A 288,358-nucleotide genomic window follows, 5' to 3' on the forward strand; every position below is an offset into this window, starting at 1 on the left:
TAAAATTGAGGGTTCAAGATCTACCTGTGGTAGGGAAATCCACCACCAGCTTCCCACAGAAAACCACTGCCACCCTTGGAAGGTAGGAAGGATAAAAGAGGCCCTGAAGATAGGGAGGTTGGGGGGCTTCTCCAGTGGCACAATGAATGAGGTACCTGCCCCAGCTGCAAAACATGTGGTGCCATTTACATATTTGGTTAGTCTATAAAGTGCTGCCAGACCCTTTGCTGTTTTTAAAGTTCATCCTGTACAGACTAACTCAGCTACCACCTGACAACTAAAGTTTGTTATTATTACAGATGTTTTTGGGGAATAGTGCAAGCCTCTGTCACTACCCTTAGTTCTATGGGGACACTGGAGTCCCCCAGTGCCTGATTAGGCTAATTTTTAAATTACAGCAGTACTCATTTGACTAACACTGCATGGGAGCTATCAAAAGCAGTGGTGTTTATTGCTGCCTCACACACTTGGTCCACCATTAAACATTAGGAAAATCTCCAAGGTAACATAAGGCTGTTCCAATAATTGTGTCTAGCTGCAAAGAAACGTAACTCCCTGCAAATAGTTTTTAAAATACCTGAAATATACCACAGAAACGCTATAGTTACCTATCAGATTGGAAGCTGCCACCTTGGTCCTTTGATGAAACACCAGCTAGAAAGAAGGATGGAATTAAGAGCTTGCCTTGCACCAGAATTTGTTGGATTAATGCTCCACATTGGCATGGTGGTTTGCCTTTCATCTTTCCAATTGCTAGGAGCACAGCTGCAAGTGCATGAAGCAGTCTGATCGGAGTAAAACAAGCTGCATTTGCTTGATTCATTTCTAATCTAGGTTCCCTCTTAGCTCATATTTTCTAACTGATCATCTCCAGGATCTCTTGGAGGACAGGTCCATCAATGGCTATTAGCCAAGGTAGACAGGGATGCAAGCCTATGCTCTGGCTGGCCCTAACGCTTGACTGCCAGCAGCAATAAGTGGATGACAGGGGATGGATCACACCACAATTAATATTCTATTAATTTCCTCTGAAGCACTTGGCATTGGCCACTGCCAGAAGACAGGATACTGGGCTAGATGGACCATTGGTCTGACCCAATTGACTGTTCCTATGCATTTAGGATTAGAATGCATAGTTACCTAAAAATAAAAAGTAAATATCTTTTTCCTTTATCTTTGTCCACTTAGTCATTTAAAATCTAGCTCTCTGCAGTTAATACACTTATTTTTATATTTTATTTTTACAAGTGAGCTTGTCTAAAGCGCTTGGAGAATCTGCTCAGAATACAAAAGCTAGTACATGGCCACTATCCTTTGACAAAGTGTCAAACTAATGAGTTTGCATTGTTCAAGAGAAGGCTCATTTCTGAAGTGGAAGGCTGGGGGGATTTGCTGGTGCCTCGTCAGCTGCTGGAAGCTGCACCATGTGTTGCTCTGAGTTTTCCATGCTGAGAAATGTCAAAGCAGCACCTCATCTGTTCCCCTCCCCCGGCAGCAGCAGTCTGCCCACTGCTGTGTTCCTAGTGCAGGGCAGAGCAGGAGCATTCCAATGATTTGCTCTTTGTTTGATCCCCAAAGGGAGCTGCTCACTCAGCTGTCAGATACTTCCTGGAGCTTTGAAGTGGGGCGGGGGGGTGGGGGGGAGAAAGGTGCATGCCTGCGGGGCAGCACAGATCACAAAACACTGAGCACAGCCATCAGAGTAGGCATTGTGGGACACTGACAGAAGCCACTTATATTGACAAAACAGACAGCAGAGTCCACACTGGCTCTTTGTTGACAATAAACGGTGGGGAAAATAAAAAGCCTCTAGTAGGCGTAGAAGTGTTTTGATGCCGAAACTGGGTGTTTTCCCCAACAAAAGTCACATTGCAGGGTGTGTGCTTTGATTTTTGTCGCCAAAAGGCAAGATTTGGCAACAAAACCTTGTCATGTAGACAAAGCCTGAGGCTATGTCTACACTACAAGTTTGTGTGGCAGAGAGTATGCTAATAATGGACTCATTAGCATGAGTTGTGATGTCATTAGCATATTTTCTACCGATGCTTTTTGCACAAGGGATTTTTGCACAAAAAGAAGCAGTGTAGCTGCTTCCACTTTGCGCAACCCCCCCTTTTGCGTAACATCCGTATGCCTCTCAAAAGGGTTTTTTGAGCAAAACGCAAGCAGCTACACTGCTTCTTTTTGCGCCAAAAATAAGCGAATGACATCACGACTCATGCTAATGAGTCTGTCATTAGCATACTGTCTATGTCTTAGTGTAGACAAAGCCAGAGTCTAGAGTTGATATTTCCAAAATGGAGGACTGACTGACTCCCACAGCTTGGATACCAAAGGAGGGGTAAAGGAAACACACTTTCTTGGTGCTTTGTCATTCATCTGTGAATCATTGAAACAGGTAGCCTCTGGCCACCTCCCTCCAGGAGTTGCAGGCTACAGCCTCACCCCTGGAGACATGCGAACTTAGGTGGCTCTGAGCCCAGGGGGGATAACCAGCAAAGAAAATCAAATCAAAGAGTGATCATTTGTGTAATAAAAAGGAAAAGCTGGGGGGAAGTCAGCATCTGAAGACTGTCTAGGTTCCAAGCAGGGAATGGATCAATGCAAAGACTTGTTAATAATTTCACACCAGTAATTTGAGACTTCAGACAGAGACGAGTTAAAATCAGCGGCACAGAAAACAACAGCGTGGAGTGATTTTTTTTTTTTAATACAAAGTCAAGCAAGAAGGTGAGTGTGTCACTCTCCCAAAGCCGGATGCATCTTTACTCTCCTGCAGGCCAGCCAAGAGGGGCGGGGGAAAGCAAGGTCAAAAACAAACCGAGATTGTTCCTTTTACATTAAAACAAACATCCAAACAGGGGCAGCTAAATACACATTCAGGCATTGAACGGATCCCTGGGGATCCCTGCATTTTGGCAGTGCTACATAAGCAAAAATATTCATGAGCTATTCAGCAGCGAGGGCAGGAATGAAGCGAGCGCTTGTGCTTTTTTTCATTGCATCAGGTTCTTAAGCTTACACATACTTTGCATACTAGGGCAGGCTAATGTTTTGGTTTTAGAAAGGTCCTAAAGCTACTACAATAGCACCAGAAGTCACCCAGGGCGCAAACCGCCTCCCATTGAAGTCAGTGGTGGACCATCCCACGGAGGACAACAGGAGGAGGTGCAGACCTGATATTTGTATACAAATAGAAAACAGATCACGTATCATACAGGCATAACCCATTAAAGGGCTTCAGAGGGCAACGCCAACATAGCTGCCACGTGTGGATAGGGAGCTTAGTTCCTCTGACCCTCAATTGGGTTTACACACCAGCAGGACTGTTCTGAGGGAGAGCAGGGCAATTCCCCCAGTGCTCCAGGCACGGGTTCCAAGGCAACTCCTGCTCCTGCAGGCCCCTTGACTGCCCCCCTTTTCCAAGCCCCTCTCCCAAGCAACATGGCCCAAGGGATTATGGGGGCCTGGCACAGCGGCAACAGGGGTCGCCCTCCCCCACTCACCACGGCCCAACAGCCTGCTCCGCCCCCTTCTCTGTGGCAGTGGCAATCGGAGCACCCGGCTGCTGGAATGCTCTGCATCCTGCAGCCACAGGAAAGCCACGCACAGCAGGCCCAGAGGGTGGCAGGCTGCTGGGTCACTCCAGATCCTGCTGCCCGGGTGGTGAGTGCGAAGGGGCACCCTGCATCAGGCCCGCATATTGCCCTGCGTCCGTCCTGTCCACTGTTTGACTTGAATAATAACTGGCCTGCTCTTCTCTTCCCTCTCCACCTGCTGTGGCCGCCTGCCTGCTTTCCTTCTGCCCAGCATCCACTGCGAACGAGATGCATCAGCTCCAAAGTAAACACAGCAGTCTTCTGATTCTGCCTGCTGTTCCTTGTAAGGAAGACCAAAAGGCTTGCAGCATCCCATAAGGAAGAGTTCTCCTGGCTAACCCTCTCCCAGCTTTGTACAACGTAAGAGCTTCCTTCACTCAAAACTTCTGTACCCCTGCTGTTCCTAAGTGGGGAATTTCAGAATGGATCAGTGCCCTCGGCCATCTGAAATAGACTGCCAAGGCCCAGGCACATACCTCTTGCACGTCTTATTACTGACGTCAGATGACAAGGAAAAGCAGCAGGTCAGGCCCCCAGGAGAACAACTCCAGAACAGCTTTCTAGGAGGCAGTGCAATTGCTTGAACTGGTCCCCAGGCAGCACAGATTTGTGATTTTCTTGTCTGCCTCTGTAAGGCAGATATTTCCTGTTGTCTCAAAGGTTTGTGTCCTACCAGAGATGAACTGCTGTTTTGACGAAGCAGCTAATGAACATGAGACTGGGTTATTAGACAAGTGCAAACGTGGGCCAGTATCTGGGATACTGGGAATCAGGACTCGCGTGTTCCATTCATGGCTAGACCAGTGAAGTGTTGGGTGATCTCTCGAAAGTGTTTCATCTTCTACGAACCCCACACAGTTCCCTCCTATAAACCAGTACAGCACCTGGCCACGGTGATGCCGCGATTCACATAAGTTCTCAGAGCGCTTTGAGATCCTTGGCTGAAGGGAGAAAGCCAAAGAATAACAGATTGGGACACCCAGTGCTTCAGTCCAGAGATGGTCCAAATGTCTTTGATCCAGAGTTTCTGTCTCTTCTACCATAATGATACCTGCTCTGTACAAGCTGAGGAACCTTCATTTCAGAGCAGAACATTACACGGGGATTTAAAAGACAGTGGCACGAGGAATTCAGAAATCTAACTGGCAGAAGTTTAGTGGCTTCCCAGGTGGTGTGCCCTGCAGTTTAGATGTGCACCAATTGCTCTGAATAAAGTCCAAGGGGCCAACTGCACTCTCTTCATTTCCCATTACCCTGTCAGACACAACTACATGTCAAACTCCCACTCCTCGTCACACCTACAGACGTAAGCAGGGGTTTTACTAGGGCCCAGTCCCCCTCTAATGAAAAAGGGATCAGTGTCAAGGAGGAGTAAAATTCTACTGAGATTAGTCAGATGTGAACAGAGACAAGGAGATTTTCCTTCCTGTACAATGCTATTCACGGAAGCCAAGAACTTTGCCTGTGGTTAGGTTTAATCTCCTGGGCCTGGGGATTTTGTTCCCTATCTCTTTGGCACACATTTGGTTTAGCCGTTTCACCAGCCAATGTTGCTGTCATTTGTTTATTTCTTCAGGCACCAGATTCAGAAGTGTGAGGCTGGAGCCAGCACAGATGTGGAAATGCAGCTGTCCCTAACGCAGGCTGCTTTGTGCACCCTCCCCAGCCAGTGGCCAGTGCCTAGTAGCGAGCTGCAGAAGGAAGAGGTCAAGGATACATACGCAGTTTTAAACAAGCCAAGTCCCCATCAAGGACGGTCAGTGTCCCAGCGAAACCCAGCGTGAGAGAAACAAGCATTCCGCAGTCCCAAGACGGAAGCAGGTAACCTCTCTGGTAGGGGAGTAAGTGGAAGGGAAAGTGCACATAGCTAGGGCTGGCAGAGACCTCAGGAGGTCACTGAGTCTAACTCCCTGCCCAAAGCAGGACCAGCCCCAACTCAATCATCCCAGCCAGGGCTTTGTCAAGCTGGGACTTAGAAACCTCTAGGGATGGAGACTCCACCCCCCTCCCTAGGGAACCCATCCCAGTGCTTCCCCACCCTCCTAGGGAAATAGTATTTTCTAATATCCAACCTAGACCCGCCCCCGCCCCACATTAGGGATGTGAAGGACTAGTCCATTATCTGATGAGCAAATGCTTATGGGAGAGTCAACAGGATAGCTGACTAGTCGCTCCCCCCTCTGCTACCTCTATCGGATAGAGGCAGCAAGTGGGGGGGGAGGGGAAGAAGAGGTGGGTACTTCAAAGCAGCAGTGCCGCAAGGAGCCCAGGATCAGCTGGGGACTCGGTGCAACGCTGCCGCTTTGAATGCTGCGGGGAGCATCAGGCTCCTTGCGGCATTTCGAAGCGGCAGCACCGCTTGGAGCCTGGGGTCACCTGGGAACTCCCCAGCTGACCCTGGGCTCCCCGCAACATTTCAAAGCGGCAGCACCACACGGAGTCCAGGGTCAGCGGGGGAGTCCTCAACTGACCCCGGGCTTCGTCGCTTTCGCCCTAGGGCTGTTGCTACACTTTGTTGCAAAAATGCATCAACTATTCGATTAGTCAATTACCGGATACTTAACATCCTTACTCCACATACCCACGAAGGCTCCCTTCTCTGAATAGATGGCACCCATACTATGAATCACCGATCTCCATGCATGAGACAGGTGGACCCTTCCAGGCAATGACCGAGGCAGAGAAGGGAAAGATTGCTCTGTCCCTGCCCTTAATGTCCACATGTTGGGGATGTGGAAGTAGAGGGCTCATGCTCCAGGCCATTCACGGGCATCACCTTTGCTGGAGAGCAGTGGTTTTCAACCTATGGGCCATGGGTCCATCACAGACTATGTCTAAGATTTCCAAAGGGGTACACACCTCCATTCAAAACATTTTAGGGGGCCTGGAAATGAAAAAAAGGTTGGAAACCACTGCTGTAGAGGTAGGTGTACGCAGACTATTTACAGAATGAAACTATTTTTGGACGCTTGTAATTCAACTATCTTAGGGGGTCCTTCCCATTCCAAACCAGGCAGTCAAGTTAGGGATCAGAAAGGCATTTCTGTGCCCGTCTTTAAATACCCTAAAAACGTTCCTTTCGGATGTGATGATGCCATGAATGTCTCCAAAAGAGGGAAAACAGCCGTGACAATGAAATACAGCCAGAGGGGGATTGACTTAAAATGAAGGTCAAAAGTCCATCATCGCTCATTACAATTAATTGTATAGAATCAAGAAATGGGGTGGGATTTCCAGAGCTGACACACAAATGGATTTTGCATTAGGCTCAGGATCTTCCATTCTCAAGGGACAGAGTCACTGCACTATAAGGACAGCACGACAGACCATTCTGTTGCCTTATATCCATGTAAAAAGTCTTTCCCTTCATCCACATCATCTGTGCAGCTCTGAATCCACATGCTACTGCTCCACTCAAACACAGACAGCTTTCACAAGTACAGACTACTGGCTCTTGTCCAGCACAGACGTTGGTTTCCTTCACTGCTATATAATTAGGATTAAGAAAGGAGGAAGTTTTTAGCACACCCTGAGTTTTTGCTTGCACGTCAATAGATATTCAGTACAGAGGGTGCCTTGCAAACCGCTGTACGTTCTCATCTGCAGCAGCCAGACTACTTGCAAGGTTTGTTGCATTTGTGTGAACTAGCGAACCAATGGGCCAGTTTCTAAGACAACTTTAGTAACCTCATGCATTCTGCAATCTGCCCTCTAGCACCACGAGCACTGAATTTCTGAAATTCAGCAAATGTTGGGTATAGGGATTAACCAGATAGCAGACTCCCTTAGCTAGATCTATATGCATCATATGTTCCATCCTTTCCACCTTCAAGTTAAAACTGCGTTTGCTCTATTTCCCTGCTCACCCCAACACCCCTATACAACTTCCAACCTTACCACACTTGGATCATCTCACAATTACACAGTTGTGGGATGCTAAAACCAAATATTAAACAGATCAACTGAGCAGCCCTGTGACATAACCATGCATGCTCACTTGACAACAAATGCCAGACTCTCATCTGGCACATTGGTGCACTGTGCATATTTAACATTTCCCTCCACAACTCCCAAAGCTTTTATTCTTTTCGTGTGCGCTCAAATATAAAAAAAGTCAGGCTAGTTTGGTGAACCATTCATGAGCCACGCGAACCACAACGTCAGAGCCAGATGGGACAAAACCTCACACTGCTGAAGTCTCAACGCCCTGTGCCGAGCCTTTGCCAGAGAGACTACCTGAGATATTGTCAGAATCTAGCAGCTCAACAATACTGTACGGAGAACAGTCTTCTAGGCCCAGCTTGCTACACAACCAGCCACAGAACCCTTTCTCCATATCTCTCACGGCATGCCACCAGCTGCTGAAGGACCACGTGATCTGGGTAACTGCCGTATACAAGCCTAGGAAGAAAGCCATGACCATGATTATGATTGGGTAGAAGATAATCAGCAAGGGACAAAAGGTGATCTTGTGCCAGAAGGTCCTCTCTTCATTGTACACCAAGAAGATGTTGTACCAAGTGATGGTCCCGTAGTAAAAGGAAACCACAAAGGACATGACAAAGATGACAGGAAGGCAGATGATGCTCCAGAGCAGGACGTGCGGGCCCCTGTCCAATCCAATATCACAAGTCTTTTTCCCTTCCGTTGTCTCCTCTTTTGGAGGCTCCTTTGACTTTGCTAGCTCCTGCAGCTCTTTGTCTGTTAGCGTAACATGGATGTCCACCATCTGACCCTTCTTCTTCCCCCTGGTGATAGTTCCGGTTAAAGTAACATATCGGCTGTCTAAGGGCATGCTCCAGACACCTTCAAAGGGAGATAAAGGTCATCAACATTCAACCTATTTGTTTTAAAGCATGTTTCATGCACATTGTAAAGACTTAGAATTAAGACAATACAGTTAGAGTTAAAATAATAGTAATAACTTTAAAAAGGCAGGGTATGAGAAGTGAAGGATGCAGGCAGGAGATCACAGAGGGAAAAACGGTGCAGATCTACATGGATGCTGGCTGAGGAGTGGAGAAGGCTCACGTGGGAGGTGGTGCAAAAGGAAAGATGAGAGGCAGCTGCTATAGGAAGAAAGGGGAGATGATAGGGGAAAGAGGCAGGGGGCCAGATTGAGAGGAGATTCTAAAATGGTGCAACTTACTCGGTCTTCTGACTCCTTGAACATTTGTGTTACACCAACTACCATATGTGCTGGGGGCCAAATTCAGAGGTGGGGGAGGGAAAGTTTAACTTGGCATAATCTTCATAACATGGGATACAATGTACAGTAGCAAGAAAAGCAACTAATATAAGATTGTGAGTTAAAGCAGGCTCTGTACTTACTCCTTCTAAGTTACACCAACTCAGAGCCCCTTACACATTAGTTACAGGGGTCCCAATCCTACTCCCTTACACATCAACAGGTGTGTTGTAAGCAAAACTCGTGAAGTCATTCTGCCGCTCTACTCTGCACTAGTTAGGCCTCAGCTGGAGTACTGTGTCCAGTTCTGGGCGCCACATTTCAAGAAAGATGTGGAGAAATTGGAAAGGGTACAGAGAAGAGCGACAAGAATGATTAAAGGTTTAGAGAACATGACCTATGAAGCCAGGCTTCATGAACTGGGCTTGTTTAGTTTGGAAAAAAGAAGATTAAGGGGGGACATGATAGCGGTTTTCAAATATCTAAAAGGGTGTCACAAGGAGGACGGAGAAAATTTGTTCCTCTTGGTTTCTGAGGACAGGACAAGGAGTAATGGGCTTAAAGTGCAGCAGGGGAGGTTTAGATTGGACATTAGGAAAAAATTCCTAACTGTCAGGGTGGTCAAATATTGGAATAAATTGCCAAGGGAGGTGGTGGAATCTCCCTCCCTGGAGATATTTAAGAACAGGTTAGATAGACATCTGTCAGGGATGGTGTAGACGGAGCTTGATCCTGCCTTGAGGGCGGGGGGCTGGACTCGATGACCTCTCGAGGTCCCTTCCAGTCCTATGATTCTATGATTCTATGAATTTGGCCCCAGGTCTGTTACTTTGGCTGCAACAAGTCCACAGAGAGTTTTTCAAACAAGTCCGGGCAGCCCAAAGCAGCTCATGAAGTGAACAGGAAGCCAGCAGAGAAGAAGAAGGGTAGTGGGTTCAGAAGGGACAGACGGCTCCCACTTATGAAAAGGCAGATGGGAGCCATCTGTCCATGCTGAAGCAATGGGATTGCAACATATCTCTGCATCAGGCTCCAAATTATGTTAAAAAAAAATAAAAGAGAGGGGAACCAACAGGAAGCATATTCCAACAAATAAGTAACTGGCTGAAAAAATAACTCCTGGTTGCCTTTTATCTGGGATCTCAACACACTTTCAAACATGAATGTCTTGCAGCCTCACAAACTCCTCTTCGGTATTGGAGACAGGGGAAACTGAGGAACAGAAGTTGAAGTGAGTTGCCCAAAGTCATACCAAAAGTCAGTAGTGAAGCTGGAAAGATGACCCTAAACGTCTCCTCTTGTGCTCCCAAACCACCCATCCTGATTCAATTTAAAACCAAACACACAAACCTAGATTTGTAAATTGAAAATGCTGAATTTTCAAAAAAGCAAAGCTAGGGAAGGCCAAACAATAACTCACAGCATCTAGCCTCATGAACGTTACTTGAACCCTCAAGTCCCAGGAAAGGTCAGAGCAAGGGAGAGGCAGCCCCAAGGGAGAAGAGGAGGAGGAGAGACCTCCAGAAGCTTTACCCCCAAACTTAAAATAATAAAAAAAAAAATACAGGTAAGAGCTGAAGTCCCTTTTCCCCCCACTGATCAATGTATTTTACTGGTCAGTGGTTCAATGGTAGTGAAATCCGGGTGCCAGCTGCAGTTTCTGGTGATACGTACCATCTGCCATGGAATTTCCCAGGAACTTGGAGCCTTCTTGTGACCTTCTCTCCCCACCTTCCTCATCCGCCTGCTGCTCCTCCACCTTATTTTCATTCTCTGACCGATAAACTATAATCGACTCTGGACGGGACTCCTTCTTTTTCTTTTTCCTTCTGTCCATAGTGGCTTCTCCATCAAAGGCCACTACCGTAGCCACGGCTCTCCGCAGGGAGCCTTGGCGAGGGCTGTGTGTTCCACCCTTTGTTTCTTTCTGTGTGGCTTCCTCCATCCCACTGCTACTCTGACGCATCTCGTCAGGCATCTCTGAGAAGGTGTTAAAAGATCTACTCGCTCCTGCACCTCTGAGCTATTCAGCAGGCAATGATTAGCAGGGATGCTCTGGCTTGTGAAAGTATCCTAGTCACTGCATCCAACATACATCCTCCATTTCCAACCTGAAATGAGAGAGAGAGAGAGAGAGAGAGAGCAAATAAGCAACCAACAGAGCATCACCTTTAAACCCACGTATAAGAGGTTTCCTGCAGATTTTTCAAGAGGCTCTTCGAACTCACTTAGGGAATGTCTACACAGCAGGACTAAACTCGAAATAAGCTACACAACTTGAGCTATGCTAATCGCGTAGCTTAAGTCAAAATAGCTCATTTTGACTTTTGGAGCGGTCTACAAAGCAGTTATTTTGAGATAGACCACTCTTCCCCCGACTTCCCTTACTCCTCAGACAATAAGAGGGTTCCAGGAGTCGGAGTAAGAAGCCCGTTATTGCGAATTTATGTCAAAATAACAGACTTGCTGTGTAGACACACACTACGTTATTCCAAAATAACACAGCTGTGTAGACATAGCTTTACTATGTTAAGCAAAATTGGTTTAAGTGAAGTTTAAACTGACATGAATCTATATTTATTGACTTTAAATTGATTTAGTTACACCAGTGGTCCCCAACGCGGTGCCTGTGGGTGCCATAGCGCCCGCCAGGGCATTTATTTGCGCCCGCGGAATGATCTGGGCCAGCCCCGCCCCTGGGCACGTGGCACATAGAATCATAGAATACTAGGATTGGAAGGGACCTCGAGAGGTCATCGAGTCCAGTCCCCTGCCCTCATGGCAGGACCAAATACTGTCTAGACCATCCCTGACAGACATTTATCTAACCTGCTCTTAAATATCTCCAGAGATGGGGATTCCACAACCTCCCTGGGCAATTTATTTCAGTGTTTGACTACCCTGACAGTTAGGAACTTTTTCCTAATGTCCAACCTAAACCTCCCTTGCTGCAGTTGAAGCCCATTGCTTCTTGTTCTATCGTCAGAGGCCAAGATGAACAAGTTTTCTCCCTCCTCCTTATGACACCCTTTTAGATACCTGAAAACTGCTATCATGTCCCCTCAATCTTCTCTTTTCTAAACTAAACAAACCCAATTCTTTCAGCCTTCCTTCATAGGTCATGTTCTCCAGACATACATGCGCAGCGCCAGCCCCAGGCACATGGGTGGCCTCTGCCCCAGGCGCACGGCACATGCACGGCGCCAGCCCTGGGCGCACGACACATGCTCGGCGCCGGACCCGGCCACCCAGCAGCCCCGAAAGATTGGGGACCACTGAGTTACACCGATACCAGTATTAAAACACATGCTGGGCTGAAATATAAAGGAAACAAAAGGTTTGGAGTGGGTGTTTAGTAGGAATACAGTAAATAAGCAGGGTTTGTTGGGAGATTTTAAGGTTCCTTTAGAATGCCAGCAAAAACAAACAGCAGCACTGGTGGTGAAACTAAAATGTGAAACTGACAATAAACATGTTATAATATAAATACATATGGCCCCCTCAAGGATTGAGCTCACAAGCCCAAGTTTAGCAGGCCAATACTCAAACCACAGAGCTATCCCTCCCCTCAATGGAGCCACATTAAATTAGCTAATTTAGGATCTAGTCTGGAAAACTGCAGCAGTGACAATATGGTGCAAATTTCTTTAATCTAAGATGTAGATTTATTGTGAAAAACCAGCTTAATGCAAATAGTAAATAAAAGATGTGATACGTGGTGAAAAGTTAATCTGATTTCTAAAATCCCTCCAATTTGATAATTTGCATTTCTGGTAGTAACGAATGTAGGATTTTTTTAAAATTGTGAGTTATGTTGATGGGGGAAAGGGGAAATCAACATGTCATGAAAAAAAAGTATAGTGAAGTATTTTGGTTGCGTAGAAAAGGTTTTACTACCAATCCACATCAGAAACTCAGGGTCCAATTCTTTACTCAAGCAAAGCCACTACTTATACTATAAAATGCCACTGACTTTGACAGGGGTTTTGCCTGAGTAAAGGACACAGGAACAGGCCCTCAGCATGTGAGCAGTGTGGACTAGGGATACAAAAAATTGTTTACAAATGTAGCCATGTAACCGCTACAAACCCTAGCAGGTACATGGATACACGTGCTGTGGCTTTGCAGTATAAAACTTAAATAAGCTTTATACTGCAGAGCCCACATCAAAGCTTTCCCGCGAGTGGGGCCACCAGCCCGGCAACCCTGCTCCGGGGAGGCTTCGCTGTGGGCTGTGCAGCTAGCTCTCCCCCCACCCCCAGCCCTGCTCTTGGGGAGCCAGTGTGTAACCTGTAGGGGGGGATCCCACCATGGACAGGGGCTGCTCTGGCCACCCAGCCAGAGCAGCGCCCCAGCCTATGATGGGCCCTATGGGGCTGGATCAGCCCCCTGCCCAGATTGGGTGGGGAGCTGCTCCAGCCTCTACCAGTGTCTGATTGGTTAACCATTTACATCCCTAGTGTGGCCTGAATCCTTATGGATGCTCCATTCATACATCCTGCCTCCATAAGGCGCATGTGATTTGCAGACTAGACTGAGGCTAGGAAATGAAGAGACGGATTGAGAGCTAGCGCTGGCACAGACACTGAAGTGGAGCAATACACATCTAGTTTGAACACTGAAAGGATTAGAAGATCTTGCCTGAGAAATTAAAATCCCACCAAATGGATGAAGCAGACCATGAACAGGGAATTAAAGACATTGTCATAATTTACAGTCCTTTAAGTGTGGAGACATAGTTTTGCTCAAACAAATGCTGGAAAAAAGGTGAACATTTTTAGATTCAGCTGTGTGGTCTAAAATGCCCCTCCCATAAATACAAGGCACAAGTTTGGGGGATTTGGGTTGGGATGATAGGGGTTTTTTTCGTTTTGGTTATTTTCTGATTGGTAATACATGAACGAAAGGGTTTTTTATGCTTCTCGCTCACAGAGCCACAAGAGTGATTAAAGAATTGGAAAATGTGTATTCTACTGATAGATTGGGCTCCTGAGGTCTATTTAGCTTATCACATGGAAGAATTAAAGGTGATTTGATCCTACACAGGGAACAGAAATTTGATAGTGTGCTCTGCAATCTAGCCAAATTATAATAAAATGGACACATTCAGATTAGGAATAAGATGCACATTTTTACCAGGGCAACTAACTACTGGAAAAACTTACCAAAATTACCTACAGTCTGCATCACAGGAAAATTTTAAATCAAGATTGGAGGTTCTTCTAAAAGTCTTGCTCTAGACCAAACAGGAATTAGTTCAGGAAGTCCTAGGCTATACAAGAGATCAGATCAGCTGATCACAGGCATCTATTCTGACCTACACACACACACACACACACACACACACACACACACACACAGAGATCACCCTTCACCACAAATCAGCTGTCTCCCCACCATACATCTGGCCGGTGTTTTGCCAACCCTCGGGCATGCTCAGCCTGCCAGGGAAGCAATGACACCCTCTCTCGCTTCCAGAAAAGTAACACTTTAGGAGGAAAATGCCCAGAGTACAGCACAGTGCTACCCTCCAGTTCAGCGGTCAACTCAGATGCGGTGGCACTTCATGGCCATGGGTGAAACTAACGAGTTGGAGCCCAAGCCTGTTACTCTTCGCTGGGAATGCGTGTGGGGGGGGGGGAGGAGGGGGACATTTCTCAATGCTAGCAACCGCCAGTTTCTACCCATTTGAAAAAGGATCCGTACAACGCAGACACGAGCAGAGCGCACCGGAGGGTGGATCTCATTCCTTTTAAAAGCTGCACAGAGCAGACGCAGCCCTCACGCTTCTGCAAAGCTGGCACCTGGTGCCGGATGCTTTGGCAGTCCTGCTTTGAGAAAAAGAGGTCATTTCCCCTGGGCGGACCCCCACCAGACACCTACTGAGAACACCACTCCTCAGACATCTCAAACTGCGGGTGGAACACGGTAATTTCCATGCACGTGTCGCCATCAGTGTAGATTGCATGGGAGCACAAGAGCAGGCATGAACAGAATAATCCACAGCAGGTGGTAAGGAAGAGGACTGTGGGCAGGCTTCCAAGCTAGCTTGCTGCAGGTTAGAAGCCAAGCAATTTGTTATTAATCTCCGTGTGAACACAGATGGAAGAACCCCAGGGAGGCTCTGCGGTAAACACACACTGGGCACAGATTTTCGGAAGCACAGAGCCCTCTGTTCCTAGGCAGGCAGCACTATGGAGCATGACAGCATTAGACTGTCCCACAAAACACGAGTCCCAAGCTCCTGCCCCATTTAAGTCAGTGGAAAGGCTTGATCCTCCTTCCATGGAAAGGGATTATTCTGCTCAAGGGAACCGAGTTCAAGAAAAGGCCTCTCAGAAAGCTAAGAAAACCCCATTCCTGATGCCTGTATCTCATTCATCCTGAGCAGGGGCCTGCGTGGCGAAGGTGCCTCTTAACAAGGCAGACGAGACGATTAGGCAGCTAGTGAAGAGATGGAGGTTTCTTCATAGAGGGCCTGCATAGGAAATCTTGCACTGGCAGGATAATGCTAACGTCCGTCATACAGGGGGATCTATGTGACGCTGCAGTGGTCACTCACGCCTTCCGACGTGCCCAGAGGCTATGGTGAGGAACACAGAGAAAATGTGAGGCAGGATGTTGTCAAGAAATGAATGACAAGGACCCCTTCAACCAAGACGTCGCCACCTGAGGGGCTTCCTGGACGCTGAATTTGGAAGAGGGGGGAGACTGTTTCATTCTGAACTTGTGCCCGCAACGTTACGTGATGACTGGAGAAGCACGTTAGCTGCCCCAGTACACAGTGTGAAGAACACCAGGAGCTGGGAGTCCAACGCTACTGGTGAAGAACACAGAGCACACCATCTTCACTCAGAGCCAGACCATGCTAGAGAGGACCCTGGAGGATGCCACCCGCTGCCAGCACATGGAAAACAAATGGAAACAGAACCAGGGCAAGGCCTCTGAGGTGACAGACAAGTGGGACCCCCAGCAACCGCTTCCTCTCCAGGTGAGGCTGCTTCACCTGATTTGCTCAATGGACGTTCATCCATGAGATCTAGTCAACTGTCCCCTGCTGTGTCAGAGCCAGCAACGCCAGGTGCAGCCTGCTCCCTAGGAGAGTGTGTGTGTGTGGGGGGGGGGTCTGCATGTAATCATTCACGGCAACCAATAAGCCCTGGCTTATCGATTAACTGTGTAAACAGTTATCCTGTTATATCCCTGCTTGAGAGCGAGGGGCTATGAGGTTCAAACACAAGCATTGATCGTTGGAGCCCGTGGTGCATGGTTTCCCAGTAATGAGCAAGTGTTGGGAGAATGGAGAATTGGTCAGTGCTACGCTTGGCCGATGCAGAAACTTATGGTGTCAGATGCCATCAGGTGGTCAGGGGACATCTACCTAGGACACATCACTGGACATCGGCAATACAAGGAGGGATGAGCTGGAGTGCCGATGACAAGTGCATTCAGGAAAGCAACTCAAATACTTTCCCAATGGACTGTATTTTCTAATGGACAACCTACCTGAAATTCTCAATTACGGAGGGTCAGCTTTACTCACTGATATGTCTGCTTCCACAACCAACTCTCTGTAACTTTTCATGAATAATATACCCTAATAATTGGATGCTAATAACTAACCTATACTGTTAAATGTATTCACCTACATTTGGGTTCTTGCTGATTATGTACTATGTGTATCCTATGACTTTTAAAACAAACATATTTGTGGATAATCTAAGCACTATACCCAGACACACAGACACTCTTTTCTCAACCTGTGTATTATGTACATTTCAACATTAGCTTTAATCACATTTTTAATTCTGTATCATAAATGGCAGTCTCCTAAGGAAGACCAACAAGTGCAGCTCTCCACTCGACCACAGAACTGGTCCCTGCAGTATGTAATTCAGGCAAGTACTCACATAACACTGATCTGATTTTTTAAAGCATTTAAACTACAGCATTTCTAACATTAGATTAAGAACTACTATAAATCTCATTACAAAGTAAGTCATTTTTTCTTGAGGGGAGAGTGAAAGTATTTGCTACTCTTCACTGTGATAAAACTGATATGCAAGTGGTGTAGATTTTACTCAATGGCTTGTGGCTTTGTAGTACAGCAGGCACTTTGGAAGCCAAAGACCTAGTTTGCTAACACAGATGAGTGTTTCTCCCTGGGATTAATTAGAGATATGTCCACTGTAGGCTATTTGGGATATGTAGAGCAGCTACCGACAATTAATGGGGCTCTATATGGCCTCAAGATCATAGCAATACGGCAGATAATTAAAGAACATCATAGCGTGTCAGCCACAGTGATCCATACTTTGCCTCAAGTGTGCTCTTTAATACACGGTTTTAGAACTTCAACATGCAGGCAGCATGGTCAGATGGTTACAGCATAGACTAGGAATTGGAATACCAGAGTTCTATCCTGAGCTTGTTTGTCTCTGACTAGCTGAATGATAACGGCATAATTGCAAATACAGTAATTCCTCATTTAAGACTACAGATATGTTTCAGAAAATGATGGTGTTAAGTGAAAACGTGCTATGTGGGGTCAATTTTCCCATTGAAAATAATGGAAAAGGTGGGGGTTGCGTTTCAAGCGGTGGTGTCTTTTAGGACTGGGACATAAGGTTGGGGGAAAAAGGGGACTGGGTTACAGCAGGGAAGGACTGGGTTACAGCAGGCTCTGGGGAAGGGGAGGGGAGGGGAGGGGGATTCAGTTCCGAGTATGCCCCTGTGACAGGTCTGCTGGGACCCACACTGAGTCTGGCGAGGGGGAGTGAGCAAGGAACGGCGCGGCGAGCAGCAAACCCTCCGCTGCTTTGCAGGGAGGCGGGGGAAGCCACACGCAGCCACCGGCAACGGGCCAGCTGGGGAAATCGTGTTATTCCGGGGACGGTCGTGTAATTCAGAAAACGTTCCCTAAAAAAAAAAAAATCATGCTATCGCGAAAACGTATTAAGCGGGCACGTGTTAAATGAGGAATTATTGTACTGTGCCTCCATTTCCCCCTATGTAAAGTGGGAATATATACACTCATTCACATTATAGTTTATAATTTTCAGAGGAAAGGTGCTATACAATAAGTGCTTTTGCCATTAAAGTGTTAATTTTCACCACAGATACCAGGAAAATAATCATTATTCCTATTTACAGATAGGGAAACTGAGGCACAGCGCTATTAGGTGGCTTATTTGTTTAATTAGTACAGATGATTGAGAATTATTATTACTGGCTACAACTACCTCCTCTATTAAGTAACTTCTCACAGGGAAAATATGCAAGAATAATTATTAATATTTTCAGTCTTTGTGCTTCTCATAGCTAGAGAAAACAATTTTTGCACATTATTCAATACACAGGATCTACCAGGTAAACAATCACTGGTTAAAGTTAACAAAAAAAATAAAATAATAATAATAATACAAAAAATAACAATAATAATCAGTCCCAGATGGGGAAAGATCTGTCCAATGCTTATTTTTTGTCAGGCAAACAGCATAATTCTGAATGCTCCCTGCAGCAACTGAATGACTGACACTGGACTTGTTGCAGAAACTATTTAAAAACGCTAGAGCTCTGCCTTGGGCTGTTGCTACACTTCAAAGGCAGAAGCACCCTTATTGACTAATCCTGCGTTTCTCATACTGTGGGTCCCAACCCCCCAGGGGGTCGTGAGCAACTTGGGGGGGAAGGGGGTGTCGCAGCTGAATTCAGTTTTTCTCTTGCAAAAATTTGTGTGTCTCCAGCATCTCAACTGGCATCCATTGACACTGATCACGTGATTACCAATAGTTGGGCTTGGCTTCTATTGCAAATGTTCGCGTGTCTCAGATCATAGAACATAGAATCATAGAACCATAGAGCTGGAAGAGACCTCAGAAGGTCACCAAGTCCAGCCCCCTGCTCTAGGCAGGACCAATCTCAACTAAATCAACCCAGCCAGGGTTTTGTCAAGCCAAGACTTAAACACCTCTAGGGATGGAGACTCCACTACTTCCCTAGGTAACCCATTCCAGTGCTTCACCACCCTCCTACTGAAATAGTTTTTCCTAAGATCCAACCTGGATCTCTCCCACCACAACTTGAGACCATTGCTCCTTGTCCTGCCATCTGTCACTACTGAGAACAGCCTCTCTCCATCCTCTTTGGAACCTCCCTTCAGGAAGTTGAAGGCTGCTATCAAATCCCCCCTCACTCTTCTCTTCTGCAGACTAAACAGACCCAACTCCCTCAGCCTCTCCTCATAAGTCATATGCTCCAGCCTCCTAATCATTTTGGTTGCCCACCGCTGGACCCTCTCCAATGCGTCCACATCCTTTTTGTAGTGGGGGGCCCAGAACTGGACACAATACTCCAGATGTGGCCTCACCAAAGCTGAATAAAGGGGAATAATGACATCTCTGGATTTGCTGGCAATGCTCCTCTTAATGCAACCTAATATGCCATTAGCCTTCTTGGCTACAAGGGCACACTGTTGACTCATATCCAGCTTCTCATCCACTGTAACCCCCAGGTCCTTTTCTGCAGAACTACTACTTAACTGGTTGGTCCCCAGCTTGTAACTATGCTTGGGATTCTTCTGTCCCAAGTGCAGGACTCTGCATTTGTCCTTGTTGAACCTCATCAGATTTCTTGTGGCCCAATCCTCCAATTTGTCTAAGTCACTCTGGACGCTATCTCTGCCCTCCAGTGTATCCACCTCTCCCCCTAGCTTAGTGTCATCCGCAAACTTGCTGAGGGTGCAATCCATCCCCTCATCCAGGTCATTAATAAAGATATTAAACAAAACCGGTGCTAGAACCGAACCTTGGGGCACTCCACTAGAAACCGACCGCCATCCTGACACCGAGCCATTGATCACTACCCGCTGGGCCCGGCCTTCTAGCCATCTTTCTATCCATCTCACCGTCCATTTATCCAATTCACATTCCCTTAACTTGCTGGCAAGAATATTGTGGGAGACTGTATCAAAAGCCTTGCTAAAATCAAGGTATATCACATCCACTGACTTTCCCACGTCCACAGAGCCAGTTACCTCATCATAGAAGCTAATCAGGTTGGTCAGGCACGACTTGTTCTTTACCCACCATAGGCTGTCCACCTTCATCCCATCTTGTGTCACTTAGCGCATTAGTCCGGGAGCCCACCTTGTCCGTGAATACAGAGGCAAAGAAAGCATTGAGTACTTCAGCTTTCCCCACAGCATCTGTCACTAGGTTACATCTTCATCCAGTAGTGGCCGCACACCCTCTCCGATCACCTTCTTCTTGTTACATGAATTCATTTAGCATTTTAGGGGGTCGCGGTATCACAAAGTTTGAGAACCCCTGGACGAATCGAATAGTTGATGCAAATTGCATGGACTATTCGATTAGCCAATTGATGGAAATTCCATCCACTACTCGATTAGCCAATTAAACGCTGCTTAACATCCCTAGTTGCCAATTTTCTATGCACAAAACCAAACACCCCGGGCCTGCCTCTATGCCCCACTTATTCGCAGCGACCCTACCTCCACTTGCTCAATCCCCTCCCCACCCCCGCCTCTGTAGCTTGCTCTCTCTCCCACCCTCACTCACTTTCACTGTGCTGGGGTTGAGGTATGGGGGGTGGAGGAGGGGCTTCGGCTGGGGAGACAAGCTCTGGGGTGGGGCTGAGGTGTTTGGGAAGCAGGAGCATGGGCAGTCAGTGAAGGTAGGGCTGGGGGAGGCAAGGTATTTGCTTGGAGAAAGCTATAGATTGATAAGTGCATGGGATGTGTATGAATGATCCCATATGTAAGGAGTTATAAGATAAATGGAGATAAAATATCCTTTTAAAGACACAACATAAATGCCCTGATTTTTCTGGTGAGCAATTTATATCTGATGGTGAAGGCTTTGCAAAATTCTCAAGAATTATTCAAAAAGAGAAGGTCATTTAAGGATAAAGCTTCAAGAAAATACAATTTCAGAGCAATGCATTTTATTTTATGGTTAGTAAGGTTTAAAAACAAAACAAAGCCGAGGTTTGGCAGGATTTCTCTTCTAAAAACCTTTCTTTGTTTTAAGAGGGAATATACATGCATGTAAAGATAATTCCTTTTATTATTTTATTATTATTTTATTTTATTTTATGAATAACCTATTTCCTCTTCAAAGGGAGTGGGCAGGAATCCATGGGTTTCAAAGGGGGAGGAATGTGCTAAGAATAGATCAGACAGCAAGGGTGGGGAAAAATAAAAGGGGAAGGCTGGGCAGATTTGCCCTACTTCCTGAGACAACTGCAGTCTCATCTGCGGATGGAACCTGTTTGTTGCCAACCAGAAAACGTGCACAGCTGATCAAGTCTCTTTATTCCATTCAATAAAGCAAGTAACTATCCCCAGCTCCCTCAATAAAGCACATCTGAGTGACCTGGACTAGACCACAATTTTGGAAAAGATAGCAAATGCCATTAGTAGTCAGTATTTCTTTACCTCTTGTAACCTGTCACTAATGCATGGAAAGAAATCCCATTTATTTCAGAGGCAGAAAGAGACTACTTCTCCAGTCCTTTGCACAGCCCTGCCCAGTGCCCAGGAGAATAGGGCTGTTTCCTGAGCCCCCTTCTATTTGTTGCTGTGCAGAGCTGGTCAGGTTTTGCTGTATTCAAAGTGGGAGACCCATTTGTTTTTGAGAACAGGCTAAAAATGCCTTTCCTTCAGCCTAAAATTTGCTCAGCCACTTAGGTACATGGAATTCATGCATAGGGTTGCCACGTGTCCAGGATTGACCCAGCTAGTCCGGTATTTGCACCTTCTGTCCGGTAAAGAAATTGAGAAAATACTGGACAGCTAATGACTTTTTTCCCCCCTCAACAAACATTTTTCCTGGGGTGGGTTTGTTTTTGGGTTTTTTTTTGGCTCAACAAAAATTTCCCTGGCGCTTTTTTTTGGAGTGTGGTATTTTAGGAGAAACCATCTGGCAACCCTATTCATGCAATGGGGGAACTTTTCTCCAACCTGCCTGCCTGCAAGGTACGGTCACAGGCACATATGCCTGGGAGGCGAAGTCCCTCTCCACCACGCATGCAAGAATGCCCCCTTCTCCGAGGTGCCTGCATGGAAGGAAGGAATCTTACATCTCGGCAAGGTGAAACGTCTCGGTGCATGCCCGGTGCCCTCCCGCAGGACTGCGAGGCTCCAGACTTCACCCGCATATAACTAAGCCATTACCCGCTCGGGTCTGTACGTTTAACCCGGTAAAACAATTCATTGGGAACAAGGTGGGACGTGCGCCCTTGCTGGGAAGAGATCGCCCACTGCAGCTGGAGTTTGTAGGTGTGGTGCCTCGCCCCCTCCTCCCCTGCATTTAAAAGCACAGCACCATTGACAACGGGGGCGGGGGGGGGGAGTCTTGTGCAGCTGCCTCCCCCCTACTCTCATCTACCTGGGAATTTCCAAGGTGCCGGGGGGAGTAGTCAGCCCCCCTTACATTAAGCCAAATGCAGCTAAATCACCTGACATTAGATCAAACTTACCTGCTGCCCTTCTCAGTTAGGTCTGCGTGGGGTAGGACGCTTGTGTCTCCAGCTGGTCTGCAAAGGGAACGAGGGTGGAGTCTGCAGAGAGCGGTACATGTCCCTGACCCTACAATGGAGGCGAGGGGGGCTGCAATGCGGTGGGGGGCGATGCTCCTGCCCCCAGCTGCTCTGCAAAGGGAGGGGGTCAGCTGCTGTGCAATGGGGCGGGGGGGCGAAGCTCCTGCCCCAGCTGCTCTGCAAAGGGGGGGGGGGGAAGCTGCTCTGCAATGGGGCGATGCTCCTGCTCTGCAAAGGAGGGGCAGCTGCTCTGCAATGGGGGGGGGGGCGATGCTCCTGCCCCAGCTGCTCTGCAATGGGGCGGGGGGGGGCGATGCTCCTGCCCCAGCTGCTCTGCAATGGGGCGGGGGGGGGGGCGATGCTCCTGCCCCAGCTGCTCTGCAATGGGGCGGGGGGGGGCGATGCTCCTGCCCCAGCTGCTCTGCAATGGGGCGGGGGGGGGGCGATGCTCCTGCCCCAGCTGCTCTGCAATGGGGAGGGGGGGGCGATGCTCCTGCCCCAGCTGCTCTGCAATGGGGCGGGGGGGGCGATGCTCCTGCCCCAGCTGCTCTGCAATGGGGCGGGGGGGCGATGCTCCTGCCCCAGCTGCTCTGCAATGGGGCGGGGGGGGGGGCGATGCTCCTGCCCCAGCTGCTCTGCAATGGGGCGGGGGGGGGCGATGCTCCTGCCCCAGCTGCTCTGCAATGGGGCGGGGGGGGCGATGCTCCTGCCCCAGCTGCTCTGCAATGGGGCGGGGGGGGCGATGCTCCTGCCTCCCCAGTGTCCGGGGCGGGCGCTGGCCGCTGCTCTCTCCGCCGCCCCCAGCCCCTGGCGCTGTCTGAGGCCGGGGGCGGGGCGCGGCGGGGTCACGTGGGAGGCCGGGGCCCCAGGGTGCGGCGATGGCGGCTCCGGGCGGCGGCGGCTGCTGCAGGGTCCTGGCCGCCGGGCTCTTCCGCAACCGCGTGGCCATCGTGACCGGCGGCGGCACCGGCATCGGCAAGGCCATCAGCGCCGACCTGCTGGGCCTAGGTGGGCAGGGGCCGCTGGGCGGGGGGCTCAGGGCAGGGGGCAGCCGTTGGGGGGAGCCGTTGGACGGACGGAAGGGAGGGTGAGGGAGCCGTTGGGAGGGAGAGACGAGGGGAGGGAGGGGGCCGTTGGGAGGGAGAGGTGAGGGGAGGGAGGGGGGAGCCGTTGGGAGGGAGGGGGCCGTTGGAGGGAGCCGTTGGGAGGGAGAGGTGAGGGGAGGGAGGGGGCAGCCGTTGGGGGGGGAGCCGTTGGACGGAAGGGAGGGGGAGAGGGAGCTGTTGGGGGTGAGGGAGCTGTTGGGAGAGAGGGGAGGGAGGGGGTAGTCGTTGGACGGGGGTGGGGCTAGGGAGCCGTTGGATGGGGGGGATCAGGGGAGGGGGCAGCCGTTGGACGGACGGAAGGGAGGGGAGGGGGCGAGGGAGCCGTTGGAAGAGAGGGGTGTGGGGAGGGAGGGGGCAGCCGTTGGACGGGGTGTAAGGGGAGCAGAAAGGAGATGTGGGGGGAAGCACTCAGCTGAGGAGGTGGGGCAGAAGGGATAGAGTGTCACGCTAAATAGTTGGTGCACAAGATGGACCTGGGGGAGAAAGGAGTGGGGACCTTTGGGGCGGGTGTGCAAAGAAGGCACCCAGGCCCGTTCTGTCAGAGATGCTTTATAAGAAAATCTTCAGCGTCTCATCACCCTCTAATTTAGGTTCATAATGCAAAGATGGGGGAAACTGAGGCACAGAACATGACTAAGTAACTTGCCTAAGATTCCATGGCAAACTTGTGTCAGAAGTAGGGACTGAAACCAGATCACCTGACTTTCCACTGGGTACTGGGAGTGTGCCAGTGGGAGGTTAGCGATGTACTTAATCACCTCTTGTGCTTCACTTATCCTTCCAGGCCTCTCCTCAAAATACTCACCTGGATTATCCTATAATAAGCTCTGAGCCTTAGGTGATGCAGCAGAAGACAAACACATTTGTCCTGACATTTGGATGTGTTTGAATAAAGTTGCACCAATTTAACAATCTCTTACTTTGTAACTGGCACAAGCACTTCTTGATTCTGCGCCCCCTCTCCCCAGTCCATCGCTTTAAAAAGTCAGCAGCACGGGGGACAGGCAGCTCCAGGGAGTGTATATGCACAGGGAGATGATTTGAAAGCCACCCTGTGGCTTTGTAGGAGGTGACAGCATGGGGTGAGGGAAGGTAGGTGGGAGCATGGAGTCAGCTCCCCATGTGTGCTGGCTTCCCCCACACTGCCTCTGTGGGAGGCATCAAGGCGGGGGCCGGTGGCTCCACAGCAGCTGGCACACATGGGGAGCTAGCCTAGAAGCCAGCTCCCTGAGCATATTGGCTCCTGTCCCCCCTCCCCCGGACTGCATCTGATAGCAAGGCAGCAAGCCCGGGAAGTGCATGTAGTAGATAGGACTAACCCATAAGACCAGGTTTATCAGTTAATCATGTAATTGACTACACGTTGACATCCCTGCTCTAAACCCGGAGAAAAAGCATGCCTCGTAAATAAATGGTCATGTCAAAGTGTCTTAATGTTACAATAAGCATTTTGTTGGCACAGGTCGAGGACCCCTGCTTGGAACGTTTTATTTGTCCCTGATATGTTTGTAGTAATCCATGGTTAAGCCCTTTTGCAACGTTTCCACAGTATTTCAAAGCTGATATTATGGAACGTACGTTAGAGATCTAGGATTTGGCCCTGAAATGCTTATTAGTGGGTGTAGTCCCTATTATTGTGAATATATTCACAGATATCAGTACGTACAGTCTTGGTAGTTAGCATACTGCCTGATAGTATAGAATTTGTAGAATGAAGCCTCTAATACTTTTCATCAGCTGAAATCTTGGTATAGCAACTTTTCCAGTGTTGTTGATTTCTGGTCTATGTAGTTGGCAACATATGTGCTCTTAATCAGGACATGAGCCCAAGGTTTTGTATAGGTCCAGGCTGAAATCTAATACACCTTGTGTGATGGGTTGGATCACAGAGATCCTCTTGTGACAAGGAATGTCAATGTGTAGATAACTACATGGTTAACCAATAAGCCTGGTCATATCAGTTAATCCTGTCGACTACATGCATTCGCATTCTCCACCTCCAGCTGCCTCTGTATTTCCCCTCTTCTCTCCCCTCCTGCTGCCTCTGATAGAGAGGCAGTAGGGTGAGGGGGGCAGGCAGAAGTCCGTACATGCTAGTGAGTGATGAGTAACACAGATGTTGAACCAGCTCAGGTCTGGGAGGGATCAGTTATAGGATCTTGACAGCACCCAAAAGCAGAGCCCTCAAAAGGAACCAAACTTCCTAATAAATCCATCTTTTATAAAATAAGTTATGCACAGTAAGCTCTTTAATATGTTCACCCTGTTTATCAATGAGAGATGTACAGCTGTGCTCCCCCACATCCCAGGTAACAATTTATTTGCACTAGGTTTATTATTAAACAAAAACGTTTTTATTAAGGCAGTAAGGTGTCCCTAGCCTTTGTTTGTCAGAAGCTGGAAATGGGCAATAAGGGATGGATGACTTGATATTTACCTTTTCTGTTCGTTCTCTCTGGGGCACCTGGCATTGGCTACTGTCAGAAGACAGGCTACTGGGCTAGATGGACCTTTGGTCTAACCCAGTATGGCCGTTCTTATGTTCAGTATAAAAAGAAGGATTTAAGTACTTTGAATATGTTAGTTTTCATAAAATACCATGTGATATTTATATATACGGTTATACAAAGAATTAGTATTTTTGTTAGCTTTTGTTCATTGGCTCATCTTTCTTTAATACTACTTGTTGAATTAGCATTACCTGTTAATTGGTTATCAGAAGTGCCGCTTCTGGTGGGACAAGACTTTGAACTCTACTGTTCTAAGCTGTCCTCAAAATTCATGAATAACTTGACTCTTTTGGTCAGGTTATTGTGAAAATGCTAGGAATTCCTGTGTTAACAGGCAGGACATTTAACTCTGGTAGCATAAGACAAAACATCAGCTCACCAAAATACTCATTTCTAGGGGCATGCCGCTGGTGTATTTCCCTTGGCGTTAAGGTCAGGAAATAATGAGAAGTCAAATTCACCCCTGGTGAACCTCCACAGAAATCAGTGGAGTTTTACCAGGGATGAATTTGGTCTAGTATGTGTACTTCATAAAGCAAAGTGGCCCTGAACACTAGCAGGTATGTGAATTTAATTTGCTTGTAGCAGTCTATATCCTAGGGAACAAGTGGCCACACATAGCAAAATAACACTCTAGTTGGCATTAACTGAGCTCCCCCATATTGAGCTTATAAATGGTCCATGAAGACTGAGCTCCTTTCTCTTCCCACTCTCTTCAGCCCTGAGTGTTAAAGAACCCTGGATCAGCATATAGAAATTTTGCGCTGCTGCTCTCCACAATGTGTATGTAAAGAAGTTTGGTCTCCAGGGCCATCACCCAGCAACTCTTCTGAGTATTAAATTCATGTATTTCTGAACTCCAGTTAATTATCTTGTGTATGGTCCAAGAATTTTAAATGTCTTTGAACATTTGTTAACAGTTCTGAGATAATATTATTGTAATAAATGGGGATGCTGTGCTGTTTCACCAGTTTACAGGCTGCCCTAATAACTTCCCTCTGGCCCCATCTGCCAAAGCAACTTGCAGCCAAATTTTGAATCACTTTGGGACCCTGCAAATAAACCTGACTCTGATTGTAGAGCCTCCTTACTTCCAGAATTTAAATGAGGGAAATCAATGAGAATCCACAGAAATAGGAAAGTAACACTGAGTGCTGATCTCCAACTTCTAGGCAGCTGGTAACGACCTACCAGTCTTACCAAAAATCTCTGACTGTACTAAATTTCTAATACACTAATCCTATTTGACCAGTTTTTGTCTAAAGGTTCTTTTGTTTTAACAGGTTGCAATGTAGTTATTGCCTCTCGTAAACTTGACAGATTACAAGATGCTGCAAAAGAGTTGGCTGTTAACATCTCTTCCACAGATCCAATCAAAGTGACCCCCATACAGTGCAATATCCGCATAGAAAAGGAGGTAATTGAGACTGATTACTCTTGGGTGTCTTAAATGTTAAAGATGTGATGATGCTATTAAAGTTGTCTCAGTCCTCAAAGGCTTTTCTATGATCTTATTCAGAAAAAAGAGTGCCATAGATCAGGTAAATGCATAGTAGAATTTTTTGATCTACGGTTACAAAAATGTAGATGCAGGAAAAGACAGAAAGGACTGAAATGAACCGTTTCCTAGAGCTTGCCTGTCACTGAAGGAAATGGCTGCATTGGGTATGCCCACCTGATCTTTAATGGGTTGGTTCAGTTTAGTGCTCTAGAAAAGTGTGCATAGGAGGATGAGGAGAGGAGGACTATAAAATCTGCAATAGCCCCAGTAAAAATATCTTTGACACTTTAGATTTTATTGTTATTTTAACCCTATCTCGGTACTTAAATATCTAGCCCCACTTACCAGATTCCCATTGGAATTTCTTATCAGCTGCTCTCCTTGACTTGCCAACATCTGATGGGACATTGACTACTCCCCTCTGGTCAGGGTATAATAGGGCATTTTGAGGCTGGGTAAGCCTTTGTTCAAATCTAATGTAGACTCTACATATCAAGCCTCAGAAACCAAACAATATATGGATCTTTCAGAAGTCTTGTACAGGGTCATTCTGCTGATCCTGTGGTTACTGTTGGGTAGTGTTGTGGTAAATGTGGGATCAAAGAGGCATGGAGCTAGTGCAGTGGTTTCCAACTGCCAGGCCGTGGACTGCTAGCTGCTGGGCCATGGCACACTGCCAGGCCACACCCATGCCTTGATGATTGGCTCGGCAGGTCTCTGGAGCAAGGTCCAGTCTTCCCAGAAACCCCTTTTCTCCTCTCCCTGGGATTGTCTCTTCCTGAACCCAGCGCTGCATTGGCTTCTCTGCAAGACGCTGCCTTGATCCAGGGGATACTGCCCAAGCCCAGGAGCGGGAGGGCCCCCAGGAGCGGGAGGGCCCCCAGGAGCAGGGGCTACAGCATGGCGGGGTTGCTCACTAGGACCAAGCAGCAGCAGGCAGCGGCTCTGGGAGCCAAAACTGGGCTTGGCCCCCGCAACAGGAAGCAACTTGCAGCGGCTGCTCATGGTGACTCTGAGGCCAGGCTCCGGGCCGGATCCCTGAGTCCTGGCAGGAGCTGCTGCTGGGCCCCCAGAGCTTGGGCTGCAGCTGGGAGGGGGAATCTCCAGCAGGACCAGTCCCACTGCTCCCCAGCAGTCTCTTCCAGGGCAGCTCCCCAATCCTGGCCATCCATTTACCCCTCTGGGAGTGATGCCTGCAGGGGGTGGGTTTGGCCCTGGACAGCACCCAGCAGAGCTGGCTGTGATCCCTGCCCGAGGCCCAGGGAAGCTGCCGCCAGCTCCCAGCTTGTGTGGGGCAGGAGGGAGCCAGCCCTGGGGTGGAGTCAGGAGGCGGCTGAAGAATGGTGGGAGCAGAAAGGAGGATGAGGGGGAAAAGGGATGTGTGAGGCAGGGGCAGGAGGTGCTGAAGGGAGGTTGGCGGGGATTCAGGGGGACTGATGGGAACAGGGGTGCAATGAAGGGAAACTCGGGGGATGCAGGGAGGGGAGTCTGGGAGCAAGAACAGCTTGGCTGGGGCAGGGATTGTACAAAAGGAGACGGGTAAGTTACAATGGCAGCTCCCCCATCCCATGGGACAGAAAGGGGGAAGGGCAGAGGTGACTGGTGATCGCAGTTGAGGTCACCAGCTCCTCTGTCCCTGACATTTCATTTGCTAAACAGAGTGCCTCCCATGACCCCTGCCGCTGTGGGTGCCCCTCTTTGCGCCCCTCCGTCTTCAGGAACTAGTCACCCCTGAGGGAGGGGCTGCCTCACCCAGCAGCCAGAGGGGAATTCTTTCTGTGAATTTTTTTAGTGTTGTAGATATCTGCAAACTCTGATCCCTTATGACATGTATTGTTTGTGTATAGATGTGATGTAAAAGAACATGTGACCTTTTAACATTAATTACCATAATGAATGTGCAAATATTCAAATAAAATGTTACCGGTCCACCAAACGTTTGTGAATGGGTTTGCTGGTCCATGGTATAAAAAGGTTGGGAACCACTGCGCTACTGTACCCAGCCCTGGACTGGGGATTGGAATGCCTCCTCTTGCTCTGCAGCAGTCTGTCTGGACAGCACCTCAATGCTGTTCCTATATAGGCCAAAGCAATTTCATCTTTCTTTGCTGGCTGGAGATCCACTGATACAGAGCTTGGAGTACTGTGCAGCTGTGACAAGAGATTCACTTCCATTCTTAAGCAGGAAAATGTTTGTAATTTGCATGGTCTTCTGTGTGACCAAAAATTTACTGAAAATCCTAAATGCTTCTCATGGCTTCAGGTCTTCATGCTTGTCAATAATGAGGCTCAGTCTGAAAGTGATAGGCACAGACTTGATTAACTAATTGGCTGAATCCTGGATTGCCAACTTCTTTGGAATTCAGATGTGATTGAAGATTTGGGATGATATAAAGCCTGCTCAGCTGCCGAGGAGTGGGAGTCAGGTAATCTGATTCTCGTCTGGCTGGTCCCCCCGGGGTTCTGCCACGCCTCCCACAGGCGTTGAAACCCCCTCCAATCCCGGCCGAGTATCGCGGGATAGGCCAGCCGAGGGACCAGGGCCACCTGGCACCAGGTCTCCCCAATTGCGTTGGTTAGGGCTACCCACGCCCTGGGATACTCCCAGACATCCCCATGGACACATTGCATCCGTACTGGGTGTCCCCTCGGGCTCTCGGGGTCCACAAGGTCGACACGGATGAGGGTTTGGCTGCTCCCTGTGTCAACCATGGCGTCTACGCTGGCTGCGCCGATGTGTACTCGGACCGTCAGCCTTTGACTCTCCTTGGGCCCCCAACGGCTCACCATCTGCACCTGCCCATAGGAACAATCCATATATGGGCAGTCTCGCCAGAAGTGTCCCTCCTGCCCGCACTCAAAGCAGAGGTTTTTCTTGGGCTTGGTCCTCGGTGTCCACGGGGCCTCCTTTTCTGTTTCACCCCCCGGCTGGTGGGTTCCTTACAAGCAGGTTGGGCCCACACTGGGGCTAGTCTCCGCTTTTCCTCTCCCCCCGGGATGGGGCTGCATCCCAGCCAGGGCGCTTCTTGTCACTCCGTGTCCCTGGGCCCGGCCGTGCAGGACGGGAGGGCTGCGTCCACGGCCGCCCTGGTTCGTCGATCCCTTCGGTGGCCAGGAAGTCTTCCATGAGTCCGACAGCCTCGTCAAGGGAGCCTGTGCGGTGTCGTCGGACCCACCGTTGCCCCTCCGGCAGGAGGACATGGGTGAACTGCTCCAGGTACACCAGCTCTGCCACTTGCAGGCCAGTCTTTGCCTCTGGGTCTAGCCAGCGGCTCCCCGCCTCCCTGATTCTCTGCGCCACGGCCCAGGGCTGTGCTCCGTTGCAGTAACGAACTTCCCGGAACTTCTGTCGGTGGGTCTCGGGTGACGCCTAGCTGGTCCAGGATAGCCTCCTTGACCCGGTGGTAATGAAGGGTGTCCTTCCTGGACAGGCCACGGTAGGCTAGCTGGGCCGGGTCCATGTGAAAGGGTGCCAAAATCGTAGCCCACTGGTCCTCCAACCACCGGGCCGTGGCAGCCACCCGTTCAAATGTCCAATCAGTTCTGAAGCTATAGTGGCTACTGCTATAGCTAACTAGCTACACTCAACTGGCCAAATAGCCACATGTGGCTAGTGACTAGCATGTTGGACACCACTGGTCTAGTACAATGATCAATTTTTTTTAAAACTTCTGCATACTATACAAAATGCTTTTCTGACCTTGAAGGAGCAGCCACATTGCCAGGTCAGTATTCAATTTAGGTCTTACCCAAAATACCACACTGCCTGCCTATCCTTTCATCTCTAAAACTAAAGGTTTATTGTAAAGAAAAACAAGGAGAGAGTTGTTAAATGATGAAGCCCTCTGATACATACAGAGAGAGAAAATCCATTCTTAGAAATATTGGTGAGTTTGGTGGCTCAAAAGTTCTTCTGGAACATATCCACAGCTTTAACCCTTCTTTAACCTTTTCACTCAGTTCAGCTGCTTCCACTGTTACCTTGTGACTCATTTTTTGCCGAAGCTCACTCACTAGGCTTTTGCCATTTTGATGCTGGACTATCAGGAGTGCCGGACTATTGGATGCCGGATTATTGGAGTTTTACTGTAGTTGTCTTTCATATGCATATAGCTTTTATATTTCCTGTGTCCCAACCCAAGCTTCAGCGCACATGGAAGAGATGTAGAGTTCTTTGACTATAGGCATGTGCCTGCATGGCTTGCTGACATGTCAGGTATAGTCCCTGGCTTTTTCAATGGGTATATTGTACAACTGATGAACCTTGATGGGCTGTCAAGTAGTTTAGGCAGTGCTGGGTGTGGCACACAAACAGCACAAGTTTGGAAATATAAATATGCATATCTGTAATTCAGAATACAAAGGTGATTTAAACAAACAAGATTATCATACTTGGCAACTTTTATAACATTTTTGCAGGCACCTCACAACGCATATCTGATCAGATTCCTTGCAGTTTATAATATAGGTATAAACAATATCAGAAAATATCCTACATATTCCACAAGGACACACAAGAATTTTATCTCAGATGTAAATCCTGTTTAGAGAAACTGGAGTGGAGATTCTTAAGTAGAGGAGCCCTAAGAAGAATAAAACTGCTTTCAGAATTGCCAAAAGATCTCTTATTTTGCTGTTCTAAATCTCCAAAGAGCACACAGCATTCACTCTGTCTTGTCTGTCCTAGTTGGCAACTGCATAATGCAAAGCCTTTGAAGATGCATCTCTCTACATGTACCACTTGTATTTGGGCTGCCAGAGCTCTCTTCAGCCTGCAAGTCATTTGCTGCAGGAGCCAGGTTATGATAGACGTCAGGGAATAACTTAATGAATGCACGTTTTGATGTTTCTTTTAATCTGTGTACTTGGGAGCCTTCTTGCTTTCCAGCTCAGATGTCTTCACCAAGTATGCAGGAAATAATCCTTGCTGATGAAGAGCTTTCATAAACTGTCACCCGTCAAGTTCCTTTTTTTTTTTTTTTTATTAATGCTGCTGCTTCATTGTCTTGTTTCTAGTTGTTTTACATACTATGTTTTGTAAAGACATAGCAAATCTATTTTAAGTCCCTGGCTAACTAGCATCTGCCAGCCAGCCAAATAGCCACCTCTGGCTAGTGGCTAACGTGTTAGACACCATAGTGTTAAGACTTCTGGGAAAAGGAATTCTGGAATATGTTTGTGTAAAGAACACTTGGGGTGTCCCTGTTCTATTTTCATGGATCAAGGGCTGTTTCATTTGAAATAGCAAATTGGGTTCTAATGACTAGGGATGTGAAGAGGTAACTGGTTACCCTGGAGCAGTCCTCTCCCACTGCCATTTCTGGCCTGCTCCCTGCCTTAGAAGATGGATAATTCACTTTGTATCTTGACTTTTGCTTCCAAAGAGGAAGTTTCAATTAGCTGGGCTATTTTTGAAAATCTATTTCAAATTCAGGATCAATACAGAACTCTTTCCTTATTTTCACCCTTATGAGCTGTAATTGGTTCTGCTAATAAATCTTTCTCTTACTGCATTGGCTGTGGTTATTGTAACCAGAAGAAATCCTCCGGTGATATAAAAATGCTTTCATTTGGTAAATTATTTAAAGGACAGCTGTAGTCTGAAAGTATGGAAGCTGCAGAGCTGGACTGGAGATAAACAGCAAAGGCTGGCACATGGCAAACACAGCTCTTATTTATATATTTTATTTTTCTGACAAAATGGTGAGACAGCAGACACTAGAGTGACCTGTTTTGGGTAAAAATCCCCAAAAGTCCCACAGGGGAGAGTTTATTTAAAAACATTCACCTAGGAAAAGAAATGTTAGCAAAGCCGTGTAGCTCTCAATGATTTTCACTGGCTTCTGTAGAGGGGACTGGGAACACACAGGGCTTCAAGCAATCAGTGCAAAACCAGATCCTTTTTTCTCTCTGCATTTCCAGCATGTCTGCTGAGGGGATAAAACAGAATCTTAGACTAATGGCAAGTGTACACTATTGCTGAAGTTGATGTAACTTACGTTTTTGGGAGGTCTGAAGAAGACCTCGCTCCCCTGAGCAACGCAAGTTACAGCAGCCTAAATCAGAGGCAGATTTACAATGAAACATATAGTGCCCTGGCATGGGGCTTCCCAACAACATGGGGGCCCCCAGGGCTGGGCAGTTCAGCACCAGTCCCTCTGCAGAGGCTCATCTGCAGGCTACAGCCTCAGAAGGGACGGGAGGAGGTGGTGAGTCGCACGACCATGGGCTGGAAGGCTTCCGAGGAGCTGGGGAAGGGAGGGTGGCGGCCAGCCATGGCTGCCCACTGCAGGGGAGGAGGGTGGCCGGGGGATGGCAAGCTCACGTGCTGAACAACCTGCATGTGAAAAAGCCACACTTTGAAGTGGGAAAGAGCTGTTTCTCTCTGGAAGCTGGCTGTGTAGCTGCACTGCCCCCTCCTCTTGAGTCCTCCAGCCTCTGTAATGTTGCGCTGCACCTAGTGAGTAGCTGCTTCCCACAAGCAGAGTTGAGCTGTGATGCTTGTTCTCTATGCCATATGTAATTAACCTGTGGAACTCCTTGCTGCAGGATATCACTGAAGCCAAAAGCTGAGCAATATCCAAAAATGGATTTGGATGTGGATAAGGAGAACAATCCACAATTACATCAAACAGGGCAGGAAAAGTGAATGTTCTTTTTCTTGGCTGGGTCTCCAGGGGGCCCCAAAAATGGAGCTGAACATAGGGCCCCACTAACTCTAAATCCGCCACTGACCTAAATGCTGTTCACACTGGCGCTATGTCAGTGGGAGATACTCTTCTGCCAACATAGCTTCAGCCTTTTTCAAAGGTGGAGTAATTATGTAGACAAGAGAGCTCTCCTGTCAGCATAAAGTATCTTCACCAGACATGCTACAGTGGTGCAGCTACATCAATGCAACTGCACCACTGAAGTGCTTCTAGGTACACCTAATGTGAAAAATTGCGCTTTTTTTTTTTTTTTTTTTTTTAAATTTGGATGTTCACTTCTGGGGATAGGAGAACAAACTAGGAACAAAATGTCCAACCTGCCACGTCCTATAAGGCACAAATGCAAACTCAATTTAAGAGAAGTAGGCATCCTTGATGGTATTGCCCTGGTGGCTTCTATTTTCTAACGGATGCCTGGCGAGCAAGTTTCTGCATGTCAGCCTCACACCCATCATGCAGGCTCTCTCTCTTACACTCACAAATATTGTGCAAAATAAAAAAAGTGCAGCTCTCATCTTACGCAAGTTTTCTGTCCATAGTTTCCAACCCTACCCTTATTTGCACCACCTTTCTTTGAAACTGCCACGTGCACACTCCACTCAGCATCTACTGCGATGATAATTAAGCAGATTCTTCCCAATTTTTGAATGATTGTGAAGCCGAGGGTAAGTTGGGTCTCCCAGGACAACTGGATCTCTCTAGGGATGTGACTAGTCAGTCTGATAAGCAAATGCTTATCGGATAGTTGACTCAACTAGTCACTTCCCCCCCCAGCCTTGCTCCCTCTGTCAAAGAGAGGCAGCAAGGTGGGGAAGTAAGAGCTGGTGGGGGAGACTGGCTTTGCCAGTTCCCCCCAGCACTGTCTCTGTTGGGGGCAGGGGAGGCAGAGGCACAACAGGAAACAGTGCGAGCAGGGACTGCTTTAGTCCCCACGCATGCGGATTCCCACTGTAGGCGTGTCTGCTTTTGAAATGTATAAGAGCCCTGTGGGGCTCTTGTATATTTCAGAAGCAGAAGTGCCGCAGGCAGCATGGGGAGAATAGGGACTCAAGCAGTCCCCACTTGCTCCGTGCTCTCTGCGGCACCCTCCCCTTGCTGTCTCTGAGAGGCTGCAAGCGGGGAACAGGGGCTGGGGCTGGGGGAAGCTGGCTTAAAAGCCAGTTCCCCAAGCAATGTCTCTGGGTACCACCTGCCCTCCCTCCCGCACTGCCTTTATCAGAGGTAGCAGGGTAGGACAGTGGGTGCTGCTGCAAAGCTGGGGTTGTTGCTGCCAGGCAATCCCTGATCATGGTGTCTAGGGCTGGCTGCAGGCAGGGGCTCAGGCAGCAGCCCCTGCCCATGGCCAGCCCTGGCTGCCGCAAACGGGCTGGTGCAGGAGCAGTTTTGGTTCACAATGACCAAGGAATCTCAGGGGAAGAAGTGTCATAGGATTTTTTAATTACTTTGAGTTTACATGTCTGACTTTTACATTTTATTTAAAACAACCCATAACCTCCATCTGCACAGTTTCCCCTGTATTTCAGTACTGACCTGTCCAGCACCAGGATTATTCTTAGGACAGCTCCCATCCAGATAATGACTCAGGCTAGTCTTCATTGTCTGAAGCTGTCAAACTGAGCTCTCAGCCTGAGTATAGTTACAAGACTTGCCTGAATGAACTTGTGGAAGGCTGGTTAATGCATTGGCACGTTCTTTTTGTGGATGGGGTGTGCATGCTACTGAAATAGGATAGACAGGCTACCCAATTAACCTACACATTTTTTTAAATTGCTTTTATTAGGTGGAAGCATTGGTGAAATCCACATTGGATTTGCATGGCAGGATCGATTTCCTGGTGAACAATGGAGGAGGCCAGTTCCCTAGTCCTGCTGAAGCCATCAGTTCAAAGGGCTGGAATGCTGTCATTGAAACTAATCTTACTGGGACCTTTTACTGCTGCAAGGCAGGTGAGGACCAGATGTGGTAAGAAATACTAGGAGGCCAATAACTTTAAATGGCCGCCTGTTGTCCCCCCACTCCCTTCTCTGCATACAGATGGAGATATATATAAAATGTCTTATGAAAAGGGTGGAAGGGTGGTCTTGTAGCTAAAGCCATATCTGAGGGGACGTCTACACAGCAGCGTTATTCCGAAATAACATAGTCTGCATCTATACTACAAGCAGTTATTTTGACATAATGTCAAAATAACATTGAGCTGGTGGACTTTTTACTCCAACTCCTGTAATCCTTGTTGTATGAGGAATAAGGGAATTTGGAGAAAGAGTGTTCTTCCTTGGACTTCCTGCTGTTCAGATAGTGCCAAAAGCTGAAATAAGCTATTTTGACTTAAGCTACGCAATTGACGTGGCTCTAGTTGCATAGCTTATTTCAGCTTCAGCCCTGTTATGTAGACATGCTCGGAGAGAGTTAATTTCTGGTTTTGTCATAGATCTGTGTAGACTTAGGCAGGCCACTTAACTTCTCTAATCTTGCTTTCCCTTTTTGTAAAATAGATGTAATAGTTATTTCACAGCAGGGATGTGAGGCTAAATTTACATTTTGTGCACTGTGATCCTTGGATAGAAAAGTGCAAGTTATTCGTTATGAATGCAGAGTAGTTTAGTAGGAATCAAGATCCTAGTCCTTCTATCAGAAGTTCTCAAAGCTCTTTGCAAACACGAATGAATTGCTTTACATAGCATACCTATTATTCCCATTTTCAGAAAGTGGGGACTGTGGTTTAGGTAGGCAAGGTGATTTGTGCCAAGGCCAATAGGAAGTCTGTGCCAGAGCTGGGACTAGACCCAGGAGTCTTGGCTCCCAGCTGCATGTGCTAATCATTAGGAAAAATCATTTTAAAAGATGAAGATGTTGAGTAGGTTATTTTCCTCCCCTCATACAGTGTACAATGCTTGGATGCGGGAGCATGGAGGAGCCATTGTCAACATTATAGCGGACATGTGGAAAGGGTTTCCTGGCATGTCGTAAGATTATTTACATTCCCTATCCTTGACCTACAAGTATTAACCACTTTCAGCTGAGCAAGCCCAGCAGGGCCTCCTTTTTGAAGAGGGGATATTTTTACAGAAAATATTTATGCACTGGGCAGCAACAGGGCTTGGAAGAGTGGTTATTGCTGTGCCTTGACACACTGTTTCCACATGTCTTTCTGTATGTATTTGCTATATGTACAGGGATCTATCTTGGGTTTGTAGGCAGCTGCAGCAGTATATTGAATCTGAGCACCACACCAGCTGGAACATGTGAAATTGGGTTTGTTTGCACTGTGCCACAATATAGGCTGCAGGAGTGTGAATTGTGAGCCCACTAAGTGTTCCATGCAAACTGCCCTGTGTGGATGCTGTTGGTATGAATTGGTAGTTTTGTTCACTAGAGGACTGCATTGCTGTGACTAGGTACGGTAGAACCTTGTTAATCCAACCATTGATTTATCCTGGTCTCCGTATTAACAAGAACCAATATGCCTGTCCAGAAGTAGGCCATCTGTCTTATGGCCGCTAGATGGCATTGCAGCCTCACACTTTCCCATTGTCATCTGAATTTTTGTCGATCTCTGATCTGGCCCAGATTCCAATTAAATTGAATTAATGGTGTTCTGCTGTGCCTGTTAGTTCAGGCCAACAGCTTCTACTTGGGGCCCTTAGTGTGCAACACTTTGGTGCACTCTGCAGTTCATACCCCATAGTTTGCACTGCAGCACAATGTAGACATAACCTGTAAGTGCAGCCTCTGTTTACAGTTGTGATGTGTGAGCTCTGTGTACGCAACTTCTGCAGTGCTCCTGCTCTTACTCTGCAGTGTGCTCCTGTCTAGTGCTGTGGAATTGCTTGTTTAGGTGTCCTCTAGTTGTGAAATGATGTTGGGTCATGGGGGTTTGGCTGGGAAGGAGTGTATCACGGGTCCCTGTGTGTCCAGTATGGCCATCCCCATAGGCCCAGTGTGGGGTTCATATGCCCCATCACACAATCATCAGGGCTCCCTGCTGGATTAGGCAGTCTCAGTAAGAGGGATTCAGACGGCCCAGCAAACAGTCCGTGCCTCCCAAGCTTCCTGGGAATTGGGAACTTTAATCTTCTTGTCAGGGCAGAGTAAACTTTCACTCTGCAGCTCCTAGGCAGGACAGAGCAAAGCAATTAGTTTAGGCCCCTAAGTCTCCTGACTGGGGCAGGCAATAACTGTGAAGGGTCTCTGACCCTCTGGGCAGGGCAGAATAAACAAGGCCAAGCAGTCAGTTAGTTTATGATTTTAGCCATGCCTAGTGGCAAGTGCAAGGAGGGAGAGGAGGGAAACCAGGGCCCACCTCACTCCACCAGGTTCAATCCAGGGCCCTATGAAGTTGGGAAATTCTCAGTTCAAGTTTCAGGTATCAGCTTCTGATGTATTCCCTGGGTCACTTCTTACTGCAAGGCTCATGTTGGGTACCTCCTCAGCTGGCAGAAGCTTGCTTGACATCCCAATCAGTCTTTATGTTGGCTGATCATCCACAGCGTAGCCTGAGTCCACAGTTCCCACTGGTGTGTCTGCAGGAGCCTGCAGCACATATCCTTCCTCTTGCTAAGCCATCCCAGACAAAGATGGGCTACATCCTTTTCTCTCTCTTTTCCACCTGGAACATGTGCAGTGGTAAGGGGGCATGGCCTCCCGGTCCCACAGTGATTGGTTCGGTCCCAGTGGCTCAGTGCAGGTTTGGTACACCCCATCACAGAGTGCTCCTAGCGTATTCCTAGCGTATTCTCCTTAGTCTTGAAGGTCCTATAGGCTCACTCCGCCTCTCCCAGTCCTCGTCCTGTGGATATATTTTGGAGTGACTTTCTCATGTACAGCATCAAGGTTTTATTTTCTGTAAAGGAGTAAACAGGACCATCACCAGACATTTTACTGCCTCTAATACAGAATAAGGTTGATGGGTTCAGGCTGACTCCTTTGTGTAATCAGTGTCTTGCCTTTCTGTTGAGCAGTTCGTGTGTATATACTTTTGGCAGTTTTTCTTCTCTTTGCCAGCAACAGGTGCCAAGTCTCTGCAGCAAACTCCAGCAAAGGCAGCTTCTTGTCATAGACAAACCACCATAAAACCCTTACTGGACTTTCATTTTCATTTGCTAAGAGCTGGAAGCTGGCTGGTTCTACTCAGTGTAAAGATAACTTAGAAATACACAAGGTGGTGCTAGCACATTAGTTTGGAGTCTTCTGCTCTGGCATGAGCAATGTGTGAGTGCTCACTGAAACCAACACCACATCTGGGAAGTAAACCCAGAACTGGAGAGCCTGAACCCTATCTAATTTACTGTAACAACAAGATGGAAAGAGGTTTCATCAGGTCACTGGAAGGGGCACTGTCTAGTGTTTTTAATCATGTTTTGTGCTTCTATATATTCATGTGATTATTGGCAAATTAACTTCTGAGTTTCAGTTGCACTTGATGTACATGTCCAGCTGTGTAATTGTTTTCTGCACGGGGTTCTTTCATATTATCTCTCACATCCATCTTACAACCTGTAGGCTTTCAGCAAAGCTGCCTCTTGACTCTTTGCTGATCTTTAGGAGAACAAGCTTCTTGGAGTCAGCTCAGTAAGCTGCAAAATGCAACTTTCTGACTGGCCCAGCTATAAAGTTTGTAGTTTGTTATGTACATTTTTTCAATGGGGTGGTGAGAGAGTGCAGTGTTTTTTGTTGAAATTGATTCTTTCTTTCTTTCTCTGTGATAGACATACTGGAGCAGCAAGAGCTGGAGTAGATAACCTAACCAAGAGTTTAGCCATAGAGTGGGCCCACAGTGGAGTGAGAATCAACTCTGTTGCCCCTGTAAGTAACAACATACAATTTAATCAGATTTATCAACAGTATATTCCCAGGTTTCAAATTTCTCTCAGCCAACAGGGTGAAGGGTAAAAATGCAGAATTCATTGGCATTGTATGGCTAAATCCCTGTGTCTGCTTTGAAATTGTCAGCTTCGTTTAGCTGCACCACTTAAAAGTGTTCAGAGCCCACTGGGTCCCTGCACTGACAGGAACGTGGGGTCAGTAAAATCATTTCTACTTACGTGTTTATATTAGCACTTCCTCTACTTTCCTTCCTTGGTGGAAAGACACTTGAAGGGTGTTGGGAGAGAAGAAAACGTCTGTCAAAGCACATTATGAAATTGTACACAATGCTCGGTATTTTGGTGGTGAGTATGTGAATGTGTGATTCAGGAGGTGTACTGTATAGAAGGGAAGTTATGTGGCGATGGAGTAGGGCAGGCCTGGGCAAAACACCCTCTGCAGGCAGGATCTGACCTGCTAAGCAACGGGATCTGGCCTGTGGACGCAGCAGAGAGCCTCAGGCAGACTCCCATTTGCCCTGCCACTGCATGCCACTCAGAAAAGTGGTTTCTGGTCCCTTTGTGTTCCACAAACTTATCAGGGAGAAGGAAGAGTGGTACTTCATGGCTGCTTCCACCCCCAGCACAATCCCATTGGCCTGTTTCTGGCCAATAGGAGTTGCCCCTCAGGCTTCTATTCACAGAGCACATGGCTCTGCAGCCTGTGCAGGGGTGGGGTAGGCTCCTGCCTGAGAAATATGCTGGGTTGCTGGCTGAGAGTCTCACTGATAAGTCTCCCAGCCAGAGTCTGTCTCTGGCACCCCAGCCACTCCATCCCTCCTCTCCTACCCTGCTACCCCAAATAACCCAAGCCCTCTGCTCCCCTCCTCAGGCCATACCCCCTCCCAGACCCTGCACCCCAATCCCATGCCAAAACTACCTCCTTCACCAAAATTCCCTTCCAGATCTTACATTCCCTCCTGCACCCGAATCCCTTACCTAAGCTCCCGTCTGCATTGAACCTCCACCCCAGACCCCACACCTCCTCCATTAATGTCATGGAAGAGTGCGGCCCTCAACCACTTTCCAAAATGTGCCCCCCCCCATCAAAAATTTTTGCTCATTCTGGTTTAGGGACTGAGAGTTGAGAAATAGGTTCTGTCCTCAGCTCTAACACAGAATCTCTGTAAAATGTCCAACAGGCTCTTAATCTCTGTTGCCATAATTTCCCCGTATGTAAAATGGGGTTATTTTTGGGGAGTGGGAATGGATGTTTGGAGAGTGCAGAAGAAGTCACTATAGAAGAATCTGTTAGATGTTCATTATTTGTATCAATGAAACACATGTAGACAGAAATCCAATGTACAGGCTAGTTAAAACATGCTTACTAGATCATTGAGGAACTAATTATATATTGAATAATTGGTTTACATAACGTTATGGAACAATTGTCTATTGCTAATGTGTACTGTGAATTAAGAGACATGTCAGTCCTAGTTTTGTATGTTGATATTGTGTCAGTTCTAGATGTTGTAGGTTTCACCCTAAACCTCAGTCTATTTCTGCAGATTTGATTTATTTTTGGTGAGAGATGAGGGAAGAGCAGAATTTTCTCTAGTACTTTCTTTCCCATTGCCCATTCTGACCTCTGTAAGGAGAATGCAACATGGATTCTGAAACAGGCCTGTAAGGAGATCCTCCTTCTGCCTGTATGAGATGGCATGAATCAAGTTCAGCTTCCTCTTCAGAGACCAGCTGTATTGTTGTTTTGGGGATGGGCTGTTTCATTGGATGTACATAGTGCAGTTCTATTCAGGTGGTAAAAGCTGCCTTCTGGCTCCTGGGAAGCTTAATTTATCACATTTGCCAGGAGACGTATTGAGCAACTGTTAAATGTTGAAATTTTTGCCTAGTTTTTTAGGCTTATTAAATCTTGGGGAAATAAATTAACGTAGTTTGGATGTAATGAGACATAGTGTGTATGTCTGGCTTGTTTAAAAAGACTTAATAATGATCCATTTAATCATATCAATTACACATTATTGTATATGCCAAGCAGCATCTCGGATAAGTAAACATATTTTAATTCACACAGTATTTGTGTTTATATACATCATGTAGCCAGTACACATTGCTATAATTGTCAGATGTATCAAATTATGTATTAACGTTATAGGACAGTTATGTACTGACTAGCTTTAATGGTTTGATTACTGTGTAAATTACTGTGTAAATTATGGAAATCCACATTGTAGTCAGGAGAAATGCAAATGTTCCTGTATGGGCACACCACTTTTGTGGTAATTTGAGCCCTAAAAACCTTTCACTGTAGGATCTGGGCAGGGGCATCCAGGAAACATGTACAAGAGAAGCACAGTGTGTTCCTAAAGGAAATTACTTGCTTGTATTTAAACACTATTCCCCAAAATCTCCAAAATCTCTGGTCCAAATTAGGGATGTAGACAGTTATCCAGTTAACTGGGTTGGGGCCGCAGCAGCCCCGCTGGCAGCCCCAGGCAGGAGCAGGGGGAATCCTGGCCTGGCCATGCATAGCAGTAGTTCTGGTCCCAACCACACTGGCAGCCCCACGCACTGGGCAAGGACAGGTGGACTCCCAGCCCAAGTCCTGCGCCCCAGGCCTGGGCAGCCCCCTCCAGCGGGATCACAGTTAACTGGTTAAACATTTAGGTATGTTAGCTGTTGGTTAATTGACTAATTGAATAGTTGATGGAATTTCTATCGACAAGTCGATATGGGGGGGAGGGGCGCTCCTGTTGCGGCTCTGCACTTTAATGTAGTAAGAGCCTGCTGGGCTCCTACTCAGCACCAGCTCCTGGTCCCCCCACAGCCTTTGATACAGCGGAGGGGGGAAGCGAGTAGTCGAGTGGTCACGCAACTAGTCGCTTATATCTCTAGTTAACTATTTAACCGCTATTTTTCAGCCCTAGTCCATGTTTCTCTAAGTCTTCTATCACCTTAGTAGTCACAGTATGGATTAATGACCTGGAAAATTTCAGTTGGAATTCAGAATATTGCTTCTCTTTGAAAGCCCAGCAGCCTTGTAACATGAAGATTATTACACAGCTGGTGATGTGACTGTGTTCCAGTAGCTGTTGCTTTCATCTTCCCTCCCCCATCCCTTCTATCTGCTATGGCCTTCTTCCTCTAGAGTGGAAAGTCCTCAGAATAGGGACAGGTCTCTTTCTGTACAGAACCTAACACACAGGGCCCAGGATCTGGCTGGGATGCTGGAGGGTACCATGATACAGATAGCACAGTCAGTCTAGTGGTCTGTAAGAGAAGAAACCTTTGGCCATTCTATTGGGTTATTTTGCTTTCCTTCAGTGAAAGCAAATCTTAATATTTGTAATTAAAAAAAATTCTTTTGGTCTGAGATTTTATATCTGGTGTTTGGAGATGTTGAGCTGCGACTCAGGAAATAAAGTTTTCAGAATCCAACTTATGCAGCAGTACTTTAATTTTGCTGTGCTTTTTTTTTTCTCAATACAGGGAGTAATATTTTCAGAAACTGCTGTTGCACACTATAAAGGTATTGGTGAAGAGATGTTTAAAGGCTTCATTAAAAAAATTCCTGCTAAGAGACTAGCAGTTCCTGAGGAGGTAATGCATTTCAGAACATGTTCACTGATTCTAACTCCTGTACCTCTACCCTAACACCATTATAGTATATGGACGACAATAAATGGTTAATATTGAAGTGCATTTTAGAAAATGGACAACTTGGAGGAAGTTACAATAGTGTGCAAAAAATTGCTTGAAGACCAAAAAAGAACCACCCTCTTCTCCAAAGATACCCTGGGAATTTAAAAATATAAGCACTTGTTTCTGCTAAAAGAAGTTCTCAACTTAGTTACAAAGGAAGCTGACTAAATGAGAAAAGAATTGGAAGTATTGAATGGTAATGTCAGAAAGCAAAAGCGTAAGGGATTAAGCCATCTTCTAGTCAAATGTCTGATCAGTAAGAACACTCTTTCCTTTGACAATAAAGCCTCTTTACATCTTTTTCTGGTCTTGGTATGCGGAATACAAAGTTACGGTTTGCTGCTCAACTTAAAAGATTTGTTGTATTAAGCTACATTACTTAAGTGGCAGCCATGGCTGGGGTTGGGAACTTAAAGTTGTTGATGATCCATGTCTCCATGCATCTGCGCGAAATCAGTATGCCTCAAGAGTTTGAATGAGTAAATTGCATTTTTCTTCATTGTTAGGTCTCCCCTATAGTCTGTTTCTTGCTGTCTCCTGCTGCGTCCTTTATAACTGGGGAAACTGTGAAGGTGGATGCAGGTCAAAGCTTATATTCCTGCAGTTGGGAAATACCAGGTAAAAATGGGTTGATGGGATAGTGTCTTCCAGTGACGCAACTTGGGAAGGGTGGTGATGGGTGAGGGAGGATGTAAGAACACAGGGCTTGTTTTGCAGTTGAACTAATTGTTTTTGGTTTTTGATATCACTTCTCCCAGATCATAACAGGTGGCCTTCAGCACCAGAAGGAGACAATACCAAGGCACTCAGAAAAATTATTTCTGGCAAGACTGCATCAAAGCTATGAAGAAATAAGACTCTACCTCATCGCCAATGGAAATGTGGTCAAAATCTTGCTCTAAATCAAGTGAATAAAAAGCCAGGAGAGGAAGATACTCTCCATGGACATTAGTGTAGGCAATGTCAAAGTGATTGAAAGAGAAATATCCGTAGCTTCTAATGAGTAGCAAATGTGCGCTGAAGTCCTTTTTCTGGATGTGTTTGGAAAGAAGCGAGTTGGAATCTATGGGGAATGTTAGTTTCTGCACAGAAATAGCATTCTGGGCTGTCTCAGTAACCTTTCAGTCATCTTCTGGGTATATAGCACTTCCGCAACTCAGCTCATAGCTTGAGCTGTCCAAGAATAATTATAACAGCTAATTGAAGTGCACACGCAGCTGAACTGCACTGTTGGAATGAGGCAGTTCTATCTGGAACAATCACAGCATGATAATACAATCAATACTTCTGTATCTTTCAAAATCAATAAAACATACAAAGTTGAGACATCGAGTGTGTTGGTTGCATATCTAATTCAACAAAACCGCATCACAGAACAGCACTGGTTAATACTATTGATTTATGCTTCACAGCTTCATTTGTAAGTCCTATCTGTGATACTTTCTTGGCATGCCTGGACTGCAAGACACCTTGTTATCCCTCTTCCTGCATGAATCTATCTAGCTCTTTTTTGAACCCTGTGAAAGTCCTCGTCTATACCACATCCTCTGGCAAGGAGTTCCACAGGTTGACAGTGCGCTGAGTGAAGAAAAACTTCCATTTGTTCGCTTTAAACCTGCTGCCTATTCATTTCATTGGGTGACCCCTAGTTCTTATATTGTGGGAATAAGTAAATAACTTTTCCTTACTCACTTTTTCCACAAGTCATGATTTTATAGACCTCTATCATATCCCCCTTTAGTCTTCTCTATTCTAAGCTGAAAAGTCCCAGTCTTTTTAATCTCTCTTCACCTGGGACCTGTTCCAAAGCCCTCATAGTTTTTCTTGCCCTTTTCTGAACTTTTTCCAATGCCCATATATCTTTTTTGAGATGAGCCGACCACATCTGTACACAGAATTCAAGGTACCATGGTTATATATAGAGGCATTAAGATATTTTCTCTTATTCTCTATCCCTTTTTTAATGATTCCTAACATTCTGTTTGCTTTTTTGACTGCCTCTGCACACTCAGTGGATGTTTTCAGAGAACTATCCATAATGACTCCAAGATCTCTCTTGAGTAGCTGTAGCTAAATTAGTCCCCTCATATTGTATATGACATCTGTGACCTCCCTGCCCTGTGCCTCACCTTCTGGCACTGCAGACCGGCAGTGGTCACTGAAGGAGCAGGTGAGCCCTCTCATGCACCTGGCACCAAGTACAGTACCAACCCCCCCACTTTGTGGCACCAAATGCAACACCAGCACCCAAAGCTATCTTGGGACCTCTGGCAGCATCTAAATCCTCCTTCGGAGAGTCAGAAGATCAAGAGGACTCTCTCCCAAGAACCTCCACATCCTTGTCCCAGATAAGGCAGTAGCTGTCACCTCCACTATTCCACTCACTTCTGTGGACAGGAAGGGTCATCAGGACCACCTTAGGTGTGTGCCACAACCTCCATCTGCATGTGGAGGAAATTGTCAAGGGTGAGGGTGGGGTATACAACCCAGTGTGTCCCTCGAGAATAGCTTTACTGCTGATAAAGGCCATTCAGAACACTATATAGGTGCTATGGCAACCCCAGTGTCCATACCGCCTGTGGCCAAGAGCTTCGAGGGGAGATATTTTGTGCCACACGAGGCACCTTTTTACACACTTGCAGTGGGGAACACTTGTGGCTGACTTGGTGAACCAAAACAAGAGGCAGGGTTAGCCAGGGCCTGTGCCCATATCATGGAACACCAAGAAGCTACACCTGTTCAGCTGTAAGGTATACTCCACTGGTGGCCTACAATTGTATGTGGCCAATCAGCAGGCAGTATTGAGCCGCTTCTCTTTACTCCTGGTGGGCCCTTGCCGAGTTCCTGACGACTCCCACCAAGAATTTTTCAGCCCTGGTTGAGGAGGGCAAACTTGTCTCCAGGACGCCCCTTAAGGCAGCCCCCGATTCTGTGGACTCGGTGGCTCGCACAATGGCAACCACTATTAATATGAGGTGCAGCTCATGGTTGTAGGTCTCAGGCATTCCCCTGGAGGTCCAGACCATAATTCAGGACCTGCTTTTTGACTGGTCAGAACTGTTTGTGGAGAATACGGACTCCCCGTTTATGCAGTCTGAAGGATTCTAGGACTCCACACCCCCACACTCCAGAGGAAGCCCTTTAAGCCCCAACGCCCCTAACTGATTTTACTCCAGGCAACCCAGATATCATTCCTCTAGGCGGAGAGACAGAGATAACAGGAAGGTACCAGCCTTCCTCCTCAGGCCAGGCCCAAGGCCGGTGGGCCTCTAAACAACCCCTCGGATTGAAGTCCAACTTTTTAAAGTATGCCAGGAACCAGCTAACAGGAGAGTTTGGAGAGGGAGTTCTCCAGGTAAAAGAGGAGTAAAAACGGGACCCTTGTGGTAAGTGGCTGTCTGGAGTGTGTGTTTGTGTGTGGGGGAGTTATTTGCAGTGTGCTGAGCTTGTGTTTGTCTGTTTGGTTTGTTTGTTTGCTTTGTTTGTTTGAAGGAGCTTCTAAAAGGTTTGAAATCTAGAAGCCTCTGTTAATTGGCTGAGCCTCAGTCGGGGGAGGGGCTACCAGAGCTATATAAGCCTGTGACTCAGCGACCAGGCAGAGCACGACCAGGAACAGCTAACAGGAGAGTTTGGAGAGGGGGAGTTTAGAGGGCACTAGTGACTTCTGACCTTCTTTAAAACATAACTCTTAAAACAATCTATACTGCAGAGGTTTAAAAAGAATCCCAGTTTATACTTAAACTTATTCATTAGAAAAATGGAGACAGAAGCCCAGCAGCAGAGTGGGGGCTATCCTGTTTATTGCGTCGAGTGTAACGTATGATTACCTGCCCTGTGGGCGGGTGGCGTATGTGTGCACCTGTTGCAAAGAGCTCCTGACCCTCAGAGACCGAGTTCGGGCTTTGGAGGCCAGGGTGGCTGAACTGGAGGAGCTAAGGGAAGTAGAGAGCTATGTTGATGAGACTTTCCGGGACACTGTAGTACTGTCCCACCTCCAGTCTGAGAGCCCCAGTGCTCTTAAGGAGGATGAGAGTCTCAAGGGAACAGAGCATTCAATGGGAGCAGAGGGAAACCATCCCGTAGTTGGGACCCTCCTCCCAGAGGATGTTGCGGTATCCTCTCACACTGAGGATACCTCTGAGGGGGAGGGAACGCCAGTTAGGAAGAGGCAGGTGCTAGTAGTGGGTGATTCGATCGTTAGAAACATAGATAGTTGGGTTTGTGATGACCGGGAGAACCGTCTGGTCACTTGCCTGCCTGGTGCAAAGGTTGCGGATCTCTCGAGGCATCTAGACAGACTTATGTGTAGTGCTGGGGAGGAGCCAGTGGTCGTGGTACATGTAGGTACCAATGACATAGGAAAGGGTAGGAGAGATGTCCTGGAGGCCAAATTTAGGCTGCTAGGAAAGAGACGAATCCAGGACCTCTATGGTGGCATTCTCGGAAATGCTTCCAGTTCCACGCGCAGGGCCAGGTAGACAGGCAGAGCTTCAGAGTCTCAATGCGTGGATGAGACGATGGTGTAGGGAGGAGGGGATTAGATTTATTAGGAACTGGAGACACTTTTGGGAGAGGGGGAGCCAGTACAGGAAGGATGGGCTCCACCTAAACCAGGGTGGAACCAGACTGCTGGCACTAAACATTAAAAAGGCCGTAGAGCAGTTTTTAAACTAAGAGATGGGGGAAAGCCGATTGGTGTGGAGATGCACGTAAATCGGAGGAAGACTTCTCTTAGAGGAGAATCCATTGATAGAGATTCTCTAGGCTGTAGTCAGAAAGAGAGGAGGGGAGAGGGCAAACCATGGGCCAGAGCAGACAAACAACCGCATACAAAGGAATCCAATGCATCAGGGAAGGGCAGACAAATAACCAGTGGCAAATTTTTAAAGTGCTTGTACACAAATGCTAGGAGTCTGACTAATAAGATGGGTGAACTAGAGTACCTCGTATTAAATGAGGAGATTGACATAATAGGCATCACTGAAACCTGGTGGAATGAGGAAAATCTGTGGGACACAATCATACCAGGATATAAAATATATAGAAAGGATAGAGCAGGCCGGGTGGGTGGCGGAGTGGCACTGTATGTGAAAGATAATGTAGAATCAAATGAAATAAAAATAGTAAGTGAATCAACATGTTCAATAGAATCACTATGGATAGTAATTCCATGCTCCAATAATAAGAAATTAGCAGTAGGGATATATTACCGACCACCTGACCAGGACAGTGATACTGACATTGAAATGCTGAGGGAGATTAGAGAGGCTACCAAAATAAAGAACTCTATAATAATGGGGGATTTTAATTACCCCCATATTGACTAGATACATGTCACCCCAGGAAGAGAAGCTGAGATAAAATTTCTCAATGGCTTAAATGACTGCTTCTTCGAGCAGCTGGTACAGGAACCCACAAGGGGAGAGGCAATTCTCGATTTAGTCCTGAGTGGAGTGCAGGATCAGGTCCAGGATATAACCATTACCGGACCGCTTGGGAATAGTGACCATAATATAATAACATTCAACATTCCTGTGGTGGGAAGAACACCTCAGCAGTCCAGCACCCTGGCATTTAATTTCAAAAAGGGGAATTACACAAAAATGAGGAGGTTAGTTAAACAGAAATTAAAAGGCACAGTGACTGGAGCCAAATCCCTGAAAGCTGCATGGAAACTTTTTAAAGGCACCATAATAGAGGCCCAACTTAAATGTATACCCCAAATTAAAAAAACATAGCAAGAGACCTAAAAAAGAGTCACCGTGGCTTAACCACCATGTAAAAGAAGCAGTGAGGGACAAAAAGGTATCTCTTAAGAAGTGGAAGTCCAATCCAAGTGAGATAAATAGAAAGGAACATAAACACTGTCAAATCAAGTGTAAAAATGTAATAAGAAAAGCAAAAAAAGATTTTGAGGAACAGCTAGCCAAAAACTCAAAAAGAAATAACAAAATGTTTTTTAAGTACATTAGAAGCAGGAAGCCTGCTAAAAAACCTGTGGGTCCCCTAGATGATCGAGCTATAAAAGGAGCAATCATGGACGATAAAGCCATTGCGGAGAAACTAAATGATTTCTTTGCTTCAGTCTTTACGGCTGAGGACGTTGGGGAGATTCCCGAATCTGCACCGTCCTTTGTGGGTGATGAATCTGAGGAACTGTCCCGGATTGAAGTGTCATTAGAGGAGGTTTTGGAACAAATAGAAAAACTTAATGTTAACAAATCTCCGGGACCGGATGGCATTCATCCAAGGGTTCTAAAAGAACTCAAATGGGAAATTGCTGAGCTATTATCTGTGGTTTGTAACCTATCCTTTAAATCGGCTTCCGTACCTAATGACTGGAAGGTAGCCAACATGACACCAATATTTAAAAAGGGCTCTAGAGGCGATCCTGGCAATTACAGACCGGTAAGTCTAACTTCAGTACCGGGCAAATTAGTCGAAACAATAGTAAAGAATACAATTGTGAAGCATGTAGAAGAACATAATTTGTTGGACAAAAGTCAACATGGTTTCTGTAAAGGGAAATCCTGTCTTACTAATCTATTAGAGTTCTTTGAATGGGTTAACAAGCATGCGGATAAGGGGGATCCAGTAGATATAGTATACTTGGATTTTCAGAAAGCCTTTGACGTAGCTCTCAGACGTTTTCTCCGTTTTCAATTGGGGGATGAACGCTATCAATAGAACGTTCTTCCCTTCGGTCTGGCATGTGCTCCCAGAGTTTTCACCAAAACATTGGCAGTGGTTGCAGCCCATCTGCACAGATTGGAATTACAATTTCCCCCTATTTAGACGATTGCCTCATCAGGGACATGACGTATACGGAAACATTCCATATGGTTCGAACAGTGTCCAACACATTTGCTGCTCTGGGCCTTATAAATGTGAAGAAGTCATCACTAGTTCCATCCCAGAACCTCGTCTTTATAGGTGCACAACTCGATTCTACCACGGCACGAGTGTATTCACCAAAGGAACATTTTACGGTAATCAAAGATCTGGTGCACACTGTGGTACACACTCCGACAATTCCCACACGCGTCTGTCTACAGTTGATGGGGCATATGGCTGCTGCCACCGTCGTAGTGCACAGTGCAAGGTTACGTTTTCGTTGCCTCCAACACTGGCTGGCCACCATTTACGTGCCAGCAAAGCACAGTGTTCACAGACCAATAGTGGTGTCACAGTATGTACGGGAGTCCCTACAGTGGTGCGTCAACCCGGCCAATCTTCTTGGGGGCGTTCCATTTAATTAACCACAACCTACAAAACAGATAACAACAGATGCCTCCCTAATGGGTTGGGTAGCTCACATGGACAGTCTCATGGTCCAGGGATGATAGTCGACACAGGAAATGCTAATGCATATCAATGTCCTCGAGTTGAGAGCGGTGTGCCATGCTTGCAAGCATTTTCGGTCGCAGATTCAGAATACAACTACCAGGATTCTGATGGACAATGTGGCAACCATGTTTTACCTCAACAGACAAGGAGGTGCCCAGTCTCATTCTCGTTGTGCGGAGAGCATTCGCTTATGGAATTGGTGTATCCGCAACAGCACCATTTTAACAGCTTTGTATCTTCCAAGTGTCGACAACTTAATAGCGGACTCTCTCAGCAGGCGTTCCCCCACGACCACAAGTGGGGGAGGTTCGCACGGACGTACTGACTCATATTTTTGCCCAATGGGTGTTTCCGGCAATAGATTTATTCGCAACAGAACACAATACGAAATGTCCCGCCTATTGTTCAAGAGCCAGAATAGGACGTCCCTCTCTGGGGGATGCCTTTCCCCCAGTAGTCTTGATTTCCAAGGTTCTCGAAAAAATCAATACAGACAGAGCCCGGGTGATCCTTCTAGCCCCGGCATGGGCTCGTCAGCCTTGGTTTTCAACTCTCCACCATATGTCAGTGAGAGTACCGTATCTTCTGCCTTCTCTTCCAAATCTGTTGACCCAAAACAACGGATCGCTCAGTCATCCGAGACCCGAAGTTCTGCACCGCACGGCATGGATGTTTGTTGGTTTACCGACTCCGAGCAGTCCTGTTCTCAGTGAGTCAGGGAAGTGTTAATACATAGTAGGAAACAATCTACCCGATCAGCTTAAACAGCTAAGTGGTCCAGAATCCAAGCATGGTGCACGGATAATGATGTAGATCCCCATAGCACAACTCTACCCTGTATATTACAATACCTCTTACAACTGCATGATAGCGGTCTATCAGTTGCATCTCTACGAGTACATCTGGCAGCAATTAATGCATTCCATCGTAGGGATGAGGATGTCTCCTTGTTTGCTCACCCTATTACAAAAAGGTTTTTGAAAGGGCTTTCTAACCTTCATCCTCCACGAAGACCTCCTCCACCTCTATGGAACTTGGAACTAGTCCTAGAAACTTTGACTCGTCCTCCCTTTGAGCCCTTGTCTAGAGTACCGTTATGCTTACTTACTGTCAAGCTTCTCTTCCTCCTAGCCCTCAAATCTGCCTGCAGTGAGTGAGTGAGAGAGCAGCTTTTATGGCCTCACCTCCATATACAATTTTTTCCAAGGATTCGGTGACATTGAGGACCCATCTGGCGTTAATTCCAAAGGTTTCTTCTGAATTCCATATAAATGAGCCGGTGGTTTTACCATGTTTCTTCCCTAAACCCCATACCTCAACACAAGCAACGGTGCTACACACGTTGGACATGAGGAGATCCTTAGTGTTTTACATTGATAGAGCGTGGGATTTTAGAAAGACAGACCACTTGATAGGATCATTAGCACAACGTTCGAAGGGACAACCTCTAACTTCTCAGCGCATCTCCAGGCTGATAGTTTCATGTATATCCATGTGTCGCTTGCTACGAGGGAAGCCTCTTCCTTCTCTTCCGAGGGCTCATTCGAATAGAGCAGTTGCTATGACCACAGCTTTTCTGAGCGGAGTGTCTTTTTTCGTGACATTTGCAGAGCAGCAACATGGTCTTCTAATGTGACTTTTATGAAGCACTATGCTATAGGCAGTCAATTTGCTTCAGACTCTTCTGTGGCTACAGCAGTACTTAATCGTGCTGGTAGTCTTGATTCCGGAGTGCTCTAACTCTATTCTAGGAACTGCTCTGGAGTCACCTAGAGTGGAGCACCCACGGGGCCACTTGAAGAAGAAGTAGTAGTTATTCACCCTGTGAAGGAACGATTGTTCTTCGAGATGTGCCCTGTGGGTGCTCCATGACCCGCCCTTCCTCCTCGCTCCGGAATTCTTTGTTTCTTTCAGATGAGCGGGTGAGAGGAACTGACGGTTGCTGGCTCGCGCGCGGCTGATCAAAGGCACAAACACCTCGCTGGGGAAGCACGCATGCGTGAGCCGGCAGAGCACGGCTATGAGAAATCTCCAAGCCGTGGTGCCGGGATGGGACCCGACACCTAGAGTGGAGTACCCATGGGGCACATCTCGAAGAACAATCGGTACTTCACTGGGTGAGTAACTTCTTCTTCAGGTGGTCTCGCTAGCCACCAAGATTGGTCACTGCCCTTGACTTTAAGGATGCAAATTTCCATGCACCTTTTTTTTTAAAGGTGCTGGAACTAGAGTTGCCAGATGATTTGTTGAGCAAAAAAAAAAAGCACCAGGGAGTAACGAGGAAGACCTGGGGGTCAGCCAAAATGCGGTCGCAGCCCCTTTAAGTGCTGCATGTCCCAAGCGGGCTTCAGTTGGGCGCCAAGCTGGGCAAAGCAGAAAAATGTCTACTTCTTAATTGGAAAATACCAGCAGGGGGCTGTGCCAGGGGAAAGTGGTGTGGTGTGTGTGCTCCCAGGCCCAGCTGGGGCTGTGCCAAAAAAAGGTGAGGGTACACTGTACTGGTGAGTACCACCACAAAAAAAGCACTGCTTCCACATATCCATTGTCCCAGGTCACTGGTGGCTTCTTTGTTTTGTGGTCAAGCCTCCATTATAGGTTAACTGTGCTCCCATTCAGCCTCTCAATGGTTCCCCAGGTGTTCACAGAATATATGGCGGTCGTGGCAGCCTTCCTCCAGAAGTGCTGGGTTCAGGTTTTTCTGTACAGAACACCTGGCTCATCAAGGATGTATCCTAAGAGCAGGTTCTGACTCACATCGCTAGGGTAAAAGCCATTTTCAGCAACGTAGGCCTACAGAACAACCCCAAGTCCATCCTGGTCCCAACACAGAAGATAGTTTATAGGGACCCTGCTGGACTCCACAATGACAACAGCCTGCCTGCCGAGAGCCACTTCCAGGCCTTGTTGGACCTCATCCGCACTCTCCTGCAGTTCCCAACAACCAGCGCATGGACCACTATGTGGCTCCTAGGGCATAAGATGGTCTGCACATACGTAGCAAAATGCCAAGCTATGCCTGTGCCCCCTGCCGTCCTGGCTGGCAGGGGTTTATGGGCCCAGATGAGACTCCATAGACAGGCTGATCACCCTTCTAACCACTCTCCTCAATCCCTGCACTGGTGGTTACAAGTAACTTACAGCCAGAGGTGGTCCAGGCAGAAATGCCTTTTCACAAGTCTTGACCCACAGTTTCCCTCATCACTGATGCATTGGAAATGGAATGGAGAGTGCGTCTAGACACCCTCAGGAGTCAAAGCCCGTGGTCCCAATCTGAATATCAACACTGGGGAGCTATGAACATCTTGTCTTGCTTATCAGACATTTCATATCTAGCTCTAGGGTCAGTAAATCTCGGTTCTGATGGACACTACAGCAATGTTTTATAGTTAGGGTAATGCTCATTTCTCTCCCTGTTCCAAGAAGCCCTTCTCTATGGGACTTCTGCATATCTCATCACATCCACCTGCAGGCAGCATACCTACTGAGGGTGCAGAACAGCTTAGTGGACTGGCATGTGCTTGTTGAGCACCCATTAATAGTCACTGAGGGTATGTCTACACTACAGAGTTAGTTCGAACTAACTTAGTTCGAATTAGTTAGTTCGAATTAGCTTAGTTCGAATTAACGCGTCTAGAACTAAAAACTAGTTCGAATTAGTGTTTTGCTAATTCGAACTAGCATGTCCACATTGAGTGGACCCTGAACAGGGCTTAAGGATGGCTGGAAGCAGTGCCGGCAGGGCATCAGAGGAGGACTTAGAGCGTGGAGATGCTGTCTCAGGCTAGCCGAGGGCTGCGCTTAAAGGGACCCGACCCCCACCCCGGACAGACAGTTCTCAGGGGTGCCCCGCTTGAAAACCAGTCCTGGCTTGGAGTGCCCACACTGGTCACATCACAGCACTCGGCCATCAGCCCGGCTGCACTTGCCGCAGGCTGTCATCTGGGGAGAGAGGGCAATTGGGGGGCTGCAGGAGAGCTTCCACCCCCAGAAGCCCGCAGAGCCAGCCCAGTCCTCCCCATCGGGGGCTCGTACCCCATTCCTCCCTCACCTCCTTCCACTTACCCTTCCCTAGCCCCCCTTCCTGATGTACAAAATAAAGATAACGTTTCTTCCAACATTGACTCTGTCTTTATTGAACAAAACTGGGGGAGACTGGAAAAAGGAGGTGGGAGAGGGGAAGAGAAAGGCTGGGAGAGGGGAGGGCAAGTAACATGATCAGGGGTTGGGAACAGGTCCCAGATGAAGAGAGGCTACAGAGATTGGGACTGTTCAGCTTAGAAAAGAGGAGATGGAGCGGGGACAGGATAGAGGTCTCTAAAAGCAGGGGTTGGGTGGAGAGGGTGCATTCAGAAAAGTTCTTCATGAGTTCCCATAAAGAAGGACTAGAGGACACCAAAGGAAAGGAATGGGTAGCAGGCTTCACACTAGTAACAGAAAGTTGTTCTTGACAAAGCAAAGAGTTAACCTGTGGAACTCCTTGCTGCAGGAGGCTGTGAAGGCTACAACTAGAACAGAGTTGAAAGGGAAGTGAGATCAAGTCATGGAGGTTGGGTCCATGGAGTAGTCTTAGCCAGGGGGTAGGAGTGGTGTCCCTGCCCAAAGCTTGTGGAAGGCTGGAGAGGGATGGCATGAGACAAATGGCTTGGTCACTGTCTTCGGTCCATCCCCTCCAGGGTCCCTAGGGTTGGCCGCTGTTGGCAGACAGGCTACTGGGCTAGATGGACCTTTGGTCTGACCCAGTACGGCCATTGTAAGCTCAGGGCTCAGGGTTGGGAGTCTCAGTGGACCCCCTTGATTTTCATGCCAACCTGCTCCTGGGTGGCCAGGCTGGCAGCTCTCCTGCCCTAGACGGCCACTTTCCTGTGCCTAGTGCGGAGATCGTGGACGAGGTCCACGATGTCTGCACTAGCCCAGGAAGGTGCCCGCCTCTTGCGGTCCCGGGCAAGTTCCCGGGAGCCGCCAGCCTGGTCCCGGGAAGAGGGGATGGGCTGGGGGACATCGGGTGGGTGGCTCTGTGCCGTGCCAGGTGCAGGGTCTGCTGGTTGGGTGCTGGCAGGCTTGCACCTGGCACGGGCACCGTAGCCAGCCCATGCCCCTTTAAGGGGTCCGGGGCCAGGACGGGGGCAATAGAGTTTCCCTGATGTTGGCCAGAGTGGCCACCAGGGAAACCTGGGGAGGGCTAGCCTCCCACTAGTTCGAATTAAGGGGCTACACAGCCCTTAATTCGAACTAGTAAGTTCGAACTAGGCTTAATCCTCGTAAAATGAGGTTTTCCTAGTTCGAACTAAGCGCTCTGCTAGTTCGATTTAAATTCGAACTAGCAGAGGGCTAGTGTAGCGCCTATGAATGTTAGTTCGACTAACTCCTCGTCGCTTTAGTTCGAACTAACGTTCGTTAGTTCGAACTAACATTGTAGTGTAGACATACCCTAAGAGTGGATATCACCCTGCCCATCTTCCACAGGTGGGGTCATCCTCACATAGGCCTCTTCATAATAACAAGGAGCAACAAGAAATGCCACCTGTTTTGCTCCTTCCAAAATGACAGCCAAGTGTCCATAGCAGTTTTATTTGATTTCTCCTGTTTAAGCCACCTCCTCTACACCTTCTGTCCTTCTGTCTCATACACAGGGTCCTTCTAAAAGTCCATCAGAACAAGGCATCCCTCCTCCTAGTAGCTCCAGTGTGGCCCAGGCAGCACTGGTTCATCTATCGGTGGACAGGTGTCTGACCCTGCCCCCAGTCCCGGATCTCATCACCCAGGATCATGGCTGCCTACAACACCCCAACCTGGGGAGAAAAATGTCTCAAAGGACAACAGTTACGAGAGATAGGTAACCGTTTTATTGTATGACATAAGCTTTATTTAGAGACCTTCTTGATGGCCTGCACTGGATTTGGAGGACCCCTGCTGGAGGTATCACAGCCCTGTAACACCCTGTCCCAGAATAGAGTAGCCGAGAAGTCCTCTAAGCGGCCTAGAGTGGCTGCATAAAAGCCACTTGGAGGGATCGATGGAGTAACCAGTCAATGGCAAGAAGGGCCATATAAAAGGCAGGCAACAGAGCAGAGAGCTCGGTTCCTGCCTGGAGCTTGAAGAGGGAGAACCACGTGCCTCAACGAACAGCAGGCTTGTGAGCGGGTCAGTGCAGGCAGACTGAGGCCATGTGGGGATGGCAGTGAGGCGGGGGAGGGGAAGGAGCTCAGAATGAGGCTTGACTAGGTGAGGACATTGAGATGGGCCCAGTTGATCTGGTTGCAGATTGAGGTCAGGGAGGACTACTGAAAGGCCACCAGCTGTGGGTATTGAGGTGGGCCCTGGTGGGGTTGCTGAAGAAGGCAGGGTCCTGGGAAGAAGCATTAGAGCTACAGCTCCATAACAGCGCTGGGAAAAGAATCCAAGACTGTCTACCCCAGAAGCGGGGCCAGTGAATGCGGATAAGCCAGAGGGCAGAGTTGCTGAAGACCTGCTCAAAAGAACTGTGGTTGCAGGCACTATCAGCCAGGGAATGGGCGCTTGTGAGAGGCTGGTGCCAACCCCACTACACCTCCCGTTATATTCTTTGGCTATGTCTACACTGCAGGCTTTTGCCAGCAGAGAATATGCTAATGAAGTGCTCATTAGCATTTGTCGTGCTGTCATTTGCATATCTCTGCTGATGCTTTTTGCGCAAGAGGTTTTTGCGCAAAAACAAACAGTGTACATGGGTCCATTTTGCACAAAAAACCCTTTTGTGCAAGATCCTGTAGATCTTTTTTGAGGCATAAGGGATCTTGCACAAAAGGTTTTTTTTTTGCACAAAACGGACCCACCTACACTGCTTGTTTTTGTGCAAAAACCTCTTGCGCAAAAAGCATCAGCAGAGATATGCAAATGACAGCACAACAAATGCTAATGAGCACTTCATTAGCATATTCTCTGCTGGCAAAAGCCTTCAGTGTAGACATAGCTTTTATGTGTTAGGTGCAGTGAGCTTGTCAGGCTAGCAAGGACTTGCTGTTGCAGAACAACATCTCAGAGGGGCAGTCGTGTTAGTCTGTAACTTTAAAAACAATGAGTAGTCCTGTGGCATTTTAGAGACTAACAAAAATATAATATATAAAATCATGAACTTTAGTGGGTAAAACCCACTTCAGGAACAGTAAGTCCTTTGCCAGTTGGCACCCATGAGCCTCTTTGTCACGCTCTCCTTAGAAGTTTAAAGTGCCATTGAAGACTTGCGGAATATGAATGATTTCTGTATTGTCCAGTTCTAAAGGAACTTGACATAGAATAAATTAATTATAAACTTTCCCCAAGCTTTGAAACCGAATAGTAGAAAACTTCTCTAGGCACAGTGGCTTAGCATACAGAGTCTGGGCGCACTAACCAATGTGTACTACAGGGTTGGTTAAAGAGAATTGCACCTCTAAAACTGAATCTCCTTTCTTTTTGCTTTAATCCTTAATCTTGTGGTAAATTTGGGGCATGCAATGCAGTATGTAATTATATTTAAAGCTATTTTATAAACTCATTGTTTCCTGTTCTTACTGGCAGTGACCAGAGCTCAGGACTGTCTTCACCTGCAAGAACATGTAACTTCAAGCATATAAGAAACTGTTCTGTCACGTAAGTGCTTGGGGTGTCTTCAGGTGTAGCAGGAGGAAACTCTGATGCTTGACTCACTCTCTTAGCTCATTAAAGATCAACTGAAAGGCCTTAAAATGTCACTTCCTGCATATTCATAATTCCAGAGGTGTCTCAGATGTGATAAACTCATGTGGGTTATAATGCCACAAAAATACATGTTTTTGTGTGATTAGTAAAGTGGAGAACTTTCATCTAAAATGTCATGATTTTTAGTACATATCTACTGCACTGACATGGTATGTATGTGCTGATGACACTCGGTTTAAAACAAATGTCCTCAGATAGGCCTCTGTTACCATTAAGCATAATGGCCAAAACTAAAACAAGTGATGGACTTTTCTGTTTGGTTTGACAGCAGAAATCTGCAACTGGAGGCAAGTAGGTAGCGCGAAATGGAAGCAAAAAGATCTTCATTAATGTTTAATCTTGGATTCAGTGTAAGACTTGGTTGCCTGTCTCCACAGTGCTTGATTTTTGGTTCTGGTGATAAAATATAACAACTTACTGAGTTCCTTTAATGTAATAAAAACGTTAATATTGGTTCTGAGTAGGAGGAGGGATTTGAGTATATAAAGCCAAGAATCTTTTGTATTAGATTTAATCTTGTACTGATATCTGTTTTTCTGAATTAAGTCATCACTCACTCACTAGCATTAAGGAAGAACCCGTAAAGAGATGAAATCAGCTCCTTCAAACCTGCCAGTGTGGGCATGTCCTTCCTACAGTAAGTATTGGATAAGATAAACAACAGGAGAACATTTCTGGAAGAAGATCTGGTCATTGGCTGACTAAAACCCAGTGATGTGATCAGTTGCATTTGCTTAAGTGCAAATACTTAGTTTGCCAAGATAACCATATTTCTACATGTTTCACTTGTTCCTTTGTAAGAAACTAAACACGGGATCCCTGTGGAGAGTTCATGTAACTTTTCCAAATATGTCTGCCTTCTAAACTTCTAGGATCTGCAAAAGATGCTGACTGGAAATGAACTGATGCTTGTTTTAGGAACCTGAAACACTTGCCTGTAGTATACGGTATAGAGCACTCTACAGAGAGAGTCAAGCATAAACTAAAAAAAAAAAAAGTAACTAAATTATCCTCTTTATTCATAAGTATGTGCCGACTTATTTTTTGTACTGTACCATAGTATGAATCTGCATATAGAAGAGAGGGTTATTATATGTGATTATGGTGAAATGCAACATTAACATCACTTAAAATGCATCCTCAAATAGAGAGGGAGAATGTTATTGATTCCCCCTGCAATTTTGTGCTTGAAAAATAGTGCTAGGTCTTATACCTGGTATATGCTGAAGCTTGAAACGTTATCAATACGCATGCACATACATGCTTCACATATCAGTACTGAAACTTCTTTTCCTGTAGTGTTTAGCCAAGTGGCCCAACTGTATTTGGTTTGGAGCCTCTTCCCCTGAGGAGAAAGACTCTTCACCCCTAAGTGTTTTGGTCATTTCTCTCTCTTTCCCAATGGACTAGAAGAATGTAATTTTATTTGGGGGTCTTGAAACGCAGAAGTGGGATGCTGAAGCAGCTAGCTGGCTGTATTGCCAGCTGTTGTGGAAACCGAGGTAAAAATGTCTCTGCAGATCTGCTGCTATGCCATTCTGGTGACAGTCGCTCTTGGCCAAAGGGCACTGTGAGGGAAAATCTGTCCTGTGTGCAGCTTGCTTAACTCTTCTTGAGCTATTGAATCATTTCCCAACAAGGAAGGTGAAGGCAGCCACAGAAAAGGGTAGAGGGGGAGTTTTACTGAGGTTTAAATGGCCACACAGCAGCAGCTGCTTAGGAATGTTGCTTGCACCATAGAATTTTAATGAGTAAATAGCAATGCCATCAGAATAAACATTACCTCTGGCATTCTGCTGTAAAAATGATCTCCCATTTCTTTACTATTAAACTCTATTCCACCTTCTGACACAAGTAAAACATCCATTTATTTGGTTAGTTCCCTTTCACAAATCTAAAACTGCTTCTTTCCTGGTATTCCTTCTCATTGTGCAAGAATATGCAGGAGTGCTTTACCCAATCCCAAACTAATGTGGTTCCATGAATGGCTATCTTCAGTCATACTCCACTTACATTGTAGACACAGTTACCTTTTCCACCAGCCTGAATTATCAATATTTTGCAAACTCCTTTAGACAATAAGGAAGAAAAAGTTGTAAAATCGTCATCCTTTAAAGGTTAATGATTATCATTGTGGTTGCTGCAGGGAGGATGCTCTGGCTTTTAATGCAAGTCAGCAGTAAGGTTAAGTGTCTGCTACTGTATATGTAATTTTTAATGAGTATTATGTGGCAATAGCTGCCAGTGACCAACTTTTATAGCTGTGTTTAGTGTTTGAATGGACGGGTAGGACATCCTGTGTAATCTCAAAGGAAGCAGAGCATAGCGTGTGCCATAATGGAATAATTTCATCCATGTTGAACGAGCACCCGTTCTTGCACTATCTCAGGTAGTGGGGCCAGCTTGCTGCAGGCAGACATTAAGGAAAATAATCTTGTTAAAAAATCAGCGTTGCTAGTGTTCCGGATTGCTGAGCATGACTGGGTCTCTGGCTGAAGATAGATGAGCTGCCCCGTAAACTTAGATTATGGGGCTTGAGCAGACAAACCTGTCGATTGGGATGCCTCTCTCTGATCTGATTTACAATGTTATTTTTCCATCGACCTAGCTCTAGAAGTCCCTTTCAAGGTCCCACATGAGTGGTATTTCCCATCACTGTATTTCCTTCCCAAGTATTACGGTCTAAACCAGCAGGGATCCCTCCTCCTCCCTCGCCCCCCGGCTTTTTGCTCTACTCCTCTGCTTAAGTGGTATATACTGTAGGGTCTCTTGTTCCTGTGCCTCCAAGGTCTTGTGCTTCTGGCCTGTTGCAATTAGAGGTGCAGTTTATTTTTTCATGGCTAGACTATTGAAACAGGTTCACTAACTTTCTACTGTCTTGAGTGCTTCTGGTTCTGTTTTGACAATTAAAAATACAGTTCCCAGAGCCCTTGTATTGCATGATCTTCAATGCATACAAGTGGTAATGATTACCTCATTAATAAATAGCAAGTACCACATAATTTGTATCCTTCTTTGCTGCCTTGAAGCTTTGATCTCTCTCTCTCTCAAAAAAAAAAAAGGGAGGGAGGGAAATCTCTTGTTCTTTCATTGTTATACTTATCTCCATCTCATCTCCCTCCTTTCTTGGTTTTGCTTGTTCACACGTTTGGTGTAAGATTAATAGCGCAACACTTGCAAAAATATTTTGCATTATTTTTGCATGCTTCCCAACTGGAGACACCTTTAAAGTGGCCTGCCTTTCACAGGATGGATGTTATGCACTTTTGGAAGTTGAGGCCTCTTTAATGTGTCTCAATTTGGATGGCCAAAATCACTAGTCACTTGCTGAAATTGTTGGTCCAATTTATTTTTTTAAGGAACAATCATGCTCCTAATTTTCTAATGTAACTCTCTCATCCCTCCCATTGCAATGTAAAGATCTCAATATTGCCCCTCCCCCACCCCAGTTCCCACATAGTTCACGTGTGAAACGTACTTTTTTTGATTAAACAAGTGCCTATTGGGCAAAATACGATGTGCAGGCTGGATCCAGCCTGAAGAGGCAGTGGGTAGCCCCACACAGGCTCCCCTGCTTGCACTGCAGCCCCCCATGCTGCTCAGAAGCGTGGCTGCAGGATTCTTTCTTTTTATGAGTCCAGAACTGAGGGAAGATTCAGATGCACAATCCCACTGGATAGAAACTGGCCAATGGAAGCTGCCTAATTGAATTATAGGCAACCACGAAGCACAACCCTCCTGCTCAGTTACTCACTCAAACACATGGCCGAGCAGGCAGAAATGTTTTAAGCTCTGCAGGCAGACAGGAAGGCTGGTTTGGCTCCTGGCTGGTAAGTCTCCTGGCCAGAACCTGTCTCTGGCAACCCAAGCCCTCCCTTCCCCAACCCTCTGCTCCCCCATACCTGCCTTGTTACTCCACATGCACTTATACCCTCTGCCAGATCTGGCACCCCAATCTCCTGCCTGAATCCCCTCCTACCCTAGGTCACATCCCAAAACCCTGCACCCCAGGTCCGTGCTCTAGATCACAACCGCCTCCTTCACCCAATCTCCCTCCTGCACCCCAGTCTCTTACCCCAAGTTCCCTTCTGTACCCAACCTCCATCCCAGACCCCACACCTCCTCCTTTAATACCATGGAAGAGTGTGGCCCTCAACCATGTTCCAAAATCTGAGTGCACCCTCAGTTTTCTCTTTTCAAGATTAAACATGCCCTGTTTTTTAGACTTTCCTCATAGGTCAGATTGCTTAAACCTTTTATTATTTTTGCTGCTCTTCTCTGAACTATCAGAAAGAGGCATCAAGTGGGGAGGGGTGCTTCAAAGTGGCAGCATCGCGTGGTGCATAGGGCCAAACCCTGGGTTCCACATGGTGCTGCTGCTCTGAAACTTCGCGTGGCCCTGGGCCTTTCTACCTGTTTGTCAACCACTTTATATTAATTTTCTCTAGAGACTACATTTCCCTCCTTAATGAGTGTCATATGGGACTATGTCAGTAGTAGGGTTGCCAGGTGTCCGGTATTGGCCCAGTCACGTGACTTTTGTCTGGTTAAAAAAACCCACCAGAAAATACCGGACATGTAAAATGTCCAGTATTTTTCATTTTTCTCAGATGGAAGGCTGCTTGGGACATTCTTCCCCTGCTGCATCTGGTGGGGTAAGGAGGAGTGTGGGGATTTAAAGGTGCCATCACTCTTTTGTGTGTGTGTGTGTGTGTGTGTGTGTGTGTGTGTGTGTGTGCGCGAGTGCGCGTGCGGTTTTTATTTTTGCTCAACCAGTTTTTTTCCCACCATGTTCGGTATTCTTTGTGAAACTATCTGGAAACCCTAGTCAGTAGTCTTACTAAAACCAAAATTCATCCTCTCTATAGTCGCCCCCCTCCTCGCAGTCCACAAGCCAGTAACCCTGTCAGAGAAGGAAAGTAGGTGGGTTTAGCACCGATTGTTCTTGTCAAAATCATGTTGGCTATTTCTAGTTGCTATATTATCTTCTAGTTGCTAACAAGTTGTTTGATAATAACAGTCCCACCTAATCCAGGGATTCTGACATAGAGACACTCAGTTCACTGAGGCATGGGTGGAGTCTTGCTCCCCTTCTCTGCTCCACCCTCCATAAGGCAGGAACTTGGTGTCTGTGATTGGGCCAGATGTAAGGGGGGAGAGGTCTGAGCTCTCTCCCATCTTGCTGGAGTTCCTATAATATGGTAGAAGTATCCCAGCATCCCTCACTATCCCACCTTGCAGCTATTCTTTCCCCTTCAGTGAAATTGCTTTCTAAAGACTTTAAAACTGACAAATGGCCGTGGGCTGGAAGAGGAATAAAAGGAGGATGTTGGATGTGTTTTCAAAGTACTGCAGGAAGCTGTGGCTCATTGATCTGCTAGCAGCCAAGAAACACTGTGCTAGACTGTGCAGAAGCATCACACCAAGTCAGCATTTCTCTTGGCTCTTCTCCTGTCACTTAGTGCGAAAGGTCACCTTGCTTACTGACTAGTTAAGAGTGCTGGGGGAGATTTGATCAATGAAAGTCATCATCTCAGCATGCTAGGAACATGCCTACCGACACATTGCCAGCTGGTGCAGGACTCTTGTGCATCCTCTCCATTGTCGGCTCTGTAGTTTCTCAGAGTCCTGATAAAATAGTGTTAAATCGGGCTGTTGTTCGTCAGTGTGATTCACAGCCTCATGATGCTCATTTGGATGCTAATCAGTTGTGAGCTTATTTGGCACTTCCCGCCTCCCCAACAGACATTTGTATTAACTAATTCAATTTCACTACATCATTTGTATTTGAGCGATCTCAAAGCACATAAAAACAGGCTGCTTCTTATCCTTAGACATGCAAGTTCCCCATATGTGAGGAACCCCCCTGAAAGACTATTTGCCAGGTGTAAGGATTTGAAGGGTTTTGCCCTAATAAAGGAGCTTGTCTATATGGGAAAATTTACCAGCAACCTAATGATGCTGTTATTGTTATACAGGTATAACTTCCCCCAAAACACTCTTATTTTGGAAAAACAACAAGGAGTCCTGTGGCACCTTTGAGATTAAGGGTACGTCTACACTAGCACCCTAGTTTGAACTAGGGAGGCTAATGAGGGTGACCGAAATTGCTAATGAAGCGCACCTAGGATTTAAATATTCCGCGCTTAATTAACATATTCCTGGCCAGTCGCCATTTTGGACCTGACTAGCCCGAAGTAACTGCCCGCGTCTATACGCAGCAGAGAAGCGGGATTCCAAGATAAACCCCTTAGTTCGAGTTAACTGTTACTCCTTGTGGAATAAGGTTTAACTGTTAATTCGAACTAAGGAGTTTATCTCGGAATCCCACTTCTCTGCTGCATATAGACGTGGGCAGCTATTTCAGGCTAGTCAGTTTCCAAAATGGCGACCGGCTGGGAATATGCTAAACAAGCGTGGGATATTTAAATCCCGTGCTTCATTAGCAATTTCGGTCGCCCTCATTAGCCTTCCTAGTTCGAACTAGGGAGCTAGTGTAGACGTACCCTAACAGATTAATTAGGGCATAAGCTTTCATGGGTAAAACCCACTTCAACAGATGAAGTGGTTTTATCTATGAAATATTATAAGAACGACCATACTGGGTCAGACTGACAGTCCATCCAGCCCAAACAGTATCCGACAGTGGCCAATACCAAAGGGAGGGGACACAACAGATAATCCACACGTGATCCCTCCCCTGTCACTCACCTCCAGAGAAACAGAGGCCAGGGTCACAATTCCTACCCATCCTGGCTAATAGCCATTGATGGACCTAACCTCTATGAACCTATCTAGCTCTTTTTTGAACTCTGTGAAAGTCCTAGCCTTCACCACATCCTCTGGCAAGGAGTTCCACAGGTTGACTGCACTGAGTGAAGAAAAACTTCCTTCTGTTTGTTTTAAACTTACTGCCTATTAATTTCATTTGGTGACGTCTAGTTCTTATATTGTGAGAGTAAGTAAATAACATTTCCTTATTCACTTTTTCCACACCAGTCATTATTGTATAGACTTCTATCATATCCCCTCTTAGTCTCCTCTTTTCAAAGATGAGTCTTTTTAATCTCTCTTGAAACCCATTCCAAACCCCTCATAATATGTGTTGCCCTTTTCTGAACCTTTTCCAACGCCAATATATCTTTTTTAAGATGAGGCAACCACATCTAGATGCAGTATTCAAGATGTGGGCGTACCATGGTTTTATATAGAGGCATTAAGATATTTTCTGTCTTACTCTTTATCCCTTTTTTAATCACTCCTAACATTCTATTTGCTTTTTTGACTGCCACTGCACACTGAGTGGATGTTTTCAGAGAAATATCCACAAGAACTCCAAGATCTTTCTCTTGATAGTTATAGCTAAATTAGTGCCCATCATATTGTACATATAGTTGGGATTATTTTTTCCAACATGCATTACTTTATATTTATCAATATTAAATTTCATTTGCCATTTTTGTTGCTCAATCACTTAGTTTGGTGAGATTGTTTTGAAACGCTAATAAATTATGCCCTAATAAATTTGTTAGTCTCAAAGGTGCCATAGATGCCTCATTTTTGCCGATACAGACTAACATGACTCTCCCTCTGAGTCTTCTTTTGGAATAAGAGTACTTACATGAGCAATTATACGGGTAAATTTCCCCATGAAGATGATTCTTTGACTTCCAGCACCCTTGGCAGGTAAACAAGATCAGCTGCTACTGACATGTAGCTTCCTCTGGGCTTGAGATGAGCTTATTTTAATGCACACCACCACATATTGGTAGCAATGCGAACTTAATGGTAGAGGCGTGGAGGGGAAGTGAGGCTTTTTTTAGATGAGGTGACCACATCTGTACGCAGTATTCAAGATGTGAGCGTACCATGGTTTTATATAGAGGCATTAAGATATTCCCGTAGATTTTGGAAACTTGGTAGCAGCTTAGTTTAAATGGGGGCACCTCTGGTTTATCCATAATATATTAAGTGCAATTAAAATTAAATTTTATGTACAGATTGATTGAAGGCAAATGTTGGAAATATATTTACCACAAACTAGATCTTTAGTTATACTCTTCCCAATAAAATCCAACAAGACACCCAGCACAATAAAAAATCTACAGTACCAAATGAGACTAAAGATCACAATATAAACAACTGATCAAAATGTAAAATTTAAAATTGCATAGAGTTAAGCTATGTGGATTAATTTCTACCAGCAGGCTATGTATATCATGTGTGAACAGTAATATTTGTAGGAGTTTAACAGCAATTATGCTAATTTCACTTATATACATTGGCAGAAGATGCTACAGTTTCTGAATATTTTTTAATTTGGTATATGTGTTTCTTCCAAAAAGACTTAATGGCATAATAATAATAATAATAAAAACCCACAACATTTTGATCATTCAAACCTGTAACTTTGTTAGGAATGTTTGTATTAACTTGTCATATCAGTCAATCTAATAACTGATTTCTGGCTGCCAAACAACCTCTCCCTCTCTAACTTCTCCAAGCTCATCATAGAATCATAGAATAATAGGACTGGAAGGGACCTCGAGAGGTCATCGAGTCCAGCCCCCCGCCCTCAAGGCAGGACCAAGCTCCGTCAGGCAGGACCAAGCTCCGTCGTCATCAGAAGCAAGCACCATACAGACCATAATACACCAACTCAAAGCAACACCAGGTCCTGCCAGAAGAACAGATGCAAAACCTACAGACATACCTGCACTATTGATAGATTCCCCCTCCCCACAATACGTCTTTCATTATCCATGGTTTCTACACATGCCTCCTAATATGTGGCAAACCTTACCCAGTGCACTAAATGCTCCAATAGCAACTGTGTGGGTGAAACCAGACAATTTCTACACTCTTGTCTGAACTCACACAGGAAATTGATAAGGCCAAACACCCTATCTCCTATGTAGAATAGTAATAGAGATGTAGCCGTGTTAGTCTAGTCTAGCTGAAACAAAAAACAGGACTATGTAGCACTTTAAAGACTAACAAGATGGTTTATTAGGTGATGAGCTTTCGTGGGCCACAAAAGCTCATAATCTAATAAACCATCTTGTTAGTCTTTAAAGTGCTACATAGTCCTGTTTTTTGTTTCACCTATCTCCTATGGACGCTCTTCACACAGTGATCACTCTGACTGTATCTGACTGCGGATGTTAATTACTATTTAAGAAGTTAACTGGATAAATGCTATGTTGAAGTGGTTAACCCTGGAGCAGCCCCCATCATGCTGTAGGCAGGGAACTGCTCCAGCCCCGCTGGGCAGGGTCTGCTGCACCATGACACAGTTGGGGGCTGCTCTAGTCCAGCTGGGGCCACCGTGTCATGCTGTGGGTGGGGGGGCTTCATCAGCCGGGCGGAGCCCACTGCACCACACCATGGGTGGAGGCTGCTCCCTGGCCCACTGTGCAGCAGGTGGAGGCTGCTCTGGCCGGGCCAAGCCTCAAGTTAACCAGTTACCTGGTAATATGCTGGTAAGGCACTCTGCTTATCAGCTGGGCAGCTTCTGAGCAGCTGCAGAAGTGCACAGCTTACAGGGAGCACTGGCCCTACCCACTAGGCCAGACAATCATTCTTAATTAAAGTGGATCAACTTCAATTGGAACGACTGAGGGAGACCCATATTCGAATAGTCCAACGCCTAGTTGTTAGACTGACAGATGGAATATCCCTGTTCAAATCCCTTCTTCCTTTCCCTAGGAGGGGGAGGGGGGGGGGGGACTGAAGAGGGGGTCTCCCACATCCAGAGTGAGTTTCCTATCCACTAGGCTAAAGATTATAAGGGAGGTCCTACTCTTCCCTTTCCTTCCCCATCATTTTGTTTCAGGCCCGGAACACAATTGATGTGGCCAAATGTCTTTCTTCTGGATCACTGGCAGTGCTAGGCATCTCTCCACTGCTGGACTTTGGCCCCTAATTCTGAGAAAAGGGCAGGGTTAAGCACATCCCTCTGTGGTCAATGTCTCATCTTGGATAGCTTAAGCAACTCCCTGGGTAGTTTGCTATCTTTGTGGTTCACAGTCTAAGGCAGTGGTTCTCAACCAGGGGGACATGTGCCCTGGGGTATACCCCACGGTCTTCCAGCGGGTATATCAATGCATCTAGATATCTAGTTTTAGAACAGGCTAATAAAAAGCAGTAGCAAAGTTAGTACAAACTAAAATGTCAGAGATAATGATTTGTTTATACTGTTCTGTATACTATACCCTGAAATGTAAGTCCAATATTTATATTCCAGTTGATTTATTTTATAATTATTTGGTCAAAATGACAAAGTAAGCTATTTTTCTGTAGTAGTGTGCTATGACTCTTTTGTATTTTTATGTCTAATTTTGTAAGTTTTTAAGTGAAGTAAAACTTGCGGGGGAGGGGAGATACACAAGACAAATCAGCATCTGTGTGCTTTTCCGCCTTTAAGGATCTTGGCCTCTTTAGTTAATTTGGCTTCCTCTTTGAGCCTAACTGCAGAATCATCCAGCTAATGACAATAATTATCTGGCTCCAGATCTCTGCAGAAGGTTAAGTTCAGTATTACTCTAAAACTTCCCTTTTGTCATGGGCGGGGGACATCAGAGGCAGAGGAAAGAAATACATTCCTAAGGGCAATACTCTGCCCCCAGCTGCCCCACTCTCCTGCTTCAGCGCATGCTCCAGGGCCAGGGAGGTTGAGGCTGCCTGCTCTCTCCCTGCTCCAGGGCCCGGAAAGCAGGGGCAGCATATGGCCTGCCCTCCCTGTGCTCCCAGATGGCAGGGCCATACACTGCCTGCTGGGGGTAAGGGGCTGAGTGCCTGCCCCTACAGTGGGGAGCTTGGTACACATGGGGGGCCTAAAGCAGAAGGGGCATGGCCTTTGGCAGAAGGGGTGGGGCTGGTGGTTTGCCTCCCCTAGCCATAGGTTCTCCTATGCCTTCTGCCACGGTCTGACAAATTAATCTCCTTTTCAAAAATCAATAGTGAAGTGAGAAGGATATGGAGATATTGTACACAAACACCAAAATAATTTTGCAATAACCATCTGAAGCCCTGTAATCTCAACAACACATTTTGAGGAACCCCGGCTAAGAGATTGAAAACTTCCCCTATTTATTTCCCATGCAGTTGTCACAATCCTATCTCTTGAGACAGCACCATTTGATGACACAAAGAGTCCAGAAACAGCTCCCAGTTACATGAATTGATTGTTATTGACCTTAGATTGCCTGAAACTGAATTTGCCTCTTGGTTATCACAGTAGGTGAACGGTTGACCTCTTAACTCACTGAACGCTACTCTGGCCAAAATACTTTTTTTTCTGTGGTTTGAGAGAAGAGGCTGAGGTGTGTGTAATAGACTGACAAGTGTTGGCATTACTACACAAATACATAGCTTCAAGCCTGAATCACCTTCCTTTTTGTCTACTGTACTAGCTGATAGAACGGTGACAATGGTAATGATGTTTTTGTGAGCTACACAGAAAATGTTGGCAGGCTGTCAGTGTAGAAAAATCTGAGTGCTCTGTCTTGTATTGGGGGACATCTGCACTTACTCATTTTTATTGTTTGTACTACTGTAATACCTGGGAGGTCCAGGCATGGATCAGAGTCCTATCGTGCTAGACTATCCCTGTTGCAAAGCGCTTACACTGTAAGTCATCAGATGCATACAAACAGAGCGGGAATACAAGGAAACAATGAGACAGTACTGGCCAATATGTGATGAGCAACAGTCTCACGACTTGATGGTGAAAAATGTCTCCCTTTACAAGGCTCCCTCTGTAAACCTCTTTGCTACATCATGCTTAGGCCTGGCAAATTTTACTTTTTATTTTAAAGTTTGACAGATATCAATGTTTATTTTAAGGATTTCTTTTTCATTTTTTTATATATACATTTTCATATTGTATGAAATTATGGGCTTTACACATTTTCTAATTTGTATAGCATTAGATTTTCACAGCGGGGGATGGGAGGTGTCAGATAATTTAATGATCAGTCATTGAGCATCAAAAAATTAAAGCATTGTAAACTGCTAAAACACAAATAGTTAACTTCATTTCAAAATATATATTGTAAACAGGCATATATGTCGTTACTTGTAATTTGCCAGTCAATTTGGAACAAGTCTTATCTGAAAGCCTAAATCCCACCCCCCCTCCTTTTGATGTGTACTGATAAAAATCCACCCCTTCAATGCACAATTATAACGCACCCTTCAGCCAGTGGCACAGAAGGGAGCAGGTAGCACAGTGCCTTGCCAGCAAACAGTGACCACACACATGGGCTGTGTCTACAGCTGCTTTTCCGGAAAAACTTGCCAGCTGTCTACACTGGCTGCTTGAATTTCCGGAAAAGCACTGACAATCTAATGTAAAATCATCAGTGCTTTTCTGGAAAAACTATGCTGCTCCTGTTTGGGCAAAAGTCTTTTTCCGGAAAACTGTTCCGGAAAAGGGCCAGTGTAGACAGCACAGTCGTGTTTTCTGCAAAAAAGCCCCGATCGTGAAAATGACGATCGGGGCTTTTTTGCGGAAAAGCGCATCTAGATTGGCCAATCTAGACGCGCTTTTCCGAAAATGCTTTTAATGGAAAACTTTTCCGTTAAAAGCATTTCCGTAAAATCATGCCAGTGTAGACGTAGCCATGGAGAAACAAGAGGGGCGCAAACTCTTGCTCCTATCTGCTCCCCCTAATCTGCCCCACAGGGCGGTGCGGTGTCTCTGTCATTTGAGGGAACACCTCTGCACCCCCCAAAACCAGATATCAACTTTCCTGGCAGCACCCTTGCCTTGCTGTGTGTCAGAGCCCCTATACAGCCAGCAGAGATTCCCCTATGGGCTATGGCTTGGGGGCAGGGCCATGTGGCTTGGCAGCAAGGAGCTGAGGCCAATGGTGGCCCAGGGGGAGCTGGTGGGAACCCAGCCCCCCGTCAGCCCTTCTATCAGCTCCCTTCCCCGTCTGCAGCAACTCCCTCGAGGGTCGCAGGCATGTCAGAGACAGACTAACTGCGCATGCGCACGCGTACAGCGACATGGTGCGCGGGCAGCTTCTTGCCACTAGCCTACACGCACAAGCGATGTGAGCGGGCCCGCCGCGCCGCTCTTCACGCGCATGCGCCAGATCAACGGGCGACCTTTTCTAAGTACGCATGCGCCAGCGAGGGGCTGCTTTGCCTCCCGTCTAGCGTCGGTTGGGCTGGCGCTCTGTGCGTGCCCGCTGGGGTTCTGGCGTCATGACGTTTCCCTCCAGCTCGCCCCGCCCCGTCTTACGTCACGAGTTTCTGCGTGGAGGAGGCGGAGCTTTCAGCAGGGACGGCGACGGCGGTTACCCCCCCCCCTTTTTGCCCTCGGTCCGCGTGAGGGTGGCGGGCGCCCCCTCCCCCTCCCCCTCGGCAGCTCGCTCCCCTTCGGCGCCCCCTCCCCTCCCCGTTCCGGGCCGTGCCCCGCCCCCTTCTCCTCAGGCCTCGTCTCCCGCCGACAGGCCCGCAGCGCCGGGGGGCCGGGGCAGGGTCCTCCCCCCTGCGCCCGGAAACCTGGCTGCGCCCCCCGAGCCGGCTCCCCGCCCGCATCCCCCGGGCCCGCGCCGCGGCAGGGAGCTGTGGGGGGCGCTCACGGGGCTCGGGCACCGGCGGCTTCCTCCTCCGCGCTCGGGGCTCGGCTGGGACCCAGGTAGGTGCGTGGGGGCGGCGAGGGGGGCGGAGGTCGGGAGGGCCAGCCTGGGGGGCGGGCTTCCCTCAGCCTGTGGGGGAGGGGATATTGAATGTGGGGGGAAGGGGGAGCCTGAGCTGTGGGGGTGGGGGAGGGGATATTGAATGTGGGGGAGCCTGAGCTGTGGGGGTGGGGGAGGGGATATTGAATGTGGGGGAGCCTGAGCTGTGGGGGTGGGGGAGGGGATATTGAATGTGGGGGGAAGGGGGAGCCTGAGCTGTTGGGGTGAGGGCAGAGCCTGAACTGCTGAGATGAGGGGAAGGGGGGGGCGGGACCCGGGGAAGCCACTTGCCCGGGGAGAGGGGGGACGGAAGTACCTTGAGTGTGTGGGGGAGAGCCTGAACTACCGAGGTGTGAGACAGGGAAGGGTCATGAGCTGCCGTGTGTGTGTGTGTGTGTGTGTGGAGGTGGGGGGGGAGCTGCTGAGTGGCAGTGGTGGGCTTGTGGGGACACAGCACTGAGAAGTCCAGGTGGGTGGGGAAGACAATGAGGACTAGAGTCTGGAGACCTCAGGTGGGGGGGTGGCATGTTAGTGTCAGGCGTCTGGGGGGGGGGGGGCATCTTCATGAGCTGAGCTCTTTACAGCAAAGCGCTCTTTCCCTGAATGCACTGAAAGTGACCAGAATCTTGTGGGTTGCTATTCACAAAGAGTAAACAGGAATACCTAAGGCCAAGTAATAAAGTTGTTTAAATGAACTTGCACAAGACAGTAGTTGTTTGTGGCTTTTGTGGATGTTAATTGAAGATAATATACATAAATATTTCTAACTGTACAGCCTTGATGACATAGATGTTTTATATATTTAAAAAAGTGTAATGTCACTTAGGCTTTTGATAGTATTCTCGTCATTGGAACACTTACAGTCTTCTTCCTGTAAAGTGTTCTATGATGGTGGCAGTACTGTGAGATGGTTATGTGGGTTGGATATCACCAGGTATTTTTGTCAGAAAAGAGAACATGAGGTTTTTTTTCCCCCTCTCAGTTGTGAAATGCATTGCAGTACGTGTAAGGTATTTCCAGGATTTCTGCTTTTTCTTGGCAAACAAATTTTTAAAGGTTTGCCATAAAACTGATGGCTTTAGAGATCAAAGCATGAAAGATGCTAAGCAATTATGGGTATTGTATTGTGAAAGCTTTTTTTATTTTTGGTGGCCCATGCTGAAGGGAATAAGAGACGTCTGTCTTGCATTTTTGAAAGAAGGGGGAGCTTATGGTATACACAAATAGCCCTAAATTGTGAAATTCTTTTTAAAACAATGCAGTATTTTTCTGAGTATAAGAGGTCTTCAGAAATTTGCTGCTTCTTATGTGGCAAAGTTTTAGTATTTGCAAGATGAATGTCTACATACTACTTCTTATGTGGCAAAGTTTTAGTATTTGCAAGATGAATGTCTACATTATCTTATCAAGGAGCATTTGTTGGGGGGAGGGAGCAGAAAATTCTGGGGTTCATTTATTTACTAGATGATTTATCCATCATTGCTCAGGTCCTTAACCCAGATGAGTTTTGCTTTTCTTCATTTAAATCATTGTTCTGGGGGAGGGGTTGGGGATGAGGGGTTCAGGATGCAGAGTGCCATGGGGAAAGAGGGGAACCCCAGCCCTCTCTCATTGCAGCAGCTTGGGGCCAGGTGAGAAGCACCTGTTCAAGGCTGCTGCAGGGAGCACAGCCAGAGAAGGGTTACATGTCCTCCACCTGGGGGGCAAGACAGATACAGACAGACAATCTCTCTGAAATATATACCTGTAGTACAAGATAGCTGTCCCTTTCTCCATTTTTGCTGGCCCAGTGGGGTATAGCTGTCCCCATCTCCATCTCTGTCCTCTTGCTAACCCCCTGTGGTCATTTCACAGTATAAGTGTCCCTCCTACTGGATCCCCCTCTTTCCATTTTATGAGATACAATCAAATTCCAGGCACATCCTATTGCTGTAAGTTATGATAAGAGAAAGCTGCATACCAAATGTGGTGGTCCTAGTTGTTACTGTTTAGGAGGAGTTCTTGAAAAGACAGACTCACAGATGGATGGACAGCTGCACATTTCTAAAATACATTTTAAGATTTTATTAGTGGAGGGCAGAGAAAATGAAGAAGTATTAGGAAAGACCCTGGACACTATGTTGCAGTGTTGAAATTTATAGAATTTTTCTTCATGAGACTAAAATATCTCCTTCATAAACTGCAACATACTAAGACAAATGGGAAATTGGTATTTGCTTTGATATACACTGTTTCTTACAGGAGTTCTGTTCTTTTTTCCTTTCTCTCCCTCCATTCTGCATTGACATACACATTCATGTTAATTGTTAGTGTCGCTAAATATTAGAGTAAAAGGGCAATCTATGTTTTCATAAAGCAGAATGACAAGCTGGTGTTTTACAAATTGACTTGTATTTGGAGAAAATATACATATCCCGTTAGTCTTGTGAAAATCTTTGTGTCATTGATTTACATTAATTGAGGGCTATTGTAAAGAAAAGGTAATTTAAAAAAAAATAGGGTTAATCTTGGCTTGTTTGAGGGATTTCTAAATGGAAGTGTGAAAGGAAACTTGTTTTATGGATAACTAGAGTGTTAAGTACCTAGAAATTTTGAACAGTGCATAGTATATAGGGAGGTGACATCCATAGGGGCAAGGATGATGTTATGAGGGAGTTAGTTAAGGATGTTAAGTAGTGAGTAAATGGCTATTTGTGTACTCAGTATAATTCCTATCGGGTACACGATTAATCGATAAGGGTCCGTTGCAGCTCTGCAGTTTAAATGTAGTCGGAGCCGGGTGTGCAGGCAGCTTGGCTCCTACTACGTTTAAACTGCAGAGCCGCAGCGGGGGTAGATCCGGGACCCGGTGCAAACTGGGACTGGACCACTGCGACTCTGCCTTTTAAATGTAGAAAGAGCCAGACTGCTCTTACTACATTTAAAAGGCAGGGGTGTTGCAGCACGGTGGCACCTCTGCCTCCCCTGCCCCTCCCCCTTGCATCATGGAGACAGTGCTGGGAGGAATCAGCTTCTAAGCTGGCTCCTCCTAGCACCAGCTCCTGCTTCCCTACCCCCTCTCCGCCCCCCCCCTCCCCTCCGCCTCTTGATGTGGAGGCAGGGGGAATGCAAGTAGTTGACTCAGCTAGGCTTATCAGGTAATCAACTAATTGACTACTCTTTTATGTTCCTATTATTCGTTATGGAGTTTGTGGATTAAGTCATTTGTGTCTTGGTGGATGCTGGATCTTTCTCTGAGTGATTTGAGGGCGGTTTCTAAGGCTGTCTATACTATGCAGCTTTTACTAACAAGGCTATGTTGATATAGTCCCATTGCTAAAAGTTGGGCAGTGTAGTCACTGTTCGTTAGCCCTTTTGATGACGAAAGACTTCTACCCCCATGAGTGGCATTTGCTTTGTCAGCAGGCTGTTTGCACCAGCACTTTTTTCAGCAAAACTTTTCTCTCTGTTTTTTTTGGAGGGAGGAAGATGGGGTTGTGTGGAGAAGGTTTAGACCTCTGAACAACAAACGTTTTGTCACTCAATAGCCTGTGTAGACATAGCCTAAAAGTCCTGATATTCCTTCAGAGTGTGCCACGGTCAGATATGATGGGTCTGCCTGGGTTCCTTAGTTTGTGTACCTTAGGAATCTTGTAAAAGATCTCTGGAGCTGGTTTGTGGTAGATGAGCTTGTAGATTTTGTTTGGGAAAGAATTTGATAATATCCTTAATTTCCTGGGTAAATTATGGTATGAAGTCACCTTTAATTCTTTGTAGTGGGTGGTGTTGGAGAGTTGTCATTGACTTAATTGTTCTAGTCGTCATAATTGTGGACATTGGTGGCATCTGCTTTTGTCTGCTGGCTAGATCATTCTCTGGCGGTAAGCTTTCAGGGACTGTGTAGCTGTCCTTTTGAAGGTGGGGAGATTGTGGTAGCTGTGATGTTTAAGGGTTTCAGTCAATCAGTGTAATGATCAAGAGTGTGGTTACATCTGTGGTGTCCTGTCGGATGATTCTTTTGTGTTATGATGGTCTGTGGGGTCATGAACTGAGTGGAGTGTCATCATTGTTGAGAGAATTTTTTGAGGTGTATGTAGTGGGAAAATTCTTTGTTCTCCACATGTTTGCATGGTATTAGATTCTGTAGTGGGGCAGAAGTTCAGTCCCTTGGAGTACAGATAATTCATAACTTTGCTGGACACAAATTTATGGACAGCATCTGAGCCATAACAAGGCATTTCAGAGCACAAGGCATATTTGTGCGTGCTCTGCCATTTTTTGTGTTCTATAGTTTTATGCCCTGGGTGGTTGCCATGCTCATCCTACTCTGGTTATGACCCTGTGCTTTCACATGTTTCTCCCTCCAGGCTGCCAGCTCTTGCTATATTTAAAATGCAGATCCGCAGCACTCCTGGCTCTGTAGGACCTACCCCTGCTGCGCCCTTGCAATGTAAATGTAGTAGGAGCCGGGCTGCCTGCACGCCCAGCTCCTACTACATTTAAACTGCAGAACCTTATCAACTACACAATTAGTCAAGTACCTGTCTCTTAACATCCTTAAACTGGAGATTTAAAAAGTGGGGCAGGCGATCAAGGAGCATGGATCCATTTGACTGAATTATTGTTCTTTACACAGTTACTCAGTTTTTAACAGATTAACAAGCACGGATGACCCTCTATAGCTGCTCTTTTTATAGGTGTTCTGGGAGCATACTTTTCTCGAATGGATATCCTTATGAACAGTTTTCCAAGTGGCGTGTATGTTCTCTAACAAACAAGCAGACAGGTTCAAGACCAAAAAATGACATGGAGAGATTAGAATGGTGTATGGGGAATTATTGGTGCTAACAAGTATGAAACTAGCGCTTCAAATAGTGTTCCCTTGCAGCCCAATTTTTGCTGCTACCCACAGAGTTCTATACAGCATCAGCAACAGTAGTCAGAATCTCCCAAGTTTCATTGTGCTTGGGAAAGTTATGAGCAGCAGCTGAAGCAATGGAGCTTTTTGTAAACCCAGCATGGCACCACTACATCATATCTATATTTAGAACACTCTTCCCAACTGTAAAAGCTAGAAACATTTTAAAATTAAACAGCAGACAGGAAGAAACCATGCGTACTCACCTATTGAATTAAAGCAAATTTATTTTAATCCTGCATCTTTTATAATGCCTTTATATTACTTCATGTAATTGGGCTGCAGGGAATGGGAGGTTAGCGATCCAAAAAGAGACTGTAGGACGGCAAGTGTTCGTGGGAGGATCTCTCAAAAAATAGTCTAAAATGTGGATATGTTTGAAAAAATTGTAGATGTTACCTACTACCACCTGTAGTAGGCAAATAATATTTTCCCTGGACCTTTGGAAGGTGATTAAGAAATGAACCACTTGGTGTATATATATCCCAATACTAATGCTATTACTTGTACTTAAATAGGACTTATCATTAGATGTCATCAGCCTTGACAGAAGTTTCAAGCATTATTCCCCTTTTACAGATGGAATACCAGAGGCAGAATTTCAGAACAAAACTTGAATGAGTGGTCAGTGATTTTTGAATGCCTGACTAGGATCACTTTATGCCTGATTTCCAGAAGTTCTGCACTGAACACCAGCAGCTTCTAAAAGTAGCAATTATGAGTGATCAATATTCCTGAAAATTCATGTTTGTGGATATCAAAAAACCTGGGGGACACCAAATCAGTGGCCACTTAGATTAAAATTGAATACTCAGAAGTAGGGATGTTAAAATGCATGTGTTACATAAGGTTAAAAGAACGGGTCCATCTAGCCCAGTATCCTGTCTGCCGACAGTGGCCAATACCAGATGTCCCAGAGGAAGGGAACACAACAGGTAATCCTCACATGATCCTTTCCAGACAAATGTATTCAGGTAAACGTGGAACTGCTGACAATTTCAGCATTTACATGCAGGGGTTGGGAAGGCTTCTTGTGAGCACCAGCTCCCACCTGTCACCCCCCCACCCACGCTGCTGCCTCTGATACAGTGCAGGGGGACAGGCAACTTTGCAACTCTGGCTCCTGCCTTTATTAGAGGCAGCAGCACAGAGTGCAGGTGTATGTGTAACTCTGCATGATAACCGATAAGCCCAGCCTTATCCGTTAACCGTGTACATGGTTACACTTTCACATCCCTAATCAGAAGGTCATGAGAAAATAATGGGCGAGCTAGGCAAGGCGCTTCAGCTATTCCTATCCCTATGGTCAAGCCCTATGCTGCTCCCAGTCAGAAGTCCTATGACTTTGGCCGCTGAGGGTGGAGGAAGGCCCAGCTGCCCGAGAGCAGTCTCCAGCTTGTGTTCCTGTGAAGGACTTCCCACAGCTGCCTGGACTGTCTTAATTTGGCCTAGGCTGCTGGACCCTTGCATGCTGTTGTCACTACTCTCCAGTAGGGATGTTAAATGGCTTTAATCAACTAATCGATTAGTTGATGCAGTTTTCATCGACTAGTCGATTAGCTAATAAGGGGGGAAAACTGCAGAGCCGCAGTGGGGTTAGCTCCTACCTCCTGGAGCTAACCTGTCTGCAGATCTGCCTTTTAATACATTTACAAGGCTGAAGCACAGCATAGTGACTGGGAATCAGCTGTGCTGGCTGCATCCGACTTCTTCTCTTCTTCCCCTCCCCCCTCGCTGCGCTTGTGCTTTTAAATGTATTAAGAGCCTGGTCCCCCATGGAGATGTTGCTCGGAGGAACTGGCTTTTAAGCCAGCTCCCCTCAGCACTGGCTCCTGGCCCCGTCCCCCCTGCTTCTCTCTGATAGAGGCAGCAGGGTTGGGATGGAAGAAGCTTAGCCAGCATCCCCCTGCCCGGGTGGCTTTACTGACTGCAAGCAGTTGAAAGGTGGTGCAGAGCTAAGGAGCAGCCTCAGCCTGCATACCAGTGGATGCAGCAGGAGAAGGAAATGGGAGAGCATTGTGTGGCCACCCACACCATGGCATCAGCCAATTTACCAGCTGCTCTGCTCTGCTCTACCCAGCTCTGGCTTTTAGCTGCCAGTCTGGCTTTGGACAGGGCTGTGAGTGGCACTTTAAAGATTAACAAATTTATTAGGGTATTAGAACATAAGCTGTCTTGAAGCACTTCACACTTCCACAGACTTAGCAATATATAACCCACTAACAACTGCTGCCCAGCTGCTTTCCCCAAATAATTCCTTTCCTCCCTATGAGGCTAATGGGTAACTTCACCTTGAATGGTCCCTTGAAATATGTTAACTACTTATGCTAAACAGTCTGTGCCACTTGGCATTTAGCAGTGACACTCTGAGTCACTGTCTACTCAGCAGAGAGAATCCGTGGCTTGTCTGTGCCAGCTAACTGGCTAGGATTGGGAGCTGCAGCCATAGGTTTTTTTCCCTGTGTAGACTTATCTGACTTAGTTTCCAGGACCTGGAGAAGTGCTCTGTATAAGCTCAAAAGCTTGTTTCTCTCGCCAACTGAAGTTGGTCCAACAAAGATACTATGCTAGAGCCTCACTTACGAATACCTTAGGAATAAACTCTTAACAAAATGCTGAGGTGGTTGTTTCAAAAATTTAGAAGTGACCATTGACAGCTTTCAGATTTTTCTGTATAGAAGAATGCTACTTTTAGCCATCGGTAATTTAAATGAAACAAGCACTGAAACAAATTCATGACCTTGTCAAATCTCTATTTTATAAACTTTCTGTTAATTTTTTAGTTTACATTTGACAAAGTGTTTGTATTATATTTGCTTTTTTTTTGGTCTTCGCTGCTGCTTGATTGTGTACTTCTGGTTCCAAATGAGGTGTGTGGCTGACTATTCGGTTCATAATTCTAGTGCTCATAACTCTGAGAGTATCTGCTGTATCTCACCCATCTTTTTTCTCTTAATATTCTGGGACTGACTTGGCTACAACAACACTGCATATGTGTAAAAGTGCACATTTCGGTAACAACTGAGGTTTGAGTGAACTGTATAATATAGCAAAAATGCTAGTTTCCTTTGAGACATTAATGCTCTTGTGGAATTAAAAATTAACTTAAACACACACTGAATTTATATATACACAATTTAATATATTTGTACAAGTATGTAAGTATGAGTAGTTATTAAAGTAAAATTCACAGCAAATACATTTAAAAATTGACTTAGAATTATATCTCAGCTTCTTTCATGTGGTCTCTAAGAAAGTAATTCAGAGTCCAGAGCTTTGAATCTTTGAAAATGGTTATAGGTAGATACAGAAGCATGCATTGTTTTATTGTAAATATAAAGTTTGTGCTTTAGCGGGCTAGAATATCAATCGCTGTAAACTTCCTTCACTCATGTTGCCATTGCTATTCTTGAGTTTTCCTGCTGTCAACTTTTCCTTGGCTACTGTGTTCATAAATAATTGGCTCAGATCAGATGTGGTATGATATGTATGCCCGGAGAAATCCTCTTGAGGAAGATTCCATGTATTTGGTTGTTTAAGTGGTATTAACCATCATTTTCTGTGTTTCATTGTCTTATATAAATTTGACTGTTGGCAGACTTTTTAAAATTATAGGATTATGTTTACAAATTAAATGTAACAGTGTATTTTGATGGGGCTTGTTTTGACATACTGTGTCTGTGAGCTATTGAATATCTGCTGCATTCAAAATGGTAATATTTGTGATATCACATTTCAGTGCAGTATCATGAAGATTCTTGTTTGTAAAGATTATTGAGCTAGATGGACCGTTGATCTGACCCAATATGGCCATTCTTATTTGCTTAAATTGAAAGTATAATGCTGCTAAATCTACTATATATTTTGAGAGAGTTTGTTTGTATGTGAGCAAGTGAGAGAGTCTGTCTGTTCAAGAACTCCTCCTAAACGGTAAGAGGTAGGACCATCAAATTTGGTCTCTTATCATAACTTAAAGCAAGGTATGGGTTTGGTGTGTTAAGACAATGGGATATGCCTAGAATGCAGGATTGTTTGCTTTTCATAAAATGGAAAGGGAGGGGTTTGCTAGTAGGGGCAGTTATACTGTGTAATGACCAGGGGAGGGGGAGAACAAGGGGCCTGCTGGCTTAACTACTCCAGCCCCCACAAGTAGAAGTAGCACTATTGATGCTGGTGCTTATATTAGTGTAATTTATGTCACACGGGGGTGATTTATTCACAGTGCTAAGTAGCATCAGGTATGCCAACATAAGTTGTAGTGTAGTCTTTATGAGGTGACTTGAGTTTCTTTCCAGCCTTATATTTCTGATTCTAAATTCAGCTTATGAATAGAGACCACGTTGCAGATGTTTCAGGAGTCTGTGGTGGAATTTTCAAAAGCATTCAGTGTAGGCCTAATTCTGCTGCCTTTGAAATCAGCAGTAAAACTTCCATTGGCTTGAGGGCATGAATCAGGACAACATTGAATGCTTTAGAAAATTCCATTACTTGGTCAATTGTCTATTGCTGTTCTCACTAAAATGACCCCCATAACCTAGGGCAAGAGTGGCAACCTTTGGCTCACAAGAGCCAAATATGGCTCACTAGGGAGCCAGATATGACTCTTCTGGAGTCCCAACTCAGCCCCTACAGCAAAGAGCCTGCACTGGTGCTACAGCCTTGTGCTTGCCTGCAAAACTACACCACCAGTGCTGGCTTCCTGTGGGGGGCGGGGGAGAGAGCCCCGAGCCTCCCCGCTAGATCCGGTGTGCAGGGAACAAAGTGGCTCTGTGCCTGGTGAATGGGAGCGGTAGGAGGCCATGTTTCATGTGGTGCGAAAAGCAAGTGCGCTCCCCCCTCCCTCCAACTTTCATGCTCTCTCCTGCCCCCTTGCCAGACAGCCTGCCCCCCAGCCTGCTTCTGCTCCTTCCCCCCAGCCAGACAGGCCTGCTCCTGTCCCCTACTGCCACCCAACCTTGCACCCTCACCTTCCCTCTTGCCCCCATCCCTATCCCATTCATTGGCAGCCCTGTCCTGCATACTTACCCCCTCATATTTAGCCCCATCCCAGAGGCTGCGGGGGTGGGGGCACAAAATCTACTAACCCTAGAACCTCAGAGTAAATCTGACCTGAAGTCTTGAACCTCAGTCCTCTTGGCCCTCCCCTACTGTGGAGCTGGAGTTTCAGTGGAGTGAGGTGTTTTAGTTGGTGGCCACATCAGTGAGTGTTAGGGGTTTTTAGAGGGATTTTTGTTCTTTTCACTTGTGTGGTTTCCAGACTACTTTTTCTGTGGATCAGTGTCCCCCAACCCAAAAAAGGTTCCCCACTCTTGCCATAAATAAAGAAAATGCTGAAACCTTTGGTGTTGGACATAATATTTTACTTTATTTAAAAATGAAGCCTGGCCAACAACCCCCCAGTTGGGGCCCAGCCCCCATCTGGCCACAGCCTCATAACACTCCTGCACCCCCCCCACCACCAGCCTTGAGCTGTCTATCATACACCTGAACCTCTGCCTTGTGCCGCTCATACACTCACATCCCCAGTCCCTTGCCACAACACACATGCATCTCCCACCCCAACCCCCTGTCCTAAGCTCATCTTACTCTCACATTCCCAGACTTCCTGCACCCCCACATCCCCAGTCTCCTGTCATAAGATTGACAGAAGACAGCCTGAATGTGTGCATGCAGCTGGATTTGACCACTTATGATGTAAACTTCAAAGAAATGTGCAGAAAGATGCAGCAGCAGAAGTCCCATTAAATAAAGTATGTGAGTACAATGTTTCATTTATGGTTTTATTAATCATTGTCAATTATCAATAATATTAACTTGTATATTTTCAGTCATGCAAATGGGCATTCTTATATGGCTCTTTGTTGACCACTTGTTCTGAATTTTGATGAAGTTTGGCTCTTTGGTTTGAAGAGGTTGCCAACCCCTAGCCTCGGGCACAGTATTTCAACTTTTTTGGTATCTGGAATTAGCTTGCTGCCTTCCTAAACTGTGTAAAGGAGATCTAGGCATTGGTGCTGGTCCACGGACCAATTGTTGAGAAACACTGGCCTTACGGGACCAAATGAAGGATTGTGAGCCCAGAAGACTTGAATTGTGTTCTCACTTTTCCAACTAATACTTAATACTTTTTGCTTATTTTGAACTTGCTTTTGTGAGGTCTCATGCCATCCCTAAAATAAAAAGCTATTGGAATATTTACTTTTTATTGCCCAAGAACCCTCCCCTGGATCTCCTTGTGCATCTTGATTTTTGAAGTCTGCTTCCAGTTTGTAAGTTGTGTCTGGTAGGGATGTGAATGTGCATCTGAGTACATGGTTAACCGATGAGCCTGAGCTCATCCATTAACCCTCACAGTGATATGCAGGGGGGGCCTCCACTGCCTCTGGAGGCAGGATCCAGCACTTGGGGAGTGTGATACAGAGGCAGCAGCATGGGGGATGGGGAGCATGCAGGAACCAGTACATACAGGGAGCCAGTTTTCAAGCTGACTCCCTGCACATACCCGTTCCTGCTGAGCCAACTGCCCCCCTATCAGAGGCAGCAATGGGGCGGGGGGGGGGGGGGGGGAGAGGAGGAGAGGAGACAGGTGGGAGCTAGTAGGGGAACTGAAAGATCGTGGTTTAAATGGCTTGGAGCCTGGAACAGAATCTAGATCTTTGGCTTGCAATAGTATGTTTTCACTGTGCAGTTAACTTGGGCTCTTCATAGTGTTGCTTCTAACCTCCATCCTGTCTACACACACAACTTTCTCCCGAGTTTGGTGCTTTAAGCAATTCTCTTATCTTCTGCAGCACCCTTCTAGCTTTAAGCCAACTAGGACAATATTTATCATTAATTTAACTAGTGTCAAGTAGTGCAGTGATTACAAGGCTGGTGTAATATTCTAATCTCTGGTCCTCCTAATCTCTCTTTTCAGTTCCTATATTAGGGTATGTTTCTTAAGTAATTGGGAGGACTGTGCCTTGGGTGAGTGGGTTCAGGAGGAGGCATCTAGCCAGAAGATTCTGGATTTTGAAAACTATTTTGCAATTATCTTCCAACAGCAGTACAAGTAAAAAAATGCAAAACACACATGAGTTAGCTCTGGAGTCAGAAAATAAAGCTTGTGTGCACACCCTTAGGTCATCTCTTGCACATGTTTTAGAAGTCTCTTATTGTATGTTCACTTTGTCAACTATTGTGTACAAAAATAGGTGTACTTGCCAAGAGGTTAAGTTTAGTTCCTGATGTGAGGTGTGTGTGAAATCACTTTATGCATGCTAATGTCCAGTTACATAGGGATCTGTTTCTGTCCTTGCCACTGCCTTGCCTCTGGCAGACATTTTTTGCTGTTCTTGGGTTTTTTGTCTGTCTTGTCACTTGTTTCTTTCCCAGCATCCTCTTCTTATTTTGCATCTCTGTGGAGTATGCACAGCAGAAAAGAACACAAAGGAAATGCTCTCCTGCTAAGCACTGTAAAATAGTTAGACAGCAGTAATGGTTTGAATAATGACATTCAAACCTGTTTCAAATTACTAGTGCTTATGAAGGGACCACTACTTTGTAGGAGCACAGGTGCAATAGGTGTTGGATTCCTTCACTTGGATGAGTTAACAAATTGATGATGATGTGGGAGAACACAGTTCTTACTATTTTTCAGCTCTTTACAAGCACATCCTATTCTGAGGACTTCTCAGCTTAAGTCTGGTCTACACTAGAAAAGGTTTGCTGGTATAGCTGTACTGACAAACCCTCCTAATATTTATGCAAGTTTTCTTGGGGAGTTAGGGGAAGGGGAACGTGCTTTTGCTGGTATAGCTTATAATAGTCCCCCAAACAAGGTATACTGGCAAAACACTTCTTTGGCTATACTTGTGCCTAAAATAGGGCTTTTGCCATTATAAAAACATAAAAATCATACTTCTAATTGACATTAAAAGTTTCTGTATAGACCTGGCCTTAGTGGAAAGGATAAGAAGTCAGACAGTTGTCCTGATAGGGCAGATTGAGGGCAGTACTGGTAGAAAATGGTATTAAAAACAAAACTAATATCAACAGTGGTCATTAAGAAAAGCATGGGGAGGGGGAGGTGACATCTTTACATACAAATCAGCGGTGGGCAAGCTAGGTTACTGAGTGAGCTAGATGCGTGGCCGTCTGTCCTTCACTTCAGTTGGCTACAAGATTGTCATCAAAATGTTATCCTGAGATAGGGTAGTTTTGTTAACTGCACTTGCGTACCTAGAATTTGCAGGGTGTGCCAATTGAATTGTAGCAGCGTTTGGATGCAGAGGGCACGCATGGCTCTCGCAGTCGATGTTACGTGCAGTCAGCACACACCACACTTCATGTGTCCTTGCTTTACATGTATATCACTTTAGTAATACTGGTAGGGAAAAAACGATGTGGACAGAAATCAATGGAATATGTACATGGGTACTGGCCTTTTGGGCAATGCTTAGAACCCCAATGAGCTGCAGATTGCCCACCATTGATATAAATGAGTTAACTCAATGGAGATGGTGATTAAACCAAAACTATTGAACAGGCTGCTGGTGTAGAAAGAAATGTTTACATGAGAAAACCATATAAATCAGGTGCCTCAAACTCGCAGCCTGGAGCAGTTCCGCAACCTGAGCAGTTCCACAATCTGGCCCTTGAATCGCTGCTGGCATGTGGATGGGAGGACTCTGCACACTCCTCCTGTGACCACAGGATTGGGCTGGTGGTGGTGCAGAGCTAGCAGCTGGAAGCTGCTATAGTACCACTGTGCTGCTGGGGGCCCCCTGATGTGGGATTTAAATTGTCTGGGGGTGGCAGGCAAGGCAGAGGAAACACAAAGGGGAGTGCACGTAGGGGCCAGGGGGGAGTGGCACAGAGACCCCACCTTGCCCTAAAGCCCTGCCAGAGAGGGTTGCCTGCTGGCCCACTAAGAGGATTTGAGGACTGACAGTGACCCTAGGGTAAACTGAGTTTGAGACCCCCAGATCTAAATGCGGATAGTTTTCAGTATTATGGAGGCATGAAAAAGAGAGCCAGAATTTCACCTTGGAGTGGAGATTTTACATTACAGCAAAGCAGCTGGAGACTGGCGAATACTTGATAATGAATATAAAATTAGAACATCTGACTCTGCTGACAGCCACAGTAATAAAGGAAATTAAAATGTTGAAATCCCTCCTGAAACTCCTTCAGGGATCTAAAGAAAGCAACAGATGTATTTTATTAAAGAGTATTGGGGAAATTCTACCCTACACATTTTTGAAAAGCAAGTTCTGATTCCTTGACTGTGGTTGATTTTTTTTTTTAAATCTTTCTTTATTGTGCAATTTGACAGATTAATGTCAGTGTCACAGTTACGGAGAAGCTAGCATCATACTTACAAATGTATTAGAATTGAGTTTTATCAGGAGTATTAATATTTTATTTTTTGAGAAAAATCTAATTGAAATGGGAAAAATCAAAACATAGAACATGAACAAAAGTTCCTGGTGGTTTGATGAAAAATGAATTGACACAAGAAAAATAAGAATTTAAAAATCATCCTTTTATGCATTTTTCCCCCACTGGAGTGGCTACTTTTTTTGTACTATTTCTACAAGAAACCTAAAATACTCTGGGACCCTGTCCTTTGGTCATGTTATTCCTCGTACTAACTTCTAGAATCACCTTTTGTGTTGCAAGTATATGACAATGATGTATTTTATAAATTTTTAGTCAGAATAGCACGCTGCTTTTAGGAATGTTAAAGCAAAAGACTTCCAAATACATAGAAAGTGTGACAGTCATATATGTTGATTTGTTGATAGAACTTGACCTGCTGCTCACAAACAGGGAGGAATTAGTGGGGACAGTAGATGTGGGTGGCAACCTGGGAAGCAGTAATCATGAGATGGTCAATTTCAGGACCCTGAGGAAAGGAAGAAAGGAGAGCAGCAAAATAAAGACCTGGACTTCAGAAAAGCAGACTTGGACACCCTCCGGGAACTGATGGGCGGATCCCCTGGGATGCTAACGTGAAGGGGGTAGGAGTCCAGGAGAGCTGGCACTATTTTAAAGAAGTCTTATTGAAGGCACTAAGGATGTTGAGTATCAGGTAATTGACTAATCGAATAGTTGATGCATTTTTGCATTGTCTATTCGATTTGTTGATAGGGCACCTCCACCTTTGAGGTGTAGCAACAGCCCTGCTACACTTCAAAGGTGAAAGTGCTGAAGCCTGGGGTCAGCTGGGGACTCCCCCGCTGGCCCTGGGCTTCGTGTGGTGCTGCTACAGTGGCATTTCAAAGTGTCAGTGCTGCATAGAGCATGGGAGCTGACCCTGGGCTCCGTGTGACGCTGCTGCTTTGAAGTACCCCCCCTTCCCCTTCTCCCCCCCCCCCACTACCTCTGTCTGATAGTCAGTGGGGGAGGGGAGAGTGATTAGTCAACTAGTCCTTCACATCCCTTGAAGGCATAGGAACAAACCATCCTGATGCGCAGTAAAAGAAGCAAATATGGTAGGCGACCAGCTTGGCTTAAAGTGAAATCCTTGGTGAGCTTAAACACAAAAAGGAAGCTTGCAAGAAGTGGTAACTTGGACAGATGAGTAGGGAGGAGTATAAATATATTGCTCACGCATGAAGGGGTGTAATCAGGAAGGCCAAAGCGCAATTGGAATTGCAGCTAGCAAGGCATGTGAAGGGAAACAAGAAAGGCTTCTACAGGCATGTTAGCCGTAAGAGGGTGATCCAGGAAGGTGTGGGGTCCTTACTGGATGAGGGAGGTAACCTAATGACATGATGTGGGAAAAGCTGAAGTACTCAATGCTTTTTTGGCCTCTGTCTTCAGACAAGGTCAGCTTGCAGACTACTGCAGTAGGTAACATGGTATGGGAAGGAGGTGGGCAGCCCTCGATGGAGAAAGAACAGGTTAAGAACTATTTAGAAAAGCTAGACGTACACAAATCTAAGGGGCTGGATTTAATGCATCCAAGGGAGCTGAGTTGGCAGATGTCATTGCTGAGCCATTGGCTGTTACCTTTGAAAACTTGTGGAGATTGGGGGAGGTCCCAGATGACTGGAAAAAGGTAAATGTGTAGTGCCCAACTTAAAAATAGGGAAGAAGGACAATCCAGGGAACTACAGACAAGTCAGCCTCCTAGAAAAAAATCATGGAGGGGATCCTCAAGGAATCCATTTTGAAGCACTTGGAAGAAAGGAAAGTGATCAGGAGTAATCAGCATGGATTCACCAAGGGCCAGTCGTGCCTGACCAACCTGATTGCCTTCTGTGATGAGGTAACTGACTCTGTGGACATGGGGAACTCGGTGGATATATACCTTGATGTTAGCAAAACTTTCGATAGTCTCCCATGGTATTCTTGCTAGCAAGTTAAGGAAGTATGGATTGGATAAATGGACTGTAGGGTAGATAGAAAGTTGGCTAGATTATCGGGCTCAATGGGTATTAATCAATGGCTTGATGTCTGGTTGGCAGTGATTTCAAGTGAAGTGCCCCAAGGGTTGATTCTAGGGCCGGCTTTGTTCAACATCTTTATTGATGACCTGGATGAAGGGATAGATTGCATCCTCATAAAGTTTGTGGATGACACTAAGTTAGGGGGAGAGGTAGATATGTTGGAGGGTAGGAATAGGGTCCACAGTGACCTAGGGAAATTGGAGGATTGGGTCAAAAGAAATCTGATGAGGTTCAACAAGGATAAGTGCAGAGTCCTGCACTTGGGATGGAAGAATCTCAAGCACTGTTACAGGCTGGAGACCAACTGGCGAAGCAGCAGTTCATCAGAAAAGGACCTTGGGATGACAGTGGATGAGAAGCTGGATACGAGTCAACAGTGTGCCCTTGAAGCCAAGTAAGCTACTGGTATATTAGGGTGCATTAGGAACAGCATTGCCTGCAGATCTTGAGAAGTGATTATTCCCCTTTATTTGGCACTGGTGAGGCCAGAGCTGGAGTATTGCATCCAATTCTTGGCCCCCCCATTACAGAAAGGATGTGGACAAGTTGGAGAGGGTCTAGCAGAGGGCTACGAAGATGATTAGGGGCTGGAGCACATGACCTATGAGGAGAGGCTGAGGGATTTAGGCTTGTTTAGACCAGAGACGAGTGAGGGGGGATTTGATAGCAGCCTTCAACTTCCTGAAGGGAGGTTTGAAAGTGGATGGAGACAGGATATTTTCAGTAGTGACAGATAGCAAGAACAAGGAGCAATGGTCTCAAGTTACAGTGGGGGAAGTCTAGGCTGGATATTAGGAAAAAACAGTGCTTTTTGTGTGATGGTACTGCCCGGTACGCAGTACTGGCACCTCCAGTCAGAGCTCAACAACCTTTCCCCCTGGAGTACTGGCACCTTTGCTTTTTTTTTTTTTTTTGGTTTAAAAAAAAAAAAAAAGCTGGGGAAAACTATTTCACTAGGCGAGTGGTGAAGTACTGGAATGGGTTACCTAGGGCGGTGGTAGAATCTCCATCCCTAGAGATTTTTAAATCCTGGCTTGACAAAGTCCTGGCTAGGATGATTTGGCTGGGGTTGGTCCTGCTTTGGGCAGGGGGTTGGATTCTGGCTTCCTGAGGTCTCTTCCAGCCCTATGATTCTAACTGATTATAAAAGCAAATATGGGTACTCAAGATTTTGCACAGTAATTTAAATTTGGTGTATATTGCTTTCAGGTATGTGTTGGAAAGCCTTATGGAGCATTGGAGTGTTGGTGCCGTTTTTGTAGGCAACGTGAAGGTGGAAAGAATTGCACAAGTCTTTCCCCATAACTTGTATTAATGTTTTTAAGAGGTTGGATGAGCTATCTGAGTGTATTTTATTTGCTAATGCATAAATACTACATTTTTTTAAAAAGCAGTATTGAATACTGAAGTGATTGGTAAGGGTGTAGAATGTTTTTAGCTTTGTTCCTGGTCAAAATCTAGCCCAGTTTGTTGTGTGGTAGTTGTGGATGTTTGCTGGTCTCCACATAATGAATTAGTGGTTTTGGCCCACTTCCTCATGGGCTGATGTCCACTTTAGAAACCATTTCCTCATTTGGCGTCCTTGTTGATAGTTTCTTGAAAGGTTCCAGTTTTAATTCTGTGGACTACCATATCTCCTGTATGAAAATCCCCCTCACCTCAGAGTTAAGGCTGCTTTATTCACAGCTATGGCCTGTGTTTTAACTAGCAATAGAGAGACAAGGGTGTTTTACTTAAAACAAAAAAAGGGGGGGGGGAGGGAAACCTGTTTGTAAAATGATAAAAGGGTAGGACGGCTTGCAGAGAGAGGGAGGGCACTTAAAATTACTTTAAAATATAAACATTTCAAGTTGACAGTCCCTCCTAAATTAGTTTTAAAAATGTTTTTGGTGTTGAATGTTTATGAAGCAGAACATTGTTCACCTTGTAAATGTTAAAGGAAAGTTTGTGTATAAATTTTTGGTGCTTCTCTTTCCATGCAGAAACTAAGAAGTATTTTGTCCCATGTTTGTTGCTAGTGCCCTAAGCACTTCCTATTTCCACATTCAAAGGAAGCCGCAACTACCCTGTTAGGTGCATGAAATGTGAGCTATTTATTTGATTGAGAGTGCATACTACAAGAGAGAGAAGATAATTTTCTAATAGAATCTGTTGAATTTCTGCATATAATGTGAAAGAAAAACTTATTGCATGACTGTCACCTGCAGTACATGGCTCTGGTATTTTTATTCTATCTTCTACTACTAGTGGTAGTGCAGATACTTTTGGACCAGTAAACTCTTGTAAGTATCTCTTCTGGATGATTCCATATACAGTAAACGTCCGATAATCCAGCACCTTTAGGACCCAGGGGGTGCCGGATTATCAGATATGCAGGACTATCAGAAGGGGGGGGGTCTGGAGTGGGGTGGGAGGGGATGCCATCCCAGACCCCTCATAGCCCCCCCCTTACGATAGTCCGGCTCTGCCTCAGGCGTCCCTGATTCAGCCTCTGCTGGTCAGTTTCAGCAGCAGCTGAATGGGGGATGCCTGCAATAGAGCAGCTGGGGTACTGCCCGGTTGGTCCCGTAGCGCTGCCCCTTGGGGCTGCGGGACCAACCCGGCAGCACCCCAGCTGCTCTTGGGGATGCCTGGGGCAGAGCAGCTGGAGTGCTGCTGGGTTGGTCCCGCAGCGCCAAAGGACGGCGCTGCGGGACCAACCCGGCAGGACCCCAGCTGCTCTGCCCCAGGGGTCCCCAAGTCAGCTGCTGCTGAAACAGATCAGCAGCTGGTTCCAGGAAGCCCCGGGCAGAGCAGCTCTGCCCCAGGCTTCCTGGAATCAGCCGCTGATCTGTTTCAGCAGCGGCTGAATCGGGGATCCCTGAGGCAGAGCAGCTGGGGTCCTGCCAGGTTGGTCCCACAGCGCCGAGGGGTGGCACTACGAGACCAACCCGCAGCACCCGAGCTGCTCTGCCCCAGGCATCCAGATTCAGCCTGCTGGTGAAACTGACGCTGCTGGTCAGTTTCAGCAGCAGCTGAATCCAGATGCCTGGGGCAAAGCAGCTGGGGTGCTGCCGGGTTGGTCCCGTAGCGCCGCCTCTCAGCGCTGTGGGACCAACCTGGCAGGACCCCAGCTGCTCTTCCCCAGGCGTCCCCAAGAGCAGCTGGAGTGCTGCCGGGTTGGTCCCACAGCCCCGAGGGGCAGCGCTACGAGACCAACCCGGCAGCACCCCAGCTGCTCTGCTCCCGGCTTCCCCGATTCAGCTGCTGGTCAGTTTCAGCAGCAGCTGAATGGGGGAAGCCTGTCCGGCTGCCCCAGCACTTCTGGGTTCCTGATGGTGCCAGACCATCAGGAGTCCTGGAGCATTGGATGCCGGACTAATGGAGTTTTACTGTAGTTTAATATTAGCAGAAGTCACTATATCTCTAGTACTGACTTTAATACTGAGAGCTGTTAGATTGGCACTGGCAATAATATCTGAACTAGCTCCCACTCTCCCCGCCCTCTAGCACTCATGCCCTGCCTCTACAGGTCTGTCACCTACAGTGTCTTCTGCCTGTAGCTCTCCTCACTTAGTTCAATCTCCAGTACTTTCTCAGCTCAGTCTTTTAGCTGATAACGACAAGATGAATGCATCACCGATAGGGTCACGCTCACACTATTACAGAGTCCGACCTCATCAAAACCCCTGGTACCCACACTGGGCTTATACCCCCCTCCCCTCCTTACCCACCTCAGTGGGCGACTTGGAAACATTGGGACCCATATAGAAACCAGTCCTCAACCCACTCTACACCAGCAAAAAGATGCTTGCCTCCAACCTGGTCCCTTCCTCCAACAGAAGATTCTGAGGAGGAGGACGGACAAATAGCTGACAGAGACCCAGATTCTCATGCATTCGGCATGTTTCCAACAGATAATTCTTCGTCGCTGCTGGATGATGCAGTCATACCATCAGACTCATGCCCAAGGGGCCATCTTAAACAATTTCGATAGCTATTTAAAAGAGTGTCAGCAAGCCAACAGGTCCCTCTCCAAGAAGTGCAGGAAAAAGAGCACCCTTGTTAAAGAATTTACACCCCATGTAGCAGGGGAAATTACCTTGCCCATAGATAAGGCAATTAGGAGACACCATATGAACTATGGAAAACACCTGCATCTATCCAGCCCATCAGCAAAACGGTGGACAGGAAATAACTTTGTTCACCCAAAAGACATGGAATTTTTGTACGTACACCCCCCAGCTGAATTCCTTGGTTGTGGAATCGACCCAGTAGAGATCCAGACTACCACAGTAAAGGACAGGTAGTCAAGACAAAGGCCACAAGAAGTTACTTCTCTTCAGCAGAAAGATCTACACTTGCTCCACACTGCAACTGAGAATTGCAAATTACTCTGCTCTTTTGGCAAACCATGATTTTGATAACTATTCAGAATTGGGGGATCTCATTGAACACCTCCCTGCGTTGAAATAACCTATCCTCAAGGCGATAGTCCACGAGGGCCACACAAGTGCCCGCACCACCCTACAAACAGCATTGGATGTTGCTGATACTACAGCTAGAGCGACAGCCACAGCAGTGGTAATGCTCAGGACGTCCTGCTTACAGGCCTCAGGTGTTCCCTGTGAATTTCAGTCCGAAGTGGAAGACCTTCCATTTGACAAACAAATTATTTACAGCTAAGATAGACGAGGTGCTGCACAGTAGCAGAGATTCAAGAACCACGCTCTGTATACCCCACCTTACTGGGGTAAGCGATATACCCCGTAAAACCGCAGTGATTATGAAGAGTATAATTGGCCACCAGAGACCTTATGAAGATACCCAACCAAGACAGCATGCACAGACGTCACCCCTCTACCAAACAAGCCCCAAAGCAGCAGATTTGAGGTTGTGGCTGAGAGTCTGCATAACCTCCCTCACGATTCAATGCCAATGCAGCACTGCCATCTTTTTACCCACCATTTGCGTCCCTTCTTAACACAATGGGAGTCCATAACATCAGACCGCTGGATGCTGGAAGTAATTTGTGCAGGATACGCTACCCCCTTTACCTCTATCCCTCCCCCCATCCCTCTTCAGGGACCCTTCTCATGAGGCCCTGCTGAAACAGGAGATCGATTGCCTCCTGATGGTCAGCTCCATGGAGCGGGTACCCGAAGAAGTTCACAGAACAGGATTCTATTAAAATTATTTGGTCAAAGAGAGACTGATCTTTGACCTCCGCAGCCTGAACAAATTTCTCAGAAAGCACTGATTCAAAATGGTCACGCTAACCATAGTCATTCTGGCATTGGATCAAGGGGACTAGTTTGCAGCCCTCGACCTACAAGATGCTTGCTTTCATGTTGCTGTTCATCCAGCACACAGGAATTACCAGTGCTTCACTCTGGGACCAGACCACTATCAGTACAAGGTCCTATCTTTCGGCCTTTCATTCTCTCCCCCCCCAACAACACCACATCATCATTTTCCCATACTTCTACTGTCTGATAAAAGGGGGGGGGGGCCATGGGAGGATACCACCTCCATGATAAACAAGACTGGAGCCCTCCTCAATCGTCTTGGCCTTCTTATCAGCCAACAAAAATCGATGGTGCAGCCATTCCAGGACGTAGAGTTTATTGGTGCCTACCTCGACTCAGTCTGAGCCCAAGCATATTTACCTCAACAGTGATTCATAGTTATACAAGATCTCATAAGCATGATATCCATGACCTCTTCCACCACAATACTCACCTGGCTCTGGTTGATGGATCACATGGCTGCAACTACTTACGTGGCCCATCATGCCCATTTGCATTTCTGCTCATTTCAGCTCTGGATAGCATCCTGTACATCCCAATCCGCTGCTCTTGACACGAGAGTTACTATACTCGCAGACGTTCTCGTATCTCTGGTGGACGTCAGCGGACAGTCTTCTGGCAAGGGTTCCGTTCTATCAAACTGAGCCCACAGTGCAAGTTACAGTGGTGGCATCTCTCCTGGGCTGGGGTGCCCATGTGCACGACCAAGTGATCCAAGGCAAATGGTCCCCACGCAAGACATCATTGCACATCAGTCTGCTGGAGCTGAAGGTAGTAAGAAAAGCATGCGCACATTTTGCGCCCAGAATTGCCAGTTGCACAGTTCGGCTCCTCATGGACAACATCTCCGTAGTGTTTTACATAAACCGACAAGGCGGCGCTTGCTCCCGCTCCCTATGTGCAGAGGCCATCCACTTATGGAATTGGTGCATCCGCAACCAGGTTATTCATAGCAGGTTACTCATAGCATCATACCTACCTGGGGCCAGCAACACCACTGTGGACTACTTGAGCCGCAACTTTTCCGCAGACCACGAATGGGAGCTACATTGGGAAGTCACAAACTCAGTATTCTACCAGTGGGAGTGGCCATCTGTAGACTTCTTCGCTTCTCCCCAGAATACCAAATCCCCCCCAATTTTGCTCCTGAGCGGGACTTGGGATCCACTCCTTGTGGGATGCATTTCTGATCCAATGGATGGCTCTTCTGCACTATGCCTTTCTCTCTATATTTCTTATTCCCAGAGTTCTACACAAGATCTGCACAGATGGGGCTTGCATCATCCTGATAGCTTCGTCGTGGTTGTGCCAGATCTGGCACTCATACCTGCACAAACTATTGGTTCAGCCTCCCTACCCATTGCCACGCTGACACAACCTTTTCTTCCAGAACCGCAGGATAATGCTGCATACCCAGCCACATACTCTTCATCTCCAAGCGTGATTTCTCTCTGGTTCATGGAACTAGAGGCCCAGTGTTCTCAACAAGTGAAGGACATTCTTCTTCACAGCAGGAGACCTTCCACACGAAAGACTTACCTGCAAAAATGGACACGTTTCTCTTAGTGGTGTCAGAGGTCTGAGAGAGATCGTTGGACGTCCCCACTAAATGTCACCCTGCACTACATACTAGAACTTAAAACATCAGGACTTTCACTCTCTTCAAGAGTTCACCTTTCCGCAATAACAGCTTTCCACACCCCTGTGAAGTCTCCATATTTGCTCATCCCGTCACAAAAACATTCCTTAAGTGCCTTCACAACATATACCTGCCTCATAGGACTCCCACCCCCCCTTATGGGACTTGAACCTTGTTTTGGATTGTTTGACCAGGCCCCCTCTTCAAACCTTTGGCCACTATTGCACTTCCTTTCCTCTTTATGAGGATCTGTTTTCTACTAGCCGTTACCTCAGTGAGGAGAGTTGGTGAACTTGGGGCCTTTATGGCGGAGCCCCCCTACGCTGCTTTTACGAAGGACAGAGTCACACTGAGACCTCATCTGGCATTCCTACTGTAAGTCTGTAAAGCATTCCATGTGAATGAGCCTATTGTGTTACCTACCTTTTTCTAAAGCCCCACGCCTCACCATGGGACATGAGTCTACACTCTTGATATCTGATGAGCATTGGCCTTCTTGGATAGAACATGAGACTTTCGGTAATCTCAGTGACTTTTTATTTCCATTACTGAGCACTCAAGAAGTACACTTATTTCTTCCCAACGGATCTCAAAGTGAATATTGACATGCATAGTTAAGTGTCATATTCTGGCCAACAGGCCCTTTCAACATCCACCACGAGCACATTCTACTTGGGTTACAGTGGCCTCCACGTCCTTCTTGAACGAGACATTTATAGAGCTGCCACATGATTATCAGACCACACTTTCGTTAAACATTATGCCATATTTCCACAACATGCATCTGATTCAGTGGTGGCTACTGCAGTTTTTTCTACCACTGCCAAACAATGACTCTGACTCCCTTCATCCAGGTCGAATACTGCTCTGTACTTTCAACAGTGGAGCACGCACGGGGAAATCACTTGAAGAAAAGGGAGTTACTCACTTCATGCAGTAATGACTGTTCTTTGAGAAGTATGTCTCCGTGGATGCTCCACCACCCTCCCTTCCTTCCCTCTGCTCGGAGTCTTATTTGGGTATAGACGAACTGAAAGGGAGGGGTCAGGGCGTGCAAGTAGCACACTCGGGTGGGAGTGTTGCAAGATGTCTCCTGCATATGCATAGCCCAACAGGGGAGACAGCATTGCAAGGCTCCAATCTGAGGTTCTGGGCGTCCCGTCACCAACAGTGGAGCACCCATGGGGACACACGAAGAACAGTCGTTCCTGCATAACATGAGTAACTCCCTTTTACATGCACTTACTTCAAGGAGTATGGCTTATTATAAACTGTTAGGATGTTTGTTTTTAAGAAGGCATTAGCTATGGCTTCTTGAAGAAATAAAATTAATACATTGAAACTTCCGTAATACAAATACGGAGTTTTCATTGTATTATGTTTATCAAGCCACAGAAAAAGGTTGACTTTTCAGCTGTGAGTTTGAATTGGAATTAGCAATAATGCCACCCAGTGAAAGTTTCAGCAGCAGATCTCCCAAAATCATGAGAAGTTAATGGTAGCTAAATTTAGATTGTCTTTTAACAACAAAAACAGAGTAGCAATGCCAGAAAACAAACACAGCAGAATAACAATAAAGGGCAAAAAAACCAAAACATCCTTTTAATAGAGGAGCATGAATCTTAGCATAGTAATCAAGCAAGATTTTAGTGAAAATAGATAAATACATTAAATATTTATAAGAACGGCCATATAGGGGCAGACCATAGGTCCATCTAGCCCAGTATCTTGTCTTCCGTCAGTGGCCAATTCCAGGTGTTCCAGAAAGAATTAACAGAACAGGTCATCATCAAGTGATCGATTTCCTGTTGCCAGCCTCTGGCAAAGAAAGGCTAGAGACACCATCCTGGCTGTTGGCCATTGATGGACCTATCCTCCATGAACTTACCTAGTTCTTTTTTGAACCTTGTGACAGTCTTGGCTTTCACAACATCCTCTGGCAAGGAGTTCCACAGGATGACTGCGTTGTGTGAAAAAATACTTCCTTGGTTTTAAATCTGCTGCCTGTTTTTTTGAAGGCCCTATAATATGAGATCAGCATGTTGCTGACTGTCGTTCAAATGCAGCAGAGATTAAGAAAGCAGTAATCCAAACTAAGAAAATCAAGTATGTTTCACATCTTCAGAAAATAGGAAGCATGTCTGTTTTGTAGACAGTGGTGGACACAGACAGATAGATCATCCCATACTTAGATATGCAATAAGAATTCTTTTCTGTAGAGTGTTCTGAAATCTGATGGTATTTAATAAGAAATATAGTGACGTTGCCTGTAAACCTGGCCAAGAGCAATGTTGGAGCTAGACTGAATTTGTAATTTTATCAAGTACAAATAATGTGAAGAGTATATGAAAACATTTTCACCTCTGCTCCAAATGTTTGAGTTCAAATGTTGTAAATCTCGAACACGTATATAATGTGAAAACAAAATAACTCCAAACCAGTGATATATGAATTTGGTGTGTTAAAAAGGCCAGTTTTACAAAGCTGAGAACTGCCGTCATTAGCCAGATCAGCTGAGAGAGTGCTTAATCAGAAAGCTGTGACTGTTTAAGAATACATTACTAGAAACTCAAAAAAGCCAGTCAAGAGAAAACTGTTTGTTTAAAAAAAAATAGTTATGGGGAAATGAAGGCAGATATAGATATATCTGAGTATAAGAGAAGAGGAAGTAGATAGTAATGAATATAATTAAGAAGCTAGGAATCAGACCACTGTTAAGCAAAGCTTCAGTAGACTGTCAGAAGGCTAATGTTGTTTGACCAATCCCAGTCAAGAGAATGGGCAGGGTATGGGACTTAATAAAGAATTAAGGGAAAGTAATACAGTTTATGCATATCAATGTAGACTTTTGGAAAATAGATCCTGTCTAACTTGTAATGTCACCAGAAATAAGACACAGGTTGAACTTCTCTAGTCCAGCATGCTGAGGATCTGACTAGTGCCAAATGAGAGAATTTACCAAACCACAGGAGGTCAGTATTGTCCAGCATTATTACCAACACTTCCACTGCTTACAGGGCTGTTAGAAAACATTTAGGAATAAAATAAAGCTAAATAAGGCACAGAACATTGAGACCCAGGATTGGTGGCTGTAAACACAGTTTATGGGACTGTAGGAAACTTGGCCACACCCATGATAAGTAGACTTCCTGCTAACTGAAATCATGCTGGACCATGGATCTTGCCAGGTTGGAGTGTGCCGGCCTAGAGAATTTCCACTCTGGTGTGATTGATAAAGGTAATAGTGTTAGTGTACTAGAAGACATTTGAGTTAGTATTGAATAACTTTGATTTAAAAAAACAACAACCTGGTATGATATACAATTAACATGACATGACACACATTAAATGGATTAAACGCTGGTTTATAGATGGTCCTAAAAACCAAACTGTAAATGGGAAAATCATCAAATGGGTATTTCCAGTGGCATCCCACCTGGATCAGTTTTGGCCTTATGTTGTTTAATATTTGTATTACTGACCTAGAAGAAAACATAAAATAATAATTGATAAAGTTTATAGAGCACACAAATTAGGGAAGTGGTAAATAACTAAGAGTTATAGATGCAGTGTGATCTGGTAGGCTGGTTGCAGGCAAGGAATATGCATTTTTAGGGCTCGCCGAACCGCGGTGAGCTCTGCTTGCCAGCCGCACTGTCTGGCGATCTGCGCATGCCACGGGTGAGTAGATTGTATTATTTGTCGAGCCCTGTGCATTTTAATATTGTCAAATGCAACTCTGTATAGATGTAGAAGCAATAAATGTAGGCCAAACTTAATAAGTGACTATTCTGGGCATGAGTCATCCTGGAAAAAAAAACAAAGTTGGGCATCATAAGGAGTGAGCAACTGAACATGAGTTCCCAGTTTGGAGCTGGTGATAGCAAAAGAGTTAATGTGATCTTTGGATGCATACACAGGGGAGTCTTCTGTAGGAGTAGAGAGGTTATTTTACCTCTAGATGTGTCGCTGCTTTGACTGCTGCTGGAATACTGTGTCCTGCTCTGTTGTTGTTAATTCAAGAGGGATGTGGATAAACTGGAGACGGCTCAGAAGAGCCATGACAATGATTAAAGAATTAGAAAATATGCCCTAGAATGATAGACTCAAGGAGCTCTATTTTCTTAACAAAGAGGAGGTTAAGGGATCACTTCCTAGAATCATTGAACTGGGAGGAACCTTGAGAGGTTGTCAGATCCAGTCCCTTTGATAATTAGCAACAAATTTAAAATCCTATTTAATATTTGGCAGAGAAGTATAACATGATCCAATGGCTGGAAGTTGAAACCAGACAAATTCAGACTGGAAATAAAGCCTACATTTTTAACAGTGAGCGTAATTAACCATTAGAACAGCTTACAAAGTATTATGATGGATTCTCTATGATTGACGATTTTTAAATTAAGGTTGAATATTAGTAGAAATACTCTAGGAATTATTTCAGGGATGTTCTATGACCTGTTATACCAGTCATCCTAGCTGATCGCAATGGCCCCTTGTGATCTTGGAATGTGTCAGTCTATCCAACTACTGTTTTGGTGGCTACTTTATATTCTAGGAAAAGAAGCTGGCCTAGTGTGTGTTAGTGTCATTCAGTTTATCAGTGATGAATGAAGAAAATGAACACACAATTGAGTACCTCCAGCAACTGAAATTGAGGAAGTTCTTATATAAACTATACAGAATAGTGATAGAAATGTAGCCGTGTTAGTCTGGGGTAGTTGAAGCAAAATGCAGGACAATGTAGCACTTTAAAGACTAACAAGATGGTTTATTAGATGATGAGCTTTCGTGGGCCAGACCCACTTCCTCAGATCAAATAGTGGAAGAAAGTAGTCACAACCATATATACCAAAGGATACAATTAAAAAAATGAACAAATATGAAAAGGACAAATCACATTGTAGAACAGAAGGGGAATGCGGGGGGGTGGGAAGGGGGAGGAAGGAAGGTAAGTGTCTGTGAATTGCTGATATTAAAGGTAGGGAGAGTGGGATGTTTGTGAGTTAATGGTATTACAGGTGATAATTGGGGAAACTGTCTTGGTAATGGGTGAGAAAGTTCAAAGTCTTGTTAAGTCCGTGTTGGCAAGTGTCGAATTTTAACATGAATGACAGTTCAGAGGATTCCCTTTCAAGTGCAGATGTAAAAGGTCTTTGTAGCAGAATGCAGGTGGCTAAGTCATTTAGAGAGTGTCCTTTCTGGTTAAAGTGGCAAGAAACTGTTTTCTCTTTGTGATCTTGTCTGATATCTGTTTTGTGGGCATTAATCCTTTGGCGAAGTGTCTGAGATGTTTGTCCAATGTACATAGCAGACGGACACTTTCGGCACATGATAGCATAGATTATATTTCTGGATGCGCAGGAATATGTGTTCTTGATCTTATAACTCACTTGGTTAGGTCCAATAATGGTATCAGCAGAATGAATATGTGGACAAAGCTGGCAACGGGGTTTGTTGCAAGGGAAGGTACCAGGGTTGGTATTAGTGTGGTATGTCCTGTGGTGGTTGGTAAGAATCATCTTGAGGTTAGGTGGTTGTCTATAGGAGACTATGGGTCTGTCTCCCAGAGCCTCTTTGAGTATGGTATCCTGTTCCAATATAGGCTGTAGTTTATTGATAATGTGTTGGACAGGTTTAAGTTGGGGGTTGTAGGTGATGACAAGTGGTGTTCTATTGTTGGTTTTCTTGGGTCTGTCTTGAAGTAGATGGTTTCTAGGTATTCGTCTGGCTCTTTCAATTTGCTTTTTTATTTCTCTGGGTGGGTAGTTGAGATTTATAAATGCTTGGTAGAGATCCTGAAGCTTCTGGTCTCTGTCAGTGGGGTTAGAGCAGATGCGGTTGTAACGAAGGGCTTGGCTATAGACGATGGATCGTGTGGTGTGTTCTGGATGGGAGCTGGATGCATGTAGGTAACTGTATGAGTCGGTGGGTTTTCTGTAGAGAGTGGTGTCTAATTTTCCATTGTTGATTTGTACGGTGGTGTCCAGGAAGTGGATCTCTCGTGTAGAATGGTCCAGGCTGAGGTTGATGGTGGGGTGTAGGTTGTTGAAATCTCTGTGGAATATCTCCAGTGTTTCTTGGCCATGTGTCCAGATCATAAAGATGTCATCGATGTACCGTAGGTAGAGGAGGGGTGAAAGGGGACGGGAGTTGAGGAAACGTTGTTCTAGGTCAGCCATAAAGATGTTAGCATACTGTGGGGCCATGCGTGTACCCATGGCTGTGCCGCTGATCTGGAGGTATAAGTTGTTCTCAAACTGGAAATAATTGTGGGTGAGAACAAAGTTACCATAGGTCTGCTATCAGGTTGGCAGTAGTGTCCTCTGGGATAGTGTTTCTAATTGCTTGTAATCCGTCTTCATGTGGGATGTTGGTATATAGAGCTTCTACATCCATGGTGGCAAGGATGGTATTATAAACTATACAGGCACTCTAGCACTCTTAAAAGGAGAGAGTGGGGAAAAAAAGAAACTCAAGGAAATTATGTATAGATAGTCTCATTTGTGAGAATGTATTTTCACTACAAGATTAACTTCAGTGTTGTCCCTAACGTAAGGCCTTTCAACTCTCACACTTTTTACATTTCTGTGTGGTAGTACATTTAATTTGACTTGGCTGGCACAGGCTTGTTGGATGGTATAGGCTAAAGCTTGAGTTAGTACAGTTCACCAGCAGCTACAACAAGCATTTTACAGTGTGGACACAACCTTACTCTGCTTTAGTAGCTCTTGTGTTCAACTGCCCTCCCACCATCTTCCCAGAGTGCCCAGAAAGGAAAGATTTTCCCACAGTTCATTGGAAAAGAATTCATACAGTGGGGTTCAGTTCAAAGAAACTCACAAGCAAGTGTGGACATAGTTCAAGTGTTATTTTGTAGTGTGGCTGTTTTCACTTGAGCAAAACTATCTTGACAGTATATAACTAGTTAATGCTGCAGTGAAGGCATAGCCTAATGGTGGTTCTACAGAGGAAGGAGTTCTGTTTAAGTAGAAGGCTTTTCATATAACACAATCTGGAGTATTTTAGCATTATATCAGCACTGTGCTTAGTAAGGCCTTTGACTTCAGTCAGGCGCAGGAAAAGAAAACAGTTAAATTTCTTTTACGCCACTCTGGCCTCAGTCTTTCTCCAAATCTTAGTTATCCACCTTTAGCTTCTCCACTGTTGCTAGAGTTGACTTAGCTTAAGTCGAGTCTTGGTGGCATCCACACTGCGGAAGTCTGATGGGAACAAATGCTCCCATTGGCTTCCGTTACTCCTTGCTAAAGGAGCACTCAAAGATGATAAAGTCATTGCAGACAACCTAAATGAATTCTTTGCTTTAGTCCTCGTGGCTGAGGATATTGGGGAGATTCCTAAACCTGAGCCATTCTTTTTAGGTGACAAATCTGAGGAATTGTCCCAGATTGAGGTGTCATTAGAGGAGGTTTTGAAACAAATTGATAAACTTAACAGTAACAAATAACCAGGACCAGATGGCATTCACCCAAGAGTTCTGAAAACTCAAATGTGAAATTGCTGAACGATTAACTGTGGTTTGTAACCTCTCCTTTAAATCGGCTTCTGTACCTAATGACTGGAAGATGGCTAACGTGACGCCAATATTTAAAAAGGGCTCTAGAGGTGATCCTGGCAATTACAGACCGATAAGTCTAAGGTCAGTACTGGGCGAATTAGTTGAAACTATAGTAAAGAATAAAATTGTCAGAGATAAATGAACGTAATTTGTTGAGGGAAAGTTAACATGGTTCTAGGCTGTTAGTAGATGTAGGACATCATTGTGTGTTCAAGCTTTTTATCACCCCCATAAAACTTTAAAAAACTTTAAAAACTATAAACTTAAAAAAAAAACCTGAGGTTTTGATAACGCTAGTTCTAGGTGTGGCCTTACGATGATCATGTCTTAATTTTGTCCTGGTATTGGGCCTGCTGTCTAAACCTGAACAGAACTATTCATTGTTTCAATTTGATACACTCTTGTTAAAAGCTCACTGGCAATTAAAAACCACTTTAAATTTTTGTTAACTTGGGAGTGCATGGAATATTTTAACATGCCAACTTCTGTAGTTTTACTCTAACAACTTCTTTCTTTATAAAAATGTATTTTTCCAATTTTGGTATAGAAAAATCTAGCCAAATTAACAAGGGAAACTAATTCCACAGGGGAAATAGTGAAACAAAGAACCAACAAATGCACAATTAAACTGAAAGTAAAGGTGTTTTCACTAATCTTTGCTACAGTAATCATAGGCCTCCTTGGGAGGATGGGAGAACGGTAACTGTCCAGACACAAATGTATATTTAAGTCCCCTCTTTGATTTAATTTCTTGTACCTTCATAATGGGTTGGAGTGTGATAAAATACAAAAGTGTGTTCAAAGACTCATCTGAGTCTGTAGTTCAGTAGTTCAGATTAAACTTTGAATATATTTCCCCTTTCTTTAGCATAACTTTTTAAAATGACTGTGAGCATGCTCTGCTGTTGAAGCATCCACAAATGCTACTACACTTGCATTCAGAGACAGTTTAACACTATCTGCTGTAATTGCTGAGGATCTTAATACAAACAAACTGATCAATTTTGAGTGCAGTTGTTATATGTACAATTTATTTGCCATACAGTAATTTGTTCATATAAATATTTTCTATTCCTGGAAATTCAAACAAGACTCTGTTGTAATGATGTTGATTACATGAAGTTGGCCCAGGAAATTCTGGTACCCTGCCTTCATGAGACATTCCGTTTAGCCTCCAATAGCATTGCCAGTGAATCCAGATGTTGTTGTCTTGAACAGTGGGAACATCTAGCACCCAAACTTGGCCTCTCTACTTCTCACACTCTGGATGTTGTCAATCATAGAAAGAGCTTGTGCTAGAAGTATCCAAAACATTTTCACACAAATTAGAAATGATGTTACAAAGTTCATGTATCTGGGCTACTTAAAGTTGTTACAAAGATCAGAGCTTTTTATCAGTTCTATAAGGTGCACCTGGCAGCTCTGTCAGCACACCATCCTCCTGTTCAGTATCCCATCCTGTGGTGCAGGGGCGGGGAACCTTCAGCCCATAGGCTTGATGTGGCTCCGCAGCAGTGTTCCCTGCTGAGCACTTGGGTGGCGGCCCAGGAGAGATTCCAGTGGTGCCCAGCTGATCAGCAGAGCACCCCCAGCCTCCCACAGTTGGCAGTATGTGTTTCTATTGGTGGTGCACTTTTGTAGATGCTTCGGTGCACAACAAAATGTATTCTGTATATGGACAGAAAAAAATAGAGGGAACATTGCTTGTCAGGGTTAATCGCTGGTGGGCTGCCAGACTATTTGTTTACCTAAGCATCTGAAGGCATGGCCACTCATGTTGGCGAACTGTTCCTTGCATTATCTTTCGGACTTCTTAGTTGCAGTCACCAGCCACTAGGATTGGGGCACTCGTGGCAGCCTCCCTCTTCGTACAAAAACAAGGTTATACTTAGGCTGTATTCAAAATTTCTACCCAAGGCAGTTTTTGACTCCCACTTCAATCAATTCATTTCCCTGTGTTATTCCCCATGCCAACCAACGGCAGTCTAGACACCACTATTAAGATATACACAAGGGCCTCTCTCTTTACCTTGGTAGAATTAAGTCATTCAGTGTTTGATCTATATTGTTTGTTCTCTCCATAAGGGCAACAAATGCCAAGCTATATACTCTGTGTATGTGGGTCTCAGGTTATATTATCTAATTTGGCCAGGTCAAATAAGGGCTTATTTCACTTGAGCTCAGACAGTTTTTTCAAAATTGTTCCTATCTCCAGGGGCGGCCGCCCCAGGCCCCGCGCTTCAGAAAGCCCCGCGCATGCGCCGTGGCAAAGGGGGGACCCCGCGGAATTATGCTGCCCAGGGCCCCGCAAAACGGTCATCTGCCCCTGCCTATCTCAGAAATATATATAGAAACTACTTGAGGATCAATCTGTGTTTTCTCAAAACACCATTGGTTAAGATCTAGGTTGGGGTATCTAGACTAAATGTCTCCTTTGGCAAAGCTGTTTTACAGGCTTACTGCTTGCATGTCATAAAGAGTGATATAGGCATGGAGGAACATTCAAAGAAGAAAAGTTACTTTACAGTAACTCTGGTTCTTTAAGATGTTTTCCATATATATTACAATGTATCCTCTATGCCCACTTCCACAGTCTTACATCATCTGGATTCTGTATTGGTGAAGAAACTGTGGAGTTGGTTCCCTCCTCTATTCGCTTTATGCACATGTGCATGGCATAGCATTGAAGTCAGTGGGAGAGGCAACATTATGTACCTAGTCCAGGTGTGGGCAAATACTGGCCCATGGACCAGATCCAGTTCGCCAGTGTTAGCTCCTGGCGGGCCCCTACTGTTGTATTTTCCTGCACAGCTGCAGTTATAGGCAATCACAGTTCTTGTTGGCCACAGATTAGGGATGTAAAATCCCGTTAATCAATTAAGCAATTAAGTGTTATTTTTAATTATTATAATTATAATAGGGGCAGGCGAGCTGAAGTGGCCAGGCCTGCCCTGGGTGGGAGCTGCTTTGTCTGGGCTAGAATGCCCCCTGCCTGCATCTGGCAGGTGACTGCTATAGCCCCCACGAGTTAACTGTAACCAGTAAGGGTGGTGTTAACCACTTAACCATTAACATCCCTACCATAGGTCGCTGTTCCTGTCCAATGGGAGCTGCAGGAAGTGGTGTCCTGGTCCACACCACTTCCTGCTGCTCCCATTGTCCAGAAACAGTGATCTGCAATATTACCCTGCATGGTTGCGGTCTGGTGAACTGCTGCCATGTTATTGCTCATTCCTGACCTAGTCTCTGTCAGAAGTTGGGAATTGATGATAGGGATCACTTGATCTGTTCTGATCATTCCGTCTGGGGCACCTGACATTAGCCACTGTCTGAAGACAGGCTACTGGGCGAGGTGGATCTTTGGTATGACCTAGTATGGCTGTTTTTATTTGTTGAAGAGTGTATATGCTTGCCAGTTGTATTGCATTATTGAAGTCTGTTGTTACTTTAGTTGTATTACTGTAGCGCAGGGGTCAGCAACCTTTCCAAAGTGGCATGCCAAGATTTAAGCATCCTGCCCTAGGCCGTGCTGCTCTCCTGGGAGGGGGGAATGGGCTCTCTCCAACATGCACCCCATAGACCACCTGGCCCAGTGCAAACTTTTCAGTGGACCACCAGTTGCTCATGGAAACTCACCATTAATTACATAATTACCCCGGAGCCATTTTGCTAGTGCTGCAGCTAGGGAGAATGGTTTAATTTAAAATATTAAACAGACTAAGCTTTTTAACTTTCTTATGTTACTTTATCAAACTTCATTTTAAATAAAGTAAAATATTAGTTTATATCCAACACAAAAGATTTCAGAATAGTCTTCATTTATGGCAGGAGTAAGGAACCACTTTTGTTTGGGGGCCACTGATACACAGAAAAATCAGTTGGGGACTACACAAGTGAGAAGCAAAAAAACCTCAAACCTCCCTTCTCTCCCCGCTCCCCACTCCCATGCTCACTGATGTGGCCCCCAAATGGGACACCTCACTCTTCTGATGCTCCAGCCCCACAGGACATGGGAAAGGGACAGGGAGGACTTAGGTTCAGGGCTTCCCATAGGCTAGATTTACTTTTCTGGGGTTCAAGGGTTAGTGGGTTTTGTAGAACACCTTAAGCTCTGGGGTGGGGACAAAAATGAGGGGTTCAGTGTGTGGGACAGGGATGGGTGTGCAGGGTCTGGATAGGAGATGGGATATACGAGGGGGTGAGGGTGCAAAGTCTGGTTGGGAGGTAGTATGCAAGAGTAGGCTGGGAGTAGGCTGTCTGGCCAGGGGACAGTGGCGGCCACTCTGTCTGGCCTGGATGGGGTTGGGAGGTGCATTTGGACATGAGGGGTGGGAAGGCACTTGCTTTTGTGCTGCGTTTTACGCTTGGTGCTGCAGTGGCAGCAAGTATGGCCACAGTGCAGGGTCACCCGGTTCCCACAGCAGCCACTAGCACAGGGGCAGCTGAGTAGGGGCCACCAAGCGCCTCTCCCGGTCCCCCAGGGCTGCTAGCCATGGAGGCAGGCACAGTGCCTTCTCATGCAGGCTGAGTGCCAGGCTCTTGGCCAGCTCCCACAGCTCCTCTGGCTTCAGGCGGGCCTGCCAGGCGATGGTGCTGTGGGCCTCAGCCACGTGGACAGCACGGGCCAGTGTGCCCCCCCAGTGCAGACAGAGGCCCTGCTTGGGCTGTGGCAGCTCAGCCAGCTGTGAGCCATTCGGCTTTGCCACCCACTCTGCTCGCTGGCAGCTCCAAGATGCGGCGGTCCCCCTTCACAGCGGTGGCATGGCCGGACCGGGGGCCCTGTGCAACAGATGCAGTCCTGCAGAGGAGAGAAGGGCCATGCAGTGTGTGGTGGTGGAGCAGGAGGTAGCAGGAACTCACTGGCAGCAGTGTGCACCGCAGCTGGTTTGGGGGCGCCTCCAAACGCACAGCCATTGTGCTCACAGCCTAACCCTGCTACCAGGGAAAGGGGAGGGTGCTGGCAGTAGGTTAGGCTGCGTGTGCCACTCAAAATCAGTTTAGGTGCTGCTTTGTGGCACTCCTGCTGGGACTTGCTGTCCCCTGCTGTAGCACCGAAGAATGGGATCCTGTTGTGCTTGTGATATACAAACAGAGATAAAAAAGGTAGTCCTTGCCTATATTGCGTGAAATGGTACTCACATTTGCAAAGCAGTGAGAAAGGTGTGCTGTTCTGATTTTTCTCATGATCTTAGGGTGGTTTAAGAAACAGTCATAATTATACCTTTAAACTGAAGCTACATACTTTGCCTGAACTTTTTAAGGATTGTTTACATTATTTTTATCCTATCTTGGTTTACTCTGACTTGTCTTTCGGACTGAAAAGTAACGTGTGTGTGTGTGTGTGTGTGTGTGTGTGTGTGTGTGTGTGTGTGTGTGTGTGTGTGTGTGTGTGTGTGTGTGTGTGTGTGTGTGTGTGTAAAGGGGGGAGGAAACTTTTTCAACTCTTGAAAGTTAAGGTAGTCCTATATATTTTTAGGATTTCCTCTTCACATATAACAAGGCTTACAGTTTGGCTCTGAGTTCTAGTGCTATCATGCTTCATTTGTCTGAGTGCTTCGGACTAGACGTGTTTATATTAAGTGATTATTTACATTTTTCCTTATAAATTGTGAGTCTTTATAATCTTTAAAAGAAACTGGAGAAATAAAATATATTTTATTATAAATGAGACTTTAAATGTGTGTGAATAGTCACCTGATAGGTGTGCAAATTAGTATATTGTATGTGCTAAGAAATTTGTTCTGAAAATATTGTATTTGTGAATTGGAGTCCAAATTAAAGTGAACTATAAATATGAATTTTCTGACTTTTTTTGTCTCAAGTCTCGATTATAATACTGTGTGGAGGAGCACAATCCTTTTGTGGGAAGAGATCCAGGAAGATCAAAGTTGAGCTTCTGTGTGTAAAATATTTTTCAAATTCTTCCAGCAGAATAATTCTGTTTTGGAGGAACTTCGAGGAGATAAGTTGTTGAACCTTCTGCCAAATCGTGGCATTTGTTATAAATTCACTCCATTTAATGCCTAGTATTTTCGTAAGGCATTTGCTGTCATTGACATTTATACAGCTTTCTATACCTCTTATGCAGTGGTCCTCAAAATGCGGGGCATGCCCCCCTTTGGGGCCATGAAGTAACATTCATGGGTGTATAGCAGAGCCTGGGCCAGTTCCCCCCCCCCTCCGGGGGTGGGGGAGGGAGTGCCACCCAGCTCAGCTCTGCTTCCATGCTTAGCTCCCAGCTGTGTCTCAACTTCCTGCCTTGACCCCTGAGTGCAACTTGTCTCCTAGCATTTGGCTTGCTCCCATACCCAGCTGTGGCCCTAGCCTCAGCCCCCTTACTATTTGTCGCTCCCACACCGTTCCAAGTCATGGTCTTGCTCCCAGCTGGGATTGCAGACAGGAGTAATGGGGGTACAACATGAAAAGTTTGGGGATCACTGCTCTAGTAGATTTTCAGCTTTCACATCCATATGTTGATGTGCTAGTAGCAACTGAAATGAAGATTAATAATTTGGTCCTTAAATTGTAGTTGTTGAGGTTACATTAGATTAAAACTTAATTCCATAGTTTCAGACGTGGTTTAAAACCCTCAAGAAATCTAGGCGTCAGTAAAAATAGTTATACTGCACATATAGATTTCTTTATATTTTTAAACCTTTACTCTTAATCTTTTCACTACTTATGTGTGTTAATTGTTTTTCTCTTCAGAAAATAAAAGAATGCTAATGGGAATGCCATTTCCCTGAAGTTCAGGTTTTCAGGCTGGCTGCCATGATGGGTAAGTTACCTATAACTGGAATCCAATTAAACTGTTACTTTGGCTTAATTCTGAGTGAAAAGAATAAGGCCACCTTTGTAATTAAACTGTATTGTTATGAAAGTGCATGTCATGGTTTTGATAGTTAAACTTGAATTGAGGTTTTCACTTAAAGCAGGGATTCAAACAGTTTGTATATGAAAAAAAATCTCAATTTCCCCAGAAATTACAGCCCCTATCTTTTTGGATATAGAAAAGTTTCAATTTCTTTAAATTTAAATATATGGAAACGTGCTGTTAGATTACATAGCAGTCACTCTGCAATGAAATCAAAGGGGAGGGGAATCTTTCTTTAAAAATCATTTAAATCTAATCTGGGACGACAGACACTCAAATGCTTTAATCATAAACATATTTGTTCGCTATTTTCACTACAATGTGAAGTTAAGACTGGATGCGAAAACTATGCATTTCTGAACCTTAAAACATTTGGATTTTTTTTGTTACATTTAATGTGCATTTTTAGGTCTTATGTTGCTTAGCTTTTGAAATGATTACACCATCTCCGTTTTAATATAAAATACCGATACATACTCTCAATCGTAACTCTCTCGTATTACTTATCTGGGAATTATAAGAAGTTATTTTTCTGCAAATTTTTGTCCTAATTTGATTCTTTAAAAATATTAATATACTATGATTGTTTAAGAATATAGTTCTTCTCCTGTTTCTGAACACACTGAAATTTATAAGTACAGGAATTTTGTCAGATCATGTGTCTGATGTTTAATGGAGTTAAGTGTTCTCAAGCTAAAACTCATATTTCTTATTTGTATCATATAACGTGTCTTCATTTTTAGTAGGGCCCTTATGAAATTCACAATCCATTTTGATCAGTTTCATGGCCAAAGGAGTTTAAAATTGTTCAGTTTAATGTTTTCAGATATTTTACATCTGGAAATTTCACTGTATTGTAACCATGAGCTTCCTGACCTAAACGGGTGCTGGAGGACGGGGGGGGGAGGGGGTGTCACAAAACTGATGTTAGTGTGTTTGCAGAATTGCCACCCTCAGTTCTACATTTCCTGAAGAGCTGGTCTCTGAAGGCAACAGCCACAGAATTTCCTGCAGCTGGGGGAGAATGCTGGAGGTGGAAGTTTGTATGATATCCCCTGTGGTAGTGCCCCTGCCATTCACCTGACTCCAGCTGTTAGTCTGTCAGGCTGGGGAGGGATGGAATCACTTTTCTGAAAGTGGCCATGCAGAGGGACAGATCAGACTAACCTTCACCACTGGGCACTCCCCTCCTGCCCCCAGCTGCAGAGTGCGCCAAGGATGCACAACTTTCAGAGTCCAGATCTGAAGGTTGCAGCCAGAAAGTTTTCTGCAGCTCGGGGGATTTCCAAAGGTGGAGGGGAGAGTCTGATCTCCTCCATGCTGCTGGAAGCCTTCATAGCTAGTCTCTCAGGGTATGTCTACACTGCCACCCTAGTTCGAACTAGGGTGGCTAATGTAGGCATTCAAAGTTGCAAATGAAGCCCGGGATTTAAATATCCCGGGCTTCATTTGCATCTTGCTGGGCGCCGCCATTTTTAAATCCCCCTTAGTGCAGACTCCGTGCCTGCGGCTACACGCGGCACGGAGTAGGTAGTTCGAATTAGAGAGCCTAATTCAAACTACCTACTCCGTTCAGCGTGTAGCCGCGGGCACAAACTACCGTTACTCCTCGTGGAACGAGGTGTACCAGTATTTTGAATTAGAGAGCCTAATTCGAACTAACTACTCCGTGCCGCGTGTAGCCGCGGGCACGGAGTCCGCACTAAGGGGAATTTAAAAATGCTGGTGCCCGGCAAGATGCAAATGAAGCCCGGGATATTTAAATCCCGGGCTTCGTTTTCAACTTCGAATGCTTACATTAGCCACCCTAGTTCGAACTAGGGTGGCAGTGTAGACATACCCTCATGCCCCAGGAACTGCAGTGCTTTCCTCCTCATAGAGTAGTCCTCCAGTCCAGTCACATTATATTTCTACTCACTTCTGGGGTATTGCAAGCCTTTTAGGTTAAACTGCCCAGTGTGTGCCAATCCTCCAGTGGCTTGTAGGGAACCTGGGCCCACTCTGTACACTGTTTTCCAGTCCAGGGATCCTCAACCCAGCAGCTCTGGGGTTTTACTCTTCCAACCTTTACTGCTCCTTCCCTAGACTGCTTTGTACTCTGCCCATTGAAGCTTCTTGCTCTTCCCCTTTGTATCAGGGAGTACATGTGAAGTTTTCCCCTTTGGTCACCTACCAATGTCCTTTCCGTGTAGACCTGCGCAGCTCTCTCTCTCGCTCCCCCCAAGTTGGACTTCATATGCAGTTAGGCCCTAAAACTCCTTATGTTTGCTCCGGGTGCAGCCTAAAGTTAAATGGACTAATTTTCCCTTTTAGGCTTTGTGTGGCATAGATACCACATAATGTCTGGTATTCTTCTTTGAGTAGTGTCCCCAAGGGCGCTCTGCTTTAGGATCATGTGCACATCCATGCGCTTTTGATGGGAGATTTTTCAAGAACAGTATCTGATTGACTTGTGCTAGCACCTTAGCCATCTTTGTGCTCCTTACTAAGGACACATAGGGATGCACAGGTAAGCTGCCCTCCATTTCTTTTTGACTCCCTTCAGTGTGGTGCAGAATGTTGACCATGCTGACTTTATTCAAACCATGTCTAATATAGTTTTAGTTTGATAGTTTATTCCCCTTCTCTTCATTTTCCCTGATTGAGGGTTGATTCTGAGCTTTTGCTTTGGAGTAGATGACATGATCCCCCAAGCTGTAAACGGAGTCTCTACAACCAGCAAGCTGTCCCATTCAGTGTCTGCCATTCTTGGTTCCTGTGATATATTAGGGAGAATCCCCCCACATCTGCAAGTGTAAAATATGTTCCTCTGTCAAAAGCAGATCTTGGAAAAACATGGAAATGAAATTAAAATTATTGATGAGGGAGTAAGTCCTAGGACTAGCTTCTGACCAAGGCTTTGAGAACCCCTTGGCACACAGGCACACATGAGTACTTTTCATACCTTATTCACTTCAGGATCCTAGTCAGCAAGAGCTTTGAAGGCTCCAGGCACTGCTACTCTGTCCACTCATCCTCTTGGAGACAGAAAGGTTCAGGGGAGGCAGCACCTATATTGATGTCTGCAGTACAGAGAGCCTCTAAATCTGTGTAAGAAAAGTAGATGTACTAGATGTCTTGATTGTCACTGAGAAGAAGGCTCTGGAGATCTGAGGTCCCAGGTGGAATTCATGAAAGCACTGAGTGGCTCTAGTACTCTGACGACATCTAAAATATCCTTTGAGACATACTATGGAATGGGACTCTGTATTGAGGACTTCTTCAACTATATTTGGCCATACCCAATGTAGAAATTTTGTCAGAGGTCTACACCATTAGACCCATCTGTATCCCTGGTACCTATACCATCAATTCATTCCTCTTCATTGATACTGCCCGAGTCTATCTCTGGATGACCTCCTATCAAGTATTTGACATCCATAGTGTTCAGACACTCAACATGAGTTCCTGTCTTGCTATTAAAACCATTCTCCTTGAGATCTTATTAAACTGGCTCCTATGTGTCCATCCTGCTGTTCCCTCTGTGTCCTCTTGTGAGTTAGAATCCTTGTTACTTGCTGGTACTGGACAGCTCTCCACACAGATTCTCTTGATTGCTTACGCCAATTTTTTTCGTGGAGACCACCTTGTTTACAGACTCCAGCCATCCAGCATGAACTGTTATCACCAACCCTTGATTATGTTGAGAATGATATTCAGATTTCAGTAGCACATTCTCCTGTTTATCCTCCGAGATGTCATTTTCCTACCCACTCTCAGATGATCAAGCACAGAAAATGTTGGCCCATGTGCATCTGATGTGATCAATGGTGGATGCCGCCTCCTATCTTCGCTGTATTCACACAGTAGCCTTGTTGGGACTCCTGAGTCCATTCTCCCCAGTATTTCATAAGGGCCCAGAATCATTATCATAGGGTACATAGGCAGGCAGATTTTGTCCTCTACTTCCACTGTCTCAACTAGAACCACTGGCAGAGACGTTTAAGGAGCATGGAATGAAGGCTGACAGGGAGGTGACTTCTCACACAATTGTATTGTCATCCCGGTGAAGCTGTAATGCCTCCACCATCTTCCATGGTAGATGACGTGCAGTAGTTTGGGAGCTAACTAAACACATCACTGATGTGCATCAAATCTCTTGATCTAGGTCCATGTTTTTCATCATAAACTCCATCATAAATCATAGTGAAGAGAAAAAGTACATCAGTTGGCTTGCTCGAGAGTATTGCAGTAAGATGCTGATCTGCTCTTAATTTTTCCCTTGGTAGAAAAATGTTATTGGCATTATACCATTGTTACAAATGCAGATTTTCACTGTTAGCTCCAAGTAAAACTTTTGACCTGCTTATTTTGACAGTGTCCCTTCAATGGTTGTATCCAGGGAAAACTATGGAAATGGGCATATAGAAATACAGAATTAAAATAACTCTCAATGTTTTTTCTCTAATATGTTGGTCTTTTGTAACAAATGGAGTGTTCCGGAGAGATTGCTTGGTCTTCCCCTTCGTCCTCTGCAGCCTCCCTCGATTCCTTTCTTTATAAAGAGAAATGTTGTGGGAAGCCTGGTAGTTGAATTGTTTGGAGTGATGCAAATACTTTTACACTAATAGTATTTTTGTATTATCCATTGCTCATTACTAACAAAATGAGGTGGAGGAGCTTCTTTGAAAAGTGAGTGAATTAATTTTTTTCATTTTAAATGCAATTTTGAATGCTCCTAATTCTAGGAGTGAAAAGCTCATCTACATGTAGCTTTTTTAGTGTAAAGACTGCAGATGTTTTATATTTAGTTCAAATATATCAAATCATCACCCTCATCCCACACAAACTCATGGATAGCTCATTACTGCTATTAGCTAATGATAGGTAAATTTTTAACATGTTTAGTTGTGTGCTGAGTCTGCCAGCATTTACAATTGTAGTGTTACTGCAATAATATGGGACTTTTATACTGCAAGGCTTGCCATATAGTATTGTATCAAAGACAGGCTATGGTATTTTTGGAATTTGCCAGTGTCTGCCCCTTTCCCCCCCATCTCTGTCTCGTCTGTCTATATAATTTTATCTATCATCTATCTATCAATCAGGGTTTCCCAACCTCTGGATTGGGACCCAAATATGGGTCGCCATTACACTTCAAAAGGGTCACCAGGTGTCTCCCAGGTGGCTCTTAAGAACCATTCACACATTTTTTGAATTTCCCTGCGTCACCAAGTCTTCCTGACTTGTCAGAATGGGTCCCCATCTGGAAAAGGTTGGGAACCGCTGATAGATATATGTATAAAAAAATAAATAAATGACAGAGTGACATTAGCACGTCACACTGTGCCACAGCCCCTTCCCCCTTAGCTGCTCGGTGTCCTCCCTCCCTCTCTTTCCGGTGCTCTGGGCCAAGCTGCATGGCCTCCCCTGCCCTAGTGCGGGGGGTGGGGAGACAGGAGCCACGTGGCCTTCCTCCCCTCCCTTGTGCTTGGGTATATGGGTGGGAGCTGCACAGCCTCTCCCCTCCCTAGTGTTCAAGAAGGGGGTGCCGGAGCGGCGCATCCTTCCCCCTCCCTGGTGCTTGGGGTGTGTGTGTGAGCTCTGTGGCCTCCCCCCTCCTCCATGCTCTGGGGGGCAGGAGTGAGGGGGAGCAGGAGCCACGTAACTTCCTTCCTCCCTGATGCTCCAGGAAGAGAGCCTGGAGCCACGTGGCCTACCCCCTCAGGTGCTCTGAGGGGACAGAGCCACACGGCCTTCCCCCCCATACCCAGTCCTCCAGGGGGGCAGGAACTGTGCAGTCTCCCCCTTCCCCAGTGCTCTGGGGAGGCGGGAGGGAGCTTGGTGAGCACAGCAAGCAGAGGGTGCAGCCCTCGAGTTACCTTTAAATAAATACTATATTTGAATTTCCCATAAATTGATTTCTATTTTTGAGGTCAGTAATAATAAAGATGATTTATCTAGACCTCTGTGACTCTCAAAAAGGTGTCTCTTCCACCAACAGAAATTGATCTAATACCAGATATTGCCATATCTACCTTGTCTAAGTTTTAGGCATTCATGGCTAAAGGTCTTTGGATGATTAAAAAAGATCTGCATTATTTTACCATTTATATTAAACAGTTGTTTATACATGATGCAAGTTTGTATTGAATTCTTTTCAACCTTTTTTAGCGTTCAACATAAGCCACAGCTTCCCGAGAAAGGAAGGCTGACAGTGAAATGTTGTGTTGCTGTAAATCTCAGTGAAAGTTATTTTCAAAAAGATGTTAGCTATGTCAACATAGATTGACTGTTATCCACAGCTATTCTTTTCCTTGTGTTGGGTGGCGATGGCATAAATGAATAGTATCCGTTGCAAATCCTGTAGTTGTGGTTTTACCATTCATATTTGTGGATGACATTTGACTTAGCTCTGAAACCTCTTCAAGTGAGAACATGTTATTTTAACTTGCTTCCTCCTTCTGCAAAATTAACATTATAACAAAATTGCATTTCACAAGAATGCTTGCTAAGGGTCATAAAACTGAATCTTTGAACCTGGCATTCATTTATGCATAGAACCAATGCATCTATTAATATTTAACTTTGATAATCTAATAGAATTCTTCTACAGGGCTGACTACAGTGAACAATATTATATTAAAACATTGGAAACTCAGCTGATCCTTGTTTTGAAGGACTGATGGGGTCATTAATATAGTTGTTTGACTTTGTATTGTCCTCAAAGGAGGGTTATTCACATATAAAACATGAATTTCCAAGAACAACCAAGTTTCAATATATGCAACTGTTCTCTGCCTTCTAGCAATCACCTGGGCTTTCTTTCCTGTCCAAATAGCTTTAGTCATATGGAATATAAAGTCATGAAGCAGTTCTCCAGATTCTCGTGGGAGCTCCTCACCACCTATTTCTATGAATTTTGCTGTAGAATTTGTCCTGAAGTTAGCTAATTAGTTCAATATGGAGAAAATCCAGAGTGGAATTCTTCATTATGTCACTGTTTTAATATTTTTTTGCGTGTGTAGTGGGATATTATTTTCCTTTACACTTCCAAGTGTACATTTATCCTTGCACACTGCTGGAGTAAGCCAAAGGCGTGTGGTTGCCCCATTGCCAGCCAGACTAGCTTCTAACTGTCCCTTCGCTCAAACATATTAAGGTTCCCCCATTTGTCTTTGAACTCTCATTTGCCCCCCCCCCTTTGCCTAAGAATGATGCAGTGCTCAAAAAGAGAATGTAGTATAAAAAGCTACTTCAAGTGCAATCAGCAAGTGTTCAGTAGCAAAGGTCTCTTCTAATTAGAGTTCCAGTGTGTTGCTTGTTTGGTATGCTGGAGTGCTTCTGGTTTAGGTTAGGTAAGAATGATACCCAGAGTAAAGTCTTAACTTTGGTCTTTCTGTGCTTCAAACAATTACTACCCTAAGAGTGCATCTTTTCAAATTGAGGATCTCATTTTTTTTCCTCACATTTTTCAAAGTGTTTCACATGGAACAGCCTCTGAAACCTTTTGCCTAGTTATACAGTCTGCAATTGGGTCAAGGTGAATTGAATTGTCAGTCCTAATTTGTTAGAAAGCTGCTTTTAATTTTTTTCAAAAATTTAAAGTAAGGAATTTTTAACAATAAAAGTTCATTTCCTTAAGTCCTGCTTATGATGATACTTCCTGGAAACAAATTAAATGAAGAATGTTTCTGTAATTGCAAAATGCTAGCTACCAGATCATTTATTTTTTATTAAGTTTATTGTGGTGTATATGTGCATCCTTTTTTTAAAGAGATGAGCAAACATTTACTTTTCTAGTCAATTTTTCAATGCAACTTTCAAGTTAAATAATGATTTGAACTTCTAAATGTCCTTTTTTGTTGTCCCCCCATCCCAAACAGATGAGCAGCAAGCTTTGAATTCAATCATGCAGGATTTGGCTGTTCTTCATAAGGCTAGTCGTCCTGCATTGCCAGTGCAAGAAACAGGAAAACCAAAATCATCATCACCAAAAAAACAGGTAAGTTTTTTCAGCATTTTTGTATAAATGCAGTGAACCATGTATATCATACTGTGATTTCTATAATATTTTCAATTGCAAGACCAAAGGCAGTGTTAAATGAGTGATTCTAATCTAGGGTTGCCAAATACTTTCACAAAAAATCCCGAACATGGGGAGGGAGGGAGGGAGAGGGAAATTGGTTGAGCAAAACAAACAAAAAAAGGGAGCCCAAACTTGTTGAGCAAAAAATAAAAAAAAATTCTCTGCGCCTTTAAATTCCCGCGCTTCCCTGCCAAACATGGCAGGGGAAGAATTTCCCCGCTGGCCTTCTGTCGAAGAAAAACAGAAAATAACGGACATTTTACGTGTCAGGTATTTGTCTGGGTTTTTTACCGGACAGAAGACTTAATTACCGGACTGTCTAGGTGAAAACCGGATACCTGGCGACCCTATTCTAATTCCCAGTGGATGCTGCATATTTTTTAAATTACTTGCAAAAATGAATGTTAAAGGACACATTCTGAACACATGAACACTGTGTCTGGTAAAGTTAAAGCATCACCTTTTGACCCCCTAATTGAATTTTTGAAGACTGTTATAGTAATTGTCACAATCACACTTTGTTTGGATCTCAGTCTTTTTTTCCCTGACTTTTTTAGGATTTTTATTTCAAAAGTTTGCTACCATCCTTTCTTTTAATTGTTTCCCCAGACCATATTTATTCTCACACATCTGAATTGCACTATCCAGTTATTGAGTGTCATTTTAAAGGATGTCTCCAGTGGGGGAAATATATAGGGAAGATACGAAATTTTGTTCCTTCTGTTTTACTTCAGAAATACTGGGTCTTATGAACTCTATTTTGTCCAGAGGCACTCTGGGCACCTGGAGAGCTAATGGAGATTGTGAACAATTGGATGTGAGGAAGGATTTTAGTCAGAATATTCTAATTTTATATTTATTTTGGAAAAAATCAGGTCTTCTGCAAGCTTCATAAAAAAGCAAAAGATTCTTCATCTTTGTACAGCAGGTCACTTTCTCTGCACATGTATTATGGCAAGTGAATACTATTGCCAGGATAATAATCCCATAGAATTAAATGGGTGTTTATTGGATTAGGCCCTGAACTGGTAGTCTGTCAAGACATTTGAATTTTTGCTTTTGTCTGTGTATTAATCTGTTTTATCTTCGGTATTTGGAAGAAGAGGGATTTGAAAGCCTAGATATTTCACTTGTAACAAATAAGAAATTGCCATTGGAATTCTCTGTTTATGAGCATAAATTTAATGTAGTTGGTATCACTGAAATCTGATGGGTTGGTTCATGCAATTAGAATGTTAAAATCAATGTTAATACTAATTTAGGAAGGATTGAATGGGCAAAAAGGGAGGAGGAGTTTTACTCTGTCATAAATGGCATTATCTGTTTCTGAGTCATTGATAACTTGGAAGAAAATGACCTTGAATGCTTATGGATCAATGTCCTAACGAATAAAGCACAAGACGGGATGCTAGCTGTTTTTTGCAACAGACCTCTGTCACACTAGGGAACAGGATGACAACCTCCTCATGTACCTACTTACAATGTGTAGGGAAAAGAGCTGTGTGATCGTGTGAAACTTCTGAGTGACTTGTGCTGGAGTTCTCATGCTGCTAGTATTAAAATAGCCTTGAAATTCCTAAACATTATAAATGACAATTTCCTACCTCAGTGTTTCACCCAATATGGGGGGTAATTCTTTATTATACCTTGTTCTAACAGATGAAGAGGAACTGATTACAAAATTAAAAATTAATCGGTAGCTTAGGTACAACTGATCATGACTTGATTTCATGACTTGGTATATAATATGCAAGCAGAATAAAGTCCAAAAGTGTACTTGATGCTTTAACAGGGCCAATTTCACTAAGCTGAAAACAATTATGAGCCAAATTACCTAGGAGGAAGAATTTAATCAGAAAAAATGTGAGTGATGATTGGGAATCACTTAACACCTACCTTGAGAGACATAATGAAGGAAGAAGGCTGTACTGATTAAAAATGTGGCCTGGTTTGGAAGGGAATTGAAAACAACAGTAAAGTGTGTGTGTTGTATTAAAGATGAAAAGTTTTTACAATAGGAATAGAAAGAATCTTGACAGTAGTATTGGTCCATTAGTTGATGGAAATGGTAAAACTATCAATAATAATGCAGAAAAATCAGATGTTTTCAATAAATATTTGTTCCATATTTGGGGAAAAACATATGCTTTGGTCTCATCATGTGGTAATAACAGTCTTTCCATTCCACTAATATCTCTGTTAAAGTTGACCATTTTCAAATCTGCATACCCAAATAACTGGCATGTAAGAATTTTAAAAGAGCTGTCTCAGGAGCTCACAGGACCATTAATGGTGATTTTCAGGAACATAAAAATGGCCATACTGGGTCAGACCAAAGATCCATTGAGCCTAGTATTCTGTCTTCTGACAGTGGCCAATGCCAGATGCTCCATAGGGAGTGAAAAGAAACAGATAATTATCAAGAGATCCATCTCTTGTCATCCATTTCTAGCCCCGGACAAACAGAGGCTAGGAACACCATTCCTACCCATTCTGGCTAATAAGTATTAATGGACCTAACTTCCATGAATTTATCTAGTTCTTTTCGAACCCTGGTAAAGTCCTAGTCTTCACAACATCCTCTGGCAAGGAGTTCCATAGGTTGATTGTGTGTTGCGTTAAGAAAAATGTTTTTGTTTGTTTTTAAATATGCTACCTATTAATTACATTTGGTGACCTCTAGTTCTTATGTTATGAGAACAAGTAAATAACTTGTTCACTTTCTCCATACCCATCATGATTTTATAGACCTCTATCATATCCTGCCTTAGTCTCCTCTTTTCTAAGATGAAAAGTTCCAGACTTTTTAATCTCCATATGGGACCCGTTCCAAACCCCTCATCATTTTTTGTTGCCTTTTCTGAATCTTTTCCAATGACAGTATATTTTTTTGAGATGAGGCGACCACATCTGTAAGCACTAGTCAAGACGTGGGCGTGCCATAGATTTATATAGGGGTAATAAGATTTTTTTTGTCTTATTCTCTATCCCTTTTTTAATGATTCCCAATATTGTTTGCTTTTTGGACTGCTGCTGCACACTGAGTGGATGTTTTTAGAGAACTATCCACAATGACTCCAAGATCTCTCTTTTGTGATTATAGCTATATTAGTCCCCATCATTTTATATGTGTAGATGGGATTATTTTTTCCAATGTGCATTACAGTAGACTTCCAATAATCCGGAACCTATGGGACCTAGGTGGTGCCGGATTATCAAATATGCCAGACTATCAGGAGGTACTATAAGATGGTTATGTATATACTGCATACATTATATATTGTATATAAAGTGTTCTTAACCCTTTTTATTGTACATACTATATACAGTATACTGTCATGTTTTAGTTTTGTTAAGCCTTTTTTACCCTTTTTGCTCAGTTCAGCTGCTGCCCCTGTTACCTTGTGACTCATTTTTTGCCGAAGCTCATTCACTAGGCTCTTGCCATTTTGATGCCGGACTATCAGGAGTGCCGGACTATTGGATGCCGGACTATTGGAGTTTTACTGTCCTTTGTATATATCAACATTAACATTCATTGGCCATTTTGTTGCCCAGTCAGCTAGTTTTGTGAGATCCTTTTGAAGCTCTTCACAGTCTGCTTTGGTCTTAGTTATCTTGAGCAGTTTAGTATCATCTGCAAATTTTGCCACTTCACTGTTTATACCTTTCTCCAGATCATTTATAAATAGAATTGGTCCCAGTACAGACCCTTGTGGGACACCATTTGTTATCTCTTTCCATTCTGAAAACTGACCATTTATAAGACTTGAAGAGCTTAAGAAGTTCCAGAAAAGTAAAAGAGCGCTAGTTTTGTGCCAGTTTTTAAGAAGGGTAAATGGGATGACCCAGGTAAATTATAGGTCTGTCAGACTGACCTTGATCCTGGGCAAGATAATGGAGTGGCTGGTATGGGACTCAATAAACAATTATTGAAGATTAATATAATTAATGCAAATCACATGCATTTAGGGAAAATAGGTCCTGTTAAACGAGTTATCTTATTTAAAAAGGCATCAGTTGATATGACCCTGTTGGAATTCTTTTTCAAGTTCTGCTACCCACAGTACAAAAAGGATGCTGAAAAATTGGAGAACGTTCAGAAGAGCAAGGAGAATTCTCTAATCCTTTAATCAGACACTTTGTAGTGATACTCAGGGAGCTCACTCTCTTTAGCTTAGCAAAGGGAAGGTTAAGCAGTGACTTGATTAGTCTGTATCTCTTCATGGGAAACAAATATTTAATAATGGGTTCTTCAGATTAGCAGTGAAAGATATAAAGTGATCCAACAACTGGAAGTTGAAGGTAGAATAAGACTGAAAATGGGGTATAAATTTGTGATGAGTAATTAACTATTGGAACAATTTACCAAAGGTTGTGATTCTCCTCCACTGGCAATTTTTAAATCTATTGATTGGTTTTGGAAATAGTTCTGCAAGTTCTGACCTGTGGTATACATTGGTCTTTTCTGCCCTTGGAATCTATAAATATTAATAAGGGTTTGACATTTTATAGCTTTCATGTGTTCAGTTTGAGTGGTAAAGTGGTGATATTCTAAAGTGTAGAATTTTGCATTACCATTGTAGGCAATAATATTTTTTCATATATAATATAAAAAACCACCACCAAGACCCTGCTTTGTGACAATTTACATGTTCCCATTTTTACAAACAACAGTGATGAAGAGCTCTGTCTGCTCTGGACTCTGTTTGAAAAAGTACTTTCTGCATATGTGGGTAAAATACTGACTTGAGCATACTTGTCCTCAAAAATTGGTAGTACGGCTAGTAAATATAATAAAAATGAATTATTGGCTAGACATCATCAGAATGTTCAGTCTCACGTATGTTAGACTGTTTTCAGTAGGGAGCTGCAAGAAAGAGCTTCTTTTCTGCACAATTTGGAAAATGACCAACCTCTCCTTTACTCTTTGAGCACCTTATAAGGTGCACAAGCACTGTGACTGGGGAATAAAGAAATTTCTCACTGTTTAGACAGGAGAACAAGAGCCTCTGTGTGCCTGTAGGAGGTTCAAAGAGCTTCTAAATTATTCACCTCTGAAGGTGAAAGCTCTGGATAGTGAGTTAGTGCAATAAAGGAAATGCTTATGCAACCAGAAGTTTAGGGAGACTATTTTTTGTATCCTTTCATCTGTAACACTAAGTAATTTAGTTATGAGTCTGAATGTACAGTACTCCAAAAGAGTAGAATAACACATTTTGAAACACTGAACTGTGTAATTTCATGGGCTACTTGAGTTGGATTCCAGACATTGTCAAGAAAACTTTTTTGTTGTTTATCAATTTCATATTTAATTGGATATCACTAAAGAATTATATGACACTGTCTGTATTTAGTGTGTTTTTCTCTCTCAAGTTTAGTTTACTTCAAAATCATCCTTTGGATCCTCATGGATTTTTCTGCATTATTATTGATAGTTTTACCATTTCCATCAACTAATGGACCAATACTACTGTCAAGATTCTTTCTATTACTATTGTAAAAACTTTTCATCTTTAATACAACACACACACTTTACTGTTTTCAATTCCCTTCCAAACCAGGCCACATTTTTAATCAGTACAGCCTTCTTCCTTCATTATGTCTCTCAAGGTAGGACATGTCATATGATCCCCTAGCAGAAGAAATAGTCTTCCACTTCCATGTGGTGTTTTTCTGCTAGAACGTTCAGTAACCTAGAAACCTTATGGGCCCGCTGAAGATTAAACAAAATGTCTGAGAATGTTAAGTACATTTTTATGGTTTTCTGAATAAGGATTTGTCACCAGCACCAGCTAATAATTTATAATGGTTTCTAGTATGACTTTTTTATATATATAATTTTTTTCGTTACAGAATGATATCAGAGTCAAATTTGAAAACAGAGGTGAAAAAAGGTAAGGCAGGAAAAGGTAAACTATTGCTGTTAGTGTTTGGGTTTTATTGCTATTTCTCTTAGTGTCCCAAAGAAACCATTAAAAGTACTGGCTGTTCTTTGAGTGATTGCTCCTGTCCATTCCAGATGTGTGCATGCACAGTCACCAGAAGGTTTGTCCTCTAGCAGTATCAGCTGGTTGGCTGTGGAACCTCCTGGATTGGCATCCCATTGTGGGATGTATATAAAACATTGCCAAATCTCTTCCCGCTCAGTTCCTTCTTACCACCAGTGACTATGGTTGGAGCTTTCAACTTCTCTTGCTTGGGGCATTTTTCCTATCTCTTAGCTTTTTTTAGTGTAAATCATTGTAAATAGAACTGTAGTATTAGTTCTAGTTAGTGTTATCTTTAGATAGAGGGGAGTAATCCAGTCCTCTACGCTCTTGGGGCCAGGACATGCCTTGGTCTCAGGGTAGAGATGTAAAAAGGGTTAAAATGTACTAACCATGTAACTGATTACCATTCTATTGGTTACGCTGTTAACTAGGCTTCTGCTGTTAGTACCTCAGATTAACAGTACTGGCATCAGGAACTGATAAGCATCAGCTTATTGGTTATCTGGTTAAACTTTTACACCCCTATCCCAGGGTTTCAAACTTTGTGCTTTTTGTCAGAACCCTATGCCTCCGGGATTCCTCTTGCCTTAAGTGTTTGGGCGAAGGACATGAAACAGACAAGTGCAAGTTTTGTAGGGGTTTTGGTTTCAGAACCAAAAAAGAAAGGGACTTCAGACTAAAACTCTTCCTGGTGGAGTCAACCCTACAGCCACAGTCTGTGCAGCTGGCACCAGCACTGAAATCACCTTTGATACACAGTGCTCCTTCAGTGCAGGATGTCACAGCACAGAATGGAATGGTCTTCCAAGACCCTTCACCGCCAGTGCTCTCCGGGATCAAGATCTGCAGGGACATCTTTGCAGCACTGTTCACAATCTCTGGTGCTGCATCATAAGAAGCAGCCAGCATAAGGGAGGTCATTCACTGAGGCCAAAGGAGTGCGTCCTATGCCAGGACACTCTGTGGTGCCTAGTGGTGCCTATGGACCAACCGGCACCCTTGAGTCCAACACCACCAGAGGAGCTGTCGAATCTGGTGCCTCTGGATTCCCTCAACATGTGGTAGGTCTGGACATGTCATCCACCACTGAGACTTTTGAAGTGGCATGGGACCTCTTAGAAATGATGGCCTAGCACTCCCCATCTCCAAAAGTGACCGGTAGACCTGCCTCGACCGGCACTGCAGTGCCATTCCAGAGCAAACCTGCCATGGTTGGCAACAGTCCACATTGCCTCAGCATCCTTCTCTTCAGAACTGCTGCTCTTCCCAGGACCGTTCCCTTCAGTACCATTCCCCTGTGCCATTTGAGACCAGTTCCCCCTTGGTCATCAAGGTCGGGCTCGGTCTTGGACTTGAATCGGGACACCTGTGTTTCCAGGAGGAGCCATCGTCATTCCACACACTTATGCCGGGATAGGTCAGTGATGCCTTGGCCCCAATGGCAGGCACCACCAGAGTAGTCCTCCTCAGATACCCAGCATGTACCATCAAGTCCAAAGCCCCAGTTCCTGGTCCGTGTTGGTGAGCTCAGATAGGAGGGGTCCCCCTTCATCATCTGTTGCCAGGCCACCTCCATCCCATCATGGCAGCAAGTCCACGGGGCAACCCTGCACCGAGATCGGTGTTCAGCTGGGCTCCAGCACAGAGACCGGCATGCAGCAGGGTACCGCTACCACACCACAACATGGCTCCGTGATAAGCACGCTGCCTGGCACTGCACTTGCAGCTCAACTGGGGCATTGTGTTCAGAGCACCACAAACTACTGCCCAGGAGGACTCTGAACCGATTAGAGCATCTACTTCCTCTTCTCCTGATGAGGCTGAGGCAGAGTCATCTACCTTGTTACCACCAATGGATAATAGAGCTTATGGGGATCTGTTTGGGAAGGTGGCTCATAATTTAGATCTGCAAGCAGAGGAGGTTGTTGAAGATCTTGTCCTGCTTAGGGGACATCCTGCCCCAGAGGATTCCTCTAAGGTGGCTTTGCTGTTCATCAGGACAACATATATTATAGCAAAATCTCTATGGCAACCCCTTGCCTCCATTCCTTTCACTGCAAGGGGCGTGGAGAGGAAATACTTTGTTCCCTCTAAAGTAGTGATTCTTAGACTTTTGGGCCCGTGGACCACCTGGCTCAATGCAAAGCTTTCCACGGATCACCAGTTGCTAATGGAAACTCACGCTTAACCACATAATTATGCCCAAGCCATTTTGCTAGTGCTGCAGCTAGGGAGAATGGTTTCATTTAAGTTGTTACACAGGTTGTGTTTTTAACTTTCTCATGTTTGTTTATCAAACTTCAGTTTAAACAAAGTAAAATATTAATTTGTCCAACACAAAAGGTTTCAATGTTTTCTTTATGGCAGGGGCAGGGAACCTTTTTTGGGTTGGGGGCCACTGATCCGCCAAAATATCATTTGGGGACTACACAAGTGAGAAGCAAAAACACTCCTCCAAAAACCCCCAATCAGTACACCTCATTCCTCTGGTGCTCCAGCCCCACGGGGAGAGGGGAAGGGACAGGGAGGATTGAAATTCAGGGCTTCCCATAGGCCAAATTTCCTTTTCTGGGGTTCCAGAGTTAATGGATTTTGTGGACTTCCTTAAGCTCTGGTGTGGGGACATAAATGGAGAGATTCAGTGTGCGAGTGGGATAGGGATGGGGGTGCAGGATCTGGGCAGGAGATGGGATGCAGGATGCAAAGTCTGGGTAAGAGAGAAGGTGCAGAAGCAGGCTGGGAGTAGGGTGTCTGGCAAGGGGGGAGGGAGCAAGAACAATGGTGGATGCAGAAGCAGGGTGGGGGTAGTTGTCTGGACGGTGGGAGGGTACAGAGCAGGGTTGGGTAATAATTTTTGATGGGGGGGGGGCACTCCAAGAATTTGGTAAGTGATGGAGAGTTGCACTCTTCCATTATTAATGGAGGAGGTGGGGGGTCTGGGATGGAGGTTGGGTGCAGAAGGGAACTTGGGTAAGGGATTGGGGTGTGGGATCTGGGACGGAGCTTGGGTGAATGAGCGTATCGTGCCCTGGGGCAAGAGTGGAATCAGGAAGGGGTCTGGGGACTGGGAGAGGAGTGTGACCTGGGGTAGGGGTGCAGGAGTTTGGGTTGTGACTTGGGGCAGGCAAGTGGGATGCGGAGTCTGGGAGGAGTATGGGCGCAGAAGAGGATTCTGGCCCCGGAGAGGGGTGTAGGAGGAGGGAGTACAGGGCCTGGGAGGGGATTAGGACCTGTGGTAGGAGTGCAGTATAGGGTGCAGGGTCTGGGAGGAGGTTGTAACCTGGGGCAGGAGTGCAGAAGCGGGGTTCAGGGATTTGGGCTGTAACCAGGAACAGTGGATTGGGTGCAAAGCCTGGGAGGGTGTTCTGACGTGAGGTGGGGCATACAAGGAGATGCGGTGTCTGGGAAGATATATGGGATCTGGAGCAGAGGTGCAGCCTGACTCCCAGCCAGCAGCCCAGCAGGTTCCTTAGCTGGGGCCAGCTGAGGCTCTTGCAGGCTGGATCGGCCCGCAGATTATCTTTTGCCCAGCCCTGCTGTAGGAACAAGCTGGGAGTGAGGGGAAAGCTCTTAATTATGCTACTGTCCTGAGATCTGGGCTTTCTTGGCACTCCCTCTCCTCCCCGTGGGGAAAGCCCTTAATTATGCTGCTGTCCATCTGAGCTTTCTTCAAACTCTCTGCCTCCCTCCCTCCATGCGGGGGAAGCCCTTGACTACCTGCAGTTCCCTCAGGTGAGCTGGGCAGGAGGGAGGTGAGAAATGCAGCATGGCTCTGGTCTCTGTCTCTTTTGAGCCGGTGTGGCTGGGTCGGGGCTTGGTGGACATGAGGCTAGAGTGCCAGCACACTCCCTGCTGCAGGGGAATGTGGGGGAGGGAGGAGAGATTAGTTTGAGCTGCAGGCCACCTGGGAGGTGGCCAGGGACCGCACTTCGAAAACCACTGCACTACATTATTCGGTTGCATGCCAGAGATTATGCTGTTTTCGGAAGACCAGTGCTTCTGTTGGCAACTCAGTAATCTCCAACCGCTCTACCAGATAATTGCTCGGGAGTCACCTGCTTGGAATGGGCATGAGCAATCACTCAAAGAAAAAATGGTTATCTACCTTTTGTAACTTGTTCTTCGAGAGGTGTGGGTCATGTCCATTCCAAGACCCAGCTGTCTTCCTTCTGTTTGAGTTTTCTGGCAAGAAGAAAATGAGTGGGGTGGTCTATATACAGCACTATCCCCGCACCACTCCAGGGGGCTCCACAGCTGGCCAAGCAGGTACTGCTAGAGGGCAAACCTTGTAACGACTGTGCATGTGGTGCACGCGCACACACCCCAGCTGGAATGGGCATGAGCAACACATCTCGAACAACTGTTATGAAAGGTAGGTAACCATTTTATAGAAATTGTACATATGTGTCTTAAGAGAAGTAGAATATTCAGCACAAACAGACAAAATAAAGAGAATTGCATCATTTAAACAAGTAATTGAAAGCTGTTAAATATAGACCCCAAACTCTACTTAAAACTAATTAGCAAATGACTTGCCAAATCAGATTTGCATACGTGGTCAGGAATTATTGAATTAATGTATTCATAGTATGTGAAATGAGAGTGCAAAAACTGAATTGGGCCACCAGAGCTAATTTATCTGTACAAAGAATTTATAGTAATTACTGAGGCTACAAGATTTACTTGCCAACTGTGCTGCGGTTTGATGCTGTGTATGGAAGTCATTAGTAGCAATGATATTTAAAAGGAGACCTGACTGATTTAAATGTTAAGAAAAAAAATTGGTCATGAAGTCAGAGGAATAACTGACCCAGAATAGTTGTGCCACCATTGCTAGAAATGTGTAGGGAAACTCTAAATATATACTTCCAGAGAAATGAGCAATTCATGTATTTCTGCAGGCGGCCAGACTAATCTGGAGGCTTCTTCCAGCCCCAAATTTAAGGTCATATAATTGTCAGTGTGAAAAATGGGATTTAGAATTTTTTTCATTGCATAATTAACTTTATACCCTTTCCATTAGCCAAGGAGTTGTCAAATGTGATTCTTGTATGCAAATTTCAAAGAATGGACCTGATTATTTAAATGCTCTCATATGAACAACTTTATTCAGATGAGTGAAATCAGTGGGACGTATGCCAATATAAATAAGTGTTTGCAGGATCAAGCCGTACATTAGCATGACAAGGAAACACTTTGCTGTTTCTGTACTGACTGTGGTTTTGTGGGAAAATCCTAATGAGCAATTCTGCTATAGAAAAGTCTTTTGGGATTTGTAACTGGGCAATTCTGCTTGGTTTCTACTGAAATTTCAGTTCAAATGTAGCTTCATATTGGAGGCAGTGAGATATTCAAAAGCTTAAAGTATAATTCAAGTGAAGATGTATGACTCAGTCTCCCCTTTGTGGAGGTTTCCCACTCTCCTTCACTTCCATGCCTCCTTCATGCATCTCCTTTTCTTGGAACTCTGTTCCTGAAATGGCTTGCCATGCCTTATTTCTCTTCTCCAGGTATTTCCTGCCAATATGCTTCCTTCCATTAACCTTAGACCTGCCTAGAGAGAGGTGGTCACACCTTAAACTGTTGAACATGGCCTAAAAGGAAAAAACCCTCTAATTATGGTCACGTTTGTTGTGTAAATAGTGAACTCTTTAGAGTAAGGGCCTTAATCTTCATATTCATGGGCATGCAGCACTAAGGATACACAGTACCAATAACCTATACTATTATAAAAGGAGAGGTGTCCGTCACACCGTCTGTCACACAACATTTGAGAATTCTCAGGAAAGGTACGATATTGAAGGCTGTGGTGATGGCTGCCGTCCCCCCTCCCCCTCCTCCCGCCTCCACCAAATCGGGACATGAGGATGTGGCGGCACAGGGGGCAGGCCCAGTGGGTAGGGGGGACGTGTGGGAAGACCCAGCTCAGGGGGCCGAAGGAGGGATGGGTGGAGCGTGGTAGGCAGGGGCTTACCACCAGCCCAATACTTGCAGCATCTCCCACTACTCTGTCTCCGGGCCCAATATGCCACTCGGAGAAGTCATTGTGCCGCAGCAGTAGCTGCTCAATGGACCACATGGTATGGTCCCCCGCCACACTCTGTTGCCCACTGCTGCCTCCGCCCTGGTGTGCAGGAGCAACGTGGGACCCTGGCCCATGAGCCGCCCACCCCAGCAGGCACAGATCTGTATGATACCAGTGCTGTCACTAGCTCCCTGCTGCACCTTCTGGCCCCTTGTTGGGGAGATGCCCCTGGGTCACCCCGTCCAGCAGGTGGGGACAGCGGGAGCAGCAGATGCGATGGGGAGGGGAAGCGCCTTGTGGGCCATCGACCTGCTGCTGCCCTGGCATGATGACTTCTCCAAGCGGCACATTGGGCCCAGGGACAAAGAAGCAGGAGATGCTGTGAGCAGTGGGGCTGGTGCTAAGTCCCTGCCTGCTGTACTCCACGTGTCCCTCCCTTGGCTCCCTGAGCCGGTGCCCCCAGGCCCTCTCCCGCACTTGCCCCCCATGCTGCCTGCTCGTCCTCCCCACCTTGCTGCTGCATCCTCCTGTCTCTGCCACCCTTCCCCACTGCACTGCAGCCATGAGGCAGGGCTCGGCTAGTGATGAGGATAAAGAGGACTCCCTTTTTAATAACAACAAATGTGACAGTTCTCTTTTTTTTTTTTAAAGTTACATTGAAGTCTGTGCTATGGATCACCAGACATTACTGGCCTGGAAAATCTTATCAGTACAAGTTCTTCTTTTCTAATCAGAATGCTAGTGTGGCCACCTTTTAAAATGGTTGGAAAAATAGAAGTACTCTTGGGGGAGCCGGCCTGCAAGGGGAGCCAGTTTAAAAGCCAGCTCACCTTGCGGACCAGCTGCCTGCTGCTGCCTCTGATAGAGGTAGCAGTGCAAGGTGGCAGCAGAGACTGCTCAGTGGGGAGCTTGGATCCCCGCAGCACCGGCTCCTGCTCCCCTTTCCCCTTTGCTGCCTCTGATACAGAGGCAGCAAGAGGAGGGAATGCAAGTAGTCAACAAGATTAACCTATAAGCTTCAGCTTATTGGTTAATCATTTAGTCGACTACTTGCTGACATCCCTACTTTTAGTGGCCTTTAACAGACTTCACTGTCTGATGTCTGAAATTGCAATGGAAATGAATTAGCACATCATTAATGGAAGAGTGTTTTATGTAATGCAAAAGACATCTGTATAGCCACCTTTAAAATATAGGACTGTTTATACCAGCTAGAAGTAATTTGGTGCTGAATGCCCAGCTGGAGAGAGAAGGTGGGTGAGGTAACTGTTTTTTTTTATATTGGACCCACTTCTGTTGGTGAAAGCTTGCCTGCAAACAGGTGAAACTGGATAGACCAAATCCAATATGCAGGTTGAATTCTGATGTTCTTTGAGAACATGCACCTCCAAATTACATGGATAGTGTAGCACAGTGGACACAAGGTTATGCTTCCACATTGTTGTAAAATAGGATGTTGAAAGGAGGAGTCATAAGCTATTCACGAGTTCCTAAGATAATGAAGATAGTGTTCTAAACAGATGGCCAAAGCCTTCTAGTGTACAAAGTTCCAAGCTTACTGAATGCACAATTAAGGTGATAAAGGAAAGAGTGACTTTCCTTAATCTAGCTTTCTGTCCTCCTTTCTCCCAAGAAAACAATGTTCTTACTGGTATATCATATTTAATAATATATAATAATCTGAACACAGATAAAAGGGGCCATTAACCATTGATAATTTTCCAGTATAATAATAATAATAAAATTCAAGTGGAATTTCTTATCGGGATTTATGGTTCATATTTGCCTCAATAACTTAGAATAGAGATGAAGCAAAAGTCCGTTAGATGGCCTTTCTGTTGAAATAATTTAATTGCCTGCATATGAGAGATACTTGTATGTAATGGAAGCTCTGAGAGTGACACACATTTAGGATATTTTAATTTTGGTGGCATTCAGATAATGGAAGTCTTTAATGTGAGTTTATAACCCACATTTTAGAAAATGTTATGTTAATGTTGATGGTCTCATACCTTCCAAAAAGGAGGTGAGTAGGTGACATTTTCAAGCTGCACTCCTGATTTTAGGAAATGTTGGTTGCCTGAAACGGAGGTGCAGCTTGAACCTCTCTAGACTAGCACCCTCTGGTCCTGATTGGTGCCAAAGCAGAGAATTTGCCAAACCCTGGGAAGTCAATATTGTCTGTTAATATTACCAGTATTTCCACTGCTTACTGGCTCTGAGAAGACATTTGGGGGTAAATTAGAGTTAAATAACAGCACAGACCACAGAGAGCTAGGGATAGTAGCTGTAAACAAACTATGGGACTGCAGGAAACTTGGTCATACCCATGATAAGTAGACATCCAGCTAGATCATGCCTGACCACAGATGTTGCTGTACCAGAGAGTGCTGAAGTAGAGAGTATGCTCATCAGCCCATTACTAGTCTATATCCTATTTTTCTTAGGGCAGGTCTACACTACAAATTTACATTGGTGCAGCTGCAGCACATCTGGTGAAGACACTCTAAGCCAGAGGTGGGGAAGCTCTTTTGGTTCAAGAGCTGTTGACCCATAGAAAAATCAGTCGGGGGCTGCACACAAGCAAGAAGCAAACAAAAAAACAAACCCCTCACTGATGTGGTACCCGACTGAGTACGAGACACACACTCCCCATATTCCCCTCACACACCGGAGCCTAGGGGGGCCTAGGTTAGTAGATTGTGTGTGCTCCAGCCCTGCAGGAGAAAGTGAGGGGCTGGAGTACCAGCGCAGGCTCCCCAATGTTGGGGTTGGAGCCCTGATCCTCGGGGGCTAGATCCAGGCAAGCTGGGGGCCGCAAGTTCCCCATCCCTGCTCTAAGCCAACAGGCTAGAGCTCTCTCATTGGCTTACTTCCACCTATGCAAGGGAGAAGCTCTCCTGCCATCATAGCACCATCTACCCAGTAGCTGGAGGGGTTACAGTTGGTGTAACTATTTCGCTGAGGGTGTGGATTTTTCATGCCCCTGAGTGATGCAGTGATACTGAAATAATTATGTAGTGCAGATCACGCTTCAATAATGACTGCCTCTTCTGTTCTGTTTAGTTCTGTTAAACAGAAGTTATTGAAATTTATAAGAAACCTCCACTGGAATACTTGAAGCAGAATTTTGAAATATTTAAGGCTGTGTGTGTGCTCACCAGAGTGGAGCAATATGCATGTTACTAAAGCACAGATAGCAGGGCCTAATTTTATGCTTATTAACTGGGAGTTCCTTTAATTTTTACTGCAGAATATGCTTTTTAAAATTTATTCTGCATATTAATGTTCTAAAAGGCAGCAGAAGTTTTGTAAGCCTTCTTTCTTTTTCTGTAATAAGATTACTCATAGGTAATTCATTAATAAGCAGTAATCCTTTCAAATTAGCGAAAATTCTCTAAAAATTATTTTTTGTGTTGCAGGATTCTACAATTTCCCAGGCCTCTCAAACTAGAAGATCTTGCTTCTAAAGCTAAAGTGGCTTTTGGACAGCCTATGGACTTGCATTACAGCAATAATGAGGTAATATTCTGCCTTCCTAAATCTTCAGTTTCTCATATTTTAATGAATTAATGGTTTTGACAGCTGACTATTTTTAAGATTGAAATCCAATGTATTTTCATAATGACTGAAGGTCATCTGGTGTTAGGCTCCACACGGTGTTTCAAAGTGGCAGCGCCATGTGGAGCCCAGGGTCAGCTTGGGACTCAGAGTCCCCAGCTGACCCTAGGCTCCATGCAGTGCTGCTGCTTTGAAACTCCACAGGCACCAGCAGGGGACTGCCTGAGTCCCCCGCTGGCCCTGTGCTCTCTGCAGCGTTTTCGCCTTTGAAGTGTAGCCTTTGAAGTGGCTGTTGCTACACTTCAAAGATGGAGGTGCCCTTATCGACTAATTCGATTAGCCAGTTAATTTAAATTTAACACCCCTAGTACAGAGATGCACATAGTACCAGCAGCTGGCCCCCTGGAGTAACATGTGGGGCCATGGCAGGTGGGGAGCCTGCCCAAGGGTTGTTGGCGGCCAGAGTATTGTGGCAAGCTTGACTCTAGTTTCATTAGAATAGGTACTTGTACACAGGGTAAATCTATTGATGTAGAACAGTTTCTTTATATAAATATAAGATATTTTCATTCCAATTTGATTAACATCTAGTTATGGCTTTAAAATGTCAGTTTATTATTTTAGTGGATTTTAGTTGGCAATTTGTGATTCTGGCCTAGGCAAATTAATTTAGTTCATGTTTTTCTAGTGCAGTTTGTATTTATCCCATCTAGGAATGTTCGTGTCTGGAACTATTCCTTGAATACTGTAATTTACTTAATAAATAAGTCATTGGGGATGTATATAATCAACATTGCTATGTGAAAATTGTTATGAACCCTGATGCTATATGTTACTACCAACCCTACTCTTTTTGTGTTCCTTGTTAAGTTGACTATTTTCCTATCTCCCTGTAGTTGGTGATTCCATTAACCACACAGGATGATTTGGACAAAGCTGTTGAACTGCTAGATCGTAGTGTTCACATGAAGAGCCTCAAGATATTGCTTGTAATACATGGAAATACACAGGTATTAGTATATTAATGGCTAGATTAAAGAGTTAAAAAGGATACTGCCTAATTAAATTGCACTTCCATCTGAAATATAACGGTTATTGTAATGCCTAAGGTTACTCAGATTAGAATGTTTTTCTGTTTGTTCAGTTTATTTACTTTATGCATGTAACATTATTTTACATTTGGTCAACTTCACTCTGTTCTCCTAGAGAGTTAAATTGTTCTCCTTACCATCTGTATGTGTGTATGAGTTTGTACAACAGCAAAAGATGCATTTATTAATATAGTAAAATATGATGTAATATTGCCAACATTGGCATGTAATTTCAGGGGCTGGTGCAGATCTTGAAACTGCTATTGTACCTATTTTTAGATTAACAATTTCAAGTTGTTTCTTTAAATAAAAATAAATGTTCAAATGCATCTGTCACAACAAGTGTTAACAATGAAAATACATTGAACTTCCATAATCTATTTTTCCATGATCCGGGGATATCTGTGGTTCAGACCCTGGCAGGGGAGCAGGAAGTGGCTCTGCACAGCTGCTGCTCCCCATATCCCCTAGCTGGGAGAATGGCTGTGTAGCAAAGTGCTGCTCTGGAGGACCACCCAGACCCCACCCCCTCACCCACAGGACACTCCTATACCCTCCTTTCCTTCCCGACCCCATGCTTTGATCCCCCATGCCTTTCATTATGGCGAACACCCAGAGTCTGGAAAATTCTATAATCTGGCCTACACTGTTTCCCATGGTTGCCAGATTAAAGAGGTTCAAGTATAGTAGGTTTTTGTCATTTCACTGCAAACAGAATAGGATTTGGTCATTTAAGTTGTTACATTATAAATAATAATAATTTCATATAGTGACTCTTTCGAGTTGAAATCCAAACATGAGCTAAAAAATAATGTATTTTTTTCACAAATTGAAAATTGCAAGTTTGAAAAAAATCCTAATTTGTAACAAAAAACATAATTTACTACTTCAATATAATTTTAAAACCTGGTTGTAGAAATGTTTGAATAAACTGGTGTAATGATATAGACCATATAGACTTTTAAGCAAAACGGATATATAGCATAGAAATGTTTCTTTTAACATAAAAAGCTTTTGGAAATCTGTAGTGTATTTTTATTTATTGCTTTCCTTTCAGAACTACAGAATTAATAGTTTTAATTTTTTCCCCCATATTTAGGCTCCTGCTCTGAGTAACATGGAACCCCTGCCATCACTAGAAGATTTGGATAATACAGTGTTTGGAGTGGCAGAGAGGAAAAACAGGCTGTCTGTAATAGGTAAAGCAATTAATATTCCTGTGCCTTTAAGTGTATGAGCTTTCCTTTTAAATTGTCTGCACTTATATGAGAGAAGATCTCTATTAATTCTGACTGATGTGTTGATGCCCTGTTACTTTTACTGAGATTTATTCATGCTGGTGAGTTAGGTGATGTTAATGAATTTTAGTTGTAAAAATAAAAGAAATGTTAAATAAAAGTAAATATATTTTTAATTTGCCTAAATGTTTATTGTCAAAAACAACAAACTGCTTTTTTTTTTAAAAAAAAGGTTCTAATACTCGTGATAGAAGTTCACCTCCCCCAGGATACATTCCAGATGAGCTGCACCAGGTGGTACGAAATGGATCATTCACTAGTATCAATAGTGAAGGCGAGTTCATTCCAGAAAGCATGGATCAAGTAAATATATTTTCTTGTTTCCACTTGATTAAATGCCACTATGAACATGGTGGCTGACTGATCTACCAATTTACCACCTTGTCAGTTAATGTGTGTATAATGGTTTAACAAAGTAGAGTACTGTAAATGTAGTAAGTATTACCACCTTCTTCTGGCAGGTACATGGGGGCGTGGCATTCTGTCCCTCTGATCTATTTGTTTCATTCTGGTGGATTAGCTCAGTATTAGAATCTACAAGAATTCCTGGTCTCTGAATATCAGTATCCTGTCTGGGTAGCTTAGAGGATTGAAAATGGAATATGTAGTGCTTTTCGCATCTGGGTCATTATTTATCCATATTACAGTGGTGCCTCATTGCCCCTTTTGAGATCAGGGCCTGGTGAGAGAAGCTCTGTATTCACAATTAGTAACAGTCAATATTTACCATAAAGAATTTGAAATCTAAGTAGATGAGAGAGAGTGGAAGAGAAAACAGAGGGTTAGTGTTAGTGGCTTGTCGGTTGCATAGCAAGTCACTGTATCAACTGAGAATAGAAGTTATGTCTCCTTATCCACTGGACAGCACTGCCTACTATTCTTCTGATCAGATCCAGCCCAGTTCTGTAGATAATAAAAATACATTATTCCTCTTGTTGGCAGTGAGGCCAAAGATTGCATGTATGTAGACTCCAAAATGTAAAAAATGTATAGCATGTATGAGTCATCAGTAGTATTTTAAATCTAGGACCTTCAGCTAAATAGCATATGTCTAGGGCTGGCTTTAGGAAGTGCGGGGTCCAATTCGAACGGTTTAGACGAGACCCCGGCAGCCAGGTTTTTTTGTTGAGCCCCATAAAAACCAAACCACCACACACACAGTTTCGACGGGGCCCCGGCAGCCAGGATTTTTTTTTTTTGTTGAGCAAATAAAACAAAACCCCACACACCGAAGAGTCACAGCCCCGTTAAATCCAGGGAAGCCGCCACACTCCTCTTCTGGGGCCACCGCCCTCTCCTGCAGCGCACGTGGCACGTCCCAGAGCTGTGGGAAGGGAGCAGCCAGCACGGGAACAGATTCGGGGGAATTGGCCTAGAGCCAGCTCTGCATATGTCCATAGCATTGATTCTATAGGAATAATTTGCAGTAGTAGATTGTTATCCTCTCTGGACCAGCCATTCAAAAGGGCAAGTTACCTGGATTGTCAAAGACACAGTAAGAGACATTTTTGACCCCATGTCCATCTCCTTCCAAGATTTTAAGTTCTCTTTTCAAAGCTGTTTCTTTAAATAAAAAAAAGGATATTTTTAAAACATTGCCATAGCTAGCTATCCTGTAATAGCCAAATTATTTTTGCTCGTATTTTGAAAAAATTTCAGCCTGAGAGAGATCAAGCAATTCTGTGAATCTAATGTAGGTGCTGCAATTACTCCTTTTTGTGTGTGTACTACATACATTTCCTTTAACATAATTTCTGTAATGTACTATTTTCTACACCGGGGTGGGCAAAAGGGCCTTCATAGGCCAGATCCGGCCCACCAAGCAAGTTGATCTGGCCTGCGGAGGCCCTGCCAGTTAAGGTCTGGAGGCGGTGGGAAGTGTGCAAAGTCTCTTCCCGCCCTGCCCCAGCCTTTAGAAGCAATCATGCTCCTGGCAGGGAGGGAGGAGACTGTGTGTGCTCTCTCTGTCTCTAATCCCTGATTAGAGTGCGCACAAAGTCTTCGTCCTCCCTGTGAGGGGTGCGGTGCTTCTAAGCATCTCATGTCTTGCAGGACGGGCAGGGTGGGAGGATACTTCGTGCACTCCCCTCACCCCCAGGCCTCAGGGGCAGAGGAGTGCGTGAAGTCTCCTCCTGCCCTACAGGTGGCTCAGCAGTTAAAATCAACCACCAGCTGCTGCTCAGCTCCTTCACATGCTCCCTCTCCCCACGCCCTGATTGACCTGGGGACAGCAGAGGGGAGTATGCAAAGTCTCTCCCCACTGCCAGGGGCCTAGATGTCTAGAGGGGACTGCCAGCTGTTCAGAACAGCTGGTGGTTGTCTCTGGGAGGAGAGGGGGCAAAGACTTTGTGTGCTGTCCCACCCCCTGACAAATCAGGGTCTGTGGGTGGGGAAGCATGAAAGTGTCCTGGCCCCGCCCTTTCCACCTGAGGCCCCACCCCTTCTGGGGTGGCCTGGGGCCACTTCAAAAATTTCTGAAGTGACCCCTGGTCAAAAATTATTTCCCACCCCTGTTCTACGCTGCGTCAAGTAAATAAATAAATACAAACAATATATTCATATTAGGTGGGAGAAGGGACCAGAATATTTTTCAGCAAGCAGGACTTCATGCAGTAGGGCTTCAGCTGGATCAGTTATAGCTGCTGGTTTTTATGATTAATATGTTGGGAATTTGCGCTATAAAATGTGAACTATCAATCATAAAAAAGATCTTTTTTTTTTTTTGGTCCGACTCTTGTTACTTATTAGATGCTGGATCCATTGTCCTTGAGCAGTCCTGAAAACTCTGGCTCAGGAAGCTGTCCCTCACTTGACAGTCCTTTAGATGGGTAAGAGCAACTTAAATTCAGCACTTCTTTCTACTAGATTGCTTGAAAGTACCATCCACAAAATATAGTAACCCAACTGTCAGAAACAATTTCTAGGTGTGCTTTTTTTCAGACATATTCATGAGCATGCGCGCACATGCACACGCGCGCACACACACACATCCCCGCCCAGTATTACTTAAGAGGATTTAATTGCTTACTAATGCACAGAAGAGAAGAGTACCATATCAGCCTGTTATTTTTGAAGAGGCGTAACATTTCTGTTTTGAAGATGCATCAGTTTCTGTTGTGGCTTTTTCTGTTGCACACAGAGATTTACTGTAAGTCTGGCCATTGTCTTTGTAAATTGAGTGTGTTCTACGGTTATGAGCAGCTCCATTACACATATATATTAGATATTGGCATAATCTGCAAGAAAATTCCATTCCACTAATGAGCTACCCAGTACTATGCTTAAAACCACTGTTATAAATCAGAACAAACAGTCAAGCATACATGGAAAGGTGAGTGATAGTTGTATAGTGTCATTGCAGAGAAAGATCCTTCAAGAGATAAGATTATGTTGTTGGTACATATCTTACTGAGTATTTTAGGTTCACTTACGTGCCTAAATATTGTAAATAAAACAAAATTTGAATATTTCCCAGATGAAGTGATGTTTTCATTTCCTGATTTTTAAAAAAATGAATATTTTCTGTTCAGAGAGAAATCATTGTATAGGACAGGGGTGGGCAAAAGGGCCTCCGTGGGCTGGATCCGGCTCATGGAGGCCCTGCCGCTTCCTCACCCTTAGGCCAATTATGGCCAGGGAGCAGGGGGAAGTGAACCAAGTTTCCTCCACCCTGCAAAGAGTGAGCGCCACACGCTCCTGGCAGGGTGGGAGGAGACTTTGCGTGCTCCCCCTCCCCCAGACCAATCAGGACCTTGGGGCGAGGGGAAGTGCATGAAGTTTTCTCTGCCCTGTCCCTGCCCTGCAAAGAGCGCGTAGTGCTTAGAAGTGCTGTGCATTCTTGGCAGGGTGAGAGGAGACTTTGTGCACTCTCCTGCCCTCAGACCTGATTGGCCTGGGTTAGGGTTAAGAATTGAGAGTTAGTGAGTGAAACAGTCGATCATTGTAATGGTTTAGTTTTATATTTACTTAGGTTTTGTCATTTTGTGCCACTCAAGGAACTGGGAGGTTAGGAGGTAATAAATACTTAATTAAAATTATTAGTACACATTTATGAAACACAAATCCACCAACCTGAAATGGATGGTGGTTCCCATGTTGAACCGGTCAGACTGGCAGAACAGTCAGTCATAATTAGGTGAATTTGTGTATGTGTCCTTTCCTGATTTGAGGGGGACATCATTGTGGATGGATTTATCTACCATTTGTGCTGCAAAATCCATCTTCTCTGGCATTTAAAGTGGTTGGAGATGCATATGTAGAGGGGCTGGAAACTGAAAGATGATCTGGTAGGGTCTCATGGTATGGTTGGGGAGAAGGCATTTTCTTTTGTGGGAAAGTATACATTGATCTATTGGAAATTAGAAGTTTGTCTCAAAACTTTAATTATACATTTTAAAAAATGTCACATTTAAATATTGGTTGATGGTTAAAATTATGGGTAGATATCAGATAAGTCAAATAAATAAAAAAATTTCAATCTTGCACATGGTGCAAAATTCCTGCATTATCCTCAGAAATTAAACATATTCATGCTTTCACTTTATGGTGTCTTATAATGTAATTTGATTGCTATAAAATTTTGTGATCATGCCAGTGATTAACTGTTGATGATTGGAAACCTTATGGAGTTATAAATATCCATTCACAAATCTTGCTCGCTTTTTGCTCCACTCTCACAGAAGCCAGAAGTTGCAGAAGGCTAAACTTCCATGTCCAAAGCACCTTAAGAACTTCCTCCCCTTATTTGTTCTTACCGTCAAAACAGCAGCAACACTTCTGTGTTGAAAAAGTGTAAAAAGTTAGGGGAAAGTAATCAGTTCCCACCTTGTTTTGTTCTTATGGAACAAATGACTGAGAATGGCAAGAACAGGGGTTTCTAGTCTAGCACAACTTCTCAGGTGTTTGTACTGCCGGGGAAAAACTCTCTTTCCAAAGGAAATCCATGCTAGATAGTCAGAACTAGACTAGAGTCTCATGAGCAAAATTTTGGCACAGCAACAGGTATGTCAATCACTCTGAAATCTAGCTTGACATCAGTGGCATATTGAATATGGTCATCTTGGAGTTTAAGCTGTATCTGATCTTCCCTTCAACTGCAAACTTTAAGCAGTTAGATTCTACAAGCTAATAGCCTCAGAGTTAAAGCATTTATCTCTTCATGTCAATTTTTTTTGAAAAAACATGAAATTATCATCTAATTGTCATCAAAGTATCATAATACATTTTTTTGGAAACTTTTGAGATTCGAACTTTCCAGAAACTTGGGGCAAAAGTTTGCTTACTGGATGAATTCTTAGCTATGTTAATTCAATTAGGGTACATCTAGACTGCAAGCTTCTTTCGAAAGAAACTTTTTCGAAAGAGCTCTTTCGAAAAAGCTTCTTTCAAAAGAGAGCATCCATACCTTAAAACCGGATTGAAAAAGCGATCTTCTTTTCGAAAGAGAGCGTCCAGATTGCATGGACGCTCTTTCGAAAGAAAGCCCTGATTGCTATTCACAGGGCACCTGTGCTTTTTTCGATTGACTCTTCTTTCGAAAAATGTCCTTGTTCTGCATCCACACACACCTTTTTTCGAAAGAGCTCTTTTGAAAAAAGCGTTCTTCCTCATGATTTGAGGTTTACCAATCTCGAAAAAACCCCTGCATTCTTTCGATTTAATTTAGAAAGAATGCAATTTCAGTGTAGTCGCAGGTGAAGTTTTTTTAAAAAAGGGCAGTTTTTTCAAAAAACCCAATGTAGTCTAGACATACCCTTAGAGAGAGAAATTAGTGGCAGGAACGATTAGTTGTTCTTGGTTGTTTAAGAAGTTGTTTCAAGAATCTTCAGACTTCCCAGGAAAACTTAAATCTCCATTCCTCAAAAGTTTACCTTCATAAGATTTTGTTTTCTGATTAAAGTGTACAGGCAGTCCCCGGGTTACGTACAAGATAGGGACTGTAGGTTTGTTCTTAAGTTGAATTTGTATGTAAGTCGGAACTGGTACACATTGTAGGGGAAACTCTAGCCAAACATTTCTCCAGAGCTCAGTTTTATTCTCCCACACCTCACTTCCCTCAGTCCTTTATTCTCAAGCTGAGGTGTCTGCTGAGACAAGCCGCTCCGTGTCTCCCTGGTCTGCTGGGGAGGGGCGCTAGCTTCGCGTCTCCCTAGTCTGCTGGGGGGAAGCAGCTAGTGCGGGGTTGCCTCACCCCGTTTGTAAGTAGGGATCCGATGTAAGTCGGATCCATGTAACCCGGGGACTGCCTGTATTCCTTTTCCTTAGAAGAAAATAACTTTCTACTGTGAAATATTCTGTACTTCTATAGCAACTTTTCAGCTAAGTGCTCTTGCAAATATTAATTAATTTAATCTGATAAATAGCTTTTTAGTTAAGTAACAGTTATTCCCATTTTACAGATAAGAAAACTTTTGTATGATAGAGAGATGGCATCAATGTTTGACACAGCCACTTTGTAGCTGATGTGTAAAATGTTATGCATTCAGTTTTAGGTATTTAGGGGTTTTATCTTTTTTAATGATTGCCTCATTTTTTATTATTTTTCTAAGAAAATCTTGTAATCTTGATTGGTAGACTGAAAGTGTATCCTATGAAAATATTTCTTGCTTAGAATTTTTTTTGACTTTCCAGAACCAATCCAGAGACAGTCTTGCTATCTTTATTTAGTCTGCCTCTTTTACTTTGTTTGAGGACTCCTAACGGAGGTTTAGGCTTGTGTCTCCCTTTCTGCTTTTGTCTGAAAAAGGAAGGTGCTGGAGTGGTATGGTTAAGGTCGTGCTCTACTGCAATTGGTAGTTCTTGTCTGACTGGAATCCCATCCATTCCTGTTTAGTGGCTGGGAGTTGTGTATAAAGACAAATTTCTAGTTTAAAGTTTTTTATTAATCACTTGAGCTTCACAGAAGGAAAAAGGAAATCTGATGTTTACAAGACAGATTTGCTTTGGCAAAAATTCTTGATAAATTAATATCTCGCTGATGTTTTTATTTTGTTTCACCATGAAGGTGCAAGGCATGAGCTCCTGCATGGCTTCACTGGCACCTGCTTTGCATGTCTCAGAATAGACTGTACTAACGAGAAACGTCATTTCGTTACTCCCTATCCCAAGCAAGATCCATCCATTGTGATGAATATCTACAAGCTTTGATATTTCAAAGTTGAGTCCCATACATGCCTACAAGTGCCGCAGACTGGGGTAGTACATACTTTGTGGTGTCATTTAACAGTTATAAAACTGGAAGACTTCTTAACTGCTTGCCTGACCACTCTGACTCTCCAGTAACAGAGTATCTAAAATGTCCATTTACACTTGCAGAGACAGCTACCCCAAATCTCGGATGCCAAGAGCACAGAGCTATCCTGATAACCACCAGGAGTTTTCAGGTAAGTAAAACTAGTGGACCCATTTAGTCTTATTAGATACTTCCAGCTCTAAGTAACATGTCTCATAATCTACCAGCCATGGGCCACACAAGCATTCGCCTCTAGTCCTCATAGATCCTTCAGTTTAGTGGTTTGCACACTGCAACCCTTCAAGTGTGTCTCTTCAACTTTCGTCCCCTGCTCTGTTGGACCAGTGATCCCCAACCATTTGAGGTTGCCGGGCGCCAGGGGGTGGGGAAACTTGCACGCTCGGGGCCGGCGCTCCCCTCCCCCCAAGCGCCGCGTGCCCGGGGCCAGGACAGCGGCCGCGGGAACCGTGTTGGGGACCACTGTGTTGGACACTTGATAGTCACAACATTGCAGCATCCAAAGATTCAAAACGCCTCAACTTATAGATTTCATCTCACATCATTGCTTTGCTTAACATACAGCTCCTAGACTTGTTTATAGTGAAAGCAAGTATAAGTTTATTCAGCAAAGCAGAAAATTTACTATGAGCAAGGGGAAGTATAGAAAACAAAGAATTACATATAAAATAAAATCATAGCACACACTGTAGAGCCGTGGTCACCAACCAATAGATTGCAATCAATACTGCCAGTTGATCATGAGGCAGTGTTCCCAGCCTCCCCTTGCTCCCCTCCACCCCCAACAATGAGCCCACGCTGGTGCTACAACCTCCTGCCTCCCCCAAAAATAGAGCTAGCTCTGGCTTCGTGCGGCGTGGTGGGGAAGTCCCGCAGTTCTCTGCCAGATCTGGTGTGGAGTCTCGGGACTCCTCCCCCTCTCCCATGCGCACACCGCAGGAAGGAAGGAAGGTAGGTAGCACGGGGAAGGAAGGAAGGGAAGACAAGACAGCGCGCACTCCTTTCCTGCCCACAACAGCATATGCACTTCCTTGGCTTCCCTTCCTTCCCTGTGCTCCAGGAAGGTGGTGGGGGCGGGGGGATGTTTAAGATGGCGGTGCAGGATCCGCTGTTTTTTTTTTTTTTAAGGAGCCGCACATGTGCTTCTTCCAGCACTGCCCACAGATCCTGTCCCAGAGATCCTTGCCCCTGGAGACCTCCAGGTACTGGCTGAGGTGCCCCTGGCCAGGTCTCCACCAGCACCCTGCTCCTGCTCCTTCCTGGCCAGACACCTATTCCCAGCTTGCTCTTATACCCTACCTTCATCTCGATTCTGCACCCCCCATCTCTGTCCCACCCACTGGATCCCTCTTTTATGCCTTCACCTCCGAGTGTAGAGGGGCCCACAAAATCCACTAACCTTGGAACGCCAGAGTTAATCTGGCCTAGGCCTTAAAACTCAGTCCTACCTCCTCTCCCCCCACATGGGGCTGCAGTGCCAGGGAAGTGAGGTGTTTCAGTTGGGGGCACATCAGTGAGGCTTGGGGGGATTTTAGAGGAGTTGCTTTTTTGCATCTCCTTGTGTGGTCCCCGATTGATTTTTCTATGGGTCAGTGGCTCCTGACCCAAAACAGGTTCCCCGCCTCTCCCATAAATAAAGACAATGCTTAAACATTTTGTATTGGACATAATATTTTATTTAAAAATGAAGCCTGGTCAATAAGCTCCCAATTGGGGCCAAGCCCACATCTGGCTGCAGCATCATAACACTCCTATGCACCCCCCACAGATCCTAACCCTGAGCCTATCATACACCTGAACCCTCTGCCCTGATCCTCTCACATCCCCAAAAACCTGCACCCCCACAACCCCAGTCTTCTGCCCCAACGCTCCTGCACTATCCACACACTGCAAACCTGTGCCCTGAGTCCATCATACACCAACCCCCCCTGCCATGCACCCCCTCATACATCCAAACCAAACTCCTGCACCCATACCTCCACAAGCCTGTGGTTTGCTCAGCAACCCAGCCCTCCACTTGACCCCAACACTCTCCAGCCTGGAGCCCCTCCTTGAGCCAGCATCCTCTTCTCCTCCACCTTCTGCACCCAATTCTCTCCTAGAGCTTGCACCTCCCATCCCTTCCCACGTCCAAATCCCTCACTCCCACCCCAGAGCCTGCACCTCCTGTATCAACCCAATGAGAGTGAGTAAGGGCTGGGGACAGCAAATGATGGAGAGGGTGGAGCCTCAAGTAAGGGGGGTGGGATCTAGAGGAAGGGATGGGATAGATCATGGCTTGCTCTGATATTTAAAAAGTGATCTTGGGTGTAAAAAGATTGGAGACCACTGCTGTAGAGCCTAGATTTAATTAAGATACTCATGTCTTGAAGCACCCAGAGTCTTTGAAATGCTTTACCACTAGGCTGGCTATGGTCCTCAGTTCAGGAAAGAAGCATGCTGTTTAGTTTGTTTCCCAGATAAAGTATTCACTGTGTCCCTTTGGACTCCCAAGGTGGACTGGACCAATCCTTCGTCTTTATTCATAACCAGACTGCCCCGTGGCTGTTTGTTCCTGCCTGTCAATTTCTTCTCTTGTAGATTTTTCTGTCTCTTAACTGGCACTTGGCTCATGATGTGAATGGGCACACACCTCAGACATAAAATATACAAATAGCCAAATGGGGAGACAATGTCTGTTACCTTCTGCCTTGTTAAAAGGTTAGCGGGTAAGCCTATGCTTTCCAGTTAACTGGCCCTTTCCAGTGAACTCTGGCAATGGCCAGTTGTGCTGGGCCAGGCCAGAGCAGGATCCCGCTCTGGAACCCCAGAGCTGCAATGGGTCTGGATGTTAGGACCTCCCTCAAAATGGTTATTAACTGATTGAGCACTCTCATTTCACCAGTTGTCCGTTTTAACGTCCTTAGCCTGAAAGGAACATTTACTAGGTGTGTCACCTGATCACCCGCCTTAATTCCAAAACCTTAAAAACATAATTTTCAGCATAGCTATATAACTCCTTCAGTATTATCCAACTGGTACAGACATTTTACAATTGTTATAAATACCAGTATCTACTGGCTCTCCATAGAGATCTTACATACTTCTCTGGTGAGCTATTCTGTGCATACTCAAGGTAAAACCCTCCACAACCATCTGCCATTGACACCAAGGGATTCCATGGTCACAGGATAAGGACATAATTTTTGCCTCTCATTCAAAAGCAAGAATCATAGAATACTAGGACTGGAAGGGACCTCGAGAGGTCATAGAGTCCAGTCCCCTGCCCTCATGGCAGGACTAAATACTGTCTAGACCCGTGGTCACCAATCAGTAGATCGTGAGCTACCGGTAGATCTCAGGGGCTCTAAGAGTAGCTCTTGAGCCCTCTCTGAACTGCGCACCTGCGCAGTACATTTACATTAGATTTCCTCATTTGAGGAGCAGCTACTCACTGAATAACAACACAGGTGTGTAGCTGCGAGGAATGGTGGGAGCTGGGAGGTTGGGAGGGCTGAAACACCCCAGCCAGCTGACTGTGGCTTTCACAGCTGGAGCTAGGCACAGCCTCTCTGGGCTGAGCGCAGGGCAGCCGGGCTGGAGGGAAGAGAAGCAGCTGCCCGGCCAGCTGGCCACGGCACTCAGCCAGGGTGCACCATACTCCACGTGGGCTGGCGCAGAGGAGAAGATGCCTGGCCAGCTGGCTGTGGTGTTCAGCCCAGAGGAGGCTGAACCGCGCTCCAGCTGATTGGGCGGCTTCCCCTCTGTGCCTGCCCACGGGGAACTTGGTGGCACCCTGGCTGAGCGCCATGGCCAGCTGGCCGGGCAGCCGCTTCTCTTCGCTCCAGCCCGGCTGCCCTGTGCTCAGTCCGGAGGGAGCGCGGTCGGAGGCTTCCCTCCGTGGCTGCTGTAGGGAACTCCCTGCCCCCAACCTTGTTCCCTCACCTCTGCCCCAAACTTGTCCCCTGCCCTCCTGGCTCCCTGTTCCCTCTCCCTTGCCCCCCCGGCCCCGCAGCAGAAACCTGCTCACCCCCCCCCCCCCCCCGCAGAAACTTGTCCCCTGTTTAACATAGTATTCTATTTAAAAATGAAGCCTGGCCAACAAACCCCCAATTGGGGCCAAGCCCCCATCTGGCCACAACCACTCCTGCACTCCCCCTTCCCCAGACCCTAGATCTGAGCCTATCAAACACTGGAACCTCATGCTCTCAGCCCCTCACATACCCCAACCCAAATTCCTGCACCCTCACATCTGCAAGCCTGTGGCTTGTTTAGTATCCCAACAGTGCCCAGCCTGGAGCCCCCTCCCTGAGCCAGTGTCCCCTTCTCCACCTGCATCCAGATTTCCTCCCAGAGCTTGCACCTCTCACCCCTTCCCACACCCAAATCCCTCATTCCCACCCCAGAGCCTACACATCCTGTCTCAACACAGCAAGGGTCCAGCTAGACTGCAGGAGTTTTTCAGGATTCTGGAGATATCCCAGAAAAACTCTTCTGCATCCAGGGTTCTTCCGCTTTTTTAGTGGAAGAGCAAACAGGCTCTTTTGGTCACCCCTATATTCCTCTTTCCACAAGGAATAAGGTGGCTTCCAAAAGAAGGGTTTTTTTTCCTGACATTTGGTCCAGTGTAGACAGGCCAAATGTTGGAAAAACCTCTTCCTACAGAAGAATAAAAAAAAAATAAAATAAGCAGCAGTATAAGGATTGGGGATGGATAGCAAGTGATGGAGAGGAGGAGAATAGAGAGGGCGGGGCTTCAAGGAAGGGGCGGGGCTTCAAGGAAGGGTCGGGGTGGTAGATCTTGGCTTGGTCTGCCATTTAAAAATTGATCTTGGGTGTAAAAAGGTTGGAGACCACTGGTCTAGACCATCCCTGATAGACATTTATCTAACCTACTCTTAAATATCTCCACAGATGGAGATTCCACAACCTCCCTGGGCAATTTATTCCAGGGTTTGACCACCCTGACAGTTAGGAACTTTTTCCTAAGGTCCAACCTAAACCTCCCTTGCTGCAGTTTAAGCCCATTGCTTCTAGTTCTATCCCCAGAGGCCAAGATGAACAAGTTTTCTCCCTCCTCCTTATGACACCCTTTTAGATATCTGAAAACTGCTATCATTGTCCCCCCTCAATCTTCTCTTTTCCAAACTAAACAAACCCAATTCCTTCAGCCTTCCCTCATAGGTCATGTTCTCTAGACCTTTAATCATTCTTGTTGCTCTTCTCTGGACCCTCTCCAGTTTCTCCACATCTTTCTTGAAATGCGGTGCCCAGAACTGAACACAATGCTCCAACTGAGGCCTAACCAGTGCAGAGTAGAGCGGAAAGAGATGCACCTTTGTCCAGTGCACAGAGGCTAGGAGTCGGAGCTAGACCACAGTTCATAGAACATTTGTGTAACCTTGAATTTAACCTCTCTGAGCCCTTATTTCTGTATTTTTACCTCATGTCCCATGCATCATTCAATGTATGGAATAGATGTTCAATTAATTAATATTACTATTTTGTTCCCCCTTGTTCAGCATATGGTCCTAGACCTTACTTCATGCACACTGTTCAAACCCTTCTGTGAAGACAGATTATTAATTTTGTCATGGGCTTTTCATTGACGTCATCACAGAGGTGTCCACCTGCTTCACAAACATCTTTACAAAATGACTGTGAAATGACAAGATAGTATTTTCCCCATTTTACATATGGGGAACTGAAGCACAGATTAAGCTCAAAAGTGTTAACTAATTGTGGGTGCCTAATTTGAGATGCCTAGAACTGATTTTTCAGAGTAGTTAGTATTATGCATTAGTTTTTATATTGAAGCACAACTCCAGTTGACTTCAGTTACAGTAGTGAGTGCTCAGAACTTCTGCAAATCAGACTCTGCAGTCTCAAGTCAGACACCTGGAAAATGAGGTGCACATCATCAGTGGCCACCTGCGAAAAGCTTGATTTGAATGATTTGCTTGGCGTCGGACACACTCTGTGACAAAACCAATGATAGAATCCAGTTTTCTGAGGCTGCATTCATCTGCCTTAACCACGGGATCTTCCTTTCTCTTCCTGCAATTTCCTGTCTCAGTCACTATACAGGCCTTCCAGCTTCTTCAACAAAAGAGGCAATAGTCCTACAGCCTGCTTCGTTACAAATCCCTGATTCGTACCCAGTGCAGGTTCGTGTACTGAAGAAAGCAGGAGTCCTTAGGGAGGGGGGGAAACAGTATACGATTGTTTAAAGACTTTTATATTTCGTACACATAAGGTGGCACAGGCAATCTTAATTCTGACTTTCTAGTTTTTGTGTGCTTGACTCTGCAACCTGAATTTTCGTAGGTTTAAAAAAAATCTCTTATGTTTACACTCACACTCACACTCAGGGTATGTCTACACTGCCACTGTAGTTCGAAGTAGGGTGGCTAATGTAGGCATTCGAACTTGCAAATGAAGCCCGGGATTTAAATATCCCAGGCTTCATTTGCATGTTCCCGGGCACTGCCATTTTTAAATGCCCCGTAGTTCGAACTATCTGCCTGCGGTTACACGCGGCACGGACTAGGTAGTTCGAATTAAAGCTCCTAATTCGAACTACTGTTAAACCACCTTGCAGGAAGAATACCTCCTTGCAGATAGTTCGAACTATGGGGCATTTTAAAATGGTGGCGCCCGGGAACATGCAAATGAAGCCCAGGATATTTAAATCCCGGGCTTTGTTTGCAAGTTCGAATTCCTACATTAGCCACCCTAGTTCGGACTAGGGTGGCAGTGTAGACGTACTCTCACTGTTCTCTTTCTGCCTGTCTCTCTGATTCCATTAACTGGCATCATATAGAACCTTTAGATCCATCACATCTTTGCCCCTTGGGCTAACAGAGTGAATGATAACAGTATTGGGTTGTCAACCTCTGTATGGACCAGCACTAAAGGGAGATAAGACACAAACTGTGCCAGTGGGGTTCACAGGTAATTGCTGACAGCAAAAATGATAAGACTGGAATCTTGGGCTCTAGGCTCTCGCAAAGGTGTCCTTTTATTGGACCCACTCCCTCTAATCTTGGCCTCTTCTGCCCCATTCCCTGCAACCTGTCCTAGTGCTGACTCTTTCCCACCCCAGTCAGCTTTCTCAGTCAACTCCAGTTCCTCCCTTCCTGTCTCAGCTCCTTCTCTCCAGTCTTTTAGCACAGACTGCCCCCATAATTGTCCTTTCCTGGCTGCTCAGCTAATCTGTATTTTTTTTCTCCTGCCTCACCACTGGCTCCCAGTCTCCCACACTGGGCTCCTTATTCAATGTCAGCCTTCCATCCCTACCCCCACTTCCTCCTTCATCCCGTGTCCCATTCTTTCCAGATCCTCATCCAGTCTCAGTGTTCCCTAATCAGCTTCCAGCTCTTCTTTCCACCCCTCTCCTGTGTCTCTCACTAACACTAAATTCCAGCTCCCAATTCCCAGATCAGCCATGCCATCACTGGTTCATTCACCTGCACGTCTACCAACATAATATACGCCATCATGTGCCAGCAATGCCCCTCTGCTGTATACATCGGCCAAACTGGACAGTCCCTACGTAAAAGAAAAAACAGACACGAATCAGATATTAGGAATGGCAATGTACAAAAACCTGTAGGAGAACACTTCAGTCTCCCTAGACACACAGCAGCAGATTTAAAGATAGCCATTCTGCAGCAAAAAAACTTCAAGACCAGACTTCAAAGAGAAACTGCTGAGCTACAGTTCATCTGCAGATTTGACACCATCAGTTTAGGATTAAAGAAAGACTGTGAATGGCTAGTCAACTACAAAAACAGTTTTTCCTTTCTTGGTGTTCACACCTCCAGATCCGCTGCTAGAAGTGGGCCTCACCCTCCCTGTCTGAATTAACCTCGTTATTTCTAGCCTTATTCTGGCTTGCATATTTATACCTGCCTTTGGAAATTTCCACTACATGCATCTGACAAAGTGGGTCTTTGCCCACGAAAGCTTATGCTCCAACACTTCAGTTAGTCTATTAGGTGCCACAGGACTCCTTGTCACTTTTGCAGATCCAGACTAACACGGCTACCCCTCTGATATCTGTGGAGATAGGATACAGACTGAGAGGGGGCACCTTGACATCAGCGAACCTCTTCTCCCTGCCCTGCACAGAAAACAGGAGGCTCCCCAGAGGGAGGGGCAGCTCCAATACAAAGGACAGAAGGTGCACAGCAGTAGGGGGAGAGACAGCTGAAGTGCTGGCACTTGATAATAGCCTGTTGGCCAAACCAGTCAGGATCACCTGTCAGAGGCTCCAAGATCTACCAGTAGATCCCAATTGACTGGTTGGTGACCACAGTTTTAGAGCACTTCAAATAAAGTCACCAGAATTTCTTAACATAGTTAAAGAATTATTTCCCCAGCTTCATTCTCAGAAACAAGTAAACCATTTTTGGCAGAAATTTTCCAGACAAACTGAGCCTGAGGCGGACACCTAGCATAGGAAATATCAGCCCAAGTGTTAGTTTGGCAGGGTGTAAGAAACTGAAAACCAGGATCTTAGAATTGGAAGTGTTGGACAGCCTTAATAGGGGGTGCAACCAGCCCTGCTTGTGATGGGGACCATGCTTATGCTAGTGAACTTTAGGGTAGTAGAAGGCAGACAGCTGGATAGACCAGTGGCAAATAGGAAATTTTAGTCATAGACACTGGGATAAACCCATAAGCAATCAGATATGCACAGTGTTGCCATATACATGAAGTCTGTAGATACCTTATAAATACTTTTACGGAAAGAGCCGTGAATCTTTTTTTCCATTTAACATAAGCAGGAGATTGCTTTTGACATTGCATGTAGAAAATTCCCATATAGCATTATTTACTAAGGTTCTCATATAAAAAGGTTACTTGTTGATTGAAGGAAAAATCTATTAAGAGAAATAATTTTCTTTTGTACTGGTATTGTGATTTTGTCCCTGCTTAGAAACAGATAGCAGTCTGTTTGAGTGGATGCTTTACTGTTTTATCATTTATAGGGACTACCACAATCTGATTAGTAGGCTGAAAGTTAAATCACTGATCTTTAGAATGTAATACAGCAGGGTCAGAGCAGCAGGAGAGTGATAGATGAGAGATCTACAAGTCCCAGGATTATCAGAGCCTTATTCCTTGTGAACTGAGGAGAGGTTACTCCCAGTTAATTAGAGGACCAAGAGAAGCTCTGCCCAAAGTGGGGTGGGGCTTCAGGGCAAGAAGTCTGAGAAGCTGAGGGGGAAGAGTGGGAGCTAGCCTAGAGGGAAAGAATTACAGCTTCAAGAGCTTAGCTACTGTCCATAGGGCCTTTAGGCTGGAACCTGGAGTAGAGAGAGGGCCTGGATCTCTTTCCTGCTCTCCTTCCCTCCCCCATCAGGACACTAGTGGGGTTGTTGAAGAGGTGGCACCTTAACTCATCACATGAAGAAGCACAGGACCCACCATGATAGTGTTGGCCATTTGCCACAATATGCACAGCCTTCTAGTTTAGAAGTGTCTTTATAAAACAGTCCACTTAATCATTGTGTAGGGTTGCTTTTTTAAAACTTGTGTAAGACTGATTAAAATTTGGTTTGTTTTATTAATTTTTCCTCGTGCTTAATTTTGCAGCTTGTGGTAATGTTTTCTTTTTGTTTCCTATAGACTATGATATCCCAATATTTGAGAAATTTGGAAAAGGTGGGACTTATCCCCGAAGGTATCATATTTCATATCATCACCAAGATTACAATGATGGTGAGTATGGGACACTGTAACAGTTTCAATATTTATCTTTTTTTTAAATTAAGTTGAAAGAGTTGTACAGTATAATCAGAAAATGTCGAAAAGAAAGGCAAACAGGTGTTCTTTCTCTGAAATAAAGGTAAACCACGCTTAAATGTTATCACAAACATTCATTTAAGCACTTGCAGTAGTCTGAGTCACTTTCATTCTTAGTCTGGAATGGCATAGAGTGCCTAAATTGTTGCTCCTCTTAACTGATTCTCATAATAAAAGAGAAGGATATATCATAAAATTGAAAAGCAATAAATTTAAAACTCATAAATAATACTTGTTTGTTTAGTGCATAATTAACCTGTGGAACTAATTGCTGGAAGGTATTGTATTTCAAATAATGCGTTACATTAGAGAAAAAAGAGGGGAGAGAATCCTCATTCTTCAGGGTATGTCAACCACTAATCAGTGAGAAGTAGGAAGAAACTTCTACAGGCAAGCAATTCACAAAGTTTCCATTACAAACTGCCTTTATCTTCATCTGAACTTGAACACTCTCTGTTTGAGGATGCCTGCCATTAGAACTGTCATGTGTCTTTGGTCATAAGATGTATAGACATTCTGCATACATTCCCTCTCAGCAGGCTAAACCAGTAACTTTCATTATCATTGTTATAGTATATGGAAGATTTGAATTGTATTATGTTTTCAATGCACACTTCATGTAGTGTACGTATACACATGTATTATTTAGTACATATTCTTCATGCTACCGTATTATAGGTAGTCTTTGTGCATCATTGCAGGTCGTAAAACCTTTCCTAGGGCCAGAAGGACCCAGGGGAACAGCTTCCGATCTCCAGTCAGTTTCAGTCCCACTGATCACTCACTGAGTACAAGCAGTGGGAGCAGCACCTTTACTCCAGAGTATGAAGATAACCGAATGAGAAGAAGGGGAAGTGACATAGAAAACCCTACCCTGTCAGTAATGGACATCAGCCCTCCTAGCCGCTGTGAGTTAAAAAGGCTCATTACGGTCTTCAAAGGAAAATAAAAAATAACTGGTTAAATATTTAGTAGATCAGAACTGGCAAAATTACTAAAATACAACATTATTATGACATTAATATGTTGATATTATCATAGATTTACATTATAATTATAACTAATCATTTCAGATTTTCTTAACATTTAATAATGTTGTTGTACATCTGGACCTAAAGTTAAGACGTTTCCATTCAAGTATTCTCTTTATTTATTCTTGCTGCTATGGGTCAATTTTTTGGGGGATGGTAGTAAATGGGAGACCGAATTAGCATGGTGTTTCAGTGTATATGTTAATACCAGGTACGTATACCTTGTAGTTACTGTAGATCACAACTTGTGTTTTTTATAGGGCATTCTTAAAATATCAGAGTGGTAAAATATATTTTAGTCTTCTTGTCAGATTAGCTCTTAGTAAGTACCCAAGGTGTTTGTATTTTGTGCTGCTAAGTTTGAATGTATTTTTATGGGTAAAATATAGATGATTAGGTAGCTGACAGGAACACATTTTTTCTAGTGGAAATTTTGTAAATTCATGCTTTTTAATTAAAACTCAGACTTTTTTCCAAAAATTGTATTTGTTTCCCAATTTTTCTGGAACAACTGACTAAGAAGCTGTTGTGAAAATAAAACACACTTATATTTTCAGCACCACGAGCTCCGACTAACTGGAGACTTGGCAAGCTGCTGGGTCAGGGTGCTTTTGGCAGAGTATATCTATGTTATGATGCTGATACCGGAAGAGAATTGGCTGTTAAACAAGTTCAATTTGACCCTGACAGTCCAGAGACCAGCAAGGTAAGAGCCCCCGAGAAAAATATTTTTGAAGGGATCACTGTAAGAATGGTTTTCTGAATGTCTAAATTGATGTTGCTTTTTGCTTCTCTTAATTTTATGAATGTTTGAGGACATATACTTCTGTGAGTCTACACAATAAAAATAATCTTGTTTCATTAAAATCTTTATGAAAATAATTCAGTTGACTGTTTAGTGTTACATTGCACATGAATTTCATCTGCAGAGCTATATCTATGAAAGTAGTGTGTACTATCAAATTCAGCACCACCAAAGCTAAACAATATTCTAACATGGAAAGTACTTCAGAAATATTAGTAGTAAACTGAAAATATAGGGACTAGGCTACATTAGCTTTGTTTTATAATGAAGCCAATAGAGAATGTTATGATAAAGAACACAGTTAAATGGATAAGACTGCAGTTACGTACAAATTGACATTGTAGTCAGTACAGTTGTAGGGAGAGTGGGCTGGACTTCATTCATCTGCAGAATTAGCTGGCTAACTTCCATCTGTCCACTCAGTTATCTCTAGCTCTTACGCTTTCAGAAGTAATAAAGATTGACTTGTGTTAGAGAAGAAACCGGCGACCCAGGAGCAGATGGGGTAAACGGAACTGCTTTATTGCCCACGCACATTTACCTCGGACATTCAACATAACATCCAAGTGGAAACAGATTGGCAACAATTACACCCTTTTATCTATTTTAGTATATTAATTCACACCTCTCTCTCTACTTTTTCTAAAACCTTATTAGTAATGTTAACTCCCATAAAATGGATATTAATCAGCAAATAATGAATACAATTACACCTGCTCCAATTACTGTTTACGGAATTTCTAATTGAATCAACACTTTCTACACTACAAACTTTCTAAATCAGCAGGTTACAGAGATTACAAGAAACTTAACCCTGAAGATATTTTATACAGTGCCATGAGGATAAGCACAAGACCCAAAAAAGTAGAGCAGCTGCATGCTCATCTGTTTTTCTAGGCTGCAAAAATGAAGGGAAAGAGCATGTTCAAGGGTAATGCCTGCTGTGGCTGAACACCTTACCACTATCCCAGACCCCTATTCATTTTACATATCCTAGCAACTTGCAACTGTTTGTTTTTTGTTTTAAGTGCTGAAGCTTTAAAAACTAATTATTGTAAAAATATCCAGTTTGCTCTGGAAAACATAGAGACCATATGATGCCATTTATGCAGAAATTACTTTTCATAAGATACCACACTTGTCATTACTACTTGTAACACCCCCTGGCAATATCAAGAAAATTATCTCCTTCAGATTTTGGAGCACTACAAGTGGTCTGTGATGGATAGATACCAACTTTTGATGAAGGGCTTCCACCTGGAGTCTCTGAAATGCTTTAAAACTCTAAATCACGGCCACTTTTTAATTAATTTATTACAGGGAAACTTATTGCAGGGAATAAACGACACTTCCATGCTATAAAATAAATAAATAAAATGTAGCTGGGAGGAAAAAACAAAACTAAAGTAGGAAATTAATTGTGAAATACAGTGTAGATTTATGAATACACTGCTTATTGGAAAAACTTTGAAATAAGCTTTTAAAAACTAATTCAAGTGATACCTAAAGAAAGAATGAATTTGACAATTTTTCATCCCTCTGAAAACTTGCAACATATTACAGTAGAGCTTCTTTGATTTCAGTGACGTTTTAAAATAAGCTCCTTGACAGGTTCTAGTTTCTGAGTATGAGAGAGAGAATGAGTCTTGAAATCAAAAGAAACTGACATAACTGGAAAATATCCCTAAAGAATTTACAGAAGTCAAACATTTCTCAGATTATGCTGTAGATTTGTTCTCCCTCATTCTAACACTGATATTTTTTTTAACAAGAAAATGTGTTAATTTTACAAAAACTGCAGAATAAACCCTGGGCTCAATCCACATTTATCAAAAACTTTTCAAAGTCAGTCTTATTAACAGAAATCTGAAATTGTGTTAAATGATTTATCTCTCAACTTTAGTAAGCTTTGTGTATATATATATATATATATATAAATATATATATATATATATATATATATATATATATATATTTTCTTTTCAGGAGGTAAATGCACTTGAGTGTGAGATTCAGCTGTTGAAAAATCTGCTGCATGAAAGAATTGTTCAGTATTATGGCTGCTTGAAGGATCCCCCAGAAAGGACTCTCTCTATATTCATGGAATACATGCCTGGGGTAAGCAACCGAGATTGTTGCTGGCAATCATTTCTATAGAATGCGTGCCAAACATAAATGGATTTCAGGAGCACACACGATTAAGGAAATGCCTGATGAATGGTCGACCAAAGACAGACAAGTGTGTTATAACATGATTAGATTTACCCGACCTTGCTTGCGTCCTTAACTCAAATAAGGTTTTTTCTTCATTTAAATCAATAAGTAGGCTGCTCTGAGGAGAGCATTATCCTGACATAACCAAACCCTGACTTGGCTTTGTAATAAGAGGAAGCATACCAAATGTGGTGGTCATAACTCTTACCATTTAGGAAAAGATATTGAATAAACAGGCTCACAGACAGATGCACATTTCTAAAATTTATAATAAGATTTGACTGCCCACTGTATTATTTGCTTAGATTAATTCCTAATTAGAATAATTTAGAGAGTACAATAATTGAGAACTTCTGGCTGATTGCTTCTTGCAACAAATGTCTTAAAATTTTGTGGTCTTCTAAAACAACTTTTAAACATGTATCTCAAATTTAACATTCCCCCTTGAGCCAGATAACCCCTTCATAAGTTTTCTATCGCAGTATGTAGGATTCCTGTTGACATGGGGAAAAAACAGATCAAGCTTGAATTCTAAGGTGTAGGTCTTTCACTTAGCATATTAGGAACTATTACTCATTCATTCTGGAGGCCAATCAAAGACGAGAAGGCAAAAATTAATTAACAATAGCCGAAGTTAAATTGAAAACTAGATCTTGCAGCTGTCCTTTTATTGGGCCACAGGTGTGTTGTACTGTTTCTCCTGTCTCCTTTATGGAAATGTTTTGCTTTCTGAAAAGTGCAGATTTTCATGTATTCACAAAATAGAACAAACAAAATTTAGAACAGTGAGAGATGCAGTAGTTTCATGCATTCCGAAGTGTTCATAAATAATCGCCGCATTCTAGTTTGCAAGGCTGCACAGAAAAAAACATTGATTTTAGATGAGATGATCTCATTTTAGAGACTTGTAAAATGTTCTAAGATCTTGAGGACAGAGTATCAAAGTATGCAGTTTTAAAAGATCTATTAGCTTTGTGGTTTGTCTTGATACTGTTTCTTTTTAAGCCCTTACATTTGCATAATTTAAAATGGCCAATCCAAATTGTATTAAGATATGTAGAAAAATATCACTTGTAGACAGAGATTTGTTTTAATACCAATTGTCTGCATTTTGTTTTATTGAGACCAAAAACTTGCCAAATAATGTTTTTAAAATGTCATGCTCTGGGCTTTCCAGTGCATTTCTCTCTAACATGGATTGTGTACTGCCAGTGGCGGTGTCATGTATTGTGCCAAACACAATATCATGTAACTAGTAAATCGGGCTTAGAATGAAAATACCTGTATTACCTGGATAGCAGTTCAGCAGCATTTACACTACTTGATATTTTTAAAGTTCATTGTCTGGTAACATTATGCTCCTGTTAAACGCTCCTCAGTCATTTAGTTTAGCTCCAGGTAAAGCTGATCCACAGAAGAACTTTTCACTTCTAAATTTCTGGTACAAACTTCATAGAATTCATAGTTATTTTTTAATAGTGGTTGAAAGAAATTATTGTAGTATTCTTAAATGTACTGTAATTAATACTTTTTCTTTTGCTCGCAGGGTTCCATTAAGGACCAGTTAAAAGCATATGGAGCACTCACAGAGAATGTGACACGAAAATACACACGGCAGATTTTGGAGGGAGTTTACTATTTGCACAGTAATATGATTGTACATAGAGATATTAAAGGTAAGTAAAGGAGAGGATCAAAGGAGTAGCCGAGTTAGTCTGTACCAGGAAAAACTTAAAAACCAACAAATAGACTAGTAGCACCTTAAAGACTAACAAAACATGTAGTGGGCACAACCCACTTCTTCAGAAGAGGAGTAAGTTCTACTTCTTCGAGTGATTGCTCATGTGCATTGTGATACAGGTGTGTGCGCACAGCGTGCCCGCACCGTTGGAGACTTTCCCTCAGCAGTACCCTTAGGGCCAGCAGGGAGCCCCTTGGAGTGGTGTCAATACGTTGGCCCATATGTACCCCTGCTAGCCCCGTCACCCACTCAGTTCCTTTTTATCGCCATGACGGTCGTTGGAACAACCCTCAGCTCGTCTTTGAGTCGTTCCCTTCACTGTTATTCTCCTTGTCAGCAATCATCTGTTAAGTACCTGTTAATTTAGTTAAAGACTTTCATTTGTAGTTTTCTTTTTACCTTGTGGCGGTGCGCCGTGCACCCACGGCAGGGCATGCCCGACCCGCAAGGCTTTAAGCCCTGCAAGAAGTGCAACAAGTCTATGCCATGTGGTGACCCACACTCATCGTGTTTGAAGTGCCTGGGAGAATCGCACATTACAGACGCATGCAAGATTTGTAAGGCATTTAAGCCCAGAACCAAACGAGAGCATGAGTTGCGGCTCAAGGAGCTTCTGATGGAGGCAGCACTCCGGCTGGCTCCGGCACCAGACTTGACACTGAGCTCCAACAGCGCACTGGCCTCGGTGCATGACAGCTCCGCACACTATACCTCCGCGGTACCGCACAGGGCCAGACGTCATTCCCAGTCGCCGGTACCACTCCAGAAGAGGCCTAATACGGGTCAGTCCCCGCCCAGGCATGCGTCCTCCGTGCACTCTACAATGGGGCACGCAGCATCAGCCAGTCCAGAGCCCGGGACTTCTAGGTCAGTTGACTACCCTTCCCACTGGAGGGATATGAGTCCTTTAGAGGACTTCCTGGACCCGTCCACTATGGAGTGGTGGGATTTTGTTCCCAGGTGACCCAGTTCCACTGCCTCATCCTCAGCTCCCAGTATGTTTCCCACTGGACTCAACGTGAATCTTCCTTCTCCTCATAAGAGTCAGGGAAGATGGAAGTGTAGCTAGCTTTAGCACTTTGTCTCCCTAGCTGGCCTGGCCTCTTGCTCCCTAGTTTACCAATGATATGATATTTCCATATGATACTTCTATATATTTAGATGCAAGCTAGATTCTAGCTCTGGCTCTCCCAACTCCCTGTTGCTTGGTTCCAGGGAATGCTGCAGGGAGCGTGAACTGTAATTCAATTAACTACCCTTCTGAACCGAGCTGCAGAGCAAGAGGGTGTGCAGGCAGCTCAGGGAGACAGAAAAAATGTTTGCTGGCTAGGCTACAGCAAAATGATGGATGAATACCATGGCATTTTGGAAATAGGCCAAATTATGCAGCTGTGGAATTGTGGCATCCTCTGAGACTTGTCTGAGACAAATAGGGCAGGTTACGCCTCAGGACTATAATTTTTAGATACTGTAGATGCAGGAAGATGACAATGCATCAGTTACATTTGGTTCACATTTCTGAGGCTTTCTTTCTGCAATTGTAAGGGCTAGAAATATTTTTAAATGAAAGTTCAGAATCTAGAGAACAGTTCTGAGGCAAGGGGCAAAGCCTATGCAGTGACATATACAGAGCTATTACTACAGAGCTTTTCGATGCACCGGTTAAACCAAGTATGTGCTGATGCCATTCATTCTCATATAGTTGATGGTCTTTTATTGAATATAAAGTAGAGATTTTTCATTTTCTTCCAGGAGCAAATATTCTACGGGATTCAGCAGGCAATGTGAAGCTAGGTGATTTCGGTGCCAGCAAGCGACTTCAGACTATCTGCCTCTCTGGCACAGGAATGAAGTCTGTCACAGGGACTCCATACTGGATGAGTCCTGAAGTTATCAGTGGAGAAGGGTATGGGAGAAAAGCAGATATCTGGTATGTCAAAGAGCTATTCTAATGAAAGACAGCTACATGCTACCCCAGGGGAGATGATTTCACAGCAACATTTAAATTGTCATGATTTTATGCATGAGCACTCTCGTGATGTGTTTCTGGTTGCCCAAGATGAAAACAAGCTGTTTAGGCACAAAGAATATATTGTGTGTGTGGGAGGGGTCAGGGAGAATCTACTTAACACAGTGCTGACTGACTGAGCACCACAAGAGAATACTCTGGACCAAGTTCACATGAAATTAGGCCCATCTGGCATATTTGTAAACACTGGAGAAGGCACTGGCATACAAAAATGTCACTAGTAATTCAAAAGATTCAGGGGGTAGCCGAGTTAGTCTGTACAGGATACACTTAAACAACAGCTTTCATGGGCACAACCCACTTCTTCAGATGAAAGTTAGTCTTTAAAGTGCTGCAAGACTATTGTTATTTTTCAAGTTTTTTTTCTGTTACAGACTAACATGGCTACCCCTCTGAAACTCTTGTATACTAGAAAGTATCCATTGTATGTTAACAGGGTGGATTACCTGTTGAGTTTACTCCGCTATCAAACAAAATATAAGCATATAGCCAACATATTTCATACTTAAACTTTATGTAATAGAAGAAGAAAAACTGCAGGATTCAGAGCAGTACATCTAACAGAACAAGTGGTGATTTCAAGACCTTAAGTGAGATGTCACTGAGCTATTTGCAAGTGTAGTGTACTCTGGGTGGTTGATGCTCATGTAATGAAATATCACTCTCTTACAAGAATGAGGATAAATTCAGGGCCAATTATTATAAAACACTTTTTTTTTTTTTACAGGAGGAGGGGAGCATTATATGACTTTCAGAAATGGGCATAGATAAAATGATTGATTTAAAGGGTGAGCTTGTTCCAAATCATAGTCTAGTCTAGCAAAGCAAAATTGGCAGGTGATTTCAAACAGGAGGGAATTCCTTAAACACATAAATTAAATTAAAATTAATGGGGATTGCCTAATCTCCTAGAACTGGAAGGGACCTTGAAAGGTCATCAAGTTCAGTCCCCTGCCTTCACAGCAGGACCAAGTACCATCCCTGACAAATTTTTGCCCCAAATCCTTAAATGGCATCTGCAAGGATTGAACTCACAACCCTGGGTTTAGCAGGCCAGTGCTCAAACCACTGAGCTATCTCTCCCTATGCAGATGGGAGCACAGAGAACCAAGTGTATAGATGTAAATGAGCATGTTGCTAATGGCACCATCATTTAAAGGCATTATAAAGAGTGCCACGCTATAAGCAGATAGGATTGTTCAAGCCAGTGAGTAGGTGTCCTATTGTGCCTGTCAGTTCAGCAGAAATTGAAATGGTTTGTCCTAAGCCAAGTGGAGGGAGAGGGAGGTGGGAGAGAGAGAGACTGTCTATTGCAGCATGGTTTTCAGTATTATAATTTTCAATAGTTAAGTGTTCCTTAATAGATTGCAATGAGTGTCATCATCTTAAGCATTTTAAAAATGTACAGGCAGTCCCCGGGTTACGTACAAGATAGGGACTGTAGGTTTGTTCTTAAGTTGAATCTGTATGTAAGTCGGAACTGGCGTCCAGATTCAGCCGCTGCTGAAACGGATCAGTTTCAACAGTGGCTGAATCTGGACGCCAGTTCTGACTTACATACAGATTCAACTTAAGAACCCCAGGCATCCCCAAGTCAGCTGCTGCTGAAACTGATCAGCGGCTGATTCCAGGAAGCCCGGGGCAGGGGCTTCCTGTAGTCAGCCACTGGTTATTTTCAGCAGCTGCTGACTAGGGGACACCTGGGGCAGAGCAGCTGGGGTGCTGCTGGGTTGGTCCAGTGGCACCCAGAGCGGCGCTACGGGACCAACCGGCAGCGCCCCAGCTGCTGTACCACAGGCGTCCGGAGCAAAGCCGCGAAGCACGGGGGCAGCGGGACAGCCCAGACGCGCCGTGGCTATCCTGCTGCCCTCGGGCTCCGTGGCTTTGCTCTGCTTTGCTCCCCGTCCCCCTGGTCTGCACACCAGGGGGACGGGGAGCAAAGCGGCGGAACATGCGGGCAGCGGGACAGCCCAGACGCGCCGTGGCTATCCTGCTGCCCTCGGGCTCCGCGGCTTTGCTCTGCTCTGCTCCCCGTCCCCCAGGTCTGCAGACCAGGGGGAGGGGGAGCAGAGTAGAGCAGAGCGGCGGAACGCGCGGCCAGCTGACAGCCCAGACGCGTCTGGGCTGTCAGCTGGCCTCGTGCTCCGCTCTGCTCCCCCTCCCCCTGGTCTGCAGACCAGGGGGAGGCGGAGCAGAGCGGCAGAACGCGCGGCCAGCTGACAGCCCAGACGCGTCTGGGCTGTCAGCTGGCCGCGTGCTCCGCTCTGCTCCCCCCCCCCCGCAGATCAGGGGAAGGGGGAGCAGAGCGGAGCACAGCAGAGCGGCGGAACGCGCGGCCAGCTGACAGCCCAGACGCGTCTGGGCTGTCAGCTGGCCGCGTGCTCCGCTCTGCTCCCCCTCTCCCTGGTCTGCAGACCAGGGGGAGGGGGAGCAGAGCAGAGCGGAGCAGAGCAGAGCGGCAGAACGCGCGGCCAGCTGACAGCCCAGACGCGTCTGGGCTGTCAGCTGGCCGCGCGTTCTGCCTCTCTGCTCTGCTCTGCTCCGCCTCCCCCTGGTCTGCAGGGGGGGGGGAGGAGCAGAGCGGAGCGCGCGGCCAGCTGACAGCCCAGAAGCGTCTGGGCTGTCAGCTGGCCGCGCGTTCCGCCGCCACTTTGCTTCCTCTCCCTGGTCTGCTCGAGACCAGGGAGAGGAAGTGCCCCGTTCGTAACTGCGGATCCGACGTAAGTCGGATCCGCGTAACTCGGGGACTGCCTGTATATCAAACCAATAACAAAAGTAAATGTCTGTCTTGGTTAGCAAGAAGAGATGCAGTCTCTTTGGGTCTTACAGTATTGCTTTACTGCCCGGACACTAGACTGTGTGGTATGGATTCCTGAAAACCATTTTCATCAAACTATGGATTTTTCTGATCTCATAAGATCAGCCACATCTCCAGATCAGTATATAACTTAGATCAGGGCTACTCAACTTTGCAAGCCCCAGGGGGCCACAATTATACTCACAGTGCATGCCGAGGGCCGCAATTTAAGTGTGGTTGCATATAATGCAAATATATATGCAAATAGCTTCTTTCACTCTGACAGGCATAAATACAAAGATTAAGGCAAGACTATATAACATGAAGGTCCCATTTAAGTCAGTTCTGTTGATATTAGTGAAATGCAATATTTACCTGTTTTCCACCCATGACAGCACTTTTAATGAGCAATGACAGTCCAGGAATTTAACTACAAAAACACATCTCAACAGAAGGCCATTATATTGATTACTTTTTTGTTTTGGCTCCAACCCGTGGGCCGCAAACCAACAGGCTGTGGGCCATATGCAGCCCGTGGGCCACGAATTGAGTAGCCCTGACTTAGATCTTACCCAATAATCATATTGTTGCCAATCCTTTAGTTGCTAACATTTAAAGAGCCTGTTGGTTTAATTTTAAAAGAAAAGAAGTAGTGAGTTAAAATGGTTGAGGAAATCATTGCAGTGATAATGTGCATAAATTCTTCTATCAGGTTGAAAGTAGTGCTGGAATAAATTGCTAGTTTTCAAAAGTCTTCCTGTTAGATATCCAAACAGTTTTGGGGATTATGAGTCCTTGTTTAAAGCATCCTTGTTAGAAATTCAGTCTAGAAAAATGAAGTAGGAAATAGGGATGTTATAGTTTCGTCAGTTAACCGATAATCAAAAGCTTATAGGTTAATGCTATAAACTACACACATTTTCCTGTTCCCTCCCCCAGTAAATTTTTTAGCACGCTGGCCAGAAGCCTGGCTCAGTCCAGGACCTACCTCTGCTGTGACTCTGCAATTAAAGTGTATTAGGAGCTAGGCGGGCAGCCTGGTTCAGTTCCGGCTTGCGCTGTGTCCAGGAGCTCAGAAAACCTCTTCCCCTGACGGGTTGTTGCCACCTTGCACTGCTGCCTCTGTATCAGAAGCAGCAGCACGGGGCGACAGGCAGCTGGTCTGCAAGGAGAGCTGGTTTTTAAACGGGCTCCCCTTGCAGACCAGCTCCCGTCTGGCACCCCAAGCTGCTGCCTCTGATACAGTCTGGGGTATGTATGTGATCACTCTGGGGTGTTTTTTTCAATTAAAATGGAGTTGGAAGACTGATGCCCATGCAACATTCTACTTGTAGCATACTGAAATGCCACCATGCTGTAGCTTTTGTTTTCAGCAGAGGGCGAACATGATTCTATTTGTAATCTGATGTTTTACTTCCATTTCTGTTTCAGGAGCGTAGGCTGCACAGTAGTAGAAATGCTCACTGAGAAACCCCCTTGGGCAGAGTATGAAGCAATGGCTGCCATCTTTAAAATTGCCACCCAGCCAACCAATCCACAGCTGCCACCTCATGTCTCGGACCATAGTCGGGATTTCCTCAAGCGAATTTTTATCGAGGCCAAGTTGCGACCATCTGCAGATGAACTGCTAAGACACACATTTGCACATTATCACTAACAGCCTGCCTCAACTCAGCTTGCATCTACTGCATTTATTTTCTATTTGACTGCACTTTTATTTTTATTTTTTACAGAAAAAGAAAAAAGACAAGAGAGAAAACATATTTCTCTTGATTCTTTGTTTCACTTAGATTGTAAGCAAGAATCTAAATTTTTGTATTTAGAATTAGGGTCTCTTTTTCCCCTACCAGGACCTAGAACCTTTTGTTTCGGTAATGTACTGATGTGGTTCACAAAGATAAAGCACTTTAGTACATATTCATTCCTTAACTAAGGGGGAAACAGTCATATGACTTGGACTGCCAAGCACTGTGTAACGTTTGCTAACATCACCAACTGTCTCAGGATGCAGGGAAAAATACATAAGCAGCTAGCATGCAGGGAGAGGAAAATCATTACCTGTGATTTGTTCTTTGGACCGTAGGTAGTTGCTGCTGAAGGTTTTAAGATGTGTTAGCTTGTTACTCAGTTTCTGAATATATACCACATTTGAAGCATGAACCCACAGTTCTGAACATTAGACAACTGAAAGAACTTAGAACCCTCAGTAGAGAGCATTCTGCACAATAGAGAATCTCCACCATGCTTCCTTTGTGACCAAAAGAAAATAAGGCAGGAACATAACCCTTAATCAGTAGTTAGTGGGAATTAGTATAGGATTATTATGTTACCTTCATAGAACAAGAATTACTGGTAAATTAATTATCATGGATCCAAACTCCTAGAGACTGCAAAGCTCTGGGGGGAGTCTCCATAATGGAAGAAATTAAAAAAAAAATACCCAAAAGATCAACTGTTGAATAGAAATAAGTCTGGAGAATCCTTACCCCCTGCAGCTGTCAGATACACCTACCATATAATCTGTGGGAGGTCTCTTCCCTTAGATTATGGTAAAACAGTTTTTGCTTAACTGTTCATTGGATAATAAAAGACTAAACCTGACCTACTGTAAATATTATCTATCAGTAGGAACTACAAGGAATAAGCAATTCAGGATAACTGCCAGAGACTGAGAAGGAATGTATTTCTAAGGTCATGCACATGACTATAATAATCGTTCTCAGATTGTTTAACACAATTGTTTTAGTAATACAATCCAGTTGTTAGAATGCTTGAAAAAAACCCTGAAATAAAATTAATTCTAATTCCTTGTCTAATTCCATTAGTGTTAAATGACAACACTTAAGAGAAAGACCTCTTTAGTCTTGTTTTTCAAGCACAGTGATGATAAAATAAAATGCCTCTTTCCCAAGAAAATCCTTAAAACCATCAACCTAGAAACATCAGGGACAGGTCACACAGGAAAAGTGGAACATTTTAATGCTTCATGTGTGACACAGCAATATTACATGAGCACTGAATTTTGAAAATGAAGTCTAAACAAAGAGCAGCAGCGTAATGTCACGCTGAGTTTTTCATTAAAAATTACCAAAGATGTAAAAGGAACAAAGTAACTAAATACTACGAGTCTACACTTTCACAATCCAGAGTGATCAACCCACAAATGTCAGTAGTCAGTCATAAAATGTTTGTTCAGCTTTTCCTACAACAGGGCAAATCCATTGGAAAATACTGGTGAGATGCATTTAATAACTGACTTGATGTTCGAGAGAGTAGGCAAACTCTCCCGTCTTTATAAAAGAATACAATAAATAGAATTTGAGAGAGTTTGGAAATATGTTTTGACCTATATAACTGAAGTTTGATACATAGTAGTGTGGTTGATTCACTGGATGCCTCTTTTCCTTCTAGTTATGGAAAGACAATGTGTTGATGCTTTGGCAAGGCTTTGTATAATGGTCCCAAGTCCACTCTGTTTTATTTCCTTGTTTAATTCTATCTCCAATGCTTGAGGAGCATGACAATTAAAAATGAATGTATTGGGGCTACAATGAGAAATTACAATGTTGGTTCATTTGACAGGGACTTTTGAGGTTTCTGAATTTATTATTTTTCTAATTTAGTTGCCAAGTTCTGTATCAACAGCATAACTAGGAGTATGGATCTATCCTAATCCATTTACCTGTAGTAGCTAAACAGTTATTCTTCTACTGGGGCCACGATCATCGTATTTTGGGCAGGTGGCCTATTCCAGTTTTCTTTGATTATTGTCTCTCTTATTTGGTTGATTATTTTGTTGGCTGTGGTAAGCAGAAGTGTAAGGGTACATGTGCATGAGAAGGAGAGTTCAATTGGGGAAAACTCACAGGCCAAAATTTAAGTAAACTTGTGTTCACTTTCTTTTGCTTCTTTGTCACTTGAAGCTATGGAAGCAACCTTTGGAAAGAATCTGCATGAACCTTTGTGCTGTAAAGGACCTTTGCTTCATAAGCAAAACTTATCATTGGAGATAGTAGCAGAATCATGTAAAGTAAGATAGAACCTCAGAGTTATCATTGGAGATAGTAGCAGAATCATGTAAAGTAAGATAGAACCTCAGAGTTATAAACACCAGATTTACAAACTCATTGGTCAACCACACATCTCATCTGTAACCAATCACATCTCATTTTACGCAATCGGGCATCAGAGATGGAGGGAGGGGAAAGCAAATACTGTACGGCGCAGTACTGTCAAATGTTAATTACTAAAAAAAAAGTAAATGGAACTTTTTTTAAAAAACCATTTGACAATGTAAGGAAACTGCTTGTTTCGTTTAAGATGGTTAAAGCAGCATTTTTCTTTTGCATAGTAGTTTCAAAGCTGTATTAAGTCAATGTTCAGTTGTAAACTTTTGAAATAACTACCAGAACATTTTGTTCAGAGGTACGAACATCAATTCCTGAAATGTTTGTAACTCTAAGGTTCTACTGTAGACAAATAGTTTACATAATGTACAAACCATAATATCTGAAATTTGATTTCAAAAGAATTAAAAAGGTACCAAAAACTAAGCAGAAAATGTTCAAAAACAGTAAGTGGTGGACAGTGGTATCTGAAAATTTAAAAAAGTTAATATTACCAAAAATAAAGAAAATGAACTCTTAAGGGAAAATTTAATCAGGTTTAACTGCAATACTCAGAAATTTTAACAATATTCTTGGATTGATAAAAGAAACTCTGGCACTTAAGCATTTTCAGAATCTAGTTTTCTAAAAATATACCGTTTGCAAGGCAAAGTTGGCTTCTTTATACTGCAGTGTCATTTCCTAACTGTCTGAAAACAAAATAAGACTGCTGCTTTTGTGCCTTTTAAAAAGTTTGCTTTCTGTCTTGACAATGGTAAACTTATTTGAGATTGGGAAAAGAGGGAACTTGCAGAATAATACAATATTTTGAAAACATTTAGACATAGCTTTCCCCTTTAAAATACAATTGCATCTAGATTGTAGATTATTGGACATATCCCCAAGTCACTGAGGTAATATAGTACCTCTTTAATTGACTAATTTCACCAGCTGCTTTGTTTGTGATTCATTTGAATCATAAATAAGGAGGGTTGAACTATTATTTTTAACCTTGGGAGAACTTCCCAATTGACCAAAGTACTTACATACAACCCTTTAAACAATTACTGTATAGAATAAAAATACAGATTTTGAGTTAATAATATTAATTATTGAAGCTGGTCACATTCTGCCTTTAGAGAAACAGGCTGTGCATTCATCCCCTTGCATGCTGCTTTTTTGGAAATCTGGTATGGTCATGTTGAGGTAAAATGAGTTTTGCATTATCTGCTTTTAATGATGATACAGTAGATCCTACATATCTATAAAGCATCTGGCACATTACTGGCACTGTAATAAAATCTATGTCTATAATTCCAAAGGTACATGGAGCTGCATGATTAAAATCCCATTGAAGATGGTCATGAAGCACAACTTCTCTGCACCACTTTGAATAACCTACCAACTGACATTAGAGTACTTTAGAATAAGTAATTTATGAATGCTACGTCCAATAATGAAAAAATGTTAGTGGAACAGAATATTGTCACGGGACTGTGGTCTCCTGTGTGAATACCAAAGCAGAACTAGACTTACAGAAAATGCGTGTCAAATTTAATTGAGAAAGTAGAATTTTTTTTATTACACTGACATTATTTCTGTTGTTCCTGTTTAGTAATAAATATTTAACCACTTGTTGCTAAATTGGTTTTAATAGGGAGTTAATCTCTGCATAATTTTGACATGCTGCATTCTTATTAGCTTACATTGGTTTGTAGTTCAGACAAACAAGTTTACTAATTAAACCACATATTTCTGTGTATTTTTTATAGAGCTGGTTTCTGTCTGGTAGAAATAGAGAAAAATATGAATAACAGCTGACTGGCACATACTCCATTCAGCATAAAAACAAACAGTGAGTTTTGGTTCCAGTTCAGCCCTGTCTGAGAGGAAATTGGCCCTTGATCATTTTAAGAAGAAGAATTGACTGGAATTGCAGCACATATATAGTAGCAGTACGGTTAAATCTAAACCATAAACTTTTCCTTTTTGCATACATAATTCCTTCCATTTTGTTTTGGGAAAAAAAATTTATAATAGTTCAGGGTACATTTCTAATTGAGTTAAACTGTCCTTTTGTTGTCCTGTCTCTTTTGGTAGTGCCTTTTTATCTCTATGCCTTAATTTTGTTTAGGTAGAGACACCATATTTAAATCATATGGCTGTCTAATCGTTTAGTGCCACCAAAATAGTCTTTACAAATATATACGAGGCTTCAAAACAGAACTCACTAATTGCATCAACAGTTTTACTTTAACTGTAGCAGGCTTTTAGGCTGAGAATTTACTACAGTGTTAAAATGATAAAAATACTTAGCACCTACAGTGCTCTCTCTGTTCAGAGTACTGTACAAACATTCCAGCAAAGAGGTTAATGTTATCCCCATTTTACAGATTGGAAAACTGAGACAGGATAGCTATCTTGCCCAAGAACTATAATAAAAAGGAAGTTGTTTTGCTTAAAAAGGTACAGCAGTATTTTCTATCTTAACAAATGAGAAAATAGTTCAACTGAGCTACCTTTGTTTGAACTGATATTGTTTTCTGCTTTTAAATAATCCTAATCCTGCCATTGTCTTGAATGAAAGCTTTCCTGGGAGAAGCAGAAGGTACACAGTGCAGTGTAGTAAGCCATTCCTTCAGGCAACATTGAGCAATGTCAAACTACAGCTTCAGAGACTTAAACAAATTGGTCAGATCTACAGTTGTGTAGAACTAAGTTTGTTAGCTTTTTAATCTTCTAGTTCTTTAAACTATTATCATGAATATAAAAAAGTATATATTGTGTGGTTGAATGCAAATCCATATGGTGTTTTTTGGATTAGCAAAGGTGTTACTGCCAATACCATTTCTTACCCCCTGGGAACTTCCTATCTTGTATTCATGACAAGTATGCAGTGTCAAATCATGTTAAAAAAAAAAAAAAAAAAAAAAAAAAACCCAAAGCTTTTCTATCCCCTCTCCAAAAGCCAAAAGTGATGTTTCATAGATTAGTACTGTTACTCACCCTTATCTACCAGAAAGCTATTGCTAAATAGACTAAACCAGGTACTAGTAAAAGTGAGATCCAGCAATGCCCATTTTTTAAGATAGATTTGGATGCTTGTTGTTGTTGCTTTGAGGTGCAAAATTCATTCCAGCATTAAAATGAAAAGCTTTGAACTCTACACAGTCTTATTGACATCACTAACATAATGCAAAATTTGGTGACTAAATTTCTTTCCTATGATTTACTCCTTATAACCAAGTTTGAGTTGGGGGGAATTTAAGGAAAGCCATGAAGTAAAGTAGATTTGTAATCTGAACTGCTTGTCGTGCCATAGCAAACAACTTCTCAGAGGTTGTTGGGGGAAGTAGTCCTTTTAATTTAAGAGCCAAATTTCACCCCCTAGAAACATGGGACTTACACTGCCCTAAGGGGAGAGCCATGAATGTACACTGGAGGGAGCAGAATTTTCCTACCCAAGATAAGATTTCTAAGTCAAACTCTGGATCAGGAACAAAGAGTACTCTGTTTGGTTTGTGTGTTAAATTTTCTCTGACATTACTTCAGTATCTTTTTTGGATCATACTTTACGTTCTACCATTAGCAGTACCTTGGCAAAAATTGGTAGCAACAAAAGGTGTAGTTCAGTTGAGCTCTCATGTACTGAAAGGACAAAATTCAGTGAGCTCATTTTGACTAGCTCTTTTAAAAGGAGAGAAAAGACTGGATAAAAATTAGTGAATTTTTGACCTGATCACTCAGTCATGTTGGTGGAACTCCTGCTAGTAAGGATTGCAAGACCAGACTTCTTGTGTGGAGAAGAGAAGAAAAAAATGTGGGTTTATACTGAATGTAACATGGGGAATATTTCAGAAAGTTTGGCATCTTTTTTCCCTGTAATAGATCTTCTCTTCCTCCATCCCCTGAGAATATAAACGTGGATATAAAAACAAGCATTACATTTTTTTCCTGTCAGTTTTACAATAGTTAGCTTACTACTGGTCTAAATCTGTCATTCATTTTAAAATGTAAATGATTTATTAAAACTTAATGTCTGCCATCTCAGATGTCACACAGTTCATTTAATGGAATATCATTGTAAATAAATGTTGGAGACTTAGATAAATTTGAAAGTAGGCTTTTTAATTTTCACAATGCTATGAATAAATGTGTAAATTTGCCCTTTTAATCTAATGTACATTTTTTATGTAGCTGTTAAATTCTCTATATTTAATCTATCAGTTTCTCTCTGTAAATGTTTTTACTCTCAGTTGAATGCTGGGCACAGTTTGTAATGTATGTACACAAAGGTGTTTTTTTCTATCAATGTTGACTTTTTTGCACATTTTTTGAAAAAGTTTAATTAGTACACTGATTTAATACTCTGACCAATTGATGGGTGTATGAGAATCACGTATGTGTGCAATGTACTACTGTCTGGATGTGTTTTTTATTCCTTTTGAGATGTTGCTATCAGTAACTGCACTGCTGCTGTTGCTGCTTTAAATGGAATATCTTATGTAAAAGTGTATTAGCCTATGGTTATATCTTGGTTGAGGAACTCAGGAGTTGAGCATTACTTACTAGTTCCATAATGTATCTAGCAACTTTCCAAACTTTAAAGTGTACTTGTAATTCTGCGTATGAACTGAATGTGTGTGTGCGTACACATAAATATGTTCCAGCAGTCTTATTCCACAGTTTAATTTCTACATTTTTATGAACTTGTTTTTAAGGGTACTATGTTTAGTTAGAATAATTAAATATATAAAAGCTTTGAGAGATAATTTACTAGATAAATATATTTTCAGCTGGCTGATGTTCAGAAAATATTTTTTTAATTTTGTTTTTAATCATTCAAAATGTATTTGTATTTCCAAAATTGGACATGAATTGTACTTAGAAGTATATTAAAGCACTCTGGAGGGACAACAGTGTGATTTCTCTAAGAATTTTGTTAAAAAAACAAACCCAAAATGCTTAGTGTCAGTGATACAGAGAAAATAACTGTTGTGAAAAGGGGAAAGCAATCTTTGACTTCTCAAAGCTACTTGAAAAAATGTGTGAAAACAAAATGAACCTTGGAAAAGTCAGATTTTTTCCATCTCTTGTCCTTTCTGTTGCATGTAATGTTAATGCTTCTCTTTCTTTACCCTTTTCCCTTTCCAGTTTTCTGGTATTGGAAAAGATAAGCATGTTACTATATCGCTGATTGACTGGCACATAAGAAGTTCAGAACATGCTTTAAAAATGTGGCTTACTCCTTTCAAGAATACCAGTCAAACTTTTGACTTCCAATTTGTTTAACATTTTTGTGGCTTAAAAAATAAAAATCCTGTATGATGTTTAAAGTGATACCAAGTAAAAATTCTCATGCTAGGTACACAGTGCACTGCTGAATGTCTCTAATTCCATAGTTTAGGAAAAGAGCCAGTATACTCTGTTAGACACAGGACCTACTAATTGCCTGGTACGTGTGGTTTCTTCCACTTTTCATGCACATTTTGACTTTGTTACATTCTCAAAATTGTGCTTGTAAAAATGTATAAACTTTTTTGATTTTTTTTTTTTACTTTTGTATGTATTTACCTGTTTTTTTTTCTTGCTGGTAAATGGCTTTTATTTTGTTTGGGGTTTTTTTTGTATCTGATGTTAAAAGAAGCCATGTTTATATTTTGTGTTTGATCAATGACTTTGTTTATATGAAATTTGTATATTACTGGTACACATCTTTGTTTAGGTTGATCATGCATGAGAACCTGCAAGAATTAGCACAATGAAAGATTGCTTTTTCTTCCAAATTTTTATTCATTTTTGAAAGGTTATGGTGCAGAGGTTTACAGGATGTAACCTTATGAACTATGGAACAACTATAGATAATGGCACTTTGAGTGTTAATAAAATATTTATTTCCAGTTTATATTTCTCTTGATTTGTCTCCAAGACAGCAAATATATGTATTCACATATTACATTTGCTTGCAACACTAGACAAGTAACATATCTTCTAAGTAAAGCAAAATATAACATGCAAGTAATGGTACCAAAAGCATCTGTCTACACCCAAGCTAGAAAGTTTAAATCTACAACAGTCCTCTTTTATAGATGTGAAAAACCCTCCCTCATGCTGTAAAACAAATGCCTCTGATTTTTTGTTACACAAAAATTCACCCTGCCCCCCTGCTCTTGTGCAAGATTTACAGTAGGGCAGCAGAAGACAGGGCTTCTTGTGCAAGAGCTATGCTCTTTTCGGACAAGTGTAAGCCTTCTTGCCTAAGAGGGCAGTGTGGACGTATGGCAAGGGTTTCTTCTGCAAGAAAGCCCTACAGCTAAAATAGCTGTCAGAGCTTTCTTGCACAAGAGCTCGTCCACACTGCCATGTGCAAAGCTAGACCTGTTCTTGTGCAAGAACCTACCAGTGTAGATGCAGCTGAAGTGTTAAAATACCTGTTTTTATGACTTAAATCGAAGAACCATGGCCCTGATTGGGCAATTTTTTATGCATAGTCACACTACTAGCTGTGTAGGAAGCTCCGCTGAAATGGGCGGGGCTGCAGCAACCTGCCCCTGGCTCCAGCGGCGGGATTAGCATCTGCTACCCGCATTGGACGTTTCTGATTGGACCCATCGTTATTGCGAAAACGCGGAGGGGCGGGACCCGCTCCCCCAGGTGTTTATGACGTGGGAAGGGGGGGCGGGGCCTACCCCCTAGGTGTCTATGACGAGGGGCGGGGCCCACTCCCCCGGGTGTCTGTGACGGGGGAAGGGGCGGGGCTCGGCCGAGCTGGGAGGGGCGGGGCGCCAAGGGGGCCGGTCGCGCGCTGGCCGTTAGAGCGCGGGAACGGCGGCGGCGCGCGCCTGAGCCCGCCCGCCGCGGCGCTGGAGCTGGCCCCTCCCCCCCCCCGCGGTGGCCGTTGGCCCGGCCGGCGGGCGGGGCCCCGCTCCGCGCAGGTGGAGTGTCAGGCCGGTACCGCCGCTGCGATTGGGCGGGTGACGAGGGAGGGCTACACGGGATGGGCGTTGCTAGGTGACAAGCTGGGCGGGTCCCCGTGCCGGAAGTGACGCGCAGGGCAGGCGCCGGGCCCAGCGGTGGTCGCGCGGCTGGGCAGTGACGGGCCCGGGACGATGGGCAAGCGCGAGCGAGGTGAGAACCCCCCCCCCCCCCGGGGCGCCGGGCCGAGCGGCGGTACCTGGACCCCCCCCCCCAGCGGCCTGGGCCTCCGGACCTGAGCCTGTCGGGGGGTGGGGGTGTGTCGGGTGTGGGGGGGGGTGTCTGGGGTGTGTGTCGGGTGGGGGTGTGTCGGGTGGGGGGGGGGTGTCTGGGGTGTGTGTCGGGTGGGGGTGTGTCGGGGTGTGGGGGGGGTGTCGGGGTGTGTGTCGGGTGGGGGTGTGTCGGGTGTGGGGGGGGTGTCGGGGTGTGTGTCGGGTGGGGGTGTGTCGGGTGTGGGGGGGTGTCTGGGGTGTGTGTCGGGTGGGGGTGTGTCGGGGTGTGGGGGGGGTGTCGGGGTGTGTGTCGGGTGGGGGTGTGTCGGGTGTGGGGGGGGTGTCGGGGTGTGTGTCGGGTGGGGGTGTGTCGGGTGTGGGGGGGGTGTCGGGGTGTGTGTCGGGTGGGGGTGTGTCGGGTGTGGGGGGGGTGTCGGGGTGTGTGTCGGGTGGGGGTGTGTCGGGTGTGGGGGGGGTGTCTGGGGTGTGTGTCGGGTGGGGGTGTGTCGGGTGTGGGGGGGGTGTCGGGGTGTGTGTCGGGTGGGGGTGTGTCGGGTGTGGGGGGGGTGTCGGGGTGTGTGTCGGGTGGGGGTGTGTCGGGTGTCGGGGTGTGTGTCGGGTGGGGGTGTGTCGGGTGTGGGGGGGGTGTCGGGGTGTGTGTCGGGTGGGGGTGTGTCGGGTGTGGGGGGGGTGTCGGGGTGTGTGTCGGGTGGGGGTGTGTCGGGTGTGGGGGGGGTGTCGGGGTGTGTGTCGGGTGGGGGTGTGTCGGGTGTGGGGGGGTGTCGGGGTGGGTGTCGGGTGGGGGTGTGTCGGGTGTGGGGGGGGTGTCGGGGTGTGTGTCGGGTGGGGGTGTGTCGGGTGTCGGGGTGGGTGTGTCGGGTGTGGGGGGTGTGTGTCAGGGTGTGTGGGGGGGTGTGGGTGGGTGTCGGCGGGGGTGGGGGTGGATGTGGGTGTCTGGGGTGTGTGTGGGTGGGTGCGTGTGTCTGGGGGCGCCTCTGTGCGTTTCTGTGCATGCGCCTGCCTCTGGGTGCCTGTAGCTTTCTTCGCTAGGTCAGTATCCGAGGAGGAGCCCTGCTCCTGGATCAGCAGAAGCGGCGAGGAGTCCTGTGGCACCTTATAGACTAACCGCAGTGTTGGAGCATAAGCTTTCGTGTGCAAAGACTCACTTCGTCAGATGCATGCAGTGGAAATTCCCAGAGGCAGGTATAAACATGCAGGCCAGAATCAGGCTGGAGATGACGAGGTGGATCCAATCAGGGAGGATGAGGCCCGCTTCTAGTAACTGATGTGGAGGTGTGAATACCAAGGCTGTGTCCGGACTCAGGGTTTTTTTTTTTTTTAAAAGTAGCCTTTTTTCGAAAAAACTTCACCTGCGTCTAGACTGCAGCTGCGTTCTTTCGAAATTAAATCGAAAGAACGCGACTTTTCTTTCGACAGCGGTAAACCTAATTCCACGAGGAAGAACGCCTTTTTTCGAAAGTGCTCTTTCGAAAAAAGGCGTTCTTGAAAGCAAACAGGGCTTTTTAGAAAGAGAGCATCCAGACTCACTCGCTGTTGTCTTTCGAAAAAGCGGCTTGCTTTTTCGAAAGTTCCGCGTGCAGTCTAGACGCTCTCTTTCAACAGAGGCTTTTTCGAAAGTATCTTTCGAAAAAAGCCTCTTTCGAAAGAGGCTTGCAGTCTAGACATAGCCCAAGAGAGGAGAAGCTGCTTTTGATAGGATTAGGATGACAAAAGCAGCTTCTCCTCTCTTGGTATTCACACCTCCAGATCAGCAACTAGAAGTGGGCCTCATCCTCCCTCATTGGATCCACCTCTTCTGGCCTGCATATTTATACCTGCCTCTGGGAATTTCCACTGCATGCATATGACCAAGTGGGTCTTGCCCATGAACACTTAGGCTCCAACACTTCGGTTAGTAGATAAGGTGCCACAGGACTCCTTGCCACTTTTGATAAGATAAGGAGTCTTGTGGATAAGGGAGAAGCAGTGGATGTGGTATACCTAGACTTTAGTAAGGCGTTTGATACGGTCTCACATGATATTCTTATCAACTAGGTAAATACAACTTAGATGGGGTTACTATAAGGTGGGTTCATAACTGGCTGGATAACCGTACTCAGAGAATAGTTATTAATGGTTCACAATCCTGCTGGAAAGGTATAACAAGTGGGGTTCCCCAGCAGTCTGTTCTGGGACCAGCTCTGTTCAATATCTTCATCAACAATTTAGATATTGGCATAGAAAGTACGCTTATTAAGTTTGCAGATGATACTTAGCTGGGAGGGGTTGCAACTAATCTGGAGGATGTGGTCATAATTCAAAATGATCTAGACAAATTGGAGAAATGGTCTGAGGTAAACAGGATGAAGTTTAATAAAGACAAATGCAAAGTGCTTCACTTAGAAAGGAACAATCCGTTTCACACATACAGAATGGGAAGCGACTGTCTAGGAAGGTGTACAGCAGAAAGGGATCTAGGGTTCTAGTGGACCACTAGTTGAATGAGAGTCAGCAGTGTGATGCTGTTGCAAAAAAAGCCGACATGATTCTGGGATGCATGAACAGGTGTGTTGTGAGCAAGACATGAGAAGTTATTCTTCCGCTCTACTCTGAGCTTGTAGGTAGGCCTCAGTTGGAGTATTGTGTCCAGTTCTGGGCACTGCATTTCAAGAAAGATGTGGAGAAATTGGAGAGGGTTCAGAGAAGAGCAACAAGAATGAGTAAAGGTCTAGAGAAGATGACCTATGAGGGAAGGCTGAAGGAATTGGGTTTGTTTAGTTTAGAAAAGAGAAGATTGAGGGGGGGACATGATAGCAGTTTTCAGCTATCTAAAAGGGTGTCCTAAGGAGGAGGGAGAAAACTTGTTCATCTTGGCCTCTGGGGATCGAACAAGAAGCAGTGGGTTTAAACTGCAGCAAGGGAGGTTTAGGTTGGACATTAGGAAAACGTTCTTAACTGTCAGGGTGGTCAAACACTGGAATAAATTGCCCAGGGAGGTTGTGGAATCCCCATGTCTGGAGATATTTAAGAGTAGGTTAGATACTATCTAGACCATCCCTGATAGACATTTATTTGGTCCTGCCATGAGGGCAGGGGACTGGACTCGATGACCTCTCGAGGTTCCTTCCAGTCCTAGTAGTCTATGATTCTATCTGTGTCTTTGTGTGTGTGGCAGATATGAGCACCTGTCTGCATACAGGGTGTGTGTGTGGCCAGCGAGCGTGGCAGATGTGTGCAGGTGAGCATGCGGTAGGCGGACGTCTGGGTGCGTGTGGCAGCTGTACGCACAAGTAACCAGCAAGTGCAAGGCAGGTTGCATCTGTCTGCATGTGTGATAGGTGACAGGTAGGTGAATGTCTGAGCATGTGGCAGGTCGTGTGTGTCTGTGCCCGTAGCAGGTGAGTATGTGCGTGTGTGCCTGTGGCAGGTGCATGGCACATAACACCCGTGTATTGCACGTGTACATCCACACACTAGCCAGCGTAAGGGAGTCCTGTTGCTGGTGTGAGAATTTACACTACTCTAGTGTACCCATTAAATATTGTTTATGTGGTGCCTCTGTAACTGATAATGGATGTGATTGGTGTGCAGAGGGCTAAGAGCAGTTGGGGAAGTTGTGAAAGCTAAGACCTGATGTACACCTAAAACATAGGTCCACCTAGTTATCACTCAGACACGTGAATACTGATGTTATTAAAGTGATGTAAGCCCTGGGGTAGACACTACTAGGTTAATAGAAGAATTCTCCCCCAACCTACCTACTGCTTCTGGGGGAAGTGAATTTATTATATCGATGGGAAAAAAACCCTTTTGTGACTTTAGTAAGTGCCTACACTCCATCATCTTTTTTCCTTTCGTCCACCTCTAAATTTGTATCTCAGGCTTTCCTGCCAAAGAGGCCTTTCATGCTCGTCCCTTTTTGTCAGTCAGCCAGGAGCTAAGCTCGTAAGAATGACCATATTTGGTCAGATGAGTGGTCCATCTAGTCCAGTATCCTGTCTTCTGCCTTGTTACTTTGTTTGGTGAAAGATCTCGTGAAAGGCATTCTGAAAGTCCAAATACACTATACCCAGTGGATCAGTCTTGTCCACATGTCCATTTAGCCCCCTCAAAGAATTGTAGTAGTTTGGAAGGCATGATATCCCTTTATAAAAGCTGTGTGTTTCTTCTTGATGGACCTTAACTGTTCAACGTGTAGATACAAAACGTTAAAATAGAAATGTGACTTGGTTTTTAGACAAGAAGAAATCTAAGAAACGTCATTACGATGATGACGATGACGATGAGGATGAAACTCCTGGTAAAGAGTCTCAGGAAGCAGTTCCATCTGCCGCAGGGAAGCAAGTGGAAGAGTCTGGGATCAAAGAGGATGAATATGGGGCAAAAGATTATAGACACCAGATGCTTCTAAAGGGCGATCATTGCTCACGACCACTCTGGGTGGTAAGTCCCATCAAACAGCTTTGTAAAAGACTTCTTGTGTGTGTGGAAAATTACAAAGGAGAATGACGGGTAATAGCGTGCAGCGGCTTAGGTGTGATTTTGAATTAGGTAGACTAAGGCTTTGTCTACACTTAAAAGTTTAAAGTGCACCTGTGACAGCACTGCCAAGGCACCACTGGAAGTGCTGGCCATGTAGAGTAGCTGTAGCCTGGTTCTAGGAATGTAAGCAACTAGTGGACTAGCCGATAAGAAAATGCTTACCTGCAACTAGGGACTCGACTAGTTGCTTCCCGCAAGGGCGGGGAGCAGGAGCCTGTGCTCTGGGGAACTGTCTCCACCGGGGGCGGAAAAGCAGAGGCACAGCGGGACACAGCGAGCTGGGATTGCTTTAGTCCCTGCTCACGCTGGTTCCCACTGCTGGTGTTCTGCTTTTGAAATGTACAAGAGTGCTGCAGAGTTCTTGTACATTTCAAAAGCAAAAGTGCCGTAGGGGCCATGGGAGGAGCAGGGACTCAAGCAGTCCCGGCTCACCCCATGCTCTCTGCTCCCCCTCACCCCCCGCTGCCTCGATGAGAGGCAACAACGGTGGGACAGGAGCCGATGCTAGGGGGAGCCAACTTAAAAGCTGGTTCCCCCCAGCATTGTCTCCGGGGTGTTGCTTCCCCCACCCCCACCGCCGCCTCTATCAACAGCAGTTGGCGGGGATAGGGGACGCTGTTGTTCACGGCAGCCAGCGCTGGGCAGGGGCTGTTTAGGCAGCAGTTCCTGTCCGTGGCCAGCCCTGGCTGCTGCAGACGGGGGCTGGTGCTGGAGCAGTCTTGCTGCCGCAAACAGAAGCTGCTCCTGCACCAGTCCCTGTTCCCCCTGATCGCTGTGCCTCTGACTTTTAAATGTAGTAATAGTCCAGTGGCTCTTACTACATTTAAACTGCAGAGCCATAGCGTGGGTGGCTCCGCAGCCACCACGAGCCAGGACTGCACAGTCCCAGCTTGACTCGGCTCCTGGAGCTACCCCCACTGCAATTCTGCAGAACAGTGCCTATTGAGTAATCGTATAGATGGTACAAACTATCGACTCTACGATTAGCCAGATAATTGCATTTTAACATCCTTACCTGGTTCACACTGGCACTTTACAGCAATATAACTTGCTGCACTCGGCAGGTTGTGTGTGTGTTTTTTCAAACTCTTGAGCCAGAAGGTTACAGTGCTACAGAGTACCAGTGTCAATTTAGAAAGGGGCATAGTGAAGAAGAAGCTTTTGCTTAAAAGCTAAAAATTACAGGTAAACAGTGAGCAGAACATAAACAGTGAGACAGTCTCTGCCCTAGATTGCTAACAACTGGTGTGGGGCGTGATGAATTGCAGATCTAAAAGAGTGATTCTGGTTGTTTAGAGAGATACCTTTCTCTGTAACAGGGTACAAATGAGGTTTGAGGTGAAAAAGGTTAAAACTGAGAATCTCCTGCAATATTTTTCCCCAGAGAAAAGATAGGTGTACAGGAGCATTCGAAATTCATTGTTGGATGGGGAAGAGTGTCTGGTTTTTCCATAGCTGGCAGGAAACAAACCTGAGCAGAGTTGTGATTGCTGCAATTCTGGGGCATCTGGCATTTGTCATTTCTGGACAGCAGGATACTGGGCTAGATGCACCTTTGGTCTGACCTAGAGTGGTCATTTGTATGTAGAATTCTTAGCTATTTCAAAATATGCTTCACATACTGCAATCTAGTAGAGGCATAGTAGGGAAAAAGATAAATTGTTGCAGGTAAACAGAAATTGTGGTGTGAGTTTGCCAGTTAAAAGCATTCTGAGCAAACGTTACAGTCCTAGTTTAGAATAGCCTGGGAGGATATGTGCACAAGAGGATGTCATTTCAGTGATCCGCAGAGTTAATCCTTTAGAAAATTCTACCTGCTTCAGAAGTTAAGGGGTTGATAATGGTATTTTCAGAAAAAGTTGGGGTGAAGTAGGGCAGCATGCTGGCAGAATCTGTGCATTTCAGACTAAACGACAGAAGAAACAAATTGTTAGGATAATTGCAGAAAACAGAATGTGACTTTTATGTGGTGGAGTAATTTGATTTCCTATATTGGAATAAAGCAGTTAGCATAGTATAGACTGTAATACACTGCCTCTGGCAGCAGCTTGTTTCTTCTGTATGAAGGGGAATGCAAAGAAATGTGACCAAAATTGGGCCAATTGTGAAGGGGAATTTTGTGGGAGAACCACCCAATCAACCCTTGCAGGCCATCTGTTTATGCCCTGAAACACAATGTTTGCTTTCCTCAATAAGAACATACGAACAGCCATACTGGATTAGACAGATGGTCCATCTTCCCACTTTCCTGTCGTCTGACAGTTTCCAGTGCCAGATGCTTCAGAGAGAATGAGCAGAACGGGGATGGGGGGTGGGAGGGGTGTAGAGATAAAATCCTGCTTAACTGGTTAAACGTGATGTTTAACCAGTTAATTGATTAAAGAAGGGGCCATTCTAGCTCAGCTGGGCTGGAGCAGTGCATTCTAACTCAGCTTGGCCAGAGCAGCCCCTGCCTGATATACCCACACCCCCCTGCCACAGGCAGGGGATGTTCCAAGTGGCTGGATTAGCCCCTGCCTGCGATGTGCTTGGGCCCACCATGAATAGGGGCTACTCTTGACAGCCAGAGCAGCCAGGAGGGTCCTGTGGGGCTGGAGAAGCCCTCTGCACAACAGCGGGTAGGGAGCTGCACCAGCACCAATGTTCCCTCCAACCCTTTCCATCCATGTGCAGAATAAATTTTGTTATGTACAAGAGAGCGTGTGCAGATGTGCACCACCAGTAGAGAAACCTGCTGCTGGCTCTGGACACTCTGGGTGCTCTGCTGATCAGCTGGGCTGCGTTTGAATATCTCCTGGGCCCTTACACAAGCACTCAGCTTTTGGGGAACAGCGTCCAGCACCCACCCGTTAACCAGAACTGGTACGCATCAGCTGTTAAGGGTGATTCTTATCCGTTAGACTGTCCCTGTTTAGGGATATGAAAGGTTATCCAGTGGACCTGTTGTGCAGTCCAAGCCTCTGGCAATCAGAAGTTTTAGGATACCCTGAGCACAGGGTTGCCTCCGTGACCATCTTGACTAATAGTCATTGAGGACCCTGTTGTCCATTAAATTATTTAATTATTTTTTGAATGCAGAGGGATTAATTAAACAACGAGTGGTCCCGTAGCAGCTTAGAGCAGTGGTCCCCAACGTGGTGCCCGTGGGCGCCATGGCGCCCGCCGGGGCATTTGTGTGCGCCCGCCGACAACCTGGGCCGGCCCCGCCCCGCCCACGGGAGGCGCCAGCCCCAGGCGCGCGACACGCACCGGCGCTGGGTGCGCGGCGCTCGGGCGGCCCTAGCCCCGGGGCACATGCGGGCGCTCGGGCGCGTGGTGCTCGAGCGGCGCCAGTGCTGGCCCCAGGCGCGTGGCTCGGGCGGCAGCGCTGGGCCCACGGCACAAGGCGCTCGGGTGGCCCCAGCCCCGGCCCTAGGGCACATGCCGGCGCCAGGTGCAACGGCATCCCAGTCCCCTGGCGTGCCCCCGGACGCGCGGCCCACCTCCCGGGCGCCCGGCGCGTGAGCGGCCTCACCTGCTGGGCGCCCGGGAGCCTCTAAAGGTTGGGGTCCACTGGCTTAGGGACTAACAACAAAAACATAGATAGTATCCTGAACTTTTGAGTACAAAACCCACTTCTTCAGATGAATGAAGCAAGGTTCAAAGAAGTGGGTTGTGCCCATGAAAATTCATACTGTCTATATTTTTGCTAGTCTGTAAGGTGCTACAGGACCACTAGTTGTTTAATCAAATTATGGTTTTGGACTTCACAGTGTCTTCTGGCACAGGATAAGTGTGTGTTACAGGAAGAAGTATTTCCTTGTGTTTGTTTCAAACCTGCTGCCAATTCACTTCATTGTGTGATGCCTAGTTCTTATATTATGTGAAGGGTTAAATAACGTGTCCTCATTTACCCCTTCACTGTTTACCCTTTCACCATTGAACCCTTTTTCCAGATCATTGTATATGTTGAACAGCATTGGTCCAAGTACAGGTCCTTTGCGGACTGCTTGCTGTTTACTTCTGTCTACTGTGAAAACTCATGATTTAGTCCTACTTTTGTTTCATAACTTTCAACTAGTTACTGATCCATGAGAGGATCTTCCCTCTTATCGCATGTCAGTGTGTATTGCTATTGTGATCAGGGCTTTGATTAATGTAATGACTCCTCCTTAACACTCTGTATATGGTCTTACCAGACAATTAATACAGCAGATTGAAAACACCCGAATAAATTCTAATGGTGTTTATATTTGACAAATTAAGATCTGGCGAATTGCAGAAAATAGGTTAAAATTACCTTCTGGTAAGATACCTAGCTCTGAGTCCCTTAGCAGTTTTTGTGGTTTTACAGCCCAGAGTCAATTGATGTAAGTCAACAAGATTTAAATCAACCAGCAAGAAACCTTGATTTAAATAATCTATTTTAATTGAGTTTTGCATTTGTGTATTTTAGTTATTTTCCTATAGAAAGGTTTATTTTTATTGGTTGATAATCATATTGATTTGCAACGAATATAGTCTTTGAATGACACTTGGTACTACTTGTTGCTCACCAGGGAACACTAGATCTGTATACATTTATTTAAGCAGCTATACAGCTTAACTTAACTTAGTTGCATGCTCAGTTTTAATTGAAATGATGCATTTCTTATTTAGTTGACAATTAACTTTATTTGTGATTTGTGTCATGCTTTATTTCAGGGATGGGCAGCCTAGGCTAGTGGGTGGCCGTCCCTCTTCTCAGTGGGCTGCAAGATTGTTATAACCAAGGCAGTTTCCCGGGGTAGGGTAGTTTTGCTGACTCCACTTGTGTTCCTAGAATTTGCAGGGTGTGCATATTGAACAGTAATAGCACTCTGATTGGATGCAGAGAGGGAGTGCACAGCTCTCAGTCAATGTTACCTGCAATCAGCAGGCACCTCAGTTCACATGTGCTAATAACAGTCAGGAAAAAATGAAAAACCAGCAGAATCTGTCAACCCTGCACATGGGCAACAGTAAACAAAATGTCTCATGGGCCGCACACAGAACCCCAATGAGCTTCATGTGGGCTGCAGGTTGCCCATCACTTCTATATTTGGGTGGAAATTCAATTAAAAACAATCAAAATGGCATTTTAATTAAACTGCTTTAAATGTGCTGGATAAATAAGAAAAATGTTACCAAAATAGATTTTATATTTAAAACTGATTTATTAAGCAAAGGAAGTATGATCTGTCTTTATCTAATTGAACTGATTGTTGATGGTCAACATGTCCTGCAAACTTTTAGAACTAGTAGATCTCATCCCAATTTTTATTCATAGACTGGAAGAGGATAACAAGCTTCCTTGCTTTTTCAGTTTGCATTGATTTCTTAATTTTGAACTGAGCTAGTTAAATACATTGAAATTGAGAAAATATTTGCTCCCTTCCGGAGGAAGGAGCTACTGTTGTCAAAAACTGGTTTAACACTTCAGAAAATGATGGTTCCAGATGCTTAGCTATAATTTCCATAAATTCAGTGGCTGGATTTTCTTAAAAAGTTGGTAGCAAACATGCCATTTTTTGGTATTTAATTTAAATAATTTTAATATATTATGATAAGTTTAGGCCTTACTATAAATTGTGACTTTCAAATTTCATTTTAAATAATTTCTTTAATAAAACTATTTAATTTTTTAAAATCTAACAAACATTTTTAAATAAATGTTATTCATCCAGTTATAGCCACATATCTTTTTAAAAAAGCTTTTTTCTCTCACATGGTGCTCTATGATGTTGAAATTGGTAATAGTGAAACTGATTAGATGGACCTCAAAGTGGCTTCAAATTTATTGATGACTTTATTTATTTTATTTTGTTTGCATCTTGAATGTAAGATGAGTTTTCTTCTGTATGTAGTCCCCACACTGAGATGGCAGCACCTTTTGTCTGCCCTGTTATGTACTGCCAGTTAAATAATATTGGTTTCTTAATCCTAGCAGTAGAGAGGTCTTTCTGCTTTTCTCACACAACGTCATTATTGTTTTGACATCTTTTTCCTTTTCTGTTTTATAGGCTCCTGATGGCCATGTTTTCCTGGAAGCCTTTTCTCCTGTTTACAAATATGCCCAGGATTTTCTGGTTGCTATTGCTGAACCTGTGTGCAGGCCAACGCATGTACACGAATACAAACTCACTGCTTACTCGCTTTATGCTGCTGTCAGTGTTGGTTTACAAACCAGTGACATCACTGAATATTTGCAAAAGCTGAGCAAGACTGGTGTCCCAGATGGAATAATTCAGTTCATCAAGGTAAGACCATTTCCGTGGAGAGTCATTCACTGTGGTCTTTTCATGTGTCTAATACTCCTCTTCTCTTCTTTTTGCTCTGTTTCAGAGAAGCCTGCTCTTCGTCCTGTTTTCTTCCTTTATCCTTAGGGTAGCATCAGAAACATAGCTTTCAAATTGTGACAGCTTGAAACTGGAAACATAAAAAGAGCATGTTTCCGATTGATTTCTCCCTGTCTCACACATACATTTCCAAAATACTAAAAATACCTTTTAAATAGGTTTGACCCACAAACAGAAAATGTCATATAACAAGCTGATCCTATAACCATTGTTCATGAAAATAAATTAATTGGCATAAGTAAGAGCTGCAGCATCTGGCCCTAAGTCTGGAATCATCCTTGCAATATGGCTTAAAACTTCATAAAATGTACAAATTATTGAATTGTATCAGAGTTGTGTTTTTGCATTTAATTTAATATTAAGGTAATGCAGAGTTGGGATTGCTCTATTAAAATCCAAGTCAGAAATGCTAAAGTCCAGGTTCCAATAATTGTATTAACACATCTGTGTTGCATGGCCTGTAGATTTTTTTGGAATATATTTTTATATTAACAGAAATAAGTAATCTACACATTTAACCATAAAAGCAGTGTAGGAAATACATGCTAAATTAGGATGATTATTATTAGAATTACTGAATAACTGAGCAAACATCGCTTTGCATTAAACATGTTACCGTTCATTTCCATTATTATGCAATAATAACATACATTGGGTGGCAGGAGGCTGTTCTCTGGAAAAGGTAACTGTGTAATTTTCTTTTATGCTAAGAAAAGCACATGCTTCTTAGGAAGGACTGCGCCTTTCGACTTTCACTCTTAGTAGCTGGGACTGTCTTTTTGTTCTGTTTCTGGTTACCACCTAGCACAAGTTCTTGTCCTTGAATTGTACTCCTAAGTGCAGTGATAATACAGATACAGGTTGAACTTCCCAAATCGGGGACTTTCTGGGCCGGCGATATCCGTGGTCTGGCAGGGCCATGGATGTTGCTTGACCAAAGAGCATCGGAAGTGGCAGTGAGAAACAACGTGGGAGCTGGGGACCTTAGTCTGGACCATCAGCAGCTGCACCAGATAGCAGCTGGGGAGCCCCTCACCTGGCCAGGGAACCCTTGATGTCAATAGAGCCAGGCGTGGCTGGGGATCCCCTGCTCCGGCAGGGGAATACTCAGCATCAGCTGGGCCAAGCGTCTGGGGAATCCTGGCCTCAGGGGCTGACGGGATGGGAGACCTGGGCAGGGAACCTCCGGCAGCAGCCAGGCGGCCCCTTCCAGAACCCTCCAGTGGCAGTGGGGCTGGGGTGACTGAGAACACTCTGGCTGAAGTGGGGCTGGCGGAGGCAGGCAACTCTGCCAGGGAAATGCCAGCCACAGCGGGCCGGCCCTAGCAGAGGAGTAGGGTAGTCAGGCGGCCCCTTCCAAGAACCCCAGGGAACACCACCTGCTTTGGGATCGCGGCTAGATGGTCCCAGCTAGGAGCCCTGGGAGACATTGAGACAGCCTGCGGGCAGCAGTGTGAGGAGCCCCTGCCGGGCCAGCATTAGAAGGGCATGGGCAGGGCAAGGAACCCCGGGAGAGGAACCTGGGAGCGGGCAGCCAGCAGGGGAGCGCCGACCTCCCCTGGTCCAGCAAACTCCCTGGTTTGGGACAACTAAGGTCTCAAGTGTGCCGGACCAGAGAAGTCCAACCTGTACACACTGTTGCAGGCATTGCCAGACGCCTGCTATAACGGGTCTTGTTACCAGCAAATAGCCATAGCCTGTCTGTATCCTCCAGCTCTTTCTGGATGTGGCTTGGGAGAGTGCAGATGCTTGTGAAAAAGCTGATGGCATGTGAACAAACTGCTATTTGGACAGATATTACCAAAGGTTCCAAACTTGAAATAGGACTTCCGTGTGGGTGCCTCTGCCACTACATTGTGGGATAGATGAGCTCTGTATTGAGAGGAAGAATTGCTCAGGTTTATAAAAGCATCCAGTTCTTAATAGTTTTTTTAAGATAATTGGCTGTGCAACCATTTGAATATCTCTCATCTTTGACACCTAACTATTTTGCAGCAGTGCTCTGCAATCCTGTGTGTATAGTGTTTGATTTCAGTTCTCCCTTGTACTTCACATTTATTCTGACTTGGTTCAACCTGCACAGGATCAATACTCTTTAGTCTGGCACACTCTGGTCTGGCAACGTTCGTAATCTGACATGATTTTAGTTAGCTGGATGTCCACTTATGGGTGTGGCCAAGTTTCCTGCAGTTCCATAAAGTTTGTTTACAGCCACCAGTCCTGGTTCTGAGCTTTCTATACTGTTATTTAGCTCTAATGTAGCTCTAAATGTACCTTTAAGAGTCCAGTAAGCAGTGGAAGTGTTGGTAATGCTACTAGACAATATTGACCACCTATGGTTAGCAAATTCTTTGGTTCAGCACCGGTTGGGTCCCAAGAGTGCCAGATGAGAGAGCTTCAACCTGTACTAGTCTTGGTGAGCCATTCTGGTTACACAGCCAGGGGTATGTGTAAATATTTCTGCATACTCAGAATGCTTGTGCTGTCAGGGACTCAGCTGCTGCTTTATTATGCTGAATGTGAATTGCTTGTTCTCCTAATGGATGTTCTTGTCTCTTTGTAGCTGTGTACTGTGAGCTATGGAAAGGTAAAACTAGTCCTGAAACACAACAGGTAAGCAGCTTCTCTCTTGGGGCAGGAAGTCTTTTTTTTAATTTTTTTTTTATTCATCATGCTTGTGATGCTACAATTATAGTCATTTGCTTTAAGTGTGATGGTTCTGAGTGGACTGTAGAGGTGGAAATTGTTTAGCATGGGTATACTGCTTTTTAGAAAGAGTCTCGGAACCAAAAGCACTGATTTATGTTAACTGACTGGTCCATCTCTGGTCTCAGACAGCTGAGCTGAGAATTCTTAGAAGGGTAGCTGTGTATGTCTATCTGAAAAAAAAAAAAAAAAAGTCCTGTGACACCTTAGAGACTAACAGATTTATTAGGGCATAAGGTTTCATGGGTAAAACCCTCTTCATCTGATGAATTGGACTGTCCAGTTTGGCCAGTATACATGGCAGAGGGGCATTGCTAGCACATGAGTGTGTGTGTTGAGACTGAGATATATATATCTCAATCACATAGGCCATCAATTGCCAGTAGTGCACCTCTGCCATATATTGGACAAACTGGTCAGTATCTGATCCAAAGGACACGTGGACACAAATCTGACATCAGTAATGGTAACATACACAAACCTATCTTAACCTCCCTGGACATTCTGTAAGGCAGTGTTTCTCAAACTGGGCGTCGCGGATTCCCAGGGCTCCGCAAGCCATCTCCAGGGGCTCCGCGAAGTTGACAAACTGGAAACATCGATCGGTACAACACATACAATCAGTGGACCGCTGGGGCGCCGCATAAGTACAACACATACAATCAGTGGACCGCTGGGGCTCTAGAGCCCAAAACGTTTGAGAACCGCTGCTGTAATGAATTTAAAAGTAGCCATCCTTCTACAAAAAATTTCAGAACCAGATTACAAAGGGAAACAGCAGAACTGCAGTGCATTTGCAAATACAATCAAATTGGGATTGAATAAGGATTTAGATTGGTAATCTCATTACAAAGGCAATTTCCCCTCTCTTGTATTCACACCTCCTCTTCAGCTGCTGTGAGTAAACCACATCTACCCTGACTGAATTGACCTCATTAATATTGGTCCTACATTTGATAAGTAACTTCCTTCTTTTCTTCTATCAATACCCTTGTCTCTTTAATTTCCACTCCAAGTCATCTGACGAATTGTGAGAAAAGAAAGCTAATGCCCTAATAAATCTGTTATTCTCTAAGTTGCCACAGGACTCCTTGTTTTTTTTTTTTTTTGAGCTGAGGATGTTTGTTTTACAGTTCCCGATAGAATATAATGTACACTGACTAACATATCAGAGGGGTAGCCGTGTTAGTCTGAATCTGCAAAAGTGGCGAGGAGTCCTGTGGAGCATAAGCTTTCGTGTGCAGAGACCCACTTCGTCAGATGCATGTAGTGGAAATTTCCTGAGGCAGGTATAAATATGCAGGCCAGAATCAGGCTGGAGATGACGAGGTGGAGCCAATCAGGCAGGATAAGGCCCACTTCTAGTAGCTGCTTCAGGTTGGCGGGTTGTCTGTGGCAAGGACTGGCCTGCCTCCCAAGGCCTGTGAAAGCGAGGGATTGTTGTCCAGGATGGGTTGTAGATCACTAATGATACGTTGGAGAGGTTTTAGCTGAGGACTGTAGGTGATGGCCAGTGGTGTTCTGTTGGTTTCTTTCTTGGGCTTGTCCCGTAGCAGGAGGCTTCTGGGTACACGTCTGGCTCTGTCAATCTGTCTCCTCACTTCCTCATGTGAGTATCGTGGTTTACAGAATGCTTGTTGAAGATCTTGTAGGTGTAGGTCTCTGCCTCACTTTCATAGGCCTTGGGAGGCAGGCCAGTCCTTGCCCACAGACAGCCCGCCAACCTGAAGCATATTCTTACCAGCAGCTATACACCGCACCATAATAACTCTAACTCAGGAACCAATCCATGCAACAAACCTCGGTGCCAACTCTGCCCACATATATACACCAGCAACACCGTCACAGGACCTAACCAGATCAGCCATACTGTCACTGGTTCATTCTCCTGCACTTCTACTAACATAATATATGCCATCATGTGCCAATAATGCCCCACTGCTATATACATCAGCAAACTGGACCGTCCCTACGTAAAAGAATCAATGAACACAAATCAGATATTAGGAATGGCAACATGCAAAAACCTGTAGGGGGACACTTCAATCTCCCTGGACACACAATTGCAGATCTAAAGGTAGCCATCCTGCAGCAAAAAACCTTCAGGTCCAGACTTCAAAGAGAAACTGCTGAGCTACAGTTCATCTTCAGGTTTGACACAATCAACGCTAGATTAAACAAAGACTGTGAATGGCTCGCTAACTACAAAAGCAGCTTCTCCTCTCTTGGAATTCACACCTCCAGATCAGCTACTAGAAGTGGACCTCATCCTCCTTGATTGGATCCACCTCCAGCCTGATCCTGGCCTGCATATTTATACCTGCCTCTGGAAATTTCCACTACATGCATCTGACGAAGTGGGTCTTTGCCCACGAAAGCTTATGCTCCAACACTTTGGTTAGTCTATAAGGTGCCACAGGACTCCTCGCCGCTTTTACTGACTAACATGGTATCACTTTACATGTATCGAAGCAATTATGTGCAGATTCCTACTAATGTATATTTTAATATGTTTGAAAATGGTGACTGATTTATTTAATAGAGAATGAACTTTTGGCTCATGGTGTGTATCAAGCTATATTAGGATGGTTACTGGAATTTAACTAAACACACACAGCAACATATAAAACTTATTTTTATTGCCTAAAACAACCTCCGATGTTTGGAATACAGACTTTTCTTATCAAAAGATGTTTCATGTTTACAACTAAATGAATTAACTGAGGGATTGACTGCAGTCAGTGAATTAAATTGATTTCAGGTCAACACAGGAAAATTTTCAAATATGGTGAAGTGAAAGTTACTGGAATTTTAAATTCCTGCTCACCTAAATCTCTTGACAATTAGTCTCCTAAGTTGAAAGCCTCACGGATTCACCATAACTTTTTATTTTAGTTAAATGATTTAAGAGGTTATAGTAAATTTAGGTCTTACCATAACGTGTATTCAGATTTAATTTTAAACAGGTTTATTTATTTTAAAAAAAAAAAAAGCTTACTGTAACTTAAAGAACAAAATTGGAAAAATTCGATGTTTATCTACCCCACTTTAGGGATGTAAGTGACTAATTGAGTAGTTGACTACCTGGTAAGCCTAAGCTTATCAGGTAGAATCATAGAACACTAGAACTGGAAGGCACCATGGGAGGTCATCGAGTTCAGTCCCCTGCCCTCATGGCAGGGCCCAGCACTGTCTAACCATCCCTGATAGATGTCTGTCCAACCTGCTCTTAAATATCTCCAGAGATGGCGATTCAACAACTTCCCTAGGCAACTTTTAAGCCAGCTCCCCCCAGCACCAGCTTTTGCTCTCTCCCCTTTCTGCCTCTGATACAGAGGTAGTATGAGGGAGAGGAAGTGAGTAGTCAGTTCCCTATTTTACATATGGGGAAACCAGAGTTCCAAGGGGAAGTGACATTATCAAATGTAGGACCTGGTAGCTAAAGCCATGTCTATGTTGCCTCCCTTTTGACCTGTCTCTTTGGGTAAAACAGAGATCCTCCAGGCTGTGGAACTCCCTGCCCAGAGGTGTTGTGAAGGCCATGACTATAAAAAAAAGAAAAGAAAAAGGAGCTAGATAGCCATTGATGGACCTAATCTCCATGAATCTATTACAGGCAGTCCCCCGGTTACGTACAAGATAGGGACTGTAGGTTTGTTCTTAAGTTGAATTTGTATGTAAGTCGGAACTGGTACATATTGTAGGGGAAACTCTAGCCAAACATTTTTTTAGTTTTGGATAGCATAGGGAAAGGTTAACTCCCCTCTAATGTTTGTTTTGCTGTCTGTTCCCCTGTTCAGAAGATTTCACATCTATTTCTGTCCCTGTGACAAACTCAGGACTAAAGGAGTAACTCATCAAATACCAAACAGCTCTGCACCATGCTTTGAGCTAATAGCTTTATTTCCACGCACCACCCAGGGTTCTAGGAGGAGGGTCCTTTTTTTGCTAACACAATGAGGCCAGCACTTTGTTTGTTTTGGTGGAGTCTTTGTTTGCCCAGGGAGCCCAGCATGTATAGGGGGAGGAGGGGCGGAGAGGCTGCTTTTGTCTGCTGTTCGGCAGCCTGTTGCTCAGGGGAGGGGGCAGCCTGTTGCTGGCAGGACGGGAGGGGGGAGGCGTGCAGGATGCGAGGCCGTGGGGGGGGGCAGCAGGCGTGGGGAGGCACTTTTCCTCTGCCCGGCAGCTCTGCGGGATCCCTGTCCCTGTGGCCAGCTGCTGCAGGCAGAGGCCAGTTGGAGCCGGCCGAAGAGGAGGAGGAGGTGGATTCTAGGACCCAGGTGAGCGAGCCCCGGGGACGCTGCTGCGCTCCGGGAGCCCGGCATGTATAGAGGGGAGGAGGGGCAGAGAGGCTGCTTTTGTCTGTTCCGCAGCCTGTTGCTCAGGGGAGGGGGCAGCCTGTTGCTGGCACGGGGGTGGGGGGGGGCAGCGGGCGTGGGGAGGAACTTTTCCTCTGCCCGGCAGCTCTGCGGGACCCCAGTCGGAGCCGGCCCGAGGAGAAGGAGGATCCTAGGACCCAGGTGAGCGAGCCCCGGGAATGCTGCTGCGCATGTGTGGGAGTTGCCTCACCCCGTTCGTATCTAGGGATCCGATGTAAGTCGGATCCACGTAAGTCGGGGACTGCCTGTATCCAGGATGTATAGAAATGGTGTCCCTGACCTCTTTTTGTCAGAAGCTGGGAATGGGGATGTAATCAACTAGTCGACGTTCTGATAAACATAAGCTTATTGGATAGTTGACTAATGATGCAACTAGTCGCTTCCCTCTCGCCCTCCCCCCTTACTGCCTCTATCAGAGAGAGGTAGTTGAGGGTGGGGGTATGGGAGGGAGCAGGAGTTGCTGTTGGAGGGATACTGCTTAAAAGCTGATTTCCCCCTCCCCCCAGCCCAGCACTTTCTCCGCAGGGGGCAGAGAAGGTAGAGGCACAGCAGGAAACAGTGCAAGCGAGGACTGACGCTGCAATTCTGCTTTTGAAATGTACAAGTGCCCTGGTAGGGCTTCCCGCTGGCCCCATGCTCCCTGCAGGGCTTCGTTTTGAAATAAAAGGAAAAGGAGGGCTCTTGTACGTTTCAAAGGCTCAGGCACCGCATGGAGCATATGGCCAGTCCTGTCTGGCCCTGTGCTCCCTACTGGGCTTCCGCTCTTGATCTGTAGTAAGAGCTACAAAGGCAGAGGCGCCTTATCAACTAATCAGTGGAATTTCCATTAATCTAAACTTAACATCCCTAATAGGGGAGGGGTCACTTGATGATTCCCTGTTCTGTTTATCCTCTGTGGAGCACCTGGCATTGGTCACTGTTAGACAACAGGATACTGGGCTGGATGGACCTTTGGTCTGACCCTGTATGGCTGTTCTTATGTTCACTACTAGCAAACTATTTATAGCAGCTTCAGGGGATCTCCCTGAACCACCTTCCACTTCTCCAGTTCAAAATCTTTTCAGCTTCTATAGATTCACATTTTAAACAGACTCGCCAACAAGCCCCTTCATTGACAAGCTTCAAAGGAAGGAAACACGTCCAGGTCTACCAAGTGAGGTTTTCATAGCTTCTTCCTTATACGAAGGGGTCTGTTGGCTCATACTGTGTCCTTAGATTCCTTTCCTGCACCCACTCCAATTAGACTTGAGAAGAATTGCCTCCTTTTAGAGATGATGGACTGTAAAGTGGGGAGATTTTCAGTTAGCTAAAGGGTCCTTTTGGAGTCTTTTTAGTCAAAGTTTCTAAATGGATTATTCAGGCGAAGGAACTTTAACAGCTAAATTACGTGGTTGATTTTCTGTGAGGAGGTCTGTGAAAAGTTCTCTGTAGTAGCAACAACTGTTTTCCCCTTAACACGAACAAGCAGTGGCAAAGATGCTAGAGCTTGAGTGACTGCCTCTAGAATCACTATGGATACACTACAGCATTATTTCGAAATATCTAATTTCAAAATAGTTATTTCGAAATAACACGTCTACACACAAAATGCATTTCAAATTAGCATTTGGCTATTTTGAAATAGCACATCCACACTGAGTGGATGCTGGATCGGATTTAAGGCTGGCCAGAACCAGGTCTGGCAGGGCATCAGGGCAGGAGTTACTTTGTGTGGCTGCTGCCTGAGGCTATCGGAGGCCTGTGCTTAAAGGGACACCCCCTGCATAGCCAGTTCTCAGCTTTCCCTTCTTGCTTGCCTACCTCGATGAGGGACAGCAAAACATTTTGTCTCTGCGTGCTCTGGTTGCCCTCACTCGGGACACCACAGCACTCTGCAACATGGAGCCAGAGCTGCCCGTCAATATCCAGGAGGCCCTGTGGGAGAGCTTCCACCCTTAGGAGCACTAAGAGCCTCCCTGGTGTGCCCCACTGGGGGCTTGTGCCTCATTCCTTCCTCACGTCCTTCTACTTTCCCCTCCCTACCCTCCCCCCCCCCTTCCTGATGTAACATAAAATACATGTATTTTCATGAACACACACTCTCTTTATTTAACAAAACTGGGGGGGGATGAAATTCTGGTGAGACTGGGGAAAGGAGGTGGGAGGGGGAGGAGTGAGAGTGGGAGAAGGGAGGGGGAAACCTGGGAGGAGGGAGCTGGAAGGGGGACGCAAGGGGAAGAAGGGGGAGGGGAAGCTCAGGGCTCAGAGTTGAGCGTCTCACTGGACCAACTTGATTTTCATGTGAACCTGTTCCTGGGTTTGCATGTGGCCTTTGGTGGCCAGGCGGGCAGCTAACCTGCCATAGATGGCCGCGTTCTCCCATCTAGTGTGGAGATCATGGATGTTGGGGGCATCCCCCCAAACCTGAATAAGGTCCATGATCTCCTCCTTGGGCCAGAAAGGCACCCACCTTCTCTGGGCCCTGGCAGGCTCCTGGGAGCTGGCAGTCTGCTCCTGGGGAGTGGTGGAGGGGCTGGTTACCAGTGGATTGCTGGCTCATGTTTTGGGGCCACTGGGTCAGGGAAAGTGACTGCTGGCTCTGGGCTGGCAGGCTTGGAGCTGGCACAGGCACTGTGGCCAGAGTCTACCCCTTTAAGGGCTCTGGGGCGGGGCGGGAGGGAGAGGAGTGTTCTTGGTTGAGGCCAGAGTGGCCACCAGGGCATCCTGGAAAGGGCTGGAGGCCCCCTATTTCGAAATAAGTGTCTACACAGCACTTACTTCAAAATAGCAGTTTTGAAATTGGCGTTATTCCTTGTGGAATGAAGTTTTCCAATTTCAAAATAAGCCCTCCGCTATTTTGATTTAATTTCGAAATTGCAGTTGGCTTGTGTAGACATTAGGAAAGTTATTTCGAAATAACTTTGATGTAGAGACGTACCCTGTCAGGTTGTTTGAAACGTCAGTGCTAGTATTCCAGTAGGTGCTCAGACAGCTTCTCTGTTGATTGGCATAATGAACATAAGAATGGCCGTACTGGGTCAGACCCAAGGTCCATCTAGCCCAGTAGCCTGTCTGCCAACTGTGGCCAACACCAGGTGCCCCAGAGAGGGTGGACCGAAGACAGTGATCAAGCGATTTGTCTCCTGCCATCCTTCTCCAGCCTCTGACAAACAGAGGCCAGGGACACCATTTCTATCCCCTGGCTAATAGCCTTTTATGGACCTAACCTCCATGAAATTATCTAGCTTCTCTTTAAACTCTGTTATAGTCCTAGCCTTCACAACCTCCTCTGGCAAGGAGTTCCACAGGTGGACTATATGCTGTACTTTAAACTTGTTGGGAGGTATTTCTATAGTTCTTGTATGTTCTTTCCATGTAGGTATTTTGTAGAAAGCACCCACCCTGAGGTCATCCAGCAGCTTCTTCAGGACCATGTCGTCAAAGACTGTCGGCTGAGAAATGCTGAGGGAGAAGAAACAGAGCTCATCATGGAGACATTCACGAGTAAATCAGCAGTACGTTGGGATCAAGGGTCACCTTGTAAAACACTGGATTCCACTTTGTGAGGCTGTACATAACATTGAATATCTGCAGTGGTGATCATTGCGAAAATCTGAGTCTGTTAAATTCCTGTTTCAGATTTCCAAATCTAGTGAAGGAGGCCCTTCAACATCCCAAGGGACAGACACTCAGAATAAATCAGATGTCCCGGCTGATTTATTTGAGTTTTATGAGCAAATGGACAAAGATGAGGAGGAGGAGGAAGAAACACAGACTGTATCTTTTGAAGTTAAGCAGGTAAGTATCTGTTGACTCCTAGGCATCCATGGTCATAGCAAGTCGCACTACAGGCAATTGGATTTGGGGTTTGTAGAATACCATATTCTAAGGCTTTTTCTATTGGCGGCTGTTGGAGCCATCAAGATTTCTTCCCTCCTCTCTGAAAGTTCTACATCACAGAATCTTCCTTTCCAGCTTGGTGGGAGAGATGAGAGGCTGCCCCTTCTCTGGCTGATGTGAGCATCATGAATAGGCTACAGAGCAGTTGCTAGGCAATATGGGGCTCCTTTTTTGCAGGATTGAATGGGCTACCTTTGTGTTAGGTGCCTCCGGTGGACTGGGTCATGCTGACTAAGCCTTAAGTGAGATAATTACTTGAGAATATTCATATAGTCTGAAGGTAGATTCTAAATCACCTGCGTGCTTTGTGTGACTTGATGTGTCCTTCCAGCCCCAGCAGCTTCTGCAGACTGTCTTTAAGTATATCTTGTCTGCTGGATCTTGTTGGTTGTTATTTCCGAACGGTGTACGTTAATGTGGCTTGCATCCATATCCTTTATGCTGGAGGAGCTTGATTAGGTCTTGGGAACTTTTCTTTGGTGCTTGTTGTAATGTCTCAGCCTATCACAAGTACTAGAAAATTTGGCTATGATTTTCAAAGGAGCCCATTGATGTTAAAAGGGAGTTGCATGGTTAACTCCCTTGGGCACATCTGAAAATCCCAACCAGAATCCTTAAAAAGCCAATATTGTGTAAAACAGATATCATTGTTAGTCCCTCATGCGAGTGGGGAGCTGAGGTACTAGCAACTTAAGTGACTTGCCCAAGGACAAAGTTCACAAGTTCAACTTCAGTGCCTTAGCTACAATACCATTCTTACTCCTTATGCAAACATGGCCTATATAAAGAGATTCACTATTCCGATTTTTGTGTGTGGAATATTTTCTGTGTGTTTGTCAAGTGCCTTCTCCATCCCAGCAGTGTGTAAGTTGCGGGATGTGAGATCATGGAGTGGTTTGAATCAGATTTTGCTGAAGTTCCTTGCAGTGTTTTGTCTAACTCTCTGGGCTTATAAAATCCTTTGAAAGAGATTCATTTTATATTTCTATCATGTACAGGATGGAGCATATTGGTGCTTAACAGATAGCAGGTGCCATTGACTGTATTAGATCAGACTTAGTTACAAGGCACTTTTTAGTTTTATCCTAGACTTGGCAAGTCTTTTGTTGCCTTATTGTAACATATAAAGAAAATTGGCAAGCTATTTAGATCACATTTTTCCAGTGTCTTAGCAATTAAAAGCAACATGCTGGTGTTATCGAATATCTTCTATGGGGGAATGCAGATTTCTCAGTTACTAATGAGTAGCTTTTGTGGATTCTTGTTGATAATGACCAGATATGCTGTATTTTGAATTTTTTGTATTTGAAGAAGGGATTTGCTCCTTCAAAATGTTGATTTGTCAATAGCCCTATGAAGGATGTTATCAAGGACTTTTCCCACAGAATAACACCTTCTCCGAGATTTGAATTTTTCCATTTGTCAGCAGTTTCCCTCCTTTGTTTATAATGTACAGTAATATTTAAATGATTGTTTGCTGCTCTGATCACCAGCCAAGTTCTGTGAATAGGTTTTAAATCCTGATGTTACAGAGTGAGCAAGGATGTAAAAGAACAGTAAACTTGTCTGCATATTTGTCTGGCAATTTTTAAAAAAATTATCAGCAGGTTTCAAAAATTTAGAATGTGCAGTTAGAAGCTTTGTTTTCTTTCTAGGAAATGATTGAAGAGCTTCAAAAGCGTTGCATCCATTTGGAGTACCCTTTGCTGGCAGAGTATGACTTCAGAAATGATTCAGTGAATCCTGATATTAATATAGACCTGAAGCCCACAGCTGTTCTCAGACCGTATCAGGAGAAAAGCCTAAGGAAGATGTTTGGGAATGGGCGTGCTAGATCTGGCGTTATTGTTCTGCCATGTGGTAAGTATTTGGATTTTGGCTGAGTTGAAGCAAGGCTTTACACGCAACCTGATGGCATTTATCTGTTGGTAACACAATTTTTGACTGCCACAGATAATCGATTCCAGAGAATTTCAGGGAATGTTCTGGATATAATCCTGTTGATTTTTGTGAAAGGGCAGAGGAGTCACGGAGAGCCCTTAGCATCTGCTTAGCATCTAGGTCTGCAAATGTCAATAGAACATAGAACCAGTTGCTGGCAACCATTAACATTCTCCTATCTCAGTTCTATGGATTGTCCCAGTAGAGTTATCTCCCAAATAGTGACATTTTGATATTTTCTGTTTTATTATCGATCCCTTTCCTAATGGTTTCTAACATTCTGGCTGTTGTTGCTGGACACTGAGCAGATGTTTTCAGAGAACTATCCATGATGACTCCAGATCTTTGAGTAGTAACAGCTAATTTAGACTCCATCCTTTTGTATTTACAGTTGGGAATGTTTTCCAGCGTTCATTACTTTGCATTTGAATTTCATCTGCCATTTTGTTACCTTGTTCTGCTGTCTTGTGAGATACTTTTGTAACCCTTTGCTTTGGGTTTAACTATCTTCAGTAATTTTGTGTCATTTGCACATGTTGCCACCCTCCTATTTTGCCCCCCGTGTCCAGGTCATTTGTGCCCATTTTGAACAATATCAATCTCAGTACAGGCTTCTGGGGGACACCACTATTTACCTTGCTCCATTCTGAAAACTCATAGTTGACTCCAACTCTTGGTTTGGTGTCTTTTAACCAGCGAGTGATCCAGCATACGGAAATAACAGAAACCCTCTAGGTAACTAACAGCTTGCTGAAGCTGTCTGGCCTAGTCGAGAGATTTCTCCGCAAGTACGGTGCTGTAGCTGTGCTGCCATAGCGAAAACGGTATTACACTGATGGGGGAGCTGTTCCTGTCGGTGTAGTTAATCTGCCTCCATGAGAGGTGGGAGCTCTGTCAACAGAAGAAGCTGTCTCATCAACATAGATTTGTCTGTGTAACTATATTACTCAGGGCTGTGGATTTTTCATACCCCTTGGTGATCTAGTTATGCCAGTGTAAAATTGCAGTGAAGACCAGGACTAAGTTTTGGAATGAGAGAAACTAGTAGAAGCAGCTCGTTTTGGTACAAGGAGAACATTAATTGCAGAGATTTTGATGAGATTTTTTCCTAAGTGTGTGACGAACAGCAGACACAGATGTGTGGTTTCTTATGCTACTATGTAAAGGCAGCTGCTGCTTTTTATCATTGTCCGGATGCTGTGGCTACTAGAAATGTAAAGGGTTACCCGATAAACATTGCCTTGCTGGCATGCTTACCTGGTAACCAGTTAACCAGCACGACGCGGGCAGAGGGCAGCTCCAACCCAGCTGAACCGAAGGAGTGATGCAGCAGGCCAGTTAACTGGTTAAAATGGATAGTTTAATCAGTTAACATTTTAAACAGGATTTTACATTCCTACTAGATACTGAGAAATTTTCCCTCCTCTTGGAGATTTCCTAGCTAACTATTCCAAAGTGTTTTTCTCCCCTTCTCCTTTTTGTCCAAGGAATGATGGAGACTGTCTGTCAGGTGCATACATGATAACAGTTGCTCTTATTTTTCCTTCCCTCCTGCAGGTGCTGGCAAATCTTTAGTTGGAGTTACAGCTGCATGTACAGTCCGCAAGCGTTGCCTGGTTCTTGGCAATTCTTCTGTCTCAGTGGAGCAGTGGAAAGCCCAATTCAAAATGTGGTCCACCATAGATGACAGCCAAATCTGTCGATTCACTTCAGATGCCAAGGACAAGCCTATTGGCTGCTCTGTTGCAATTAGCACCTACTCTATGTTGGGACACACAACTAAGAGGTCTTGGGAAGCAGAGAGAGTAATGGAATGGCTTAAAAGTCAAGAGTGGGGTCTTATGATACTTGATGAGGTGCACACTATACCTGGTAAGGAAGGAGTATACAATTTCTTTAATAGTCCCCTCTCCCCATCGTTTTTCTGGCTTTCTCACAATGCTATTCTGTAGTTCTAGAATAAATTAATAGCTTAGTATTTAAGGCTTAATATGTGTAAACAGTCATAGGCTCTGGTACAAGTTTTTGCATTACTGCTTTCTACAGACCTTTTAACTCATTAGGGTATCCATGTGATCATTCTTAATACCAGTGGGAAATCATTTTAGTATAGTAGTGCTTTTTTCCTAATTACAGTAGTAAGAATTGTCACCTCCAGAACTGTGGTCCAGAGAATGGTGCCGGTTTTCTTCCACATTGGCTTAAATATCTCTACAAGATTTCTAAAATACACTTACTGCCCATTTACTTTTCACGTAACAGTTGCTAAAGTAGCCATGTGGATGTTACATCAATACAAGTGGAAGATAAGTTGTGCATTCTTTCAAGTGTATCCTGAGACATTCCTTCTCAGTCTCTTGAAGTCTGGTCCCTATGAATAGGTTAGGGATTTCATTGCCTGTGTATGTATTTTATGGGGTAGAAATATAGCTACACTAATTTGTTTCTGAAATTCTGATAGTTGAGAGTTATGTTGATTTCCAGATAGGGATATATGGTGTTGTAAGGAGAAAAAGGAGCATTATAGTTTATAAGATACCGTGCTGGTTAGAAATGCTCCACCAAACTGGTCTAAGTCTCCAACTGCTATACACTTACTTAAAAATTACATGCAAACCATTTCAGTATTAGCCGAAATGAGAGAAATGGTAAAATATGGAAATAGCCGTTGCTTACTGACAGGCACTTTAATGAAGATATAAGCTGTTGCTTCAAAACCATCATTTCTTAGACTTGATCATAAAAAATAAGGCAGAAGGCCTACTTAGTACTATTAGAAAGATGATGGTCATGGGAACACTAGAAGGACCTGAAAAGATTATCTTCTTCCAGAGGTCTTGAATCTAGGAATAGTAGAACCCCTGTATTCTAATAGGGTTTGAAATGCTTTGTGGCCTAAATGAAATAATTTAACACCTATATCACTCTTTTTTGGATCTGATCAATGGGAATTGTAATTCTGCAACCCAGATGCCAGCTTATGGCAAGATCCTTAGGCCTCATTGAACACTGACAAATGCATAGCTGAAAAGCAGTCTGGCTCACCTGTGTGGTAGTATTGTTAAAATAGGAATTAGATTTATAGAGATCTGATTAGTGCCTGTGAGTTGTTGCCTGCATTAATCTCACTTATTGTAGCCATGTCTCATATTATAAAGTCATATTTAACTATAAAAGCGTTGCCTAGGAAACTCAAAACTCCTCCCCCTAGTGAGAAGCAGAACGACCAAGTGTGAAAAACTAGTTTTACCACAAGAGGTGTCAGGCACCACGTGAACTACTGTGGAACACGAGTGAATAAAATACTTTGCTCTCCCCACACCCCATGAAAGGGGGCAATGCACAGGTCTGCGTTCCATCACAGTTTGGTATCTAAGGGAAAGGAATAAAAATCCCTGACCAGGAGAAACAGTCTCACTGTGCTGCTTGGAATTTTACGTGTAAGCAGGATCCCTAGGATGCTTATCTTGAGTTAGCCCTACAGGACACAGAGCGCTTCCATAGTCTAGTAGCTATTACTTCTTGGAACCTAAGATTGTAATGCATATATGTGTATGTCGACTTGCTTTAATGTTACAAATAAACTCTAAAGTCTCTTTCCTAATGAATGAACTGTTATAGTTTAATGTAAGATTGGTGATTAACATTGTCTTTGGTGAGAGAGAGAAGGTAACAATTGACCTGTAGTAAATGATTGGTCCTGACCTTTACGTTGTTGTGAGTGAGTGGTTAGTGTAAGGGTCCATCTATCACAAGGGCAAGTTTGGGTGGCAGGATAGTAGAGTAAGGTACCCAAGGGGATTGTTTGTGACTTCATGTTAAGGCTGTTCTGGTGCTTGAGGAGTTCACATTTGGTACCGGGTTGGTGAAATCTAATTGTAGAACGCACACCAGTTTAATGCAGGTTGGACCTCCCAAAACCGGGTCTCCCTCATCCTGCAGGACCACAGGTACTCCTAGACTAAGGGAGTCCTGGCTGGGAGCCCAATGGGGCTGGGGCTTGTGCCATAGCACTGATAGCATAGCAGGGACTGTGGCAGCTGCGATAGCAGGGCCAGGGCCGGAGATGCGGCAGCCGTGATAGCGGAGCCAGAGCAATGGGGGCATCAGAAGCACAGCAGCTGGTGTGGAGGGGAGGGAGTGCAATTCTGGGGCTGGCAGTAGGGAGAGAAGGTGGCCTGGAGAGTTGGTAACAGGGGACCTCCTCTGGTCTGGCAAATTCCCTCGTTCTGGACAAGTTAGTTGCCAAGGGTGCTGGACCAGAGAGGTCCAACCTGTATTAGCATCCTGGTTTGTAACAGTCTGCCCTGAGGTTGGCCCCCACATTTGTGAGCTTCTCCAGACACTTGACCCGAAGATTATACTGGGGCCTAAGGACTAGTTAAGGTTTGTACAGTGGATGTACAGTGCAATAAAAGGGCTTAAGTAGAAGCCAAAAGCGGCAATCAATCTACAGTTTGGTTTTAATGTAGAGTAACATTAGATGAAAGTCCTGTATTTCCTTAATCATTTTGTACTGCTCAGAAAGTTAAAACCAAAGCAGACTGTGAAAAACTTGAAAAAGATCTCACCAAATTAAGTGATTGGGCAACAAAATGGCAAATTCAATTTAATGCTGATAAATGCAAAGTAATGGACTTTGGAACAAATAATCCCAACTATACAAACAATATAATAGGGACTAATTTAGCTACAACTACTCAAGAGGGAGATCTTTGAGTCATTATGGATAGTTCTCTGAAAACATCCATTCAGGGTATGCCTACACTACAGAGTTTTGTCGGGAAAAACAGCTGTTTTTCTGACAAAACTTGAGGAACATCCACACTGCAATTGCATTCTTCTGCAAGAAGATCAAGAGAACAGAGGGAATTTTCTGGCATTTCTCAAAACGGTGTATGTGGACGGGGAAGAGGGAGTTCTTCCAGAAGAAGAGGAAAGAGGAAAAAGCACAGGTGCCCTGGTAGCCATTCCATCCATAGCAATCACAGCTTACATGGGAGAGAGCGTCCATTCAGCCTGGACGCTCTCTTTCAAAAAAGCAGATTGCTTTTTCAATGCACTTTTGCAGTGTGGACGCACTCTTTCAGAAGAAAGCCTGTAGTCTAGATGTAGCCTCAGTGTGCAGCGGCAGTCAAAAAAGCAAACAATGTTAGGAATCATTAAAAAAGGGGATAGAGTAAGAGACTATCTTATTGCCTCTCTATAAAACCATGGTACAACCACATCTTGAATACTGCATACAGATGTGGTTGCCTTATCTTAAAAAAGATATATTGACATTGGAAAGGGTTCAGAAAAGGGCAATAAAAATGATTTACAGGTTTGGAATGGGTTCCATGTCAAGAGAGATTAAAAAGACTGGGACTTTTCATTTTAGGAAAGAGGAGACTAAGAGGGTAGAGTCTAGAAAATCATGACTGGTGTAGAAAGAGTGAATAAGGAAAACTTATTTACTTGTTCCCATAACATAACAACTAGGGGTCACCAAATGAAATTAATAAGCAGCAGGTTTCAAACAAACAAAAGGAAGTTTTTCGTCACTCAGCGCGCAGTCATCCTGTGGAACTCCTTGCCAGAGGATGATGTGAAGAGTAGAACTTTAACAAGGTTCAAAAAAAGAGCTAGATAAATTCATGGAGGTTAGGTCCATCCATGCTGTTACCCAGGATGGGTAGGAATGGTGTCCCTAGCCTGTTTGTCTGGAAATAGATGATGGGGAGGGATCACATAATGATTACCTGTTCTGTTCACTCCCTCTGAGGCACCAGGCATTGGCCACTGTTGGAAGACAGGCCACTGGGCTAGATGGACCTATGGTCTGACCCAGTATGGCCATTCTTATGTACTGTGCTCATCGCTACATACAGCTGTGCATTGTGGATTTTCAAAAATACAACAATGTGTGTCTCTGTAATCCATTTATGAAATAACAAGGACATTTCACCTTCTGTTTCTTAGCCAAAATGTTTAGACGTGTGCTCACCATTGTGCAAGCTCACTGCAAACTGGGACTGACTGCTACTCTTGTCAGAGAAGATGACAAAATTGTCGACTTGAATTTCCTGATTGGACCAAAACTCTATGAGGCCAACTGGATGGAGCTGCAGAACAACGGCTACATTGCTAAAGTTCAGTGTGCTGAGGTGATTCTCTTTTTCCTACCACACATATTGATCGCTGTGCTACAGGCTATATTCTCTTGCAGCCAGAACTATCTAATCCCACTTATGTTAAATTATGGCAAGCAGTCTTCCTTATAAATCTGCTACAGTATTGAGATGCTTTGTCATTCAGGCAAGACTATTGATAGCATAAATCCATAGTAAATTCCGTATTGTGGTCCTGTCTTTGCATGCTAATATAATTGTGTCTAGACTTGCATCTGTTGAGACACTAATAACTGACTCCTGTGGTACTTGATTGGCTCTCCGTAGCCCTGTCCTCAGACATGCACGCGGCAGCTTCAGTACCAGTGCAGTGCTTTGATAATTGATTTTAGGGTTAGAAGCGACTGTTCTGACCACCTTCTTTGTTTTCTTGCATAACATGCCATGGAATGCAACCTTGTGTCAAGCCCAGTAACTTGCGGTGGAATTTCAGCCTTTATTTTAGAAAGGGTCTTGATGTAAAGACGGTTAAGTGATGATGGAGAATTAGTGTGAACTACGGTGCTTGAGAAGGGAAGATCTGTCTCATGTCTTAGGCCATCAAGCATTCGAGGATATAATTGAAATAAAGAAAAGCAATTCCCCAGACAGGAGTAGAATTCAGTGTAAGTGATGGCTGTGAGATGGAAGTCTGCTGGGGTTCTCCTTCTTCCCGTAGGCATTCTAATGCAGAGCCCGCAGTGAAACCTGCGTGTAACCATAATAGACAGCGATAAGCTGCTGCTTATTGGTTAACCGTTAAAATGGTTACACTTTTACATCCCTAGGGTGGACTAATTGTCATGGCCTTTTGTTTGGTAGCTGTCCACGAGAGTCTCCTTATGGATAAATGTGGTTTTCCTTAAAACCAAATACATCAGTCCGCAAGCAGATTGAGCTTTTGACTTCTCCGCTGTAATAGTGCACCCTCCCTGGTCCTGTGGAGCTTCCACTGATCTTGTCCCACAATGGAGCTATTGGGGGACTGCTGTCATGGTATTGTACATTGTAGCACTGGACCTGCAGTATTATTGGCACAACAGTTTGAAAATTTCATCTTGCCTTTGTACCCATTTAATTACATGTAGCACCCAAGCTTACCAAAACATTGTTTTGTTTTTTAGTTTTACTTACCTTTGCTAACATTTCTCCAGCTGCCTTTCCCCGAAGAATGAGTCACTTTTCCTTGCTAAGAAGAATCTTATAAACCTCAAGTCTCATAAAAATTATGTATATTTAAGGCCATTTTATGTGAATGCTGTTCTGCTGGGGACTGGAATGTCTGCAAATTGATCAAGCTAAAACATAAAACCAAAAAAATCAGGCTGACACAACCATTGTTAGCAGAGCCCTGCAAATCAGTGGATATCTGCAGGTATCTGCATCCGCAGATATGGATACGGCTATCCGCAGCTCGCTTTTGTGGATACAAATTTTGTATCTAGAATCCTGCATATTTGTGGATATCCACGGCTCACTTTTGTAGATACAGTTGCAGATATAAATTTTGTATCCATGCAGGGTCCTAATGATTAGATGCTTTATACTCCTGAAATGGAATTGCACAGTTTCCCTGTATTGCACATGCTGGCTGGTAACTCTGACTTTAAGGTCAGAATGGGCCGTCACGATCATCTAGTCTGACCTCATGGGCATCAACCGTGGCATACAAAGCACAAAGAATTTCACTGGTATGAACTTTTCTTAGTGACTTACAGCTTTGTGGGAGTTCATGTTCTTTAAGTTAATGGTAGGGGTTTTTTGGCATTTAATTTAGAATATACATGATTTCAGCAACCAACCAAAAAAGTGACTGGCAAGTGGTTGCTGGGAAGTAACTAACATTTGTGATAGGTATGAATTTTACTCGTGTTCATGTAGTGTGTCAGTTCAAAGCTTGCCTTTCTATTCTGGCCTGAGAGACCACCAGGGTTGCTCTTTAATCCAGATCTTCCAAGTGGCAGTAGAGGGCAGTGCTACCCAGTGATGCAGCAAATCTTATTCACTGCTTCAGTATGAGAGATACAGAATGTAAAATTATATCTGCAGTAGCTGCAGCGTGTTAAAGATAAATGCTGCTTTCATCTCATATTATTTTTAAAATCTCTATTTACTCTGTTTCCAGAGGTTTTTGATTTTTCAATAAACTTTCTCACGGATGCTGTACGTGGGAGTGTACATCTAGCGGAATTTTAAAATTAAAAATATCAGTGGGGATGGAAATGCATATTTACTAGTTTTATTCTTGAAAGCATGCATCAGTTGCTACATGGGAAAGATCTCATGTACTCTGTGGTAGTAATTCCTGAATCCTGTGGTTTAAATTATTCTGTTAAGAACTATCCTTTTTTTTTTTTTTTTTTTTTTTTAATCTTTCCCCTTTCTCCCTGAGCAAATCACACTTCTGGTGGTCCTAGCTGAACACACACGTTGACATGAAATTTCTTATCCTTCTCATGTACAGCAGGGATGGGGAGCCTCAGGCCCCCTGCTTACCTGGATCGGGCCCTTGGGGCTCAGCATTGGGGAACCCTCGCTGATGCTCCAGCCCCCCAGCCACTCACCTGCAGGGCTGGAGCACACAAAATCTACTAGCTTGGGCCCTCTTAGGCTCTGGTGTGCAAGGGGAATGTGGGGAGTGTCTTTCTCCTTCTCAGTCAGGGGCTTCTCACTGTGCTTCTCACTTGTGTGCGGCCCTGACTGATTTTTTTTTTTTTTTTTTTTTTTTTGTGGGTCAGCAGTCCGTGACCCAAAAAGAGTTCCCCACCTCTGATGTAGAAGATATGTTGGAGCTACGAAGCCTAATCCAGATTAGTTCCATTGTTACACTCCATCTCTGTGCAATAGGAATCTTCCTCTAAAACCATTATATAGTTCACTTATTTAATTTGTGATAGGATTTGAGTTTAATAATAATTGCCACTAAGAAAGCAAGTAATTATTCAGTAGTGTCTTCTATATTGTTTCCATACCATGGTGCAAATGTTTGTTTAAATTACTGGCAGAAATGTTCTTAAACTTGCCTTATTAAATAATTATAAAATAAAGTTTCATTTACAAGTGTAGTTGTTTATATATTCTTAGTTTTTATTTACTGGTGTTGTGTTCTTGGGTGGTTTGAATCTATGGTAACGAGTGTGGTATATAGAATAGGAAAAAAAAAAGATGACCTACTTTAAACTGTGGTATATGGATAGTACCACTTCATTTAATACCACTGTTGGGGGAGAAAAAGCAAACATCATTCTGGGATGTATTAACAGAAGAGTTGTAAGCAGGACAAGAGAAGTAATTCTGCTCTGCTCCACGCTGATTAGAACTGAACTGGAGTAGCATGTCTAGTTCAGGAAAAAGTGAGCAAATTGGGGAAAAAAGTCCAGAGAAGAGCAACAAAATGATTAAAGGTCTAGAGAGAGAATATTTAAAGAATTGGTCTTGTTTAATCTAGAAAAAAGAAGACTGAAAGGGGGTGTAGCTGTTTTCAAGTGTTACAAGGAGGAAGGAGAAAATGTTTTTTCTCTAACCTCTGATGGTAGGACAAGAAGCAATGGACTTAAATTGCAGCAAGGCAGGCTTAGGTTGGACAGTAGGAGAAACAGGGTAGTTAAGCACTGAAATAAATTGCTTAGAGAGGTTGTGGAATCGCTATCATTGGAGAGTTTTAAGAGCAGGTTAGACTGACATACTTGTCAGGGATGGTATGGATGGTGCTTGGTCTCGCCTTAAGTGCAGGGGACTGGACTTGATGACTTCTTGAGGCTGCTTCTGGTCCTATGATTTGTGGCATATTCTTACAATTCAGTTAATTAAGTACAACAATATGGAAGTAAATAAAGGTCTTTCACTAAATATAAAATCATGTAATGCTAGAACAATGTATTGTAAGGAAAGGAAGACCTATAAATGGGGAAAGCATCCAGACCCCCTCCCAGTGTGAGCTAGCGGTATTAGTTGAAGCTAGCATTTCAGGAGCTGCAGAGTCTACCTTTGCACCAGTGAAGTTATGTACTTTTTATAAACAATTTTTACTGGAAAACAGTATTTAACATTAAATGGAACTTTGCATTGACCTGTTAAAAGCAGATTGGTGAGTTGCTACACTTACACACTATCGAAGACTAAATGTTCCTTTCAGTTGACAGTGATTTTAAGAGAGGATTTCTACCAGTAATGGGAAGTGCAAAAGAAGACTATCTTTATACCAAGAATGGTTGTCTATAATACCCTCTAGTCCAACCACAAGTTATGGGCTTGTGGCAGGAATTATTGGGTGAAATTCTGTGGCCCAGGTTGTGCAGGAAATTGGACTATATGATGACCACCTCAGAGGTCCATTTTTGGGACCAGTTCTGTTCAATATCTTCATCAACAATTTAGATATTGGCATAGAGAGTATGCTTATTAAGTTTGCAGATGATACCAAGCTGGGAGGGGTTGCAACTGCTTTGGAGGATAGAGTCATAATTAAAAATGATCTTGACAAACTGAAGAAATGGTCTGAGGTAAATAGGATAAAGTTTAATAAGGACAAATGCAAAGTGCTCCACTTAGGAAGAAACAATCAGTTTCACACATACAGGATGGGAAGAGACTGTCTAGGAAGGAGTACTGTAGAAAAGGATCTAGGGGTCATAGTGGTACTACAAGCTAAATATGAGTCGTCAATGTGATGCTGTTGCAAAAGAAGCAAACATGATTCTGGGATGCATTAACAAGAGGTTTGTGAGCAAGATACGAGAAGTCATTCTTCTGCTCTACTCTGTGCTGATTAGGCCTTAATTGGAACATTGTGTCCAGTTCTGGGCACCACATTTCAGGAAAGATATGAAGAAATTGGAGAAGGTCCAGTGAAGAGCAACAAGAATGGTTAAAGGTCTAAAGAACATGAGCTATGAGGGAAGGAGAAGACTGAGAGGGGGACATGATAGCAGTTCTCAGGTATCTAAAAGGGTGTCACAAGTAGGAGAGAGAAAAATGGTTCTTATTGGCCGCTGATGATAGGATAAGAAGCAATGGGCCTAAGCTGCAGCAAGGGAGGTTTAGTTGGACATTAGGAAAAACTTCCCATCAGCGTGGTTGAACACTGGAATAAATTGCCTAGGGAGATTGTGGAATCTCCATCTCTGGAGATTAAGAGCAGGTTAAATAGACATCTATCAGGGATGGTTTAGACAGTGTTTGGTCCTGCCATGAGGGCAGGGGACTGGACTTGATGACCTCTTAAGATTTCTTCTAGTTAGTAGTTTTCTATGATGATGGTACCTTCTGGCCTTAAAATCTATGAATATCTTTTCTTCTATAGATGCAATCTGATTATGGATTATTATGTATAATTTTTTTTTTCAAAAATTCTAGGTTTGGTGCCCAATGTCTCCAGAGTTTTACAGAGAATATGTGGCTATCAAAACAAAGAAGCGAATATTGCTCTACACTATGAACCCAAATAAATTCAGAGCATGCCAGTTCCTGATTAAATTTCATGAACGAAGGAATGACAAGATCATTGTATTTGCTGACAATGTGTTTGCGCTGAAGGAGTATGCAATCAGACTGGGGAAGTAAGTATTGGTGAATAAGGAGAGCACTGCCCCTTCTCCTTACTGGAAAACCAGTGTTTCACATGCGCCTTTCCTGCTTTTTGTCCCTTTCCAGGCCTGAAGCAGTTTTGTCTTAATCGAAGATTTTAAGTGTTTTTGGAGCAAAAACATACGCTAGTATAATACAGTTAATAAACAGCGCAGCTTCCGTAGGTGCTCCTCTGGCTCCTTCGCTGCCTTGGAATTGTTCTTTGGGATGGGGTTCAATTGCATAAGCAGAGGGCAAGTAAATTTTAATTTTGACAAAGGGTTAGCATCAAAGTACATGCAGGATTGATGAGGGAATACTAAAGGAGATACTCGAGGAGTGGCTAGAGAAGCCAACCTTACCCTTTTAATTATGAGTGGAAATCATGGCTTTTCTTGGCAGAAATGGTGAAGAACATTTAGCCCTGTTTAACTTTTTCAGCTGTCCAGTAGTTTCAACACTATATCTTACCAAAAAAATCCCACGCTCTCTTTCCAAAAATTGAGATGAGTTTTGAAGGGCAGTGGAATAGCTGTTGTACACCAGCTCACGGTGACTTGAAACAATAAGCCAAGCTAACAGTGCTGGATGACTTCCAGGTTCAGAACTCGTGGTCTCTTTCATCCTAATTCTTAAACCTGTCGGGCCAGAGATTAGCTAGAATGATGCTTCTGAAATGTTAACAGCTGTGTTCAGAGTTCCATGTAAGATAATGAATAAAATGAGTCTGAGTTAAAGAATAAACGAGCAATGGATGGAAAGGGGAGCCCTGTAGTTTAGTGACTGGTGAAGACGTTTGAGAAGTATTGTAAGTAAAACTACAGAAGGTTTCTGGCAGAGCTATTAAATTGCAGGAGGTTGGGGTAGTTGTGTGGATTTTTTTTTTAATGAAATCTCCATCCTCTAAATTGCTCTCCTCAGATCTGGAGTGGAGCCCAACGTTACACAACTGTCAGTACCATAGGGAGGGAAGGATTGCAATGTTTGGCAGTCATGGAGGATTGGCATGGGGCAGAAAAGGCAGAGTTTCTTAAAACTCATTAAGTGCTGAAATCAGTACTGTACTCTTTTTGAGCTCCTCCTGGCATTTTGACCATCATTCCGTGCGTCATCCAGAGCTTGTATAGCTTTTATGAGAGCCATTCTTTTTGTACAGCCATGGTACTTATCAATACATCTAAATCACTGCTTTATAGGAGCCACATCCAGTCTTTCTGGGCTTGATACATTGACGTAAGGACATAAGAACATAAGAACGGCCATACTGGGTCAGACCAAAGGTACATCTAGCCCAGTAGCCTGTCTGCCGACTGGCCAGCACCAAATGCCCCAGAGAGGGTGGACCGAAGACAATGATCAAGCGATTTGTCTCCTGCCATCCCTCTCCAGCCTCTGACAAACAGAGGCCGGGGACACCATTTCTATCCCCTGGCTAATAGCCTTTTATGGATATAACCTCCATGAAATTATCTAGCTTCTCTTTAAACTCTGTTATAGTCCTAGCCTTCACAGCCTCCTCTGGCAAGGAGTTCCACAGATTGACTATACGCTGTGTGAAGAACTACTTTCTTTTATTAGTTTTAAACCTGCTACCTGACAACACAGGTATTGATCCTTGAGGCTTGGTGTCTTCCCATTGGTTGAGGGAAGGATTGTTTGGAAGTTGTTGTTAGATGTTTTGTGTTTATTCTGGGTAGGAGAAGTATTATAACTTGTTCATCACTATGAACCTACCTGATGGACGTGAAGGGGAGAGTAAACACCAAATGATTTCAGGCCATTCCATTTTCTTGGCTTAGCTACAACAATATAGGCTTGAAAGGTTCTTTGTGTATAGCCTTGGGAAGCAGCACCTGATGGATGTGTGGACTTCTCATAAGTTTTTTAATTTTAGTTCAGTCAGCAGGATATTTTGTGTGTGAAACTTTATTGGGAGTGAATATCCCCTTCCTATTCTAAAATGAAATGATAAATGAAGGTTAAAATAGAAGCATTGGCAGGCTGTTAACTATAGCAGCATCACAGGGTGTCACTAGCTGCACAATAACAGTATTGTTTAAAACAATTTGTGTGTCATTCCTATTAGCCACTTCAGCTTTGGCTAGGAAAAGACTCTTAATAAAATGTACCAAGTGCAAGAATTGGATTAGAGGAGATTTGGCAGCACAAAAACTAGAATGAACTTTTTCAGTAAAGGAAGGCATTAGCAGCAAATACCCAGGGGATGTGGAAGACTTGGCAGACTTTTGAGTTGGGTTCTTGTACTCGGATAACAGTGATGTGTGCTGTATGGAAATTTTAAGCTAAACTTTTGGGGCCGATGCTCCTTTTTTAAATAGGGGAAAAAACTTTTTAACATGAGTTATGAAACTTGCTCATCTTGGTGTTTTGAAAGTACTTGCTAACAAGCTTCCCCTGAGAACAGGGAAGAGATGGAAAAGCACCAGCTACACATTCCTGCCGGCTTCTCTTGCATTTACAGTCAGGCCTAGACTAGAGTCTGCAGAAAACACTGCAGATGTACAGCAAACATTAAAGTGGGAGGGAGCTAATAAAGGATCAAGTTATATGAGGTATTATGGAAGACTGCTGCTAATGTAAGGTAGTTGGAGGTCCAGGGACAATCCAGCTCTACAGATACAAAATCAGGCCATGTACAGTATCCCCACAAACTCTTTCTGTATCATCACTTTCTCTTCAGACTTTGTAAGGAGGTAACCTATACACTCAGAATTGCACTGCTGTCCTCTTGAGGTTGCAGACAGAAGTATGAACTTCTCACATCTATCTTAACCTTTGAGTGTTGGCTTGCAAGGTGCACTAACGAGTCTCCCAGTCGTGATGTTCCTTTCCTGTGGACATTGTATCCTGGTTGCAAACTGTATGTCCCGGGGTTACTGGAGAAGAAGAGAAAGGTGTTGACTTCAAAACATAAACATAATTTCCAGATAAAATACTTTGCAGCCAGTTTGAGATATCAAACATTTAATTAAGAATCCAAGCTTCCCTTTAAGGACTCAAGTGGGAAGAAGTGAGAGGGTCACAGCTGTCTATATACTAGCTCAGTGGATTTGAGGGGAAAAATCAATCAACCACCTTTTTATTTTAACAGCTGCATTCAACCTTTCATGTAGGATTAGCAAATGTTTTCAATCCACTGATCTGCAGTTCAGTCATAGCACATCAAATCAAACCCATTGATCACTGTCAGGATTTATTCCTGCTGAAAGTGGAAAGGTGTCTGCCTCTGGCAGCTTGGGTTTCCCCCAGGTGGTGATTCAGTACATTGGGCAGGTTTACAATAAAGAGCCAAAGGATTAAAGATGAGCAGCAAAACTTCGTTTTTAAAAAGAACCCCAAATTTTCCTATTTATATACTGAAACTGTAAATGGTCATACTGCACTCCCCTCCATGGCGTCCTAAGGATAAATAGTTCTGAGAAGTCTTTAGCACTGATTACTTTCAATGTTTGTGCTGTCATTTTAGACCTTACATATATGGTCCTACTGCACAAGGAGAGAGAATGCAGATCCTACAGAACTTCAAGCACAATCCAAAAATCAATACTATCTTTATTTCCAAGGTAAGTGAAGGCATTCACTGTGATACTGCATCAGGTTGAAGGACGCAAATATATTTAAAAAATGCAGTAAGCTGCATGTACCAACTTATTTTTGACACACTTCTTATAGCATCACCAAGGTTGTATATTTCATTGTCTTCATTTCTTGATGTGGGAAAATAGTTTATTACTAAGAGACTGCTTCTGTATTGTAGGTAGGTGACACGTCCTTTGATCTGCCAGAAGCCAACGTTCTGATTCAGATTTCGTCCCATGGTGGGTCTCGAAGACAAGAGGCTCAAAGATTGGGACGAGTGCTGAGAGCCAAAAAAGGTAAATGATGATGTTCTTGGGCTTTGTGTTTTGGATTCTGCTACAAGACTAGGAATTCTTAATCATTTAGATTGAACAGTCAAGTGTCGGTGTAACACAAAGTATCCATATAACCAAGCAGACAGATTGCCATAGTTGGTGGTGGCCATAGTTGACCCAGGATTACATCTAAAATAAAAATGGAAGAATAAGCAGTTATACTAGGCTGTACTAAGGAACCATCTTTTCTGCTTCTGTCATGGTCTCTCCTTGTCCTGACTTTCCCGCTTCTCTTCCCTTTTCTTAGCTGTGTATTTATTCACTTTTTTGATCTTACCTGTATCCTTTCGTGTCTGCTTGTTGGAATGTTTTATCATCCCATGTTACTGCTTGGCTCTCTTTTTTTCCTGTTTTTTTTGTTTTGCCTTTTATTTCATTTAAGAATGTATTAAGGTCTATGCTCTTCAGGAAATGCAAAGCGCATATTCTGAGCAGCAGCAAAATGCTGTCTTGAAAAAAGTAAAAGTTGGACCCTGTAAGGTGGAGTAGGAAAGCTTGTGCTCAAGCTGCTTGGTGCTGTTTGTATTTTGTAGAGGATAGGAGTGGATGGACATGGAAACACCAGCACTTGAGAAAATGGTTATAAAACAAATCCTGTATTTTCCCCTTGATACATTCTTCTGCCCCCTTTCCAGAGTGGCATGAGGTGTAGCATTTTATTCTCCCTCCCCACTACCGTTCTTCTCCCTCTTGGGTAAAGGCTCCTTTTTACCTGTACTTGATGGGAGAATGCTTTGGTGTCTTGAATTCTCTGCCTCTGGCTTTTAAAGCGACCAGATCAGTGTTGAGCTGCTCTTCAGTGGCTCTGTTGTTATTCTGAGAGAACCTAGAAGGTAGCTGGAGGCAACGCTTCCTCTACTCTAAGGGTTTTTTCTTGCAAGGCACCACTCTGCCTAGGTGAGCTTGGGGCCAATTGTAATATAATCCTTGGGGGAGAGCGAGAGAGAATGTTGGTTGGCTATGGGGAGGCAGCCAGAACTATTTTAGTAGAATTTCCTGGCAGCCCTCAGTGAGAGAGTGTAACCATTTGTAGCAAAGATAGATGTGCACCATGGTTGCCACATCTGGGACTGCTTTTGGATGCCTGGATAGTGACATTGGCACACAGTGCTTCTTTTCCTATCCTCGCCACGTGAGCAGTATGACCTCGTCCTCAGTGCAGACCTCACCTCAATTATCCATGACTTGATCACCTGGACACAGGATTGTGATAATGCACTTGACGTGGGGTCTATATCTTGAGACTCCTCAGAGGCTGAAGCTAGGGCAGAATGTTGAGTCCTTCCTGGTGAATGGAATTGCACATTGGGACCGTGTCAGATCAGTGCCCTGGGGGTCTGCAAGACTTGCAGTAAGCTTTCAGATGAAATTCATAGAACTATTTGTATCTTGTAAAGCCCTAAATAATTTGAGACTTGAGATCAGCTTTTCCCCTTGCTTGTCCGCCCCAGGTAAGTCTCTGATGGTATTTGAACTGGAGATGCTTGCAGGGCAGCGTATGTCTACACTTGTAGCCTATTTCGGAATAGGACTGCAAATGTAGGCATTCGGAATTGCAAATCAAGCCCAGGATTTAAATATCTCGTGCTTGATTTGCATCTTCCCGGCCGGGCGCCATTTTTTAAATTTACAAGCCCGGAATAACTGCCCGCGTCTACACGCGGCAGTGAAACGGGCGTTCGAAATAAAACCCTATTTCGAACTACCTGTTAAACCTCATTGCAGGAGGAATAACAGGTAGTTCGAAATAGGGCTTTATTTCGAACGCCCGTTTCACTGCTGTGTGTAGACGCGGGCAGTTATTCCGGGCTTGTAAATTTAAAAAATGGCGCCCAGCCGGGAAGATGCAAATCAAGCGCGGGATGTTTAAATCCTGGGCTTGATTTGCAATTCCAAATGCCTACATTTGCAGCCCTATTCCGAAATAGGCCTGCAAGTGTAGACATACTCGCATTCTCTGTGAAGGTCTGTGATTAGAGATCTTGCTCCCAAACATTGATCTTCAGAGTCTGGTTTCTTAATCTTTCTGGGATGCTCTAAAGAAATAGTCTCCGTTTGTGCCGATTCTGCTGAGATTCTGCTTTTGAAATGTACGAGAGCCCCATCCTAAGAATATTAAATTTAGATTAACTAATCAAATAGTCGATTGCCATTGACAGTTCAATTAGTCTATAAGGGCAGCTCTGTTGGGGCTCTTGTACCTTTCAAAAACAGAAGCCCTGCTGGGAGCACAGGACCAGCAGGGCTCTTGCTGCAGTTCAAAGGTGGAGGTGCCCTTACAGACTAATCGAATAGTCAATGGAAATCGCATTGACTATTCGATTAGTTCATCTAAATTTAATATCCTTAGGGTGGGCAATAATTTTCGCAGGGGGGGCACTTAATGAATTTTGTTATGTGTTCATGGGCTGGCTCCATCCTGGAAGGGGGTGGTACTGGGAACTAGCCTTCCCCCAGAATTGTCTGGGGCTAGAGGCTTTGAATTAAAAACACAGCAAAGGGCTCATGGTGCATGGCCCTGCCACTGCCATGTTGCCTAGCAACCGCCTGGGGTTGCTGCAGCTATTTAAAGGGCTCGCATCTCCTGCTGGGATAGTGCTGTCACTGACAGCCGTGAGCCATTTAAACAGGGTCCTGCTGCCAGAGCCACTACCTGGAAATTCAGTGGCACAGGCAGCAGGATATAAATAGAAAGTGGCCAGATGCAGTCTGCGGGCCAGATCAGAGTGATAGGAAGGCCGGATCCGGTCCCTGGGCCACACCTTGCCCAGCCCTGGTCTAGACATCCAAGGCATAGAATGAGTGCCTGTATTTTTATAAATTAGTGGTCTCCAGGTACAGATTGAACTTCTCTAGTCCAGCACCCTTGGGACCTGACTAGTGACAAATCAGAGAATTTGCCAGACCACAAAAGGTCAATATTATCTAGTAATATTACCAATATTTCCACTGCTTACTAGGCTCTGAAGACACTTAGGGGTAAATTAGAGCTAAATAACAGCCCAGGACACAGAGCCAGGACTGGTGGCTGTAAACAAACTTTATGGGACTGCAGGACGTTTGGCTAACTAAAATCATTCTGGACCATGGATATTGCCAGATCAGAGTGTGCCAGACTACAGAGGTTCAACCTATAATACATATTTTTATCTAAAATTCACCTTCCTTTAGTCTTTCATTCATCAGTGCTCTTCTTGACCCATAAACCTAGTAAAAAATTACATCAGATAAATTATTGTAATATTACTCTAAATGCACATATCTAAGTCTCATTGACAAAATGCCTGGGTTGCTTTTGAAAACAAAATTTGGGTTCCTCAGGCTTTGGGAGCTTTTGAAAAATGTACCCAAAGTGCTTCGAATTTAGACAGCAGTTATATGGAGAATTGTTTGTTTTAAATTAGACAGTGCAACCCTTCACACACGTGCAGAATTTGGTTGCTTGTTGCTTAGATTTCACAAGGGAATAGCCTGGATTTGAAAATGTGTCTGAAATAGATGTAACATTTGCATTATTGTATCTAAGGGTGAGGGGAAGGAGGACTTGGATTCTTGAATAGGTTTTTTTTTTTTTTTTTTTTTTTTTTTGCGCTGTGAGAGCCATAAAATCTATTACCCATATATAACTATATAGCCTTGAATTTGAAATAGCCTTACTAATTCCTAGCTAAATATCTTATTGTTTCATCTGGCTTTATGCCATGTTAGTGCAAATCTCTACATTTACATTTATAAAACTTATTTTCTGGTACCTTGCTGCTGTATTGTTTCCTGATTTGTATCAGAAGCACAGTTTAAGTAAGTTTACCTTATTTGGAATACACAATACATCAAGCAATATTTTCCTCCCAAGAGTTGGGTCTCAGTTACTTCCCATTGCCTCTTCCCATAATCTTTTCAAGTTATCAATAATTCTCGGCAAGAATTTCCATGCTATAGACATAGTCACTTGCTGATTGATCTAATTACCTAAGTGCATGTGTGTAGTTAATCTTTAAAGTATGTTCAGAAAAGGAGTTCTATAAAAATAACTTTACACTCCTGCTGTAGATGTTTTCTTTTCATCCTTCAATTCCATGATGTCTTCACTTATAGGCTAATTGTCCAATATCTCTTGTTTCCTAGGTACAATTGCAGAGGAATACAATGCCTTCTTTTATTCCCTTGTATCACAAGATACTCAGGAAATGGCATATTCAACCAAACGGCAAAGGTTTTTGGTAGATCAAGGATACAGCTTCAAGGTAATTTAGTCCCTTTTAATGTGGAACACTGATGACTTGCACTTACAATGTCAGTTTCATTGGAGCCTTAATGTATCTAATATGCTTCCTGAAGATAATGAAGGGTGCAAATAGTTAATTAGTTGGTGCTTACAGGCAACTGTTGTTGCCATAACATTACTGTACGTAACTGGGGAGTGGGACCAACGGAAGAACATTTGCATAGAAAAAATTGGCTGATTCCACAAAAACGGGAAGGCCTTAACCCAGGCCTGGGCAAAACACCCTCCGCAGGCCAGATCTGAAGCCACAGGATCTGTCCCATGGATGCAGGAGGGAGCCTCAGGCAGACTCCCTTGCTTGCCCCTCTCCCCACACACCGCTCAGAAAAGTGGCTGTGGGGCTGTTTGTGTTTTTTCACAAACTGAACAAAGGGGAGGGTTTGATCTCCAAGAAGATCTCACCAAACTGAGTGATTGGGCAACAAAATGGCAAATGAAATTTAATGTGGATAAGTGTAAAGTAATGCACATCTGGAAAAATAACCCCAACTATACGTACAGTATGATGGGGGCTAATTTGGCTACAACAAATCAGGAAAGAGATCTTGGAGTTATCGTGGACAGTTCTCTGAAAACTTCCACTCAGAGTGCAGCGGCAGTCAAAAAGGCAAATAGGATGCTAGGAATTATTAGGAAAGGGATAGAAAATAAGACCCAGAATATCTTACTGCCCCTGTATAACTCTATGGTACGCCCACATCTTGAATACTGTGTACAGATGTGGTCTCCTCACCTCAAAAAAGATATTTTGGCCTTGGAAAGGGTTCAGAAAAGGGCAACTAAAATGATTAGGGGTTTGGAACGGGTCCCATATGAGGAGAGGCTAAAGAGACTGGGACTTTTCAGTTTAGAAAAGAGGAGACTGAGGGGGGATATGATAGAGGTCTATAAAATCATGAGTGGTGTGGAGAGGGCTGATAAAGAAAAGTTATTTATTAGTTCCCATAATAGAAGAACTAGAGGACACCAAATGAAATTAATGGGCAGCAGGTTTAAAACTAATAAAAGAAAGTTCTTCTTCACACAGCGTGTTGTCAACCTGTGGAACTCCTTGCCAGAGGAGGCTGTGAAGGCTAGGACTATAATAGAGTTTAAAGAGAAGCTGGATAATTTCATGGAGGTTAGGTCCATAAAAGGCTATTAGCCAGGGGATAAAATGGTGTCCTTGGCCTCTGTTTGTCAGAGGCTGGAGAGGGATGGCAGGAGACAAATCGCTTGATCATTGTCTTCGGTCCACCCTCTCTGGGGCACCTGGTGCTGGCCACTGTCAGTTGACAGGATACTGGGCTAGATGGACCTTTGGTCTGACCCAGTACGTCCGTTCTTATGTTCTTATGAGGGGAGAGTGGTGCTGTTTCCGCCCCCAGCTCAATCCTATTGGCTGGTTTCTGGCCATTGGGAGCTGCCTGTTTTAAGAACAGACAGCAAGTGAAGCACCACTCCCCCCTTCCCTCACGCTCTTACTCTGCAGCCTGTGCGGGGGGAGGCTCCTGCCTGAGAAATGTGTTTGGGCTGCTGGCTGGGAGTCTCACAGGTAAGTCTCCCTGCCAGATTCTGTCTCTGGCACCCCAGCCCTTCCCTCCCCTCAGCCCACATAACCCAAATCCACTGCCCGCCTCCTGAGCCCATACCCCCTCCCAGACTTTCCACCCCAATCCCGTGCCCTAGGTCATAACCCAAACTCATGCTCCTCTTCCTGCACCCCAGTCCCCTGCCCTAGGTCAGAAATCTCTGCACCCTAGTCCCATGCCCCAGGGTCACAACTGCCTCCTTCATCCAAACTCCCTCCCAGACCCTGCATCTCTTCTGTTCATATCATGGAAGAGTGTGGCCCTCAACCACTTTCCAAATTCTTGAAGTGCCCCCTTCCTTTCCCCCCCAATCAAAAATTAATTCCCACCCCTGTCGTAACGTGTGCTTGAAAGTTTTGGAAGCCCTCCGATTTGAGTGTGTGGAGAATAGAAATCCAAGTAAACTAACTTTGAGTCCCCAGTTGGTCTCAGTCCACATCGCTGTAGGTGATAATTTGTATAGTCTACATCGGAGTCCAGAGAATATCTTGGTATATTTTACTTCCTCTGGCTACATCTTCAGAATGCTACTTTTTGTGTGTCTCAGTTCTTCTTGATGTTATCATGAAAGGCTTCATAATTGAATTGCAATTTGAACACCCTTTATTCCTGAAACAATATTGCCCAAATTAATGGCTCAGCGATTGGTATCTTTTCCTTTGGGGTTTGTTTTCAGGATCCACACTTAGAATAGTATCTCTGATTTTTTAATATCAAAGATAGCTCTCAAAATTTATATATGAGTTCAGATTCCTTAATCATTGAACTAGTGGTATCAGTAGGGCTGACATAGTTATCAATAACTATCCCGGCCGTAACAGGTTGGTATCAACATCACCTCAAAGATTAGCAGCACCATTATAAGAAGTCTGCTCCATCTTCCAGCAGAGAACCTTCTCCCCACCAGTTAGCAGACAGATCTTGAGTCACCAACATTCTTCATCCAGTTCCGAAGGCTCATGTTCTCCCAACAAGGCAGTCTTAAGAGGATTGTTGATGAAACAGAAACCTCATTGCCTAAGGACACTTATTTGACATTATATATTCTTTTGGTTCTGCTGTAATTGCCCAGTAACAAGAACATTTTAGAACTGCAAAAAATTATATGGTGAATCCAAGTAATATTACTTTGGACACCTAAAAGAGAAGGAAAAAAAGGTAACCAGTAGCCAAAAGGGTTTTGAGCAATTATGCACCCTCCCAAAAGTTGGATTCTTTAGTGGACTTTCCAGTTCATGAAAAAATGAAAGTCTGAGAGTACACCAAAGGACAAAGACCTAAAGAAATTAGATTTCTTTGGGAGAAAGGCTTATCCATCAACATCACTTTAGCTACAAATAGTGAACTAACAGTTTTGTTTGCAAAGTTGGATTATGTGACTTAGAACATACAATCTTTCTTTCTGCCCAAACTCTAGAGTGGCGTTAAAAATCATTGACAGAAGAAAACTAATGGAAAAGATGATACAAGCAGGCATGGATGCATCAGACACAATGGCTAGACATAGGGCCACTGCAGTTACTATGTAAAGAGCATCATGCCTCTGGACTTCCTAGGGAGACACAGAATTCAATAGATTCTTCAGTTTTGGGTACAGATTGAACAGACATACTGATGCTGCTACTTTACATGTCAGAAAAGACTTCAGAGTCACAACATGGTCACTGGACACTCAGTCCCAAACTGCAAGCTCTTTAGATACAAAAGGCAAACTAGACAGACACCCCTCTACGGCCAGCAAGGGCCTTCTGAGCACCCACCTAGAAAAACGCTGAGACACTCTCAAAAGAGGTAACCTGGAGTGGGGTCTACCTGGATACAACATCTAGAAGAATCATTTTTCCCATGTCTGTGGCCAGTTAAGACGATGACGTCAGAATACATCTCACTATTGAGAACTTCATATAGCAATCTTCCTGTATGAAAGCATTTTTGTAGCATATCAAGTTTGATCAAATAGTTACAGATTAGGGTTGATCTAAATAGTGAACAGGCCTACATGGTTATAGCCAAAAAAACCCTCAAATCACATTACTTGTATTTAAATATTTTGGATTATGGAACTAATTAGGCCACAGTAGAGAGATTTCCTTTTGCAAGTAATCCTTAGTTTTAGGAGTCTTAAATTGGCATTGAAACAAGGACAGCATGAATGCCAGATGGCTGTTGCCAAACTTGAGGGCTGATACCATGGGAAATAAAGATTAGGTTTTTTTAAACACTTGCTTTGTATGGAGAGCTTTATGTACCATTTATTAAGTAGTTGCTTGTGTTATATCTGTATGTATGGGGAAAAAGCTACCATTTTCATATCTTCTTGCTATTTTTTGTTACTCATTTGCTTTTTAAATAGAACCCTCCTGTCGTGATTCCTTGCTCAGAACCCTGTGAGTTAACTGAGTTTGGATGATGTTCTATCTCACTGCAGATGTACCCGGCATTGCTTGGGTCCTTAACTGTGGTAGTTTTTTAAAAAATGTAAAAGAAAAATATGCATGCCTTATTTAAATGATGGGGCACAAATGGGAGTGCAGGGATCAGAGCAGGGGATGGGGGCTCAGGACAGGAAGTGGGCAGTGCAGTAGTCAGTGGAAGGTGTGGGGTGCTCAGAGTGGAGGGTGAGGGGTGGAGGAGGCAGGACAAGGGTTTGGAAGGGGTTGGGGGTGCCAATCAGGGCAGGGGGTTTGGAGGTGTGGGAGGGGCTCGGGCAGTGTGTGGGAGGTGCTGGAGTCAGTGTGAAGTGGGAACTCAGGGCAACAGATTGAGTGTGGGGGAGGCTTCCCCCACATCTGGCACTCTTTGGAGCGGGGGGCACTTGCCTTGTCCAGTGACTGGCAATGTGAAAATCCCTACCCCCAACTGGCCGCTGTCTTGCTGCTGCGGCTGTCCCCTGTGGTCCCTCTGCAGTGTATCTGTGCTTCCAATCAACCCCTTCTCCTGTGTTAGAGAAAACAGTCCCATTCCAAGCCCTTTCCATTTCCTTGGCCAAACCAAACTGTGACCTTGCTTTAAGATAGGATAAGAGGAAGCTGTGTGCCAAATGTGGTGGTCCTAGCTCTTATCGTTTAGGATGAGTTCTTGAACAAACTGACTCGCAGGACAGACTCACAGACAGACGCATAAGCTCTCTAAGGGTATGTCTAGACTGCATCCCTCTGTTGGTAGAGGGATGCAGATTAGGCAGGTCGACATTGCAAATGAGGCAGGTATTTAAATATCCTGCACCTAATTTTCATAAAAATGGCAGTCACGTTTTGCTGACTCGGCAGTCTAGAGGGGGATCTGTCGAGAGAGAGAGCCTTTTTCGACAGATCCTATAAACCTCCTTGCGGGAGGCATAAGGGATCTGTCGAAAAAGGCTTTCTTTCTCAACTGATTCCCCCTCTAGACTACTGCTTTTTGCCAACAAAGTGCTGAGTCAGCAAAATGTGGCCATTTTTATGCAAATTAGGTGCAGGATATTTAAATCCCTGCCTCATTTGCAATGTCGACCTGCCTAATCTGCATTCCTCTGTCGACAGAGGGATGCAGTCTAGACATACTCTAAGATATCTAGATAGATATAGATATAGATTAAAGTATATTCCCTTTGAAAATTCTTGCTCCACAAATATAAGACTTAAGGTAAAATCTTAGACCAATAGCAGAAGAAACCTGCTAGACTAAAGAATTGATGACAACTTTTAAATTTGACGCTTCTTGAGCTAGGCCGGTTTGAAACAATTATGTATTATTGAAATGCAAAGATTCTCTCTAGTTGTACACATAATTTTTTAAACCATCGTAAGAGACAGATTCATACACTTTAAAATTTTTAGTCTTTCTATACTTTTTCCTGTTAGAAGATGGACATGATTTTAGCAGATTATAATCTGTTAATCCATGAAAAATATCAAGACAGAAAGGGCAATTGTGATCTAGTTATGCCTATGTAACAGAGGCCATCGGACTTCCCTGAATTAATTTTTGTTTAGATATTTTTCTAAAAGATACTTGTGCAATCTTGATTTAAAAAATCTCCAGTGAGGTAGTTGGCAAATTGGTGAGCTATTGATAGGTTTTGCAGTGGTTAATCACGCTCACTGTTAAAAATTTGCACCTTATTTCTAGTCTGAATTTGTCTGGCTTCGACTTGTAGCTGTTGCACCTTGTTATACCCTTGTCTGCTAGATTAAGGAGATAGCTATTAAAATTTTGTTTTGTTTGTAAGTATTTGTTGACTGTGCCAAGAACCAGTCCCTGTGGAACCTAAGTAGATATGCCATTGATGAATATTTCCCATTTCTGTTTACACTTTGAGACATGTTTGCTAGCCAGTCTTTAATCCACTTTTGTTCCATGATGATGATATACCTTTTTTCTTATTCAAATGCTTTATAGAAGTCTAAATATATTACATGAACATTATACCTTTGTAATTTCATAAATATGTGTATATATAATATTGTTTGACAAGATAAGTTTTCCATAAACCATGATGACTGGCATTAATTATATGTTCTAAACAGCTATATAAACCAAAGCTTTGTAAAATATTATCACAGTTTGGTGTCCTAGCTTCCTAATGGTATAAAGCATTAACCTCTTAACTGTAGAAGTTAGAGAACTTGAGTGTTCAGCAGATATCTAGATTGAAATGGGAAAAGCCAGATGATAAATCAGTATGAACATATGACCATACTGTATCAGACCAAAGGTCCATCTAAATTAATGACAGATGTTGAGTCAAATTAGAAGCTTCATAACTGCTTAAACATAAACTGTGTCACCATCACATGTCAAAATACTCAACATAAAATTCTTAAATCAGTTTTAAGTTCTGAAGGCATTTTTCTTTCTTTGCCTATTTGTAAATTTTGACTGTCGTTGATGGAAATATTTCTGTCAGTTTGTGTGTGCTGTGAAATCTAGGTTTATCAACATTTACCAATTTAAAAATGTAATCTTTCCAAGCCTACATATAATAGTTTTAGCTGTGAAGCAAAGCCATTGGATTCCTAATGCACTATAAATGCAGTAAGGTCCACTGGGGGATGTAGTTGATTTTCTTGGGAGCAGGGAAGACACTAATTTAAAAAAAACAAAAAAACCCTAAACTCTGAGCAAATTCCTCCTCCACTACATTCTTGCTTCCTAGGTGATCACAAAGCTTGCAGGAATGGAAGAAGAACAACTTTCATTTTCATCCAAAGAAGAGCAGCAGCAGCTTCTTCAGAAGGTCCTGCAAGCCTCTGACCTTGATGCTGAGGAAGAGGTGGTAGCGGGAGAGTATGGCTCAAAGTCAACTCAGGTAACTGAAGAATGTTTAGCTTCTTGTAATTGTGGATTACAAATGCCACAGAACTGGATCCTTACTTCCTGATCTGTCTACTGCATAATAGTGATATCATCTGAAATACGCAGAGCACTGGAAAATGGAATTCTTTATTTTCAGTTTTATAACACCTGGCTGGTGATAAGAGTAAATGCTAGCTGAGGTACTAGGAAGAAATGAGACACTTGAGCAGCTGTGAGCTCTACAGCATCCTTTTACATTTTAGGACATTGGTGACAAATGGCAGATAAGAATTTCTGCTTTTATAGAGATCAGTTTTATAAAATGCACATTAAAATATCCTAGAGCACTTAAATTTATTTGCAGTGTTATACGAGTAGAAAGGTTTCATGCTCCAAGACTTTATTCCTAGAACATAGTACTTCAAATAGTCGAAATAAAACAGCATATAACAAAAATCGATCTTAGTGAAGATCCATAATAGTCAGTCCTAAGTGTTTTCCTACTAGTTAGTATGAATTAACCAAAGGGGTGAATTTGTAGCGGATTAGTTAAACCGCATTCAATTCCTGTATGCAAACTCTCACTCAGTGTTCAAGTGACCTTTGTTTGGGTTAGTGTAATCCACTTCTAAAGTGAATTAAGCTGAACTGAACTAAGGCCACTTTAGTCAGAATGATGGTGTTCCTGCAGGCATTTAATATGGTTTAACTAAAGCACTTTAAAATTAATTTTGATTAATTTTCCTGAGCATTCCTGTGTAGATCAGCCTAAGGCTTGCTAATACATTGTGTTAAAGGGACATCATAGTACAGGTTGGACCTCCAAAAACCGGGACTCCTTCATCTGGCAACTGGACCAGGGAGTCCTGGCTGGGAGCCCCAGTGGCAAAGAGGGCTGGTGGCTTGGAGCCCTGTGGCACTGGGGCAGGGACCGGAGCAGGAGAACAGCCAGGGCTGTGGTAGCCTCAGTAGCAGGGATGGGGATGCGGCAGCCCTGGTAACGGGGCCGGGATCATAGCAGCCAAGGCAGCTAGGGCTGATAATGGGTAGAGGAGGCAGGCTCGGGGGGCCAGTAGTGGGGGACCTCCCCTGGTCTGGCAAATTGCCTCATTCATGACCGATCAAGTCCCGAGGGTGCCAGACCAGTGAGGTCTAGCCTGTAGTTCAGCTCACATTTCAGGTTTGTCCATTAACTGTGGTGGAATTGGGCTGGGATACTTTTTAAATTCTGAATCCATTGAGGTATCCTTTCCTTGAATTGCTTTTAATTTAAAAGCAATTTAAGGAAATTACTTTTGTTATACCTGCTTTAATTGGTCAGGCATATTACTCTTGCAGTATGTTGTGAGGCACTTGATTGAGGAGTATGCCTGGTGCAAAAATAGGGTAGTATTAACCTACACACTTCCATATACAAAATTCTTGATCCTCCACTAAGTGTACAGTGTTTTAGTATTGTATCTAGCTACTTCGGCATCAGTAGGCTAAGGAGATTGTATATATAATTAAATTGAACATTTGTGATTTTTCTTACTCTAGGTGTCCCGTCGTTTCGGCACAATGAGCTCTATGTCTGGGGCAGATGATACAGTTTATATGGAATATCTCACCTCAAGAAGCAAGGCATCTTCAAATAAACATGTTCATCCACTTTTCAAACGTTTCAGGAAATGATGTAATATGGATGCATTTTGTCAATTGTGGACGTATTTATCCTTCTGTACAGTAGAAGATGGATCATAGCCCTTAAAGGACTCTTTAATGCGTAGCTATATAGGTGCATATACAGTTAGCAATATATTTGTGCTAATAGGTGAGAGTGAAAGATGTTCTAAAAGAACTGAACCCTGGTTATACCTGTGTGGTGTTTCTAAGATAAGTAACCTTTATTTTTATCAAGTGAATTTAAAGACCACTTTTTAAGCAAAGGCTGCAAAGGTGGAAGTTTTTTGTATATCAAGTTTGTACCAATGTTTAAAATGTTGTTTATCTCATAAATACTGTATTCTGGTTGGGGGAAAAAACCACCACAAAATCTAAAATGCTTGAAGGAAAAGCTTAAATAAAAAAACTTGAATAAAATTCAATCATGCACATGTTTATTTTTTACATAGGGAGACTTGAGTACTGTAATTTGTACTCCTTATATAACCTATTGTAAATTTGTAACAAACTAGGCTCAAAATGTCATGAAGTTTAAAAGAAAAAAACGTGGAGAGAGACTTTGTCACTGGAGTAAACCTGGGGAAATAATTTTAAAAGTTAATGAGCAATCCATTTATTCTGTATTTTTGGGGTTCTTACTACAATTTATTTTCTGTTGTACAAATCATGCACTGCAATCATAAATAATACTCTTTAACATACTTGTTACCATGGAAATTAGTTTTGGATAAAAATATGTCATTTTGGCTTGCTACAGGATGAGTTGGAAGCTGGGCTGTGATGGCGCAAGTGCTTTTTAAAAACATATTTTTGGTATTTGGCAATATTGACAAAGATCTTCTGAAGTGAGTTAATTTGGTTCAATTATGGATTTGCTTTTACTATAATAAATATTCCTGACAAAATAAATGAAATCATGAAACTGATGAGATTTGTTTTAAACACAAACTCACCAAACAATCCACTAATGATTATTAGACCTAAACTTTTTATGTTGCATTTATTAAGCTCCTTTCTGTGAGTAGGATTTCTGTGAACAATCTATAATGCAATGCTTCCTTTGATCCACCATTTCACAGATCTTAGGTTAGAATTAGCCTCTAGTATAGATCCTATCCAGCATAGTAAGGCTAAGCCTTCAGATAAGCTACCAAGCAGAGGACTTGTTTCAGGAGGAAAAAATAATCAGAAGATGGACTTATTTCCTTATGGAAAATGAACACTAAAGCCTAGGTTATGGTGGTGTTTCCATTATTGTGTCACATGGTTGGAATGCAAACTGTTTATGTTCGCACAAATGTTTTTAATGTTTCACAAACATTTCCAGGTTCTGTGTAACTCTGCCAAATCCTGAGCGATGTGAGAATTGAACCCAACAGATTCAGTTCAGATTGTTTCATTGGTAGTCTCCTGAACCTCATCTCTCAATTCTCCATTCTTCCTCCATTGTGCTGTATCTTCCTTCTATGTGGCAAGCCTGGAACCAGTCAAAGTGATACTTAAGAACATAACATAAGAATGGCCGTACTGGGTCAGGCCAAAGGTCCATCTAGCCGAGTAGCCTGTCTGCCGACAGTGGCCAGCACCAAGTGCCCCGGAGGGTGTGGACCGAAGACAATGATCAAGTAATTTGTCTCCTGCCATCCTTCTCCAGTCTCTGACAAACAGAGGCCAGGGACACCATTTCTATCCCCTGGCTAATAGCCTTTTATGGACCTAACCTCCATGAAATTATCTAGCTTCTCTTTAAACTCTGTTATAGTCATAGCCTTCACAACCTCCTCTGGCAAGGAGTTCCACAGGTTGACTACGCATTGTGTGAAGAACTTTCTTTTATTAGTTTTAAATGTGCTACCCATTAACTTCATTTGGTGTCCTCTAATTCTTCTATTTACGGAACTAATAAATAACTTTTCTTTTTATACAGGGGAAGTAAGATATTGTCTTATTTTCTATCCGTTTCTTAATAATTCCTAACATCCTATTTGCCTTTTTGACGACTGCTGCACATTGTGTGGACGTTTTCAGAGAACTGTCCACGACAACTCCAAGATCTCTTTCCTGATTTGTCGTAGCCAAATTAGCCCCCATCATACTGTACGTATAGTTGGGGTTATTTTTTCCAACGTGCATTACTTTACACTTATCCACATTATGTTTAATTTGCCATTTTGTTGCCCAATCACTCAGTTTGGTGAAATCTTTTTGAAGTTCTTCACAGTCTGCTTCTGTCTTGACTATCTTAAGCAGTTTAGTATCATCCGTAAACTTTACCACCTCGCTGCTTACTCCTTTCTCCAGATCATTTATGAATAAGTTGAACAGGATTGGTCCCAGGACTGACCCTTGGGGGACACCACTAGTTACCCCTCTCCATTCTGAAAATTTACCATTTATTCCTACTTGGGTGGCTTCTATTTAAGAGATCTATGTAGGAATAATGTGTGTAATATCTTGGTGCTTACTTATTACATTCCCCTTTGAATTCTTCCAACAAGAAGCACGGGCACAGCACTGGAACATGTCTATTCCTCATATCTGTTTTCTTTTGTCTTGGGCCTTACATAAAGTAGTCTGAATTATTTATTTAGCAGAATAGAATGAGGAAGTAGAATGATGTGATCATTAAACAAGTTAGTCAGTGTTCTTAATGGGGAATTTATGTCTGCCAGATTTTAATGCTTACTTTACAACCATTTTATGTTGATACATACTTTGAAACAGATTTAATATGCCTAATATGGAGATGGCTGTAATTTACTAGTTAAATTAATCCTCATGATGCATTTATAGCACAGACTAGAGCCAAAGATGTGCTCTGCAGCTTTGACAATGAATGTTGGTCCTGACCCCTAGCTTTTCTGCTATGACACTATACATTTAGACCTCTGTGTTTAGACTGTTCTCAGCCCAGAAAATATAGTACACACAAATGCATGGGTGGTAAGAATTAAGCAAACCACTGCCATTCATTTCAAGAGTAGAATCTAGGTCTTCAGAAGTGAACAGCTAGTGTGTATTCTGCTTATGCTTAGACAGAACATTGCTACATTTTAAAATAAATAATTGGTTCCCTTGTTTAAAGTTGTGCATAGCTGTATCTGGATCATAGCTTGCTAATGTTCCATAAATCTGATTACTCAAAGATTTCAAGGTTTCAGAATTCTTAGTCTGAAGAATGCCTGTTTGTAGGTCACTTACTGATACATAGTAAAACCTTCACTAAAGCATCACTTTCAAGTGACTCAGCCACCTTTTAAAGTGAACACTTCAAAGTATCTCCATGCAGATTCTAGTGTGGTTTCCTTCATCCTTCAAAGACAGCTTTTATTGTATAGCCAACTTTTTCTGGTCCATAAGATAGTTATTGAAGGCTGGTTTGACTGTACTGTACTTAGGTTATTGATGCATGTCACCTAGACATGTGCAAGATGAACAGCTCATTGGAAGGAGTGAAAAATTGTCTGCAACAGTTGAAGATAATCTGAATAATTTTTTCCTGTTTTCTCTGGCATGCACTGAAATGCTCACTTCATTTGAGAAGAATGGATTGGAACACAACAGAATTGCTTTAGGTCTGGGCCAGTCCTATAAGATGTAGAATACCCTTAACTCACACATCAATGGCTAATGGCTTTCCAGACTACAGTATTCCTTTTAAGAGTCTGATTTGTTTTGTGTACCTCCAAGTTTTATCTCATTTAAAGTATTTTCTTACAAAATCAGAAATACAATTGTCATACAATAATATTACTGAAAAATAGCTTGCTTTCTTATTTTTACCATTTATGTATATATTTTAGTTTGTGTATCTATCTGAGTCTGTCCGTCCATGAGTCCGTTTGTTCAAGAATGCCTCCTAAATGTTAAGAGCTAGGACTACCACATTTGGTATGCAGCTTCCTCTTCTCCTAACTTAAAGCAAGGTCCAGGACCAGAAAGCACTGGCAGAGCCAGTCTGAAAGGCCCCAGGCCAGCCCCAGGAAGAAGCCAGCCTCCAGATGTGCTACCCTGCCCTGTCCTAAGCTAGCCCTGGGTAGAAGCCAGTGAGCAGGGTGTGTGCCTCCCCCCACCCCAGCCACCCTCCCTACCCCAGGCTGGCCTCAGGAAGAAGCTGGGCGGTGGGGTCCGTAAACTCTCCCCCCCCCCCCCGCCCAATTCTGGGGAAAAGCCAGTGGGCAGGGTGCACGGCCATCACCATCTCCCCAGAGCCCCTCCTCCCAACCTTTTCCCTAAGCCCCCCAACCCCTCCTCTAGCTCCCCTCCTCCCAACCCCCCTTCCCTAGCTCCTGCACCCCTGCTCTGAGCCCCTTCTTACCCCCAACTTCTGCACTCCCCACATCCACTGTGCCCTGCCCTAAGCCCCTCCTGCATCCCCCTCAACCCTCACTCCTGCACCCCTGCTCATTGCTAGCTTTCTGTTCTGAAGGACCCGAGCAACACCAGGTAAGTCTTCCAGTATAAATATAAAATAAACAAATACTGCACTTGCATTTCAGTGTACAGTACATAGAGCAATACAAACAAGTTATTGTATGACATTTTAATTTATACTGACTTTGCTAGTGTTTTTTCAGTACTTTGTAGTAAAACTAGGCAAATATCTAAATGAGTTGGTGTACTCCTGGAAGACGTCTGTGTACCTGCAGTAGTTCATGTACTCCTAGTTGAGAACCACCATCCTAACTAAGTCGAGGATGAAGGTCTCTAAATGCAGAGTTTACCACATCCGTTTATATCTTTCTCACTGGATGTCACACAGTGGCTGACCCTTCATCTTGGGGTCCAGACTCATCTGTGACTGGATCCACCACCTCCCAGCTGTTGGGTTGCCAACTTGGTCAGATTGGCTAGACTGAACGCCATTGCATCTAATTTAGGAGATGTTTTCAACTACACTGATTAATGACAGAAGCTAGCTACTGATTCAGATGGATGGGAGCTACATGCAAGAGTGTGGATAGGAGTAGGTTCTGGAACAGAGGGGAGAGACTCAAAGGAAAAAGGATTCTGAGTTCATGTGAAGGCTCCAGGTTAGGGGAGAGAGACCACAAACCTGGATTTGTGTGGAACTTATATTGAATTGTTTTGTGTACAAAGGACACACTATATCCAAAGGAAAGGCATGGAAAGATTTTGGGTGTAGCATTAGCCCTATGTGGGCTAGGGAGACAGACTAACAGTCCTACACTAAATTCAAACCAGGTTTTAAAGCAAGGAGTGTCTCAGAAGTGACAATAACTTAACAGAAGATGGAATTCCTAGTAGATGGGGAAATGTAGAGGATAATGTGACCACTAACTGGAGAGTCACAGAGTGAGGACACTGAGGATACAGACAGATGTGATGTTAAGAGGATTGGAAACAGGTAGAAATTAAGTCCCATGCAGATTTGGACAAAAGGCAATTTAGAATTGGATATTGAGGTTGATAAGAAACCAGTGAGGGTGACAGAGTACAAGTATTCAGTCCCTCTTTTTATAGTAAGAGAGCAGTAGGATTACAGTACTGTAGACCAAAGTTAACTGGAAGATGTCATGTATTTCCTGGTAAACAAAAGCTTGTAGTTATTGAGATATCCCAAACTCCCAAGGTACTAGTTGCATGCCTTACACTGAATCTTGGAGGCATGCTTCAATAGCTGAGCCTACATACTAGCTCTGATAGGTTCCAATAACCACTTAGGTGTGTGTACACAGTGCCCTAATCTTGAAGTAAGATACGCAATTAGCAAAGTGAAAATTCTGTATCTTATTTCAAATCTATTTCAAAATAACTTATTTTGAAACTTGATGCCTCTACACAGTGCCAAATTTCAACATAATGTGCTATTTCAAGACATCCCTTACCCATGTGGAACGAGGGTTACTGGGATGCCAAAATAGTGCACCCATTATTTTGAAATCTTTTTCGAAGTACCTATCACCAAGAAAACAGGTGGCTGGAGACCAATTTTAGATTTCAAGAAGCTCAACAAGTTTGTACGCAACAAGTTCAGAACGGTGACGCTTGCAACTATTATACCTGCACTGGATGAGGGGTACTAGTTCTCAGCCCTCAAACTTCAGATGACACATTTTCATATAATGATACATCCTGCACACAGGAGGTTTCTCAGATTTGTTTTGGGCGAAGCCCACTACCAATATTAAGTCCTCCCCTTTGGACTTTCTGCAACCCCTCAGAAGGGCCAGCCCAAGCCATTTGTGTGCCCCAGGAGCGTGACGCCGCCCCCGGGTGCCCGGCACATGCGCGGCCCTGCACCCGGCCTGGCAGCCCCGCGTGGCACCCCCTACAATGGGGCACCCCGAGTGGTAGCCCAGCTGGCCCGTACCTTGGGCCGGCTCTGCCTCTCAGGTATTTTCCAAAACTCTGGCCAAAACACAGCTTTCCTCAGGAGGCAGGGTATCATTATATTTCCCTACCTCAATGACTCCTTGATCAAGGGCCCCTCACGTCAACAAACACTAATTATGACAAATACCACCAAGAACTGCTTCTCTCACCTGGGTCTACTCATAAAAATCCAGAAATCTTCCCTAGAGCCAACTCAGAAGATAAAAGTTTATTGGGGCATTCCTGGATGTTGTGACCGCCAGAGCCTACCTTCTCATACAGCAGTTCCAGACATGCAACCTCATCAACGGGGTCATACATACTCCCTTCATGACTGCACGCATATGTCTTCAGATTTTCAGGCACATGGCGGCTACTTATCTTCGTTGTCTCCCTTGCCAGACAAATATCAGTCAAATATCCACCATGACTTCCACTTCTTTTGCAGAGGCATTGCTTTCCGTGATAAAGGTCACCTTCTTTTCTTTCAGATTTTATCCTAATTTAGAGGGGTTCATGTGTAGCTGTTGACACATCAGAGTTCGTTTGCTGTTGTTGATGATGAAATATTCTCTATCAACAACCGAATTTCCACCTTCTATCAATATACCCCCTTTCTCACACACCTTGTAAAGGTATATTTCCCATTAAGCATTAACAATATCTAGAAAGTTAATGCCCAGAATAATACTCCATAAACTTAACTGTAAAGCCTAAAGTTGCTATACATACACCAAATCTGACATAAACCCACAAAAATCCATGTATGGAGACTAGCTGTCCATCACACCCTCTAACACAGGGGTGGTCAATAATTTTTAATGTGGGGGGGCTATGCCATGAATTTGATAAGTGGTCAGACTGCACTCTTCCATAGTATTAATAGAGGAGGTGCAGGATATGGGATGGAGGATGGATGCAGAAGAGAGTCAGGGTACTGGATTGAGGTGCAGGATGGAGTGCATGGTCTGGGAGAGGGTATAGATGCAGGTGAGGATTCTGACCTGAAGGAGGGATGTAGGAGAGGATGCAGAGTTTGGGAAGGGGTTGTGACCTGGGGCAGGGTTGTATGAGGTATGCAGGGGGTTGGGTTGTGACCTGTGGCAGGTGATTGGCGTGCAGGGTCTGGCAGGGAGTAAGGGTGCAGGAGCTGGGGTGCAGAGGATTTGGGTTGTGACGTGGGGCAAGGGTGCAGGAGAGCATCAGGGTGGCTCTGACCAGGAAGCGTTTCCTTTATGTGGCTCCCAGCCAGCAGCCCAACGGTACACACACACGCACCCCGGCAGGCTCCTTGCCTGTTGCTCCCCTTAACGCCACTCAAAGCAGCCAGCTGTGGGGACCATGTGCACACTTCATGCACCTGGGGTTGGCTTTGTGCTGGAGCTGGGACAGCATGCAATCTTGCAGGCAGCGCACGGAGGGCTCCTCCTCCTTCCAGGGGCATACTGAGATGCACATGGTTCCTTCAGCTGGCTGCTTTGAGTGGCATGCAGGGGCGCACTGCAGGTAGGGAGCCTGCCCAAGGCTCCTGCTGGGTCACAGGATGGAGGCAGTCTGGATTTGGCCCATAGGCCGTATTTTGCTGACTTCTGCTCTAGCACATAATTTCTCACCAAACTACCCTCGCCACACAATCAGTACACCAAGCAGCTGCAACTACTACTACTACTATGGGGAAAATAATACGATAAACAAGCATGTGCTGAAGGGCATAAGAGGATAAGATTTAATACTGAATTAACCTGTAGTTGTGGTAATGGTACTGGAGCAATAAAGGTGGCTTAACTTTTCATTTCTTTGTTTCAGGGAACTTGAGTCAGATAATGACACATGAGTAGCAACCATAATTACTTCAAAATGAATTTTTTGTATATTAGCATCTTTCTGTATATTCACAAGAAATCAGAAAGTTGTATGGTGTATTCTCTGGGAATATTTTCTTTGGTTAGCATTGAGCATGTTCCTACTTCAATTCTTGTCATCTTTCACCTGGACACAAGCATTCATAGAGAAGGGAATGGGTGTTTTCCTTATATAGTAACTTCTGTTTATGAACTTTCAACTTTTTCTTGCCAGCTTCTCTGTTGCTTCATTTAAATGTTTCAAACATCATGCTTATTAGAGTAAGTAGGCAGGAGATACTAGAATATATTCTCAGGATGTATTTCTGTATTCAGCTACTAGAAAACTAACCTGGCATTGCCTTCATGCACCCTTCTGGGATGGGGGCAAGATCCATGCACTCTAGACACTGGCTTTGCCCTGGGAGCGGCCCGGGGATGGGAATGGGGGGGCTTCAGAGGCCACCCACCAGCATTCTTTGGGGCAGGCCAGGATGTCAGCTGCTGTTGGCCAGTGGTTTCCCACTGGGGTGCTTGCTGCCCAGAGCAAAGCCTCAGAAGCGGGGGAACATGCCGCTGCTGCGGCTTTGCTCGCGGTGCCCCTGGTCTGCTGGGGACCGTCTCCAGCAGACCAGGGGCACCGGGAGCAAAGCCGCAGCAGCGGCGGGTCCCGCGCCAGAGCAAAGCCTCAGAGGCGAGGCACCCCGCCGCTGCGGCTTTGCTCCCCGTGTCCCTGGTCTGCTGGGGGGGGGGCCCCAGCAGACCAGGCTTTTGTTGTGGACCCTGGGGCAGAGCAGCTGGGGCACTGCCGGTTGGTCCCGCCGCTCTGGGCACTACTGGAGCAACCCGGCAGCACCCCAGCTGCTCTGCCCCAGGCGTCCCCAAGTCAGCCGTTGCTGAAACTGACCAGCGCTGACTGACCAGCGCTGACTACAGGAAGCCCGAGGCACAGTTGCTCTGCCCCGGGCTTCCTGGAATCAGCGGCTGATCAGTTTCAGCAGCAGCTGACTTGGGGTTCTTAAGTTGAACCTGTATGTAAGTCAGAACTGGCGGTCAGTTTCAGCAGCGGTTGAATCTGGACGCCAGTTCCGACTTACATACAGATTCAACTTAAGAACAAACCTACAGTCCCTATCTTGTACGTAACCCGGGGACTGCCTGTCCTGAGGTAGCATCAGATGTCCATTTACCATAGGTAGGGATTTGTGCTTTCACTTGTGATGCCCTACCAATATTAAATTATCTCCAAATCATCACCTGTTTTTAAATATTTCCCTGAAAATATTTATTTTGTTTATGATTAGTGCTCATTGGAAAGCATTTTTATTATTTAAAACTAAATTATTTTGTCACTATGGTGAATACACTAAATATTATCAGTGACCCTTCTTAAAGTCATTGTCATAATGTAAATCAATGAGTATTCTATAGATATTAAAAGAAAAAGTATTTTATCTTGTGTGTTTTATTCCTGTTGTGTTTATTGCCCTACCTACAAAGTTAGGCCCCAATCCTGCAAAAATTTATGCATATGCTTAACTTTACTACTGTAAGTTATTGGACCACTAAAGAAGCATGTTCATTAAGTCTTTGCAGGAGTAGAGTCCTAGAGAACATAAATCTTAGAAAATAAACATACCAAAACAAAACAAACTGAACAGAATGAATACATTGTAAATTGAAGCTCACAGGATTTGGCTCTGATGGATTTCAGGGGTAGCGAATTCCAAAAGAGCAGCCTTCACGTAAAAGCTGTCCTGAAGCTTTACGTGAGGAGCTGCGAGTCAGAGCCTCTGATTAGATTTTAACTATTGCAGTGGAATATAGAGGGTAAGAATTGGTTTCTCAGATAATCATGCCCCGAACAAATCAGGGCTTTAAAGAAGATCACCAATACCTTTTATTGCATCCAGAAATAAACAGGAAGCTAACACAAAGATTTGAGCACATGTGTTATATGCTCATAGTAGCCCATTTTATTCAATAGATTGGTTGGTGTCTTCTGCATCAAGTGTAGATTCTGGGTGTATTTCAAAGACAGCACATCTTAATGACAAAGAAATGGATGGCCATTGTGAGTTCTGCAGTAAAGAGGACTGTGTGCAACCTTCTTACCAGCTACTAGCTGAGAATGCAGTAATAATAATGAATTTAAAACCAGTTTTGGCAAAAAGACAGATACATGTACTCACTATATTGTGCAACAACTATTCTGTTTGTTAAATAGTTCCTCCTGCAAACAAGCATCACTTTGATCTAACAGGTTGAATCTCAATAGTCAATTCACTTCTCCCAGACCCCCATCTGTCTAGCACCTGGGGGTCTGCACATGAAACTGCAGAATCTGTATGGTTCGAAAAGGTTACTGATATATCATCAATATGGTGATGGCATTTTGGCCCAAAACATCTTACCATTGTAGAGAAATGTAGCAGAATTACACTGTATTTATAAATGCAATGAATGTATCGATCTTGTTGTAATGTAACAACTGCACTTGAATGTAACTGTAACCACTTTGTAATGGAGATTGTAATGTAACTTGTGCATCCTTAGAAAAAAAGAACTGTGTAAAATATCAAGAAATGTCTGCATGCTCATTATATTAATAATATATGTCAATCAACCATTTTATGTCTATTAGAATGATCTTTCAAAATGGCTGCCAAAACTCCATTTTGAGTGAGTTCTATTATCTGGCTTCCATCACTGGTTTGGTCTGTGTCACGTACCACACGTCCCCCAGGTATATCAGTTACCTGTTAAGATTTGAATATAATGGGATGTGTGATAGGATGTGTCAACCAATCAATTTAAAAGTATGCTAATATAGCATCTTTCATTAACCAATCATCTGTACTTGTTTTTATGAGCTGTTATCCAATTGGTTTAGAAAGCATCATCTTGCAACCAATCAGTTTAAACCTGTGACTTCATACATATTCATGAGGCATAGGTATAAAGGTCTTTACCACGCAGCAGACTCTGTCGTGTTGGGTTCTGCTCGCGTTGGGATAGGTTCTAGGTTAGGAGAGAGTGAGAGATCTATCTGTCTTGGTCCTAGGTCTGGCATGAAAGTGGTCCTCTAAAGAACTCTTAATGAGTGAAGCTGACGGAAGGTCAGACCTCCTCATTTAGATTAGTTTTAGTTAGTTTAATATTCAAGATAGGTTAGATATCGTCTTCGTGTGTGTCTGGCAGGCTGTGTCAGTGCGAAGCATATCGGCCGTCATCGCGTTTGTCCGACAGGCGCGTCGCGATATCTAGATAGGGTTTTATTTTAGGATAGTTTTATTATAGAATAGGAACAGAGTCTACCACCACCTGATCCTGCCGCTCCGAAGTGCGGAGAAGAGGAGTCGAAGGCCAGAGGCTTCGTGGAAGACGAACCAACCGCCATCGCACTCAATCTACACTTCGAGGGATATCCTTGGTAGTTCCTTGCCCAAGGCTCTAAATCAGCCAAAGGCTAGAAGGTCGCCAAGCATCAGGATCGTCTGTCAAAGGACACCTGGTAGATCCTCCCTGAGGGCTTTCAATTAGCCTAAAGGTTGTAGGTCACCAGCACCACCACAATCGTCCCCACGCCATCTGACTCTGTAAGTGTAGTTACAGGGACATTGGGGGACTGCCCCTCAATGTTCCCTTGAGGTATGTTTTTGTTATATTTTGTTATGTAAAAATATAGTCCTGTGGTTTTCACTATATTTAAAGTTTTAAGTTTTTATTTATACGCGTCCAATTTCCCTGGAGACTTGACACTACAGGTGATTAGATACTGGAAGGAGGGTCCGCATCTGAGATACCATCCAGTAAAGCAGATGAGCACAACTTTAAGTAGTTGTTCCGGGAAACTATCTTTGGTAGTCTTTCTGAATCTGTTAAATAACAGTAACAGAATTTGGCGACCGCGGCAGGACCCTCTAAGTGTCTTTTCTCAGGGATTTTGATTTTAAGTAAAATACCTCGAGTGAACATTAGGAGTATGTTGGGGTCTGCTTTTATATAGGGTTTAGATAGATAGTGGGTGTTCTGGAGGGAAGGATTGTTTCTAGGCTGTGAACTGGCCACTCATAGTTTGGGAATTCCTAAGGTTCCTGGATCCCGACATCTCCTTTTCCCTATAAAGCACCCTTTTTAAACGGTGAGCAACCATTGGTATTATAGTTAGTTCACCACCATAGTCCCTTATCATAGCTTAGTTCGAGTTAAGTTTATTTTATTAATCTTAGTTTAGTTCGATAAGTATTAAGCTAAGTAAGTCTTAACATTAATTCGAGATAAGTAATCGAACTAAGGGAAGTCCGTTCGGGACTTAGCGGACAAGAGACTAATCTCTTCCTCTTGTCAGTATTCCTCTTAGGGTCAATCGACCTAAGAGAAGAGCTATTTGGGTTAGTTCGAGGTGTTTCTGAACTAAAAGGGAGATGTCCCTCTTGTAAGTGCTTAGTCCGGACTATCTATCTGAACTAAGGCTTCAATCCCATTGGTTAGTTCGACTCAGTGGTAGTCCGAACTAAGAGGCTTAGTCCTCTGAGTAGTCCGAAGTAGGTTTCACTAGTTCGAACTAAGGGTTTTTGGTCCCTTGGGGTTGGTCTTGCCACAGCAAGAAACCTCAGTTTTAAACCCCTCAAAAGGTTTTTCTGTGGGTTTAGAATGTTCGTCGTTCCATCATTTTAGGTTGGTTTGGAACATTCGGTGGCGTTGCATAGCAACCGCTGCTTTTCTGTGCAAGCACTCCAAAGGGCCGGGCAGTAGCTAACCCTAGCAAAAGTTAGCTTTGAGGTAAATTCTGCCAGACAGAGGCTTGATCAGCCTGCTGTTCTTGGAATAATCCAGAATTTACCAGGTTTTTCCCCAGATTTATAAGGATAAGATGAGGTCCTTATAAGTCCAGCATGGCGGCAAAGAAAGTCTCCAAGATCTTTGGAGTTGAAGGGAGCAAGCCTGACGTGCTGAAAAATAAACTTTATTTAGAAGATGATGTTAATGTTTTCATTAAGAATGTCTGTGTTTGGGAAGAAAAAGATTTGATTGGGGAAAAATCCTTGGATAACTTTAAACAAATGTGGGAAAATTTTGTTTGAAATAAACCTAGACCTAACAAAAAGAATAAGAAAAAGGCTATTATTCAAGGACTAGCTATGGTTGCTAGATCACTAGATAAGGAAGTGAAAGCCTTATCAAAACAGCTTAATGACATACGAGAGATTCGATTGGCACAAGACATAACAATTGACCAGCTAAAGAATGAATTAAAATCAAGGGAAAGCAAAAATGACACCTTGAGGTCTCAAAGGGATGCACTGTCCCATCAAGTAGATTATGTTCTCAAAAGGTGCCAGGATTTAGAGGGTAACTTGAATGAAAAGGTGGCAATGTTTAATGATTCGAAAGTTACTGTAAGACACCTTTTGAGTGAAAAACGCATACATAGACCAATTAACCCTGATCATTCAGACTGCCAGAAAAGAATAAAGGAGTTAGAACAAAGGTTGGGATTAGCAAGAGGTTATGTCTCTGCTATAAATGACGAAGTAGTTGAGGACATATATAAAATCACCATACTAGAAAACAATTTAGTCGAGGGAATAATGGAACCCATCATAACTACAGAGGTGTTCCATCCAAATGATCCTACACCTGTAGTGAAATATGAGAGGAGGGTTTTAACACCGGAACAAGCTCGTGCTGTTGGTCAAAACTTGGGACCATGTAGGAAAACAAATGCACTTAATTGGATGGCTAAATTAGCCCGTACAAATTTGACAAGTGATGATATGTTAGTTGTCCTTAGGGAATGTTTACTTCCTGAGGATTTAATTCAATTAACCCTGATTTTAATGCAATGTATAAAGCTTTATATCGTGTCTTTTATCCAAATGATGATATCAGAGGTCGCTATTACTCAGATAAACAGCGAGAAGGAGAGCGTCCGGAGTTATATTTTATCCGGAAGGAGCTGCTTCAGCGCTTAGCTGGCCTTGGGGCAGGAATAGATGGAAATGTTGTTCATGACACTCCGGAGTTCAGAAAATCACTTTTCCAAGGCCTTCTGACATCAATTAAAGCGGCTTTAAGTGGTTTGAATTATGAGAGTACACTGCTAAATAGGATAAAAGAAAGAATCAGGGAAGTCTTTGACTGGCAGTTACAAGTGGGACTGATTAAAGCATCAGTACCACCTAGGAAAATTTCAGAATTAAAAGATGCAAAGCCTCCAATTCCTGTGAGAAGGAGAGCTCCTCCTTTACCATTGAGGAATAGGGCTGACGGTATAACCCAACCTCGTCAATTTCCACCAAGACAAAACATGCAGCAGTCATTACCTTCACAAGTGCCCTTCCAACCAACCAAGATATTTCGAGGGAAAAGAGAAGAGTTACTAGCCACAAGACAAGTTCTAGCAAATAGACTTGCTCGATACCTCCCTAGGGACAAGGTCCGGGAGATGGATATGGATCAGATCTTCCATGAGCTGTCCAAATTAGAACATGGCGGACACGTTGCCATGACAACAGGTGGATCTCTACAGAACGTTCCACCTGCAGGCAGCAGTAACTCTCTCTACTGAAGGAGCCTAGATTGGCCTCAGCCCCTGCAAGAGCTTACCAGAATAGATTACGACTTGTACAGAAGACCTACAGTTCTGGTAGAACTAAGAGGCCAATTTGGGGCATCTACAAGCATACTATGCACGAAAGTTTCCCCAATGACAGGGAAATCTAAATACGTATTCTCAAAAACTTTGCAATCTTATAATGGAAAAAAATCCAGTATCCCTTTTGCTTCGGACATCATATGCAGGTTTGGGAACATAGAAGCTAATATACCTATTGGTCTGCAAAAATTAGATGGCATCGGTATAATGGGGATAGACCTGATGAAGGAATTCGGAATAGTTATTGACTTACCAAATAAATGAGTTCTAAAGGCAGAAAGCGACAATATAGATGCTGCTACTGTTGTCTCCAGCATATATCGCCTAGGAGCCATCAAGGCAAGTGAAGATCTGAAAATGCCTACCTGGGATGATGATATACAGGAAGCAATTAAAGATCACCTGGCAGTATTCGCTAAACATAAACAAAGTTGTGGAAAAACATTGGAAGTCATAGACATTCCTGGTCCTGACCCGAGACCATTGAGACAATATAGGTACCCTGTAGAAGCAGAAAATGGCATTGAAGAAACCATCACCATCTTGGTTTCTCAAGGAGTCTTGATTAAAACACAGAGTCCATGTAACTCTCCTATTTGGCCAGTCGTAAAAGCTGATGGAAAGACATGGAGACTTACTGTGGGCTACCGGGGTGTAAATAAAGTAACCCCGAGGATGGCTCCTGTTGTGGCCAAATTTCCAGAAATAATGGCCCAAATTGCCGAGGGTGCCAGATGGTTTTCGGTACTCGATATCAGCAATGCCTTCTTTTCAATTCCAATTGCCAGTTCCGCATGACATAAGTTCACATTCACCTTCAAAGACCAGCCATACACTTTTACCAGACTTCCTCAGGGGTTCCACAACTCGCCTACAATCTGCCACTGACTCATCAGAAAAGTTCTAAAAGATATCCCACACTCAAGCCATGTAATATCATACGTTGATGACATCCTTATTGCAACCAAGCATAAAGAAACTCATCTACAGGTGCTGAAGGAGGTATTGAAAGCCCTAAACAAGCTGGATTCCTGATTAATCCAGAGAAGGCGCAGCTTGTTAAACAGGAGGTAAATTATCTAGGGGTACATCTGGGTCAAGACGGAAGAAGACCAGATCAGTCAAGAGTGGAGTTAATTTTGAAGCTACCTGTTCCAACTGATGTACACAGCCTCCGATCGTTCCTAGGCCTAATCGGATTCTCCAGAGATTTTATTGAAGAATTCGGAAAGAACGCCAGACCCTTGTACAAACTATTAAATAAAAGGCAAGAATGGGATTAGGGCCAGGAACAGCAACAAGTATTTCAGTACCTCCGGACAGCTCTAATGAGAGCACCAGCATTAGCATACCCCAACCCTGAAAAAGAGTACCACCTGACTCTGACCACCGGAAAAGAAGCATTAGGAGCGGTTCTGTTACAACATCGAGGTACTTCTCTAAAACCGGTAGCCTATGGCTCAAAGACTCTGTCCGGTGGAGAGAAGCAGTACTCCTCTTGCAAAAAGGAAGTTTTGGCTCTAACATGGGCGCTGATCCATTGGGAGTACCTGATTGGAAAAGCACCCATTGTTTTAAGAACAAGTCATACCCCAGTAAGTTATATTATATCTGGCCAGGCTAACAATGGCAGAGTTAGCCATCCAAGGCTAGCGAGATGGACCCTAGCCTTGATGAACCATAACATCAAGATCGAGCCAACAAAAACTATGTCAATGGTTCCTTCGGTCCTTACAACACTGATAGATCCTGATCAAAATCATGAGTGCCCTATTCCAGAAAATGTGGAAACAACAATAAAATCTCCATTTGAGCTATTATCTAAATATTAAGAAGTTAAGAGCAAAGCTACTCATAATACCTGGGTAGTAGACGGCAGTTGCTATCGCCGGGAAGGCAGTATAGTCACTGGTGCTGCAGCACTCCACGCATCTACAGGAAAGAAGATCCAAAAATCTGTAGACTGGCCTTCAGCACAAGCTGCTGAAATTATTGCAATAATCTTAGCCTTGGAGAATGCTGACACTGGTAAAGATTTAGCTATTTGCACAGATTCCGACTGGGTCCTTCGATCTTTTATAGACTGGATGGTCATCTGGAAACAGCAAGGTATGTGCACCAATGACAACCGTCCTGTGAAGTACGCTCAGTTGCTGAATCTCGCCTGGGATCTAGCTGAAACAAGGAAGGAAAAGACCTATCTCTTCAAAGTACGTGCACATCATAAAGATCAGCAAGAGATATCCTTGCTAAACAATCAAGTTGATCAGCTAGCCAAACAAGCTGCCATTCTAGATAAGAGTTTAACATGGAATTTACCATCACAACCTGAAAAGATCAACGCTATCAACTGTCGTACCTCGGTGTTTTCGTACCTCGGTACCTTCGGTGGTCTGGACTGTCAGTGTCAGCGTCGTCTGGTCAGGGTTGTCCTGGCGCGCTCCTGACAGGACCTCTACTCCGTTGTTAAACTTTCGGCTGCGTGCGTAACAATCGGTACTCCCTTTATCTAGAGTGTTAGACCCCGTGCACTTGGGTCAACACGAGATCTCTGAGAGGCCCCGGAAACGACAGATGCAGGCAAGGTTTGAAATCAATCGAGCAGGTTTATTGTCAAATGCGAAGCTCTACCAGTTGGTAACAGAGATCAGTACAATGTTACACCACTGGGCACTATGGCCCGCGTTGACAAGGTACCAACACCGGGCAGGCCTATTGCCATATAACAAATATTAACAGCAGTTAGTCAAAGTTAAGCTACTGTGCACTCTGTAAGTTTAGGCAATGATACCTGCCGTTCAGGCGCCTAGTGCGCCCCCCCCCAAGGTCGGCCGGAGAGCACCCTCTGCGGTGTCCTTTTATAGACAGGTACAAACAACTTACATCATTTCTTTACGCACCAGGTTACCACCCTCTGTTGCCTAGTTACCACCCCTCACCTTATGGAAGGGGGGCTTACTTACTATCCTTCATGCTGTCAATTTCGACCCGGTCCTGAACCTAGGTCGGTATGTGCATTAGTTTTTAGGGAGTTTTTGTACCAAGACATTTCTTCTTAAGATGTTCCAATACTTCCCTTTGGCTCGCAGTCTGTACCCAGTACCTTCCTGTGTCCTTCCATGCTCGACCTAACTTACACAATCACACAATTTATCAATAGGGCTTCTTTCTTGGCTCCTGTTACTGAACCAAAGTCTTGCTCACTAGATTGCAGGCCTGTTGCTGTTTTCATGTTATAGGCCTCTATTTAGGCCTGCTGACTCCATGTTACTGACCCTCAACTTACTACATTCCCCCACTTTTTGTCCTTTTATGGGGAGGATGTTTACCCATCGTCCCGGAAAAGCATAATGTATGAACTGAAGGTGACCCAGTGGGCTAAACACTGTCATGTGGACACCTTTGTTGTACTGTTCACACACTCATGCCCCATCTGTCCCTTAGTCTGCACATTCCCTCGTACGACTGATGGACAGATTTTATTTTCCAATTCTTTTCAGTCCCTTATGGTGGGCCTGAACTTACTACATCAACAATGTTCCACCATTAAAAGACACTCTAGATATTGTCAAGTTGCAAAACTTTGACAAAGAGATCTTAAAATTATTGGATCAGGGACAGTATAAAAATTATACTATTAAAAGGCATGAGAAAGGACCCATAATGGCTCAGGAAGTTGTGAATGGCCAAGATACTTGTAAAGGAGAATGGCAGAATAATGTAATATGTAACAAATATGTAACAATTCAACAGCTATGTGTTGTAACTGTAACCAAGTGAATGCAATTGTAACACCTGATGTGAGTTCACAATGTACCACCCTGTACAGTGTTTATAGATGATACAGGATTGAACTACATGAATGTATATGCATCTACTCATTGCATTTTGTTATGAAAAACCAGAATATATATATAAAAGCATGTCCTATCTCAAGATGGAGTCCAAAACTCCATTTTGAGTTAGTAGAATTCTATAGACATCCATTACAGATTAAGGTCTAGTCACGTCCCACAAATACTTGTTTACTTATTCAGTTAAGTTTTGAAAATAACAACTAAGATTATGAATATGTATGAGCTAAAAGTGCCAGCCAATAATTTTAAACTATGCTGAAAAAGCATCTTCTGGTCGCACCACGGAACTAATGAATGTTAATGAATCCAGACTATATAAGCCTCTGCCGCGCAGCAGTTGCTATCGTGTCGGGTTCATCGGGGTTCGTCGGTTCCGTCGGGATAGGCTTAGAGTAGGAGAGAGTGAGAGTTTATGGAAGTGGTCCTGTAAAGTCATTCTTTTGGAGAAGCTAATGGAAGGTTATGCTCCCTCCATTTAAGGGTTAATATAGTCCTTGAGTTAGGCTGACGGAAGGTCAAACCTTTCTCACTTAGGCTAGGCTTAGGTAGTTTAGTGTATTAGGTAGTTTAGATACCATCTTCGAGTTTGTTCGGTAGGCTGCATTGGTCCACGCATGTCGGCCGTCATCGAGCTTGTCCGTCGGGCGCGTCGCGGTTTAGATAGGGTTTTCTTTTAGGATAGGGTTAGAGTAGGCTAGTACAGAGTCATCCATCGCCTGATCCCGCTGATCATTAAAAATATCACAGAATCTGTCACCTGGGTGATATCAAGCATTTTTGGCATAAGATATCATGTCAAGATGCTAATAGCTGAACCTTCCCAGGAATATGAGATGGGCCCATACATGATTAAAACCATGTTGCTAGGTGGGTGTTAATTGAACCAAAATATCAAATAAAATGGATTCATGTACCTTTGCAGGTTACTACCGTTAGCATAAAACCATCTTGCCAAAGATTTGTAGTACCTCTGTTGAATGGATGGGAAAGGTGGCTATTACAAATTGCTTCTTCCAAAACATCCCGCATTCGAGGCAGGCATGATCTAGTAGGCAAGGTACTGGGCGGTGTTGGAACTGGCCTAGACGTGGCATCTGCCATAGATAACGCCAGATTGGCTAAAAACCTTGCCAAAGTTGCCTCAGGGGCACAAGATTTGGTCCACCCTATAGAGGAATCCATCCGGGGATTGGATAAGGTCCAGCTCAATGTAGCAGAGCTGCTTCCAATGTGGATAAAGTCTCAGGAAGAGGATCATTTAAAATTGATTCAAGCCATGCAGGGTATCCAAAATGAAACTGCATTGGCCTTAGCCTGTGTCCAGATTCAAAATATGCTTCTGGAATTAGTTCATAATATCATACCACCATTTCCACTGTATTTCCACAGCAGAAAAAAAGTGTTTTTACTACTGAATATTGGTGTTGTAGAGTGAGGAAGTCTGTTATTTTTCAGTGACAGGTTGTATAGTAGAGATGTGAGAAACAAAGACAAGGTAGAAACTGGAAAAGGAGCAGTTATAACATAGCCAACAAAAAAGGTTTTGTCTGGGCAAGCCAAGAGGAAATTAAATCTGTGGGAACAGTGGGACACAATTGCCATGGAAGAGGGTAAAGAGTAGTGTAGCCAGAGAAGATGACAAAAAGGACTGAAGTAACTAAAATTTGTTGGAAAATTTTTAGCAGGCTTTTGTTGGTTCAACTCTTTTTAAAATTGTGCAAAAGATATTGCTATCTAGTTCTAACATTATTTTTTCTGCACAGGGTATTAATCACAATTAATTATAGGTGTAAGAGTCAAAGGGTGGATGAACATGATATGCAATTACAAGCTAAAGTTCTGTTGAAACTGTTCTACCAAAACATGCAGAAGTTATTTCTGAAGGAAAGTACAGCATATTGAAGTGAGAGGGATTTGTACAATTACTTTAAAAAAAAAAAAGAACATGTTTGCAACCTGATTATCACAGGAATTGTTGACAAATTTATACTTGCTGTAGAAAAACACTGCTATTTATTTATGAATAAAATGTTCTTATATTTTATTGCACATTGAGTAGTGGTTCAAACCTTAGTATTTGCTGAAATGTGGAAATGCTAGCTTTTTGGGGGAAAAAACATTTACTAATCTTAACACCATTTTTTAATGAATGAAAAGTACCCTGTAATCCCTGAGAGATTTTTGTCATGAGAGTGGGAGAATGGTGGAATCCTCTAAATCTTGATTGCTTCAGAGCAGGCTTAATTGGTAAATTTATCTGATTGAATTAATCAAAAGAATAGGCTCATTTTATTCAAGTCTCATTCCGCACCCCCCCCCCTTTTCCAGCCTTAGGGGAGGGAGCCTTTAATAATGGTCTGTGTAAACTGATGCTCAGGCATTAAGGGATTGGAGAAGTGCTGCTTGCGCAAGTTAAGGCAGAAGAGAAACGGCAATCAAATAAAAAGCAGCCGCGGAAACAAAATAGAACTTTTCTGAATTTTAAAAACATGTCTCTTATCATCAAAGTCTTGAACAGCAGTTGCAAACAGGCGCTTGAGTCTGAGAAAATAAGTTGCTTTTTTCGTGTGATTTTTGTCAGCAGGTTTCACCAACTGACCAAGCATTCTAGCAGTCAGACTTTGGAGGTGCAAAATAATACTACAACAGCAGCTGCTGCTTCAGCAGAGGACAAAGAGGAGGAGATGATGGCAGTTTCAGAGGAGCCAGAGGGACTCCTGAAACCCACCCAACACCACAATAGCAGTTTGAAGAGCCTTCAGGAAATGCCTGGACCCAAAACCCTTTCCAACTTAGTTGAGTTCTTCTGGAAGGACGGCTTTGGTCGCATTCATGAAATACAGGTACAATTTAGCTAAAATAATTATTATTGATTTATTCCAGGATTGATTTATTCCATATAAAAAAAATGAAGCAGCTGCTTAATTAATGAGTTGCGGTATCAGTTAATCCTGCCTGTCATTACAACGTCGTGTTGGTGCAGTTGATATGCTAGAGTTAAGAGTTTGTTTACAGGATCCTTGTTCTCTCTATTCAATCTTTATGTAATGAGTGTTTTAGTTTTCGTGTTTGGCGACTTCAAGCCCTTGTTTTCTTCTTTCTTTCCATCAGAGGACAGTATTAAAACCGTGCTTTTCAACCAGAGACAAAGAGGTCTGCAAAAATGCATTAGACTCCGCTTTGGGGAGAAGAAATTTCGGGCTGATTCTTGTGTTGTTTTTTCTTCAAATCTCTTGTCTAACATTAGGGCGCTCTAGAGCACCCGTAAACACAGCATCGTGCGGGATTTCCTTTTGCATCTTTCTCCTTCTCCCTCTTTGGGGTGTGCTGTTTACCCGTATTTTCACCCTTAGCTATTTGGGGCTTCAGTTGGCACGACTGACTTGTTGAACACTACACAGCTGTCCAAACTTCGTAAAAATTGAAGACGCCCCCCCCCCCCCCCCGTAATGAACTGTAAACGGTTCCCTTTTAGAGAGTTGAGGAACAGGGGGAATGATTTTCCCTGTTAGGGAAAACCAGCCAAGCCATCTCCTAGCACTAGGGGTCAGCACCCCACGGCAGGATGGCTGTGATTTGTAATGGCCCTTTGAAGGGTAGCCCCTCAGGCTTGCAGCAGCGCCCGCACTGGGCTGTGGGGGCAGGATTTGGCCGTAGGACACATTGCGAGGCGGGGGGGGGGGGGGGGACGGGACGGTTGTTCTCTCAAGTGTTTCCAGCGACCTCTCCCCAGAGCGAGTCCTTTGCAGGCACAGAGACCATTTTGTCTATTTCTGTCCCCCCCCCCCCTTGTGTCGGGCTGGCCTATGTGCCTGGGGCTGGGCTGGCTGTGTAGAGACGTGGGGGCGGGCTGGGGGGGGCGCTGCTGAGTTGCTCAGACCGACATCGCTCCCCTCAGCAGCAGCAGGCGGGCGATTTGAAACTCTCCCTTCCCCCCCTTCTGAGGCGAGCGCGCGCCAAAATTGGAGGTGGAATGGAAGGGGGGGGCCGCCAACGGTCGTGGCTCCCCAGCCAACGGTCGTGGCTCCCCAACGTTCCACAGGGGCTCGCGCAGGGAGCCAACGGCTTCGCGGCTCGTCCCTCCCGCCCCCAGAACGGCGCGAGGCAGCGGCTCTCCCTCTTGCGCCCCCTATTGGCAGCCGGTGGAACGGACCCCACCTGTGGGCTGGGGTGGAACTGGCTTGGCTCCCTTCTAGTCAACGTGGTGGGGGGGAGGAGGTTGCTTGTGTGGGCAAGGAGGGAGGGGAGGTCAGTGACTGCTGGCTTGGGGCCCCTTGGCCACAGCTGGGCTCAGTGCTCATTGCTCACTCCTGTGGCCCAGCACATGCATGCTACAGCCCCCCCCTCATGTGATAAACCAGGCAATGACCACATGCTGACCACATCCTTAATTTGGGTGGGAGAGGACCAGTGTCCATAGTGGGCAGCTAAAGGGAAGTTCTACAATCTGGCCTGTGAGCAACTGAGAAAATGACAGCAAAAATGGAGGGCTTCATGGGTTGAAACCTGCCCTCTCCCTGCCCTGTGCCTTTGTGTTTGATAGGCTCCAGCCTGCAGCATGCCACTTTGCACAATTCCCTGGAGCCGCAGAAGAGACATGGGAAGCGGATAAATAGAGCATGCTGCTGACAGAGCCTCTGGAATGTGCTTTTATAAGGAGGGAGTTCCTCTGTTTGTTTTTAAGCAGCCATCCCATGCAGGGAACTCCCCTCCTCGCTTCCTACCAGGAGTAGATTTAGGGTGAGCAAGGTCACCTGCATTTTAAGAAAATAAAGAACTGTATGAAAAATACAAGCATGTGTTTACTTTCCAGGGATCATCCCTAATGAGTTTTCATGTTGGGTACAAAATTAAACATTTGTATGGCAAGAGTATGACCCTTTTAGAATAATTGTTAGAAGAAAAAAACCACCTGCCTGATCAAATGTTTCTTTTTGTTACAGAACCTTTGATTTCAGGCATCACATAAGGATGGCCCATTACAATACACCCCAGGGAGATAAGTTTGAATTTTTCCACAGTGGTTACACCCATCTTAGGAATCCTTGCTGCTGTCTTTTGTGCTGGTTTACCATATCAGTACTAGACTCTCCCTTGGTGTCTCCAGTTTTGCTAGGGCAGCATTCAGAATTTTGTTTCTCTCCTGACCACTCCCAACTGATGTCCACTTGAGAAACCAGCAATTGAAACTTCCTCTTTTTTTGCTGGTTGATCCCTTGTCGCCCTCTCTTTTTTTCCATCCACTCCTGCTCTGGGCTCTTGCTACACGAGGAAAAAGGCAATGTGGGAACTGGTGAGGAGCCATTTAGAGACAGGAGAAAAGATGTGCAGCATCAAGCAGTGGTGGAAGCAACAGTTGTATGAGTCCCTATCTTCCTTGCATCTGACGAAGTGGGTCTTTGCCCACGAAAGCTTATGCTCCTACACTTTAGTTAGTCTATAAGGTGCCACAGGACTCCTCGTCGCTTTTCCTATCTTCCTTGTGAGTCAAGACAGACAGTGGGAAGCAGAAAAGCTGGAAGGGGCAAAATCCAGTGAGTCATGAGACAGAGGAAAATTGTAGAGTTGTTAGACATTGAGGGAAGGGGAACAGAAAGGGATGGGGCAGAATGAAGTGTCCCAATTCAAGATTACCCCTTCTGAGAAAAAAGAGGGAACTGACGTGGCAGCAAAGGAGGGATTGTTTGCCCTAAGGATGTCAACATATAGTCAAGTTTACAATTAACCCGATAGGCTTATCTGCCTCTGCTTAGGCTTATCAGAAGCAGCACCATGGGGAGGCTGCCGTGAAGCAGCCTCTGTCCATGGCGAGCCTGAGCTCCCACAGACAGAGGCTGATCTGCCTCCCATAGAGCAGCCTCTGTCCGCAGCCAGCCTGGATCCTCCCCACAGACAGGGGCTACTGCTGAACCAGTGTCTATCCATGGTGGACCCAGGCTGCCACGGACAGAGGCTGTTTCGCAGTGGCAGTCTCCCCTGCCTGCCCCCCACCTCTCACAGCAGCCTCTGTTTGCGGGAAGCTTGGACCATCTACGTACAGGGGCTGCTGCTATCCCGTGCTGCTGTCTCTGTATCAGAGGCAGCAGAGTGGAGTGGCAGTAGCCGGTCTGCCTGGGGAACTGGTTTTAAAATGGGCTCCCCTTGAGTGCTAGCTGCTGCCTGGCACCCCGCGCAGCTGCCTCTGGTACAGAGACAGCAGTGCGGCGTGGCAGGAGGCTCCCCAGGAGTGGATCGGAGCTCACTGGCTACTGGCCCCACCCCCAGGGATTATAGAATGGTTGAGTAACGTATAAGAATTCATGAGGTTACTTGATTATTCAATTTCCAGATATCTAACATCCCTAGTTTGCCCTTTGAAGACACCACTCTTGAAGAGTTAAAAGCGTATACTTGAATAATTTTCCATCAAATTTGATCACCAGCTTTCACTAATAGCTCAGGGTTAAGCAGGTCTGCTTCCCCCTCATCTCTAGAAAAATGTGAAGACTGCATCTGGGTAAGGATGAGAGGACTCTTTGTGACCAAACTCCTTGCATTATAATTGGATGGATCAACAGTGCATTAGATCCTCTGTGGTAGTTTGTGAGTATAACTGTCCCCTGTGCTTGCTTCACTGCTGTGGTCATCAGTGGAGACAATTATACTCCCGATCACACATACTCCCTTTCCGTTTGATGCAAAACAATTGTATACCACACACATCTCATTGTCCTGGCACCACCAAATCCTGACCTTGCCTTAAGTTATGGTAAGAGGAATCGGAGTACCAAATTTGGTGGACCTAGCTTTTTCCACTTAGTAGTTCTTGAACGGATAGACAAACACACAGACAGATGCACAAACTTACTGAACTATATAATAAACTAAAAGATCTACCAGCTGCAGCCCCTGTCTGCAGGGTGGGGTGTGGGGGTGGGGGGGGGCGAGCTCCATGTGGACAGAGGCTGTTCTGTGGCAGCAGCCCCTGTTCAAGGGGAGCTTGGACTCCCCCGCGAACAGGGGCTGCTACCACAGAGCAGCCTCTGTCTGCAGCAAGCTCAGGCCTGCTGAGGACAGAAACTGAATCCCAGCAGCCTCCTCTGCTGTCCTCCCCCCTTTTCCCTCCCCCTGCTGCTGCTTCTGATAGAGGCAGCAGGATGGGGAGGCAGCTTTTTTTAAAGTTGCCCCTTCCTCCCCCCCAACACCAGCTTGTGCCTGCTCCTCTCCCCTGCCTCTGTAGGAGGTGGGTCTGTGGTAGGGATGTAAGTGACTAGTTGAGTCACTACTCGACTAGTTGCTTCCCCCAAGAGGGGAAGCAGGAATCAGTGCTGGGGGGAGCTGGCTTAGAAGCTGGCTCCCCCCAGCACTCTCTCCACAGAGGGGAAGGGAGTGTGGGGGGGCGGGAGGGGGGAGAGGTGCAGTGGGGGACAGAGTGCAGAGTTCTTGGCACAGCATCTGGTACTGGGCACAAGCCGGGACAGCTGACTCCCAGCTCACACCCTGTCCCCTGCTGCGCCTCTGCCTTTTAAATGTAGTAATAACCGTGTGGCCCTTACAAAGTAGTTGATGGAAATTCCATTGACTACTTGATTAGCTGATTAAACACAATTTAACATCCCTAGTCTGTGGAGCCAGCACGCACTGAGAGCCAGCTTTGGCAGTTCCTCAAGTATATTGGCTCCTGCCTGCCCTCCTACCTTTCGAGCTGCTGCCTCTCTATCAGAGGCAGCAGTGTGGGGGAAGGGGCACCAGCTGATCCAGAGGCAGCAAGTGGCTGGGAGAATGCATGTAGTTGGCAGGATTAAGCAGTAACCTTAGGCTTATCGGTTAATCGTGTGGTTGTCTACATGTTGACCTGCCTAATATATGATAGACAGCTGTCCCTTTCTCCACTCCTGTCCCCTGTTGGCCCAATGGACTCCATTTCTGGCTCTTTGCTGCCCAAGGTGGTCAATCTGCAATATAACTCCCTCCTACCAGACTCCTCCCTTTCCATTTTATGAGAAACATTTGAATTCCAGGCACATTCCATTATGCTGGCACAGCCAAGCCCTTATTTGGCTTTAAGTTATAATAAGAGGAAGCTGCATATAAAATTTGGTGGTCCTAGCTCCTTCCGTTTAGGCATTCTTGAACAAATGGTCTCATAGATGGACAGGCAGATGCACATTTCTAAAATGTATAGTAAAATGAAGAAGATGGCTGCATCTATACTAGAGCTTAATTGTTGGTTTAAAAAAACCCCACACCCCTTGATAATATAAATTGTGCCATAAATTAAAAGGCCTAAGAAGCAAGCAGAGGTATGATATTTGGCTTAGAAAAGGAGCAGAAAAGATAAAAAAGAGAGGAAAAAGAAAGTGCAGTTGCTGATAAAACTCAGGATAGAGACATGAAGGGTGGAAGGAAACAAAAATAAGGAGGGAGAAGAGGAATTAAAAATTCCCTGAAAGAATTTCTGTATTTTAGAGTAAAGGTTTCTGTATTTTAGAGCAAATCTTATATGTTTCTTTCAGTTGTACTTTTAAAAATAGATTAAAATTAGACTTCTAAATCTTCAGTGATGGCAGAACTTTGCTCTTCTATTTTTGAATTTTTTGACCCATCTAGATTGGTAGTCATTAAAAATAATTGACTTCCTCCTGAAAGAAACAAAGCAAAAAGTAATCTGTGTGTGTGAGCATACAAAACAGACCTCTGACTCATGTACAAAAATTAAATTACAACAGAATAGCTCTACCGTAAAAATATTGCTTTTTTAATTTTAAAAAACTAAATGTTAGTGCTATAAAAATGATATTATAAATAAAATAAACTAGAGGTGGAAAAATCCTAAGTAATACATGCCAATATGCTTCTCTACTTTTCACTATCACTAAATAATACAGAATTTCTCCCCTAATTCAATACTATTTGTGAAGGAAAAAACAGCAAAAAAAGGTATGCAGCAGTATATTTTATTTATTTTTTAATTCAGCGTTAAGTCTCCAAAAACATTTTACTTTACACATCAAGATGGCTTGTTTGCATATATTCTGTAATTAGATTAATAACACCCTGTTAAATTTTACAACAGAGTGAACATCAGGAATGAATTAATCTGAAACCTCTTGGTAACCACAGCAGCTACTTAAATTATGTTCTTTGAGACACAGAAATGTTCCATATGCAGAAGGAGGGGGCTTTATGGGGGGAAGGTTTAAGCATTTTTTTACAATGAAGGGTCTGTTCTCAGTAACCTGATTCCAAAATTTAGCTGGCCTAGGCCATACCAACAGTGCCCGCAACAACTCTAGGCAAAGGGAAAGAGTTATGAATTTAGTGGAGCTGAAGCAGTTGTATTCCATCTGTAGGCTCAGAGAGAAGGAAAATGAAGGTGAAAGAGAAGGGTTTGGACTCTTGCAACTTAATTATGTGTGAAGTACAGCATGGCATGTGAGGGAGTAGGTTGACAATATGGTTTATATTTAATAACTGTAATAAAGAAAAATGGAATTAATGAGTTTGTGACAGAATATCAAATAAGACTTTCCAGCTAAATCTGCAATACAGATTTGAGGCACAGAAGGCCATTTTACTTATTATTTATAATTATTTTTTCCAAGTTATGTCCCAAGATGGGTTAAAGGCTATACGGACGCAAAGGAAGTCAAGATTACTGCCTGGAAGATTTACCTTCTGTTTCTATTATTTGTGAAAAGAATGTGTATAATTCATTAGACTGTACTCTTCAAAATTTAGCATTGAATGCTAGCTTACACTTAAAAAAATTATGATGATATTTATAACAATGTATATATGTGAAAAGAATGTAGTATACAGTATGTTAAAGAATGGTGAATTCTGTCCAAGGTTATTATAGGCAATTAAACATTTAATCTATTCTATACAGTAGTGGAAGATTAAGGAGTATTACTAAAATTAAATCTGCTCTCCTAATGATAGATTTTTTTTCCAGTCCCAATTCTCTGATGGTAAATGTTCTTCTGCGCTACCCTCTGCTAATGGGTTTTTATTATCTATACCTACTATCTTCTAAAGTGGTTTTGTTGTTTTTCCTCAGGCCTACATTTAGTCCTAATCTCTCTTCAAATATATTCAAAATGAATTCCTGGGATATAGGTGCTTCATTTCAAGACCAGCTCACAATTAAATGTGTTAATCTTTTTCTTTTTGTTGGGGAAAAATAAAGCATCATTCTGTAAAATAATTTACCATCTTTTTGTGTCCCTTTTTAAAATTTTTGAATGTTTCTCAATTCCTCTTTCTTAATTGCCTGCTCTTTGTCTCATGGATCCTGTATTCATGGATCGTTCAGCAGAGATGCCTTACTAGATGAGTAGAACATCCTTTATTTCTTCCCCCGCCTCATCTGACAACATATGTCTTTTCTGAGATGTTTGTCATAATAAATCTGGTCTAAATTTTGGAGACTTCAGTGCACTGCTGCTGTGCTGGCAGTCCTACTGGCAAGATCAATGAAGCAGACTTTGTAAAGAATAAGGAACACACATATAGGTTCTTTTATCGGAGAGATACAAGTGAGCTTTTTTTAAAACAAAAAAGTACACATTTACTCCATGATTACGCTTCTGATCTCCCTTTCCTTCCATATTTTGTTTTGATCTTTTCTGGGATTATCTTTTCTATAAGATCAAATATTTTTATAAAGGTTGATATGGGAAAGAATCAGTTTTGTCAACAAACTGCACATTTCCTACTCCACAAGTCCTTTCACCTCTTAAATGTTCAGTTGAGCTAGGTTCAGAGAGAAGCAAACAAAGGTGAGTGGGAAGCTCTTTGTATCTTGTAGAGGTCTGGGGTCTTTCCATCATCCATGGTCCTACATAGCAGTGACCTCATTTTCTGGTCATAGTGAGTATTTCAAGGCTGATGTGAAGATACTTTCTAGTGACACTTTCAGCTATTGCTTGACTGAAGAGCTTGAGACCTAGATCTGTATCCAAATACGACTAAGGCTTTATCTCCACCTGCTCTTGCTTGACAACACTTTTGTCATTCTGGAGTTCTTAACCACTCCCTCTGCCTGTCGACAACAAGTTTTGCTGTGGCATGTGCACATGTGACTACTGCTTTGTTGGCAGGAGCACATTATCTCACCAGACTGGTCTTCAGCTCCAGTTTTTTTTTAAATAATGAACTAGCTTTAAAGATAACTCATATTCAGAAGTCTGAATAACTTACTCTATTTTTAAAGTGCTATCACTGCAAACCCTCAACTCCATAGATTATAGAATCATAGAATCCTTGGGCTGGAAAAGACCTCAGGAATCATCAAATCCAACCCCTTTCCTGAAGGAAGACCAACCCTAACTAAATCCTCTCAGCCATGGCTTTGTCAAGCTGGGACTTAAAAACCTCTAGGGATGCAGATTCCACCACCTCCCTAGGTAACCCATTCCAATACTTCACCATCCTCCTAGGGAAATAGTTTTTCCTAATACAGATAGTCCCTGACTTACAAACGAGTTACATACCAAGCACTTGGTCACAACTCAATGTGTTCATAAGTCAGACCCCATTCATTTCAATGGGACCGCACTGTTTGTAAGCGTGGATCGCCATTCGTAAGTCAGGGCCACGCTTAATGGGAGGTTGGTTGTAAATGCAGCTGGTCGTACGTTGATGCATTTGTAAGTCGGGGACTACCTGTATCCAGTTTCCCCCACCGTAACTTGAGACCATTGCTCCTTGTTCTGCAATCGGTCACCACTGAGAACAACCTCTCTCCGTCTTTTCTGGAACCTCTCTTTAGAAAGTTGAAGGCTGCTATCAAATCTCCCCTCATTCTTCTCTTCTGGAGACTAAATAAGCCCGAATCCCTCAACCTCTCCTCGTAGGTCATGTGCTTCAGTCCCCTAATCATTTTGTTTGCCCTCCGCTGGACCCTCTCCAATGTATCCACATCCTTTCTATAGTGGGGGGCCCAGATGTGGCCTCACCAATGCCAAATAAAGGGAAATAATTACTTCTTTAGATCTGCTGGAAATGGTCCTCCTAATGCACCCTAATATGCCATTAGCCTTCTTGAGTACAAGGGCTAGGTTCAGAGAGGTCACACTGTTGACTCATATCCAACTTCTCATCCACTGTAATCCCCGTGTCCTTTTTTGCTGAACTGCTAATTAGACAGTCGGTCCCCAGCCCGTAACAGTGCTTGGGATTCTTCCGTCCCAAGTGTAGGACTCTGCACTTGTCCTTCTTGAACCTCATCAGATTAGGTGGCATTTTATGTCAGTGAACATCTATATGTTCTATGACAAAAATATCAACTTTTCTTTGTCATTTTTTTTTCATAATGTTTTTCTTCTCTGGTTTGTTGGTTTGATGCAGCAAAAACACACTCAGGAGTATGGAAAGATCTTCAAATCTCACTTTGGACCCCAGTTTGTAGTATCCATTGCAGATCGAGACATGGTTGCCCAGGTTCTCCGAGCAGAAGGTAGAACTCCACAAAGAGCTAACATGGAATCTTGGCAGGAATACAGAGATTTACGTGGGAGAGCTACAGGACTTATTTCTGCGTAAGTATAGTCACTTTTCTCCCTTTAATTTGTATTATCAAAACATGTTAATTTTTTGAAGTACCATATATATCAGCCTGCTTTTTTCATATAATATTGCAAAGTAGAAAAAGTCTTTGTATAGTGAAAATCTTATAATGCAATTAACACTCATATTTCACCAAAATCACATGGCTATAATATATCTGAAACAAAATAATGGCTCCTTGTTTTATATATAAGAATTAGAAAAGGTACAGAGAAGAGCAACAAAAATGATTAGGGTATAGAATGGCTTCCATATAAGGAAAGATTAAAAAGACTGGGACTATTCATCTTTGAAAAGAGCTGAGTTTAAAAGAAATAGATAAAATCATAAAGGTATATCCATCAAAGGCTATTACCCAAGATGGTCAGGGATACAACCCCATGCTCCACTTTTTCCTTAACCTCTGCCAGATGATGAGATTGGATGGATCACTCAGTAACTGCCTTGTTTCATTCATTTCCTCTTAAGCATCTAGCACTTGTCTGTGTCAGAAGACATAATAATACTGTACTAGATGGTCCACTGATCTGGACCAGTATGGCAATTTGTATGTTCTTTCTTTCTTTTGCTGAATAATGGGTCCATAATGGAAGATTTGGAAGGTGCCACTTAATATTATTTGTATTCTCATAGTACCAGGATACCACTGTGCCTGACGCTGTGCAAACACAGAACAAAAAAACCAACAAATGGTCTGGTAGCACTTTATAGACTAACAAAATATGTAGATGGTATCATGAGCTTTCGTGGGCAGAGCCCATTTCTTCAGATGACCGGAGTTATGAGTAGGGGATATGAAAACTCAAAATAAACAGGGAGAGGGGAGAGAAAAAGGAATGGGTGTGTGAGACAGGCATCATTAAGTATCTGGAGAATGGGTACTTAAACCTACGCAGATCAAAGTAAATAGATAAATGCTAAGACAAGAAGGATACCCGTGTCACTTCAGGTTGGCTGCTTGCTGCCTCTGTTCGATCTGGCACTAAGCCGGGGGCAGAGCTTGCAGCGTCTGTGGTACCCCAACCAGCTGAAGGGTTCCTTCTGCACGGCGGCTGCATCCCGGCTTGCAGGCTCACTGCTCCCGGCAAGGTCCACGGCGCTCCGCAGCAGGCTGGCCGGGGTGTGGGCCGTCAATGGCCTGTCACAGAGGGGAATACAAGGAAACAATGAGACTGTACGGCCACCATGATAAGCTGTGGTCTCAGCACATCAGCAGCTTAACTGTGGTGTTTGTTTTTTGTAGGCCTTACAACAGAGGTCTCCAACCTTTTTACACCTAAGATCACTTTTTAAATGTCAGAACAAGGCAAGATCTACCCCATCCCTTCCCCCAAGCCCCACCCCTTCCTTGAGGCCCCGCCCTCTCTGTTCCCCTTCTCTCTATCACTTGCTATCCCTGGCCCTTATACACTCTCAGGGTACGGCTACACTGCTGCTTTTTTTCAGCAGTGAAGAAAAGAAAGAAGAATTTTTTCCAACATTTGGCCCATCTAGACTGGGCCAAATGTCAGAAAAACTCCTTCTTTTGGAAGCCCCCTCATTCCTTGCGGAACGAGGAATACAGGGGCTGTCAAAAGAGCGTGTTTGCCAGGAAAACTCCTGGGGCTCGTCTACACTGGCCCCTTTTCCGGAAGGGGCATGTAAATTTCACCAGTCGTCGTAGGGAAATCCGCGGGGGATTTAAATATCCCCCGCGGCATTTAAATAAAAATGTCCGCCGCTTTTTTCCGGCTTTTAAAAAAGCCGGAAAAGAGCGTCTACACTGGCCCCGATCCTCCGGAAAAAGTGCCCTTTTCCAGAGGCTCTTATTCCTACTTCGAAGTAGGAATAAGAGCCTCCGGAAAAGGGCACTTTTTCCGGAGGATCGGGGCCAGTGTAGACGCTCTTTTCCGGCTTTTTTAAAAGCCGGAAAAAAGCGGCGGACATTTTTATTTAAATGCCGCGGGGGATATTTAAATCCCCCGCGGATTTCCCTACGACGACTGGTGAAATTTACATGCCCCTTCCGGAAAAGGGGCCAGTGTAGACGTAGCCCTGCAGTCTAGCCGTACCCTCACTGGGTTGAGACAGGAGGTGCGGGCTCTGGGGTGTGAACAAGGGATTTAGGTGTGGGAATGAGTGAGAGGTGCAAGCTCTAGTAGGGAATTTGGATGCAGGAGGATGTGGAGAAGGGGATGCTGGCTCAGGGAGGGGGCTCCAGGCTAGGGAGTGCTGGGCTCAAGTGGAGGGTTGGGATGCTGAGCAAGCCACAGGCTTGTGGATGTGAGGGTGCAGGAGTTTGGGTTGAGGGTGTGAGGGGCTTAGGGCAGAGAGTTCGGGAGTATGATGGGCTCAGGACACAGATTTGCAGTATGTGAATGGTGCAAGAGTGTTGTGGTAGAAGATTGAGGATGTGGGGGTGCAGGAGTTTGGGGATGTGAGAGTCTCAGGACAGAGGGTTCCAGTGTATGATAGGCTCAGATTTGGAGTTGGGGTGGAGTGTACAGGAGTGTTATGATACTGTGATCAGATGAAAACTTGGCCCCAGCTGGGGGCTTGTTGGCCAGGCTTCATTTTTAAATAAAATATTATGTCAAACACAAAAGGTTTCAGCATCGTCCTTGTTTATGAGAAGGGCGGCTAACCTATTTTGAGTCAGGGGTCACTGGCCCACAGAAAAATCAGTCGGGGCACAAAAGTGAGAAACAAAAACACAACCCCTCCAAACACCTCAAACCTCACTAATGTGGCCCCAACTGTACTTTTGTGGGTGCTGGGACAAGGTTCTGGGGAAGGGTGCCAGTGGGTGCTGGGGCAGGGGACAGTGTGCCAGTGGGTGCTGGGGCAGGGGACAGGGTGCTTGTGGGTACTGGGATAGAGTTCTGGGGAAGGGTGCCAATGGGTGCTTGTGGGTGCTGGGACAGGTGCTTGTGGGTGCTGAGACAGAGGACTGAGTGCCAATGGGTGCTGGGGCAGAGTACTTGTGGGGGTCTGGGTCAGGGAGAGGGGACAGGGACTCATACCTGGGGATCTTGTAGCTGCCTCCGAAGGCCCAGGAAGTGCACAAGCTGCCCCCCTGTCTCCCAAGCAGCGATGTGGTACCTGAAACACTGGTCCGTCACACGCCTGATGCCTTCCTGCGCTGGGGGAGGTGGAGTCCAGGACTGTGCCAGCCCCAACTGCTGGGACAATATGCGCCTTGTTTCTCCGCTCTCCACGGCAGTGCGCACTGCCCGAGCAGCTGGAGCCGGCACGCTGGGGACTTTATTCCCCTGCTGCCTTCCCACGCCAAGGAGAGAGGGGGTCCCGTACCGTGCCAGCCCCATCCGCTCGGGCAGCGCGCGCCTTGCTCCTACACTCCCCACAGCAGCACGTGCCACCTGAGCAGCCAGAGTAGGCACAGTCCTGGATCCCCATCCCTTTCACCACACTCAGGAAGGCAGCAGGGGAACTAAGTCCCCAGCGTGCGATGGACCGGCATTTTAGGTACCGTGCTGGCTGTTGGGGGCAGGAGGAAGAGCAGCCCACGCACTTCCAGGACCTAGTGCATAGCTGTAGAACTGCTCCCCGATCCCGCAGGAAGCCCGTGCTACCTCCGTGATCCATGGAGGTAGCACTAGTGCGGCCTGCATCTTGGGGGTGGCGGGCAGCAACGGAGGCCCCAAAGCCTCTCAATTGACTGGTCAAGCCTCCAGGATTGACCAGTCGATCGCGATCGACGGGTTGGTGACCACGGTCTTACAAGAAAGGAGAGTTTTAAAGAGGGTTTCAAAGGAAGATAATGAATTAATTTTGTAATTATTTATAGGGAGATTCTCCCATGTATGAGGGGCAACATGGGAAACAGCATAAAGATTTAAAATTTAACAAGTAGGTGACAGACTGATCTTAATGGCCAATTGGAAGTAGGAGTCATCTGAATGAGAGATAGGATGAGTATAGGTCATGAAAGGCCTCAAATGACAAACAACTAATGTTTGATATGATAAAGAAGAGGGAGCCAGTGAAGGGGTTCACAGAGAGGAATGACACAGTCAAAGTAACAGGCTTGGAAAATGTTCTTTGCAGTTTTCTGAATTGATTTATAAAGGGGCCAACATTGCATATAAAAAGGTCAGAAAAAACAATATTACAATTAACTCCTTATTATCTGAGCCACCTTATACTTATCTTTGACACTGACTACCTTTCCCATCCCTGAAGAAGAGCTCTGTGTAAATGCAAAAGCTTGTCTCTTTCTCCAGCAGAAGTTGATCCAATAAAAGCTATTACTTGATCCAGCTTGTCTCTCTTACAGTTATTTAAGCCAATGAGCCAACAATCTTTTATACATTTTTAATTATTTACTTTATCTCATCCACCTTGTGACTCTGATATTCTGAGTCTAAAATGGTTGCGACAGTACTGCAAAGAAAGAAAGAACTGTAACACATCCATCACCATCTAGGAACAGACTCTTTTGTCACCAACTAAACTGCATATATGAGGCAAGGGAAATATAATTCAGGACTTTATAAACCCAGACCTCTGCGTATTTGAGCTTCAAGAGGCTCTCTACTGACTCTAAGAAATGCCTCCACAATCTTTATTCCTGCTTCGGTGTTATACATAAGAAACGTCATCGTTAAGGCAATGATTTAATCATGGCTATTTTTAGTGTAAGGTCACAGGCAAGAAACAAACAATTGCAACTCATGGCCTGTCCATGAATACCCTAATTAAATCTTAAGGGGACGGTGCTGCCTAGGCGAGCAGGAAGCCTACAGTACCAGCTGCAGAAGGAGTACTGGGGAACCACTGCTAGCAGGGGAGACCCAAGCAGGTGCTCCAGGTGATCTGGAGCCACTGAGCTGCAGCGGCTCCTGCCATTCCCAGGGATGTTGCTCAAGTGACCTTTGGGGCTGCTTCCTGCAGTCAGTTACATTGGCCACTGCAGAAGTCACCAAGGTTGCAGGAAGTCATGGAATCTCTGAGTTTTGCAGAGCCCTAATCCGAGTATATGAGAAAACGTGAGCCTGTTCAGCTCACATATTCTAAATCCATGGCTTTCAACCTTTCCAGACTACCATTCCCCTTTTCAAGAGTCTGATTTGTCTTGTGTACCTTAAATGTCACCTCATTTTAAAACTATTTGTTTATAAAATCAGGCAAAAAAAACCCTCACAAATTTCACAACACACTATTACTGAAAAATTGCTTACTTTCTCATTTATACCATATAGGGCACATCTAGACTACATTTTTCTTTCAAAAGAAGATATGCAAATTTGGCATTAATTTGCATATCTCCTTCTGATTGCTTTTTTGAAAGAGGTTTTTTCGAAAAAGCAAGCCGTCTAGACGCGGTTCTTTCGAGGGAAAAAAACCCTTTTTTGAAAGAATGCTGTAAAACTCATTTTTTGAGGAAGAAGAGTTCTTTAGAAAAAAATCCCCCCCCCCCGAAGGAACTTTGTGTAGATTGCTTGCTTTTTAGAAAAAAACCTCTTGCAAAAAAGTGATCGGAAGAAGATACACAAATTCGTGCCAAATTCACATATCTTCTTTTGAAAGAAAAAAGTAGTCTAGAAGTGCCCATGGTTATAAAATAAACCAATTGGAATATAAATGTTATTTACATTTCAGTGTATAGCATGTGGAGTAACATAAACAAGTCATTGTCTGTATGAAATTATAGTTTGTACTAATGTTGCTATTTTTTTATGTAACCTGTTGTAAAACTAGGCAAATATCTAGATCAGTTGATGTATCCCTTGAAAGACCTCTTTGTACTTTTTGATTGAGAACCACTGGAATTTTTTATACTCTATTCATCTGAAGAAGTGGGTTGTACCCACAAAAGCTCAAGATACCATCTACATGTTTTGTTAGTCTTTAAGGTGCTGCTAGACTATTTGTTGTGTTTAAGTTTTTCCAGTTACAGACTCAGCTACCCCTCTGAAACTTTTGTTCTAAATTATGTAATTCTTAATGTGAACGGTCTGTTTAAACTTCTCGTATGCTGTTAGGATTCGCAAAGGATACCTTTTCTGTGACAAAAGATAACTTCCCCTATATTTGAAAGAAGCATAACCAAGCTTGATATGCCAATAACAGGATTTGCTATATTAAATCAGACAATTGGTCCATGAAATCTGGTTATGCTAGATGTTTTTGGGAGAAAAATACCAAAAGTGTCTAAAAAGAAAACAAATTAGCAAAAATAAATTGTATATTTGTTTCATTTTAATGAGAATATATGTGTGATACTTTTGCAAATCAGACTCTTAGATATGGTTTGTTGGCCAGGTACTGTGTGTATATAGCAAATGTGACCGAACAATCTCCTGATAGCACTTCCAAAAGCTATGAGAAAGTCCTACGTCTCTCACCACTATGCATTATGAGCTTACAAACTTGATTGAATACTGTAACAGTAAGGTGGATTAGACCATGGAATTTACCTGCAGTAAATACAGAATAAAAAACATAAGAATGTTACATCATGGACCAGTCTCCAGTATACTCCTTTCCAGTAGTGGTTTCAATTTTAGCAAGTGATTAAACAAAGTAATTGGTAATGAGGGGCTCTCATTTAATTCATGAACTTCATGCTCAGCTAATGATTGTCGGAAAGAACTACGTATAGATATTTCATATTATTTCTTTTAGGGAGGGGGAACAATGGCTAAAAATGAGGAGCGTACTAAGGCAGAAAGTCCTGAAACCCAAAGATGTGGCTGTTTTCTCTGGAGGAGTCAATGAAGTAATCACAGATTTAATTAAGAGAATCCATACTCTCAGGAGTCAAGAGGAAGATGGGGAAACAGTGACCAATGTTAACAATCTTTTCTTCAAGTATTCCATGGAAGGTGAGTCATGAACCGTATAATATATGGAAAGATAATGAATGCTGAACCATGTTAAACTATTTAGGCCAGCATAAGCTTTTACTCTCAGGCCATTATTCAATGCTGCCTGCAGAGGTGAAGTAAGCAGAGCTTGGTATGGTATTGCTGCAATAACCATGCAACCCCCAAACGATCTCCTATTGAGTCAGGAACTCCAGTTTGAGAAACACTGATCTTCCCTGTGGAATCTGTACAGTACAGGTAAAAGTATACAAAAGACCAGATTTCACGGGGGAGACCAGATTTCACAGTCTGTTACGTTTTTCATGAATTTGGTTGGCCTTAATTACTATTTTTTGTTCTAAAGTTTGACACTGCATGAACTAGAGGAACAAGGGGGTGAGACCGTTGGGCCAACTTTTGTTGGTGAGAGACAAGTTTATGAGCTTACATTGAGCTCTTTTTCAGGTCTGGAAAACTTGAAGAGTGTCACAGCTAAATAAAAGATGGAACAGGTTGTTTAGCTTAAAGCAGTTAACACCTTTCCAGTGACCATTCAAGGAGAAATAGCTTTTTAACACCCCTTCAAGTCCTAAGAAGTGATGGGTGGGAGAAGCACCTATCAAGGAATTAACTTAAAAACCAACAAATTGTCTGGTAGCACTTTATAGACTAACAAAACAAAATGGTATCATGAGCTTTTGTTGGCACAGCCCACTTCTTCAGATGACCAAAGTCATCTGAAGAAGTGGGCTGTACCCACGAAAGCTCATGATACCAGCTACATGTTATGTTAGTCTATAAAGTGCTACCAGATCATTTATTGTTTAAGTTTATCTGGTACAGACTAAGTCTGCTACCCCCTGAAGCTAGAAAGGAATTGTTAGCAGATTATAGATTGTTGTAATAAGCCATAAATCTAGTGTCTCAGTTCTGTCTAGCAAAGTTATGAATTTAAGCTCCCAGTCTTTGAAAATGTTGAGCAGATTTAATTTGAGGATGAAGACTGATAAATCAGATATAGAGTGAACACCTTGAGAATAAAGTTCACCCATAGGTGCTAGAGTGTTTTTTGTCTTTTACCACTTTCCTGTGTGAGTTCATTAGAGAGTGTAATCATTGTCCAGTTTCACCCACATAGTTTCTGTTGGAGCACTGAGTGCACATGAAGAAGTACACCATGTGTTGTGATACGCATAAGTAGGATGTATATAGGGATGTAAGCGACTAGTCAACTAGTGACTTGACTATTCGCTTTTTCTCCCCCTCACCCACTTGATGCTTCTGTCAGAGAGGCAGCAAGGGGGGAGCAAGAGCTGGTGCTGGCAGAAGCCACCTTAAAAGCTGGTTTCCCCCCAGCACCGTCTTTGTGAGGAGAGAGGCAGGGGTGCAGCGGAGATCTGTCAGCGCTTCCACCGTTGAAATGTAGCAAGAGCATGGCTCTTGTTACTTTTCAAAAGCAAATGCACGTGGGTAGCACGGGTCCAGTGCGGGACTCAAGCAGTCTTCTGCTGGCCCGATGCTCCCTGCTTTTGAAATGGACAAAAGCCCTGGAGGGGCTTTTGGATCAGGACTCCCAATCTGAGAAATGCTGGTCTCCCCAAGAAATCTTGGCAGCTGGGAGAAGGGGTGAGGGAAGAGCCAGGGCTAGTGGTTGGAGGTGGGAGGAGACCGGGGGAGGAGAGGGAGACGGACATGAGCCGGGGTGGCCTCAGGGCTGGGGGCAAGGGGGAAGAACCAGGGCTGGGGAGGCCAAGACTAGGGGCAGGGGGAAAGAGCCGGGGCAGCCTTGGGGACAGAGACAGGACGGGAAGAGCTGGGGCTGGAGCTGCCTTGGCCCAGCCCGGGGTGGGGGTGCCTTGGCCCAGCCCAACCTCCCAGCAGCTGGAGGGAGAGAGTTGGGCCAGCCTCAGCCCTACCCAACCCGCTGGTGGGGAGCCAAGGCTAGCCTGGCCTTGGGAGGGCCTGGCAGCCTGGGGGAGACAGCTGGGGCAGGCCAGGGCTGCCACACTTCAGCCTGGTTCTCCCTGGCAGCTAGGGAGGGGGAAACTGAGGTTGCCTATCCCCAGAAAGGGGTCTTGGTGAGCATGATACATGTTTTCATAGCTGTTGTTTCAGGCTGTCTGGAAACTTAGTAGAACAGCACTTCCTTGGTTATATTTGGTTCAGATCTTCCAAATTTTCTTCACAATGATAAGGATCAGAAACATTTTTTTAATGAAACGTACATTGTGGATCAATCTATTCAGTAAGAAGTATGAATCTTATTATAGTAATTTTGAATGTTTCTTGAAAGCTCTAGTTACAAGTGCAGAGAAAAGTGGTGTGTGAGTGTGTTTAGTATTTACATTTTTGTTTAACAAAAGTAAGGAAAATATAAATATGAATCAGATAAGAGATCCAGCTACTAACAAGGAGATTAAAGATATGTTAAACTTTATTTCTTTTATCACAGAAAGGACATATAAGGAACTGATTTAGTGTACCCCAGTGTTTCTTAAGCTGTGTTCTGCAGCTTTCTTTTCTCAATAACTTCCGACCCCCCCCTTTTTTTTTCTTCAACAAAAAATGCTTGGTGTTCCTCATAAAAAAAAATTGTTTGGTGTTCCTCAGTCTTAAAAAGTTTAAGAAACACTGGTCTACCCTGTATTTTATAAGGAACTCTACTGTCCCCAGACCATCTCCAGTAAGTGCTGTCAGACATAATTAACCATGTTTTGGAGACTTGGTTCTGTTCCTTCACTATAAATAACTTTTAAAAAAGGACTGTAATTTCTGTGGTTTTATTCCTGTGCAGGTGTGGCAACTATTCTGTATGAATCCCGGTTGGGCTGCTTGGAAAACAACATCCCACGGAAGACTGTGGAATACATTGAGGCTCTGGAGTTGATGTTTAGCATGTTTAAGACCACTATGTATGCTGGGGCGATTCCCAAATGGCTTCGTCCATTTATTCCAAAACCTTGGAGAGAGTTCTGCAGATCCTGGGATGGACTCTTCAAATTTAGTAAGATTTAATAATGGAAAAGTTCTGCTTTGTCACTGTAGGTGACTTGACTGTATATGGATAGAGCTCATTGGATTTCTACCCAAAAGTTATAGTAAGAAACTGGAGATGAGGGGAAAAAAGTGGAATAAACCAGAGTGTAAAATATTGAGGGATTATTTAGGATAGTACAAGAGAAACTAGATGAAAGTTTGGGCTACATATCAGAAAGAACTTCTTGGCAATGAGATTTACTAGGCTGTGGTATGGTAATCTTTTAGAGGACTGGTGGAAGCTTCACTGATTAGGCCAATTGAAATTAGACTGAGCATAACATTAGGAAAATACTCTAGGAAACAATCCTTTATTGACCACGTGATGGATTGTGCAGCCCAACAGATCTTTTGCATCTATATTTTCTGTGAAATCATGCTTATTGTGTAGGAGTTAAAGATAGACTAACATCTGCTTTTTGCTATATGTTATTTGATTTGTTACCCTATTTATCCATCTACCCTTGTCTTATTCACCTGTTGCATCTTATCTGCCCAGGTAGATTGAGATTTCTGTCATCTTTGTATTTGTGTATACATTGCCTACCACCATGGATCTCTTATACTCGATGGGTGTTCATAGGTACTAGTGTAATACAAATATAACATTGACACTTTATAGAAAAAATCATGTGTGATCTGCAAACGGGGGTAAATGATGAGGTGGCAGAATTTACAGATGATACAAAATTACTCAAAGTAGTTAAGTTCAAAACTGACTGCAAAGAGTTACAAAGGGATCTCACAAAACTTGGTGACTGAATTTCATCTGGCATTTTGCAGTGGAATGTTGATAAACACAAAGTAATGTACATTGGAAAAAATAGTCACAATTATCCATATAAAACGATGGGGTCTAAATTAGCTGTCACTCTTCAAGAATGAGATCCGAGAGTCACCAATGGATAGTCCTTTGAAAATGTCCGCTGAATGTGCACTGTCCGTGAAAAGAGATAGCAGTGTTAGGAACCATTGGAAAAGGGATAGATAAGAAGACAATAAACTTCATAATGCCAATATGTAAATCCATGGTACACCTAAACCTTGAATACTCTGGAGTTCTGGTTAGCCCATCTCAAGAAAGATGCATTAGAAATAGAAAAGCTACCAAGAAAGGCAACAAAAATGATTAAACATATGGAACAGCTTTCATACAAGGAGAAATTTAAAAGACAGACTTTTTTCAGTTTGGAAAAGAAACTAAGTGGCAATGTGATAGAGGTCTATATAATTGTGAATGTTTTGGAGGAAGTGAATTAAGAAAGTGTTCTTTACTGCATCACATACCACAAGAATTAGGGAACACTCAATTAAATTAATAGGCAGCAGGTTTAAAACAAGCAAAAGAAAGTACTTCTTCACACAATGCACAACCTGTGGAACTGATTGCTAGGAGATTTTTCTGAAGGCTAACAGTATAACTGTGTTAATAATAATTAAATATGTTCATGGAGGACAGGTCCATCAAAGGCCAGCCTGGGCAGGAATGCAACTCGATGCTGTCAGTGTCCCTAAGTCTCTGACAACCAGATGCTGGGACTTAATGCAGCAGATGGATCCCTCAATGAAGATCCCATTGTGTTCTTTAGAAGCATCATGCATTGGCCACCTTTGGAAGACTGGGTATTGGGTTAGGTGGACCATTGGTCTGACTCAGTATGGCTTTAATATGTTCTTATATAAAAGCTGGAAAAATTATTCAATTTAGAAACAAATTTGCCAATATTTTATAGTACCAGTTTATTTTCATCTGTTCTGTTGCTTGCTCCTCACTTGAAATCGGATTCCTCTATTAATAAACACTTGTCCAAAGCCTGTTCAATTCAACAGCAGTTTGTCCATTGACTTCTGTGAGTTTTGGAACAGGAACCCTTGACAAAACCAGAATCTCTTCAACTGACTGAACAAGATGAGGAAGCAGTTGATGAACTCTTAAGAAATACTAAGTACATTTCATGCTAACATACCTACTAAAAAAAATGAGGGAAGAAAAGTAAGGATTTGAAACCTGCTATTTACAAGCATCTCAATGGCCTATAACCACTTTGAGGAAGCGGGGTGTTTAATATTTCTCATTTAAAATTTGGGGATATCAAAAACGTTATAATCTTTTTATCCCGCTGAAATAGTGCTGGGAAACTGAATGCACCATTTCACTAATATTGTATCAGAATCTTCTTTTGCTACATTCCCCCAAATGTATACATTTTGAGAGACTTGAGGTTCTTTCAGATTATTAACCAAAAATCTTTCTCATGGCCAGAGCTATATTGGCCTATAGTAATACTCCTAAGGGAATTCTGTTCCCCCCTCCCTGATTATGTGCACAATATTTTAAAATCCTGCTAATTTTATTTGCCAATAAATAAAAGAAGCTCTGGGATGAAGGAGAGGAGCACAGGCTCCTAGCTGCATTGAGGTATGAAATCACTCTGAATTCTCCACCTCCCTAGGTACAGGGAGTTGGCAATGAGGTGACCTTGACACAGTGCAAAGGCTAAGCTTGCCCCTGAAACACCCTGGGGCCATGCCCCTATGCATAGGTGCTGGAAGTAGGGATGTGGGGCATGCTGTAGCACTACCTGAATTGAAGTGCTTTCATTTATATACAAGGTTGACCATGTGGTTCAGTGGCACTCTGCACCCTCCCCCCCACACTATAAAAATTGTTCCAGAAGGGGAAGGGGCCTGGGTGTGGGGAACTCAGTGAGGGATCCAGATGCTGTGGGAGTGGGATTTGATGGTGTGGGGGTCCAAGTGCTGCTGGTTGGGGCTCAGTGGGGTGGAGGGTCAGGAAGTGGCCCAGGTGTATGGGGCTACAGCTAGGGCTTATCAAGGTGAGGGTTCAATGGGCCTGCTTAATGGGGAAGACCCAGCTGTGGCCAAGGGGACATCCCATGCCAGGTTTTCTCTTCCCCTGCTAGGGTTGCCAGGTGTCCGATATTGACCCGGACAGTCTGGTATTTTCGCCTCCTGTCCAGTAAGAAAATTTCAGAAAATACTGGACACCTAAATGTCCAGTATTTTCTGTTTTTTTCCCCTGCAAGGAGACAAAAATACCGGACACCTGGCAACCCTACAACACACTCAGCAACAGGGCCCAGCCCCCTGCCCCCCCAACCCCCTGCTTACCTGGTTCCGCAGGGTAGCTCCCTTCTGGTTCAACCAATAAAATTTTACCTATATAAAATTATTCCTTCTACAATGCATTTTTCAATTGCGTTAAAGGATTCATTTGGTGGAGCTTCTATCTTTTTCCCCTTGTGAAATGCTTCCCTCCAAAAACAACCAACCAACCCTCTCCCCTGCAGACCACTGATTAATATTAACAGTAACTGAACAACAACCAAATCCAATCTCTTTTGTTTTCAGTTTTCTTTGTCACATTGTTTCTTTTCTGAGGTAGCACCTGCTGTGAAAAAGGAATTAAAACACAGGTAGAGATTATGTGCTTTATCAACGTCACCTGTGTGTAGTCTTGATACAAGAATATGCCAATGAGGGTTCTTTTTAATGTGAGGTCAGCATCTGACCAACCTGTGGGGTGGCTTAAGCATTGTGGTGTGATTTCTTCTTTAGTGTCACCTACCTCCATATTGGAGGTGCCATGTTTGTAATCACCAGAATATAAATCAGAAAGAAGAGAGAGAGAGGAAAAGAAGGGCCGAACAGTGATTCAAGGATATTTATTTATTTATTTATTTATTTATTTATTGTAATTTTAAAAGGTCAAATCCACGTTGACAACAAAATAAAGGATATTCAGTCCCAATTGGACCAAGGAGAAGAAGTAAAAGGTGGGCTACTCACTTATCTCCTAATGAGTAAAGAGCTTACAGTGGAAGAGATCTATGCCAATATGACTGAAATGCTTCTGGCAGGAGTGGACACAGTAAGCTCATTATTATATCATTTTCTGTTTGGAAAATCTGATTGCTATATAAATTCAGTCCATTTGCCACCTAGCGCCAGTGCTGTGTAAAGGTTTTTGTACATCATAAGTTACAAGTATGATTTAGAGATGTAAAATCCTGTTTCATTGGTTTACCCAGTTAAACATAATGTTTAACTGGTTAACCAATTAAAGGGGAAGCTGGTGGCGGAGGGGTAGTGCTGCGACCAGGCTGGACAGCCCCTGCCTGTAGCAGGACCGGACTGATCCTGCCGTAGATAGGGGCTGCTCTGGGCAGGCTGTAGTACCCCTGCCCGCAGCAGGCCCGGAGTAGTCCCCTGCCCACCAGTTAACCAGAGCCAATAATCATCCCCCATCCAGGGTGAGGCTTACCATTTAACTGGTTAAAGCAGTGTTTCCCAAATGGTGTTCCACGGAACGCTGAGGTTCTGCAAAGTGAAAATAAGGGTTCCGCAAGAAAATTCCATTACAATAACATTTTATGATTTAAAACAAATTTTAATATTTAAGCATTTATGAATGTTATTGAAAACAATTTTCATTTGTGTTTGCCATGATAAGTGTCCCTGTGTAATGCCAGCTTCTCCAAAGAGTGGGGACGATGATGTCACTACTCAGCACTGCGCGCGCAGTCGGTCAGTGGTGCGATCGCCTGTTATATACCACCGTAAATCCCCGTACTCACTCTCTGGGAACATGGATCACATGGGTGACTGAATATGAATATACTAGTGCCGTGTTGGACAAAGTTGAAGCTTCAGCTGTCAAACCAGTTGCTTGTATAGGAGTGTGCAGGCAATGCTCTCGCAAATACTTTACTTCAGTATAGTCACGTGATTTCTTGTATTTAAAAATTTAACCGTGACAAATATAGACTCATAGTCTTTAAAGTCAGAAGGGACATTATGATCATCTAGTCTGACCCCCTGCACAGTGCAGGCTACAGAATCTCACCCACCACTCCTAGAATAATCCTCTCACCTATATCTCAGATATTGAAGCCTTCAAATACTTTGAAGACCCCAAGATGCAGAGAATCCTCCAGCTGTGATCTGTACCCCATGCTACAGAGGAAGGCGAAAAACCTCCAGGGCCTCTGACAATTTACCCTGGAGGAAAATTCCTTCCCGACCCCAGATATGGTGATCAGCTAAACCCTGAGCATGTGGGCAAGACTCACCAGCCAGACACCCAGAAAGTTCTGTAAATTGACTATGATAGATTATTCTACATATCATGACCTGTTTAGCATTTGTTTATCATTATCCTTACTTATTTGTGGTCTACTTTTTCAGCTCCATATATAAGACTGTTATTAGGGGTTCCGCAAAATTCTTTCGAGTTTAAAAGGGTTCCTTAGCCCAAATAAAATTGGGAAACACTGGGTTACATATTCACATCCCTAGTATGAATCATGGAATCATAATTTTTCATCGTTACTATGTCCTAGTTTACATAGTCCATCCACTGAAACCAAAAGATATTCTTTAGTGTAATTTAAGTTTTAACTTCTTGTAATTGGGCTTCCACCATTTCCTGTGGGAAACTAATTAACAGAAATATATGTATTTGTTTCTTTTTCTTAAATTCTCTTTTTCTAGTTTGGGTATAAAATAAATATTTATTGTCCCATCAGAAAAACTGAAATAGGCAACAGTATTAAGGGTCTTTATTAAAAAAATAGCTATATTTAGATAAGATCTTTTGCACTACTAGACGGATATCAAGGGGACCTTAGAGCAGGTGTTAAGGGGATGATGTGGAGTCCCTAGCATGGAGGAAGCCTGAACTCTGTGCCGTTTTTCGGCCAGCCCTTCCAGCCCAGATGGTGTGATGGGGTCTGGTGGGGGCATTCCAAGGCAAGGATGGGGCTGGATGGGGGCAGTGAGACTAGAGTATAATGCACATAATGCCTAAGGAGCCATTTCTAGGCAGTTCAAGTTAGAACATCCCAATGGGTTAAAGATTGGGACAGCATAAACGTGGTTTTAGAACCCCCTCTTTCCCTTCCCTGCCCCACAGCATAGGCTCAGCACAGCTGAGAATTGCATCCTAGGATTCGGTTCATCCACAGAGATATAAATGAGCTATGTGCTAGAGATTGTAATTATGCAAGCTTTTTGGATCAAGCATAGAAGGGTTTAATGAAGACATACAAACTTGTTTGCCAGCAAGCTTGAAATAAAATAGAGCTCATTTGCTGCTAATTGGATTCAGCTTTATCTGGGTCTGAAAGCAGTGTGGAGGGATTTGGGATGGTTGGGGGGGTGGGGGTGGAAGAAACTTTATTGGCCCCAGAATAAAAAGCATTTATAAAGACTTATTTCTGTATTTAGAATTACTCCATTAATTAAGTTTTCCAGAGGCTTATGAGCATGGTGAGCTTGTTGCTTTTGTTTTTTTTAAGCCACAATTTATTCATCCCATTTAGTTTTTTCAGAGTCCTAATTTTCCATTTTTAAAGTGAGAGAGTTTTCCTTAAACCAAAAGGGCAGTGTACTGCTTCATGACAACAGAGTCTCTGTTTGCATTTACACAGCTTTCTCAACTGGCAACGATTATTTCACATGAGAAACCTGAGCTTTTGGCTTCCCCCCTTTTAGAACCTGAACATGATGAAAACTGAAAGAGTTTACAAGGATTATTAAAGACTTTGAATAAATTTGCAAAGCTGTTATTTGGCTGTTATAGTACAGAGCCAGTTTTGAAGAGGATGTGAAGGAGCTGGGAACCTGAGAGGAGACACTGTTTATATCACAATAACTCCTGTATGTAGTTTGACACAACTGTCAACCTCTTCAGAGAGGCGCAGCCCAGAACTGAGCACTAGGGAAGGACGTTATTGGGATTGAGGACTAAAAGGAAGACTCTTGGGATATGTCTACCCTACAGGGTTTGGACTCTGGCTCAAGCCTAATCTCTCTTCCCTCAACATGCAAATCATACTAACCCAAAGCTCTGTCCCAGAGTCAGTCACAGGTCTGGAGGGTCTGAATCTGAGTCAAGCTGGGTCTTGTGATTCAAGCCCTATTGCTTTGCAGAGTAAATGCAACCCCACTGAACTTATGTGCAGGAAGTCCACAGAAAGTAATGCACAACCCCACCAGCCAACTTTCTTTGACCAGTGAACAGTCTTTTGGTGGCCAATGAAGTTTTCCCACTCTGCACCATGAACAAAGGACTAGAGTATACACATTTTGGGTGGGCACAAGAAAGTCAGAGATAGTGTGGCTGGACTTGGGTTTGCATAATACAGTGTAGACACTAACGCCCCAGATTAAGACCCAGGATTCAACAATTCCTAGCTTGGGGTTACAAATGAGTATAGATGATCAAGCCCTGGGTAATCGAATCTCTGGTCTTCTAACTGAAGTTCTATTAATCCTGATCTTATACTGCAGAGTAGACACATTTGGGGACAAGATTTTCAGCACTGTGTCTTGTTTTTACAAATACACACTACAAAGGCCATGGTCATGTCAAATTTGCTCTCTAATTCCAACTTTGCAAAATTATACTAACAAAAATATTCCATAATTGTTTACCTGTACATTGTTTGCAACCCCAAAATTCCAATTAACTATAGAAAAAGTGAAATTGAATAGTCTTGTTTTCATTATATAAGATGAGAGAAATGCAAACTCAAACCATATGAATAATGAAAATTCGCTTTTAGTAATGTAAGGTGTTATCTATTTAAAAAAATAAACTGCCATGTTTGCCAAGGGATACTGAAGCAGTGAGCAGTGGGGCTATTCTGTCTGTGGAGAGAAGTTCTGAGGAAAGCAGGTGTGTGGGTTTTTTGGCTGTAACGTGCTCTTCCCCCCCAAACACATACACCTGCGCCAGCTTCAGTCATCTAGCAGCTGTGGAGGAGGACATGGCCTTGGCTCCTGTTCTTGTGTCCTATCCCTACCTTTGTATGGTTATGCAGGGCAAACCACATTCAAGACTTGCATTTTGTAATATATCCATGTCCCTTCAAATGCCTAATTCTGTAGTCTTTCATGATCATCAGTTTAATAAATGTGTGATTTGTTTTCTTTGAATGTGCCATTGTAATGGAAATAGCTTATTTATGAAGAGAGTAAAATGGTGAGTTCTTCTTTTAGGTTGTTTTAACACCTGATTTATACACACACTCCCCTTAAGCACTGACAGGAAAACTTTCCATGAGAAGTAGAATTATGTCATATTTGTGCTACAGTAGTTTCCAAGTGCTGGAAAATTCAAACTGTGTTACAGCATCAATTATTAAATGAGGAGATATAATCCTCGAAATGGTTGTGTCAGTGTTATCATTACTAGGATTCTGTGAGGAAGGTATAATGTCTTTACAGTGGGTGGAAATGGTCCAAATAGCATTCTGTCTTTCTGCATCCTACAGATTATTTTTGTTGGGAGCAGTGACTGAGAACTAGCTATTAATTTAATCCATTTATGTTTATAGGTTTTATATTACATATAGCATTTTTTTAGTTTCCTTTTCTTTTTCCTTTTTGATCTTTCACTAGTACAAATATGGAGGAGCGGTAATTCTGGTGTGTGTTTTTCCAGGTGGAAAAGTGAGGATGATGTACGGATTCCACACCTGGAATCCCAGATGTTACTCATAGTTCTTTTGTTTTATAACTCTGCGTGTGTGTGTGTGTGTGTGTACCTAGTGAATCCTTAGTTGAAAATCGTTTTTCCTGGCATCAAATTAAATATTTGTAGCTAATTTTATTATTTGCCCCCCTTTTTCCTGATGATGTTGGCCATTTCTTTGTTAGACTTCTTTCACTTTGTCCTGGGCTACATACTTGTTGGCAAAGCATCCTGAAGTCCAGCAATCTGTGTATGAAGAGATAGTCAATAACTTGGGAAAAGATGAAGTTCCTACTGCAGATGATGTCCCCAAATTGCCAATGATTAGAGCCCTGCTCAAAGAAACCCTGAGGTAAGTGAAACTTTTAATTATCAACTTCCAGTTGTCTGCCAGTTATTTTCTAGTTATATTGTCCTAGCTAAAATATGTATTCTGTTGTTGCTATTGGTGGTGGTAGCTGCTACTACTTGTATTCCTTGTACTACCAGTATACCCAGTGCATTCTGAAAAATGTAATACAATACATAGCACATACATAATGCTCTGTTTTCTATGTGCTGTATACATATTAACTAATTAACACTCACAGTGTTCCTGTAAGGCAGATAATTAAAGAGCTTGATTGTGTCATTAGCGCACTGGTCACCATGAGGGACTGTGAAGCCACACTACCTGAGCAGAAGTTCTGGAGAAGTTGTGCCTCAGGGAATACAGGGGGAGTGTGCTACTACTACAATAACTGAGGCCATGGATACATAGCCTATTTCTCCCTTTTAGAGGTAGATAGCTCCACTCATGGAAGTAAAATGACAGCAGCTATATCTGGTTCCTGAATGAGGGGTTTCTTTCGTACTGCCCTATAGTTATTTTTATAGGGGTCAGTTGTGTTCTGACCCTAATTATCATTATCCCTATTTCAAAGATGGAGAAACTGAGGCAGAGAGATTAATGGATCAGCTTAAGGCTACCCATTATTTCAATTTTTTTTCAGTATTTTTACTGTGTGAGCCTCAGAATATTAGCAAGACAAGGTGAGTGAGGTGATACCTTTTATTGGACTGGCTTCTGTTGGTGAAAAAGACAGGTTTTTTGAGCTTATGCAAAATTCTTCTTCAGGTCCAAAAAAGATAATTTAGTCCAATAAAGATATTACCTCCCTCATCTTGTCTCTGATTATTTCACTGGCAGTGCTAAAATTAGACCTACAGATATACTAGCAACTAATCTTATACCCAGACAGACCAAGTTGCCGCCCCTCGCACTCTTTTGGTCCTCAACAGAATCCAGACTTGCTACAGTCATTTCACTCTGAGTGTATGTTAATGTGATATCTAAACTGACTCCTTTGTAAAACTTTGTAAATTTAAAAAAATTATAAATTCTGAATCCCACATTAACATTTGTCTGTAGGTTATTCCCTGTATTGCCAGGAAATGGCAGAGTGACGCAAGAAGACTTAGTTATTGGAGGATACTTTATACCTAAAGGGGTGAGTAGTGTAATGGTCTTACAGAGAGGGTGGAACAGATTTTCTTCATAGAATCATAGAAATGTTGGTGTGGAAAAGACTTCAAAAGGTCATTTTCTCATCTTTGCCATGCTGAAGCAGGATAAATATACCCCTAGACCAAACCGGATAGATGTGTGCTCTATGTATAAAAAAGTCTTGCATTAAGATAAAAGTACACGGCTATGTCTACACTGCAGGCTTCTTGCACAAGAACTGTTTTGTGCAAGAGTTCTTGTGCAAAAATTCTTGCGCAAGAGCACGTCCACACTGCCATGTGCTTTTGCACAAGAGCATCCACGGCAGTGTGGATGGTCTCTTGCACAAGAAACCCTTGTTGCCCATCCAAACTACCTTCTTGCGCAAGAGGGCTTATTCCTCGTGGGGAGAGGAATAACTCTTGTACAAGAAGCCTTATTTTCTGACACTTTACTGTAAATTTATTTGCGAAAGAATGTGTGTGCAGTGTAGACATGCCACAAGTTTTTGCGCAAGAACGGACATCATAGGAAAGAAATTTATAATAGTGTTCATTTAAGTGAAAAATAATGTTTATAATTGACTGTTTTTTCCTTGAATCCTGATGTAAATATGTTTTCCTTATGAGATGGATTGGTTCTCACCCTTTGAGTCTCTCTGTTTTGGTTTTATTGTTCAGTATCCTAGAAAGAGAAGGCTGTTCACAAATACAGCACACAGTCTGGGTATGTCTACACTACCCCGCTAGTTCGAACTAGCGGGGTAATGTATGCATACCGCACTTGCTAATGAAGCCCGGGATTTGAATTTCCCGGGCTTCATTAGCATAAGCGGGGAGCCGCCATTTTTAAATCCCCGCTGCTTCGAACCCCGTGTAGCGCAGCTACACGGGGCTCGAACTAGGTAGTTCGGACTAGGGTCCTATTCCGAACTACCGGTACTCCTCGTTTCACGAGGAGTAACGGTAGTTCGGAATAGGACCCTAGTCCGAACTACCTAGTTCGAGCCCCGTGTAGCCGCGCTACACGGGGTTCGAAGCAGCGGGGATTTAAAAATAGCGGCTCCCCGCTTATGCTAATGAAGCCCGGGAAATTCAAATCCCGGGCTTCATTAGCAAGTGCGGTATGCATACATTACCCCGCTAGTTCGAACTAGCGGGGTAGTGTAGACATACCCTCAATTATTTTTATAAATTAGTGTAATTTGGGGTATTAAATTCAGTAACGGAAGTTCTTCTGGATGTATGTCCCTATGGGTGCTCATGAGGTATCTTTTACTGAGCCTAAAAGTTTTCTGAAGATGATATAATTTGAGCTAATGAGAAGGAAATCTAATTTTGAGATACCTACTCTTTATGAAAACTCAAATGAAAATTCAGATATGTAATTTCTACATCTTTTTCTCATTATATTTCATATTACAGAAATTGTAAGTATATTATTATTATTATTATTATTACACTTATCAGAATTAATTAAAAATAAAATGTTAACTGTTTTCTCAGACCCAGTTAGCACTCTGTCATTATGCTACATCATACGAGGAAGAGAATTTCCCAATGGCAAATGAATTCCGACCTGAGCGCTGGCTGCGGAAAGACAATATGGATAGGGTGGACAATTTCGGTTCCATCCCATTTGGTTATGGCATTCGCAGTTGTATAGGAAAAAGAATTGCAGAATTGGAAATTCACCTTGCACTGATTCAGGTGAGTAATCTGTGACAGTGTCATAAGAAGAGAAAAATATTAGTATCAGCTCTTTAATATAGAAACCGCCTTTGTGCATCTTTTTAATTAAGAAAAGCTTTGTTTAAAGAATGTTGAGTAGTCTTGATCTTGCATTCTTTTTAATTAAGAGTACATGTGCTTAGAATTAAGCATGTGAATAAAAAGCTACATTTCAGAAATAAACATTGTAAATCCTAGTTAAAGTACAAGCAAAATCCATCCAATAAGATTACTAAGGAAACAATTACTTTAGTATAGAAGGATTTTCATAAATCAATTGGAACCTTTAAGTGAAAGACTCCTTTGGCATATTACAGGTTTTTTTTAACTCAGTTATAGGATTTGAGTTAAATGTATTGAGAACAGTGGAGCATTTACCAGAAAGTGAAGTAGGTTTGTAATCATGAGACTGAGGCAGACCATTATAACCAACATTCAAACCAAACATCCACTGGCTTCATGTTTTCTCTGCTCATGCAGAGGCTTTTTCAGGCTTCTTCATACAGTATATTCTTTTTACTGTTATATATAGATTATTTTTGTATTTCTTCTTGAGGCAAATAAGTCTTTCCCGTCAACCCCTACTTTGTTTCCATCTCCAAGAATTCCCCAAAAGATTTGGATCAGATTGAGAAATTAAAACACAAGGGTTTGCAATGTCTCTTATTTTTTACCATGATTTCACAGTCACAATTGATCTACTCAGATGTGCTTCATAATACGTTTATGTAATACGCTGTAGCATTTCAAATAAATTGCTGTTTCTCCCATGTTCTGGTTCTCGTGCTGCTTTAGTGGAGATGTCAATGCAGTGGTTTAATATCCGTAGAATCACCGACGAAATATCCGACGAAATGACACCCTGCCATTGCTGTTCTGTTCTGTATAGGTTTTTGAATAATGCTCATCACTTTATTATATGAGCAGTTACATTAAGGAGTGTGACTAACATCTGTTATATTCTGTAGCTCCATCCTCTGCTAAGGGGAAAAAGTGTGTGCAATGGAATATTATGTTTTGGAATACTTTTCATGCTATATATTTGTTAGTGAAGGCAAGATCAGACATGTATGCCATTCACTTAAAGAGGATGGTGGACAGTCTTTAGTTCCTTTGGAAGTTCATTCCACAATTTTAGGCCAGTTTATGAAAAATCTTTGTCTTTTGCACTGACAAGCTTTTCTTACTGTAGAGAGTTTCATTGTGCCAGCAGAGCATGTTTGTCAAACATGGCCTTCGTCCTGACTCCATGTTTCATTTTCCGTATAGACTAAGGGTGGGGAACCTAAGGCCCGGGGCTGGATATAGCCCTCGGCTTGCCTGGATCCAGCCCCTGAGGCTTGGGGCTTCTCCCCAGCATTGGGAAGTCCACATTGGTGAGGGGTGGATTTTTTTTGTTTCTCACTTGTGTGCAGCCCCTGATTTTTCTGTGGGTCAGTCGTCCCCAACCCAAAAAAGGTTCCCCGCCCTTGTTATAGACAAAGCATGTTAAGCATTTCACTGGAACTGACAGCAAAGTTAGTGGTAGTGGTGAACTCTAAGGTGTATTACTGGTTTTCTGTTTATAGAATTATACATTTGTATTTAATCAATTTATAAGCTTTCTAATTTCAGCATATGTCTCTTTCCAGCTGCTTCAAAATTTTGAGATCAGAATTTCTCCCCAAACTAAACCAGTCAAGGCCAAAACCCATGGACTTTTGACTCCTGGAGACTCCATCAATGTGAAATTTGCTGACAGGAAATGAGATGCAAATGGTTAGGAAATATTAGTGTACTCTTCTTGGAAATTGACTTTCATCTGATTGAAATTTGATGATCATTCTCTTGTCCATTGGCTTGTCGGCATTCTGCAAAATTATCAAGTCTTAGATACTGACCTACTTCTAGCAATATCCAAGAGATGTTATCCCCCTCATAGAAGATAATTCCACAAGTTCATGCGGAATTGTATGGAAATGTAAACTTAAACACTTCCTTTTTGCACTGGGAGTCACTTTTTCTCGAGTCATTTTGGATGATAGTAGCAACATGCACTGAAACAACAGCATCAAGTTCAGGCATGGCATATTGTCTTGCGCTTTTGTTAGACTGCTTAGTTATAAAAGATGGGCATTCCTGTGTGTCTGTATGGTGATGTATACTGTTTCCAAATCTGCATATATATGTTGATTGACAGTTTCTGTGTATTTCTTTAGTGCCTTTTTTTGGAATTCTCTCCCTCTTTAGTTTTAAAACATATTTACATGTTATGAATCAAAATAAAATTTCATGCAATAGTTTGAAACATAAAGATGTTGTAAAAATACATGAAAGATGCTGCCAATTTGTTTAGACTCAGCAATTATGATATGTTTTTAAAAATGTTTTTATAAAACATAAAGTGACTAGAAATAATAATTGCCCTGTTCTGTTCATTGCCTTTGAAGCATTTCATATTGGCTGGAAGACAGACTGAGCTACATTGACCATTGGTCTGACCTAGTATGGTTGTTCTAATGTAAATGTGTATGTAAAATTAAAAGCTTTTTTTTTTTTTAATTAAAAAACCCCTTTAAAAGTAGATTTAAAAACCATTTTGTAGGATTAGGAAGCCAAATAATGTGATTATTGTGCTACCACATGAAAAGCAGAATATGAAACTCAATAGTTTCTCTGTTCCAGTTGAGTAAAATGCAAATAGCAAATAAACAAGATATATGATGGAAATAAATTAGCTTACATTTTCCATTTCCTGTCACCGAAATATTACTAGTAACAGACTTTAAAAAAATAATAAAACCAAACACACAATTTTTATTCTGATAGTCTCCTCTTAAAAGTAAGAATTCAAAACTCTCATTGTAATGTACTGCCTGCCCTCTGTAGGATGAATATGTGACTGCTACAAAATTTATCAGTTCTAGATTAATTGTTTTTTCTCATAGCCAGTCTGAAAAGTGTACCCTTTAAAATTACATTATTTTTGTATAGCTAGTGGAAAGTATCTCTTGTATGTGGCATCTGATCATTATAGCGCCAATTTTACATTTATAAAAGTATTCTTATTTGAGAAAACCCTCTACCCTGAAGCTATTTTATTGCTTGAGCTAAATCATTTTGCAAAAGCACTTCAACTTGCATATTCTGTTCTCAAATTAATTATATAAAAATGTGTATAGTTAGCTATAAAAATGTCAGGACATTACAGATAAAATGTGAGATTGTGCAGAGATGTTCATAAACCTTCTGACATGGACATAGTTATTAAATACAAGAAACATGTTGTGAGGCCAATTTTCAAATTGGAATTCATTTTTTGGTCTTCGCCATCCATCTCTGTTTGTCAGGGCTGGAAATGGGTGACAGGGGAGGAATCACTTGATGATTACCTGTTCTGTTTATTCCCTTTGGGGCACCTGGTATTGGCCGCTATTGGAAGACCAGATGTTGGGCTAGAGTGACCTTTTTTCTGACTGAGTATGGCTTCTCTTATGTTCTATCGAAAACAGCTTAACGAGCTAAAACCAAAATTATATTGTTTTGTTGTTCTTACTTTTGATTGTCCACTGAATAATACTTCTGAGCTTTGTAGGTACAGACACTGTTTGAGCCTGGGTATTTTGGTTATATATTTGTGAGGATTTGGTAATATTTATCCTTTCCATGGATCTAGTTTGTACAAATTGATATGGCCTTGTCAGAATTTTAAGTTTGCACAGTGACCCAATGAATTTTCTTGAAGTTTGAGCTATGTTGGGCATTTTTATGTACCATAAGATCTTCAGGCAGTCAATAGAATTCTTTTTGAAAGGTTTTCCTGTCTTGTGGATTGCTGAATTAGAGTGCAGGGCATGCAGACACCTAAAGTGGAGCACCCACTGGGACAACCATCTCGAAGAACATCAGTTACTACACAGGTGAGTAATTTTCTCCTTTGTTTAGGAAGGATTTTTCTAACGCTTCATTTTCTTTCCCAATATCACCTCCAGTGACCCCAAATTTGCACTGACTATTTATCTGAGTCAATCTAGGTGCAAAATCTCTTTGCCCATCGAGTTAAGCATGCTACCTCCATTCTATTCCCAGTATTTTTGACCTGAGGATAAAGGGACCAATCTTTGAATCCAAATTTGGTGGATTCCTCATGAGGTCTGCATTTTGCACTGTGATGTAAACAGCAGTTTAGATCAATTTTTGTTACATGGTACCAATTCCAAGCTAATATTTCACAGTATAAGAGGAAAGAGGCATTCTAGAAATATTGATTAAAACATTTTCATAATTTCTTTTAATTAAAAAAGCTTGATTTGTTTTTTAAAAGAATCTCTCTAATTTGTCAGATATTTATAATGAATATATGAGTCCCCGTTTTTATTTCAAATTGTTGCTTACACTGGCACTTTTTCCGTGTGTCTTAAAGCTTTGAACATACCGGAGGAAGGTGGAAGAGAGATTTTTCACATTAATGTCAACTTAATGTATTGGACAGTTACTGGAACAAATACAAATAAATGTTGAGTAGTTAATTTACTAATCAATATTGAAATTGGCATTTTAAAGTATAATGAGGCTGCTGTAGATGCCATCAGCCAAAGAGTTTGAAAATGAATCACTTACAAGCATCATGATTCAAAAATGTGTTACTAAGGGTGCATTGGCCAACTAAAGGGCACTGAAATAATTTTTTCCTCTTGATCGTAATGCTTTCTTAGAAACTTGAGTTTACTACTTTTCAAATTCACACCACCACACATTCTAAAATTGTTGAAGGATTTTTGTTAAACTGCTTCCATTTATATATTGTCTGCTGGATTTATACAGCCAGGGTATGTCTACACCAGTGTTTCTTAAGCTATGTTCTGCGGAACACTTGTGTTCCATGAACAACTCGCAGGTGTGCCGAGACCTCTTCTTAGTTTTTGTTACTACTTTGTTTTTGTCTTTTTTTTTTTTTTTTTGTCCAACAACAATTTTTTTTGAAGAAAATTTTAGGTGTTCTGCATAAAAAAATATTATTGTTTGGTGCATACCTCAAAATAAGCTAAGCAATTTGAAGTCTACACAGCACTTATTTCAAAATAAATCTCTATTCTGCTGACTTCCTTAATCCTTGTTCAACAAGGTTTATGGGAAGCCAGAGTAAGAGGCCCGTTATTTTGAATTATTTTGAAATAATGGATGTGCTATTAAGATGTGCAGAATGCTATTTCAGGACAACAGATTATCCCAAAATAGCGCCACTGTGTAGATGAGAACATGAAATTTAATGTTGTTTATCTTGGAATAAATGGTAAAGAGGACTAGTCACAGGGTGGCTGGTACCTTCAAGTGAAGCTGGACCACCAATCCTGATGAGTAGGTGGGGCTTAATGAAGGCTAGGCAACACCTGAGTTACAAGATAAGAGCTACAGCCAGGTACCTAAAAAAGGGAGGAAGCTACAAAACAGCCATCCCAGAATCAGGCTGGAAGAGGAGACTAGGGGAAGGCTCCTAAGAGAGCTGTGGGAGGAAAGTTGGCTCTTGTGCTGATTACAAGGTTGGGAATCAAAAAGAGACTAGTTGGGAAGCTGCTTGAAACCACTTGGAAAGAAAGTTGGCTCAGAGAGGGCAGGTTCGGAATATGAAAACATTGTAATTATCCCAGGCTGGAAAGATATTGTTTTGGTTGACTCCTTCATTTATGAAGGAATTTGCAGCTCATGCCAAGGAAAAGGAAATAGAGTACCTGAAGACTCAGGCAAAGATAAAAAGTGTTTGACCAATGACTTTGGGCCACCAAGTTTTGTTTTAAGGCTGTGGGCAGAGTTATTTGGACCATGAAAAATAAACCTGCAACAGGGGATGCTTTCCTGTTTGAAAAGGTAGTGGTGGAGTAATTACTGAGATGCTTGAAGACAGGGTGCAATCATGGGTTATATTTGTCCAGCAGAGCTAGCTTGGAAACTGTACCCCTTGTCAAAGGGCATAAGTGGGGTATTGATGTTTTGAAGGTGTGACGGGTATTAAGGGTGCGACCACCCCCTCCCACTCGGAAGGGGGGGTTCAGCGGACTGCCACCTGACTTGGATCTGGTTCTTTGGTCCTCTTGCCCTCGGGGCAGGTCCTTGGGTGCGATCTCCTCCTCCCGGATCAGGAAGGGGGTTCAGTGAACCCGTGAATCCCCCTATGAAAAGGTTGAGTAGGGTCCAATGCCCTGAAGTCTAGTCCAGAAATAGTGCATAGTAGCTGGGTTGGGTTTCTGGCTTACTGAGGAAGAGGGACCCGGGCCCACCCTCTCCACCGGGTCCCAGCCTGGGGCCCTAAGTGCAGGGTGTGATGCTTCCCTTGCACGACGGACGGGGGGGGGGGGTTAATCCCGAAACGCGTCTGTCCCCGGGTGCCAGAGGCATGCCACCCCGGGCTGCTTCCTATCCCCCTCCCTGGTGATCTGGCCTGGGGAACCGACGCTAGGCCTTACCCTCCACCACCCTACTTGCTCCGCCTCCAGTCTACATCAGTGCTCCGGTGGCCCGCGGGCCCCACCTCCGTTGCTCCAGCGTGGGGGCAAACCCTCCTGCCTTCAGGCTGGCTGGAGCTGCCTCCTCCGTGCATCCCCCCCTCTGCCTCTGATGGGCTGCTTTACAAACGGCCCGGGGGTGGACGTCGGGCGTCGGTGCTGTGCCACCCCTGCGCAGTCCCGTTCTGGGACGTCGGGCGGGACATTGGGAGCCCCCCCCCCCAAGCCTCCTTGCGCCAGCTCTCTGGGGTGGGCCTGCACCGTTCCTCCGCCTGGCCCCGGTCTTGCTGAATCGAAGGCCGGGACTACCCCGACCTGCCGGGATGCTGGCTTGCCGTCCCTGCTGTGGGGTGCGGGGCCTCCCTCTCGGCAGTACGGCCCCCCTGGGGGGTCCATCACAAAGGACATAGGGGAACAAGATAATTGCTTTCTTTTTTATGCTATTCTGGAATATTAAAAAAATCACACAAAATCTTAGAAGTAATGAAGGAAAATATTTCTTTACATAGCCAATCCATGGAATTCAGCGCTGCAGGGACGCATGTGTCTCCCAGCTCCCTAGTATGCAATTGCCTTATAATCTTTAATGCATTTATCCTCTCAACACCACTGCGAGATGGGGAATTTCCATTTTATAGCTGGGTAACTGAGGTGCCGATCAGCTAAGTGACATGCAAGTATACACTGGAAATCTAGGGCAGTGTGATGGGGTTATGCATATCTCTCACAAGGCAAGAAAGAGTTAACACCACATTGAGTGGCGGAAGTCCTGCTCCTCAGACAGTGCTGGGCATATTCCAATTTCTGCCTCAATACAAAAGGGAGCTGCCCAGATCATTCTAGGATGACCACCAAGGAGGAAGAACATTTAGTGGAAGCTCCTCCCATAGTGGTGCTTTAGCACTTGGCTGTGGGAACCAGAGATCCCAAGGACCAGACCAGAGACCTGTTGCCTATGGGTGGCCAGCTAGAATCAGAATCCCTGGGAGCTACCTGTACTGAAGAGCTTGTACACACCAATGATGTACGGACCCCAACCTCAGGAGACACGGAAGGAAGTGGTTGGGAGGGGTCTGAGCGGTGTCTCTGTAGGGTAAATTGAAGCAGTCTATGGTATCTTGCTGAGAACTGACAACTCAAATCATTAGGCCAGCCCTGGGAAGCACCCAGACAGCAGTTAACTTGTTAACTTGACCCTGGTTCCCCTGGCAACCACATTCCAAAAGGGCCTCACTTTAATAAGGCTGGTACCAAACAACCGTGCGGGATTGTTTTTCATTGTCTGCTTTGTTCCTAGAAAATAAGCTTGAATCCCAAAGATCGCACCAAGGCAATACCACCCCCGCAGGAGACACATTATATTTCCGGCTGACAAAATGACCATCAACATGTCTTTGTTTATGTTGGCTTATTTAGCTTGTTAGGAATAACTCTGTATTAGTGATAACATGTTTAATTGGCAATGGGCGGAGATACTGTGTTACTGTTGTAGACCATTGGCTTATGTGCATATCTCACTTCCGCTGCTAGACCTATAAAATCACTTCTCCTCCATCCATCTGCTACCTATATAATCTAATGTATGTTTTGGTTAAGTTACTGCTCACTGGGTTAACCCCTGATGAGTACTCCACCAGCTGTGTGAACCAATAAATCCTCTGCTA

The 288,358-nt window shown here is 43.9% G+C and overlaps 5 protein-coding genes across 11 annotated transcripts; 4 read left to right on the top strand and 1 right to left on the bottom strand.

Annotated features, from left to right (window-relative positions):
- Positions 1-2,367: 2,367 nt before the first annotated feature.
- On the bottom strand, positions 2,368-23,201 carry TMEM169 (transmembrane protein 169). Of its 3 annotated transcripts, XM_075933032.1 has the most exons (4): positions 22,288-23,201; positions 21,770-21,864; positions 10,462-10,898; positions 2,368-8,405 (listed from the first exon to the last, which is right to left on the bottom strand). In XM_075933032.1, exons 3-4 carry the CDS (start codon positions 10,763-10,765, stop codon positions 7,783-7,785), a joined length of 927 nt encoding a protein of 308 aa, XP_075789147.1. In that variant the 5' UTR covers positions 10,766-10,898; positions 21,770-21,864; positions 22,288-23,201; the 3' UTR covers positions 2,368-7,782. The 3 variants fall into 3 exon arrangements, with proteins under 3 accessions (XP_075789147.1, XP_006124795.2, XP_075789148.1); XM_006124733.4 differs by lacking the exon at positions 21,770-21,864; XM_075933033.1 differs by lacking the exons at positions 21,770-21,864; positions 22,288-23,201 and adding an exon at positions 14,671-15,431.
- Positions 23,201-45,027, top strand: PECR (peroxisomal trans-2-enoyl-CoA reductase). Its single transcript, XM_075933034.1, has 8 exons — positions 23,201-23,355; positions 27,247-27,380; positions 35,955-36,120; positions 37,059-37,140; positions 39,883-39,979; positions 43,489-43,599; positions 44,208-44,319; positions 44,460-45,027. The coding sequence occupies exons 1-8, from the start codon at positions 23,226-23,228 to the stop codon at positions 44,546-44,548; spliced, it is 921 nt and encodes a 306-aa protein (XP_075789149.1). The 5' UTR covers positions 23,201-23,225; the 3' UTR covers positions 44,549-45,027.
- Positions 45,028-72,078: 27,051 nt separating this feature from the next.
- Positions 72,079-173,875, top strand: MAP3K2 (mitogen-activated protein kinase kinase kinase 2). The gene is made up of 17 exons (XM_075933035.1): positions 72,079-72,415; positions 110,005-110,074; positions 118,036-118,154; positions 124,095-124,135; positions 133,679-133,778; positions 134,714-134,827; positions 136,008-136,107; positions 136,379-136,509; positions 138,955-139,034; positions 143,521-143,588; positions 153,071-153,163; positions 153,949-154,155; positions 154,836-154,984; positions 157,070-157,201; positions 158,844-158,973; positions 160,791-160,968; positions 165,296-173,875. Exons 2-17 carry the CDS (start codon positions 110,068-110,070, stop codon positions 165,519-165,521), a joined length of 1,875 nt encoding a protein of 624 aa, XP_075789150.1. The 5' UTR covers positions 72,079-72,415; positions 110,005-110,067; the 3' UTR covers positions 165,522-173,875.
- Positions 173,876-174,775: 900 nt separating this feature from the next.
- On the top strand, positions 174,776-227,829 carry ERCC3 (ERCC excision repair 3, TFIIH core complex helicase subunit). 4 transcript variants are annotated; one of them, XM_075933037.1, is made up of 15 exons: positions 174,776-175,098; positions 179,395-179,600; positions 185,720-185,956; positions 188,619-188,668; positions 196,499-196,634; positions 196,759-196,917; positions 198,675-198,879; positions 200,518-200,832; positions 204,922-205,106; positions 210,465-210,667; positions 214,162-214,258; positions 214,453-214,569; positions 218,733-218,853; positions 220,366-220,428; positions 221,883-223,070. In XM_075933037.1, exons 1-15 carry the CDS (start codon positions 175,080-175,082, stop codon positions 221,891-221,893), a joined length of 2,124 nt encoding a protein of 707 aa, XP_075789152.1. In that variant the 5' UTR covers positions 174,776-175,079; the 3' UTR covers positions 221,894-223,070. The 4 variants fall into 4 exon arrangements, with proteins under 4 accessions (XP_075789152.1, XP_075789154.1, XP_075789153.1 ...); XM_075933036.1 differs by lacking the exons at positions 220,366-220,428; positions 221,883-223,070 and adding exons at positions 225,603-225,755; positions 227,282-227,829 and having other exon boundaries at positions 174,784-175,098; positions 214,453-214,570; positions 218,735-218,853; XM_075933039.1 differs by lacking the exon at positions 220,366-220,428 and having other exon boundaries at positions 174,780-175,098; positions 214,453-214,570; positions 218,735-218,853; positions 221,883-223,066.
- Positions 227,830-248,446: 20,617 nt separating this feature from the next.
- Positions 248,447-284,114, top strand: CYP27C1 (cytochrome P450 family 27 subfamily C member 1). 2 transcript variants are annotated; one of them, XM_006124737.3, is made up of 9 exons: positions 248,447-248,945; positions 258,436-258,626; positions 265,282-265,481; positions 268,258-268,467; positions 272,228-272,391; positions 277,185-277,351; positions 278,411-278,489; positions 279,991-280,194; positions 281,847-284,114. In XM_006124737.3, exons 1-9 carry the CDS (start codon positions 248,592-248,594, stop codon positions 281,961-281,963), a joined length of 1,686 nt encoding a protein of 561 aa, XP_006124799.1. In that variant the 5' UTR covers positions 248,447-248,591; the 3' UTR covers positions 281,964-284,114. The 2 variants fall into 2 exon arrangements, with proteins under 2 accessions (XP_006124799.1, XP_025041266.1); XM_025185481.2 differs by lacking the exon at positions 248,447-248,945 and adding an exon at positions 250,161-250,842.
- The last annotated feature ends 4,244 nt before the right edge of the window (positions 284,115-288,358 follow it).

Source organism: Pelodiscus sinensis, chromosome 7 (assembly GCF_049634645.1).
Source record: "Pelodiscus sinensis isolate JC-2024 chromosome 7, ASM4963464v1, whole genome shotgun sequence".
NCBI classification, from domain to species: Eukaryota; Metazoa; Chordata; order Testudines; family Trionychidae; genus Pelodiscus; species Pelodiscus sinensis.

Excerpts from the sequence above, each read along its gene's own strand:
- PECR (XM_075933034.1), top strand. The coding sequence starts at position 23,226 with ATGGCGGCTCCGGGCGGCGGCGGCTGCTGCAGGGTCCTGGCCGCCGGG. Across the intron at positions 37,141-39,882 it reads AAAGGGTTTCCTGGCATGTC|ACATACTGGAGCAGCAAGAG; the intron begins GTAAGATTATTT and ends TCTCTGTGATAG. Across the intron at positions 43,600-44,207 it reads GACTAGCAGTTCCTGAGGAG|GTCTCCCCTATAGTCTGTTT; the intron begins GTAATGCATTTC and ends CTTCATTGTTAG.
- ERCC3 (XM_075933036.1), top strand. Across the intron at positions 179,601-185,719 it reads GCTCACGACCACTCTGGGTG|GCTCCTGATGGCCATGTTTT; the intron begins GTAAGTCCCATC and ends TCTGTTTTATAG. Across the intron at positions 198,880-200,517 it reads CGTTATTGTTCTGCCATGTG|GTGCTGGCAAATCTTTAGTT; the intron begins GTAAGTATTTGG and ends TCCCTCCTGCAG.
- MAP3K2 (XM_075933035.1), top strand. Across the intron at positions 118,155-124,094 it reads CATCATCACCAAAAAAACAG|AATGATATCAGAGTCAAATT; the intron begins GTAAGTTTTTTC and ends TTTTCGTTACAG. Across the intron at positions 154,985-157,069 it reads ACAGTCCAGAGACCAGCAAG|GAGGTAAATGCACTTGAGTG; the intron begins GTAAGAGCCCCC and ends TTTTCTTTTCAG.
- CYP27C1 (XM_006124737.3), top strand. The coding sequence starts at position 248,592 with ATGTCTCTTATCATCAAAGTCTTGAACAGCAGTTGCAAACAGGCGCTT. Across the intron at positions 248,946-258,435 it reads GTCGCATTCATGAAATACAG|CAAAAACACACTCAGGAGTA; the intron begins GTACAATTTAGC and ends GGTTTGATGCAG. Across the intron at positions 278,490-279,990 it reads GATACTTTATACCTAAAGGG|ACCCAGTTAGCACTCTGTCA; the intron begins GTGAGTAGTGTA and ends CTGTTTTCTCAG.
- TMEM169 (XM_006124733.4), bottom strand. The coding sequence starts at position 10,765 with ATGCCTGACGAGATGCGTCAGAGTAGCAGTGGGATGGAGGAAGCCACA. Across the intron at positions 8,406-10,461 it reads GGGAAATTCCATGGCAGATG|GTGTCTGGAGCATGCCCTTA; the intron begins GTACGTATCACC and ends CTCCCTTTGAAG.